The following is a 241,457-nucleotide window of genomic DNA, read 5'->3' as shown; positions in this document are numbered from 1 at the left end:
ATGTGACAGATCACAGCCAGTGCATGGAAGGTTGTGAACAGCTTTGATCTTATTTTGCTGTCTAAATGCCAACCAGCCAGTCCAGGAACTACACAAAATGGTAGCATTCCTGATTAGTTCCTCTCTCTCCAAGCTAACACACCCTTGAAACACAAAATAGCCCTGTATATTATTTTTCCATATGATACTGAACTGTGCAGAAACTAAATTATATGACTGCTGTGGCCCTTTCAAAATGAATTTAAAGTGAATAAGTTCAGTAAATTCAGGCTGTTTGGGGGCACACTGACTAACCTGGCTAACCCATTTAATCACATTAACTGACAGAAATACATTTGTGGGAGCTACTGTTCAATGATGAGTTGGTTCCTGCTACGTGATATCCCCTCAGAACACCCGGGATGCTTTTACTGTGTTTGTATTGCCATCAGCAACTTTGATTCCCCTGAAGCAGCTGATGGTTTTCAGCAACCACAGCTCAAGTGAAGAGTTCACCTCTCACAAATTGATTAATTTTGTGGATGCCCTGCAGAGCCATGGATAGAGTTACAGCCTTTAACTGCTAACAGGTGAGAAGAAAATCAACACTGCTTAAATTAACTTGAAAGTTCACTTCAGAAACATGTATCTGCACCTTCAATACCTATTTATTTGCAATTTCACCATGTTTTTGTACCCATCAGTTATGATCAGTTTCTAAACAGATACCATAAATTCTGCAGCACAGATTTCATCTCTTTATGGGCAGGGTGCAATGTGAATTGGAGCTTTCACTACACCTCAGGACCCCCAGAGAGGCTGTTTTCTCTAAAGTGTTTTCAGTTGTTTGCCATGTACTCCAATTGCCCTGTAGTGAACTATTTAAGCAAAGTCTAATATTAGGCCTGGCTCACTAACCTTTATTTACTTTTTGCTAGGAGATTGCTTTCCTTCTAAATTATGCATGCTTAAATGGCAAACATCAGTTTCTCTTAAACTCCCTCCCTTAGCTGGATATGACTAAATCAATTATGTTAATTCTGTTAAAATTGTTTTCAGTAATCCATTATTTTCTGCTGCAGCTATTTAAGCAGAAGAAACTTGGCTTGGCCATAGGAATGTGGCATGTCAAACTACTCTATTTATCACTCTTTCTAAAATGACATTAAAAATAATTAAACAACATGAAATGGCTGTGATTTTAATTGAGAAAAATTTAGAAAATGCCAAATGTTGGCTGTCTGCACTTTCTTAATGGGTTTACACAGTGTATGTACTTTAGTTTACACTCCATAAAACAGCATCATGTTCCTTTTTTCCCCACAAGTCTTATGGAAAAATAACAACAACAGCAGCAACAACAATAACATAATTCCATATAATTATTATGTGGACAAAAAGGTCTACATAATACCTAGTGTTCTCAGGAATGGAGCCTTAGGTAGCTAAAAATAAAATAATATTGGAGCCCTGCCTTGGGAAGCCTTAAGAATGTGTGTTTGTGACACATTCACTTCAGAGGAGAAGTGTCAGAGCAGAGACCCAGGAAGGTAAGTTGAATACAGCCCTGCACATGGACAGTAGATATCCTGCCCAGTAGATGCAGGATAGTGTGGCTAAAGCAAAACACTGGGTAATTTTCTCTCTGAACAGGTTCCAAGCAAGGGTCCTAAGGTGAAAATAGGACTTTTTAATGTAATTGCAGTTAGTGTCAAAATGTAGAAGTTTTTTCAATAGCAGCCTCTGTGCATGTGTTATACAAACAAATCTATACTATTTTGTAGTATTTACATTCTTTACAATAGAGAATGAAACTTCTATAAAATAATTTTTCTGATAATTTCTGTCAGTGATGCACCTCTGCCACTGAATATATTGTATCTGGTTTTACTCTCAGATTCTGAATATAAATGTCTTGCTCCATGCTGGATTTGGTTGCCTTTGCAGAGTGATTTTTCTCCTTCTAAATGTGACTGGCAGCTCTTAAGAGCAGCACACACATGCTGCAGCTACCTGGGGACACAACACTATTAACTTCTCTCAGGTTTTCCAATGCATGTTTATGTTTTGATTGTTGGGAAGACCTTTGTAAGACAAGATCATACATGAGAGAAGGAGGACAAGAAGAACGTGGCATTTTAGCTCAGCACATGGACCAGCAGCGTGCTGCCTTGGCAGCTCCTTGCCATTTGCAGCAAGGAGCTCCTGCTGACATCACCACTCACCCCTGCCCTCCAATCTCCAGTCCATCTACTAAAGTCAGACAAGTATATAATGTTAACATTGTTTGTTCTTTCTGAAGGAAACTTCCATGAAGACTGAACACTGAATAGCAGTTCACATTCAAAAAGAAAAGCATCTGTCTCCAGAATCTTGTCATAGTTTCCTGTGAAATTCAATATATTATGCCAAGAACAACAGTAACGGGAGCAACAGATAAATAGCATTATAGGCTGTGCTTGTTTCATACCTCAACTAAAATGGTTCTACCCCTCCTTCCTGCTTTCATGTGGAGCTAGGAGAGACTAAGTGGGCAGTTGCAGCACTTCTCCATGGGCACGAGCTTTGCCCAGCCAGTAGGAGCAGAGTATCTTGCCCAGGAGCTCCTACCTCTGTCAGCCTGGAGGAACCTCCATCTGATCCTTATTGAGAAGATTAAGGCTGTTTCCAGGCTTGAAGTAGCACTTGTAGCTTTGAATACCAGGAATACTCTCTTTCTGGTTCTATAAGGGATCTTCCATGAGCCTGTAAGGGTTTCATGGAAGTACCATGGAAGGCCAGCCACTAGGTCTAGCTTTGAGCTAATATTAGATTCTCATTCTTTGGTGGGTTTCTTGCCTGTACAGTAGCTTGGGCTTCCTTGAGGAAAAAGTCTTCCTTCCTAATCTGAAAAGCTTCATCGTAGCATTATGAGAAAAATCTTTATTTCCTGTGAGATCAAAGGGTCAGAACCAATGGAGAATCCCTTTGACTAAAATGACCTAAGTTTAAAGAAACTCCTTACACCATGATGTGTAAGAAAGGAAAGGGTGGTTGTAGCAGAAAGCCTTTGGAGGTTTGTGCAGACAAAAGGACTCACCAAGAGAAACTGTGTACTGAAAGTAGGTAGAAAGCTCAGGCCTGGAAGTACAGACTAGCAGCTCCTGTGAAGTTTGTTTGTGCATTTGTCAGCCTGAGCCTTATGGGACTAACTGTTTGTGCATTTGTCAGCCTGAGCCTTATGGGACTAGTTAGTTCTTTAGTATATTTCCATCTCCTAGAGCTCTTTGAAACTTTTTGTAGTTGCACACAGCCCTGAAAATCCAGGCTAGGCTTAATATTTAAGATGTGTTCATAATTTTTGAAGTGCAGAACGTGGGAAGAGGCTCCTAACATCCATAGGGTATAGACAGAAAATGAAGCAAAATGACAATTTTCAAGCATAAGGATTTATTAAGAATGATGGTTCTGGCTTCTTTAGTTATGGCCAGTAGTAAAGAAAATATACCAGCACTACAAAAGAAAAAAGGACAGCCTATTAGGAACTAACAAAACTTGGAAATTGTTTTAAAGAAAATAGAGTGTTCCTTGAAATCTTTCTATTTACATTTTGATATAGGTATGGCCATACAAATGCTATGGACTTTGAATATCTGGATGTCAAGAAAAGGTACCTGTCAAGTAAGCCAAACTGCTGGGATCTGCCCAGCTTTTGGGAAGGATGCAGGAAGGCAGGGCTATGGGAAGAGGTAAATCTTGTGTTCTGGCTTCCCTTGGGTGCTTGGGACCCTTCAGCAGTGCCTGCCAGCACATAGGGATTTTATGCAGTTTTCCCTATTTTCTGCTGCCACACTGGCCACCATCAGATGGTCTCAGCATTCAGTGAAGGAGCCAAGTACCTGGTCCTATGGATATCTGAGTGTTTTAAGGTGAAACATACTGCTAATCAGAACTAAAGATAAGCTCTTTCCCAGTCATATCTGGGCTGGCTTTTCATGGAAACAGGCAATCTATCACTAGTGTTCATTAGGAGCTATAAAATCGTGGGTGTCGTGGTGGTACTGAGATGGTTGGTGCGAAGGCATTTGTAGGCTGCTTCATCCTGTAATGTCACTCACCACTGTCACAAGGAAGATGTTACCAGAAAGCCTCAGCAGATGTTACTGCATTATCCAGCAGAAGACATGCCATTAGGCGTTTTGGCTGGGGGGAAAGGACATTATGTTTCAGAACTCCTTTCCAGTCCCAAATAGGTTAATAATTCATGACAATTATTTAATTGATCTTGATCTAAGGATCACAAGGCACAGCTAGGCTAAGAAATTCTCAAGGCCACAGGAGAAATTGTTGATAGACCAAGGACAAGCAATGGAAAGAATCCAGGCTCACAGTCTGGCAAAGGTGAGTAAGCTTAATTTACAGACTGCTTGTCATAATTGCTTGTGTCTACCTACAGAAGTGGATCTTTATGGAAAAGGTTACCTGAATAGGTAAGGACTGGGTAGTTAGTTTCTCTAGGAAAAACAAAAAAGCCTCCAAATACCCCAAAACCCAAAAACCAACAACAACAAAAACCCAACCCAAGCAAACAAACAACAAAAACCCCTTCTAATTAGCTTTGGATAAAATATTTTCTTTATATTTAAATTTTCCCACAAATAACATAAAATAAATTATCAGAGACTGCAAGGGCAACTGTAATACTAGCATTTTCTACAGAGATTTTCTTAGAGAAAGCTGTTCAAATGATTCACACTGAAGTAGCTGCAATCACTCCAATTGCAGTAGGTGACTTACCCAATACATGTGTGTGTCTATGATCTAGAAATACACTTAAATTACAATTGAAAGTGAATGAAAAAGAATTCCTAAAGCTAATATACTGTTTTGATGCTAAGATAAATGATATCAAATTGTTATGATCTCATATGAAAGAGTACAGAGTTATTTCATCCCGGGCATTTAGTTTCCTGATTGTTTTGAAAGAGTCACCACTAGCACGGAGTGATTCCACTGCTGTATTTCGCAGCGTGTAGCAGTCATGTTAGTGCAATTAAACACACATTTACTCACGCATACCCAGTGCAGGCACTAACAGCCACTTCACTAAAGTCACTTTCAGCCATAATTTATATGCAGCCCTGGGGTAGCTCAGCAGCTCTCTCTCACTGCTATTTGTATACCCTGAATATATACTGCTGAAGAGCTGGGGAGTGTTTGCAGCTGCCTTTGGAGCAGAGGCTGCTGGAGAGGAGCACGGAGGGGTCCAGGCAGCCTCCTGGTGGCAGCACACTCCCATGGACCGAGCACGCCCACCCTGCTGCACCCCGCCAGCAAGGGAAGCACCCACCCGGGGGGGATAGAGAAAGAGAAAGAAAAGAGAAAGGAAAAAAACCCCAAACCCACCCAGAACAAACAACAACAACAACAACCAAAACACAAAAAACATCCCCTCCCCCCCAAAAAAAAACTCAAAAAAAACCCCAGCCAAACACCATCCCCCACCACAAAAAAAAAATAAAAGGGAAAATAGAGAAGAAAGAAAATAGAGGAGGAAATGAAAGAGAGAAAAGAGGGGGGGGGGAAAGAAAAAAAAAGGAAAGGAAAATAAGAACGAAAAAAAGCATAAAGAAAGAAAAAATAAAAAGGGAAAATAGGGGGAAGGTGAGAAAAGAAGGGGGAAAAAGAGAAATGAGAAAACAAAGCCAAGAGAAAAAAAGAAAAAGAAAGAAAAGGGGGGAAAAGCAAATGAAATTAAAGAAAAGAAAATAAAAATGAGAAGATGGAAAGATAAATATATATATAGACTTGTTAGTATGACAGGTTGGGATTTGGCTGGGGGGAAGAATATTAGGTGACATGTCTCTAGGAAAATAAAAATAAATTTAATCGTTCCTTTAAGCCTCTGGAGACCTTTAAACAATTCAAAAGTATTAGACATTTGTTGGCATTTTGATGTAAATTTTACCACACACTATGTAAAGATGAAAGCATTTTAAATGGTTTATGTACTCTGTATTTGAATATACTATTTCCCCTGTACAAAAATTTCTTTAGTAAATAGGATTTAACTCATAACTTTCACAGAATGATTTGGTATTTTTAACCACGCAAAGAATTAATACACAAGAAAATACACAAGTGCTGCTCAGATTTTCACCTCCCAGTTACTTGTTTTAGTCCCTAGTAGATGATTTCTCAAAAGAAAGAAAAGTCTTCACTTGCAGAAATGATCTTGGAGCACTAAAAATTTAGGTTTGCCAACCCAGCACAGGAGGTGCAACATGGAACAGCAGTTCTCTGCACCACACAAGAATCTGAGAAACAAACTTATGGAAAATTGATCCCCAAAATGGGTGGTGTTGGTAATTTCTTGAATTCTGCATAGTGGAAGAAAAATTGCAACAAGGAGTGTACTAGTGCACTAAAGGAGCTTTCATCCATTTCTCCTGCAAATCCTCACACCAAGAATTAAAAAAGAGGCTGGATTCAACCAAGAGAAAATAAAGAGTGAAATCTTGAATATTTCAGTCAATTGCAATGATTATCTTCAATTTACCTTCTTCCCTCTCCAAACCTTACCCACTGAATCCACCCCACCAAAGAGAAATGTCCCATATTGTCCTGTTGAAGTGAGGTCTGTCTGGAGCTCTCATAGGCAGAACCCCAGAGCTGTGAAGTTCCAGTTGCTCTCAGTGCCTGGAAAGCTCCTCCCTTGACCCCATCTCCTGTTGCTCACCAAGGAAAGACAGAGACACACAAGAAGTGGCTTTCACCAGCTGGATCTCAATGCAGGTTGGTTTTACAGAGAAGGAAGAACCTCTGGCAAATTAAAGTAATGGCAGAGGAACTCCTGTGGAACTTCCCTTTAGACACACATAAGGAAGCAGGACTACACAATAACTTTCAAGGGCTCTGCTCACTGTTTTCTTTTCTTCTGGTTCTGACCATAAGTTCTGTGTGCTGGATAATAACATAGTTTTGTGTTGACTGGCACTTAGAGGTTGTGTGATCATGGCATTTTCAGTTTAACATATCTTCCTCTGTCTCTGTCTGCAAGGGACACTATTTTCCCCCCAGAAAATAACAATCCAAATGCAGGTTATTTTTGCCAAACACTTGAGTAGAAGCAGCTCCTTCAATTAACAAAAGAAATGGTCCTATAGGCCTCTGTAGACCCCATTTGGCTGTGGAAATAATCTCCTCATGTTCAGTGTGCTGAAATAAAGGAACTTATTTAGAGTGTTTGTATTTTACAGCTTTTTTCTTTACTCTCAGGCACTCAAAATGTGTTATCTCTGTTTTCAGTGTGACAGACTGGTACTTAATCTACCTCACAAGACTGCAAATCCTTTTGTAAATAAAAGGAATCCAGACTGGATGAAACCATTATGCAGGAATGATTCAGATATTTGATTTTGCCTACAAGAGAAATTATGTCTCATGGGCTATAAAAAACGGAGGAAAGTTAGTGGTGCTCTCTCTCAGAGTCTTGGCAAGACTTCCCTCTAACACAACACAATCCAGGGAAGATATTGACATGATTCTGCTTCAAGTGTAGAAGTAAGAGACCTTTTTTATGATTTAAGTAAGAGACCATTTTTTAATTTACTCAATGGGAAAATATTTACTGTTTCACATTTTGCACCTTCATGCTAGGAAGAGAAGATCCATTATTTTGATCATTTCAGTGCAAAGTTTTGAGGATATGATTATGTTTGAAACGGAAGTATTTATTTTTCATTTTGTCACTGTGCTTTATTCTGTCTAAGCAAACAATTGTCAATTTATAAATATTGAAGAGACAATCTAAGTCCAGGACACTACTGAAGAGGCAGACTTTCCTTACAGGTTGCTCATAGTCTTGGAAACCTTTTGTGGGCAGAGCTCTTGCTACCATTGATACAAAAATGGTAGTGGTTTTTTTTCATCAGGAAGAAACAGACTCTGGACTTCCAGGAAAAGAATGGTACCGCTGCTTTCAGTTTTTACACTATAACTTTCAGTAGATGCAAGCCTTTTAGTTTGGGGTCACACCTCCTTGACTATTATGAGTTGAGTTCAAAGTAAGTCAAGTTGGCCTTACCATACTAATTCTTCCCCACCTGGAAGCTTCAGTCCAGGATGTTGGTGGCAGATTTTGGCGTGAGAAACCTGCCCACAGCTCTGAATGATTGTTTGCCAGCTGTCTTGTCTGATGGCATTAGTGTGCAGCCTTGTGCAAAAGCTGTTCCTGGAAAGGCATTTACTGAGTTCCATTGTTGCAAAGGAATGTAAAAGGACAAGTTATACCTGTATTTTCCTTCATTCATCTTGGTCAGGCAGAAGATTGGATTCTGCTGTCAGACTATTACAAACTGGTATATGTTACTAATCCATGTATATTGATATGAGAACACATATTAGACACTACATCATGCCAAAGGAAAGCTTCCCCCCTATAATGCTAGAATTCAGTGTGCTTTTGGCTCTTGCATCCCGTTTCTGTTCTCTCTCTCACCAGAAGTGAGATACATCACGCCTGGTAAAGCCTGTTCTGGGCTCTGCGAGCAGTTATCATGCTTCCTTGACTGCTGACAGTGAGAAATACTTCAACTAAAATTTGAATACATTATTTGAATTAAAATTTGCTATGTAAGTAAACAAGACTTTGAGATCCAAGATATGCAGCAACCTGTAGAGTTTGCAGAGTTTAATGCTGGAGAGATGTTTGGAGACTTTAATCTCTTTCTTAGTTATCTGTAACAGTGTAAACTGAGGAAAACAATAGGTTGGGTTTTTTAACAATTTATTTACAGGAAAGAAAAGTAAAGCAGCAACTAAGTGACTATTTTATAAATAATAGTAGTAATATAAATATAACTCAGAAGTTACACATTCCTTGTTTACAAATGTGATGTTCTTCTTCTGTTCTGTAAGCAACTGTGTGTGTTCTTACACTCCTGCTCTCCAGACCTCTTCATTATATAGAAGATTTTCAAAATAACTGCTTCCTTTTCAAAACTTGCATAGACACATAGGTCAAACCCTCCTGTTGGGATATATCTCTCTCAAGCTGGAGAGATATACACTGGAATCAAACTTACATGTATAAAATTCCAATTCCTGTATTTTCGAGGTTTATTAATTTTTCTAAATATGTTGTATAGTTTACATATAAATATATATATATATATATATATACTAAATACACATGCAGATTCATCATTCCTTAGAAGAGGTTTTTACTACTCACAGAAAAGCTGTGAGAAAGAAAAAAACATATCTGCAGTCACTTATCTTGGAGTGGATTTTTATACTCTGAATTTGTCTGCTGCATGCTACACTAATGTCCAGTTGAGTACGTGCCACTGAGTATGGACTGTTCTTTCTCATTGAGGTAGGAAACTTGGCACATATGGTTTTCTCTAGAAAACACCAGTGTCTTCAGGCCAAATGAGAACAACACGAAGTCACATAACTTGCTACCCTGAGGAGCCCCGTGATTAAAGTAAATTGCATGGTATGAATTAGCAAAGAGGAATGAAATTGGCTGATTACAGCTCTAACCCTCATCCTCCAAAGACCATACCAACTGAAGATGTTATCTTTTCCCTTAACTACTGAATCATTTACACCAGACTTCATGAGACATCTGGTCTGAGCCAGACCATAAAAAATAAGAGCATGGGTCCCCTTTAAAGCAGCACATCTCAAATCCTAGCCGAAATTCCTCCTGAAATGGGATCTAGAAGACTTAAATGATGAGCAGGAAGCTATCTACATGTAACCAGTGGAAAACACAAGACAAAAAAAGTCTTAAGTCACTACTTTTCTCTTTTGTTGATGCATATTCCCTCTATTTGTATATACTCATATTTCAGTACTTCATATACCACTTGTTCAAGAACTGAGAGCATACTTCAAGCCTTCTTCTGAGTGTATTACATACATTCACTACTTAAAGCATACAGTGTTTCCTTGATAATCTCACCCATTGCTCCAAATAATTTGTGACTTCATAACATTTTATTTATACAACAATTACTTTGATTATCATTATTTGAACCGTAACTGTATTGTTTCATAGTAGTTAGTTTTCCTACAGTTGGGATAGTTAGGTTCAGATTTTAACTGACTTTGAATTGCTAGCTTCATAAATTTTTAATAAAAGCCTAAAATCCTGCAGAGTTATTGTTTTCTTTCAAAGCTGCAACATACGTTCACCAATCGTGGATAGTAAGAAGTAAGCTTAGATGATAAAGTCTCTTTGTTCTCCTTGTGATAGTCTCTGGTCACTTTGCTCACATTGAAGTGGGGAAAAAGGCTACTACAATCCTGGATATTTGAATCTGTCCTCACTGACAGATAGAGAAAGCTATTTTTTAAATGCCCGAGTCAAATTCAAAATGGAGCAGACTTCTATGTCAGAGAAGAGGGTATTTTTATTTCACTCAGTACAGATAAAATTTAAGTTCAAAATTAATGCAGACATGTGTATTCCTGCACTTGAGCTACATTGTCACTAAGAATCCTTGACTATAGTTTTGGTGTCTTTGGTCTTAAGGTAAGTTACTTACTGGTGCTGCTAAAGTGCCAGGATCAGCCTTAATTGGCTTTTCCACATAAAGCTTTGAGCTATACCAAAGTCTGGGAAATTATATTGGAATACATGAGGAGTTCAATGTGCTTTCCTTCCCTCCTCATGAAAATTGAGTTAAAAATTTAAAAACACCAAGAACCATATTTCTCAAAATAACTTGACAAAAATTTTAAAGTGTTATTGTGTTTTATTATATTCTAATGATTAAATGAAATGTAGAACTACTAACTTTCAAAAATGGAGGATGAACACCTAATATTACTGTGAAAGGCAGCAAATGGTGAAATCAGTAATAACCTTGGCAATTGCCTTGGTTTCCCATCTTTCTTTAGCAGTCACAGCAGATACAACAGTGAAGCAATTTGTCTCTTTGCTTTTCTTGGCCACCTCCTCCATTGTACAGCCTGGCTTGCTGGACAGGCTTGAGTGGTCTGGAAGCGTGGATGAGATCATCAGCAGGCTTTAGCAGCACCCTGTTATGGACTCAGTTTTCACGCTGGGCAGGGATGTCTCCACCTGAGTCCTGCAGCAAGACAGGCACAGTTTAGTGCAGTTTCTGCTGCCACTTGTGGATGTTGGACCAAGCCAGACCAGTTCCAATCGCCCACCATCTCCCTGGCCAACACAGGGAAGGCTCAGCTGCATGCAAGTTTCTACACAAAATCTCTGTAGGAGGAAAGGCACCGTAGGAAGAGGACTTGTTCTCCATCTACCAATCAATCTTTAATTCACCTCAGGAGGAGGAAGAAAATTGTAATTTAGTAACCTGTTTGCAACTATCCTAAGACAGAAAAGCAGGCAATGCTGCTCCATTGCTTTCATTTGATCACCAAGAGCAAAGACCACCCCTTCTGTCCCTCTGGAGCCCCCAGGTAGGTCAGGGCCATTCTTTGCTCCCATCACCTGAAGGACATACTGGTAAATACCAGGTCTGAATGACACATACATCACATGTGGGAATTTTTCCTGTTTTTGCAAAATAAAAAGATGATTTTTTTTATTTCTACAAAATTAAACAGAATTACTAACTTTACCAATATTTCTTTTGCTTAATTTTTCTGTTTCCCATTTCAAGCATCTGTGTGAACCTGTATTTCAAAGGGACAACACACACTTCTTGCAGACTAGCTTCTCCTTGAATTACTTTATTGGAAAGCAAGTTGCCTAGTCATTAAAAGAGAAGTAAATTCTGCCCATTGAGAAGAAGGGGGTTCTTTTCAGAAATGTGTTTTTGCCACTTTCAGAAAGCTTACCAAATCACTATTTATATCTACATTTTATTCTTCTAACAATGCCAAATAGAGACAATAATAAAAGCTCCTTATCTTCAAATAAAGTTTAATATAGAGATATTTCAAATGCAGCGTTCTGGACTTATAACTGTAATCCCAAAGAAGTCAAACAATTATTAAATAAGCTGTTGAGCTGCTGATACCTGACCCCATATTGGTTCATAATTTATCTTGCATTATGAATTAACTTCATTAGTCAGATTAAACATTAATTATACAAATAAATATTTCAGGGATAAACTAAAATTGAGAAATTTCATTCACTTTCTGATAAAATTGTTGATCTGTCAGTACTGGAATCTCAGCCACTGAATGAATAAACTCTGCTTCTCATATGCAAATATTTTCTTACTGTGATCTAATAAATTAGAGAGGTTTTCTTACATGTAGGTTTTTCAAGGTCAAAGATTAATGAGAAGTTATGATAAATATTATTTGCTAGATATGACATTTAACACACATTAATGTAATTAATCTCTTAGGACATGTAGGTAAATTGTGGTGTTTATTATACAAGGACGCATTGCAAAGTTATTTCATACATGGGGGATTTTCAAAGTCCCGCATGATGACATTGATGTAGTGCTACTACTCTGTTATAATCTTTGTATATTATTTAAGTGTAACAAATACTTCATTCACTGCCTGCCCTAAACTTTGCATTTGATGACATTCTTGCTGCTGTGTTAATATCGGGTCTATTAAGCTGGACCTCATGGTCCATTACCCTTTCTTTAGGCCTGACCCCATGAAGTTTAAGGGTCTTGAGCACAGTGTGAAAAAGCAAAGGGTTTCACTCTCACCCAAGGAGCTCATTAGGACTTTATAGAAACACAAAAAATACTCACACAGTACCAACATTTGCACTGAGGGATACTCACCAGACAAACAGCCTGGTGTCAGGAGGTGTTCATTGTTCCCTTTTTCCAGGCCTGCACACCAATTTAGCAGGCTAACTAAAGGGATCACTCATTTGTAATCCCCCATTTCAGCCTTTGTAGTGGAGATTCATTTGCCAGCATCTTTTAACTCTGCTTCCTTGAAATTCCCATTTCACTTAGGACAGTGTATTTGTAATCAACTGGCTACTTTAAATACACTGGCTACGATTACGCTTGCCAAACGCTACTGCGGGATTTGGAGGCTATCTTTGTTTGCTGCCTCAAGGCAAGCAAACAGTCATTCACAGCACATCTTTAAAAGACCTTTTCGCAAATCATTTACTGACAGAGGGCCAAGTTCTGCTCTGTTTACCTGCTTTGAATAATGCTCTTTTCTCCTAGGTTTTAGCTGATTTACTGAAGAGGTAAGGAGCTACAAAAGCTGCAGAAGGCTGTCAGAGTCCGACCCTAACCAAGATAAGAATAAGGAACTGCTCTCTCTTCTGCCTCTAATGAAACAACTTTGCACTTCCTAGGCTGGAATCTGTCGGTGCACCTGTCTCCACAAAGTGTCAGCATCTTTGGAAAATATGCTGTGTGCTGCTAGTGGCTGATAGCACAGTGGCTTTGGCTTTGGGTGCACTATGGCTTTGGGTGCAGTATAAACATATCCCTATGTCATCAATAGATCATTAAGGCTTTTGCAGTATTCAGTCTCTAAGCACAATGACTTAGGTTGTGTCTCAACCATATTTTAAATGGCTTTTCTTTTATATTTAAGACTCGGACATAAAACCCCAAAGTACTGATTTTTAATTCATTCTCATGTTTTGAAAATTGATGCTCATTGCCTTGGGCAGCAGCAGCCAGCTGTCTGGGTGGCAACCTTTGGTATACTTTTCAGAATTTCCACACTTCCCATAAACAGAAGAACAACAGATTTGCAGACCAAAGAGACTCACTTTACACCAAATCCAAAGGGTTTTATGTTTTCAGGCAAACAGGGAAAATTGTGTAGATATTTTTTGCTGGCAAAGATTCCTTTTAATATTTCACAATACTATCTTTACATCAGGAGAAGCTATTTAGCATCCCAGCCATTTCTCACATTCTCTGTGAGATGTTTTGCTCTAAGAAAGAGTGACTGACATTAAAATAACTACAGCTTTGGGTTTGGCTATGTGTGAAATCTGAAGTAGGGAAATTTTTGTTTATACATAAAAGGCATTTAGGTAGGTATTCCTACTATTCCCTTATGTTGATATATACTACACTATGAAATCAGTGGAGAAACATACAGCAAGAATTTGTTAATTAGTTTTAATGTAACAGCAACAGAAAAGTAGTACCACATGACATATGTATATTTTGGTTATGAGCAAAACTAGTTTTGTTAGTCCCTGTTTAATTTTTCTACTTCAGAAAGAGCTACCATGTAAGTCAATTTGGTGCCATCAGTGGATATAATGTAAAATAAATACAAACAAAACAGTCTGTTAAAGAAATATCATATCCCTTCAGAATCACCAGAATGGATTTAGGTCATTGTTATAGTTCAGGAATGCTGTACATTTGCTGACAAATAAGTTCACAGTTAATTCTTGGTCAATGAGTCCTGCCTGGAGTATTAGGTGGAATTTATTCATTACTACAGCCTAGCATAGAAAAGCTTATGTCCTGCTTGTTTGTCAGCCATTACAAAGCTAAATCCTCAAATTTCCATGGTCACAGTTTGGTTACTTTTTAGTTGCTATGCCATCTCTATGTCATTCTCTTGACCCATCAATTTACATTTCTTGGAGTTTCCTAGCCGAGCCCATGAATGTTTCATCTGTTTACTCTTAAGTAAAATAGTGAACATAATTTTGAAAGAGATTACAGGAGGAGATGAAGAGGCCAATGAAAAATTCTGCACCTCATTTGAAGGCAATGCAAAAGCTAAATGGAAATGTTGAAAAGGATGCAATCAGAGGAGGTAGAAAAGGGAAGGAATCACTGGTCATCTGAAATGACCAGTGAAAATGCACTGAAAATAGTGATTTTTAAAGATAACAGCAACCTACACTTTTTCAGTACCTTCAACAAGTGGCAGGGCCAAAGGACAAAACATGAAACCAGTTAACAGTAATTTCAGCATAGCCCCTAACAACAGCGTGTTCAAAATGACCCATGTAAAGACTCATACTGTCTTGATTGCTAAGTCACTGAGTTTATCTGAACAGCTTTGTGGAGATAATTAAACTGATCTGATTCTGCTGATATCTGGATTCAGGAAGTTGCAGAGCCAGTTACACAATCGATTTTAGCATCTCTGCTTTGGGGATGCAGAGACAGGGGGATTGAAGGAGCAGAGGCATTTAAACAAACAGTGTCATATCTGCAGTGAATGTCTGATTGCAGCCTAGGACTTTGGCCTTTGGCCTCCAAATTTATTTAATCTGAGATACAGTCAAGACACTGCAAACAGGAAGGCTCCTGAAGCTATCACATCAATAATCTGTAAATTTCACTTTGTTCTCTCACAAACAAAACAAACAAACAAATGTAGAAGCCATTCTTCCAGGTGCTGTTGTTCTTAATTACAATGCAGAGGAAGTCAGCAGTTAATTGAATGGAGTCCAGTAAAAGTAATTCTTTTTAATAGCAAATGTATACTGCTTGAAAGTTTGTTAGATAAAGTGTAGCATAAAAATCAACTATAGGTCATTGACAATTTTAATACTTCCTGTATGGATTTTATTTGCATTCTTAAACAGGCAGAAGCCAGGTGTAACATTATCTTGCAACATTTTTCAGGGTAGTATTTGTGTCTCAGCTGAAAAAATTTCTTGAAATATGTGGCATCTTTACTTTGGGTTCTGTTGTGTTCACCAGAACTTCATGCCCAGGTGACGGGGCCAAGTCCTTGGTAAAGTGGGAGAAGCTAAAAAAATGGCTCTATCTGATAGAACTGCTCAACTTGAAAAGTCTTCTTCAGACTTACTTGAAAGTAAGTAGAAATAAGATGATTAAGGCCAAGGCCCACCTGGAATTAAATCTGGCCAAAGATGTCAAGGAGAGTAAGAAGAGCTTCTTCAAATACACCAATAACAAAAGGAAAACAAAGGATAATGTGGGCTATTACTAAGTGAAGGGGAGGGCCTGCTAACACAGGACACAGAGAAGACCAATGGAATCCCAGGCTGCTTTAGGAGGAGCACTGCCAGCAGGTCAAGGGAGGTGATCCTGCCCCTCCACTCAGCCCTGCTGAGGCACATCTGGAGTGCTGTGCCCAGTTCTGGGCTCCTCAGTGCAACAGAGACATGGAGCTCCTGGAGTGGGTCCCACAGAGAGTGACAAAGGTGATATGGGGAAGGGAACATCTCTCTTATGAGGAAAGGCTGAGGGAGCTGTGCCTGTTCAGTCTTGAGAAGAGATGATGAGGGGTGACCTCATCAATGTCTATCGGGATCTGAAGAGAGGCTGTCAAGAGGATGTTTCCAGGGTCTTCTTGGTGGTGGCAAGCAATAGGACAAGAGGCAACACGAGGAAGAACTTCTTTACTGTGCAGGTGGCTGAGCACTAGAACAGATTATCCAGAGAGATTGTGGAGTCTCTCTGCAGATATTCAAGATACTTCCTGGATGCCATTCCTTACAATGTGTTCTGGAATGATCCTGCTTGAACAGGCAGGTTGGATTCATGACACACTGTGGTCCCTTCCAACTTTTTCCATTCTGTGACACTGTGAAATTGAGGATACTAAGCACTCTCAATGAATAGTTATAATGTACCCATGGCTAAATATAACTTGTACTGACTTTTATGTCTGCATGTACAGCTCATTGTACAATGGACCATGACTAGCTGATGTCTAGACCTTCCAATTACAGTAACATCAAAAATGTAAAAGTCATGCAGTATAGTAAGAATAATATAACAACAGTACTTAGGATAACTAACAGGACAACCAGAATAGGTGTAAAATAAATTGATGCTTTCTAGTGTTAATTTTTGTAAAAAAAAAACCAGATGTGTAGCGCCTATCAGAGAAGTAACTGGACTTTGAATCAAAACACTGAAGTATCTTTTAAGTTGGATACAATAATAAAAATCCCCATACTGTCAGCAGCTGAAAAATGTCAAAGAAAAGCCTGTAAGTGACAAAGAGAAGATCCTGTAGCAGTGACTGGCAATAAGATATTTCAAGTAGCTTAAGAATAAAAATGGCCTTCCATTAAAGATGGCATGAGGACAGTCAGAAAACCACACAGTTATAAATCCTGAAAGTGACCTATTTCATGATGATCTCTGACCTTCAGAAATTGCATTCCCAACTTATCAGTTGGGACATTATCAGTTCCTACACAGGGAAATTTCAGGCAAGTGTTGCCCCTGGAATGTGTAGAGGATTTTACTGTTTCACACTGATTAGTGCGAAACTTCGTATTTTAGCATCAAATCAAGTGACAATGGTAACATAATCCAAGTTTTCAGTTTTGTTAAAGAACTTTTAGGCAAAAATGACCAAGAAAGTATTTTCCAACTAAAACCATTTTGTCAGTAAGGGTTTGACTAGCTGTAATGACTCTTACACGGTACCATGAAGATGTTATTTTCTTCTTCACAGTATAAAGTAAGACATTTAAATGACATGAGTGTGTGGTGAAGAAAGAAGAGAAGTAATTGTATACAAAGGAGTAGGCACTATGCAAATACCTGGCAAGATTACGATCTAACTTAATTGAGTAATTGATCACATCCTTTTGACTTCTATTTCAATGAGTGGAGAAGAGGGTTTAAATAGAGGTTGCTTGGTGCAGTAATGTTCTTATAGGCGGTCAATGCAGAATGAAAGTTTATGTACATAGGACTGACTGAACGGCCAACAGTGATAGGTAAAATAACACATGGTAAAGATGCCAGAGTGCCCTTCCCTAGCAACTACATTTTTTTGTAACATTAGTGTATCTCCTAAATAATTTCTTCCTGTTGACCTGGAGTTCCAGTGAATTGATCTCTCAAATACGTGCTACCTAGGTATAATTTGTTTTATTAAAGAAAAACCCAGCAAACCACAAAAAAATTGTTTCAATAATTATGTGGGAAGATAACTGGTAAACACATGAATGGATACGCACTAGTCAGAATGGATATAAAGGAAAATTGTGTTTAACACAACTTCTTAATGGGAAAAACAATGAAAGCTGACAGGTGTGAAGTAGGAGACTAAAAAGAGGCTTTTTGATTTAGCATCACAAAAAAGATTGATCTGTACCATCATTAAACATGGTATTGATGGTGGCATCTTACACTGGGGAAAAATGATTCCCTAAATGAGACAAGAGAACTGTATTAAATTGATATAAATTTAGGGATGTCATAAGAATTCTAATGAGAATTAGGTTTAGAATTTCCTCCAGTATGCACACTTGTGCAAAGGTGAAAAAAATTATAAGCTTGAATTCTCGTGAAAAAAAAGAGAATGTTTGAAATACAGACATTTTAAAGTAATGAATCTTAGACCATATTTATTTTCAAAATTTATTCTTGCAGTTTTGTAAAAATAATTAAAGAAAAGATTTTTAGAGTAATAACAGAAACTCAAATACAATACTTGATACCTGTAAAAATCTGGGAAAGAAAATATCTTCTTTGCTATTTGTTTGCTTGGAGACCAAAATGTAAATGAACAGCTACAGTTTGATATGTTAATTTGGCCTTACTTCAAAAGCAGACAAACCAAAGAATGCAAAAGACACAGAGCACAGGTAGTAACACAGTGTATCTCCTATATGAGGAGCTTCTAATCTACAAAAAAGGCAATTCTTTCCATGGCAGCCTGCAAGGAATAAAAAGAAGAAAAAAAAGGATTTCTATGTACCGTTCTGTATTTTCACCATAGCATAGTTTATGCTTGCAGCTTTGCACCTCATGACACTCCTAAAATATTTGAGGTATAATCTTAATCTATAATCTTCAGTGAAATTTTACCAGTATTAACACATGCTTGAAATAAGTGTCCGTGTCAGGAAAAAGAATCAGTACATTGAGAAAATGAACACTATTCTTATTTGAAAAGTATTCCTAAAATAGATAATGTTCTTTTCACTAATTTTGACTTATGAATTTTCTAAGTGAAATTCCAAAATTGGGCAAGACCCATAACAGAGGTTACAAAGAGCTTTCATGTTTATATTTGTCTTCATAAAGCCTGTGTAACCCCATGGTTTGGGCAAAAAATAGCAATGCTGGTTCACACGGCTTATAAAATAGTTAATTTCCAAAGATATAAGTACCCGCTTACTGACTACATTCGTTTTTGCTATTATTAGCTCAAGCAGAAACCCTTGGAAGTTTTAATCATACAGATTCAGCCAGATCCTTACCAGACATAACCTTTGAAGCATGATTATACACCCCTGTGTGTATGGCACTGGCCAAAACAAATTTCTCACCTGCTTCTGGGCAACTACAAAACATGTATTTTCAAGAGTTAAACACCTCATGGGCTCTGAGCTCTCCTAGACTATGGGAGTCTGTCACCCAATGGCTGTCACAGGCCTAAGCTTTCACTGGAGCACACATTTTTCACCAAAAGTTTTGTAAGTGTCCTTTTGTTCAACAGAATACAGGTGCATATAATGGATGGAAAACAAGATTAAACCCAGTAGTTAGGGCCTCCTTTAGCCTCAGGACACTCAGTTACAAGATGATACCCATTTTTATACTTTAGCCAGGTGTACAGCTAGTCAGCCTCAGGACAGCTAATGCCAAGCCTAGAGCAATCCCACAGCAGAATGTGAGGAGTCTTCCCCAGGTCACAGAGTGGGGCTTTTTTTAATGCCTTCTCTCCTGCCCTACAGACCTCCTAGTCCTCACTGTGCTCATCTTAAGTGACATGGCATGTGATACACAAAATAAAAAAAAACCAAAACAAAACAGTATTTTGTTTCAAAAAAGGGGCTATCTGCAAAACCAGGAATTAATATTTTTTACCTGGAGGATTCCCAAATACACCAGAACTTGAGGTTTTGTGGAGCCTTGTCTTAATCACAGTACAAGGACACATAAATAAAGGTTGTACAGAAAACGGAAGTGTTTCTTCATCACTTTCTCTCAGCTCAGGGAGCTTTCTCTTGAGAAAAGAGAAATACTGTAAAGTCTATTCCTTATATGGAATACTCACAGTTATAACATGATTAAAAATTGTTTTGATGCAGCACTGTTTACACAGACCTGTCATCAGGAACATTGCTCCTGAATACTAGAATAAATTCATTGGATAATTCAGGTTGGAAAGACCTCAGGATAGTCCAACAGTCAACAGTCCAATCTCCTCTTCACAGCAGGTCACTTCTGAGTTCAGACCAGATTGCTCATGGTTTTATCCAGTTAGGTCTTAAAAATCTCTGGGGATGGAGACTGGACAGCCTCTCCAGGAATTTTCTACCACTGCCCAATTGCTCTCATGGGAATTTCTTTTCTTTGTACCCAGTGTGAATTCCTTGTTTCAATTTATGCCTGTTGCCTGCTGTTCTCTCTCCATGCTCTGCTGTGAAGAGCCTGACTCTATCTTCCTGCTAACCTCCCCAGAGGTACTGGGGGGCTGTTGGTTGTCCCCTGAGTCTGTGTCTCTTTCAAGCTGAACAAGCCCAGTCACTTCAGTTCCTGCTTCAGACCCCATCAGCTTTGGGACAATGCTGAACTCACTCCAGTTTATCAATCTCTTCCTTGCATTGGTGTGCTCAAAACTGAATGCAGCACCTAGATGTAGCCTAACAAGCATGGAGGAATGGGGAACAAATCCCTTCCCACAGCCCAAAGGCTGCATGCCTATTCACATCTGAGGCAGCCTTGCTGCCAGGGCACATGGTTGCCTTCTGGGCCCCCAGGGTGGGCCATTCCTGCAGAGCTGTTCCCCAACCTGGGCTGCTGCAGGGCTGCTCCACTCTTGGGGACAGCACTTCAACTTTTCCCTTGCCGAATCTCACAAGATCCTGTTAGCTCTTGTAGTTTCCCAGACTGTCCTTTTGCCTTTCTTGACCTCCAGTTGTTAGAGTTTAAGTCTCCAGTTTAAGTCTCTAGGACCTTCCAAAGACAACAGATAATAGAGAATCATGTTTTAAACATGAGGACATAGTTAAATGTAATTTGCTCCTATTTGTTCCAGAAGGAAAAAAAAAAAAGGTTTAACAATGTTAGGAAGACACCATTTGGTTCAAAGAGCTCAAATGCAGTGGGTGAAATCTAGGCTTTCTGGAAGCCTCTGACAAAAATAATTTTGCCTCCAGAGGGAAATGTAATGGCATTTATAGTTTGGTTAGGGCTTGGGTTTCCTTGCTCTCAAACTGTATTTGTCAAAGTAATTAAAAGCAACTTTTATTTTTTAAAAGGTACCTCTGTTTGCTCCAGGCATAATTCAAAGTCTCCGACAATGGAAAGACTACTTTATTTAGGTTCAATTAGATCAGATATTTAATATGAAAATTTCTGTAATTAATTAACCCTGTTAACCAAGGGAAAAATAAAAATCTGCACAGAGCTTCTTGCTGCTGTAAAAAGTTAGGAGGGTTTGCACTGCATACTGTGTCTTTCCTACTAGGTATTAAGAACACAGGAAATTTTCAGGAGAGATTAAAATGATGCAACGAGTCCTTTCTTTCTAATTAATCTCAGAAAACTGTGCAGATTTTAGTGCTGCAGGAACATTCAGGCAAAGGGCATTTATTTTACTTAGTCTAAATCTAAAAGTTACTTTATCTAAAATTGTCTTTCTACCTGACAATCAAAGAATTTGTGTGTTCCTGTAGGGATTAAGTCAGGAAGCAGTTTTCAACAACAACAAATTGAAACGTTTACACAAGGAAGTGTTGCTTTTATAAGTGATGGGAAACTTCAAATTTGATTACAAGCAACCTTTGGCTTCCTATCTGTTCAACAATAGGCCATGTTGTTAAGGGCAATTTCCATGCACAGCATGTGGGTCCCATTTTTTCATCCTTAGACATGGTTGTTTACTGTTCAGAACTGTTTATGCATTTTAATCAGGCTTATTCAGCAGCCCTTAATAAATCACCACTAAGTGAATGTACCAAAACAAGAACTATTATACAGGATTTGTTCCCCTTACGCAGTATTTGCTGCCCTCAGGTTCCACTGGATATAAAAATAAAGAGTAAATGGGTAATTGAGTCAAAAGAATAATTATGAGACATATGATTTTAATGCCTTTTGCTGAGAAGTTGCCTCCAGCAACTTCCGTTAGCTACAGGAGCCTGCCTTTAAATTCAACTCGGGCCAGAATGACTTAACAATTGGAACCTGCCTTCAGCTCATGGCACTGGAAAGTTTTTTGAGGGGATGAAGCTGACAGCCCAGTTCCTTCCTGGCAGACATTTACGTGAGACAAGGCAAAAGTCACAGAGATAAGTGCTTAAACATTCAGGTGTATCTTGGGGTCTGCAAACAATGGAGAAAAGCACTGCTACTAAGAAACTGTTATGAAGAAGAAAACAGATAATTTTAGTTACTAATATAAGAAATACCCAGAGAAGAATTCTTTTTGTACAGTCTGGTGAACAAAAACTTTCCAAAAGAGTTTCAATAAATAGTAATGGTTGCATTATTAAATGTTTTCTGTGATAGCTCTATTGCATAAAAAGAAAAATTTCCAGGAATGAAGGAGTATTTTATCTTGAAAGATTTTCCCAATACAGCTTTAACTGGATTTCACTGGATTACTATCACTTCCTGTGGCAACCAGGGGAATTTTACAGACATATAGATCATGCGCAGGAAAGACGCGACACACGTGGCATGGTGCCCTACATATGTCAAAGAGTAATGTCTGGAAAAAACAAAGGAAAATACTGAAGCATTTGTAGTTGAATACAAAAAAGGTTTGTACTATATAGGGCAGAGCTTCCCAGAAACTACTGTCAAAATGCAAAATATCATTTTGGAGATTATTTTGCAGGTTCCTTGCCTTGATCTGTCTCTGTCAGTTTGCCCTACTCAGGCCACTAGGAGAAATGAGGGTGGGTAAATATGGGCTCTGTTTCTCTTACTTGCAGAAATCCTGCTTCCTTTTGGGTCAGAGTTCTTGGTTAGGCTACCTAGTCCTGATGCTGCTCGTAGTCATAAAAGCTTTGTCCAGCAGTCAGCAGACATGCAAGACTCCCCACCTACTCTCCTGCTGGATCATAACCCCTACTGCAGTTTTGCAGACCTTTTCTCCTCTCCCCCAGCCTCCCAACTTGTTTGGGGAGCACTTAGGCTAGTTTTATAAAAAGCAGGATATTTGGGGCTTTTGCTTCAACCTGTTACTGTTGCCATGATAATAAACATTTGCGAGCAGAAATATTGCCACAACATAACAAAACTCTGTTACCTAAATAGTGAGATTTCCTTTGGGAAATTATACAGCTCAGTGTTCCATAAGCTTAACTAACATAAATTATCATCTTGACTTTAGTGGTGCCCACTTATCATGATCAGCATGGAATCTAACCTTTCAGCTAGCTGGATCAAGAAGCTCAAACCTTTCAAGAACGCCACACTGAAATACTGTTTTCTTCAGTAACACCTTGGCTAGAACTACACAAAAGATGGATCCTGAATTGTGCAGGCAAAGTGCTCAGTTACTATATCAAACTGGCAATTGTGCCATTCTTCCTTTGAAAATAGGTTACAGTCATTTCACATGCAGAAAGAGAAAATATGTTTTCCTTTGATAAATTAGTAACTACTCAACAATAATGCTGTTTTATTAAATTGTTTGTTCTTGGGCAAAATGTGGCCAAACCTGTTTCATGTGCATCACTTGGAAACAATGCTCAGCTCAGACCATGCTGGGCTCTTGACCTTGAATTTACATTTTTAATTTTTTTTTTTAATTATTCTATTGACACCTTTGCTTCCCTCAGTGAACTAAACACAATCTCCACAACTCTAGGCTGGTGTGCAGTAAAGAGAAACTGTCAGAGGAAACCAGCCCACTATGTTTCATGCAGTGTTACCTGAGCAGGACTTTTACTTGACTAATGGACCTTGTAATTGTATCATAATTGTTAGGTTGAGACCTAGCTGTCAAGATTTTACTTCTTTCACAACTGCACAAGCTGTATGTGTTTTTCTTTGCCTTGAAATTTCATTATATTACCTAACACTTCAGTTAGGAAGTGCCAGAGTAATTCAAGTCAGCCATTTGAGACCTAACCAAATTGTGAACCTTCACCTCAATAAAATACTTTTGAATGCAGTAACTCACCTCTGATGCTCCCCCGCATTATGTTACAAAGTGCAAAATAATTTAATTATGTCAATAAGTGGGCAAATATTCTTTTCTTCATACACAGAACTGCACTTGAAACTGCTGTATTCTTTAGAAACAATTATTTCTAATGTTTGAAAAATCAGTGAAATTTCTTTTCAAAGGAAGCATGAAAAGAGTATGCACCCTCTGATAATATGATGGTAAATAATTTGTCTCCTAACAGCCTCATCTGCATGTATCTTATTGAAGGGCCCTTCTAGGTACCCTTCTACTACCTAGGCCTTTCTAGGTAGTAAAGAAATTAGTACAGTAATTGAAACATATATAGGGAATAGAAAAAGACTGTCCATCTGTCCCAGATACTTTGAGACAGACTCACCTGTGCTGGAGCAGTGCAGCAGCCTGCTGTGCCCTTTGACCTGAAGAAGTTAAAGCTTTGGAAACTGTGTCAGCAGCTGTAAAATAGGAAATATGGGGTAAGTAGTCCACATGAGAGAATGGACAGAGGAAGTCAGTGGGAATAGGAGGAGAAATAAAGAAAACTGTTACCATCTCACCTTCTTTAAACTACTAAAATAGTTTAGTAGTTTAAATTATTAAATGTTCTTCTAAAAAAATTGTTAGAAGAACATTTAATAATTAAGCCTTTCGTAAAAATGTAGCTTGAAACTATGAAATATAAGAGGACCACAGTGCTCTGATCGCAGAAGTAGCTGATAATTTTGACCACTATGGTTAATCCAAAACTGAAAAACTTTCCCTAAAACAATTACACAAGTTTCTAACACCATCTCCATCCCCAGAGGACAAAGGTACACAATAGAAGTTGTGTGAAATACCCAAGACACTCAGAATTTGCTGTGATTTTTACATCACCAAATGCCTGAAGCATCAACACTGCTGTAAATCATGCTGAAGTACATGAAAGAGTACTGGACAGGCTATTGGATATGCTCTGCATTTCATATAAGCAGAGCTGTAAATATGACTTATTTTTAGGAATAGAAATAATCTTCTGAGAAATCATTGTATGTTTTAGATACTTTTTTCTGAATCCTTTGTACCAAAGTGGGAACAATAGATCATGCTACTGTCTAATTTAATATGAATTACAAGTTCATTTATATAAGCTCTCTCACATGCTTTGTACTATTCCTGATATGTCACAAGGGTTAAAAAAAAATCCAAATTAGGAAAATGAAATTTCCAAATAAAGTCCTGTATGACTGAAGCATTCTATGTGTGGTTTCTGCAGGAAGAAGCATAGTTAAAAAGTTTAGTCACATCCATATATCTAGCTTTCAACATGTGTTAAAATCACGCACAAAAGTCAGGGTGCATGCTGCAGTAAGATTTTGCACACATCTGCAACATAACTTGACAGGGAATCAATTTCTTTTCACACTTCAATATTTCACTTCTGTGTATTTTTTTGCAACTTGCTGAGCTCTAATGCCAAGCCAGATTTGACAGAAATTACTTCAGTCATCTGAAACTGAGCTGTTGAAGCTTTTTACGGAACTGGATTGAAAGAATGCTAATTCCATCTGTGTTTGTTCAGAATGATGGTGACTCCTAAGCACAGCAGTTTCCTGGTGAATGGTTAAGTTCAGTTGGGAGTGCTGTGAAATTCTTTAGCTAAATCTAGATTTCTCAAAAGCCTGACTAACCTGGCAAAGTTTATATTGCTTTCAGGATGTCAGGACTGTAAAAAAAGAAACAGCAGGAGGTAGGAAGAGAAGTAAGTGTCAAGGCAAACTGCCTCCTCAGAAATTAGAATGGCAACAACAGGGTGCCCCAAATCTTCTAATGTTGTGGGCTGGATGCCAGTTTTGCTCCTTCCTCATAAGGCAGCTGTGGCTTGCAAGGATTGGGAGGCTTATAAATGGCTTGTGTGGGCAGCTACAGAGGAAGCCAGTACCCAACATAAGCCCACCCAGGCTCTCCTTGAGGCTGCCCCTTTGCTGCTGCATGTAGAGCAAGACAGCAGTGTAGTTTCATACTCTGTTTTCTGAACATGGACTATGTTTCCCAATGCACAGAAAATATTTATGAGACAAATGGAGAAAATACTGAGCTGTGACAGGAGTCAAGCCTGGCCAGAGTGCACAAATCTAATTTTCCTCTCCTTTCATATCCTTTCTTTTCCTTGAAAGACAGACCAAAGGTTTCCCCAGGCCATCTGTGGTACACCCAATCTTAATGTGGTGCAGGTAACAGTCATACACCAAACGTCTGCACAGTGCAAGTAACCACAACATTTTTTGGTGCCAGCTATGCTTAAGAAGTCAGCTTATAATGGGTTCATGCCCCACATCAGGCAGGTGTCATACCTTTTATTTGAACTGTGTCCTAAGCTTCATGGTAAACAAAGCAGCAGGTGTAAGCCAGAATACTCAGGGGATGGTACAAGAATGTAGAAATTAAACACGTAGTCAAAACTTAAATCCCTCCTGCATAGCTGGAGTTTTGCTCCTAGTTTGCTGAGTGTTATTTCTACCATTGCTGTTCTGAGGTATCGCTGAGATGGAGCTAACCTAAGTGGTTTGCATCCAGGTTAGCATAACCTGACTAAGTTACTTTCTTGGACCAGGACACCCTTGAAATGATCGTCACCAAAATGTCAAGGGAGCATTTTTGAATGGGGAAGCTTAGAGCAAAATCTGCCTAAAAGTCTGCAGCAGCTCTGCAATGATGTTATAACCCAGGCCCAGATTGCCAAACTTGGTAATACATTGAAGAACATACTTTAAAGACTGCTGTCTAACATGCTCAGGTTAGACAAAACAGTGTGAGACAATTATCTCCAAGAGTGTGGAAAATCCATCTCACTTGGAAAATGGCAGATAGCTATGTTATTACAATTATGTTTTAATGTGTAAGTCCAAAGCATTTTTTGCCAGAGAAATTCAGGATCAATCTCAAAAAATGCTTTGATAGGATTAATGTGTAATTCCTTTGGCTAGAATATGTCACTCCAAAGCTTACAAGCAGAAATGTAGAGTACATGGTATTATTTTTATTGGAAAAGCAAAGTTGGAAATCATTAATGAGTTCAAATAGATGTTTTCAAAGTGTCATACACAGAGTCCAGTAAAATTATGACTGGCTAGAGCTGCCTTTAGCACATCTAGAGCAAAGACAGCCTTAGAAAAGACCTGTATTTAATTACCTCATCTTTTCTCCTGCAAGTGTGCATCTGTTTCTACATCAAGATCCTTGTTCTTGGCTTTATAGAAGCTATATGGCTTCCATAAAGTTTGAGCATCTCAGGCTGCCAGAGAGGAACATTGTGTGGCTGCATGGAGGCACATGGCTCACACCATGTCAAGTCTTCACGACAGAAATGGCAGGTGTGCTGAAGTTTTTGCATATCTGATTTTAATAGAAGGTAAAGGGCATTTAAATTTCTAATTTCTTTTTAAAAATCAATTTTATGCATTTTATCCATGCTGATTGGAGGTGTCTTTGGGAAAACTTGTAGTCAGGAAAAACAGAATGTGTATTTGCCCTGGGCTAGGTAGGACGTTCCCCATATTTACATGCTTCTTTTGAATTACAAAGCTTTTCAGCTGCTACTGTCACAAGGTCCTGGAAAATACATCTTCTCCTGAGATACCTACGCTACCAGTTTCCAACACAGCTTAGGAAAGTAAAGGAGCCTCTCCATCATCTTTTGGATACCTTGAAGTAATGCCGTTGAATCATCAAATCATTTAGGTTGCAAAAAGAGCTATAAGATCATTGAGTTCAACTATTAACCCAGCACTGCCCACTTCACCACTAAACCATGCCCCTAAGCACTATATCTGCATGTCTTTTAGACACCTCCAAGGTTGGTTCACTTAACCACTTCCCTGGGCATCCTGTTACAATGTTCAACAACCCTTTCACTGAAAAACTTTTTTCTAATATCCAATCTAAACCTCCCCTGGCACAACTTCAGGCCAATTTTTCTAGTCTGATTGATTGTTACTTGGAAGAAGAGACTGACCCACACCTTGCTACAACCTCCTTTCAGGCAGTTGGAGAGAGTGATAAGGTCTCCTCTGAGACTCCTTCTCTCCAGGATAAACAATCCCAGCTCTCTCAGCCACTTGTCAGAAGTACTAATTTTCAGCTTCTTCACCAGCTGTGTTGCCCTTCTCTGGATCTGCTCCAGCCCCTCAATGTCCTTGTTGTAGTGAGGGACCCAGAATTGGACACAGCACACGAGGTGTGGCCTCACTAGTGCCAAGCACAGAGGGACAATCACTGCCCTGGCCCTACTAGTTACACTCTTGCTGATAATGGCCAGGATGCCACTGGCATTGTTGGCCACCTGGGCACACTGCTGGCTCATGTTTATCAGGATTTTCAACAGCACCCCCAGGACCTTTTCTGTCAGGCAGTTTCCCAGATACTCTTCCTCCAAGCATGTAGCGCTGCATGTGCTTGTTGTGACCCTAAAGCAAGACCCAGCACTTTGTGCCTCGTTCAGCTTCATACAATTGACTTTGCCCCATCAATGCAACCTGTCCAGATCCCTTTGCAGGGCCTTCTTGCTCTCCACCAGACCAAGACTTCCACCCAACTCCATGTCACCTGGAATATGACTGAGGGTGCACTCAATTTCCTTGTACAGATCATTGATAAAGATATTAAACAGGACTGGCACCAATACTGAGCCCTGGGAACCCCCACCCCCGTGACTGGCCACCGGTTGCCCTCCATTAAACATCCTTCTCTGGGCCCAACCATGCAGCCAATATTTTACCCTGCAAACAGTGCACCTGTCCAAGCCACGGGCAGCTCAGCACCTTTGGGTGGATCCCACACAGCCGCAGAGACTTGTGCCTGTCTAAGTGGTGTAGCAGGTCATGGACCATTTCCCCTTGGATTACAAGGGCTTCATTCTGCTCTCTGCCCGTCTCCCAGGTCAGGGGCCTGGGTTCTTAGAGACCAGCTGGTCTTACTACTAATACTGAGGCAAAAAAGGCATTGAGTACCTCAGCCTTTTCTTCATTCTCTGTGTTTCCCCTCCCATTCAACAAAGGATGGAGAGCCTCCATGGCGCTTCCTTCATTTGTCACAAAGGTATTTATTGAAACAGTTTTATTGTCTTTTACAGTAGCCAGGTTAAGTCTTAGCTGGGTTTTGGTCCTTCCGATTTCCTCCCTGCAAGACCTCATGATGTCCTTGTAGTCCTGCTGAGCTGCCAGGCCATTCTTCCAAAGGTAATCAACTCTCCTTTTTTTCCTGAGTTCCAGATAAAGCTCTCTGTTCAGCCATCGCAGTCTTTTGGCAGATGGGGACAGCCTGCACCAGTGTCTTTAAAAGTCCCTTCTTGAGGAACATCCAGCTTTCCTGGAATACTTTGCCCTTCAGGACTGCCTCCCAAGGGACTCTACCAATGAGGCTCCTAAAAAGGAGAAAGCCTGCCAAGGCTTTGGGAGTCCAAGACAGCAATTCTGCTGAGCTCCTCCTTAGTTTTCCAAGAATAGGAACGTCTTATCATTTAATGGCTGCTGTGCCCAAGACTGCTGCTGACCATTACATCACCTACAGTCCTCTTCTGTTCACAAACAGGAGCTCCAGCAGGGCAGCTTCCCCAGCTGGCACACTCACCAGATGTGTGGGGAAGCCACCTTCCACACAGTCCAGGAGCCTCCTTGACTGTTTCCTCTAAACTGTTTTGCATTTCCAGCAGACATCTGATAAGCTGAAGTCCACCATGAGGATAAAGGCCAGAGATGAGGATTTAGTTGAGTACAGACCTAAATGTTAGCTGTTTAAACCTTAAAAATAAAAAAAAAGCTTGCAGAAAAACCATATGTATGTAAATTTGGAAAAAAAAAAGTAGATGCTGCTAATATACATGCTTGCCATTAAGCATCAGGAAATTCCTATCAGGGATGGAAATGCTATCTGAGAAAGGGCAGAGCTGATGTAGAAGGATCGTTAGGGAGACTTTGCTGTAGCTGCACAGATCTTGTGCTTGGTATGTTACATAAATTGTCTGCCCTGTCAGTAAGACTGTCCTCTGAGTAGGGAAGGCTTAACTGAGTACTGAGAATTTCATGTATGTTTCATGTACAAATAAGGAATGCACCTTTTTTAAGTTTTGCAGCCTGAGAAGTGTATCTTCATGTTTTCCAAACACCTGATACAAGTCAAAATACCCAGTGAAAGCAAACTTTCTTCTCCTTTAGTCTGATTAAGGTAAATTAGTAAATTGACAAAATCCAAATGCAGTGCAAGTACTTTCCAAGTTTGCATAATCAAATGAAAATAACTAAGAGCTACTAATCATGTGAATGTCATCTCTACTTTCTGAAAGTATCTGGATAATACACATCCAAAAACTTTTCACATCCATGGCTAATGGATCCATTTGTCATGCAATTCCAGGCCGCATTCACCAGAAAGGATCCGGATTTTAGGGATGCCACTTGTTTTACTCTCAAATAATTCCATACTCCAGATCTGAACAGGGAATTTACATTTTCTTGTGCTGTGCTCTCCAGCTTTTGACGGGTAACAACTCTTGGGCCTGACTGTACTCGATTATCACAGAGGACAGACATAATTTGGTAGCTACTGCTCAGGAGAGCTGCAGAAGTGTGTCCCAGAGACCAATGCTCAAAGGTTGCCCTGGTTTAATGAATTCATTTCACTATTCTGCTCTACCACCTTTGCTTAACATCACACAACCAGTTTGAGGTCTCCACTGGGAATCTCTTGAAAAACAGTATTTCCTGTCTTATTTAAAACCTGACTCCTGTGATTTGATGGGTTTTTAGTACAGCTATGACAGCAGAGTCAGATCATGGGTGAGAGGTGCCACTGATAGATGAAAATCAGAGAGAAGAAAGAGACTGCTTAAACACACACTGTAAGGTATGGGTTAAACCCTGGAACTAGAGAGGCAACCTGACATGGATTGTTAACTCATCATGTGGTTGATTACTCTCTTCCATGCAGTCAAATGCTACATGTGTTGATGAACCTTGTGGGCCCCTTCCAACTCAGAAGTATGTTGTGTTATATTTCTGTGTGTAGAGCTATATTTCTGTGTGTTGTTCTTATATTTCATAGAAACATGAAACCTGCTGATCATACTTTACCAAACTACACAGCTGAGATTAACACATTAGTAGCCCTCTGGCATCAAAAGTAGCCTTGGAGGAAACCAAAACCCAAGTCTCTCTTTGAAAGTTACAGTCTCTGACAGCCATCATTTCCCTGGTGAACACCTTTTATTCATGCAGCACAGCTGGATGGACTAACTGCACATCCCAAGTGTTGAATTATGGTTTTCAGTGTCTCGGGCCCTTGGGAATTCTCTGAGAATTTGATCAGTGAAATGAAAGACAAAATAAATCCTTAAGTGTGAATAAATTTATGAGGGGTAATTGGAAAGGCAGCTACTTGCAATGCTCAAAAGCCAGTGCCCTCCTGACTTGTTTCTTTCCCTTAGAAACATAATTTCTGCACCTTATACTACAACAATGCACAGTAGCTTCAGATAAAGTCTGGGATACACAGCTTGGATTCTGTCCATTCTACAGCAAGAAGCAAGAGTCTCAAAACGCCCATGAGTAAAATACTTGCATTAATATCTTTTGATGAAGGCCTTCAGATTTGCAAATATAAGTGCACAAGCTGTGGAAATTGTTTAGGCTGAGAACACTTATGAGAATGCATCAGGGCAAAACTATCAGACTCATCTTGGACTTCTTCCTGCTCACAGCCACTGCTGTGACAAAAAGGTCAAGCTACATCGGTCTCTGGCATGAAGCAGCCTTATCAGCTCTTAGGCTTCCATTCACCACATCTTAGTGCCAATGGAATTAAGTGCCAAAACTCTAGCAGGGTCAACCTACCCAAAGATGTAAATGAAAGATTCAGACATGTGAGCATCTAATTTATATTCCCCAAGGTATTACTTAGTACCACAGCAGTTAAGACATCCTTGCCATTTCTCATCCAAGGGCAAAGACGATTCCACTAGTCCAGCTGGTTTTAGCTTTGAACCACCCTGGTGTCCAAGGGTTATGCTCTGCTGCTATACAAAAATAAGGAATGCACCTCCGCCAGAGGATATTGCAGGGAATATCCTCAAGATTAGACTGGTGAACAGCTGCAAAACAGGAAGATGCTTTCAGGACTTTGGAACAGCATTCAATTCTAACTTTCTGCATGCATGTTTGAACTGCAAAATGAGACATCTTTGCCATATTACGTGATTTGTAAGCAAATAAAGAAGAATGCATGCCAGGAAGTAGAAATGGACTAAGCAGTTCCGGACAAAGAATGTTTATGCCCACACAAAGCTTCATCCAACATCTCGAGAAAAACATGATTAACAGTACTGTGCTGATCTTAATCAGATTTATTAAGACAAATGTTGAAAATCCAGCATGCATGTTGTGTGTGGGTAGCTAAAGGGAAAAAAAAAAAAGGCCAGATAAAAATGCCCAGAGGGAGTGAGCTAATGACTATCTTCCCATTACCTCATGGGATCATTAGGTCGACATGATCTCTCCGCGGCCAGCACCGGAGCCACTTCCCCGCCGGGACGGAGGCCAGCGGCCTTTCCCTTCCCCTGGCGTCCCCTCGCACAGGTGCACCCTCAGCGGGAGACGCGACCCGCCGCCATGTCGGGGCGGGCACGGCGGGACAGCCACCTCGGCTCGCCGCCCTGCCCCCGCCCCGGGGGGCTGCTGGGCAAGGCGGCATTGTTGGCCGCGTCCATCACTCCTCGTCCCCGGCTGACATAATGAATGCGCTTGGACACACCTTCCAGCCCGGCGGAGAGGCGCCGCGTCTCCACGGACAGCCTCACCGAGCCCTCCGCTCCGCTCCCCACAGCCCTCGGGGAGGCGCCCCGCCAGCCCGCCCGGCCCCACAGCCCGGCGCCCCGTCCCAGCCCAGTGAGGGGCCGCGGCGGCCGGGCCGGGCTGGGCAGGGCGAGGAGGGTACAAACTCTCGCTATGCTGCCCAGCGCCCTTTACTGGGACCTGGTGGGCTCCTCGGCTCTCCTCAACCTGCCGGCGGCGCCGGGCTTCGGCAACCTGGGCAAAAGTTTCCTCATCGAGAACTTGCTGCGGGCCGGGGCTCCGAGCCCTGCCCAGCTCCGTCCCCTCCCCGCCAACCCCGTGCCCCTCAAGCTGTGCCCCGCGGCGGAACAAATCAACCCCTCAGGGGCTCCCTTCCCGGCAAGATGGGCTTTCCAAGTGCTTAACCCGTCGGCGGCGGACGGCGGCCGCCCGCCAGCGCGGGCCGCGGCGGCGGAGAGAGGCGGCATCTTCCCGCCGGCAGCCACAGGTGAGCGCCGGCCCCTCCCGCGTCCTGCCGCCGGGGAGACGGCACCGAGGGGCTTGCCGAGGGCTCGGCCCCGCGCTCCGCACGGCGGAGACGGCGGCAGGAGAGGCGCGGCCGCCCCGAGGAGCCCCGCCCGGTACCGTGCGGCCGGGGCTCCGGCCGAGGGTCTCGCCTGCCGCTGGCCACGGGACGCCGAGGAGCGGGTGGTGCGGGACGCCGGGCGGCGCACCTGTGGGTGCGGAGCGCGGCAGAGCCCCGTGATGGCCGCGTCGGGTGCTGTTAAACGCCCCTAATCGCAGTTCTTTCTGGTCTAGACGTCCCGCAGCCTCAAGAGGTGGTAGAAGCTTTGCCGCCAACAGGCGCTCCGGGAAAGTCTGAAATTCCAAGTTTTGGGAGGAAGGCGAGCGGTCCCATCCTCCTAAGTAGCGATAGCTCGGGAGGCAGCAACCCATTTCTTTACACGCCCTGCCTTGCAGGATATCAAGGCGTGGAGGACCCGGCTCCTCCTGCCAAAAGGAGAATTAAGCCGTGTAGAACAGGCAATTTTTTGGAAGTTTTGATAAAACCAGGGACGGGGGAAAAATAAAAAAGTTTTAAAGAGGTGTAAAGGTGCGTTATCAGCCCCTCGGCCCGGTGTCACACTGGGAGCCAGCGCCCTGCCGGGCGGTGGGGACCAGCTCGCGGGCGCCGGGGGCCCGCAGGAATCTGTGCCATGGAATTGGAAACAAACAGGTTTACAAAACACGTTCTGTTTCTTGAATGCGCCGATTTTTCTATAAATACATTTTGTCTGGGCATGAGAAACGTATTTTAAGAAATGCGTACTTCTGTTAGTCATGGAACTGATTGTAGTCAATTAATTAAATTCGGTATTAGACTCGCTATCTAGATCGTATTTTGCTTTTCTGTTAGAAAGCATAAATTATTCCAATATTATGCGGTATTTTAAGAATTTTTATTTATGATCATGCAGTTTTAAATTAATTTAAAATGAAAATCAGACAAGCAGAATTGTATTTATTGAATTAATTCTTTGAGATGTGAAACCAAAGGGCTTGTTTTGAAAACAGAAGTAATTGTTTTCTTTTCAAACATAATTGTATTTCAATTAGATCCTGCAAATTGTTCTTCAAAATCCAAAGCAGTGTTTGATCCTTTAGCATTATGTACTTCAAAGATAGCCAGGAGAGAGTCAAAGTGCACATTAACGTTTCTGAATGTTCCTGACCTCTCAGGTAAGTGTTACCTTAAGCATATCAGTTACTTAAACGTGTTTAACTATAGGCTAGGCCAGGGAACACGACAAGTATCATCTTCCTGCAAATCAATGAATATTATCCCTGCCTGCCCTTTGCCCTTACCCTGAAAAAAAGTTCTAGAGAAAATGCTATATTTGTTTGTGGAAAGAGAGATAGCAGATGCCCCAGCACCCTTATTTGCTAGAGGTAAAGGTATTTTGTTGGGTTTTATTTGTTGTTGTTAGTTTGTTTGTCTGGGTTTTTGTTTGTTTGTTTTAAAAAGCTATGGGTAAATTTCTACAGAAGTTCCTGAATGTCAGGTTTTGCAAATGCTTGTTTCCAGGGTTATTTCTTCTTTTGATTGACCCGTAGCAGTAGTTGTGATTTTAGTGCGTTAGCTCTGTCTAGTGATTTGGAGTCCAGTCCTGTGCTGCTTCTGATTCCGCAGCTCGCACAGATCTTGGCAAAAGCACCGGGCTCTTGGATTTGAGCAGGGAGAAATACTAGTGTTTCCTCATTCATTGTGCCCCTAGGAGAAAATTCTCCTGTGACTGTACACTTGCCACAGTGACTTTTGTATTCTAACAGGGATCTGTTGATTCTGATCTCACTTGTATGTCTTAAAGTGATGAGGACGCTCAGTTGTCTCAACATTAATAAATTTGAATGAGATTGGAACTGTCTTGCTGAGCCAGTTTGTGGTTTCTAAGGAGTCTCTCATCTCTAGTGTAGGCGTATACTGAGGAAACTGTTCAGACCAGACACTGCATTTGTGAGTAGGGCTGGGGTAGTCAGGCTGTGTGTAACATTTCTTGTTTATACAGTGATAGGGCAAAGCAGCATTTTGGCAGAACAAAAATGTTAGCCTTCAGGGACTAATGAAGATATTTTTACTAAGGAATTTGTCCTAGGTAGAGTTTTTAATTTACTGATTTTTTTAAAAATAATAATAATAAGCTCATATTTGGAACCCTTAAATCACATGCCATTTTGGAAAATTTTTCTCAAAGTCTTAAAAAAGATTATTGAAAAAGATAAAGCAAGTTTTTTTCAAAAAATATTTCTGAACTAGCAAGTGCTTTATAGATCATGCAGGGACTAAAACTTCCCTAATAAACTAGCTTGGCATAAGCCAAGCTTTCATTTATTTTTTAATTAAAAAAAAAAAAAGGAAATTGAAAAAGTACCAGACTTTTTGGAAACAGTATATTACTCAAATTCTGTAGTGAGGTCACCAAAAGTTCTCAAAAAGAAGGAAGTGTAAAATCACACCAGGGACTTAAGTGAATAAGCTGAACCTTTTTATATGTATTCAGGGTACCTACAAAGGGAAGACTTGAAGAAAGCACTCCATTTTAGGGTATCTTTTAACACTCCATAAAAGTGCTAAAGAATGTAAATCCTGTATTCTTTCTGTAAACTGGAAAGCACTTATCCATGGTGGCAAAGGAGACCAGGTGGGTTGGCATTCTTGAGCTGGGCTCTCTCATCATGGTAATTTTTCCTTTTGTAACTCTTCAGCAACTGAGTTGTATCAGCGAGTTTCCTTCCCATGATTTACAGGTTTCAAAGTGTTAGTTGGACTATTTCAAGTGTTTATCTGCATGCATCTTTTGCGTATACAAATGTATCCTGCAAAATTATCATGATTATTGTAATTATTATTATTTTTATAAAAACTGAATAAGAACTCAGTAAGTGTCACACCCTAAATATTACATCATCTAATGACCATGGTAGAAAGAAATATATCTGTTGTCTGTAAAAGTGTAAATAATCACTTTCCATCATTATATACATTTTGAAAAATTAAATGTAATCATTGTAGGTGTTTGAAATTGGTTTGGTTTAATTTAAGAAGAACATGAGCAAAGAGCATGTTACATAAAACTTAGGAAAGAAAAGCAGAAGGAGCATTACTGCTTTATGATGAACTCATGAGCCTTCTGCAGTGGTATGCCAATTTATACTGGCATGGGATTCCCACAGGCTTTCTTGCACTTCATCTGAAGCCCCTTTGCTCTGTGCTGTCCTCAGTTTCTTCTTGCTAATCAGGGTTTTAGTCCCTTGACTCCAAGCCTATTGTTATCTTCTGGATAAATTAGAAGACTTGACAGTTTTCTGACACATGAAAATTGGCCAGACGATGCTGAGATGCTGTGCCTTGCAGCACAGGTGCTGTAAAGAGGTGCACTTCAAATATTTCCTCATGACTTAGTTTCCAGAAGTATTGGCTGGCACTAGAGCTGAGTGACCTCCTTGGCAAATGTGGAGTTACTCTGCTACCTGAAATAATTTTTCTAAGTATCTCTGCTCTTAAGTAATTTGTCCTGGAGGAGGTTGACAGTAAGTGCTTTACAGCGTGAATATGGTCATGTAGCAAGACTGTGCCTTTCTGCTTTAATTTTGGCATTTTTGTAGATGAACAGAAAAAGGAGATTGAAAACTGCAGCAAAACAAACAGTGAGATAATTCCATTGTAAAACCTGTGGAGAAATTTATCTTAGGGGATATTTTTGCCTAAAGCATCAGAATGCAAGAGAACAGAATGAAGGACAGCACATGTAACACAAAAGAAATCAGAACTATATAATAAATATAAATTGGACTTAGAGTAAGCATGTGTAGATGTACTTTATACATATCCAGATACATTTGTGCTATAGATGTGTCTTTTCTTTCTGTAACATTTGGGTACTTTCATTTTGATCCAGTTATCATCACATTGTGCCAGTGAGATAGAAGAGATTTCTATTGTGTAGAGGAGAGGCTGGAGCAAAACCAAATGAGGTGACTTATCTAAGATAATACAGAAAACTGGTAGCATTACAAGGAAATTAAACCAAGTCTCTGGAAAATGATGTCAATTTTTTCCTTCTCAGGTGATGATACCAAATCTATCTTGTAATACTTACTTGAATCAAACATATCTTATTCCCCATATTTAATAAAGTGTCTTGTGTTTCTTTATAACAACCAGGAGACAATTAAATTACTGAAATTTAAGTGATATTTTTTCTTTCATTTTGGACCTCTTCTTAGTGAATTAGTGCTTATTAATTATTGATTTCAACCCAACTGGCAGCCAGGGTGTGTCCTCAAGTGACATGTAACACTAGCTTTCAGTAAAATAAAAGACAGGAAAGAGCCCAGTGTTTTGTCTTGAGTCATCTAACTCAGGCAACAAGTTGACTGACAAGTCTTAGGATTTTTTTGTTTTGTTGGTATTTTCTGGAGATGGAAAGCTTCTTTAAGGTGGGGAGATCTATTTGGCATCTTTTCTTATTCCCTGATTGCCAGGAGCACTGAGACACTGTAATTGTTTTGAAAGTTTGTCTTTGGAAGCAAAGAAGTTTTTGTAAGTATTAGAAATCACAGACTAGCACGTTTCCTGTTTCCAGTTAACTTTGTGAGCCATTTAATAGAATTGGTCTGGAATGCCCAGCATATTTTAAGAGTGGCTGCAGAATGGCTTTTAAAGGACAAACTGTTGTCCTCATTGTGAGGTTGCCAGAGCTAGACTAGTGCCAGCTACTCTCCGACCCAGCCGCTAGTCTGGCATTCTGTGCTCAGTGAGGAGTACAAGCATTGGCTGGACACTGCTCCTTCCTCTGGCTACTCTCGTGGTGCTGTCTCTTAGAAGGAAGAGGATCATGAGTTTGGTCCTTGGCAAGATTTAGATACTACCAGAAGATCTCAGAGTGGCACTAGGAAGACAAGTGGTGGAGTTTGTAGGGAAGAAATTTACTGATTTGAAATCATAGAATCAGTCATGCCTACAGTTACTGAATTAACGTCTGTAAAATGTATTTTGTACAGCAGAAAGAGCTGGTCTTCTGAAATCCTTGCTCATGACTTTAGAAAACACACAACTGTAGTAAGGATTAATCTCATCAGGCAAACTCAAGTGCAGATTTCAGGTTTTCTTGTACTGTGTCTTTATTATTTTCTGTTAAGAAATCATCCTAAATTTTGGAAGGTGAGTTCTCTGCTCCCATTGCCCTCTGAAGGTGTTTTGCTTCTTTTATAAAGCAGCTCTGCAAAATAACACGTTTTACATGGTACTTTTGTGGTCAGTCATGACCCTACAGTAGAAAGGGGAGTTTTCCAGTTGAAAACAACTGCAGGTTTATAAAGCAGTAGGAGGCTGTTTTAAATGTCTGTTATGTAGACCCTGATATTTATAAAATTATACATCCAAACATTTTCAGAAACCTGGACTGTGTTTCTTTGAGGTGAGCTGCCACTTTGGAGAAGTGGCCTTTGCTTTGTGTTGAAAAGCTTATGAAAATTGTTCGTAAGAGGCTGCTTTTTCTGCAGTTGTAGCACATAATTCTCTTGAGGTATTCTGAATGTGTGTTGAGAATGTTACCTCCTTGTGACTATGTGAATATCTCAAGTTTCAACTTGAAAAAGTATTTCCTTGTACAAATGTAAAAATACTAAACCCCTTTTGTTAAAAAAGAAAAAAAGAAAAAAGAATTCACTATTTATTTTTTATTCTAACACTGTTTATATTATCTTGGAACTTTTGTCTGTTTGGAGCTAGCAATACTGCAACAAGTAAAGAATGCTTCAGGTAAAAAAAAATTTGGCAAATCAGTGCATACCACAGGAATAAATGGTGCATTTTGGGCTCTTGTAAGATTTTGAATTGTGCTGCAACAATGAAAATCCAGTGAAAGTTGTCTTGCAGCAGCTGACCCTAATTTTGCCATGCCTGAGGAAATAATTTCTAAACAAATTGTAATATGTTGAAAATCAAAGAAAATAACTAATGATTTCCTAGCTGAATTTTTACATTTTTTAGAGTCTTTATGGCTGTACAGATGATAGTATTCTTTTGTTGTTACCTATGAGGGACAAGAAGAATGTCATGGTAATTCAGCTGTTTAATAAAAAGTAGGTGTCCTGTCTAAGCTGTAGTCAATACAGAGAGATGCCTCCAGAGGATGAAACATCTTCTGTGTCTGTTTTAAGGTGATGAATTGTTATGTAGAGCTACTTATCTCTTCTCATTGACTGAACAGGAGGCCCAGACAAGGAACTTGGGCAACACACTGAATTTTTAGACAGAGAAATGACAGTGATGCCTATTTTGACAAGAACTGGTAATCATAAAGTGCTGAGGCACACTAGTACATGGGCATCTTGAGGAAGGACAAAGTCAGAAAAAAAGCTGGTAAATCCACAGGTAGATTCCCACCTTCTCAATAGCAAGGCTGTGTAGGAGGCATGGAGAGGGTAAAAGCCACTTTTACTCCTGACATCAGGGTACCCATGGAGTCTTTGGCAAACATTGTGGGGTTTGGTTGTTGCTTTGGGTTGTAGAGGTGAGATCTGACCATGTATTGTCACCAGCCTCAGGCTGGTGTATTTCCTCCGGTGTACATGTACAACAAATTACAACATAATAATTAGGCATGTGAATGATGCCTCTGAAAACTGACAGTGATTAATGTGGTTTCAGATAATCTGCAGTGTGATGCTCTTGGCCATTACATTGCTGTAGATGTAAGTGGTGATTATGGTGTTAGCATTTCAAGCCCATTTTGGGGGCTGCTCTGACAATTTTTGAAAGCCTCACCACGACCCAGCATAAAAATACAAGCCCACTCCTTGCCCCCGTGTTTTGTGTAGGAATTAAAAATACATATATTTAGAACTTTAAAACCCTTTCTCTGAATGTTTTAAAAACTGACCTGTGGATGCTACTCTGCTTTACCCTTTTGGCTTGACTTCCTTTGAGCATTCATGTGGTTGCATTTTACAGAAGTAGGAAGCAAATGGTAACTTTGGGAGTGCAGGACAGCCAATTCTGAGGGATCCTGCACCACAGGCTCTTGCAGTAAGTTTTTCCAGTTCCATGTGATGGCAGTTGCTTTTGGGTAGGATATGGCAGTGGCTGCTGCTTTGTTCTCGCAGTTGGAGGCTCCTCTTCAGCTGATTGAAATGCTTTGGGGTTGCACAACTGCTGTTGGAACACTGCACTCTAAAGACAGTAACTGCTAGGGAAAGAGCCATGACTCATCATGAGGTCCAAGGCTTGGGTTCGGGAGCAGAAATGCAGCTCAGCTGGATCACTAAGCTGGCAGAGCTACTGCTGGGCTTTTTCAGGGAGCTCTTCATGACATGAAACTTCCCTGCAGCTTTGCAAGAGCCTGCTTTAAACATTGCCAAGAATGGATGTAGGTAGGAAATTGCAGTTGTGCCCATGTTATGGGCACAAACCATCCAAGGTTCTCAGATGAAGTGTGATAATTTTACTGATAATATATTTAAGTTTCCTGCAAGGGCTGGAACCTAGGCATCACGGTAGAAAGCAGTTCATGTGGACTTAGTAATGCTTGGAGAATTGAAGTGTACACACAGCTTGAGGTTTCTCTGCTCCTGTTGTTAGTTTTGTTAGCTGGCTCTAGGCAGTTTTCAGAATAATTTTTTGGAGGTGTTCCAGCTCTCTTCACAGGTTGATACCACATTTTTATCAATAATCTTTAAAACCCCCCAACAGACTAGCAGCATGTGCAGTGAAGGAGCCTGTATGGATAATACCAGAAGTTTGCCATCAGTTTCACTTTCCTTCAATAGCCATTTTTCCTTCACCCCTTCCCACTTTCCTGATGGTTGATAGCCAAACTCATTACTGAGTTATTTCACAACAGTAGTATTAGAAAGAGTAAACAGTGTCCTTAATAATAAGCCATTTTCAAAGTTGCATAACTGATTGTATTTAGGACCCTTACTCTCAAAATGATGGATAGTTGGAAGGAAAACTTCTGATCCCATTGTGAGTATGACTTTTTATAATGGAAGGGCTTTTGAATTTTGAATATTTTCATAGCAGATAGTGTCTTTTAAAATACCTGCTTTCTGGGTTTTAGCACTAGATAAGCTTGAGACCTGTTTACATGTTTAGTATTATTTTATTGTCTGTAAAATTATTTCTATTCACAAAGGTAAATGTAGTGAACATTATGACTAGAATTTGCATACAGCACCAGTGTCAAAAGTATTTGTTTCGTGAAAAAAAACCCCAAACCCTAGGTATTTCATACTTATATATATATATATCTGATCCAATACATTTTCTTTTAAGGCATATAGTACAGTTTTAGGAGTGCCAAAAGGCACTTATATCATACTTTGATACTTTTCATGCATGTGTGAAGCTAAACCTGTAAAGACTGAGTTTTGTGAAACATTTAATTCCACACAGGCTCAGTTTTATGAAATGAAGATATAAAGCAGAAAAAAGCTTAAGTGTCCTGAATACAAATTACTAGGATTTTGGCCCTGCTTTAAGTTCTTACGCATCTTTGGGAGCAACAGCTGCCTTTTGGTTACTGTGTACCTCATTCTGACCAAAAAGTAGCATAATTAATATTCTGACATCTCAGCAGAGATGAACAGCAAAGAGTGTTTGCTTTAGGTCTCTTTATCAACAGATATTGATAGAGTTGCTGTGATGTACGTGAAAAGAAAATAATAGGTAGTGCTTCCTCTATACTGTTCTCAAAACTGTAATATGTTATTTCTACAGTTATGATTTCAGTATAATTCTAGGTAATTTTAATTCTGTTAATGGAGTTTCATACAGGTAGTGGAAGCCATTTAATGTGATGAACTGTGTTGTTTTTATCAAAGATGAAAAATATACATGGATATGTTATGTTGAAGCATTAACATTTTTCTGTATGTAGAACTCCCAAGAGAGTTGGGTATCCCTCTATTATGTCTCATTTTTTATACTGATATAACTCTGTAAAACTGCTGCACATTGGTTTGAGTGCAACAGCTTCAGTAGATGTAGGGATGTAGTTTCATGTACGTAATGTAGAATTCACCAGTGCATCAGTGTAGCTGCAGCACCTTAAAAAAGGTTATGAACTGGACATACATGTTGGCTATCGGTGTAGAGAGACATCATGGCATTGTTTATTGCTCAGGATCTAGACTAAATCTTGAGAAGTGAGCTCAGGAACCTCTTTGTTCAAAGTTACATGAGGATTTCACCTGCATCTTACTTCTTAAGCAAATATTCTGTTTCAAATAGGTATGCGCCCTGCAGCAAAAAAAAGCAGCAATTGGTTGAGAGAATTAGGGAAAATGCTCAGGAAAGCCAGACTCATGATTTCCATGAGCTTGAGCAGAATTAGGGTCAAGATCTCTTTGCATCGTGGTACTATGCTACTGTATTAAATCATTGTCAGCAACTTCCATGGAAATATATTGCTTTTCTGGAGTTTGCTTCAGCAAAGAGTTTGCTTAAGTTGTTACTCTGGTCCATCTTCAGACCTTTATGCTTGCAGCTTACTTGTTGAGAGATGTAGTGAATGGAGGAAACTGTCCTTTCTATTCCTATCGTTACTTCCAGGAGCATGCTGTCTATCTGAATCAATATCTTGTTCAATTCTGATTTATCCATGTGTCTTGTGCTTTTATCACACACCATTATGAACCCCACATTATCAAAACAGAGCAAGGAACTGGACAAAGTTAAGACACCATAAGAGGGAATATCAAGGACGGGACAAATGTCTGACAAAAATTGCATGGCATGAATGAGGTGCTGGTGCAATGATTGGAGGGAATAGGACATTATGGCAGCCAAGGAATCTCCCAAGATATTTAAGAAGAAAGCAAAGGAATGGAGTGTGCCATCTTCTGTATTCTAAGTTATATTTTCAGAGGTGGAGGCTTTTACTTGACTGTAAGGGAAATTTGATAAAAGCACAAGGAATGAGCCTCCCAAGGAAGGGAGGAAAAGCTCCTTTACCTGAGACTCTGGGAATTTCAGAGGATAAAATATACTGTCAATGACAAGCTCTAATGTCCAGGAGCTTGGTTAATATTTATCTTCTACAGCTCCTGTGCTTCTTGAGTTATTCAGATCCTTTCCAGCTTACACACTTCACCAGTTGCATTGAAACCCTTTGGATACATGGGATAAGTAGTAATTGGCTGCACGTTCTTGACAATTTTAAGTTTCTAAGGATGTGGTTCCACATTTGGTGGTCTTGTGTGGAAAAGAAGCTTTAGAATACTAATGCCTGGTGTAAATCATTCTTTTTTGTAAATGTTTTGCAAATATATGCCTCAAAACCAGGCAGTTAATTTATATGTCATTAGAAAACGAAAAATTTCAATGGAAAGCTGTACCAGCAAAATGCCTATCAGTTAGCAATTGCAACTTAATACTTTAAAAAATGTTTAGAGTTAGACTTACAGCAATAAATTTTTTGCTCTGGGATAACAGCAAATTTAAGGTTCAGAAAACTTATTTTGAGGTCCTAATACATACTCAGAAACTTAATTTTGAATGATCTTTATTTTTAATTGCAATTGAAAAACTTTTAAAAATTAGCAGCATAGCTTAGATACATTTGTCTATTTACCTTTATTTCAGATTGTTGATTTCTTAATTTTTTTATTTTTTTTTTTACCTAAGTGTGCTGTTACTTGTTTTTAAATTTAATGGGATTTTTTTCCTGGAGATTTAGACAACTACAGTACAGGCTCTAGAGCCACTTATTTTCTGCCTAAACCAAAACAAGAAAGTGACATGGATGATTTGATGCTGATCACATTTTACAAGAGTACAGTTCTAGCAATGATGTATCTTTTTCAAAACAAAAAAATATTCCAGGTTTCATAGTTGACTAGTACAAGCAGAAATTGATAGGTAATTAAGATTAATTGAAAAGCCCATGAGCCTTATAGAAAAAGAAATTAAGGGATAAATAGATAATGAAGACCTTTCCATGATTTGAAAGCTCTTTTTAGATATGAGAGACTTCTATTAAAAAAAAATCCATTACAATGTTACCTAATTCTGTGTGTTGACTTTGCAGATTTCTTTTTTGTCTATCAACCAGAGCCTTCAGCAAGTTGTTTATTTAAATTTAGAGCACTTGTCTAGCAAGACTAAGTTGACAGTCAGAATAACAGAACCAGGCCTTATAGTATGTGCCTGTAGAGTTCAGCTGTTTCATCTCATGCTATTTTACAAATTTTATTACTAAAGGTTTCTTATTGAGGACATTATGGGTTTGAGTGCTGTTAAGAGCATTGGAGTACCAGCTGATTTTTTTTTTGTAAGATGAGATGCTTACTAGAGTTATTTTAAATAACTTTCAGATTCATTATAGTCATTATTTCAACAACATATTATTGAAGCAATGTGTTCAATGCCAATATTTAGGAAAACCCCCATAATTACAGCAATTACTGAAGGAAATTTCTAGTCTGCAGAGCTTCATTCTTACAAATATGGGGAGAGTTTTGCATATTATACCTAAACTACACATGTAAAATAACCTTGCTAAATTAAAGAGCAATTACTTGGTTTATCATTGTTTGCCTTAAAAATATCACCATGTTGAAAAAAGGAAAAAGAACTTGTGGGGCAGGACTTTACACACTGACTTTTTGGAGGACTGTTGTTATGAATATCACCTAAGCTCAATGGATAATCAATTAGATCTATGCTTTCTTTGCAGCTCTTTCCAAACACTTTTTTCTCCGAGCCCCGCCATTCTACTCAGCATGCTGTGGTGGGTCCTGTCAGCACCCTGCATCCCCCACTGCTTTTCCAAGTAAGTTTTTATGCTTCATCAGTAATGCTTGAGTTATTCTGTAAACCAAAGCAGCAGGATTTAATGTGTTCTGGAAAACTAATTGGTGATGCAATGGCAGCAGCTAATTCCTTAGTAAAATCACAGCAATTCTATTCAGAGGGTTTCCAAAGATTTATCAAACTTAAGTACACTGAGCAATTGTGAGAGGTTTCTAATGGCATTGAGACACCCAGACAGAGCTAACCCAGGAAAGTGCCTTGTTTTCAGTTTGCTAGAAACAATTCTTTAAAATCAGTAACTCTTTTAAAAATCAGTGTCAATAAACATTTGCAAATAAGAAAAGAGCTGGAGGATCGTAAAATGCGTGCTGCATTTTAATGTTTGTTAGGGGTAAATTATGATTCAGGAAGCTTTAGCATTATTTAAGTACAACAATCATTCTTTTTGTAGCAGTCAAATGTGTGCACATGTTTAATTTTGTTTCTCTTCTTTAATCATAATGTAAAATATTGAAGAAGTATGTTGAAGAGAATTTTGACCAGTGTTCACTATCCATTTAGGATTAAGAATCCATTTAATCCAAAACTAAATTTAACCTTGATTGGGAAGATTGCATGCCATAGTTTAAGAATGGACAGTCATGATTTTGTGCTTATGGCTCAGGAATTAAAACAGAAGGAGCATTTCCTCTTTCTTCAAAACAGGAAAAAAAAAAGTACAAATTGCTTGTCAAATCCAAATGAAAATTGGAGCTTATGTGTGCTCTGGCATATACTTTTTATCACAGTTGCATTCAAGCCGTTCCTGACTAAAGTGCATGCTTTTTATGAATGTTTCAGAAGGGCAGTTGCTAAGTTGAATGATTCTTGACAAGTGAGGCAGCAAATGCTGGCAGTTTAATGAGCTGCAAGTTTCTGAGCACCTCTTTAGGGGGCTGACACTTTCCCACAGAGCGTTTTACATGGCCTCGGCTCTCCCACAATGGCTGACAGCACCATGACCAATCACCACTTTCACTTTACTCATCCACACGCGACCTCACCACAATTTTTCACTGTGCAGATGAACTTTAGGAACCATTTCACATTGAAAAGGCCTGGGCAAGGGTCAGTTGCCCTTTTGTATGGCCATAAAGCAATACTCTATGTGCCAGTCTTTTCTCCTGTCTCACATTCCAAGAGATTTTCTGGACACCATTTAAAGCACTTGACTGAAAAATAAAGCACTGAATGAAACTGACTTTTATAGACTCATTCTAGCTCATCTTCCCATATAACCCTGTCTACCTGAAAAGGGATTTAGTGGATGAGCTGAGTGTATACAGGGACTTGCTGAATACATAGGCCCATTATCAACTGTGGGGATTGTTTATTAACCAGGACTGATACACTACTATTTTGGAAGTGACCTATTAATTGTCCATTTAACTAGAATGTATTGAATTCTAATGAAAAAATGGAAACCATGACTAAAGCTTTTACTTGCTCCTTCAAGGTGGTCTCTGCCATGAAGGCAAATGAAGATTGTTCCACAGATTAAGAGGACATTTATCACTATATATTAGGATACAAAGGAAAGACTTAACAAAAATCAAATCAGTAACATAGAAAATAGTTGGTCCCATTTATGTCAGCAGAACACTAAATCTACTGCATGTTCAGAGTGACAAGCTTCAAACTGACATATATAATTTTGCTGAAATTGTTGAAATATATCAATGACTGCCTATCCTGATGCACTGAAAACTCCTGTAATCCACAAACCAAAATTTAGATTTTGTGTAACAGTTGGAGTGCATTTTAGAATATGGCTTATTTTAAAAAAAAGTCTCTAGGCTATTCAGTTGGTGGTAGGTTTCAGATTTTTTGCTCCGTAGGCTGTTTGTTAATGCTTTTGAGCATTCTGCTCATCATGAAATTTTGTTCAGTTAATCTTTTAAAATCCATCACATATTGTGCCTTAGTGTGCAAAGATGCCTCACTATTAGTCTAATATCGGTGTTAACCTGGACCCTCCATACGGCCCGTACAGGAATTAATTGGCGCCTTGAGGCTCCAGCAGGAGGTTGTTTCCTTGCTGATTGACTGTTAACAACCAGCCAGGCAAGACAAATTTTAAGGGGTCACATAATTTGGCGTCCTCTGTCCTTGGCTGACAACTCCATTGTGGAACGGAGGCCGGGAGGCAAGGACCAGCCCTGTTACGCCTCTTCCCTTGCTGGTGTCTCTCATCCCACAGCGGGGACGAGAGAAGGTACCAGTTCTGCTGCTGGTTCAGACTGTACCTTCCAGTAAACCTGAGAATGGTTGACAATTCAGCAGAAACTACTCAGAGGCTGCCTGGGAAAAGGTACTTAAATTCACTAAGTTTGAGAAGAAAGAGAGAAAACATGCTTGAGGAAAGAAGGCTCCCAGCTTGCTCCCAGTTTTGTAGGTGTGATTGCAGCATGCAGAGGGGTTATAAAGGTACTCTGCAGTCTCCAGAGAAATATCAACCTGGCTTGCCCTTCCATTCTGATGTTTTGACTTTTGTTCTGCAGATTGTTTATTTTGGTTTGGATGAAGTCTGACTGTGTATCACAGTGTAATACATATCAGGACATTAACCAGTATGTTATGATTTTGAGAATTGAAGTACATGTGTATAAATTAAGGATTATTTATACTCTAACATTGCAAATCATAATAATTATTTTTACCACATGCTGTTATGAGTGACAGATAAAAAGATCTTGATTTCTTGACATGAAAATTTCAAGAAAAGAATTGACAGAATGCAATGGCCCCTAAATCAGTAACGTTTCACAGGGGTAGTCTTATTTTAGTGAGTAATCATTGTACACTTGCTCAGCTTCTGATGCTCTTCTTTACTGGTCAGAGCTGGAAGCAGGATGCAGGGGCAGTGTAAGGAATATCAATATCATGTATTACCAGTACCACACGGCTACAAAAGTATTTAGTCAACTTTGCAAGACATACAGATATACACTTGAGTTTCTCATCATTATACTACAATATCCTCAGTATATGTGTGTTTGTTTTTCTGTGGGTGTCTAAATTATACATATATACACATATACCCATGTGTATATATGCATAATATACAGAAGTTGAAATGTGGTGTAGCCCCAAGAACAGTTTGTGGAAGCTGCATCTGGATTTCATTAGTATTTTCAAGAGCACTACCTCAATTGAAAAAATTTATTTAATTTCCCCCCAACCCCATTACAGCTGACTAGAATAGATAGACTTCTACACAAAAAAAAAATGTTTTGTATTTTAGAAAATCTGTTTTTCAGGGAGAATTTGCATTTGGCTTTGATATGAAAATGGTCAGATCCTTTGTAGGAATTGAGCAGCAATACATCTTTGCAGGTTCTGTAACTATAAGCTGGGAGGGAAATCTAGGCCCATGGACCTGAGAAGGTGGACAGCAGGAGGGCAGCTTGCATCTGAATGGCCACTCCTACAGCAAGATTGTAGGTGTCAGTGGCTGTACAGCCATGGCACAGGTTTCTGAGCCAAAGTGCAGCTGTTTCCTGGCCTGCTTGCATCTCCCTAATTATCACGTGCCGTGCTTGATGATGGGCCCTATTCAACTGATCCCTGCTCCTGCTTCCTGAGTATTTGAGGAAGCTGGGTGCACTGGAAGCATATGAAGCTTCACCAAGGACAGCTTATCATACACCATATCTTTCTAGGGGAGAGGGAGCATGGGAAAGCACTATGGCTTTAGGTTTTATTGGGTGTGAGGAACATGAGAGATTTATCCTGGGGTTTCTCTGCACTTTGTGTGAACACTTCTACTTTGCTGCAGCTCTGTCCCCCAGCTTTGAGGCTGTTTTCCAGGGTAGGGCTCCCTCTAGGCGTGCATTAAGGGGATGTGATTGGATTCACTGAAAGCTGCCCTCCCAGGACTTGCTATGAGATGTCAAAGGATTAGAAACCAAGCTGAAAGAAGTAAGTCCAAGTACTCTCCAAATCCTCTAATATAGGAATTTTTGTAGTTTCCAGAATAACTAAGTGAATGACCAGGAATTTTCTGAGAAATAGATCACTCTGAAACCCTTTCATTAGTAAAAAAAAAAGAAAAAGGAAAGCCTACTTAGTTTCTTTGAATCACTATTACAGACCACTTATTTTATATTCCACGCAAGGAGTAAATAAACTCATAGGAAAACGTGTTGTAGTTTACTTAGTGGTGATGACTGGCAAAGAAAAGTGAAGTTCCCCCCTGACTGTGTTTGAATTTTACAGTATTATGGGCTCTATCCTAATATTCCTCTATGAACTTATCTGATTTTCTTTGTACCATGTCAGGGGGAGACTCTTGAGTGCTGTCAACACCTCTAGATCCAAGTGAGGATTTAATCCTTAATAAACATGACTAAAGCATTACAGCACACTTATAACACCAACAAATCAAAAGTGGGACAAGAGTCTGCAAACACTATAATGAACAGCACTTAATATTTCTCTGATATGTGCTAGATGTTTTGGGAAATTCTCATCTATTTCCAATAGGGGAGGAAAGTGTGCTGCCTCTTCTGACCCAGGAGTCTAACTCCAAATCCCGGAGAGGCATATTAAGAAGAGCTGTCTTTTCTGAAGACCAGAGGAAAGCTTTGGAGAAAATGTTCCAGAAGCAGAAGTATATTAGTAAAACAGACAGGAAGAAACTGGCCCTTACCCTGGGTCTAAAGGAGTCTCAGGTAAGAAATGTACTTTTGGGGAAAAATCTTCAAAATGGCTTTGAAGGAGGAAAATTGAACAGTGCAGGAGCAGCCCTGAACTCTTTTATCTGCAAAGACCTCAGTAAATCAATGACAGTTTAAACCAGGGAATACTTGAACAGTTTCCTAGTTTATTTCCTGTACATATGCATTCAAAAATGGATGGCTCCATTTTCACACAAAGAAACATGACCTCTGTGTTTCATTTCCAACTCGCTTTTTCTTTGCTGTCCGACAGAGCCCCCTTGGAAGCTTTGGGGTAGGGAACTGCTCTAAAGGCAGTGGAAAAAACATGAGAGTGTAGATCATTCTTTCATTCCACTGAACACCCTTTGCACTCACAGATGAGCAAGGCAGTCACGAGGGACAAGGGACTCAACAGCACTTCCTCTGCAACTGTTCTGCCCAAAGAGACAGGCAACCATTCATGTGGAGAGACACTTGACTGCACAAAGAGATTTTCAGAGCTGAGAGATACCATAAGAAGAAAAACTTTGCAGGGTGACCTGCTAAAACACTCCCACTTTATTTGCCAATTCCCATTTCATGGGATTTTTTGCATGAGCCTGGGTTGGTCTGCTGCAGGACTTTAGAGTTTAGCTGAGGGTCTAATGCCTCCAGTGAGCTGTTCTGGCTGAACTGCTACATTAATAGTGGTGCTGAGCAGCAGTAGCCCAATCTGGAATCTTTGGGCCCTTGCCTATCTGCAGATGAAAACAAAGGAAAAATGCCTGGCTTGAAGAGCACATAATCTGAAAGAAACTGTGGGGAAAAAAAAAGTTTGTGAGGGCATGTAACAGCAGAAAATGAACATGGTATTTGCTGACAGGTAGGATTCTGAAGGTGCTGGAGTAGATGCAACCCTCTAGATTGCAGCTGAAATACTGAGAGGTGACAGTACAATTTTGTTTATTTGAATGCAGTAGGAGTGAAAGTGCCTCAGATGCGTGTGCGGAAGCTCTCTGGGGAACAGAAAAGCCTGGGAGTGGTGATGACAGCTCTTGTTATCTCTGTCTTGGAGATTTTAAGAACTTGAAAAGGCTCTCAACAATTTGATCTAACTTTGCAGTTGGCTCTAGTTTGCACAGGAGGTTAGATCTGGTGATCTGTGGGGGTGCCTTGCAAACTGATGACTCTGACACTGTTACAAGCACTGCAACAATAAACACTAAAACAAGCTGTGTGGTGTTTCTCAGTGTGATGTACATAACTGTAATCTCTGCAGGAAAACTATTTCAATGGAAATGTGCAGTTGCACTCACCAGTGTGCTGCCTAAAAAATTTTCCAAAATGTAGTCAAATTCCTAATATAGTTATTTCCTCGAGATTTCTGGAGCTCATGTTATTCAGGAGAACTTGGGTGTGTAAAAAATAATGTAATGATACATAACCACTACCACTAAAAGAATATAATTTTGTGATAGTGACAGACCAGATGATATTCGTCTCTTTTTTATTTCCCTCATGAAAGGAAGAGAAGTTGCTCTGAAGGTTACTTCTTCAATTTTCTGACCAGTTGTGCTGGAGGAACAGTACCTATCATCTCAGACAATGATTCTCAAACCTTTCAAACCACAGCCTTCATATCTTGTTTTCATATCTTCAGACCTAAATGTAAATGCTTAAGGGAAAAGAGAACACAGTGAATAATTTGATTGTTCACCCTCACCTTTCTTCTCTTCATGTAAAACCAGTTCCTGGTTGTATATTCCCCTAACCTTTCCCTAGCATTTTATAAATGCCTTTGAATGCTTGTGTTAAAATTGCAACTCAAAGTTTTTGAAAAGTTGATTTTGTCTCAAAATCACATGGGTTGTAGGCAACTCCTGGAAAACTCAGTCAGGCAGACAAAATATCTCTGAATCCTCAATCCCATCTCTGATGTCACAACACAATTTTTGGAGCTGTATGGCCAAGCTGATTTTAGCTATGTTTGTGAAAGGGACAGTCATGCTTTTTACAGCCTCTGCTTAATAGAGGTCCTCACACCACCGGTAATATCACTTAGTTTTCTTAATGATGACACTAATTTTCTCTGGGAATTCTCTTCTGTCAAGGATGTTGCTTGTAGGAAACTCTTCTATCCCTAGCTGTTGGGCTGTCCATTTTCCAGTCTAAGCTAATTAATTACTGTGGATGGTGAAAGTCAAGGAGAATATTTGTTCCAGTTGTAGTAAATAGTGATGGGAAAATCCTCAGATAATGTCAGTCAGTTGCCTTTACTGGTTCTCTACTGTAACAACAAATAAGGAAGGAATGTGAAACTAAGAGGATGGAAAGGAAAAAAAACCACTTGTTAGGGCAAAGTTGTTTAAAGCAAAGAATAATAATAATAAACTCCCATTAACTTGCAAACAGGTGAAAATCTGGTTTCAGAATCGAAGGATGAAATGGCGAAACTCCAAAGAAAAAGAAGTGCTTTCCAACAGGTGCCTCCAAGAAGAAGGTCTTCAGGAGAACTACCTCTCACGATCCACCATGAATTTTACCTCCCCATGCCCATCTGTGTGGGAAATGTCTGAAGAGCGGGCAAGTCCGAGGTGGAGGGAGAATTCTCCAGGAAATTCTGAAAGACTGAATACTATACAACCACCTCCAAGAGCAAATTCGTTGCAGAGCCCAATCTATTTGTATCCTGACCAAGACACTGCAAACAAGGCATCATCAAGTGTAAGGGAGTAGGGGCAGTTTGTAAATGGAGTGGGAGAGTGCAGGCTTCAAATGAGCAGTCTTTTAAGATTAACAATATTTGAACATTGTAAAGCTAACTAGTTTATGCTTCAAAAATATGCTAAAGTCTAACACCATTAAAATTACAAACAACTAATGACTAAAGAAGCATTCTTCAATATACAGTCTTTTCTTGTGTCTTTTCCAGTCTTGTACTGACCTTAAAAGTAAAATAGGAACTGATGGTAAGTAAAATGAAGTGAAGAACATGAAGCTGAATTTGTGCTCTGATTTATACATCTGCACTGTATGTCATGCTCGTTAAAAACACACTGATAGAGAATCACTTTTATCTCTCATTGTAGTCAAACCAATTAATTTCTTTTGTGCATGAGATAAAAAAAGCTCTTCTCTCAAGACAGTAAGTGGTGTTGGGTTCTTTTAGAAATTCATTAAATAACACAATAGATTCATATGGACAATACAAGCATTTTGATGTGTTTTCTCCATCTGTCTTCACCTATGTCAGTATTTAATTAGTTTTAAATAGTATGGTCACAGGTCAATTGATAACCTCAGTAAAGTTATGCAATGGTAAAAGGCAACTAACCTAGTCTATAAAATGTTCAATTTTTAAGTAACTCTGATGAGAGTGTGTACTGGAAAGTGCAGTTCACTGGCTTCTGTCTTTCTGTCCATGCATGAATCTACTAGCATTCTTAACTTTGAATTGCAGTGTCTTCTTTTTGTCTGTTGGTAGAATCTTTAATATTTCAAAACTGTAATGGCAATGTGCAGAATTGTAGCCAAAAATGCACTAAGCAACACATCCATAACTGGAAAAATTGCTACTACAGCCAGTTCAGAAAATTACTTACGGAGATGATGTACCAACAGTAGCATTATTCCTGGCTTACTGCTGTTTAAACTGGTGCCAGTAAGGACACATTAGCATATATCTGTATCAAAGATAGGACAGTATTCTGTGTAATACAAGTAGCCTTGAATATTATTAAAGCTACTTAAAACTATTTTCTTTCTTAAGCCAATTTAAGGAGGTCAGTCTATGAATTTAGGTGTATCTTTCTTAGTTTTATTTGGAAATCTTTAATGCTATGCTCCCATTTTGAGCTATAATTTTCTTTTTCAAACATTTAAAAATACCTTTGTTGAGAAGAGAGACTAAAGTTATTTTATGTTACAGGCAAAACCTTATGGAGACCATTATGGTTTTATAGAGACTGTTTTCTTTCTGGCATTCATACATTTTATAGGCAAAAGATTATGATAACCTAGTCTGGTTTTTCTTATCATATATGCCTTGAATGTTTCTGATTATTCTTGCCTTGAGCTCCAAATATTTTTAACTGTATTGTACATCTTTCAAAAAGCTGTGCAATTGTTGTGGAGTAAGTTGTTATTTAATGTTTTACCTTTTGATAGATGATTTACTAGTCCCCTTGTTACATTGTATTATCTGGGAGGTGAAGTTCAGATACATCTGCAGCTAAAAAACTTGAGATTCCAATGATGATCCTTGTATCATAACATTTGTGCACGATTAGGTGAGTTTTGTACCTTGCCTTGTGCATGTCCTGCTGTCTCAGTGGCCAAATATGCAATCCAAGTCTTGCATTATGTGGTATTCCTTGCATGTGATTTTCTCTGCTTGATCTAAAGAAAAAAACAAATTACAGAAGAATTAAGAAGTTATCTCTTCCTGCATTTACAAATCTTCATTAGTGTAAGCTGCCTCAACACCTACTCTCAGAGCACGTGTTGTATACTGGTCAGTAATGAGAGGAGTTTATTCCTCTCTTGCAGTTGAAATCCTGGAACAAGCTCAGATTATGCAAGAAACATTTGGTGGGGAGGAGAACAGACAGATTGTGTACACATGGGTATGAATTTGGTGTTGAAGTCCTGCCCTGTTTGACGAGCTCCTGCCTGAAGAACCAGCTAGGGTTAGCGGCCCAGATGGTTGTGAAATTGCATTGCAGGTATTTCCAGAGAGCCATCTAATGATCAGGTGGTGGTATATACATTGGCATCTATTCATCAGTGCTTCCCATTTTGGAGGAAATCTGTATGGTAGGGGTTGTGGGGTTTTTTTAATCTCACCTTTAATGGAAAGGGAGCCTTCCCAGCTGCTCATATTATTTTACTGCAAGTCAATGAAACCTCAGTGCTGGAAGAAACACGAAACACTTTTGGAGATGCAATTCAGAATGCTTCTTGGGAAATTCTTTCGGTTCATGGTGTTGCAAGCACAAAATGTGAACTACTGTCAAAACTGAGCTGATGTGCTGAACAGAATACATCTGAAGGCTGTCTCACTGACGCAAAGGTCAAGCAAGGCTCATGCAGCATTGGTTGTAATATTACAGGCGTTTTAAATTCAACAAATTCTGGTTTCACTGTAGCCTGTCAAATCTTAAACTATTTCAAGGTTCTCCAAATCTCTTAACACCTCCTATCAGTATTCTTGTTTTACAGCTAGAATGAAGTTTCACTATGTCAGATAAAAGATCCTTTATCTGAAAATGCCGACCAAGCTTTATAAAAAAACTCTAGAAGTACACATGCAAATCTTGAATTATATGTAAAATAGTGTGATTAAATTATGATTTAGGTCCATGAGACACACAATTTTGATTCCTCTGATTTTGTGCTGTATAAAGGAGAAGTTTCTCATCAGTTCATACTGTGAAAACATGGTAAATGAGAAATAGCACCCTGTACAAATACAAACATATATTTTCAGTGCCAGTCTTTTCTTTGTGAAGGATCAAGTGGTATTTGGTTTCTTCAAATACAGTATGCATACCAGTTTTAGAAGAACAAAGAAAGCACAGGTATGCAAAATGCCCAGCAGATATTTGAACTGCTTCATAACAGACGCAGTGCAGAGATGAAAGGTGTAGTGCAGCTGGTATAAGGGAGTGACGTGGTAGATACCAGTGACACCTACGTTAAAACCAGCAGTGTGCTGCTTGGACTTCAGAGATTTGACCTGATGGCTGCTCTTGCAGCATGGCTGTACAGTATCTGAGGTATTTCCTGTATGTAGCATTTTGAGACTATAGTTACCAGCTGTGGAGTATTATGATGGACATTTATTGAGATTCTGGGAATGGGGAGCATTCAGGTACCTCAAATTGCAAACCACAGTTAAAAACCTCATCTCTTCAGAGGCCGCAAACAAAGCAGATACTTATACTCACCGAGCACCTCTCTGTTTGTTCTGGCAACTTATCAATGCTAATGTAATACAGTATACAACAAGGAAAGAGAGGAAAGGCTGAGGCTCAGTACTGGCTTTGTTAACTGAGCTGCAGATTTCCATGTTCTCAGGCTGTGCTGCTGACACAGAGATCTCCCTGCCCAGCCCAGCAGCCTCCGGAACAGAAGAGACTTTTCTCATCCCACCTATTGAAGATCCTCCATATGGGTCTGAATGTGGATCTTGAAAGTGTGTTCTTAAAGTCAGGCAGAGGACCTTCCTTGATACCTAAGAAGAGGCTGTTGATTTCCTTCTAAGCTCTTGGACTTTTAAAATGTATCTCAATGCAGATTTTTGCAGTCTGTATCAGGCACAGCCACAGTCATGTTTTACTGCATGTGAATAACTGTGAGCTTGTGAATGTGAAAGGCCAGCTAGCTCCTCCATGGGCCTCATATAACATTGTTAAAAGCTGGATTTGCTGATCACAGGTATGTCAGCACTTAAACTTTAATTGTACATGTTTACAGTATAAAACGGTTTTCTGAAAGTTACCTTGTTTTTATCGATCCTTTGTCAAACAGAAAATAATTGTTATGATCTGCTGAGAACAGGGCTGCTTTAAGGCACAAAACTGCATTACTAACTTCAGTGTCAGAACAGTAATGCAAAGGTCAAATGTCACTCCTGAGCTGCAGTAATACATCAGATTTGTTTTATCTGCTGTGATTTACTAGTACTGGGTTTTAAATACCAGTTGCCATCACTGTAGCCACACAGCTCCTCTGATGAATGTATGTGCTGCAGTCAAAAGACTGACATAAATTAAGTACATTCACATGCTTCAGCACCCTCTACCAACTAGACTGTTACTGATTTTCACATACTAGAAGGAAAGACAAACCACTTTCATGATGATAGCTGTAAATCCAGTGCCTTTAGAAAGGAACAGAGAGGCATTAGAGTAAAATTAACTTACAACTCAGCTTTCAACCACAGGGAGACCTACAGAGAAAAAAGCCCCTACAGAGAAAGGTTCACAGTGGATGAAATTCTTGTGGACTGAGGAAGTCTTTAAATGAGTGTGCTTCTAAGCTATGTACCTGGTGACTGCTGCTCACCTTTACTGTAAGGTAAACTGGGATAGTCAAACCTGGGTCTGAAATTCCCCCATGCAGACTTGTACCAAAATTCACGGCCAGAGAATGGCAACTCCTTGTTTTTATATTGGTTGTAATTCTGAGCATTGAAGATGAGCATGGTGGACAGGGATGTTAGAAGGTAACATCTCTATAGTGATCTTCCAGTGCTTTCTAAAGCACACAGAAATGCCACTTTTTATTAGCATCCAACCCTTGAGGAATTCTTCAGTTTTTTCCAAGTAATTTTTATTTACAGGTCAATATTTGAATGCAGGTAGCAGAACATGCATGTGTATTGTGCAGTGAAGACTGTTTAAATTTGTTTCTGTTTTGCAGTCATGGGTTTAGATAAGAGCTAAACTATGAGTGACATTAGCCACTTAATCTACCATGGAAACATCAGCACATACAAGAGTCAGAATTTAAGATACACTATCAATACCATTTAGTGCATTATGAAAGGAACAAAATGAATTTTCAGACACTGGGAGCATCTCTGTTGCATTCTTCTTCATTCTGAAAAAATGGAAACATTATGATGAGGAAATCACTGATGTGCAAAAGCCAGTTCTAATAATTGAAAAAAAAAAAATTGGACTATACAAAAATGTCAGTATTCTGGGATTATCCTGCAATGCTTCATGGAATAAGGTCTGAAGAACAACGGAGATATTTTTAATTCTTAAATTTATTTGGTTGGCAAGAAAGTTTAATGGAAACAGATTGTTTCACAAATGGAAATTATACAATTACTTGCTATTTTGTTGCACATAACTGGAAGTCAATCCTGATTTTCTGATTTTCCATTAATTTACAGAATTTTTTCTCCTAAATTAATATTTGGATATAAAAGTGATGGATCCTCAAACTCTAAAGCTTTTGGTAGTAGCACACGATTTAACATTATCAAATTATCCTAACCATTTATGCTGCTGTCTTGGAGGAAATCGTGCAGGAGATGAAGTATTCCCCTGTGCAGAAAGCAACCATCACTGTATTTCTGTTTGAGGCATCGGTGGCCACAGAGAAAAGCATGCCCTTTTCAGCCCACTGCTCAGTTGTTTCCTCAATCGCAAGAGGAAGCAAAGCGATGCCAGCAATATAGGAAGGCTTTTGTTTTATCAACATGCCTCGCTTCAGCCAAAGGCAAAACTGAAATATAACACTAATGAGGATGAATGACTGTGGATAACACTTCGGTGCACTGTTCCTGCTGTGCCACCCACTATCTGATTTTCTCTGTTTTCACATTTCTGTACAGCAAAACGTTCCCAGGGTTTAGCACTTTGGCTGAGGTGCGAGTTTTTTGTATGACCTGCTCCGTTTGCGAGGTTTTCCACCTGACCCTCAGCGGCACCCTTGGGACGTCCTGCCAGCTGCGGCTTCGGCTGTTTCGGAGTCACCATGCAAGTCACTTGCGGTTCCTTGCCACCAGCCAGGACCATGGGAGCACGGCCGCCTCCCGGGGGAGCACGGCCGCCTCCACGCTGTCAGCCCCGTGCGCGGGTTCCCGGGGAGCGGGGCGGGCCGCAGCCGCTCCGGAGGATCTTCCTGCCGGCAGCCGCTCGAGGCGGTGGCCCCGCCGTGTCTGTCACCGCGGCCTGCGGGCAGGGGGCTGCCGTGTGTGTGTCGGTTCGCGGCGGTGCCCCGGCACCGCTTGTCTCCCCAGCGAAGGCGCGGCCGCCCCGCTGCAGCGCTTGGGAGCAGCAGCGTCCCCTCGCTGCCTGGGAGGCACGCACCGCCTGCGGGCTGCTGTGCTCCGCGGCTGCGGCCACACCGGATGGCCGCGTTAGTGCTACTGCTATTAAGTGCTGCTACGTCTTCTGTGAACGCAGCCAGATGCAGGCAGTGTGGGCATCCCCCTCTGGTTCTGTCTGTTTGCTCAGAGCCTTCCTTTGCTCTCTTTGGAGCTGTGTTTTGTTTCCAGAATTTCCCCCAAATCTGCAAATGAATGCTGCTATTTCATCAAGCGTTTGTGGTATCTTACTGCATAAGGAACTGCAGCCAGTAACTTCTTCAGGGCAAGCACAACGTATCCCATTGCTTTTCTACTATACCTAGCACAGCAGGGACCAGATGCAAATTGTGACCTCTCACAGCTTCTAGCTGCAAAAGTACAGCAGCCATCTACCTGATAGGAGATATCTGAGGATATTTGCAGTTACAGGCATGTAACGAAAGTGTTGTTTCTCTAGTCTGCATAAATGCTTCTTTGACATCTTTCTCTGCTGGGTTTCTCAAGTCCAAATTTAGTATCATTATTAAATAATCATCAGCATTTTACTCCTTATTGTTGCTTGCCTGAGCTCCTGCTACTGTCAGCAACCATCCAGATCATGAAAGGCCAGAAAAGAGCATTTAGTGGTAAAAAAGTCAAGAATATTAAAAATAAATCCGTGTTGATTATATCTACTTGTTCAAATGTCTCAGGCTCTGAATGCAAAGAGGTTTTGTTGTATGCACAGCCAGCAGCACCACCCTGCTGCTAGGAAAATGTGATTTCTTTAAAATATCTGACAGCTTTCATATTTTTATTTGCAATGGAGTTTGTAATCATTACTGTAAAACCTAAGACCTGTGTCAGCATGTGGACTGGGAAAGAGACTTATTGCTACTCCCAGCTCAGCTCTTAGGCTGAAATGCTATTTGGACCAGAATTCTGACTTAATTTTCACAGTCTTTTTCTTTAGGCGTTTCTACTGAAATCAGTGAAGCCATTATAACCATAAAAGAGCATTCAAAATGAATACAAATACTAGATTTTATAGGACACATATGAAAGCCCTCAGAAATCAGTAAGTAGTATGAAGTGAATGTAAAAGTCTGGCATAGGCCCTGCAGTTAAATAAGCTGATCAACATCAATGCCCCTCTTCAGTGTTAAGAAATATTCTGCAGGTAGATATATATGTAGAAATTGGGAAAAACATTTTCTTTAGGTAAAATACTTTATTGATAGTATACAGATGTACCAAGGTTTAACAGATTGAATCTTACTTTCAACTATGTTGTACCTATATTTCAGCTTCTGTAAGGCTTTCCACAAGGTCCCATTTGACATCCTTATCTCCAAATTGGACAGACATAGGTTTGGAGGCTGGCCTATTTGGTGGTTAAGGAATTGGCTGGTTGGATGCATCCAGGGGATTGTGAGCAGTGGCTCTTATGTCCAGGTGGAGGCCAGTGACATGTCCCTCAAGGTTCTGCATGCTGAAGACTACTTGTCAAGGGATTAGAGTTTAGCAAGTATTTGGTGGCATAATCCTACATTTGAGAATTTTTAAGTAGCTTTGTACTTTATTGGAATCTCTCCTAAAACAGTGAATGAAATCAGAGTCACTCATCATGTTTGCTTCATTACTAATTGATAAACCAGTTCCTTCAGATGACGCCATTCCATTTAATGAATTGCTGATGATCCCCATTGACTGCATCTGTATTGAAAACAGGAAAAGAAGTTCAACTTCTAACTTCACATGCAACAAATCTTGAAAATACTACTGCAGAAGACAACTGAGGTCTCACTCCATTGGGCAGTGCTATTTCAGATATTTCACATAATTACTGGAGATATATGTAAAGATTCTTATGTAGAATAACATTGTCTTTTTATCCTAATGGTATCTCTGCAACTTTTAAACTAGACTGAAATTTCTTGATACACTGGTAATGAACACTTCATCTGAGTTTAAGTAGAGGAACCTGTTTGGTAATCCTTATTTCCTCTTGAAGAATTAGAGCAAATCAATCTTGAGATTTTTTTAGCCATTTATTTTGATGCTTTCTGTGAAGGGACGCTCCTAACATGAGCGTCCACCAGTGCTGTTTATTTAACCTGGTGAATTCTACAGACTGTGATCGCCTCTGAGAGTAGGTGCTTCACAACATAAACAACTTTAGAATTTTCCTAATTTTAAACAGAACAACATAGATGGAAAATATGGAATGCATTAATTTTTGTAATTATAACTCTACCCCATGTAGAAATAGCCATGGTACAGAGAAATCAATACTCCAGAGATTTCCTTCTTAGTAATAGCTTCAAAGGTGTTTTAGAAAAAATAAAGCATGTAAATACACCAAAAGAGTGTAACTAGTTTAGAGTTTGCTTCAGCTACAGAATGAAGCAAAGGTCGAGCTTTGAGGTTGAAGACTTCTGAGCTTTAAGGCCTTTTTAATCCAGAACCATGGCTGCATTCGGATGATGGAGTTTCTATTTGTAACTCTGAGTTACCCTAAAGAAGGATGCAGTTTATAGTAGGGTAAAATTCAGCCTATTCTAGTGATGAGCTTCTTACTGTTTTAAAACTTGTATTCGCCACCTGTGTTCATACAGTTGAAAGGTGATCTGCTAGTGTAAGATACTAGTTTATTAATCACTTTTTTTTTTAGTGAAGCAGACTCCCTGGCAGTGTAGCCATTTTAGAGAATGAGCACATAGATTTCATTTGTTCAGCCAAAACCACAGTTAATTTTAGATATAAATGAACAAAAAATGCGAAGGTCAGGACTTCTAGCTAGTAATGAGAAGATAGAAATGGAAACAGCAAAGACTTTTTATATTATATATAAATCATCCAATGATTTATATATAATCTGCCATAATTTGAAATGGAGTTTCGAAATTGTTTTGTGACTAACATCAGACTTAAGCAATGCCACTGTTGTCTTGAAGAACTTATCCCAGCATAAAATTATTGCCTTAGGAAGGAGCTCTTTGCATCAGACAGCAGTGATACTTGAATCGCATAGAATGTAAATACAAATAAAACTTAACACAATTATTAAGCATTTTTATGGTCTACCCACATAATCTCTCCTGGCCTGGAAAACTCAAGTCATTACTGGCTCATATATGAAGATACAAAAGGCTCTAGCATTTGTATTCATGTGTGTTGTTCATATATGTCATATTAATAAAATGTTGCCTCACAGATATGGACTCCTATAATACCGTGTACATAACTGCCAATCTATAGCTAAGTCACATCCTCTGACAGAAAGATACCTTGTTAAAGTATCTTTAACAAAGTCCTGCATTTTACTGGATAAGAGCCTCCAAACCCAAGTGGGAGCAGACATTGCCTCCTCCTGGAAGTCACCCATGCCACATAACTGATATAAATAAAAGCTACATTGAAAATTTTACCTTTTCTGTTACTTTCTCGACTCCAGTCTTCAGCTCATGTACCATATTGCTGATTTGCTTAGCTTTGTTAAGGCTGTCATCAGGTAGCTCTTGATGGTGCTCAATATGCTGGTTAAAGTGGGAAAGTGGTTCTTTCCAGGCTTGCAGAAGTTTCAGTATCACGTGAGTTAGTTCTTCTCTCTTATAAATTGAAACAGTGGAGAATGTGTCTGTTACTTTGCAGCAGATCATATGAATACTCTTGGTCTCATGGTGAAATCTCAGTGGGATCAAGATTTACGTCTGCAAATCACTACTAAAACACCACTCTGTCTCTGGTTATTTGTATATATATAATAACACCCAGAAGTTGTATTTGTCATGTTTTCAGCTAACACGACCCTCATCTCCCATTGCCCTTTCAAGGGACCTTCTAGAAGGACGTCTTGGGGGAAGCTCCTCACTCCATCACAACCAAAAGCCAAAATGTTAACATTTGTCTTTGTCTGTCTCCTAGAGGCAAAAGTTTCTCCCACTAGTTTATTCCCAACATCACAAGTTGCTTTTTCTCTGTATGAACAAACTCTTCCTACTCTTCCCTAAACTAATAACGATTTTTTTCTCTTTGCCATCACAACTGTGATGTAAACAAATTTGCTGTTCTTTCCCCCTTACCTAACTACCGATTCAGAGATGACTGTTATATCTTTCTCCTGATTGCTTTTTGTACTTTGCAGTGATACTGATTAATGTGACTTCTTTGCCACGCACACAAGTTACTAAGTTTCTGTTACACAGAGTTTGCCTCAACAAAATCAAAGGATGTCTGTCAGTCACTCTGACAATGTACTACTGCAATATCCTTATTTGAACTAGTGTTTATGATCCAATTTTAGGTACCACATACAGATTTAAAATTCAACTAATTTAAGATTTATATGCAATACCTCTGTGATGTGCACCTGTTTGGGGTCAAAACTTAGCAGCCTCTTTCTTCCAGATTGTTGATGAAGCTCCGGAAGCATAAAACCCTCTCTGCCTATCTCCAGCCCGACTGGAGTGGGGGACCATTACAGCATGATGCATGAGACATTTTGGGGTTCTGACAGGACAGAGGGTGTATTCCCCTTTCTCCAGGGTGGGGAGAAAGAAGGCGGTGTGAGCCGCAGAGTCCTTTCCCGTCTCCCAAGCCTCTCGGTACCCCCTTCTGCCCTGTCTCTGTCCGCCGGCGCCGCGTTTGCCCTTACCGGGATTTTTTGGGCGTATTCTTTGCCGTTGGGGGTCAGCATCCCCGACGTGTGGCACTTCCGAGCGGGCCTTCCCAGCTCGTTGTCGCGGGGAGGAAAGTGTTTTTCCTGCGGGGAAAGAACACCTAAACGAGCACCGAGAGCACCACCCCCCCCTATATCGCCTCACCTTTTCCCTCATCCCGCCCGCCGGCCGCCGCTCCCCGCTCCCAGGGCGGAGCAAGCCCAGCTCCGGGCGGGGCCGGCCCGGCACTCACCAGCTCGGCGTAGAGCGCCGTGGAGAGGCTGTGGATCCTGCCCGAGTGCCGGATCACCCGGTCGAAGAGATCGGCCACGGTCAGGGGGTGACAGCCGGCGTCCCCCGGAGCGCAGACCAGCAGCCACAGCAGCGCCAGCGCCGCAATCCCGTCTGCGGAGAGGGCGGCGGCGTCGGGCGCGGAATGTCGGGGTGTGCCCGATCGCCCCCAGCCCGCCGCCCGCCGCTCACCTGCTCGCCGCTCACCTGCTCGCCGCTCACCTGCTCGCCCCGCCGCGCGGGCCGGGGCCGCGGCCATGGCGCTGCGGAGCCCCTGGCGGCACGGAGCGGCTGCGATGGGCCCGCGGTGCCCCCGCAGCTCCTATATATGCCGGGATCTCACGGGGGGGACGGCTGTCTCCCCTGACGTGCGCAGCCCGCGGGCGCCGTGAGCCAGCCCGCCCGGAGCGGGCTCGCTGCTCGGCGGGCGGAGGGAGCGTCCGACGGGACAGACGGGACAGACTGCCCTCGGCAACCCTCCGGGCCCGGCAGGAATCGGACTGACTCCCGGGCTCGGTGGTGGGGCTGCTACCGACCCCCAGAGCCGCCCGCCCGTCACAGCCCTCCCGAGGGCAGAGGGGCGGCTCCGGGCCCCGCACAGAAGTGGCGGGGTCGGGTCCGTCCCAGCGCATCCGAGGGGTAAGGGTGGGAGAAGGGAGACAAGGAAAATAAATTGCTTATGTTCGTGGTAATGGGGTTTACAAAAGGGCAGGAATGGGCAAAATGAGGGGTAGGAGAGAAGCTGGTCTGGTGACATTCATCTCAGCCGTCTTTTCAAATCACAATGTTATGATCAGATCCGCTGTTCCTGCTCCATTGCAGGTGGTGAGAGGTAAGACTGCTGAAGATGTAATAGCTGGTGAATGTGTGTTTGGTGGTGCAAATATACCTCAGGATGGTTGATCCCCTGAGGCTAAATGCTCAGGGAGCAGCGCAGCAAAGGACAGGATTCCCTAAAGGGATGCAAGTCCTGCGTACATGGTTGGTGTCCTCTATTTTGCGGCACAAGATCCTGAGCACCCTTAGGACGTATAAGAAAAGTTGAGATGCTGGTCATGAGGAAAATTAGTTGACTCTGCCCTTCTTACTGGGGTTTTTCACTGCCAAGGGAAACGTCTGCTTAGAAATGAGGATACATGTGACATGATATTATTTTTTCTCCCCAACCATTATGCTGGAGTTATGTATCTGTTTACTAGCCCCTGAATCCTGATTTCCTTTATGGAAAATGGAAGGAATATACCTCTGCCACAATGATGAAGATCATCCCTCTCCCCACCTTTTAAGGACAGCTGGGTGACTAGAACTCATTCTGGAGGCAGAAGACATGAGTTTGACTGGTTCTTGACCAAGGTGAAATGGAGCTCTGTCACCTATATTCTGGGTGGGTACTAAAAAAAAAGTGGTAGAAAACAAGTAGAGGTAGCTACTTCTCCAGCCTGATCTTAAAAGTAATTGTCTGCCACTGCTTCTGCATAAAGTCAAGAGGCATTTCCAAAGGACTCATGTTTTGACAGGCTGGTAGCTCAATGAGTCTATAGGATAATTTTAACCCCTCATTTTTTAGAGCTTCTAAAATTAATTTTAAAAGCAGTTTACTAAGATGTGCCTAATGAATAAAAGAATGAGGTGATTTCAGTGTTTAGTGCTGCTGAGCCAGTTCTTACTGGGGACCATACCAATATGGCAATAGCTCTGAGTTGTTTGCTAGCTGATAAACTGCTTAATGGCTTGTGGTCCAGCTTGGAATATTAATACTAATTAATAGTTAGGGTTGGAATATTAATACTAATTAATTCTAATAATTATCATAAAACAAGCAATCATGCATATGACAGGATCTGAAAGCCATTGCTGGTCTGCATATGGGAAACACATGATCGCTGACTTTTTTTTTTTGGCCAATAGCCATTTTCTTTTCTTTTTCATGTGTCTTGGAGAAATCCTGATATGCGCATATCTTAAAAAGGTTCCTTAAAATATTAAGTTTTTAAGTTCTGAAGGAGCAATGAACTTGAACTCTGGAAAATGTAAATTACTTGAACAGCAACTCTGCCCCTTACAGCTTGCCAAAGATTTATAGTGCAAGATCAGCTGGAGTTCATTATGTATTCAAGAATCACTCCTGAATTTACATCAGGAAGGAGTAAAAGCTGGAATGAAAAGCTTTGTTTCAATCAAATACTGTCTACTATCGATTTGAACCTTTTTCTTTAATAACAGGCACATTTTACAGCTCAAGATGGGACACGTCACACACTTCTGCTCTGAAAGTTGGCAATACAAGCTCTTGAATAAAACAAGATGAAAACTACGTAATCTGGATCTTAAAAGGGAAATTAAGCTACCTGCTTAAAGGAGTAAACCACTTTCAGAAGGCTGGATCTCAGATCTGTGTTTTTTCTGACTTCTGTAAACAGAATCACTTCATGTAGAATTGTTTGATTTTTCTCTTCTTCTCTGCTCTTCTGTCTCTTCTCTATGGAAACAGCTATCCAATTCAATTCTCTCTGCTTTCATACAGTAATCAACTTGCTGATTTTCTTGATTTGATTGTGTTGATTTGTGTTGCTCTTGATTGTTGCAATCTTGAGACCCCAAAGGCATAGACAATACAAAGTAAGTAAAAACACATAGTATTTTTCATTAGATCTACTGATATAGCTGGGAAAATGGAAAAAATGTTTTTAGGAAATGTGAGCTTTTTCAGAGTGAAGCTGAAAAACAGTCTGCTTGATCAACTGTCTATTTTTTAAAAAAATACATTGTTTGCAAACCTCATCTTGCTCTGGGTTATATATTTCTTGCCTTTATATCTTTCTACTGGTCCTTCCTTTCACTCTTCACAGTACAAACAATTTTTAGTCCTCTCATCTGAAAGCAACTGGTTCTTATCTCCAATTGTCACTCTGGGCAAAATCCTTCCCTATCCTCCGTCTCATTAAATAACTTCACTCACTGAGCTGTTGCTTCCATTCAGTAATTCACTAGTCTCTAGTGGTGCATGATTTTGCCTGTTGATTCTCAGTTGAGCTCAGGGTGATGAGTATAGACTGAGCTAGTGTGAGGAAATCTCATTTTCTGTTTGCAAATATAGTTCAAGAGCTGATGGAGCACCTGCTTGATGCATCAAATGGAGCTGGTGAGCTGCTCCTTTTTCTACTCCTCTGCTGGACAGCCTCGTACAGATACTGCATTTTTGCCTCCTTTGGGGCTACTATTTGTGGCTGTGATTGTAGCACACAAGTAGAGAGAAACATGTTTTGAAACATCTGCTCTATTCCAACCCTCTGGAGGAGATTAATTCCTTAGCTGGTGTGCTGGCTACTCATGAGAATGAACTTCTGTGCTATTTTAGGCACACAAAGATTAAGTAAAACTGAAGATACAGACCCAGTTACAAATTCAGGTGCATTAAGTTCTGGATCCCTTCATTATCATTATAATGTGTTATTTCACATCCTGCTAAAGTGGTAGAATCAATTCTGTAAGGACAGATTGAAGTCTGTGTGGAGTGCCTGAGCAGAATATTGCCATGCTAAACAAAACAGATATTACTGTAAATCAGTGATTTTCACCATACTAAGCATCATGCAAGTCAAGTGGGAAAATCAATGTCTAATGCTTTATTTATGATTTTTTTAGGATATTGCTTCAATTTATTTTTTAAGATGAGAACATTTCTGTTCTCATCTCTGCTGGCTTCAGTGTGCTTAGTTATATGTGTGAATTTAGATCTATCTGATAGAAGATTTACTTTATATTGATTTTGAAGGACAGATCGAGTGACAGGAAAAATAAGTGAAAACTATGTTCCTCACTGAAACTTGAAAGTTTCACCCTATGAAAACTTAACTTGGAATTTTAGGTCCTTTCCTACACAAATTTTTGTTTGTGAAATTTAATTATTTCAAATTTATATTATACGTTTTATATAAAATATTGTATGTTTCAGTTTTGCAGTTGGTCTTGAATGTAGCCGGGAGAAACAAATTGGATTTGAGCATGAAAGGTAGGATCTATAATTAAAATATTTAATACTATTTAGACAATGAAACTTTAGGAGAAAAAAAGTTCTTCATTCTGGGATGTTCAATTCCATTGAAGAATGCTCTTGCTTATAAATGCAGAATATTTCTAAAATATATTTTAAAAAATTTGAAAAAGAGAAAGACATGATTGAATCCTACTACTTGAATATTTACAGGTGTTCTTACTGTCTTAAGATTACTGAGAGAGGTGAGGTGTCATATTTTACCAGCTGCAGATTTTGGGAAATTCTACAACAGAACTTCATCTTCCTCTAAACCACAATAAGGGAAAGCAGTCTTCTCAAAAGAAGCTGCACCCTAGCTATAAAGGTGCATCATCGTGCTTTCTACTTCTGACAGTGTCCATATTGGACAGTCTACACTGATGTACTGTAATAATACTAAGTATTTCAAGCTTAGCTGTATTTCTCCTGATAGGAAGTGTGTCACTGCTGTGTCAAGAGGATCAGTATTAACATAATAAAAAGATGTATTAAATTTTAGATGAGATGGGCTTGTATTTGAACAATTTTTTTTTTTTGGTAGAGGAAAATAAAATTATGTATTTAATGTTTGTAAGTGCACCAAGTAAAAATGCATTCTTTAGCTCATAATCTGAAATTGCCTGGAGATAAATTTCAGGCCAAGTCATTACCTCAGTTCTGAGAATTTTAAGGAAATACAGGTATCTCTGTCACACAAAAGTGCCAATTTCAAGACCATGTCCCGGTGCCCACTCAAATCTCTAATCAGCTTTGGCTCACTTTAATAAACACTGAGTTAGACCATCATGCTGGTGTAGCTTCACTGACTTTGGTGTATTTACTTTTGGTTCACTGATGTCACAAAGACTAGGTTTGGGTCCTGACTTTATATTATTGATAAGAATTTGTAGTTGAAAATGAACTGCAACCCCCAGAGTTAATTCTGTAATATCCATCTGGAAAGAATACATGCTATGTCCTTTGTTTAGGAAATAAAATTATTTAGAGCACTTAGTGAAGTAGGGAAGAAGACACTATGACTGTCTACAGATTTGAAATTATGCTTCATTTAAACTGTAACTTCCCATCTGCCTCCATACTGAAGTCATCATTGTAGAACAGAATCTTGTCAGAGGTACCAAAAGTCCAGTGTAGTATGGACATAACCTAACTGCAGTTAATTTTACATTTTTCTAGTGTCAGCTGTTGCCAAGATGTGCCTTCCCCACTGACATAATATTTTACAGCATAGAGTAGTTGGCAATATCTCAAGCTTTGCTTTTTCACAGCAGGAATCACAGGAAAAATGACATAAATATATAGATCCTCAATATTTAAAAATACTTTGTAGTTTCTGCTACATTCTTTTCACATTTTCAAATATTATCAAGGCATTTGATTGCTCCTTGCTGAGGCTGGAAATACTAGCTATGCTATGGAATCTTCCTTTACCCTCTGTGAATACTACCCACTGTTCCAAACCATTCTGAATACATAATTATGTTCATTTTGGAATCTTTCTATTGCTCTCAAATATATATCTGTTCACACACATTAGCTAATTTATTATCCCAGCATATTCCTGAGAAGGATGGATGCTATCATGTCCATTTTGTAGATAAATGAAAAATCACTGTGAAATTATGTATTCATTTGGATAGTCAATTTGCTATTCAAAGGATATGAATAGTACTTGAAGAAAAGCCTCACATCATATATGAAAAGCTTCATATATAAGTAATATCTTTACTGAACTCAGATATAAAAGTCTTTTGTTTAGCTCCCAGCTCTGGTCTTCTGATGATACTTCCCTCACTACAACCACAGGAGAAAAAATAGGTAGTTTCACTCACCTCTGCTTGGAACACTGAGGTCTATTTTTGTTTTTCTTGCAAGGCAAGAAGTTGATAGCAGTGGTAAGTTATTTTTCATCTCTGGGGAAAGGGTGAAGATATTTGTTGATACTAAGTGAGACCTGTGAACATTTTTTTCCCTCTCAAGTTGTAAAGGGTCTGTGCTGTAATTAGACAAAACTGTCAGTCTTGTCTCCAGTACTGAGACATTGATACATGGTAAGTATTTCCTTCACCAAACATTCCTTGTATATGGATATTTTCTCCAGTTCTCCCCTGCCTTCTTGTTTTGAGATACCTATTCAACCTGTTGCATACTTTTTCCTACATCTCTTAGAAGTCTTTCTCCTCAGACTTAGCTTCTAGTTATCCTATCTGCCTCATTAAAACCTAATATTCATTATCTTCCTTGCACCAGACTTTTTGCCTCCTTCCATTTTCTTTCTCACTAGTCAGGACTGAAGATTGACAGAATGTACCTGAAACTTGGAAGGAAAAATTCAGGTCCTGCTCTCCTCTACCTGTGCTTCCCAAACTGCTCTACATGGGACTGGTACATATCCTCTCTGTGTTTGAATAGGGCATATTCTTCTTTCAGGGTTTCAGAGCACAGCATGGAAACAGAGGCAATGCAGATGAAATGGTGCATAATCTGAGTTAAGATCTTTTATCCCCTGGTGGTTTAGATCTGCATCATCTCTGGGATGAAGGAGGTTGGGTGGAGGGGAAATTGGTTAGAAATTTTCCAGCTGATACCAAGTAGGTTATATTGCAGGTATGAAGAGTGTTTTCCTTTTCCAAAAGGTTACAAATTGACAATAAGAGGGTGAATTTGCACAAGAATAGAAAATACGTATCTGAGCTTATAGTTTACAGTTGAGCTGTACATGGCTTCTGTGGAACAAATCCTGTTCCCTTGACTTAAAGACTTTTCTAGTCCCTGCCCACCCCACCCACAGTACCCAGGGGCTGGGGCAGGCAGAGAGCCAGATCTCATACTCCTAGGAGGTGCTAACAGTATGCACTACCCCACTTACAGGTGGGATAGTCATAGTATCCCACCTGTAAATGGGACAGTAGAGGTGTGTTTCAATCATTTACACATGGAAGAAGCACTGAGTGGGAAAGTGACTCTTCCAAGATGGTGCAAGGAGTTCTCCTGGCTGGGAAAAACCCCCAGACCTTTCAGTTCCAGTGCTCTAACCTCAGGAATCCTTCCCTGGACAGACTAGGTGCTCCATGCTGAGAAAAGACGAGTGCACATGCTTTTGACATTTATGTTACAATAAATATTGTATAAAGTGACAAATTATTCAGAATCAGAGAAGAAAAATTGCTCCTTCTTCTTCCCTAGAGAGTTTTTGTGTGTATGTGTGTCTTTCCAAATCACTGACTTGTACTTCCATTTATATTCACATGTTTATGGACTTTATTCTTGTGTCATCTGACTGCAGCCATGTGACAGCACAGTGATAGCGAGAAACCCTGCAGGTTTTCTTACTAAACTGCTGCAAACCATTTAATAGCTTGGAATAAGTGGCTAACCTTCCACTTTCTTATGTAAGATGATGAACATAGATTATTTATAGAGGCTGCTGTCTCTAAATTTGTTTACTGTCACATGGAATGTGTGTCTGTCTTTCACGTGTCTCTGTCAAAGTCCTTGGAAAAAATAAACCTACTACCAAATGTTAAGAACCCACTGGTCCTGTTGTATGTCAGAGTTGACAAGGATGAAATATGACACACTTATAATAAAACTAATTGGAATGAGTAATGTGTGTATATCTAAAATTACCATGCTCATATGTTGACATCTAACTCTTGCCAAAGAAAATAATTAAATAACAAATTACTGTAATATAACTTAAGGCTTCATTCCAGCATTTTCTAATAATCCTTATTGTTCCCAGGACAGGAATTATTTAAAATGAGTGGCCAGAATATCCTTTCAAAAGGGAGAAGCAGTCATGCAAATTAAAATTTACTTTCTCCTGTGTATTTGCTCTAACTGACCTATGTGTGAAAGGAGTGCAGAGAAATAAAAATCCTGAACCAGGCATATCCAGCCAGGAGTACAAGACTCTTCCAGTCTGCTCTCCTCATCTTCTCATCTTTCTGAGAAAGGAAAGACATAAATTCCATGGTGGAACCCCAGGAGCCATGGAACTGCAGGGTTCTTCTGGACTTTGCTGCAGGGATTAGTGTGTCCCTTGCCAAGATCCCCACAGCTCTTGGGAGCAGCCCTTCGTGTTCCAGCCAAATCCAGGAGCAAAGGAAGCTGGAGGCCAAGCGCTGCTCTTTCTTGTGCACTGCTCCTCATCTGCTGGTCCTCATTCTCCATGGGTGCTGTGGCTCTGTGCTTATCAGAGTGCTCAGCCCTGTCAGCAGCCAGTGCTATTTGAATGGCAGAGTCCAAATCACAAGTGAGGGCAAGAGTCCTTACCCTGACAGTGTTTCTGAAAATGCCTGGTTATGTTCCTGATTTATATACCAGACCCCCTGTCACTTCTTAGCACATATCTGCTGCCAAGGATGGGTTGTTCCAGCTGCAAGTAGGCAAGGTAGAGCCTGTCAGAAGAATGGGGAATTGAAGCTTTAAGCAGGTGAAAGCCAAGAGTAACTCTGTTACAGGGACTTCTGCTCCCCCTGGCTCCTGTCTGATCTCCCTGACCACAAGATGGAATAGAAGAAAACACATGAGTAGAGAAAAAGGGAACATGGAAAGGCCTGATATGGAGCTAAAGGGTTTGTGTTTTTTCTGATTAAATGCATGATGTTTTAAGACTCCAAGCCTGACCAGCCTTGTGGTGTGGCATGAGGTTGAACTGTCCCATTCAGTTTTATCCCTTTTCCAGGGCTTCATAAATCTGTCTAAGGTGTAGGTCACTGGATGTTCACTAGCCCTAAGACGTATCCTAGTAACATTCAGCTCTTTTCTTGTTGGTAAATCCAACAAGGCAAAGTCTATGGTATTGGAAAAGGGAAAAAAGTAGAAGAAAATCTCTGGAAAAAAATTGGCTTGTGTAAAAGAAAATCTGAGAAGGGAAAAAGTAAACAGTGTTAACAAAAAATATAAGCCCAGCCAGAATGAGCTAACAGCTGTTACTGCAAAAAAGATATCTAATTTCTTTTCCCTGCAATGACCAACTCAAATGTGAAGCTTGGAAAGAATGGGAGAAATAGGAAGGGAAGCCAGTTTGAGGCTAGAAAACCTAGTGAAAGGAAGAAGATCCCAGATGGCCAAAAATGTTCAGCATTTCAAGCTCACTGCTCAGACTGGTCTGTCACTCAGCAAATGAGAAGAATGAACAAACTTTGCTTCACCTCTGACATAGGCTAGAGAAACCTTTGTGTTCCCATCTCTTCTGATTTAAGTTTCCCATTTACTTGACAAGAGACTATTAATAGTATTGGGGATTTGTTTTGGAATGTCAGTTGAAAAAAATCTGTAGGAAATAAAATTACATTATAAATAAAATGAAGAAAATCTAACACTGTACCTTTCTCAGTGTTATCTTATGGATGTATTATTGGACTTTTCAGTTGTTCTTAGGTATGCCGGTGTTTTAGTTGATGTTTGTACAAAAATGAATGAACCAGCACATGGTCAAATGGAAAACTGTATCTGGCATTAAGAAATAAATTATAATTGTGTGTCACCAGCTATCAATGATCTTTAGGAAATGACAATTTCTATCAGTGAAAACTTGTCCTAGACTTTGTAGTGAAAAATGTGAACCCTGAAGGGACCATCACAGGCAGACGCATTAGCAAATCTCCTTTCTTTAAACTACAGACAGAATATGTTGACAGTGAAACTTAATTACCAAGAATATATTTGATTTAGAATTACTGAACCAAAGACTGTGAGATTTTTATAGGGAAGTATGTTGTTGCACCATCTTTCTTATTTATTTGGGGCCATTAATCATCATGCTACAAAACCTAAGGCTTAGCAAGAACAGTTCTGGTGGGTTTTTTAATGTGTATGGATTTTGAACTATAGCTATTTCCTCATTCTTCACTCCTGACATGACAGTAATGCGTTCCTCTCTTCTCCCACTGTCAAGTCTCTCATGTAAATGTATGTAAATATACAAGTAACTAAGTATGACATTAAGCAGCCATTCTAAGTTATAGTAACTATTTTCTTGACTAGCAACTATGTGCCATTTAATTAAAATGGTGCGGTTGTCTGTTTGTCAGTGGCAGAGTACATCTTTAGAAGGGAAAAACTGTCAAAGAAAATGAGTATAAAGACATCAGCTCTGCAGAGTATGAGAATATATGTGTGGCTATGAACACCTGCTAGCTGAACTGATCAGTCTGACAGCTGCAGGATTACTTAAAGCTACTCCTGAATACTTCTTGGAGTTCAAGCCTGAAATCTTAAGGACTACATCCAGAAAAGACCTTCTGCATCTGTGGAGAATCCAGGTCCAGTAGGGTGGTCTGAGGAACTGACAGCAGCAACCACCTCTGATATTTTAGATGAAAGCTGAAATTAAATACTCTTAGTTGAGATTTGCCATTGTACTTGGGATTCTCATTCACATCCAGTGCTAATGCAAAACTAACTCCAGGCAAGACTTTAAACAAATTCTTCATTTGAAATAAAGACTATTAATAATACCAGTGATATTTTTATAATATACAAGTGACAAATGATAAAAATTAGAATTAGGTATTTTTAAGTCTGCAGTGATAGTGAATAGGTTGATTTCCAATTTTCTCTGTAATGTGCATTTGTGTATCATTTGATGGGAGAGAACTGTGCTTTGGAGAGAACTGTGCTTTGGAGCTACATTGTTAGCTAAGTAGCTTGACATTTATCAGGTGATTTTTCAAAAGGACAAAAAAGAGAACAAAAAAGAGATGGGAAAGTCAGTGGGAGATCAAGTCAGGGTCTTTGAAAATGTTATTTTTAATTTAATGTTTTTTAGGTAATGTATAAATATTGTCTGAGAAGCTCAGTCTATTGTTTAACATGTTAATATTTTGTCTTTGCCCATCAGCAAATATTTGACTCATAAAATTCAAATCATTAAAAGTGTGCTTCAAGCATGAGCACGTGTGGAACTAATTTTTGTCTGGTGTCCTTATCATGTGGTAGATTTTCAATGATTAGGAGACATTGAATGAGTCACTTCATAATGCAAGGTTAAATGAGGATGATCTTGATCAGAGATTATACTGTCTTGAAGGGAAGGAGTTCACAGCAAGGGTTTTTCTCCATTATTCTATAAATTTACCTTAATTTTGACCTGTAGAAGTAGCCTCTAGTTAGGCAATAGGGAATTTTGGTTTTATACTTAATTAATTTTTAGTAATATTTTGTCATTGGATGTTGGTCTTTCTGTTTTTGTTGTAATTTGTGGTATTTGTCAGTTACATGACAAAGTGAAGTTGATATGAACTAAAGGCTACCAAAGGCCACTAAACTCAAGTCAATCATAAGCAATAAATCCAAAGACGGTAGAGCAGTAGTAGTTTATCTTGTAACTAGATTTTTTTTTTCCCAACAGTTTCTTATCTATTGCACATGGTATGTGATGCCTTTACTGTCCAGTTTTTATTGAAATTTGACACAGCACCACTGACCTCTGTGGAGCTGTGTTTGCTTAATAGCAATGGATCTTCCAACTCTGACAGGAAGATTTGATAATTTGCCTTGTGGATTAGAGTTTCTTTTACTCTCCTACCGATAACTAGTCCAAAACACTTCTGAAGAGAGAAAATCCAGGAGACCTGTGAACTGAGAGCTGGGTGATGGACAACAGTAGCAAAGCAATGTTGGATATTAGATAACAGTTAATCTTTATGTGATCCTTTACAGCCACCTTTACCCACACTCTGGTCAGCCCTTGACTCGGGTCAAAGAGTTATGGCACAGCATTTTACACTCAGTTTGAGGACCCTAATGAGGATCAATGACCAGGATGTCAAGTCTGGAGGTGATGGCAAAGTGGTGAATCAGGAACTAGTACTGAGAAGTGTCAGTTTCTCATTCATCATGAGAAACTTGATGAATGCAGTGACACTGAAGCTGGTGAAACACAGCATCAAGAGGAACAAGAATAAAGAGATGAAAAAAGCTGTAGTGCAAATGGGAAAGGGGGTGGTAAAGTATAACCAGCCCTGAGGAGCAGTGTGACTGTCCGCCCTGTGGCATTGTCAATTATCAGGATACCCTGACACAGGACAGGAGTACAGATATCCTCAGCAGGGTCTCTGGGAAACAGTTGGAAGTGACAAAATACAATGGAAATTCAAAGGGGAGAGATGAGACCATTCAGTCAATTTATTAGGATATTTGTTGACCAGGTTGGAGAGAAGAGGACTATTAAATGGAGAAGTGGAGGTTGTCTAACTTATGAGCAGAGTGAGTCACTGGGGGTGGCAGAATTACTGTGGATGGGCAAGTAATGTTTACTTTGGGTTGCTGAAGTCAGTAGGTCACCTGCTTTGATAAAAGTTGCATAACATTTCAGCACAAGTGAAAAAGCAGCTGAAATTACATGGAATTCAACAGCTGAAAGCATACTCATTTTTCAGTTCTTCTGGGAAGAATAACTCAAACTAAAATAAAAGTGGTAGTTTCCAGGTGCAAAGGAAAGAATCAGTCTATATGATTTCTACTCAACCAAATATTCATCTGGCAAAGCAAAAAGCCATTCAAACAATGTTTCCTCAATTAAATGCAAACATGCCAGGGCTCCATGATACTTGGAGATCTTTAGATTTAATAATATTCCCTTTTCTTATACAGAAATGTAAAAGGTAAGAAGGGGAAGAATTGCTTCTAAACAAACACTTTGTTAGAAGAGTTTAGCATTTATTCAATTATGAAAAATATATAAAATTGTATTTACAGCCATAAGAACATAACAGAAGATATTTTGCATCTTCCTAAAAACTTCACAAAAGTCCACATTTTCTTCTCTTATCAATTACTCCATCTGTCATTTACTGGAAAATGTTAGGTTTTGGGGATAGCTTTTCTAATAGTGTATGTAATACAGAAAATAACAAGAAACACATAAAAGCTTTTGCAGACATTGTTATTACAAGCTGTAAATTGTGTGAAATGTTTCTAGAGAAAAAATTCTTAAACAGTTCAACGATCTTGTTTTCTTTCAGCCAAATGGCAAAAGAAAGAGCATTTTGATATCTAACTCTGCACTGTGGTGACAGGCAACACTTGTGTTTGCAATCAAGGAGCTAAATGTCAGCATACTGCTTTTTATTGAGACATGAATTCAGAGGTCCTGGTGAGGGCTCTTCAGATATTGACCTACATGTCTAGCATGTTACTGATAATAGAGTTTTAAAGACAGAAAGGCAGAGGACAAATTGAGATTCAGATCTATCCACAGCAGTTAAAGCAGAATGGTTGACGGGAAAAAGGTCATAACTTCAGGAGTTGCTCCACTGCAGACTTATGCCTCCTGCCTGTATTTACAGGGGGATAGTTAACAGAGGATTGGCAAAAAGACAATGTAACTCAGAATCAAGAAAAAAGTCCCAATCTCCTAAAGAAAAAAATCCTTTTTAAAAAAAAATTGTTGCATTTTTTTTCTTTGCCAAGATTCGTACAGAAGAGTTTAAACTTAATTTTCCCTTTTTCTCGTTCTCTTCTAAAAAAAAAACAAACCCAAACCAGGAGACGGGTTATTTTTTAATTTGGAAAAAAAAAAAAATAGAGCAGAGGTGTTTTCCCCCCCTCAAAAAAGTTGTATTTACATTAAGACATTCAGTTTTATTTACTTTGGTCTGCTAGTTTTCTCCCTGAATCATGTGAAGTATTAGAGATATACGTAAGTATTGAAATGGCTGTAGATTTACTCATTGTCTTTGATTTCTGTTAGACCCCCAGGATATAAAAGCTGAATTCTTAAGACAAGTTTTGGTTATGACAAAATGTACAGTGAAAGAAAACTTCTTAGGAGAACTCTCAACCTTGTTATTAATTTGTTTATGTGCCTGTTATCTTCAAAAGTTTTGGGTTTGCTGTCTTTTTTTTTCCTGTTTTTCTTTCTAGAACTATTTTGTCTCTAACAGGTTTTTGGATTGCTGACCTTTTAATTCTGATGCATTCAAGGTATTCATTAATGATACCTGACTTCTATTCCATGACCAGATGATATGTCCTATGTCTCCATAGAAAATGGTTATGACTGTTGTAAGGTATCAGCAATTTTATCCTCTCTCCCAATCCATATTACTCTGGTCCTGCAATGTTACATTTAATTTTCACATTTTGCACACTTTCTACCTCTGATTCTTTTCTTCTTCCTTTTTTTCCATTTTGTTATCTAGTATCAGAAGGTGCTTGGGCACTGGAACAGGTCCCCAGAGAAGTGGTCACAGCACCAAGTCTGACAGTCCAAGAATTTGGACATTGTTGTCAGGCACATGGTGTGAGTCTTGGGGTGTCCTGTGCAGGGGCAGGAGTGGGACTTGATGGTCCTTTTGGGTCCTTTTCAACTCAGCATATTCTGTGATTATGTGAAACCACTGCATATATCCACATCTGTGAGAAAGAAAAATGTGGAAAGGATGGGGTGAAGGTGTGAAGAGAAGATGGTGTCAGGATCACCACACAGAAAAGGATGCTGTGGAATTTCTGGGCTGATGTGAAGGAAAGGTATCAAGTGTAGGACACATACAGCATTGCTTTTGGGTCTCTGAAAGTAGCCAGGATTTCTAAGAGTGCAGTGGATGCCAAAAGCACCCTGAAGAAGTGGAGCTGGGACTGTTTGTTTAGAGGGTGGTACCTCAAGCTGCCGATATTGTCAAGCAGTTTGCGTGTTTCCACTGTTTAAACTATTGAAGACCTTTAATTGGTGGGTTTGATGTCACAACTCAATGGAAGAAACTCTTGCCAAAAAGAGACCACCTCTAACCAGTTGGGAAACCCTTGGAAGAAATGTGATGAAGAGTGGAGAAATTACTATCTTCTACCCCTTCTTAATAAAATTCTACCACAGGATACTTATTCCTCAATTAATTCCCTTTGTTTGTTTATTTATTTATGTTTTGCTTAATTTCCGTCTCAGCCACAATCAGTACCCGATTTTAAATTGCTTTTCTTGCCACAAGATGGCAGTGCAATCCTTTAGATAACAACACGGGAGTGCAGCAAACTTCATTTTCTAGAGACCAACTTTCAGAACAAAACACTTTGAAGAGACTGTTTCCAGGAGATTTTCTAGTTTAAGGAAAAAGGGCATGATAGTTGTTTTAACTGGTGTTATTCATAATTCTAGCCAAAATAATTCACCTGAACATCCACCACAGCTGTTTAACTATTGGACAAATAAACCTAGTTCCATTAAATAGATTTGTACAGCAAAAGGAGGATTTTGTGGTTATGCATTTTATATGCATCCCAGATGGTTGCAATATATGGATGGCTTATTATAGTACATTTTTTTTTGCATGTACCTAAATGCAATCTCCTGCTGCCTGGAAGAAAGTTGGATCTCAGAGTATGTCTAACTGCTTTGTGGAATCAAGATATGAGACCGCTTTAAAGCTTGACATCTGGCAGTTCCTTAGCTTCCCCAACCTCTCTGCTGCCATGTAAAAATAACTGCAAGGGCATTGTTGGGTTTTATTCTTCTTTTGTCAATAGCCCAGAAGTTTCCATCTAGATACCAGCTGGGAACAGCTCTGGGAAAAAAAAAAAAAAAAAACAAACCCCAAAACAAAAAAAACAAACAAACAAAAAAAGAGAAACCACAAAAAAAAAAAAACCAAAAAAAACCCCACAAACAAACAAAAAAAACCCACACCAAAAAACCAACCCCAAAACCCCCAAAAACCCAACAAAAACCACAAAATCACAGCTCAGGAAATTATCCAAAAGCACCAAGCTAACAAAATGAGTCCAGGACCATAGTGCAGTCCTTCAAATGCTTCCTTCATACAGCTCTGGTAAACTGTATGGATTAAAGTTCCATGAAGGAGCTTTCCATACTTTTTACATAGAGCCAAAGACACAAAAGATAGTTTGAAAGGTGAACTTAAAAACCTGCTTTCTTGTTAGGAATTTAAAACACAATGCCTGTCATCAGCGTATAATCGGCATATAATAAAGGCAATTAAGGAGACGCAATTCTATCTAATTAAGTATAATAAGATATGTCAAAATGTCTACTTTTGTTGTTGCATTGATTTGCAAAAGCTTCTTTAGGTAGATTATGGTTGAAGCCTGGGCTTGGCACTCTGAAGCAGCCGAGTACAATTCTGCTCACTGCCGTGATTCCCTGCGACCTTGGTGTCAAGGAGATGAAGAGAAAAACGGAGACAGGTTCTTCTCTCATTGTGTCAGTCCTCATCTCTGAAAGGAGGATTACAATTCATCCCTTCTTTCTCATCTGGGTATCTGGATATCAAAATATCACCTATTTTGAACATAAGTGCTTTAAATGCTATTTTTCTGCACTTTTGCAAAATTAACTCAGCTAAATTGCATCTTCCAGCAGTATGATGATACTGTTAACATTGTAATTAAATGCACTATCATTGTAAGAATTAAAATTGGATGAGACTTAGCAATCTTGTGTTAGAGAAGACATTTTATCAAATAAATGGATTTATTATGTTTGTTCAGTGTTATACAGTGTCCTTACTTAGGTGCTTGCTGATATGGGGATTTTTTTTCCTCTCAGAAGACCTCAGTTCACCATTTTCTTCTAGCAACAGCAGATTTTTCTGGCAGTATAAAATGTTACAAACAGGCATCTGATTTAGCTGAATTACTATTGACAGTCAGGACAGGTGTAAGTGAGGTTACAGGAGATACAATGACCTGCACAGAGGATTTTAGTCTACTACTTGCACTACAATTGATAAAACAGTTCAGCTTTTTGGGAATTGCTTTCATAAAGTTTATCCTTGTTCATAAAAACAACACACTGTTGATACATGAGAGGCACATTTATCTTCTAGTTTAAACCTTTCCAGGGAAGCAAGCCACAAAGCTTCCTTTAGTGTCTGGCAAGGGACAGACACCACAGTCCCTGCCCCGTGGCCTGCCTCCATCTCCTTGACATACAGAACCACTTAGGCTGGAAAAGGCCTCCAAGATCATTGAGTCCAGCCTTCAGCTGGTCACCACTTTGTCATCGAGACCATAGCACTAAGAGCCACATTCTACAGGACAATCTGCAGCTGTCCTGTGCAGCATTCCCTGCTCCTGCATCCACTGTGAGCGTGTGCACATAAACCCCAGCTGCTGCCACGAGGCCGACCCTGGCAAAGGAGGCAGACAGCAGTGGCCTGTTAGTTACAAAATAATCACAGGGTTCCTTCCAAGCCTTCCCCAGTCTGCTAGTTTGGGCAGGTCAGGGCCTGGGATGGTTCAGCTGTACCTTCCTGGGGACCACATGCCACAACAGGAGATAGACAAGCTATGGAGCAGCCAATCCTCAGGAGAGACAGTGACCCAGTGCCACCTCAGAATGAAGTGTTTACTCTGGGACAGCTGCTGGGGAACATCTGGAAGAAGGAGGGATGTGGGTGCTAGTGAGAGTTTGAAGGTAAACCAGTGGGAGAAATTAACCCCACACAAATACTTTGTAAGACATTTCAAGATGGAAATCACAATTTAATAGAAAGATTACAATAAATGCAACAAGACAGAAAAATTTGCTTAAATACACAAAGTTAGACCACAACCTGGTCCCTGTCAGTCAGTGTGGTGCTCATGGGCCAGTTAAGCACTGGTTGCAGTCCTGCTGAAGTGGTGGTTGCAGTCTTGTCAAAAGCAGTGGTCCTGTGGAAAGTCTGGTCCTCCTGTGGAAGTTCGTGTCCTCTGGATGTCCAGGGGTGGTAGTGGTCTCAATCCCCAGGTTATACATCCTCAAATCCAGGCAGGAATGTTCAGTACCTCCCCCAGGGCAGGGAGCTTCGTAATGGGGCTGAGTCATTGGTGCAAAGAAAAAGAAATATTACCCTGCCTTGAATGGTTGCCTCTTTTTCCTTATCTCAAAACACCCGGCTGGTAGCCTGAGGGGTTGGGCAGCTGTTGCAAATTACCCACCATTACCAGTTGACCAGGAATAATGTAGATGGGTGTAGAAGGCATAGTTGGGTTACTCCCACATTGGCACTCTCTCTCCTGTGACCAGGACAGCGCTGGACATGCTGGGTTAATTGTTTGGTCAGTCGGTTGCAGGCTGACCACCTTCATCTTAAGAAAATTGCTAAGCTGGGAAAATAGTTTGTACATAGAAACTAAAAGTTCTCAGGCCTATGAGTAATAAGTCATCTCTTTTTTCTTAACATTACCTTGTCCCCCTTTTTGCACTGTAGGAGGAAGAGCATGAATGCATGAGACCTAATTAGAAAGAGCTGAGTTAGTGTCAAGTATACCTACACTTGTTAATGGAGCATAAAATAAAACCATGTATTGCAGCAAAAGAAAATTAATATTTGCCATGAAACTTTCTGTTTTATAAATTGGAATAGTGTATCTGGTGCAGTATATCACTTTCAATAGATTACTTTGCATCAGTAATCTTAGAGAAACGACTCTTCAGTATACCTGGGGGCTGTAGCACAAAACCTGTCTAATTGTAAAAGACAACTTTAACCAATTTTTATGACCAAGTTAAAGTCTGTTCTGTTTGAAATTCTCTATCTTGAGACTATAGCCTCTCAGCAAAATTATTTTAACAGTTTTGGCTAAGCAGCCTAGCCACTCACTGAGAAACAGATTGTTTTGCCCACCAGTATGGGGAAGGAGACCAGAGACTAGGGAGTAAGCAAGGACATGATGAAAAGTTTGGATTATTCTAATATGAATACTGAGACTGCGTATTTCTTTGCAGGAAGAGACAGCCTGGAGAGAGATTGAAGAGAGGAATAAATTCTTCTGTAAGTAAAACTACCACTGAGATAAGAAACTTGAGATGTGGAAATATGGATTTTCTGTAAAAGAAAGCACAATTGTACTGAATGGAGAAGAGAGAGACTGACAAAGCTGAGAAAACATTAGAGCTACAGAAGCAGCAAAAGCACTTGCACTTGTTAGTCAAGAGCTGGAGAAGAAATAGACTCAGGACAAGGACAGCAATAAGTAAGGAGCAAATTTGAAGGAAATGGTCAAGGAAGATCACATAGCCCTCTGTACTGGAAAGAGAATCCTAAGACTGACAGCAAAGATCGTTAGTATGTCACCCAAAGCATGTCACCAATTTTATAATATACAAAACTTCATTGTACAATGTTTATTTCCCTCTTGTACTTTTATTAAAACAAGAACATACATACCAGACTCCAAAGGAAAGGTTTTTTAGCTTGAGGAAAGAATTATTAATCAGAGAGAGAGAAATACATACATGCAGATGAGGTATACTTTCCTACAGACTCTGAACCCTCTCAGTCAGTACATTTTCATTTCCATCTCAATTTTTATTATCACATTAAAACATCCCATATTTGCAAAATAATCTTCACAAAAGTCCCATACTATTCCTCAGATGAAGACTATAAACCTGAAAATGTAAAGAAAAAGTACCCACTGGTTCTGAAAAGTTTAAAGCAAAAGCTCTTTTCATAGCCTTCTGACCAGCAGTTTCCACTCCAGAATCTGCCTTATGTTTTGGCTGGGGCATAAAGAAGTCTTCCAATAGCCTTAAGTTTTATCTAGCTTACTTCATGAAACACGTCCTGGCCCTATCAGAACTAGAAACTTTATTCTCTAGTGACCCCACTCATCATCATACCTGACAGAAGAGGAAAATACTGGATCCAAGCTCCAACAATCTGGCCTAAAGGCATGAGCTTGTTCATGTTGTTTCCTGCCTCATATTTGTAACTCTTTCCATGTTTCCTCACTTTCTGCAGGCCCTCCGACTTTTCTACTCCTGAAGTATTAGTTGATACAAATCACTGCAAGATGGTGCTTCCTGTGTTCTCTCAGTCTTGTTTCCCCTTTCCGACATTTTCTTCTGCAGGATTTGTCACAGAGCAGTGCAGGATGCGTATGAACTGCCAATGAATGTTTGGCTGGACCTTTCACCCCCTCAACTAACCCAAAGTTCCTTGTCAGGCACTTGAATAAACATCCAAACATTCCAAATATAGCTCTCCTCAGATTGCTCCGTGCTTTTTCTAGAAACCCCCTCTGTATATATGTTGTATGCAGAGGATCAAGTCTAAGTAGGTGTAAAGAGCTGTCACATTCAGAAATGTACTGAGATTTGAAAATACCTGTTTATGTTTTGTATTTGTGCATGAAAACACCCACAGAGAAGAGCATTAAATTTAAATTACGTGCATTTGTTTCCACTAATGACTTCCCTTATGCTTCTACTAAGCAATAATGGTAAGTTCACCAGGACCCAGACCACCCCCACGCACCTGTTATGATGATCTTTACTGGGCTTTTGTTTTCCCCTTCACTGGCCAGCCCAGTCTGATGCCACCTGTCACACAATATCCTCTCTGAACAAAGCTCTCTGCCAGCCAAGCCACACAGGTTAAGAGACATCTGCAAAGCTCTCACTCCACTTTGGTTTTTTGTCAATATCTACTTAAAAAACCCCATCCCACAGTTTCTAAACCCTAAGCCTATGTTAAACAAAGTTATGTCTAGCAGCTAAAACTTCACATTTAGTGACTTAGGTTGTTAATGTTTCTCTCACCTGCGAGCATGTTCCAACTAGTTGATGAACTTTGCAGGAACTTCTGGTGCTATGATACAAACATGCAGAGAGTTAGTAAAGGTTTCTAAAATTGCTAGATTGTTTTATTGTGCACCCAGTCATAAAATGGCTTCAGCAATTAACGGCTGCATTGACATAATTTGGAGAGATTTTGCAGGAAATGGATAATTCTTGGTTTAATTTTTCCTTGTACTGTTTCTGATTAGAACCAAGGAGGTCATTAATTCAGTGTAGCCAATTAAATTCTGAGGAATTGCATTTTTCCTTTCTGAACAAGAACAATTATGCTGCTGCTGCACTGGCTGCAGTCTCTCATGGTAATAAAAGCCTGGGAAAAAAAGCCACAAAATCCCTGTTGATTGTACAATATTTTTTTTAATAGAAGGGAATTGTAAAGAAGGTGTATTGAACATATTCACCAGCATAACGAAGAAACACATACCAACTTCTGCTTTGTTTTGCTGAAGATGTTTGAAAAAAACCAACGCCCAAACCTATGAGCCCTCCCCTTACCTCAGGGCAGCAGAACAAAACTAGGTTCATGGTTAACCATTGGAATGATTTAAGCCAAAGGCTGATCACTTGACTTTTCCTTTTCTGTACCACTTCACTTTCTTTTCTTCAACCACTCTCTTCCTTCATCTCCATTTGTGATATATTGGGAAAGACAAAAAACCCCTATAAACCACAAAATTACTGAAATGAGCACAACTATAGAAAGAAAATGCAGCTGCAAGAGGACAAAACAGTCAAAGTAAATACACCATAAAGAAAAAATTCAAAGAGCATATTAGAAATAATGACATGAATTCAGCTGATTTGTCATTTGGGACATTTCACCATTGCAGCTGAAAGTCCTTCATAGAATGAAGTGTAAGTGTTTGGGTACAGTATTTGTTACCATTTCTAAAGGAATGGAGATCTGAAAATAAATTTAGTTAGTTCACAGCTGATATTTTCACTAGAATAAAAATAGCTGGTGTGGGGGAAGGGATCATGGAGAGTGGCAAAAAGCAGGGGCTAGTGGGTGTAAGCCTGAAGGACTGTTGGAGAAGTTGCTCTCTCTGCTGCAGCAACCTCTTCCAAGGTGAACATATGCTGTGCAGCCTAAGCAAAAGCAAACAGTTTGTGGGAGGTTGTTTATAAATCACATTAAAAAAAGCTGTAGCAACCCCCTTCCCTATCAACAGCAGAGTGCACAACCTCCCTGTTGGTCTGTGGCCCAAAAGGCTCATCAGTGAATCACTACCCGGGACTAAAAGAAGCTTCAGGCTCTGGCTGAGGCTTCAGCAGGATGGGTTGGAATAAAGTAAGGTGTTCAAATGACCTTTCTTTAAAATGTGGTGTGAATCTTGAGTGTACTCAGCATTCAATTTTCTCACCTCCTCTGCTGTCATTTCATCTCTGACATGCCCTTTGCCAGCTACGATTTCTTATGTTTTTCCTTGGAGGACTTTGGAAATGTTGAGTTTTTGGAGGTTCATCAGTGTCGAGTAAGAGAAAACTGTATTTGCTTTATCTTCTCTAGAGATTTTGGGATTTTAATAATTTAGTTTGTCTGGAAAATTTTATGGTAAGAAAGAACAAAAAAAATGGTTTCACTAAAGTAATTGGGCTGCAGAATTTGACAAGCCAGATTATGGGGCAAAACTGAACAGATTAAGTTCTCCTACAGTATCTTTTTGAGCTACCACTTTTTAGTTGAACTCCAGAGAAAGAGCCAAAGTTGATACTTGGAAACTGGACTTAGTTGTATATACTTCTTGTTCACCTCAGTTTAAGAAAACACCACTTCCTAAGATAATGTAGCTTGGTTGATAAAAGTTCAGTTAAGACCTTTAAAATGACTCAGTCTTTCAGAAGAGACCCATACATCTCTGGCAAGTACAGATGTCTCATTGCATAAAACAAATGTGGTGGTAGAACTTGGATCCATTTTATAACTTGCTTTATGCTGTAAAAACGTGCTCTGCCTGATGATGGATTGGTACACATCTAGGTCTGAGCTGGTGTCGTGGCTTATCCCACATCAGGCAAGCCCCACACAGCTGCTTGCTCACTTCCCCACCAGCAGGATCGGGGAGAGAACTGGAAGGGTATAAACTAGAAAATCGTGGGTTGAGATAAAGAATAGGAAAAGCAAAAGCTGCACATAAGCAAAACAAAACAAAATTACTTCCCATGGGCAGGCAGAGGTTCAGCCATCTCCAGGAGAGCAGGGCCCCATCTCATGTAATGGCTACTGGGGAAGACAAACTCCATGAGGCCAGAAGCCCCTACTTCCTCCTCCTTCCTCCTCCTTTCCTCCAGTGCATACACTGAGCATGATGGCACGTGGGCTGGAATCTCCCTGTGGTCACTTTGGGTCACCTGTCCTGGCTGTGTCTCCTCCCAACCCCCCAGGCACCCCCAGTCTCCTCCCCAGTGTGGCAGTAAGAAACGCAGGAAAGGCCTTGGCTCTGTGTAAGATCTGTTCAACAATAACAAAAACATCTCTGCATTATCAACACTGTGGTCAGCACAAATCCAAAATACAGCCACATACCAGCCACTGTGAAGACAATTCATTCTACCCCAGCCAAACCCAACACAGCTGATCATCTAGACTACCTTTATAAAGAGAAATTGGGTCTCCTGTGCTATTATCATCTCACCCTGAAGCCAACATCTAAAGTGGGTCAGATGACTCAATACCTAGAAGTGCCTTCTCCAGATGAAGGGTATTTAGTGTTATAAGCTCAGATAGAAGCACTTGTATTGCAAATGTCTCAGGTGAGGTGAAATGAATATACCTATCTACTTTTTTTCCTGGGTTGTCCTGTAGAAGGCTGAGAAGTTTTCTCTAGAATTCAATCCTTAATTTCTTTCTAACTTATTTAGTTATATTCAGTCATTTTCCTAGACTGTGTGAGATTGATGGTCGTGAATAAGATCTTAATCCCCTAGCGTGCCCAAATCAAAATTATATGAAATTATTTTCTACAATGATCATGATACAGTTTATCTTGAACAATGTTTTGTTGCATTCTTAATGATAACCCACATTAACAAAAAAATATTCACTTTATCATCTCTTCTGTCACAAGAGAAATATTGAAAAAATTTTGAATGTTTTCCTCCACAGAAAGCTAAAGCTGCAACCCAATTAAATGCAAACAGGAAGATTGTGTTATATGATAAGGCCTTATGCCCTGGGATGAGAGACATACGGTCATGCTGATGGTGGAGAAGGGTGGTTACAGCACCTCTGAACTTCCCCTTCTTTCCATCTAATAAATCCACACTTGCTTTACGCTTGTCAATGGAAAGTCAATGCAAATGAAAGCAGGTATAAAAACACAGTGTGCTTTTTATCAATTGCAGAGGGGGAAATACTCCTTCTTTTGGGGAAGGCACAGTGTCTGTCAGCCACTTGCCTTTATCTGTAACCTATTCACCCCAAACTCATACAAATTAAATGTGAATCTACCTGTCTCATCTTCCAAAGCGTCCCACTGTGGCACTCTGCTACCTGACACCCCAATGCATGCAGTGATTATAATCTGATATGAAATATAATAATCTTCCACAAAATACCAACTTTCCTCACAGGTTTTTAATCAGTTCTGTGTCATGTTCCAAGGCACGCACTTATTCTATTTTCTCACAAGCAGCATTTGTATGACACAGAAGTCTAAGCAGGTAGAGAGCTGGCACAAACAACGGATAATTGCAGAGACACTTAGCTGTCAGACAGGAGATCTAAAATGCAAAACTCTGGACATTCAGTTGATACCGTGATGTGGTTTTCTTAATGTTTTTAGAGACAAGTGTGCAGCATGTAGAATATATGCTACGAGATGAGACACAGCTCCATCTTCCTGAAGAAAATAGAAATAATGTGAAAAGGTAACTAAATTCTTCTTCCTTTTTTTTTTTTTCTCATCTGCAAAGGAAAATAGACCTTTTTTTCCTGCTCTCCTAAAAGATTGATGAAAACAATGCATGACATGCACATCAGGAAAATGCATCCTGACATTTTTGCACAGAATATGCATTGCACGTTGAGAGATTTTTGCTATAAAACTGACAGTTTTGGTGCAAGCTGTTCCTGCCATAACTACAGGGGATGGAGTGCAAAAGGGAAAAGTATGATTTACACTATACACATTTGAAATGAACCTGACAGGCTACAAGGTGGCTCATGTAAAGGTACTAGAAGGTGTCTAAAACTAGTTCCCATACCTTTTATAGAACAGCACCCCTAAATATTTTACTTGTAATGTAGTGAACTGATTACAGGAAAATCACATGTCACTTTACAGATTTTCACATGTATTATAAAAGTGCTGGTGTGGACCAGTGAAAGCTTTTCAAGCATTTCTTCCCTCAAATACTCATAATACAAAAGCAAATTTCCTTTAACACTTTTACATGAAAGAAGACTGCTTGTTTATGAAAATATTAACAAAAATGGCCATGCTGTGTCTGCATAGTTCTGAAGACCTTTTACAAGAAATAAAAATGGTGGCAGTACTCATAGCAAATTAAACATTTGGCTGCACAGAATGTATGTCTATCAATTTTAAATGAGACTACATAAAAAATATTTCTTGTTGTATAAAGGTTATCATCTAAGTTATAATGTATTCAAATTCAATACAAAATGTCATTTTACTAATAAATTCCTTATGCTTTGAAATTTCAAAGAAGTGAAAAGATCTTTAAAAGCAATGATTAAATATGCAAATACAACCCTTGCAGCCTTTTTTTTAGAGATGTACCTTTTAGAAAAATATCTATCTGCAGAGAAATCTTACTTTTTTTCCTCATTTTTCTTCTCCGCCTCTTCCATTTTTAATGATGAATTGCTGTACAGTACGCTGAACACCACACAGCTTCAGTCTTCCCTATTAAATTAATCTAGGGAGAGCATTAGATTTCGAATCTCGGACAGTCTCACTTCCATTCCCTCATTGCTTGAGGGCTCACCTGCTGTCACCTCAAGCTAAATCCTTCTCATGTATTTACATGAACCACCAACTTTCATGAGACTGCTAAAATAAATAAGAGCAGCAGGATACAGCCCCATATTTATTTTATTAACATATTTCTTCAGTGTCACTGCTACACTGAATGACAGTAGGGATCTGCTCCTCACACTCACTAGTTTCTTGGAGAACAACTTGATTTTTCTTTTCTTACAGCATGAACTATTTAGTAAAGTTGCAAGAAATGTGTAAATTAGGCATGCCTTCCAAACCCAACTTAATATTTGTTTTCCTTGGTATTGTGGTACACTGCTATTCTGCTCAGTACCTCCTGGGGCTCTCTTTTTTCTTTTTGATTTTTACTTGTCTGTTCTAGTTTGACTCTTTTCTAGAGGTCTTGCAATACCCCATGTTTAGAAATTCACATGATTGACAGAGCTACTCCGATGAAGTACCAGCAAACCAAGACTGAATTTTGAAGCTCACTCAGAAGGTGAGAGAATATGACCAATAAGAGGCAAAATAAGAATAAGAAGAGGAAGACAAAGAAGAAAAGGAAGAAAAACCCTTCACATTCAGAGAAGTTGCTGCACATCAGTTGGAGATGGAGATCCACAAAAGAGCTGGAACAGTTGTATCCTTTGGAACTCATCCCACTAGACTGCAGGAAGCGAGTCCTTGATTACACAGAAGAAAGCAGGAACTAGAACTATAAATTGATTTAAATGTCCCTGTAGCAGCTTGGGATCCTCAAGACCTCACCTCTTTTAGTCTTTTAATTGGACTTCAAACTGTATTTCTATTCTACTAAGCTAGAGGTTCTTCTGCACCCTGGGGCTCAGCAGGCCACTACAGGCATGACATGACTGCGACCAGCAGCACTGGAAGTAGTGACATGCTTGACATGAAATCCGATCACTTTTCCCTTCAAAACCCTAACTCTGAAGAGTGAAGGCACTGCGGAGGCCATGACAGAAGGCTGGAACTGGGCAGAGACGTGCTCTGGATCAAGCAGCAGCAGAGAGTCTTGGCAACCCATCTGCTGGCTTTTCTTAATCACAGAGGAGTGGTTCTCTGATTTATTTAAGGAGCCCATACAGGGTCTGTCTTCTTCTCCTTGGTGGAGACACAGGGTACAGTCCCTTCCCTTTGCATTCTACTGGAGCTGCTGTACTAAGTGTCCCAGTACTGTTGCTGCCTCCCTGTACCTCCAGCACAATAAACAGCAACTGGACTGAGCTGAAAGGCAGTGACACAACAGGGGAGGGAGGGGAGAGGAATTCAGCACAGCTGGTCCAGAGTATGTGGGGAGAGACACTGAGCAAAATGCATCCCTGACCTTTGCCTTTTCCTAATGTATCTGGCCAGCACACAGTGTTGCATCTTGTTAAAAGGCAGAAGTAGGGCTAGAAAAGCTGCTGTTGCTGCCTATCTCCATTTCTACACTTGGTGTTGGGCTGTCACTGCTACATGAGGTTCTCTACTAAGGAAGCTGCTGCTAGCTTTGTAAAATCAACAGCAGTGAGAATGCAAATTCTGTCTCAGTCCATACATCTCCCACAGGAAATGATACTATTTGAGGGCAGCTAAAACTTTAGATTTGCCATCTGCTTCTGCAGAGCTCTAAGAAATTGACTACTTCATGTCAAAACCAGAGGAGACAGACCAGTACAAGATAGAAATGTGCTAAGCAATGCAAAAGAAGAAAAAACTTATTTCCTAAAACAAGATTGCAATAATGATTCCAAAGAAATCAAGACTGTGTAGTAAGCTGTTCAAAAATTATATTTTGAATGATACTGAAGTATGGGGTAATTATGAATTTGAGAGCTAAAAGTTCATTCCTCACTTTTCTGAGCTCAGTCATTACAGTAGCTTCATCCTGGCTACTGCTCCAACAGGACTAGAGATTCTCCATGTCACCCACCTCCCCCACAGCATGCCACCCAGAGAGCAGAGTTACCATTCCTCATAGGTTGGTATCCAAAAGCGTCTACAGCAAGCTACTGAGTTTTTGCAGAGCAATTATGAATGCAAGTCAGGAGGAGGTAGGAAGAAGTAGGAGGGGAGGGGAAAGAAAGAAGTAGTACTTATTGTCATGGAAACATTTCTCCACTGTATTGTTGCCCAGCACTGACAGATGTGGCTTGCCAAATAGTGATAGAATCCATCAGCACTGGCATATGTGACCCAGTGCCGTGGTTTAATCCCAGACTAGGTACCATGCAGCTGCCCCCCAACTCCCCACCTTGGTGCAATGGGGAGACTGGAAAAAGTTAAAATTTGTGGGTTGAAATAAAATTAGTTTTAAACTGAAATAAAGTAAAATAATATAATAAATCCTTGTAATATCAGTAATGGAAAGGGACACGGGGCAAGAGAGAAAGAGAGGAGAGAATAAAACCCAAGAAAAAAACATGATGTGCAATATAAGTGCTCACCACTCAGTGACCAGTGCCCAGCCCATCCCAAGCAGTGATAGGCAGCTAGCAGCCAACTTCCCCCAGTTTTATAGACTATGGTATGGAATATCTCTTTGGCCAGTTTAGGTCCTGGCCATGCTTCCTCATAGCTTCTTGTGCAGCTCCCCACTGGCAGAGCATAGAAAACAGCAGTTTTTGATTTAGGCTAAGCATTATTTAGGAAAAGTTAAAATATCAATGTGTTATCAACATTATTCTCATACTAAATCCAAAACACAGCATTGTACCAGCTACTCAGGAGAAAATTACCCAACTCTATCCCAGCCAAAACCAGAACAGTATCCAGCTGTTATTCCTTTAAGATATTTATATAGATATATATTTAGATACATATATGCACACACATACACACACACATATATATATATTTTTACATACAGACAATATTCACTTAGGAATAGATCATCCCTATTAGAGTTTGTTGAGTTCATTTAGTCTGTGACTTTGGGCTCTGGCTGGGTATCTGCAGTTTTGCTACTATTGCTCAGCTTGTATATTGCAATCAATAAACTACTTGATCCCACTATTCCAAGACACTTGCAGTAACTTGGCTATTTCACTGCTGATGAAGACAAATATAGGATATCTGCAGACACCAAAATCTGCTGTGGGGCTGTTCTACATTCTAATGGTTGATTCTAAGTAATGTATTTTCTGACCTTGAGCTCTGCATTTATTTTTGAAGACGTTTGAGAATCAGTTTCAAATTATTGGAGGCATAGTTGTAATCTCCATTTTCTTCTAAGCGCATTGCTTTCAATTCCCATCTGTCCTTTCAGACACTTCCTCTATTAAATGGTCACAGAAGATGAATAACAGTAGTGTGAATTCTACAAAATGGCATTATGTGTTATTCTGCTACTTATTAATGTTCTGTGTTCTTTTATTTACGATAACCTTGTGAACATTAAGGTAAGATGGCATCCACATGGTCTTTACATCCAGCTGAAAAATGACACAAGCGTATTATTAACATCCAAGGATGGCAAAAACAATAAAAAGTAGGAGAAAAGAAGAGAAAGTATGTTTTAGGTGAGAAATTAAAGGAAGACTCTTCTTGCTATGTTTTTGGATGCGCTCTTTCTTACTGGTCCAGGTTTAAAATCTAGTTGTGTAATTCATGGAATTGTCAGAAGTTTATGCACTTTGCTTGTAACACCTATTGCATGCTAATGTGTCTTTTCCAATTGATTTTATTCCATCACTTTATGCACAAAAAATGAACACTGAAAAATTTGTATTGCCTTTACTGACTCCAAGCACAGTGTATCACACAGAGCTTTGAGATCAAGGGAAGAAAGTCTTTGCTTCTATGTATTTTCTTCATATATTGGAGTGTTCCATGATCCATGTTCTTATTTGAAGTATCTTAACAGTATGGTAAACTTTCCCTAGGTAAGGAGCACACAGTAGTTGATTAAACCATTTTCAACATCACTGCACCTGTAATAAAATATTTGAAAGTCTATTACATGTGAAACTATGTTCTGTACCACTTTCCTGGCCTCTTTAAAAGACTATAAAGTCATGAAATCTGCTTCACCCCATGATTTCTGGTGCCAATGATAGAAGATAATTTGTAATTTTAGTACAAGGATTGTGACCCTTCAGGTCACTTCTATGCACAGGTTCACCTCTCCTTTTCTGAAGTGCACACAGGCATTGAGCTGGCTTTGGTTGTCTCTCCCTCCATTTATGACACTATTGCCCTCAGGTTCAAGTCTCTAAAATGGTGGCTCAGACTCCAAATCTTTTGACATTGCTTATGCTGGCCTTTAAGAAAAAATAATTTCAGGGGTCTCCTCATTTCATTTCTTGCTTCAGAGTTTTCAGCTGCATCTTAGTCATATTTTCAAGCTTTTATCTACAAATATAAGTGAAAACCACTTTTTTTAAATTTAAAACATTTTTTCTTTAATGAAAGTTAAGGGCAATCTCTTGCTGTTAGCCTTCAGAAAAACAGCAAACATCCCAAGAGTCGAAGTAAAATATGAGTGCTGCTGAGATAGCCATCAAAACTTTCCTGCTTTTAAGTGTTTCTTTTTTTTTTTCTTTTTTTTTAATGGGGAAACTGTATGATTATGAAGGACAAGAAAAGGTACTACTAAGTAATGCAGGGCTTTATGGTCAGAATAAGGTACAGGAACAGAAGTTTTGTGATGAACAGAAGGCACAGAGAAGAAAATATGTTTCTGTCAGAGCCATCTGTTGTGGACCTCCTCAGGCTCAGCTGTGGATATGGGTGGAGATCTCTGTAAGATGATGGAAGAATTATCTGTTGGTAGGAGTTTTTAACTTGCACATATAGTCGGGGAAGTTATGCTACCAGAAATTGTGAAGTCCTGGTATTTTTGGATGAGAAGGTCTGCACTTTCTGCTATAAGGTCACTATATCTAGCAGAAGTGATCCTGCTTTAAACTTAGAATCTTACAGTGTTACAAAGGAACTGGCTGTCAAAAATCATCTTTGACCAGGTGATTGTAAATCAGTTGAAACAGGTCAACATGTAGGGTTTTGGATTCAGAATGACAATTTTTGTGTGTGTGAAATAAGGCTCAGTGGAGTTAAGAGCTCAACATTTTTCATGTGAAGGCTTGGAGTTAATTTAAGCTGGTGTATTATTTAAGAGTTTTCTTGTATATTGCAGGCACAAGGGGAAAATGGTAGGAAAGGAAAGTTGACCCGCCGGGCAAAAATAAGCACTGGCCCAAAGTGTTTAAGGGAAAAACCTGCCTCTAATGGAAAAGGAACTGAAAGTTGGGATAGCTGGGTCCCAAAGGTCAGAAAATGCAGAGCTAAACCAAAAACATTCAAAAGCCTTGCTGAGCTGCACCTCATGAAAAATACTAAAGAAAAAAAATAGCAGGAGATGCTATATTTTGTTAAACAAAAATAAGAGCTGCTGGCTGACAGATAGAAATGAAAGATTAATCCCAGGTATGGCCAAACAGTAAATGAATCCCATTCCCAGGATCTGGGATAGAGATAGCACTGGGGTGTGAATGAGGATGGCAGGGTGGTGGAAGTCATCCCTTCCTGAGGCAAAGCAAACAGATGGCACATTCACACAATCTGCTGCCACCAGGTGAGAAGCAGCTCTGCTGCTGCTGTGGCTTGGCCAGGTGGAAGGCAGCTGTGAAGTGGGCTCTGCTGGGCTGCACTGAGGTGGCTGCAGAAAGTAACCCTTGCTCTCATGCAGCCCCTCCACCCAGCACTGCCTGGCAGCTTGAGAGGCTCCATCCAATTTTGATCCATCCTTAGTGAAAACCAAGTAAGTTTGGCTTCACCACCCACTTGGAAATGTGGGAAACTTAGTTCCAGCCCAGGCAAGCAGCAAGTGACACCTCCCCACCCCCAGTTCCAAGTTAGGCAGATGGCCTTGAGCAAACAGAAATTTTATTGCAGGGTTTGAACATATTGAAAGGGGAAACCTGAGCAATCTGCCATGGGCAGGGCAAACATTTAAAATAATTTGCTGGCACTAATCCTGACGACATCCTCTCCACTGCTGTGCCTGGTGAGGTGAGAAGGGTTTGGTGGCTGCCAAGTTGATAATTATATTGGGGCAGTGAGAGGCTTGGATAGTTGATGCTCCCCTAATCTAAACAAACTAAGGCAGCTGCATATATATAAAAAAACTCAACAAGTCCTGAGCTGTCAGAGCCCTGCACACGTATCTGAAAGGCAACCCAATTGACTCCCACAGCTAGCTGAGGGGCTGGTGGATGTGGGAGCTGGTCCCTTTGAGCTCCTCCTGCTCATTTTTTGGTGGATGTCATTGCTTAGCAGTTCTTTCCTCTCTTCCCTCTCTGTTCTCTAAGTCCTCAGGCTGCAGTTTCATCCTGCTTTCAGCATGGCCTGGCCTTCAGCCCTTCCTTTCCCAAGCATCTTCTCCTCTAGGCCCCAGCATTCCTTCATTTCGGAAAAGCTGCAAGGGTCTATACGGAGTCCTTGCCAGTACAGGGAGCTTTTCCTGAATGCTTTTTTCTTTCAGTAAGAGTCTCTCAGGTTCTTTGAAAGAAATGCCCTCAATAATATTGAATCTGCATGTTTGTTAAACTTATTAAAGATTTAGTGAAAAAGAAAAAAAAACCAAACCCCCCCCCCCCAACACACAAGTAGGATTGGGTGATGGCTCAAACATTACTTCTATCTGTCCTGACACTTCACCTGATCAGTAGCTTCTTTTCTCCCCAGGAGATGGTGGCAGAGTTCTTGTCCTCTGCTGGTGCCATCCCTAGAGAGAAACATGCTGCTTCATGACAAGAGTAAAAGAAAAAAGAAAGGAGTGTTTGAGGGAGATAATCACAAATCCTATTTGAACACCAGAGAAGATCTTAGGCAAGAAATATAGAAGATAAAAGCAAATAAAAAGTGGAGTGAATCTCTCTAGCCTTAAGAAAAGCATTGAGATTGGGTGTGCCTCACAGGAACTAATATTTAAGTAAGAAATGACAGGAGATTAATTCTGACCTTGTAGAATGGAGGAGGCTGCTGGACAACAGGAGTGCAGAGCAAAGGTTATGTTGCATGTGAGGGCAGCCTTGGGGCCAGCCTGGCTCATTGTTTTCCTTCATGACCTTGGTATAAGAACTACACATGCGCTTACAAAATCTGCCGATGACACAAAGCTGCTATGTACAGCTAATACAGTCCAGAGAAAGACTTGATTATTATGCAGGAAAAATTAGATGACCTTGTGGAACAGCAGAATAGAAACAGCATGAAATTTAATAATCCAAAGTGCAAAATCATGCCCTTGAAGACTAATCACCAGAACTTCTGCTGTAGGAAAGGGGTTCCTGAACTGGAGGCAGGAGAGCTGAACAAGCTGATTGACCACAGGATGGCCACAAGATCCCCCATGCTATATGGCCCCGAGAACAGCTAAAGATGATGCTCCAACATGTACGTGGTGAGAATATGCAGCAGAGCTGTGAAGGAATTAGTATGAGGGTAAAAGGTATTGAGCTCAGATCATATGCATTTCTGCTCATCTGTGTTCCCAATGAAGGGAAATGCAGATATGTGCAAGCAGAAAAGGTCAGATGGGGTAGCAGTGATTACCATTTCGGTTTGCTGCTCTGGGTTAATATTTTCCCTATTGAGTTATTCCCATCCCCTAAGGAATATTTCAGTCAACAGGCAAAGAAGTGAATTCTCCTTTCCATTGATGTATGACTTCATGTTGGGGTGAGGAACCTTTATTTCATTCGTTAAAGCATGGGGACAGTAGGACATTAAGGCAAGAATGTAGAGTCTTCTCACAGTCCTGGGAAATCAGTCCATGCCTGTCAGCTGTATCCTCTTTCTGCTCAGGATTGAACAATTTTGAGCAGGACAGACAGACATACCAGCAGCACCCATGTTGTGGGGCTGGGTGCTGGCAATGACAGCTCAGGACCAAGTGCTGGTCCTTCCACATGCTGCTCTGACCAACCCTATTGCTGGACTCTGTGGTGTGACTCTATCTTTATATTAGTGCAAGGAGAAGAGGCTTAAACCTAGCAAAAGATTTTCAGTGCAAGTGCACCTCTGGAATTTTCCTCCTCATTCATGTATTCTGGAGTCACTTGGGGTCAGAAAAAGGGAAGGAAATTCTTCAGTGGATTGGCCAAGAGGAGCTTCCAGCAAAGCCCCTTCCAACAGCACCATAACGTGTGAAAAATATCTTGCCATATGGAAAGGCTGTTCATTTTCTTCCCTCTGTGCACAGTTTGGCTTGCCCCACGTTAGCAGAGGCTATCTTTAGCATGTCGTCGGTGTTTTTTATGAAGAGATATAAAAACTCCCACAGCAGGAGTCCTCTGGCTCTGAGACTGGGTGATGGAAGGAGGCTATGACAGACTGCTTAGCTGGCCCCACTGCTCAGAACCATCTGCTTGCCAAGATTTCTCAGCTATGAAGAGAAAGGCTGACACTGCCCTTCTCAGCAGTGGTTTGTCACTGTGAGTATGGAGTACCACTCAGAGAGTAGGAAAGGTTCGGATAAAATGAAATCCAAACTATTTAAATAGACAAGCAGGAGAATTTTGTATTATTTTCTATGGTAAAATAGTCCCTGTAAAATAGTTTCTTATTTAGTTGTAAATAAGAAAGAAAATATAGTCGTTCTCTCTTACATGCAATTCAGCAAGGCTCTCCCATAATTTGTTCAGACCCTATTAATGAGTATAAGCAATTTAAGCAGTTTGTTTAATGGCCATATCTCTGCAGTTGCTTATGCTGAACATAATTTCCTTTCCTGTTGCTAGCTTTGCAACAAGTCACAGGAGTTATTTACAGACACCTTAGTTTTATCTAATTTAACAGCTTTGTGTTGTCAGCAGTTTTGCCATCTCATTGTACTCCCTCTCTTCCTGGTCATTAATAAATAGATGGGGCTGGAGAAAAAGTGGAATTAATCCCAGCAGTGATCCTCTGGCACAGTTCCTGTGGCATCACACTCTTACCACCTTTTCATCCCAGTTATCTGCCATTTATCCCCATACATTTCTCTTTCTTTTAACCCATAAAAGCCCTTATCTCCTACCCCAGGGCTACTGAATTTCCTTAAAAGCCTTGTGGTGAATGATACTATCAAATGTCTCTGTAAATGCATATCTTGTGATTCTCTTTTAGTCAATATTTTGCTACCATTTTGTAACATTTGTACAGGTTAGAAAAGCACAGTTTATCCTCACTGATAAGTATATCAATTTATCTCTGCTAAGCAGTGCTGACTTGCAACTTATTCATCCTGATTTTTTCTCTCTCTCCTACATACCACCTGCAGGTGTTTCATAAGTACTTTAAATTATTTTCTCAGCTATTTTGTCCATTAATGAATTAAGGTTTTTTAGATTTCTGTTTTGAGGGTTATTCTTTAGAGCTATTTTAAAGATTGCTACAGTGTTGGCCATTTTCCAGTTACCCAGAAATGTGGCTGTTTTAATGATGAATTACATATCTTTAATGATAAATTATGGTAGGCTGAAACTGTGCTCCATTCTCAGGATTTCCTCAGTCTCCGATAAATTCCATTTGGTTCTATGAGTTATTGGAACCTATATTTCTGAAGCTATTATACCACTTGTAATTTTGATATCTTTTACCCAATAAAAGTAAGGCTTTCACATCATTGCATGTAACGTCAGAGTAAAGATTCACTCTCAGTCCTTCTTTTCTGACTCCCAGATGAATCATTTACCTTCACTGCAATCTTTCCTCACCCTGTGATATAATTCTTTACACTTAGCAGTCCAGTAAACCTACGCAGCTTTCCATATCTGATTTACTTGCATTGCTTCTATGTCATCATGCCTTTGACTGGTTTTGTGTATTTTCTGAGGTTCAGCTTGCTGTATGAGTTGTACTTTGCCTGTCAAATCTTTCATTTTATTTGCTATGCTTTAACTGAGTATCCTTTCCTGAAAGATGCTTTGGGGATAAAAATTATTCCTGGAATTTTACCAGTTAATTATCCCATGCCTTGCCTTGTTTCTTTGTTCTGAACTATGGAGATCTGTTAAAGCACAGGTTATAAATAGCTTCCACTCTAAAGTTATGAATAACATTAAAAAAAATATTATTTCTCTGGGAGAAAAATACCTGGTTTAAATGCTGATATTTTATCTTACAATGCTGATATTTTGCTCAAGTTACTGATCTTGAATATGAGTCCATTCACCCAGACAGGTAATTCTATCAACTTCAAGGTAAATATTCATGTAAATAAATCATAATTATTCTCATAGTAATTATTGTACTTGGGACCATACTCTCTGAAACAAATTCAGTAGTTAATGAACTCCATTACATGTAGTATTTCTTCATGCTTAATCATTTTGATTCATGGCATGTGCAGTGTTTACAGAGCTGGATTTGTTTTTTTCAGATGTAGAATTTGTGTGTTAAGAGTCAGTTTCTCCTACACACGTTGAATTCTGTTCAATGGTTTAGGTAGCACATTAAACTCTTGCATTTATCTTCCTCTAAACAAACTAATCATTGAAAATCTTTTGATATTCCCTTATAATAAGAGTTTCTTACTCACATTTGCTTCATTTCTTCCCAACTTAGTACTGGTTTCTCAATCATCAGTAACCCTCCCCTTCTGTTTCTCTGTAACTTTTTGTTATTTACACACCTGTGATGAATCCTCCTCCCCTCATTCAAGAAGATGTTATTTTACATGTCTAATATATTTCTCAAGATTACACTGTTATTAAAACTCAAATCCAAGAAGGCAAGGAATTTCCAGGTTCTAAAGCTGTTTTTCCAGCAGTGGTTATGTACCAAAGACATTGACCACCATGGGTTCTGATTAACAGTCTGCCTCCCATACCCAAGCCTGTTAAAATACATGATCTCAAAGTTATATCTGCTTGAATAAGTAATGAGTGAAACTACAGGTGATGTTCATGAGAAATGCCTCGTGCTCAGACTTTTGAAAAACAGACCACTTAGATTAGGACTAATCAAGTATTTTATGATGAAATAATTTTCTGTTAGAAATAACTCAAGTGTTAGATTCTCACTAGCAATCGAGACAAACCAGGATAGAAGAATAAGTTGTAATCAGATGAAGCAGATACTTGAACATGGCCATCCTAGCCCTACATGCATTTTTGTTATCCAGGGCACATAGAATGGGATCTAAAATATATGACTATGGATGATAACTTTAAAAAACAAACAGGCAGAAATCTTTCTTTTCATCTTGTTTTTCGAAAATTTAAACAATGGAATTTACTTAGTATCATATTCAGTAATGATTATATAACATTAATTAAGAATTTAAATTTTGTAGCTTAAAAACCAATGCAAAAATAATATAGAATTTACACTCCAGAATTTTGTATCAAATTCATTACCAGACTGTTCTGACTCTTTGGAATTGGGGCTTTTATCCTTGTCAGACTAACCCAGGAAGTGTGGGCTGAGGTACAGTGTGTATTTCTTGTTCTTAACGATGCAAGTCAGGGTTCCCTTTGGCTGCAGGGAGATTTGGTGAGACTGGGACTGGGCATGTTTAGTCTCTGCAGTGACGCAGGGTTCAGAAATCTCCAGGCACTGCCAGAGTGCAGTGCTCTTCTAAAGCACCTCTGGGTGTCTGGCAGCCACCCAGCATGTCCCAGCTCTGCAGGACCTGAGCTGATGTGGCTTCAGAGCTCTCCTAGCAGGACAGCCAGATGTGGCTCAGGTGTCTTCACCAGGGTGTAAACACCTCCCCCACTACCCCGGCTGCTCCCTCTCTTCTACATTTTTCTCTTTAGGCAGGAGAAATCCAAAGTCCTTTAGGAATTGGAGTTTGATACTGTTACTGCTACTACACCATACTATACCATTTGAAGGCTTTCTTAATTATTTGATAGACTGATAGAATTATTGAAACTATTTCCATTTGCCTAATATATATAACTTTGGGTGTGAAAACTGTACAGATCAAGTTTGAAAAGCCTATTATTTGTCAGGCAGTTTAAAAGATACTGTGATACTTTCTCTCCCAGTACTGCAGAAGCAATTAGACTATATTGGGAGATTTAAAATTTGTACCTTTGGGGTCACAACCATGTTTTAAAATATTTTTTTCCTCTCTCTACATGCAAGAGCCAAAATCTAGATTAGCTCAGCTGAAAACTAAATGGATCATGACTGTTCCATGGCACTCCAACCCAGGACACATCAGGCAGACTGGATGTTTTTAAGCAGTCAGTGTTAGGTTTGGTAAATCTGTTGATATGGCAGGTTGAGCACACAGAAAGGAAAGGAGAGCCCAGCATCACAAGTGTCTCTGGTTCTTTCTGAGTCAGTGCAGTCTGGGAATGGGGCTGAGGTCTTGGGACAGGGTCTGGATTTGGTCCCTGATCCAAAGTTGTCTGAAATGTCTGAAATCTCTCCACTGGCTCTGACCATGACGTTAAGCTGTAAAAAAATCCCCCCGTGTGTATATGTCAAACACAAACCTGTGTTCTCTAAAATGCCATCTTTTAATGGCAGTAAAAGACAGAATTCCTTGAGGATTCCTTAAGCCTCTTGCAATCATTAAAAACTCTGCTGCCAAGTATGAATTTGTTCTAATTTGATTCTCAGATACTAGATGGTGTTTTCCCTTTGCTTTCTACAGAAAGTCTTCTATTACCAGGAACTCTCTCACAGTTTTAGTACTTGTAGATGGAATTATCTTATTATATTAGGTGGTGGAATGAAATTACACCCACCTTCTTTTAGGGACTCGTACTCCAACCCGTGTCTGGCTGTAGTGAGGGCTGCATAGATATTTTTCTCTATTAAAGAAATAAAACATACAATATTAAAGTCTTTTCATGCCAGCTTTGTTATCATAAATATCTCTGATGGATATGCTGATTCATTTTTTAATAGGGGATAATACTTCAGATGAGAAAATAATCAAAACACAGAGCACAGGTCAAGGTAATTTAACTCTAATCTTGCCTAGTTGTTATTGTGATCTGGACAGACAGAACTGAGATAATTAAATCTTGATCATGAACTATCATCTTCTTATTTCATATGGTTCCATGTGCCAAATACAATGCCAGCAATCCTAGCTGACATTTTCTATGAAAAGACTTTTTAGGCATCATAATGTGTGAAGGCTGCCAGCAGGGCAGTCTATCACTTCTACCTTACATCAAAGGGATGTGCATTCTCTTGGAGGAAGAAAATAAAGCTAGTATAAAAAATAAGACTTTAGCAAGGAAGGTTAATGTGGGGACCTTGCAACTCAGAAGAGTCTAAGTTCAAATTTAGGAAAAAGACAGCACAACCAACCCTTTCAGACTTTCTTCCCTGCCCTTGAATCAAACAAGAATCTTTGGGAAAACTCTGAAAATACCTTTTTCTCTACCTCTCATTGATGTAATTGCCTCCATTTCTCTTTCTGCACTGAGAAGAATGAGGCTGTACAACCACCTTGTGATTTCCACCATGCCTAGTGCTGCTTCTCCACTGCTGACTCCACCAGTCCACTCACCAAAGCTGCAACCTTAGGCTGTGAAGCATAATCAAGTGAAGATGGTATAAAACACCAGGAAGACATGAAGCATTCAGAGACTTAAGGTGTGTTCCTTAAATAGCTACAGTCTTTGTTTCACAGCTCCATTTTTTGATAGCAAGTAAATTCTGCAATTACAAGTGGGGCGATATCAAATCAGTATGAAACATTCATAACTGTAGCTAAAATTGGGTGATGTCTCCTCAGCTGATGCACGCTTGAGAGGGATGCCTTTGATGCCAAAGCTTTTTAGCAGGGCTGATACTGTCATCGTTGGGTGTGTAGCTTACTCAGTTTGTCAGTCTCTGCTGGGACTTCGCCAAGTGCTGGATTTAAATCCCAGGTTCTCCTGGTCAGAAAGGCAGAGTGTAGCCTGCAGTGTGCAGGATGCTAATACTGGTACTAGCTCTCGCCTCAGGGGGGCTGCAAGACTAAAAAATTGCAAGGAGAAGATGAGCAAAGCAGATGCTGTGCACACAAGTTTGTGTGTGAGAAGGAGAGAAAGAGAGAGCACCTGTATGAGAGGACTTTGCTAAAGGGCAGAAAGCATCAGGGGAATTGGGAAAAGAAGACTGTGCACAGTTTTCTGTGCTTTACAGATACAAATATAAGGAGATATGTGCTGAAAGGAGAGGGAACCACAAAAGGAGTTCACAGATCTGGTCAGGAAGCTGGCAAGAAACAACCATCTGATAAACAACTGGGGTTTATTTAAAAACAGCATCTGAGTTTGTTCTTCACGGTTGAAACCATCATTTAGAAAACAAGTGAAAATGGGTGCAGTGGTCTCACTTTAGTCCTTCATGGCATTTTACACATCATCCAATAGCTGTACCATTTTTACATATGACTGTTTTCATAGATAGAAAATGAGGATCATTATGATATATAGTGGGGAAGACAGAAGTCCACATTGAAGGGTATTAACAGAAAGTGCTGCAACATAAATTGCCTCTTGCATTTTCCCTGAGTGTAACTAATAAAAAGTCCTCAAGACTAGCAGTATCAAATTTACTCAAATTAAAAAGCTGCTTCTCTGTGACAACAGACTATTCTTGTTCCACTTCAAAAAGTATTAATTATGGAACATCATGTTTTACAAATATTTTTGTATAAATGCTGCATTAAAGCATTATTATAGTGTTGAGTAAACAACTCTGTGTTTTGCAATATACTCTCAGAAAAAAAAGTTGCATCAGTGTTTTATAAGTAGGTCAGTGACAATTCCTTATGTATTTCTTAAATTCACATGGACTATCCAAATTCCAGCATAGAAATACATGGATAAAACTACTGTGAATAAAATATTAATGCTTTTCTTTAAAAATAAATAGACCCACATAAGCTGCAGTAAGAGAGGTAACACTTTCCTGGTGCAGGATTGTCTTCTGCATGCTTTAAGAGCTCTGCTTGGTTCAGTTTATTGCCATATAATTAATATGAGTGTAATTAATATGAGTGTAATTAATATGATTGCAATTAATATGTGCATAATAAATATGAAATTCCCTTTGCAATGAAACCATTCATGAATTTGGGGGTTGTAACACATGCTTTATTTCTTCATTTATATGAAAATTGTTGCAAATATAAGATATGGTGACTGACTCCAGGGTTGTCTCCTCAAGAAGCCTTTTTGCTTACACTTGGACAAAATGTGTTTGTGTTATTGTTGACACGTTCATCGCTGTGGGATTAGAGGATGCCATTTCATCCAAGAGGTTCTGTAAAGAGAAGGCTGTTTTAATGTGAATGCAGTAATACCTGTGACCAGGTGGTATTTCAAAGAAAGCCCCAGGAGAAGAATAGAAAGTGCAAAAGATTACTCTTGTCTTCTACAGATGTTTCCTTGAGTAATCTCACCTCGAGCATTTGTAGGGGTAAAAACCATCTTAGCTCATCAAAAATCAAACCAACCAAACCAACAAAAAAAACCCAAACCAACTCAAAAAACCCCTCATCAATCAACCAAATATCTCCCAAAACCAAACAAAACCCAAACTACTTCTAAGACATCTAGTCTTTGGAAAGCCTTGAAAATTGCTGAGATGTGTAAAGGTTAGTGTCTGAAATGGGCTTCTTCAGAAGCTTTGCTTAACATACAAAACACTTCCACTGATGCACCATTTTCTTAGGTCTGTCATCGTTTCCATGCATGGAGTAGATTATGGTGAGCTCAGTATGAAGTGTTTGTAGTTCTCTTGGCTAAAACACATAGTTTCCATCAAAAGGAACAGCATTCCAGCCATCTGAAAGTATAAAAGCAATTTTCTTTTAGGTATTTCCATAATATTCAAATTTAAGAAGGGACATGCCCCAAAAAAAACTGTGAAACTGTGGTTATGGAGTAATCAGAAAATGATTCCATGGCTAGGCAAGTATTTGAAACATTTAATCATCAATATAATATTCCTTGTGTTGGTGGAAATCCTCCTATTTCTGCTCACTTACTTCTTGGTTAGCTGAATACTGTCACTATTGACATTTCACATAGCAGACACACAGCCCCATGTAATGTGTATAATGTCTGCCTTGGGCTCCACATAGATCTGGGGGAATAGGTAAAGCAGCTTGGATGATGTTTTGAGTGACTTTTCATATATGTGAATATGAGTAGCCACACCTTGGAGATCTTTTGAGAAAGAAGTAGGTTATTAAAGGGATGTGTTTCCCCTGATTTACATGCTCATGTTGCTTTGGCAGCCTCAGCAAATGGAGAATGTCACTGTCTGCTGGCAGCTGCAAAGGACTTCAGGCAGAGGTTTACCTCTTTTGGTTTGTCCACTTTTATGCCTGACCCAAATGGCAGCAATGCTTATTATGCACCATTTTTGTTCTGGATGTTGAACCTATTTCTTCACAAATTAATTGCTTCTGGCTGACTTATCTGTAACCAATGTGATTGAAAGAGCATGAAAACAATCAGTGATATGTGGCTGTTGCCTGTTTACCAAGGAAACCTTTGTTAAGACTGCTTTGGCAGCCAGTGGATTTCATGAGTTCGGAAGCACAGTTCCATGTTGGCAACAGGCTGGAGACAAAGCTTGGGTGCAGAAGAGGTGCTAGGCTGATTGGCATGGGTGGGATGCCATTGATGACTATGCAAGATACAACATCAGGGATGCTGTGTGACCAGTTACAAGGGTGATACCAGCAGCAGGTTTCCTTTATTTTTTGTTTGTTTTCAGACCAGTTGGAAACGTGAAGTGGCTATAATGGCTCCACCAACTGGAGATGAACCTTGTAGCTCTTCAGAGGGTTACATGCATGTCGAGCACACTGGAATTGAACTCTAATGCCTATGCTCTGGATTTGGGTTGAGGGATGGATTGCATTTCCAACTTTCATGTATAGACACTCCTCTCTCTCCCTCTTTTTTCCTTTCTTATACGAAAGAGGGTGTTTGCTTAGTATGGTGCTTAGTGTCTCAGTTGGTTAATTTAGTCCACAAAGGAGATTTACCATGGACTCCCACGGTTGTCTTGGGGGGGCGGTCCGAGGGAAAGAATCGCTTTCTCTTTCAGCCTTCATAGTTATTGCTGAGAAAGATGTGAAAGGTTACTTGTAAAGATTTTATAATTTGCAAAGACCATAGAGGATGAACTCGGGGGAGGTCAATATACAATACTGGAATCACCAGGTGATGTCAGGGTCTTACTGACATGCATGTGAATTTAGGGGAAAAAAAAACCAAACAAAAACAGTCCTTCATCCTGCAGAATTTGACAAACTGGCAACAAGACATTTCTGCCCTGCACATTGGGAGTCTATGAAAGGAAAGAGAAGAATAAGGCTATTCTTAGCCCCCTTTATAAGCACATAAAGTACGGCACAGAAATGTCACTTGCTGGGGAGGTAGGATGGTTTGTTAAAGAGGACAGGACCGCTGTGTAGAATCGTCCTTTACGGCAGGGCAAACGAACCTGCTCTTGTCAGCCCCACGCCAGCTCCGCACATTCCCATCTCAGTCGGATACCGCAAGCGTCCTGATTTCTTCCCTTCCCTCCCACCTTTCCCAAATTATTTTTATTCCTGCTCAAAGACCGGCGGTTTCGCCAGACCCTGGACGGCACCACCTCGGGACGGGAACGAAGCGGTGACTTCAGCACTGGCAGACGCGAACAGCCCGCAGGCAGGGGAGCGCCCCAGGGTCACCGCCAGCGCCGATCGGCCGCTGCCAGCCGCGGCCCCGCGGCCACACCGACCCTCCCGCCGCTTCCCCGCAAAGTTCCCGGCGGAGCCCGCACCCCGGGTCGCTGTCCCCGCCGCGCCCGGCGCTCCCCCGGCGGACGGGGCGGCACGGCACCGCCTCCCCCGGCCCTGCCCAGCCCTGCCCGGCCCGGCGGAGGCGGTGGGCGGCTCCCGTGGCCGTGGCATAAACCGGCGGCCCCTCCCGCCGCCGCCGCTGTCCCCGCTGGACGGCGGGGAGGAGAGCGGCGGTGCGCCGGGATCCGGGCGGAGGCTGCGGCTGCTCCCGGCGGCGGGCCGGGAGCTGCGGGCACGGGCGCGCCGCCTCGGCTGCCGCGGCCTCGCTCGCACGGCGGCAGCGGCGGCAGCTCCGCCGGGCTTCCCCATTGTCTGCCCGCGGGCGGAGGGCTGCGCTGCCCGCACGCCCCCAGCCTCCCTTTGTGTGCTCCGGCCGGCGGCGGCGCGGCGCCCGCCGTGATGCGCGCTGCGGGGCGGCGCGGGGTCCGCGCCGCTCGGTGAGAGGCGGGGAGGGACCCAGCCCGTGCCCCGGAGGCTTTTCGCCCGCAGCAGCCGGAGAGGGGGACTATGGACTGAGCGCATCGCTGTACCATGGAGTCGGGCATCCGCTTGAGCACGCTCTGCCTTCTCCTCTGCCTGGGGCCAGGTAGGCGGATGCTGGAGCCGCCGGGAGAGTACCGGGAGCGGGGCCGGCGGAGCTTCGCAGCGGCGATGCTCTGGCCCCTGGGCGGCCGCAGGTGCGGAGAACGGCGGAGGTGCTGCGGGGATGCTCGGGAAGTTGCGGTGTCGGCGGGTGGCTGACGGCACTTTCTGGTCAGTTTCAGGCTTTGGCGTGGACCCCTCGCTGCAGATCGACGTGCTGTCCGAGCTACAGCTGGGAGGCTCCACGGAGGGCGTGCGCCAGGTGCCGGGGCTGCACAACGGGAGCAAAGCCTTCCTCTTCACAGGTACGGCCGCCCCGGCCCCGCAACTCCGCCCGTGGCCGTCGGGCCCCGGCGCCGCACCCGGGGCGCGCCCCCCAAGTCCCCCCACCGCCGGAGGTTTGCTCGCTTTGAGACCTCGGGATCCCGTACCTCCCCTTCCTGCTCGCATTTCTTCTACTCTTCTTTATCGCCCCCCTCCCATTATTTCATAATTTTTTCCCTCTCACCCCATTTTTTTTCTTTGACTGGTAGACGCTTAATTAAAGTACAGCAGGAACGGGGATGGCAGATGGCATGTTTTGTGAGTCGTGGGGTGCGGTGATGAATAATAGCACCACCCACTCTACTGCTTTACTTGGGAAACGCTAAACATATCCCAGTTCCAGCTAAGGAAAACCTCACTGAAAGTTTTATGTGAGTCGAGCAAAATGTTGACATGAAGTGCCCCGAAGGAGGGAGGCAGATGGCTTGAAATAAGATCAACCTTTTTTTTGCCAAAGGAAAGTGGCCCTTTGGAGCTTCTGTGACATACCCCTCCTGAGAAACAATGAATGAGTTTTGGTCTCTTTTAGTGCTTGTGATTGTTTCTTTGTTTACAGTGGGAATAGAAATAAAATAGTAGTCTTCTCTCTTCCAGAAATACATTTAGGGGTTTTATTAGAGGTTATTAAAAATCATTAAACTTTCTTACATTGTAATTCATAAAATACTGTAAAATAACTCTCAATACCTTGTTGAATATATTGGCATTGCTTACATTCCATACACTTGCTCATTGTCAGTGTGTTTTTGAATTGCACTTTAATAGCATACTGATATGTTAAATGAAGCTGGAATCGATAGTATTTTTAGGAAAAACCCCAAGTATATCTTAATTTAAAAAAGCGCCTAAAACTGGCCTTTAGAAGCAAGTCTCTTCTCTGCAAGATGATTAAATGCTCCTTAAAATCTATGACTAAGCAAGAAGATGGAATGTGGCTCAACATCTGATGAAAAACAAAGAAATCTCCACCTCAGCTTGCACTTTCAAGATAGGGGAACTTCATTGTTGGTATCTTGTGTCATGCCAGGAGTTTAGCTTGGATTTGAACAGATTCCTAGTGCAACAGGGAAGAGGCTGTGTTTCATACACAGAAGAGTTATGATCCAAGGGAGATAAGATCTAGAAAGGGAATTTCTTTTTCATGTTTGCATTAATGAGATAATTTATCAGGAAGCTAATAGTTGCCAAAGGCTTTTTTTTTTTTAAGGTGACCTCTCAAGCGGTGTTCTTCCCTGGAGCTGCCAGCATGTGTCACTATGGACATGAATGTGGAGACACATGGGCATATGTGCTAACAAACACTGGCACATGCTGGCTTTAAACATCTGTGATGTAAACATTGTGGCTGCAGAGCAGAGACCTCTGTGAAGGGGGTGACTGCTTAGCATGGCAATGCATTTGTGGGATTGGTGTTGTGTCCTAAAATAGGTGTAATTTTTAAGGCATGGTTCTGAGTTGAAGAGCCATTGTGCTATAGTGGATTGGGGTGAGGGAGTGGGGGGAAGTTAAAACGCACTTTGTCTTCAGTGGTAGCAGGATTTGAGGTTTGGAAGAATAAGACTTGCTGGCATATTTTCCCAGTGTCAGGACGAAATATTACTGTGTTACTGAGGAATTACCTTTTTTCAAGTTTTTCTCTCATTCTTTGCAAGTACACTGTACAAGTGTACATAGTTCCCAAATGGGTTAGCAGTTTATTTGTAACAAAAGAAGACAGGAGTTTTAAATTTTCCCAGCTGCCTTTTTATTTTGTTGAGAACAACTGGAGGAATAACAAGGATGAAAACACTTGTTTCTAAATGGTGGTTGAAGTCACTCAGTGTCCCTTAGGAAGTCTTTAATACCCTGCAGGACTGGAGATAATTTTCCCTGCTACTGCATAAGATGACTACTGATTTTCTTATAGTGAATGGGGTCCTTACTGAGCAGAGAGATTTTAATTTTTGAGCTTGCATTTGGAAATAGAGAAATTTCCTTCCTTGATCAGACCACTGGGTCCACTGAGTAATTTTTGTTCTGCTCTTAGAACTCACACTTTGGGAACATTGCTGCAATGTGTACCTTTTAATGTATGTATTTGCAGTGTGTGAATTTCAAATACGTGTGTGTTGCCTTGAAATTTGGTTTGTCTATGTGTTTTTTTCCTTATTCCAGCTGAAGCCTTAGTCCTAGACAGAAAAAATTTTGTGAGAATGACGCAAATGACTTTAAATGGTCTGTGAACTTACTCTGGAAGCTCTGACTTGTGATCCATCCTTTGCCTCTTGGTTTCTTCAGACAGCAAATATTTTCTCGTATCATATATGTATTTACAACACTTTAGTATGTTGCCTTTTTGGTAGACCTCGTTCTCAACAGATGTAAAGCCTTACTTTAGATAAGCTTAAACCATTCAGACGTCCTAAATGCTGTTCTCTATTTTAGAAGGAAATTATGAATGTGGCATGTTGAACTGCCAACAGGTAATAGACAATTAAAGATGTATGATAGGAAAATTATATATATAGTTAAATCAGTTTCTAGGCAAAAAGTCAGTTTTGACTGCTTAATTAGATGTAGAATCAATTTTCAGTATAGAGGTTTAGCATCTGATTGGCTGTTCTGGCAAATTCTCCCTTGTGTAAGTGACTTTTCAAAGGTACTTGTATTTCTAGGTCATGTAAGACAGTAAACAGTTACTCTTTAAATGTAGTTTTAGTCTGGCACTGTCCAGTCAAGAAAATTTAGATTATACTAATACAGTCTTGTGTCATGCCATGATTTAGAAATAATGTTAGCCATTTGAAATCTGCTGTTACTTGGACTTTTTTTTTTTTGTGTGTGTGTACTTGACTTCAGCAGATTTAGGTGCTGGATTCTAAAGCTTTTTAGGTGTCTGGTGCTCCTTGGTTGTCATGAATGGTAGCAACAGAATGCCACTGTAATCTGTGTCTGGTTAGCTGCAGGGACTTCTTTTTCTGGAAATGTGATTTGCAAAGTAATTGTAAAATGTTCCAGTGTAGCTTGTGGGAAGATACAATTATGAATAGAAAACAGGAGGAAGTCTTCAAAAATGTTAGTGTTGCTGCATGTGAACATCTGCCAGCACTTTCTAGCCAACAGCAGATATTATTATGTCAAAATATGTTGAGAAGAAAATGACTCCTCTGCTGGTCAGAGCAGCAGAACAGAAGTCAGAATATCTATGTCACTAATGTCTCTCTGTTGGCAGCTGTTTATGTAAGTCAGTGAAATTTTCAACACCTTTGTTCCTCCCTTTGCAAAACAGGGATGACACTTGGGTAAAGCCCAAACTAGATGGGTGGACTGAAGTGTAATTAATGTAGTTAAAAACAGCTTTTGGAGAAATACACATTGTCATTCTTATAGTTCTTTTCTGTAAGGAGATTAATGTGATTTGAGGAGATAGGTGAAGATGAAAGTCCAATGTAGCTATTTTCCTATGCAAATGTGGAAATCATATTGCTTCAAGAGCACTTGTTGCATATTTAACCTCAGGGGATTTTTGAAGAAGCAGACAAAACCACAGCAACAGAGGCTGAAGGATGAGGAGGGTTTTGGATGACTGACTTCAGTCTGTGCTAGGAGATATAACATGAAACTCATGCAAGGTCCCAGTGAAGCCAGATATTTCAAGTGGCAGTAGGAAATAATGTTCTGAGGTGTGACAATCTAAAGAAGGGCTGCAAGAGTAACTTGGTCTCTGACATTTCACTCGGCAATAACATTCTGTCACCCTCGCTTTGAATTCTGTATTATCTGTACTTTATAGATAGAGTATTTCAATAGTCTTTCTGGGTCTCTCTTGTTGAGAGCAGATACTGTTCATCAGGCTGTTTTTGTCCAAACAGTGTGTGTGTCTAGTGATAGAGACACTTTCCAACTGCCTCCAGCACCAATGGAGAGGAGTAGAAGGTACACTGTAAATCAAGGGATGAGAGGCAACACAAATGAAAGCCAGGTGATGTGTAAGGACAGTATATGCCCATCAAAGGGTGTATATTCTCTTCGAAGGGCAGGCTAAAAGGTGCACAGAAGAGTGCAGTCAGATGGTTACAAACACAGAAACATGCATTTAAGGAAAAGATAAAAAGGACATGTCAGTCATGAAAATGTGAAAACTTATGTATCTGGATGCAGAATTTGAAATTTATTCAGAGGAGGGATGATTTTAGAGGCAAAATATGGTATAGTCTGATGGGGATTGAGATGTGCTATGAAACACCAGAAAATAATTTAATCTGTCAGTGGGATGAATGAAAGGACTCGGCAGTACTGTTGTTTGAAGTGGTGCTGGCTGGCACAAACTACAAACCACCCCTAAAGCAGGATTTTTGGTATAAGTGATGTGTTATCTGTTGTTGTATGACTGGATCATTAGTGTGTTATTTTAAAATACTAGCATGAAAATATTACTCTATCTTGTATCCCTTTGGAAAGTTTATTCTGTTTTGTTTCATGATGTCGTCTCTGGGAACTTACTAAATAAAGAAGCTAAAAAAATCCTTAAAAGCAGAGATGAGTAAACTTTTTGTCACAGAAATAGGATTTACTTTGCCTATGCACTTCACAACACACTCTGCTTTTTCCTTGCCACCTGTCATTGAAACAGTGGGCAGATGCTTTCTCCAGGTTCCAGCTGAGCCTGCTGAAAATATTACTGTTCCCAGCTGCTCATCACTGCCCAGAAGCTAGAGGTTACTGCACCCACAACTCTTCCAAAGCAAGAGATTATACGGGTGTTCCCATGTCTGCTGATGGTAAAATCAGCCAGCTTCAGGACTGAACCTGGCTGACTGCAGTGACATGGATTACAGTCCTGTAAAATCCCCTTTCTCCAGCTGTATCCATTTCCCAGAGGAGAGGTAACAGACAGCTGGGAATGAGGATGTTAATGTTGCCAACTGTCTTAGCTGACTGCAAAGTGAATATTATCTGCAGCTTTTTTTTTCTTGCATGCAAACTGTTTTCACTCAGAAGCACTGAATCCTCAAAATGTGGGTCCTCCATCATAGAGATCATCTGTAGATAACAGAAGTTTTAATCAAAGTTTAATTTCAGTAGGCACTGGCATGTTTTTTGATGTTAGAAATGCCTAATGTAAGCAATTGCTCTATGACAGTGTGGTAGCCAGAATGGTTTTGGTGTATCTGGAATAACAGCATAAGCTTTCCCTTTGCTGCCTTTCACTTCTGGAACTTTCTAAAGTCACCTCTGCACCTGTGCAAACAGTGACCACTGTGGTAGGGCACTGCCAGGATTGTGATTAATGCTGCTGGGGAGCCAGGCTGGGTGCTGAAGGAGAGCAGAACTTTGAAAAGCTGGGCTGCTTTTGCTGGTCTGGCTGCTCCTCTGAGACATACCCTTCCTCCAGAAGGACTTAATATTCAGCATCCTCTTCTGGGAAGTATCTGCTGCTTGAAGACCCCACCCAAAAAAGGAGATAGCATATGAGGATCCTGCATCAGTTTTCCATCCCAAACCATGAAATTTAGTGCATGGAGAACTCTGATGCACTTGCCCCTACAGAATATTCATGAATATGCCCAGAACTGGAGATTGTTGCTTGCTAACTGGTTGTGCTGGTTTATCTGTAAAATAAAGGGGAAAAAGTTATGGAAGAAACACTTAAATATCTTGAGCTTCTGATTGATGCTTGTAATCGTACAGTAGAGGGTAGGGCTGAGAAATGGAAAGTGAATGGAGACCTAAAGTACCACAGATACAGAAACTGAGAGAAGAAAAGCTTGTAATCCCTGAATGTAGTCATTAGTGCAGAGTTGACACAAATAATGTTAAGGACTGACATAAAACTTGGCCTGTGGCATTTGGGGATTGCAACTGTCTTATGCTGGAAGTTTCTAATAAATATTGTGGCTGAGAGTGTGTATTAGGCATTACTATCACAGAAGTATAAGTGTTAAGCAACAAAGTTGTTTTAAGTTCAGCTCTAAAAATTGTCATTTTTCATTCCAAGGAAAGTATTTTACACAAAGTGTTATTTTGTTTTCCTTTTTGTTTGTTTGTTTTGTTTTCTTTCTATTTTCTGCAGGGGGCTTTTTCTGGGGAGGGAAAGGTAATAAACTCAGAGATTAAATATTCACTTTAAAGCCTTTAGGGTTGCTTTTTTTGTTGTCTGTCGCTTGTAGGGTTTTTGTTGTTGTTGTTTTTTTTGTTTGTTTATGGGTTTTTTCCCCTGATTTTTTTTCTTCCTACTCTTCTCTCTTTTCGTGTGTCTTGATACGGGCTCTTGTCACCTTTCAGTCTGTTAAATTCCAGCATGACTTTGGTGGCATTGCCTGGGCTTGGTAGGACAGCTAACATCTCGAGCCTTTGGAGTGAATTAATATTTGCATTTATTTATCAGCAGGGTGTGACTCAGTTTAAAGCAATGTTGTGTTTTACTGTGTTCTTGTGGACTTGAGGCTGTGCTTTCTACAGCCAGGTTGTATCTGATACCTGCAATAAATTCAAGTCCCTGGGGGTCTGTTTTCTACTGGGACAATGATGAATCTCTGAATTTTTTTAAATCAGTGTCTGGTTGTTCAGGTTAATGAAAATAACCATGTATTGTTTATACATTCAGTACTGCCCTAAACAATTCATACTGACTAACAGCAGACAGAATTGCATTTGCTTCTTCGTGCCTTTACAATGAGGCCTCTTCTAGGATATTGCAAGTACAAAATCCTTGTTGGGGCTTGTATTATCTCAGGGCTCCAGCTGGCAGTTTTGTTGGAAAGCTGAAGATGAGTGTAATGTACAGCTTGTAGGAAAGACACGCATGAAAGGGGAATACATTACAACAGTGTCCATGTGGGGCAGAGCCCTGGTTGGTGCTGTGAGAAGGGACCTGATGGTGGGAGGAGTGGGGCCCAAGAGCCTCTCTCCGTGTTGATATCCCTGTCAAGAGCAGGCAGGTGCAGATGGCTGCTCACCTGGCAGCCTCTCCTGGCAGTGTGGCAGGGAACAGCGGTGTTGGCTGGAGTTAAAAGATGTGATGTTGACAGCAGGACAGCTTCTGTCCTGTGTGCCACAGAGAACCCAGCACATGCAGTGCATGTGCCCTGAGAGGGAGGACAGTGACCCTTCTAGGTAGCTGTCAAGTGCATCTTTCCATATTGCTGGGGGAGGATTGCATTAGCAAGAGGAAGTGATGGGGAAAACAAGGTCTTGCTACCCTTATGTAATTACTTTTGCTGTGGCATAGTTCTGTAGTCACAAAGTGTGCCTGAGACTTGCTAGGTTCATCTTTCTTTTTCTTTCTTTTTTTTTTTTTTTTGGTGGTTTCTTCCTCCACTGCAACATGGCTCATTCTCCAGTGAGATGCCACAAAGGACAGCAGCATTTCCTACACATCCCTTTTGGATCATTCACAATGTGTGTTTTCCCTCTACTTTTTGCTTATAAGATGTGGGAAATAGGTTTTCTACTCTCCCCTCCTCCCCAGCTTATGTTCTTCTAGTCTGTATCCTCCAGGGTATACAGGTGCTACCTTGGAAAAATAGCTGCAGGTATAGTTAACTTCACTGTTTCCACTGAGTCTTAAGGGATGTACGGCACTGAGTTCATAAGTTATTTAAAACCATTGGTAAGGGCTGGAAATTTTATATAGCTGTCATGGAAAACTGTAATTCTTTGTAGTGGCTCTTCCCTCTATTTCGTCCCATTTGTGCCAAGGTGCAGATCCATTGAGCAGCTGCATTCTCCCACCTGTACTGCTAAGGCACAGCTGAATAAGGGATGAAAAAGTTTTTTTCACTGTTGAATTCTTTTTTTCTGTCCATCTGATTTTCCCAAACTCCTCTATATTTTGTCTCAATGTTTAAGAAATGCTATTTTTTTCCATCTTTGCATTGTCCAAATTATTTCCTCTCAGGAAAATCTGAGGAGAAATATAAGGGTACTTTCTACTTCTTCTAAGTTTTAAAATTATTTTTGCCTGGACGTGTTTTCCACAATAAATTCCTACTATGAATGCTCACTTAGATATTTCAGCTAGAAAAAAACCCAAATTCTGTAGCCATTTTCAACATGGAAGAATTTCACAGCAAAATTCTTATTATTTGTTAATGTTTTATTTGCTTTTGCTTTTTTGGTGCAGGCTTTGTTTTTGGGGGTGTGTGTGATGCTGATGACTTCAGAGAGACATACCAACTTAGAACAAACTGACTTTCAGCTTGAGTCATCTCATGAGCAGCTGCTTGCAGTTTTGGGCTCTTGCAAGGTGCTAAAGCAATGGGAATGGTCTAAAAGGACCTGTAGGCTGAAAGAGGCTTCCAAAGACACAATGTTCAAAAGGCTTTTAGCAGATTAACATATTTGCTGCAGCACCAAAATTGCTGTGATAGACTGTAATGTTTCCAAGGGAGCCATTACAATCAATATTGCTAGCGATCCATAACTGAGAACTCTTTTAGTGGAATTTGAGTGGCTATTTCCTTCTCTGAAAACATGGAGTATAATAACGAAAAGACCTCCAATTGTGGAGTTAGAGCAATGTTTATACTGTGTTAGAGCAATGTTTATATAATTTCCCCAGCATAAATGCTTATTTAAGTATAATTAGATGGCATTAACATCCATAGTGTTTATCCTAAAAGTGAAGATGACATGCACCAGCCTCGACTGTGTCTGGATAGCCGTCAGTCTCTAGATACAGCTGTGTAATGATCCAGAAGGGTTCCAAAGGATCTTTTCTAATTTTGAGGTCAATAATCTGTGTTTTAATAGCTCTCTAAGCATGCATTTGCATATTGTGCCCCAGCTGTTCCAAAGGCACTCTTAAGATTTTCTGTAACATTAAGTAGTATGCCTTGAACTTGAAATAGTCCCTAGATTTGCTCAGCTCTCGTTCAAGGAAGAGAGTTGACTTGAGGAAAACCTTATGTACCCTGTTCAGTGTTGCTCTTAAGAATCCCTGCACACACCATTAGCATAAGGAAAGCATATGGGAGTAAGAGATCTGGGAGGTTGAATTAAAAAAAAAAAATGCGTCTGGGTTATTGCATTCACTCTGGGTTTCTGCATTTCAGAAAAATATCAATGAATTGCAGGGACTGAAGAGAAAAACAGCAAACCTGATTATACAGTAACAAAAGGACTGGCTTAGTAAGAAAGCTTTTGAAAGAACTTGAGCATGTACAGCTTGTCCAAGAAATGACAAAAGTGTTGTATGATAAGTGTCTAGTATTAGAAGATTCTTAGTGGTTTAAAATGAAGGAATTATTTAGTATTCAAAAAGGTAGAGGTAGGAGTAATGTAATGATACTACAAATGGAGAGGATTTAAGATAAAAGGAGACTTTCACAGTGAACTAGTTTAGATTGTGCAATAGCTGCTGAAACGAAGTGGTAGAAATCTCTGCACTTTTGATTTTTTTTAGAAGATAGCCTGAAATAAAATATCTAGGAAGCATTAGCTTTGCTGTAGTCACTGTACATAGTTGTTCAGGTAATAGGCTAAGGAAAGGATGGATGACCCTTTAAGTCTTTCTGTACTCTGGAGAGTGGGAGTGTTGGTGAAATTGATCAGATGGGGAGAGTTTTTCAAAGACACAAAGTAGCATCAAACACCTGGTACACAATTATCAAACCAGTGCCTTTGTATTCTCCAGAAACTTGTTCTATGGTGCACTTACATATATTTTGATGATGCTGGGCTGAAACTAGCCTACAAGAGCAAATTAGAGCCTGGAAACATTTTATAATTTTAACTCATTCAAGTTTATACACTGAGCATGAATTTAAACCTGTAGCTGATTCATCAGGGCTAGTGGACACATTCACAGAAGCATGGACTCCGTTAATACCTGAATTAAATTAGAACTTCTGGAGAATCAGAACTCTGGTCTTTCCCAGCTTTCTTGAAATCTCTGGTAAAATCTACCTGTCTGCTCTGCTCACAGCTGAGTTGTGTATATGGTATCCCTTGATATCTCTCCTCTTTGATTTGTTCTTGTCTCTCCTTTTGAATCATTCCCAATTCAGAAACATCTCTTTCCTTTTTCTGGCATCAAAACAGATATCCTATGAGTAGAGATTTTTCCAAGTATGCCATTATGGTTGGTGATATTGGTGTCCTACCTCTACCCTCAGGTGTGGTCTCTCTTTCACTTCCTGTTTCTGTAGTGCTTGAATTCTATTTACAGTTCAGTACAGTTCAGCCTTCTCCCCCCATCTGCCACTGTTTGCTCAATGTGCTGCTGGAGACCTGTGGCTAGCAACAGAGCTGTTGGATGTGTCCATATTCAGATACAGCTTTTTCCAGTGGTGGCCTTTCTCCCCCTGCCCTGCTTGCTCTATTTTTGCTGTTAGGCTACAGGTTTAAGTTTTCTGGTGCTTTATCTCTGTCAGTGGCTGTTGGCCATTCTCTTGTGTCAGAAGTTAATCTTTCATGCAGACTGCATGGCTGTGGTCATCAAAATGACCTCATATTAATGTTTTCTTAAGCTCACCATTGTGTTGTGTGAAAAGAAATCAACACTTGAAGTCTTAACAGATAAAGTTTTCATTAGTTGAAGGCAGTGGGCAAAAACCAGTTATACCCTAGTAAGCCAGGGATGAAGGAAAACTACGATGAGAGATCCAAATCCTCCAAGGGGGAGAAACAGATTCTTCCTGGAGAAAAAAGGTAAACCTTCTAGGTCATCCACAAATGATTACAAATTACAAGAAGTCCTTTCCAGCCTAAATGAATCTGTGAAACACAGGCGTGAGGAGTTACGTCTTTAGGAACAGCATACTCGTCACAACAAAAGGAGGTTTTGAGAGAAAATGAGTGAGCAGAGAGCATGAGTGAGTCTTACTGACACTTGCACAGTGAGAACCGAGCGAGGGGGAGACGTGGTGTGTTGCTGAGAGGGTATTGGATTGCCTACACCAAGCATGATCCTACTTCAGAGGTGCCATGGTGGGTGCTGATCTTATACAGTCTGTCATTGTATGATAGTTCACCACTGGCATATGATCTATTTGAGAATTTGAGTTGTGTCATACCTTCAGAGAGAAGGGTAGGGCTTGTGATGCAGCTTGATCTACATCTAGCATAATCTGCTTGCATGATTTATTATTGCCATTAAGTTTGTACTTTATTGTTTTTAATTGATTGGACTTTGTTTACCTTTGGTAGCCTGCCTTTCATTTGGAAAAGGCTGGCAACACTAGCTCCTTCTCCTCCTCCTGTCCTCCCCTTTTGCTATGAATTGAATAACTGTTAAAATCCTGGCCATGCTATACAATGAAAATAAAATTAGTCTTTTTGCAGTTCTCGTGTGTGTCATGCCCTTATTACAGTACTCGTAGGGCTGGAAGATGATGCATTGTTTTTCTTCTGCTCTTCAACGTCCCAGTGTTAACAGCATTTCTTGGTGTGGTATTTTTGTTTGTTGTTAGGTCAGTTTGACACAAAGTGCTCATGTGACAGTATGCACCCAAGCATAACTAGGTGCATATGCCACAGATGGCAGCTGCAAGGAAAACAAGGCAGGTTTGATTTTCTCCACAGGTTCAAGGTGTTCTCAAAGCAGCTTCTAGAAAGCTGTTTTGTGCCTAAACAGAGTTTAGTTTTATATGTTTATAAACACATATATATCTATGAAGCTATAGTAGATGTAACGTTTTAAATATAGCTGGGATCTCCATTGAAATGAAGAAACAAAAGAAATCCCACTCTGTGCTACATCATTGTCCTTGTTCAAACAGTAGGTTTTATATTGGTATTGGCTGTGAAAAACATAACATAATTCTAAGTAGCAGTATGTGATCCTACCTATGAAGGAGCACATACAAAGCATCTTCAAAACTTAAAAAGGGTTTAAAAATAGTGTTGGAGTATAGGCTAGGAAAAACTGGTAATCAAAAAAGATATTGCATCTTATAATTTATAACCTGTAACTTATAAATCACCAGAAAGCATTACAATAATAAATACATGGTGCACAGCATACTGTGCAGCACACATTTTAATTTCCTAGGAGTGGAATTTCAGTAACAAGAAAAGAAATCTTTTATCTTCATTATTTTACTGTCATGTAATAGGTCCCCAGTGAGTAGCACCTTCTCTCCTGGTGATAGTATCTAGCATGATGACAGTTGCTGTGAAGGGGATAGTATTTTTGGTGTACAAGGAACAGAAGTTTTCTGTATTATGTATGCCTTTAAAAATTCCTGATAGTACTTTTGTATGTGTGGTGCTTCCCTGTGTGTTGATCTATACATTTCCAAAATTCCCTTCAGAAATGTTCGGAAGAGCACATTCTCATTTTCTGTGGCAGTTTGATAGGAGGTGCTAGTGTGGCAGGGTCTGTATTTCTTGTTGGCAAATCAGCTGTTTCTGCCTCCTGTGCTGAGAATATCGACTTCTAATCTGGAGTCCTACGTGTTCAAAGTTCAGCTTTGCCTGCAATTAGGTTTCTTATCCTGTCATTTGCAAAAGGTTTGAAAAGTTGTCAGAAATACGCTATTGCAGGTGCAGTGACTAGAACCTATTCTATAACTATTTATCTTTTATTTACTTTTTGCCTACTGAGTCCACTTGTTCATGGGCCTGACATTTTTGGAAGAGCATGCCTGACTTTTTGTGGTGCAGCTGGGCTACTTTACCTTATAGGAAATGATTCCCACTTGTAACCCTGGTGCAAATTCCCTCTTTGCTGAAGGGACAACAGCCCAAGGAAAGATGAAAGATGTCTAAATGTGTTAGCATTGTGCACTGGCAGGTTAAGACTAAGATTGAGAGAGCTGTGGTACTGAATCCATCGCAGAACGATTCAGTCTCATCTGACTTGCCTTGGTTTCTAGAAGCAGCTGGTTGCTGCTCAGAGGCTTAACCCAGCCACTAGTATAATCACCCCCAAACCTGTTTTGTATCATCTCTTGCAGAATGCTTCTAGGCAGATTTCAGTGGTAATATTGTCAGTTCACAGGGAATATGTATTATATTACAGACAGTCATGGGTTTGCAAAGGCTATCCTGATTCAAGCCTAGTTGTCCAGGCTCTCAGTACCTTTCTCTCCGCTTGTCCCACAGTGGATTTGTTCTCAGCTGTGTCAAAATGACTTTAAACATCAAAGCATGTAGTATATAGGTGAGCCAGAGTTTTGTCCAGGAGTGATATGATTACTGTTTTTGGAGGACATAAGTATGAACAGCCAATGTAATTGGGGAAAAATGTGTTCAGAAACAGGTCTTCTAGTCTTTTGTGTCAGTCCCTTGTGACTTGTGGGACTTTGCGTATGGTTTGAGCTGGAGGAAAGCCCTTGCTGGATGGCACACCAAAGCTGTAGCTGACATTCAGAACAGAGGAAGCTACAAAGCAAAGGCAGTTGGAACCTCCCCAAATGCTGCAAGAACAAAGTGTGACATTTCCCCCCTTGTTTTTATTTGATTTAATGATTTGGCTTCAAGTCAGTTTTTGTTTCGATTGTTTCATTTCAGCTGAAGAGCATTTTGCCCTCTTCCTTTTCTCCTTCTCATCTACTGCATTTCTATCTGCATGCATCCTTGCTGAAGCATTTCTTTAGTGGAAATACGAAGGCAGAAACACCACACCACGGGGATGTCAAAACTACAAGGGCAGTTTGTGGGCTATGTCCCTAAACAGTCTGTGGGGTATCCCAAGGTCCTGATCGTGCCACTTGGGAAATTAATTACTGGAGTCCTTGTTCCTGGCATTTGTGAGTGTTTGTTCAGGGGAGACCAGGTTGGATCCAGTTTATGGGGGCTCTTGGGTGCACAGAGGTCTGGATGTACCTGGTTGTATCCTGATGTACGTTTTGATTGTAGTCCTAGAGTTCACCCAGGTTTGGGAACTGGGCAGTGCTCCTGAGCCCTGTAGTGTATGCACACCCTTTGGGAATGGCCCCAGTGGGAGTCTTATAGGGTTAGTATATATCTTGTAGTCTTCTAAACTTCAGATGGAACTGCAACACCTTCCCCCAGATTCTTGCAGAGTTCCTTCCTACAGCCTTGGAGGATCCAACTCAGGTTCATGTGGATTTCGAAAACTACAGCTGCTTTTTTTTGCTATTCTCTCTAAAACAACAGGGAATATTTGAGAAGGGAATAGAAAAATTTATAGGTAAAGTAATTCAAAATGTTTTATGAGCTGATCTTATATATCAGTTTAAATAGCAAAACAACCAGCTTTTCTCCTGAAGGATTTAATGCATATCACATCTAGCAAGGCTTTGGTCTAATAAAGGTTGTTTTACTTCTTTATATCTTCATTTTTCATTAGAGGAATGCAACTCCTGAATTTGAATGCACTGTGTTCCACTTAAAGTCCTGCTGTACTGTCAGCCTCGTAAAGATTTTGCTGTTGGATTGGCTTTGAATGCTGCCTGGTTGGCTGGGTGCAGCTTAGTTTATATTTGTTATCTAAGTAAAAGAATCATATAAATTAAACAGTTGCCCTTTGAAGACTGTGTGGAATCCTAGTTATGAAAATATTAACCAAAAACTTCAATATGGGAAAGTGACAGGATGTGAATATATGCTTGTGATACTCATTCCTCCTAGTGTACGAAATTGAAACAAAATTGAGCCAATTATATTTCTCAGCCTCATTTTAGCCTTCAGCCCTCCTTCTCACAAACCACTAGAATTTAATTTGGATAGTTCAGCAGAGCTACAGTCAGATGCGGAATTGATTTATAGATGCTGCTATTAAAAGCTGATTATGTGCACATGAAACAAACTGTGGAGCTCAATTAGTTAGAATTCCTCCTTCAAAGACTCTTCTGCAGGAATATGTTTTATAATTCAGTTCATACTGTATGTGTACTTTTAGATGCTCTTAAAAATTTGAGAGCACACCCTTTGCTAGGAAAAGGTACACATTCCATTTAATAACTGTTTTATTTTATTGTGGAATATGAATGGTAGTCAATGGCTTGTCCTAAGTCTTTCCACAGTGTGATTTAGTATGCTCCTGGTGCTGTGTATGAAAATATTCCTACTTTCCTCCCATGACTTGTTCATGGCTACTCCCAGCACTTTTTTTTCCTTAGTGAGGAGGCATGGCTGGACTAGTTGAGTCTGGATCAGTAGCCTGTAATAATTCCTCATAAACTTTTATGAATGCAGTTGTCACCACACGGATGATGAGAGCAGTTAACAGGCTGGTGACTGCAGAAGGTAAAACTGCTTCTTTCTGCACTACCTGTTTGGACTGGTGGAAGTGAGTCCTGGTGAAAGTTCCTTGCTGTCTTTGTTAAAGTGCAGTAATTATTATCTCACAAACATGACTGAAATGACACTGTCTGCTCTTGACACCTCCAGGAAACACTGGCGTGATGTTGGTGTTTGCTGCAGAGCTCTGATTGCAGATTGTCTCTGAGAGGGGAAATGTGTCCTAATAGTGAGGGCTTTTTAAGCTTGTCTTCTGAAGGACTGAGTTCCTGCTGGTCTTATGGTCAGTGGTTTTCTCTGCTGGGCTTTCAGGATGCTTTGCAATGTTAGATCTTATTGAGTGAGCAAGGAGTGAGACATACTTTGAGTTTGGATTTTTTGTTTCTTTAATTGTCACTTGCATGTTTCCGTAAGTTAAAGATGGAGTGATGACACTATGGATTTGTGAATTGTTGTGGTCAAACCAAACACATGTAATATTCTAGGAAAATAAACCCAAAATATATGTATTGTGATTAGAGACAAGTTTCTCATTCAAACTAATAATTCTCTACTTATTTTTGCACTCCGAGTTGAAAAAAAATTATGCCTCTGGTTTTGTGTATTAGAAATGTTCACAGTATGAGGTTTTTATGTAACTATTGAGAAACTGCAAATTATTGTCTGAGATATACCAATTTGATTTTTCCAAGCTATTATGGAAGAAGCCCAGTTCCAGTAAAGTATTTTTTGTTGGGTCTTAAACTGATTACTAGGAGCCAAATATCAAGAAGAAGCCTGAAGCAATATTTATTGAGCACAGCAGGTGATCTATCAAGCACCTACTGCTAGTGTTCAAAGGCAATTGGAAGGAGGGATTTGCACTCTTGTGTTAGTGTGAAAAGAATGGATCTGACAGATCCAGGACCTTTCAGTCATTTTGCTTTTAAGAAATCCACCTGGTGCCTGCCCTGAGGAAAGAATGTTGTGCTTCATAACAGTAGTAATAATTCAAAAGGCTGTGTAGCTTTTTTGAGCAGCAAGTATAATCTGACCTATTTGCAATACCAAAACTGAATGGCCACGTGTTTTGGCAATGTAACACTCCAGCAGTTAGTGTGATGGTAACCTTAGTATTTAGGCTGCCAGCATGGTGTAGTCAGGTCTTGCTGCTATTGTCTGTATACAAGAAGGTTATCTGAGGCCACAATGGATGAATAGGGTACCCAGATAAGGTTTTATAGAATAAAGGATGGAAAATTCTCATCCAGTGTAGTGATCAGGTAATGATTCAGGGTTACCTGAAGAGACCTCATAAATTATTCCCCTCTTGTGGGTATTGTGGCAGCTCCATGTTTCCCCTGCCTCTGACACAGTGATGAGGACAGGGGTGGCTCTGGAGAGATCCATTGATGGTGAGGGTTTGTTTCCTGGCTAAAGCACAGGTCACCTGTAGGGCAGTGTTTGCATCCCAATAGTAGCTCCAGTTAGAATAAAAGGGCCTCTGGAAGGTGAGGGGGGGGGGGGATAGTTATAAATGTATGGGCTGGCCTTCTTTAAGGGTAGGGGTGTTAAGCATATGCTTTCTTTCACCAGTTGCTTATGAGAATATCATAGGAATTTGGTAGAAATTAACTTTTCCCTTTTTTTTTTCTTTTGGATTCCTGTTTGTGAGAAACAAATTGAATTCAACTGGGTTTGACACTGTTCAGGAGCTTGGTTATGACTTCACAGTTTCACAGGTTGTTGCATTTCCTAAACAGATATTTCAGTATTCCTGATCCATTAACCAAAAGAAACTGTTTCTGTTAATGCAGAGCAGCATCTTCATAGATCCAGCTTAAAGAATAAAACTGTTTTAAGAACAGTGGTGTAAGCTGAGAGTGGTGTACTTGAGAGCTCAGCTCCAGGGCTGCTGTAAGAAAATCACCAGTTCTGTTGCTGTCCCCTCTTGACTTCTGCTCCTGATTTACTGTCCCCAAGCAGAGCAGAATGGTCAAATTTCTGTGACAAGAAGCTTGTGAATTGATTTAGTTCTTACACATTTGATTACACATGCTAATGAATTGATTTTGTGCATTAAAAATGTGTATTAATTTTTTTTCTGGTATAATGTATTCTGGAGACTGAGAATTATTTTTCTAGCATTTGACATCTTATTTGTAAATTATCTCTCTAGAGATTTTAAGCTTGGGCCTTTTTTTATTTTCTATGCATGTTATGTGCAAATTCAGCAGAAATATTGCATCTGTCTAGGCTTTGTGTGGGTTTTTAAAAGTAAAGTCTTTATTGTATAAGTGTGCCAGTACACTAACAAATGTTCATGACATCCTGTGCAAGAAGCAGCAGGAAATTACCACCCAAATGGAGTAGAGAGCAATTAATTAGTAATAAAATATTTTGAAATTTGGTGAATTTTTAAATTTTTACTTAAAGCTGTGTAAATGGCTTGTTATTTTTTAAAATTAGTTTATTTATTTATGTATTTATGCTATTAGGCATAACATCTTTTAGAACTCATTAAAAAGTTGCTCAGGTCACGTGTGAGGATTTAGGCTCATGTCTAGTGTTGTTCACTGCTAGTGAGCCCAAACTTTGGATGAGATATTAAAGGTACTGTCTGGCCACCCCTAAAGAAGGTAAGGGTTGTGACCCCAGATCAAAACAAAACACCACCACTCCCCAGAACACAATAGGTGTCCTAGAAAATGTGTTCTCTTTCATTTAAATTGCTCCATTGCATGATAAACCAATGTTTTAAATACCTAGATCACTGCTTTTGCCTGTCCAATTGTGCTTCTCAGAAATAGCCTGTTTTTTTGGTAAGATATTTGAATGAGAATGTAAAGTAACATAAGATTTTATACTGAGTGTTTTTTCCCCTCATGTTTATTTTAGATACTTCAAGAAATGTGAAGGCATCTCCAGAAACAGCTGAAATATTTTTTCAGAAGTTAAGAAATAAATGTGAATTCACAATCCTGGTGACCTTAAAACAAGCCCATTTGAATTCAGGGGTTATTCTTTCTATTCACCATTTAGATCACAGGTAAGTGCTGGTACCTGTCTGCTGGCTAATGAAAGTATATGAAGTCATTAATAAAAAATTGAACATAAATTAGAACAAAATTTTTGTGTAGCAGATAATTTTAAAATATTTATAGTGTTTGGATAGGTACATTGTGCAGATTCCTAAAAACTCACAAGTGAAGGGCAAGAGGGGTTTTTCTTTACATGGCTCTTAACACCAAGGGCATGGAAAGTCAGTTCCCTATTGTTGACCATAACCACAAGGACCAGGTTCTGAGCCAGTGTAAAACTGTCATGTCACTATAGCTACACTGGTTGACAAAGCCTGGCCCTGTAAGTCCACCTTACATTGTTTTTAACAATGCAAGCAGTCTTAAAAAAGAAAAAAAAAATCCTCCAGTTATGGGTTTACATCTTCCCATGAATGACAGAGCACTTTACTCAAAATGTTGTCAGCTTAAAAAAACTAAAGTGAATGACACATAACATTTAAGGATTATCCTTTTGATAGAATAAAGACTGCTAGAAAAATAAGATACTTTTTATATATATATTTGAGTAATAGCTGTTAAAGATAGTGAAGTTATCATTCTCTGACAGAATAAAAAGGAGTTTTCAAATGTGCACTTTCTAAACAGTCATTAGCACAAGAAACAGGTGAGCTCTGCTTTAGGTTCCTAGTCATTTTTGTATTTTTCTGTACTGTCCCATAATTCTTTCTTGACAGTGTCACTACAAAATAACTAAAAAAAAAAGAGACGTGTTCAAGCACAGCAAAATATCTGTTTCTCTTACATGAGTGTGCAAGTTTTCATTCGGAAGCATGGTGACAATAATTTATGCTGGAAGATGCTTGAGTCAATTTCTATTCTGTTTCTCAGAGGCCCCATCTTCTGCAGTTTAGCTGTTTGTAAAAAACAAACAAAAAGATCAACCAAACACAAACCACAAAACAAACAAGAAGAAGGAGAACATTCCCAAGGATCATTATGCCAAGTTTATAAAAGTGGTTTCAAACTTGTTAAATGTCTGATGGATGGAGTTAGATGTGCCCTTAGGCTTTTAATAAACATATTTAGGTCTCTTCTGTGCTAGGGTGTATGGAGAGATGTCTGTGTGCCAGAGCAGTGTTTGCTCAGTTTAACTGAGCTGAAATGAGGGCTGACCTAGGTTTGGGTAATATTGCAACCAGACAAGCATCTCTTGTAGTTTCTCTTATGGTTTTAATGTTCTTTTATGATGAGTGACAATAAAGACAAGAGAAAGTAGATGTTCAAAGGAAGCATTCGGATGGCTTATATTCAATAGCTGCTTCTTCAGTGCTGGATCTCTATCTCTGACCTTGCCCACCTCTGACCAGGGACTTGGCTGTAACAGTTCTTTTAGTTCTTAACTTCTTGTGAAGTCTCTGTCACAGCAGTCATCAGAGTTAGTGGGAAAAGTAGCAATGCCAGACCTGACTCCACTCCTTTGCACTGGCTTCAGCCTTTTATCACACTGATGTCAAAAAAAGTTGCACTAGCATTGAACTGCTGCCTTGCAGTTCAGTTTGCAGAGGTCAGTACATTTCTGTACTGTACATCTCTTACATTTCTGCAGTGAGGAGCTGAATGAGGGTGAGGAAGGCTGAAGGTGGCAGTAACTGAAGGATGTAATTCATTATCACACAAGTTCCTTTTCTTGTGCTTTATTTTACAGAGCTTTCATGGCAACTAATGAAGTGGGAAAAGGTGCATTTATTCATACTTTGTGTTTTTGAAAAGAAATTAGAGTAAAAACTCATCCTCTCTTTGCATGGGTCTAGGGACGTTGGTGCAATGATGTGAATTTACATTGAGGGCATTTCCTAAATTGTAAGGGTTTTTTAAATTTATAATTCTGTTTATAAACTTAAAATAATTTATGTGATTCAGAGTTGACTGATTTATTCTGTGTTGTCTAGTTTTATGTAGCCACTGAGACACAGTCATGCATCTTTAGAAGTTGACAGAGCTGGTCTCACAAAGTTTCCCTTCTAATGTCATGTTCTAATGTCATGTGTTGGATGTTGTCCTTAGGCTATGAGAGAGATACACAAGTTCTCCATATAAGTCTCAGGCTTGGGCATTTGCTGAGGCTGGACTGTTGGTGTGATCACAAAAAGATGCTCCTGAAATGATCTACTGAAAATATAGTAATCTCTTTATACTCACTTAAATGCTTTTTTCTTTTCCTAATTGAGTCTCAAAGCTGACTTCCTCTCTTACAATGATAATGCATTTCTGTAGTATTTAATGTATTTAAATATTTTAAAAATTCATCTTAAAGTGAAAGAATCTGAAACAATACCTGTAACTGTTGTTTCCTAACTTGGCCATACATTTCCACAGACATTGCTTTTTCCCCACTGATTAGAGCAGCCAAGGAGTTCAGGCAGTGGTAATTTTGGGCACAATGTGGAGATGATAATTTCAGAAAAAATTCTTGTGGTGTCAGGGAATTCAAATCACACATCAATAATTGTTCAGATGAATTTCAAGCAGCTGAACATATCTTTTATATATGGCAGATTTATATGGCATATGTCTGAAAGACAGAAGTTATAAATGTCTTCTTGACTTCAGGGCTTTACCTTGACCACAGACTGTGCCCTGCCTAAAATGTGTTGTACTTCATGGTAACAAGGTAAATATTTTTAATTGTGTTGACGAAGGGATGCCTGAAATCTGAGTAGAAACACTGTTAAACACTTATTGCTCTGTGTTTCATCTCACAGTTTAAGCTGTATTACCCTCCTCACTTCTGAATTTGTCTCACCTTCTTCTTGATGGAAGAGTCAGCAGAGAGATAATTTTTCTCTGTGATGGGGTTATAATATATGTTTGGTCTTGCTATTCCATCATATATTTTCATTTAATCATCAACAGTGGAGCTGATGATAATAAAGCTTTTTCCTCCTTTTGTGGTTAGATGGCTTTATGTAACTAATCTTACATTCATATCTCTTGAGATACTGTATATTAGGCCCTTAAAGGATGAAACTGCTGGGTTGTAGTTTAATGATTCTTTCCTCTGGTTACTGCTTTTTATATCCTGCAACAGAGAACTGAAATCAATAGTATATTATGGACAGGCATTTCCTACACTTAATTTGTATCTCTACTAATTTATTCAATTTCTGCCTTCCTTAGCATTTGTTTTCACAGCAGTTGGTGTCTTGTGATTATCTGATGTCAAATGGGCTGTACTGTACAACAGTTTCAAACCTCTTTCAGTATGTAGGAGGAACTTATCTGTGACATTTTCTCTCATGCTGATTTATGCTACAAGGAGATAAGTTGCCAGAGGTGAATTCCCAATGCATGAATTTTGTTCTCTCATTCGACCATTGTATTAAAATAGAGGTGGAACTGTACGTTCCCTGCTTTTGATGTATGAGTGTCAGTATTTCTGGACTGCAGTGTGAAGTGTCCTCTCTGACACCACAAAATCTGCTGCAAAACTCTTACACTGAGAAAAGCTTTCAGTATTTACCACTTAAGCCAATATTTACCACTTAAGCCAATAATTGCAGAGCAGATGTTAGGTAATATGGGATTAATTTTCAAACATTAAAGCTGTATATGGCTGTTCCCTGTGCCAAAAGAGATAGTAGCTTATTTCTTCTTTTTATAACACTCCATGATGTTCTTTGTTGGAAGAGAGGAGGCAGTGTTCTGCATTTTGTTTTTTTGGTATCAAATCTTAGTTTCTGTTTCCTATTAATCTGATAATAATTATGAATCCTCTGGAATTTGTTCATAACAGTCAATTGCTTTTGTGTGCCTCTAGTGATTTTAAACTTCTCTGGTGTCAGTCTCCTATTCTTTTGATGCAGTTTGCATGTTTCATCAAAGGTGTCAAAAAAGGTGTATTCATTCATTCATTCATTCATTCATTCATTCATTCATTCATTCATTCATTCATTCATTCACTGCTTTGCCAGTGTGTGGGAAGATTCTGTGGGACAAAGGATTCTCTCTGTAGACCCTGACAGCTTGACCAGGCTCTTTATCCCAAAAGAAAAAGGTTCCTTGTTTGTGTTGGTTTGGGAGATTTAACTTCTATCCCTGAGTATGGGGTTGGATGGAAATATTTGTAAAGCAGCTATTTTGTGTTACACTCTGTTTAATGCCTTCATGGTGTTAGGAATGACCTGTTTCTTTGAGTGTTGGCTATAAATGTTATCATAAAATTGATTGACACCATGGCACTCTTGCTTGGATTTAGGGTTTTTTTTTTGCTTCAGTTTAGTTTATACTCTGACCAAAAAAAAGAAAAATGAAAAAAAAAAGTTGGAAGGAAGGTGTAAGTTCCTGTAGTTTGTGCACCTAACTGTTCCATAACTTTCTGTTAAAACAAGTGAGGCCAGCCTGTCCAGTGTAAATCATTGCAGTGCCAGCTAATCCAGGGTGAATAGTTTGAGAACATCTATTGAATTGAGACTAGTAACTAGGCCTTCTTGAATAAGAGATGGAAGATTTATTCCTTCCTATGACGTTGAAAACCCCCACTGAAATAGCTGAAATGTGAATTTTGACAGATTTTGTTATTCTTCCCATGTTGTTTATAAGGCTTTCTATGAGCAAACAAATAATGGAGAAATCTGTATTCTTTTGGGGTAGGAAATGGAAACAGTTAGGTTGAAACTGCCTTTTTCTTTTACAAATACATCTACTAGAAAGTCCTTTATTGTATTTGCAGTCCTCTTGCTCTCCTTGGAGAAACTTTGTCAAGAAAAGGGAGTGAGAGGCATGGGGTTTAGCCATTTCTTTTTACAGTGTTTGAGTTGAGAAAGTTGTTCCCTTGTTGATTTTTAGTAGAAGAGGAAGCTTCAGGCAGGCAAGATTATGAGGACTATATATTAGTGAGAACAAAATGGAATATATATTGATAAATGGAGTTAGTGAGAGAGATGAGAGGAATGAGAGCAATTGCTCAAATACATGAATTAGTGTTTCAGAATTATTTCTTAAATTTGGGAATTTGATTTCATATCCATGGTTCAAATAGGAATGGCATGGGAAATGTGCTGTAATATTGGCACTGAATTTTTCCAAGACCAAGCCAGTACCTTTTGCAAGGACAGCTTTCCTTGGAGTGCTTTGAAGAGCTTGGTGAGATCTCAGTTTCTGCTTCTGGCTCCTTCTAAGCTCCCATAAGAATTGTGGAAAGGCCAGCTGGGAGCCATGCCTTGTCATCAGCAGTAACATTGGATGGGAGGATGTTGCTCTTGTGATGGCCATGGGCTCTTGGATCATAGCACTAAACCAAGCAGAAGCTATGTAGACTGCAGTGGGGGTAAGGCAAGATTTTGGCTCTCTGATTTGATTGACCTCAAAATCTGGGAGGTAAGCAAAGAGGTCTCTCAGGTGAGAGGCAGGGTCTCCACTTTAAAGGCTTCCAGACCACAGCCATCCCACTGAAATCAGATGAGGGGCTGCAAGGAGTTGATAAGAACAATATCTTCTTTACATACATTTTTTTTCCCCACCTGCTTTATTAGTTTGAATTGGGTACAGACACTGAGTGGCACAGTGATGGAAAGGATTTGAACAGCCTCACATGTTTGATTTGCCTTTATTTTCAGTGTAGGTCAAAGAGCCATGAAGAAATATTTTAGCATTATACCTATAAATGTGTGTAGGAAAAGTTAAAAAACCCACCACCCTGTAATAAATTCATAAGCAGGAGACATGATATTTTGCCTTTAGCTTCTGAAATATTTGTCTACATGCTGTAAATGGAAGTTGAAATTATTAGTAGTGTGGAGTAACTATGTGAATTTGTTGTGTGAGAAAGGATGCCAAATGAACAAGTGAGCTCTCAAAGACCTGGCATTGCCAACACTGCCTGTTAGCTGTAATGTCCATACCTCCCTCTTCTCAAAGACTGCTGCTGTGTGCACTGAGACCATCTGGTGTTTCACTCCCTAAATCTCTAATTTTTTGCTGTACCTCCTGACTTTTGCTTCCAGAGTCTCCCTTGTGCTAGTCTGTCGCCTCCTGAGGAGCAGGTCCTGCCTGGGCTGGTGGGACTGTGTGCCCCGTGGATGGCCATTAGAACTCCACAGCTGAGCAGATCTGCTCACTCCCAGCTCCTACCTAGAAGTTACAATAGATCAGTGCTGAGCAGCAGAGCAAGCATCACTATTTTCTGTCTTAGATTCCTCCAGGGCATTTGAAACAAATTTCTTCCTCTTACAAAGACAGGCTCATCCATAGTCAGCATATTAGGGATCGCTGGCTGGCTGGTTTCCAAGCAGAGCAGCTGATCTGATGCTGTGGCCTTGGCTGTTGCCTTTGCAATGATTGTGCACATAGAGAGTGATCTACAAAGACGTAGCAACCTTTATTTCCAGGTTGGCATTTTCTTCTCTGCATGTTGAACACAGAAAAACCTAAGAACATATCTCCCTATGAAGTTAAATCCCAAGTTTCACCCAAAGTGGGTGTGGCTTTTTTGGGGGAACTTAAAATCAGTAGGTATTGATTAAACAACCACAGAGATTATGGATGTTAGAAAGAGAGGTGCAGGTTCTGCTGTTGTGTTGGGTTTCTCATTGTGGTTTATTTTTCACTCCAGCAGTCATTTGCCTTCTGCAGCACAGAAGACCTTGGAGCTATTGGGAGAAGCATCAGTAATATTTAAAATGCGATATCTTTGGCTGCTGCTCTCACTGTGATGACTGGGCTGGGCAAGGCTTATGTGGACAAGGAACTGGTGATTCAGCTGATGAGGTTCCCCTGAAGTTTTTCAGTAATGAGATTCTTGGCTAGGAGAAGACTGCAGTATAATGCAGTTACTTTCTTTTGGGAGCAAGGTCTTCAGGAGTTAAAAGCAACCTCCTTTTTCTCTCAACTGATTAGTAATCTTGAGTGTACAGAGAAGTATAGAGTGTTTTTGTCACCAGACATGAATTTCTAAAATCCAGGTCTTTTTGTTAATGCTTAGCATATTTTCTGAAAGACTCCTCCAAACCTTTGGGAACCATGCACCCAAGTGTTACAGCCTCACAGATGGAACAAGAAGCCTCACTGTGGGCAGACTTTGCATTTTCACCCAGATATGTTTGTCAGTGCTGAGTCTTGTCCTATCTCCTGAAACTCAAGAGGCTGAGACAGAGCTGTGTAAGTCCAGGCAGTTAAACAAATGTAGAAAAGGGGAATAGCAAGCACAGTATTTTGTAAAAAATTGAGTGGAAATTATTAACTTTCACTTCAGTATTTCAGCATCATGGCATTTGTTCAAGCTAAAAGCAGTATTGCTTTGGCTGTCATTTCACTTGCTTTTCTAATTGTGTTTTGCTGCTGCCTCTACAGATTATTAATAAACCATAAATGATTCTCCTAATAATTCTCCTAATGGCTGTTATTTTCTTTTTCATTTTGATGCATGCTTTCTCATTTCAAAGGTAGTTATATTTGTTAGTTTACCAAAAGGAAGAACAAAAGATATTGTCTGTGAATGTCAAAACAGTGTGTTAATCACCATTAAAACAAAACCACAAATGTCCACAGTTTCTGAGAGTTTGTGTAGGAAAATTTCCTTGCTTATTGTGTAGGAAAATTTCCTTGTGATAATTTCCAAGCATCATCGATTGTCAGCATCCTCTCTCAGCAGTTCTTAATTCATGAAATTTATACAGCAATGTCTTCTTTTTATTGGAAAATCCATGATTCATCTGTAGAGGTTTCATTATCATACATGCATAAGGGCAACACAAGTGTTTGTTTTATACCTTCTGTAGTGACTGTATGTCTAATAGTGTAGCTTGTTGCCTGCCTGCCTGCCATCAGTTCTGCCATCAGTTCTGCTACTGACTTGGAATGAAGGAGAGCTCTTAGTTCTACCAGGAGGTAATGCTTCAACATATCCATGCCTTTTGTTTTCCATTTATTTTCTGCAGCTGGGTGGAGACACTTAAAAGTTGCTGGAGGAGTCAAGTTCTCTATGTTCCCCTTCTCTTTTGGGTTGAGACTAACCCTATTTTTATCCTTGAAGCTTGAGTTATGAAGGAGGTTATTAAGTTGATTGATGTCCTGCCACTATTGTGCAATTTTTCCAGCCAGGCCTTCAATTAGTTTCCACTTCTTGCCAATGTGAAAATTATTTTTGGGCCATGAGGAGGTAAATTGATTATAAAATTTATATCTGACTCTAGTTAACTGCTTTCTTAATACTGGGGAGGAAGAAGAAATTGTCCTTTGCTGGTTTTGCAAAAAAATTAGGTGATTTTGTGCTGTTGCTAGGTATGTTCCACTGTGGAACACCCTGAAGGAAGCAGGGATGTGCAGTAAGCCCAGCCTTCTTCTAGGGATGATGATTGTGCAAGATAGTTTTGGTTTGGTCTCATTTTTACTCTTCAAAACCACAACCATTGTCTTTTCTATTCATTAATATAGATAATCTGTTAAAGTAAATGACATCACCCAAGAATACATGTGCACTCAGCTTACAAGCCACTGCCATGTCTGATTGCAGATGTAGCCACAAAATAGACAAAAATGAATTGTCCATTCTTTCAGCTCTTGTGTATCACACCCCATCCATTATTCTCCTTGCTTTTAGCTTTAGGTTACATATGATTATTAGATAATCTCTCTTTCTGTTTCTCTTTCCTGTGTAAAAATAATTTTCTTGGGGAATTTTAAAATGAGAAACTCGGTACTTTAGAAATACAAGCGGTTAGTCAGGCTTTTTCCCAGAAGATGTCCAACATGTGAGAGACAGCCTGTCTAAGAACTCAGTTTGGTTATGGAGTGCTTTTTAAATTGAACGGTTGGAATTTCACCCTCAAAGCTTGTGTTCTCAATCTGCTAGATTCACTTAGCACAGCTTCACTTTAGCACAGCTGCACTGCTGGCTTTTTGCTATATATATCATATATCCATATTTACATATATATGTGTATACATTTACATATATATGTGTATACATATGTAGATGTTTATATATGTGTGTGTACACCCACCCTGCAAATACACATACTGATTTAACAAAGCAAATATGTACACATATGTAAATTGTTTTGAAGACTTAGCATTTCTTGATTTTATATATATTTGGAGAAATTTTAGAAAATGAAAGATGATGTAACAGTACATATAAAAGCAAACAGAGCAGTGTTCAGTCTCAGTCTTTACTTTCCCTTGGTAATTACTAATGATGTCCCTATTGCAGAACTTGGAGTTGTCTTTTGTGCATTCAGGCCTTCAGAGTAATCCTGTTGTGCTTTCATTGTATAAGGCAATTATTTATAATAATGTAATTCAGATCATGTTATGGAAAATTGTTTTGTTAGAGGAAAACGTATTTGGCTTGGAATCTTGTGTAGTTACATGAAAGTGTGAACCTGCTGTTATTTGTTGCTGAGAAGTGAGATGCAGTGGAAATCTGTAAAGGTTCTACTTTTGCCTCTGTATCTGCTTGTTTTTCTTCCTTTTTTAAAATAGTTCTTGCATGATGATGATAAGATGTCTTATGTAAAATGTTGCTGTGCTGAAAAGAATGGTTCATGACATGATGATACATTTATGGTACAGGTACCTGGAGCTGGAAAGCAGCGGTCATCGAAATGAAATCAGGTTGCATTATCGTTCAGGCAGTCATCGCTCCCACACAGAAGTGTTCCCATACATTTTGGCAGATGATAAATGGCACAGACTTTCCTTAGCAATCAGTGCCTCTCACTTGATTTTACATGTGGACTGCAATAAGTAAGTAAAGAGTGTTGTTTTATAAGAAATTGTCGCATTTGGAATATTTGAGCTCTGAGTAAATTAAATGATAACAACTTGGGATTCTATTTTCTCCTTCTTTTTAGAATTTATGAAAGAGTTGTGGAGAAGCCTTTCATGGACTTACCTTTGGGTACAACCTTTTGGCTGGGACAGAGGAATACTGCACATGGTTATTTTAAGGTATGCATTCCCTGAAAGATAAAGAGTGAAATAAAGTTATTAAAGGGATTGAATCATCTTTCATATGATGAGAGGCTGAGAGATTTGGAATTGTTCAGCCTGGAGAAGAGAAGGCTCAGGAGGATCTCATCAATGTGGATAAATATGTGAGGGGAATGAAGATAAGGGATCCAGACTTTTCTCACTAGGGCCCACTGACAGGCTAAGAAGCAATGGCAAAACCTGAAATTCTGTCTGAACATGAGAAAATTCTACTGTGAGGCTTGTCAAAGAAAGATGACTATGGAGATAGTCAGAAGCTGTTTGGACACAGTCCTAGGCAATCTGCTGTAGCTGATCCTGCTTGAGCAGGGAAGTTGGAGTAGATGATCTCAGGAGGTCATCAGTTTGTGCTCAATCAGTTTGTGCTTCTGTAATCATAACACAGCTCTTGGATTGCTTTGAAATTGCTTTTTGGCCTTTGCTATTGGAGAACAGCATACTGGCTACTAATTATATCTTAACTAAGCATGTAAAATCTGCCAGCAAGCAGGGGGTCTATTCTTGTGGGTGAAACCATCCCTTTCCAGATGTCATAGTTGGATTTCAGGCGGAAATCTCCCTGAGTTTTTAACAACATGCAGCTCTGAAGCTGTGTAACAGACATGTAGTTTCTCAGCATTTTGCAAGCTTTATGGAAGGATCACCATCAGAATTTGTTGTGGTTTAACTCCAGCTGGCACCACCTAGCCACTTGCTCACTTCCCTCCCTGGTGGGATGGGGGAGAAAACTGGAATGGTAAAAGCTAGAAATTTGTGGTTTGAGACAGAGTTTAATAGGTAAAGCAAAGCCACACAAGCAAAGAAAAATAAGGAATTGATTCACCACTTTCCAAGGGTGAGCAGGTGTTCATCCATCCCCAGGGAAGCAGGGCTCTGTCATGGTTACTGGGGAAGGCAAATGCCACCACTCCAAGCATTCCCTGCTTCCTTCTTTTTGCCCCAGCTTTAAATGCTGTGCATGATGCCCTGTGGTCTTGGATATGACCCCTTCTTTGGTCAGCTGGGGCAGCTGTCCTGGCTGTGTCTCTCCCAACTCCTTGGGCATCCCCAGCCTCACTGGTGGGGTGGTAGGAGAAACAGAAAAGGGCTTGCTGCTGTGTAATTTCTGTAACATCCCAGTGTTATCAGCACTGTGTTTCCAGCACAAGTCCAAAACACGACCTCATGCCAGCTACTTTTCTGTGAAGAAAATTAACTCTACTCCAGCCATAACCAGCACAAACTCATTAAGGGGTTGCATTAGCGTATTTTTCTTGACTCTAGTTTCTTTACTCTTCAAATCTATTTAAGAGTTACAGCTTGTAAAAAATTTGCATTTTATTTAAAAGAGTATTTCTAAGTAACTGAAACTGCAGCTGTTTTCAAATTACTTTTTAAAGGTCATTTGCAAGCTTTTCTGCAGTGACTAACTAAAAATAACAATGAATTCAAACCCACCAAACTCTTGCCACATAATTATATCTTGACATTTAATCTTATGTCTTTAAAAATTGTTCAGTATGCCTGTACATCTATCTATTTTTATTTCTCCTTATTCTTCTATCACTGAATTGGGTCCAGACACGAAGCTGTTTATTCATAACTTGTTGGTTTTTTTTAATCAGGTAGTTTTCTTTGTGGGCTTTAATGTTTTACATGGTGAATGAAAAAACCATAATTTTGACAGGTAAAAATAATGTATCCTTTTGTTTTCTCTCCACTAACACATAGGGTGTAATGCAAGATGTGCAATTACTTGTCATGCCTCAAGGATTTATTTCTCAGTGCCCAGATCTTAATCGCAGTAAGTCTATTAATTCTTATATCATAAAATGTAAGGTGTGCTTTTTACCTTCTTTCTGTCCTACAAGGTTTCTTAAAACCTTAAGTGTATTGTTTGTCAACTTTGGCATGATTTAACCTATTGTGAATTAATTTATTAACATGTATTGTATTATTCCAGCATGCCCAACTTGTAATGACTTCCATGGACTTGTGCAGAAAATTATGGAGCTGCAAGACATTTTAGCAAAAACATCAGCTAAGGTAATGTTTACTAGTACTCGAGTCATAGGAGAAATGTGGATTGCCAGTCTTTACTTGCTGTATTTTTAGATTATTCATGCTTGTATGGGGGTTGTGCACATGGCTGTGAGCAGAACATCCCTGCATGGTATGTTTACATCTTTAAATACTTCTTCCTAATTTATACATACAGATTCTCAGTTCAGAGTATTTTCTTGTTTTTGAGTATTTTTATAGAATCATGAATTTTAATAGTAAAGAGCATCCAAATCCCCGAGCAAGGAAAGGGCTCATAGATGTCCAAACTCTACCTATAAGGCTAATAAATCAATAAACCCAGAATGAAATAGGTAACTGTGTTTATTACAGCAAGACTTTCCAAGACTTTTCAAGACCTGAGCTGCCAAAGGCACGTTCAGACAAAATGCATGTAAGACAAGGAACTAAGAATCCAAACCACGACTTTATTCTTTCTTTCCTGTAGAATAGTACACCAAAAACATTCATGTCTGCTGGTGAAAATAGACTACTGTGATTTTAAATGTCAGTTCTTTAGAGATCTGCAGGAATGCTGTTACACTAGCTGCTTTGATACACTAATGTTAGAAATGCCTTGGCTGAAGAGCAGAAAAAATTGCTAATGTCAGTTCTGAGCTTATTTGGCCCCTCTGTCTGCGAGTACTTTATGTGGAACAAGATTCTTGATCAGTTCTCCCGTACGAAGATGAGAAAAGAGGAGCTGTACCCATCTACCTGCTCATTTTATTTCATGATGTCCCTGATGTCAGGATGATAAGAAAAATTAAATGCATTTTGTCTTACTTCTCAATTTCCATCTCTGAACAGCTGGTGGTTTCATCATGTTGTATTTAGCAATAATTTATTGTCTCTGATTGTGTTTTCCTAAGTGTGTTCTCTCATCTGTGTGCTGGGGACTGTTTGAACTGTGTTTTTACTAATGTGGAAGCCACTTAAAAATTCAAAACATTTTTGTGAACTGTAAATACAGTTGTCTCAAGCTGAGCAGAGGATGAACAAATTGGATCAGTGCTACTGTGAAAGAACCTGCACAATGAAAGGCATGACCTACAGAGAGTTTGAATCCTGGACGGACGGCTGTAAGAACTGCACTTGCATGGTATGGCTATGGCTTGAGTGGAGAGTCAGGAACTCCAGTCTTTCCTCTGAATAGTTTTATTGAGAGCTTCCAGATGTGTGCTAGGTACTGACAACAAAGAACTTTAAAATCTGTTCTAAATCTAAGCAATAGTATTAATAAAAATGTTTTCCTACATTTACTGCATTACTAGCATGTGTAGCTCCTGTATTCCATGTCACCATATGCAGATGCTAGGGAATATACTTAAATATCATGTTATTCCCTTGCACTGAGTTGCAAACAGTTTCTCTGGAATTCTAATTCCTTGCTTTTTGTCTCTATAAACACAGCCTTTTTCTTAGCAAATGATTTAATAGATCCCTTGTGCCCAATTTCCTTTGGTTGCCTTTGGTTACATCTCAATAAGTAATAAAAAGTAAAATGTCAGGGTCATATGCAAGCTTTGTTATATTACAAATGAAAAAGATTTGGTGGATGGAAGATTCCCAAAGGTATCACAACTCCAGATGTGATTGCAAGTATCCTTTCAGGTACAAAGCTAGGGTGTCTGTATTGCTGCCCATTCATATAAAACTCTTTAATTCCACTTGAACTCATTAAATGCTTAGTCCAAAGGCCGTTAGAAGCCAGTGAAAAGGTTGTTGTTTTCTGTTCTGCACCTTAGATTGATTTGCTGCTATCTATAATTGGCTAAATGGGTCTTTTGAAGCTTAATATTTTTTTTACCTTTATATTTCTGGATGGATATTCATTTTGCTTTTAGTATTTTATGGCATCAAATCTGGCTGATAAATGTATAAAATTCTTTGAATTTAGAGTTAAATTCATTGCATATTTTTGTCTTGGATTTTTCTCATGGCTATAATATTTCTACCTTTTAGAAATACATTCTAACATAAATTCAGAAGGCAGAGTATGATTCTGTACAGTTGTCATTTCACAGTAATATCCCAAGTTTTTTTGTTCATTGGCAGAATGTTTTGCCTCCAAATAGATTTGCCTCTAAAAAAAAATTGATCATTATCATCTCAAAGAGCACATCATTCATGTTAAAGGATTGTATGTGTGACATTCTGAAGGCACGGTTTCTGTTCTTGTAGTTATTAAAAGACCCACGTTAAACTATCTTTTTTTGGACATCGTTAGAAAGTTCATTGTATTTAAAAGTAGATTTTCAAGTTCCTGTGTTTGAGAACATCTCTGCTATTGCTAAATAAAACCACAATTAAGCACCTTTTGTTCTCCTAGAACGGCACTGTGCAGTGCGAGGCTTTGGTTTGCCCCCTTGCTGACTGTCCCCTTAACTCTGCCCTGGCCTATGTGGATGGCAAGTGCTGCAAGGAATGTCAATGTAAGTTTCACTGTTGTGCCTCCTGCTAATGAATGCTTTGAGATCTTAATAATATGAACCTTTCTGTAAATATGTCAGTGAAAGAACTGGTCATTAAATAGTTGGGTTGAGGAGTCAGGGAATTTAGACTTCTCTGAAGTGTTCTGGTGAACTGATAACCAAAAGGTTTTAATATTTCATATGGGATATTTTGTTTCATTTTAGTTATGTTATTTTTATTTAGCACAGATATTTATTTTCAAAATTTAAAAAGAAAAAAAGAGTTACTTACAAAATTTTCTGTAGACTTCCATTTTCTATGTTTTAGACCAAACTGCTAGAAATTCAAGAACAATTGCCCGGTGTTTGACCAGGGTCTCCAACACCTTTATCGCATGACGAGTGTACTACCAACCTTACGCTATTGAGATTAGAAATGGAGGTTCAGATTTATGATTGTTCTTCCTTAGTTATGACAAATGAAGAAACCCAGACACCTAGAAATGTTATTTCACAAAAAGTAATAAAAGAATTAAAGGAAAAAATGGAAAAAGGTGATTTGTTTTGTCTTTTAGGATTGGATACATGATTAAGTTTAGGTTTTATAGTATTCTGGTTTTGTTGCAAGTAGGGCCAGAGAAGGGGAATTTCAGGTTAGTCACTATCTAGATGGACTATATATATATTATTTCAGATTGATTATGTATGTGTATGCCATATGTGATGGTTAGTTATTTCAGTCTGTGGTAGAATCCATTCTTGAAATTGAGCATGAGATGCACACACTTCTTTATTCTGTAAATGTTCAGATTTTTCTGTGTGGTTTCATCACTGTTCTACTGTGGTATAAAACTTCTTACAGAGTGTCGAGAAATACATAACTGGTTAGAATGACATGTTTTAAGATAAAACTCAGGAAGACATTTTGTACTCCATTGATCTAGCTCCCACAGGAGTTTATTAATATTTAATTGTGTTAGAAGTTACACAAACCATCCCTTTTTATGAAACCTTATTAACTTACTCAAGTAGATTAATTCTAATTAAGAGGAAATAAGAATTCAAATACTTTTTTAAACCAGCTACACAGAATTTCCATGCATATTAGATGACTCAGGGTAATTGGTAATTCGGGAATGTGATATGTGCGGCATTCAAGCTTCTATTTGAGGCTATTTGAATCTCTGACCATGTTGGAGGAATTTGAAAACCTGATCCTCTGAAGTAGGGTTTTGTAATGTAATGCCTGTAAATTGAGTTAGGAATTCTCTATCCAGGTGTTAATGGGATAGCACTCACATCATATGACTTCTTCCAAAGTTGTTTTTATTGGGAGTCTTGACAAAAGTCAAGAAATGTGAATGAACATATGAACACTGACCTTGTCACAGAGCATTGATACTTCTTTGAATGAAGATGCAGTTCTGGTACAGCACACTGAAGTTTACTCTGAAATTTCCTGTTTGATATTCTTAACATTATATTTGATAATATTGATAATATTAATATTATCAGTCTCTTAGCTTTGAGTGTTGCTAATTTGATGCCAGTACATAATACAATTTATAGCTAACATGAACACATACCACTTTCTTGACAAACTACCAGAAAAAAAAATATCAGAAAACATAAATAAAAATTGCTTTTGAAATTTTTTTCCTAATTTCATCTAGGTTATTTAAAGTGACTTTCAAAATAAATGACACTATTTTTACAGTGGCTAAATTCCAGGAACCAAAGGACAGAGAATGTACATTGGAGTCTCATTGACAGGGTAGTTAAATTCCAGTGAAAGAGTGGAAGTTAGAGGCAATGGAGGTTGGAAGACTGTCACTTATTCTTCAGGCCAATTTGGTGGAAATGCTAATTTGTCTCTGAGTTCATATACATATGCCAGCTGTATTCTGTCTTGGTGTCTTTGGGTCAGGGTCTGAGCTGATTGAGGTCAGTGGACTTGTTGAACTTGGTTCTTGCTGGAGGGGTTCAAAGCTGAGTTGCTCCATTTGGACAGGTTCTGAGAGTAACTTAATTGTTTTCAGTGCTCAGAACAACAGCAAGAGATGTAGCTTCTGACTAGATAATACAGAGTGAACACAGATGGCTTATAACTGGGAAAACAGCTTAGGGGGTTACTCCCAATTAGGGAGTGTTGCTCATGGAGCCGTATCCTTGGTTTTGGATAAGCAATAATAAGTGCTGAGAAAAAATGATGCCTGATAGATGGTTCTTTAGCTGAATTTAGTATTTGTTTCAAGACAGAACATGTGTGGATATTGATGTTTCCTTCCTGGTATCTATGTTCTCTCATACCAGATGATGAGTTGTTTCTGCCAGACTTGAGTAGAAGTGCCCAGGCAGTGACAGCTGCTGGAACCTCGTGGCTAATTCCCCCAGGGCTGAGGGCTTCCCTCCACACTTCTTTTCTTCTGCTGGTGTTAAAACAAAGCCACCAAAAATCAAAAAAGTGAGAGTGGATTTAATGACAGCTGACAGAGAAGAATTAAGAGTACAGCACTTCTGGATCTTTCAGTGACCAGCAAGCAGGCTTTCCGGGATTTTTTTTTTTTGGTTGGGTTTTTTTTTGTTGTGGTTTTTTGGTTTTTTTTCCCCTCAGTGGTGGAGGATGGAGTCATTCTGCATGGCTTGAGACATACAGAATTTGGGAATACAATCTGAAGCAGCTTCACTTGTACTAGTAAATGAAATAGGGCAGGCACAGTCCTGTGGCACTTTTGTCTCATGTGGCTGAAGTCTCTTCCCCTTTCCCACCCTCAGCAGATTATCTGCCTCCAGATGGTTGGCTGGGAATGGCCTCTAATCAGGGCTGTGCCCCCAGCTTGTGCCTGGCACTGCTTCAGAGCATCTTGGCTGGTACAGTGTGATATGGTGCCATGATGTGTGCTAACACCCAGACTGCAGGGAGAGTTACGCGCTGTAACCAAGCGTTTTCAAGCCTGCTGTCATTTGCTGTTTCATTTACCTGATGTGTTTTGTTTACTAGTTGTGGACATCACCAGTTTGGCTCTCTTGATAACAAGCTGCAGAGACTGGCACCTCCAGAAGACACTTGGTGCTGAGAGGGGCTGGAAGGGATGGGATTAGTTGCCTTCTGGAAGTGGACAGCTCCTTCCATGGCTTGTATACAGAGCCCTGGTGATTAGATCAGGTGCTGGACTTTTAGACAGTTGAAGTTGTGAGACTAATCTTATGTGAGTTACTGTGATGCATATGATGTGTAAAATAGGAATGGAAAGTTCTGGATTTTTCAGCTTGATTCTGGCATTCAACTGTTATGCTAAGTGACTTTCCCACGCTGCCAAATCCTAGGAATTAAATTTCAGCCCAGTCCAGCATTTACATTTTGGACAGTGAAGCTTTGTTTTGTCTTGTTCAATGACATTTTCAACACTTTGGAAATTTCAGCACAACTGTCTACTCCTGTTTTTCTTAAATGTTTAGTTCAGGGAAGAACACTTAGTAAGGAATGGTTTAATATTTTTTTTAACCAATATTGCTTTGACTTCAGTTCTTTTTGTAAGCCGAAGGAAAAAAGCCACAAAACAAACAAAAACCCAAACCCTGACCTTCTCTCTTAACTCCATACCTTTGTTTCAAGCCATTCAGACAACTTGTACTGTTTTGTCTTGTGTGAAGGTCGATGCTGGTAGCATGGGGAATGGCAGTGAATGCAAATTATCACTGTGTTTTCCATTAGCTCTAATGGGCTAAAAGAAGCAGCAGTCTTCCAGGGCAGATGAATGGGCCAGTGTCTTGGATGTATGTTTCAGCTGTAGACAATGTAAAACTCAGTCCAGCTACCACAGCATACATCTTAGTTCAGTGGGAGCTTCCTGGGGAGAACTGTTTGGAGCTGGAAGGAAGAGACTACTTTTTTCTATGCTCAATGCAATTATAAAGAATTCTGAGAAGGTATGTACAAAAGATCATTAATTCTTCTTCCCCTCTGCAGAGACAAATGCTTTGTGTGGTGACAGGCACCAATACAAACTGGGGAGAGATTAAGCTTCCCTACTGACCCTATAAATATTGCTTTAGACCACAGGTTTGGCTTGAGAAGTACAAGGACGAGTTCATTTATTTAAAGTGAATTGTGGAAGGACTGCCAATGTCTTAGCAGCTGAGAGAATTGGTGCTTGGTCAGCAGATCTTATTATGGTAATGTTTTCATTAGTCAGTGTGTTAACACCAAGGCATCACCTCCAAAAGCTATATGCATTCTTTTTAAAATGGAACTAGTGGTTTTTTTTAAACAAACTAGGTGGTTTGTGTTTTTATAAGACCAGAAGTGATATTTGTGCCATTATCTGGTGCAGTAATAATTCCCATCACCAAAGACTGATTTCCAAGAAGCAATTTCTCTCTTCTCATCACTCTCTTCCTCTCAGTGACACTGCAGAAACTTACTGACCTAATAGCAAACTATATAAATCCATCCCAACAGATTCCAGTAGAGGTTAAAATCTGAGCCATTATGCTCAAAGCTGCAGGCTGTGATTTTTCCATATACCTGTTTGTTTTTTTTCCTGAGACAGGATATTTGATGGGTTTCTGGTGCATTGTAGCCAAATTCTTAGTCTAACACAAGTATTTTAAGCAACTGTGAGAAACATTAGGGTTGTACTGGATCAGCTCACAGTTCTCATGCTAGCAGGTGTGGAGAGAGAGTCTGTAAAGGGGTTCTATAACTTAAGAAGGATTTTTTACCAAAAAAATTAAACCACTAATATGGACATGGTAGCCCTTAATAACATGCATGGGTTTCTGATGCAGTGAGCTGTCTTGCTATCTTGCAGAAACTTTTAATTTTATAATTAAAATTAAAGGGAATTCCCCTCTTGCTGTTCATAATTTACTCTTTATTCCCTGAAAGCTAGAAATTCTTCTGCAAACTCCAGCAGTTGTAGCCTACTGACACAGAGAGAAGGAGCTGTGAAAGCACGTCTGCTTCTTCTTTGCAGCAGCAGTTAAGCATCAGCTAAAGTGCAAAATTTTTGTCTAGAAACTTAAGGAATCTGGGTTAAACTTACTCTGAAATTCATAACTAATCCAGGTAGTTTGAAGCATTGTGGACTTAAACCTGTGCTGTTTACCAAGTTCCATGTTTTTTACAAAATGGTCACCTTTTCCCCTGGGCTTTCATCCTCTAGCCTTTGGTGACTTCCATCAGTGGCAAAGTGGGGGGCCAGCCCCTGCCTTGTTCAGCCAAGAGCTGGAGAAGTTTTCTGCATTCAGTGTGGCACAGAGAAGAGGCTGCAGCTTGGAGAAGTGATTAGTCACTGACTAAACAGCTCATCCCATCCTTGCAGTAAATCAGAAAAAGGGACATGGAAGAGCATCTCCAGCAGGCTGGCTGGAACACAGCATGAGTCTGGGGGCTGTGGGCAGCCAGCAGGCTCAGGGTGGCAGAGCAGGCATCAGTACTGCAGGAAGAAAAGGCACTTTGCAGTTTTTAGCAGTAAAACAATGATTTGTCTTTTATCACAGTTCTTAAAAAAAAAGCATGTTAGAATATAAAGGGGAAGCAACATTCTGGTTAATACAAAAAAAAAGTTGCATTTTTGATTTTAAATACTTATGTGTGGCTTTTTAAAGAATGTAAATGTATATAGAGTAGAAGTTATATTCTATGAGGTTTCTTTTTAATATGAAAATTCAGATAAATTAGCCTACTTCAGAATAGTGTTAAGATGTCTTGAATGTAGCCAGCACTGAATTGTTTTGTAAAGCTGTGTTATTTACTATAGCCTCCTGTAGTCAGTGTGCAGAACTTCTGAATGTTATTTAGCAGAATTGTGTCCATTTAGCCTCTACTTTCTGGATTTTCTGTGCTGAAATGATTGACATCAACCTTATTTTTCAGGCTTTGGAATTACGTAGAATGGTAGTACCACACTGGAATGACAAATAAAAAGCATTTTTATTGTACTTGTACTGTATTGTACCAGTTGTACTACTGAGATGAATTATATTGTACTTTACCAACTGTTTAAACCATTTTATTACTTCTTGTAACTTTGAAAGAAAGTCAGTATCCATATCCATTTAGAAATAGGACAAAAATAATTTTTCTAATTAAATACTTTTGCAAGAATTAAAAACATGTCCTTGAACTCAGGTAGGTCAATAGGATCAGTGGAGATGTTTTAGATTTACAAAGCTGTAATAGAAGAGCATGCTAGATGCACCTGTCATTTGTGAATCCAGCACAGCTCCTACAATGTCAGTCTCACAGGAGGGCTGAGGTTGGAAGGGAGCTCTGGAGGTCTCCTGGTCCAACCCTCCTGCTCAAGGAGGGCTGTGGCCAGCCAGCTTTTGAATGTCTGCACAGATGGAGACTCCACAACCTCTCAGGCAACTGTGCCAGTGCTCAGTCACCCTCACACTAACAAACTATTTTCTTCAGTCCAAATGGATTTTTATGTGTTCTGGTCTGTGCCTGTTGCCTCTTGTCCTGTTACTGGGCACCACTGAGAACAGCCTGTTTCTCTTCTTCAGTCCCTTACACCAGGAGTTTACACACTTTGGGAAGATCTCCCCAGAGACTTCACTTCTTTGGGATGTGTAACATCTCAGGAAGTTGAGACACTCTAAGAATGTCTTGGGGCCTTTCCTGTGCTGAACTCAAAGCCAGCTGAAGACAATGGAAGGAATCCCCTTGGCTTTGGTGGGCAGGGCCAGTCTAACCTTTGACCCAAGGTGTTCAGTCTCTGCTGTATTTTCCATTGTAAAGCTATACAAATTTTCAAACTACTCTTACACCACAGGAATATTTGGTTTATCTATGTTAAATAGCCAATGACAGAATTCTTAGGGGATTTTTGCTGCTGAGCATGTTGTCTCATGTGACCTTTGTTCTTTGTAAGCTGGGCAGTATTTCTCATCAGAGGGAAAACAGGGAGTCTTTTGACTTGCAATTCCCCTCTGAGCAGGAAACCCATTCCTTGTATGTCTTTTGTTCTCTATAAATTAAAATATAGCTTACAGTATATTGAAATACATCTTACAGTATTTTTTGTCTTCTCAAATTATTTTGCTCCTTTTTTGTTTCCTTTCCTACTTCCCCATGTCCTTTGAATTTCATTGTTCCTTGTTAGCAAAGGAGGACTGGGGGGAGTCGGTGCCTGTCTTAGACTTTTCATGCCTTAAAGTGTGGCTTCCGCCTAGGTGAGTGGCCTTTTAGCTATTCTGGACCCCATGCATTATGGAGCTCCACTAGAAGACTCTAGATCTGGAGGCAATGTATCAGTATACAAGGAGAACTGCAGTTAATGATGAAATCATCTAGTTTTAGTCTTACTGTGTGCCTGAGGAGTGAATACTAAAATAAAGTATGCTTAAGAAAATCCTTATTCATTAAAATACATTACACTGGATATGTAGCAATCTGCACTAAAGAAGAAATTGGAAACATAATATTGGTAATTTTATTGTGAGAGATTTAAATTTTTTTTTACATGGAGAATTTTGCTGTTGGCCATGCTCTGCTCTCCTCATAACCTTTTTTGTTGAGGTTGTGTGGGAAAAGAGCTAATATTTTCCATTCCTTTTTCATTATATTCTTACCAGGGAGTTCATAAAATATAAAATACCTGCAGTGTATTATTATTTTAGTTTATTTCCAGTGCAAATAAAACATTAACATATGCTAGATATGAATATATTTGCTTTCAGACAGCTGGGAGCGGACATATTGGCAGTGTTCCAGCTTCTAAAAAGTTGGTACCCTGACTTTAGTAATGCTGATTTCATCAGAATTTACTTAGGTAGCTATGAAATAATTTTTTAAAAGCTGATTCTATTTATAGTTACAAAAATCTAGGATATATAAGCATTCAACATGTGTTGATTTCAATGTGTTTGTTCTCAGCAGTGATGTGCTTACATCACTCTATGTGTGCATTATTGATCTATGAGATTCTTTTTTGATTTGTTTTTGGGGGTGTTGTGGTACGTTTGATTTTTTTTTTTTTTGGTTTTGTTTTAGGGCTTTTGTGGGAGGAGTTGTTGGAGGTTTTTTTTCGTCCCATGACCAGAAACACATTGTCAAATCAGCAGCTTGTAGCTGATGTTCTAGTTTTTGCCTGGACCTTTTATTCTGTAGATCTTGGAGATACCTATAGTATCAGTAGCAAACATCTTCAATGGGTATGTGCTGTGGAAAAAAAGAGAAAAGCCTTAGCTGAAAACCCCAGAATACAGGTTTTGGACAAGGTCACAGAAATGTTGCAAGTTGGAGGCAGAAAGTGATGATGCAGTAAAGGCTTTGAAAAGCCCAGCCAGCCAACCAAATGAGATTCTTGGTTTGCGCAATTTTGCAAAGACCAGTTTGCACTTGACATACTCTTGTTCAGAGCAGGATTGCCACATTGACAAGGATTATTTGGATGGAAAGCTGGACTGGGGAAGACACTGGGAGATATGGCAATGTACAAGAAAGCATATATACAACTTTTTGTCAGTGCCTATGTCTGTGAAATGAAAAAAATGGGAAGGTTATGAAAACTGAAACTCAATAAATAAATTATTGGAAGAAAACTCACCACAAAACTCTCAATAACGTGATCATATTTTCCCTGGAAGGGATGGTAAAATATGAATGAAGTTGATTCAGTGAGATTAATATAAAATGATGTACACTGTTATCCTTTATTTGTCTTTTTGTGAAGATAATGATTTAAAGCCATGGGTTTCAGTCTTTTGGACTTCAGAAGTTGGACATTTTTTCAGTGGAAACATGCAGTGAATTAAACCATCTACTGCTTGGTATACTTCTCTTAACTACTGCTTGCAGATATCTGAAGTGTGATGTATAGACCTCCAGGCTGTTATTGATCACTGTTTCGACATCTGTCAGCTCATAAAATATATTCAGCTTCAAATAATGGTCACTTAGTCCCATGTGAGACACAACTTCAAAATGAAAATCTTGTCTGATATGATGTAACAGACCTTTATCCTGCTTTCCTCATCTGCTGCCTTCAAAAATGTCATTGCAGCCCTCTTTATTTGAAGAGTTTCTGCAGTTTTCTTTTGTCACTGTGCCAGTCACAGGACTGTCTGTGGTGCTTCTGTAACTCTGTTGTGCCTCTATTCTGCCAATATAGAGAATTTTTACAAATTTTTGCCTTTTTGGGGTTTTTCATTTGTTACCAGTTCTCACTAAGAAGAAAGCCCTGTTCATTTGTTTCAGAGGGCGGTTGCCTGTCCTAAGCCTTTCTCTACAGGGTAGCTGACTTGTTTATTTTCACCTTCTACTTGTTGAAATTATTTGTGTAAGATTCTGATTGTAAGTGAAAATTCTGGTCTTCCCCTTCTTGCTTTTAATTATTTTCAAGTATAATTTTGACTGTTTTCCTGATTTCATTTTAATTTGTGACATTTTGTTAAAATCCCTTAACATTAGTCTACATCTAGAATTTTTTTTTCCTAACAGATGAAAAAAATTGAAGATATTATTAGGCTTCCTTTTTTTTCTGTTGTCCAACAAATTTTCCTTCTGTTTCTGATGTCTATGTATGTACTACGTACATAGTGTTAGAATTACAGTGACATTATTGCTTGATGTAATACATTGGTTCAGAAAACACCTGGTTTCAGTTGTAAGATTCCCCCCCACCCCCATCTTGAAATCAAAGCAAGTAAATATGCTTGACTCATCTGGAAAATAGGCACATAACCTGTTTTTTCTAGTAAGCGAGCACGTCAGGTACTTTGAAGGTGGGGAAGATGAACAGGCATGCTTCTGTCTATGTTGTTATTATTTTGACAAAGACATGTAAATTCAGGTATTATTTCCTTAAGATGTCTCACTAAGTTATATTCATATCGACTAAAGTGCAGTATTTCTCTCTAGGCTAATTTTACAGGCATGTAAAAGGGGAGTTTGTTTTGTGGATGTTTTCATCATGCTTTATCTAGAAACCTTGTAGATCCTCAAGGCACCTAAAGAGGAAATCAGATCTGAGTATAGCATAGAAGAGAATATGGTTGTTGTGAATTTCTTAGGTTTCGTAATAGTAGTGGCATATGACTTTGGGGTGCTTAAGTGTTGTCCACTGTCTTCTGTGACTCTTTATGAACAGAGTTGGTAGTACAATGTGAGCCCCTAACCACATGGTTTTCGTTTTACTAATTTTGCAGTATTCTGTTGGTGAGTTGCTGTGAAGAAACAATGGAATAATGAATACATTTTCAAAGTAGAACGTTAAAATAGACATATAAATTAATAAAGGAATCATGTCCTTGGGAAATCACTGGTTCTATCAGTGCTTGTCACTTCTTAAACACTCTCTTCTAAGAGCACAGGAGCAGGCAATTCCAAAGTGCTGGAAGTCCAGCAGATGAGGTAGAAGGTCAGCTTGACTGAAAAAGGATCTTCTTTTGGATGGAGCTAAGGCAAAAAAAGAAGGTATATGCCCAGGGGAATCAAGGCTGGGGGACATGGGAGGAATACAGAGATGCTGCTTGCTACGGTAGGGAGAAAAGTGCTGCAGCTGAAGCTCAGTAGGAGTTGAATACAGCTCCATACAGATAAACAGACTTAACTGCACAGTGTGTGAATTTGGTATAATGTCCTCCTAAGGACAATAGGAGTATTAACAGATATGATTTTTAAAAAATTATCAGTGACTGTAAAACTTTCTTTCACTAATGTAGTTCCCAAAGAAAAAAGGAGTAGTTATATTAATAGCTGCTATGAACTTCAGCTTGCTGGTTTTCATGATGAATCGGAGTATCAACAGATACATTTGGGAGAAATTAGCTGTGACATAGCAGAATCTGAGAACATCTGCTCCAGTTGCTTTTAAATTTTTAATTATTTCAAATACTGAACTGACTTTAGACATGAAGTTGAGAATGCATAATAGATAATTGTCACTTCTAGGAGCCTTGGGAAACAGCATGTTAGATGCACATAGGTTTCTTTTAGAAACTGTCTTTTGAAAATTTCCTAAACTGTTGTTAATACCTGATTTTTTTAATGTTAGTTTTTGGTTAAATATTATTAGATAATGAACATTGGGGGTGAGTGTATAAAAAATTTAGAAAGCCAGTTTGCGTAACCAATTTTAATCAAGATTTCCAAAATGTGTTTACGCTGCTGTCTGTGTTAAAAACCTTTTGCTGAACTAATGCTAAGGACTTAGCTTAAGAATGTTAAATGCAGTTATCTGGAGTGTTTGTGATTATGCCAACTAATCCTGTCATTCTGGCTGAAGGGAGGGATGGAAGGATTGGCAGATTCCTTATGTGGGAACAGAAGTGGATGGAAAAAGAGTTGGGAGCATGAAACCCTGTCAGTTGCTGTACAGAGCTAGATTCAGGTGCTTTGAAAGAAGTGGGATCTAACAACAGCAATGGATGTGGTGCTCAACTCCTGGGAATGTCTGAGCACATTAGGCTGGCCTGCACCAAGAAGGCAAACGTGAGTATTGCTGTAACAGCCAACTTAACCAGGGGCTGCTGTTCGTAGGAGAAGGGAAAGAACTTGAATGTGAGAGGAAAATAAATACAGTGAGATGGATGCCAGGTCACAGGATGCTGTGCCTTCACTAGTGAGGTGTGTGCAGCAAAGTGGCAGTGCCGAGTTTTTAGCTAAAACATCTGTGGAAACTGTTCTGGACCAAGGATATTCTGGTTGAGAATAAAAGTATCTGTAGGGTCTCTGATAGTTGCTTAAATACGAGTGTAGTCTGTGAGTACTTAAATAATATGGCAAGTTTTGGTCAAAATCCTCCATTACTGTTGGAGGTTGCTGTAAATTTTTGGAGCAGAAGCTGTGTGGAACCTTTGACTTGGGAGCGTGGAAACATCACTTCCAAGTTTTTTTTCACCCTGATAAATGCCAGCTGTACTATATAGTGGTGTAACTTGCAGTTTTGTAGTTTGCATAGGATCTTTTTAATGCTGTCAAATGAAACTGTCAAAATCTGGGAAAATGTTGCTGCACAGAGGCACTTGCCTTTTAATGAACATGTTCACATGATTTGTGCCCACAAAGCTGCAGAGAGCCACCATCTCAGTAGTCATGTGCAAAAATGTGGCTTTTAAAATTATGCATAATTGGTGCACTCTTTTTCTTCATGGCAAATCCGGGCAAAATATCCTAATGAATGAAATACATTATTTTATTTTCCCTTTGCCACCTGTTGGAAGTATCTGGGGAGCAGAGTTACACCTTGTAAGCGCAGCTGCAGGAGTAGGTGTGTGTCTTCCCACTCATGTCATGTCCATGGATGGTTTTAACTTAGGGCAATGGAGAACACAAGTGTCTTTTTATGTAATAAATTAATGCTGATTGGTGTTATCTGTTTAGCTCTCATAGATTTCAAAATACTGACTCAAAAGTGCGCATGTCTTTAGCAGTTTTTCATTAATTTCATAAATTCTCAATACTCCATCTCAATCAATTAATTTAATTTCATCTTGCATATAGATGCCTGTGACTTGAGACATTCTGATGGATGTGTGGGTGAATTTAAGCATGTCTGGAAGTATAAGGTGCGCTAGGGAGGTGTCTAGTGTTCTAAATTCTGCTATTTTTCTCTTAACAAAGTTTTCTGAAAAGTATCTTTTACAACTAGTCCAGCAGTCCAGCTGAGAAAAGGTGGAACAAATTTCCTTGTCAGCATTTGATAAAATATGTATTAGCACCTTCACTGAATAAAGCTATGTCACTGATGTTGTGGATAGCTGACATGAGGAATTGATCAGATAATGTCTAATCCCATCTTTATGGGGATTAAGCAGGCCCGTAATATTTGCCTTGGAGTTCTTTTGGTCTGTCACACTGTTGTGCTATTTATAAACCTTTAATATAATTGTAATACAGTTGTAATTTAATTAATATTAACCTCAATTGCTTTACCTCTCTTGACACTCTCTAAGGCTTTAGTCTAAGGTGTTTGATTTTATAGTTTGACATTTCGCTGTGAAAGTTTTTTGGGTATTGGATTGTCAGCAAGAGAGAATATAGTGAATTTGTCATAAAATGCGTGGGCATTTTGTTCACATTAGGCATGCCCAAGTTTTTAAAATACTATGTATATAGTCCAAAATACTCCAGTTCTCTTTAACAAGCAGAATATGGTCCATTGCACTAAAGGCAAAGTTTTGCATGTCATTGAGTAGAACTGTTTTGGCTGCTCTCTTTAACCAAGCTAAAGTTGCAGTGTGAATAGCAGTAATGCCCTTTTTAAGGGAAGCTGACATTGAACACATGGTCCAGATTGAATCTTTGCTTACCAAGAGATACCTCCATTTGTGCAATTAGTGTGCATTGGGTTTGATTGGCTGCAGCCTCTTTCCCAGACTCCCCTGTCTGGCAGCCTACTTTAAAAGTTTTACTCATCTATTAGGTCTATTTGCCTCAGCTGAACTGCTGTCAATAGAGTTTTTAGTCATGTTTTCACTGCTTATTCAGAGCACAGATTACCTGTTTAGTCTTTAAGGATGACTCAAGGAGCCTGTATTCCAGGATTGAAATGATTTCTGTAGAAGACCTCTCAACAACACCACATAGGATAGATGAATTATGTAATTTCCTGGTAGCAGTTGATGGAAATACAGGAAATATGAGAGGTAGGGGAAGGAATTCAGCATTTCAGATTGACTCCTTGCCACTGTGACTAAACAGCCTGTTAGTGTTGTTGGAGGCGTCTCATACTGTAGATACTCTTGAGTGATTCTAAGACTGGTATAGAACAATGACTTTGTGTTTTAAATGTAATAGAAACATTTAGCTTTTCTAGCTAATAAGAAGTAAGACACAAATAGTAATTGGTTCCTTGTCATGATAAAATTTCAAACACATTTTTCTTTTTTTCAGATGAGGAAGCAGATATATGCAGCTTTTCAGCAGTGATTGACTGGAAAAATTTGCAATATATTTTTCAGTTTCAAATTTGGAATAATTTTGAATAGTTGAGGGAGATGGCATGAAATGAAGTAAGTCTGCAGCCTCACTGACTGCAGCAACAGAGGAGTTTGTGCTTTCCAGACAATGAGCACAGAAGAAATAATGCCCGAATCCCAAAGATAAATGAGAAAGGGGTGAGAGCCATGCCTAGTAATGATGTGGCTGTCAAGAGAGAGAGATTCAGGGAAGGTGGTGATTATCTCTGTACTTCTAAGGATAGAGCCACACTGTGGTTCTGCGCTATGTAAGCTTGCAAAGTAGGATTAATGGGACTTACACAGTGCCTGGGCCTTCATCTCTGGGCAGTAGAAAATGTAATCAAAGAGATTCCAAGGGGAGGTAGGAGAACTAAGTGAACGAGACAGGTTTGGGGGTTTTTCCTGTGTGAGATAATTTTGGGTGTGTTTCCTCCCTGCCAACCAACTAACATAAGTGAGCAAACAATGAAGCAACATAGACTTAATTACCATTTTTTAGGTTGTCCGTTCATAATTACTGACAAATTTCACGAAACTGCAAGTCCTATCTGCCACATATTGGGCAGTTGTGAACACAAGATATTAAAGTGGTCTGAGGAGTTGACCAATGTGCTGAACTTTCTGCTTTTCCTTGGTGATAAATCTGAATCCAAAGTAGCTGAGATACCACAGGGAAGTGTATGTGTGCATGCCTTCTCCTGAGAACACAATCTAGACAGTGAAGGTGATAAATGCAGAAATGAGAAAATATTCTACTTGACAACATTCTGAGAACTCAGTGATTGGACAGCAGGAGTTCGCTGGGTCATGGATTTTGCATGGACATTTAAAATAATACAAAAGTAAAGTGTATTTGATGGCCAGTGGGAAGAAGGATCGTGGAAGAGAAAGGATGGTTTAACAAACTGTTGATAATTAATTGAACAAACACAGCTGAAGGGGGCTCCTGAAAGATTCATTTTGCTGGAAGAACATTAATGTGTTAAATAATACTAAAGGTTAGTTGCATTATTAATACAGCTGTGTAAATATAAGCAGACCTTGCTAATAATTTTTAGACCCTGCACACAGATGCTTACCAGTGTAATATTTGATCACTTTTTGCATACAAATAGATAAAGAGTAGTCAAACTTCTAAGCAGGTTTTGTAGGCTTCCTGTTTAGTCTTCTTAGAAACCTCTGCTTTGAACAATAGATATTATTTTTAGGTACTGGGGGAATGTGGAAATCTGATGGCAAGAGGAAATGGTTGATGTACTTCAGGTGTAGATGAAATCCTACATAGGCAATAACTATCAAGATCTGGAACAGCTAATCCTCAGGTAATGTCTTGACTGTGACTCAGTCTATTGAATGAAGGGACTTAGGAAGATGAAGGATGATATGCTTCCCCAGAGAGACACCAATCACAAACTAATCAGAGTATCCTGGGAAGCATCTAGCCAAGCAGAAATTAAATCTTTACCGGATTTTTCCATGTACGCAGTACTAGTCCAGATGTTCGTGTTGCTGAAACATCTTTATTTCTGAAGGAAAATTAAAGACAGGAATTACCAGCATCATGGGATGTTTACTGATTGTGACAGTTGCTGTCAGGAGGCGGGAGGAGCATGCCACACTACCTGGGGTGTGGGTGCCAATATCTTAGGACGAATGGGGTGCAGAAAAAAGTTAGTAGATTTGTCTTTCTAGAAATCTTTCCATGTGTGCTTGATACTCACCTAACCAGAATATCTTAAAGTTTTTAGAAGCCTCCAGGTAGCCTGATGTACATCTGCCCTTTCCTTTGTCAGGATGCCTCTTCAGTGGGCAGGGGAAGAGGAGTGGGCTGGCAAGAGAGCAGGAAAAAGAGGCATTTGTGGCAGCATTGGGAGAAGAAAGGACACTGTGCACTGGCAAACTTACACCATCACTAAACCCACTGGTGTCTGTCATGATAAGTAAACATGGAGCCATGGTTTTAAGAAGAAATACCCCTTTTGAATGTTGTCACTGAGAGCAGCAGTCCATAAGAAGACATGCTTAAGCTTGTGCTTAGATTATTCAGTTTAACAGGTTTTCAATTCAGTTTCAATTATTTTTTTTAATTGGGCATTTATTGTTTGTTGGGTTTTCTCTCTTTTATCAAACATAGTTTGGTCATTCAATATAGACAGGTCCCTGATACCTGGAGGCATTATAACCTTGCTGGAAAACTGAAGCAAAATGCTTGGATTGTTTATTTAGAGGAGTTCAATGGATGAGATAGAATTTTCTTAGCTGCATGGTGGCCAAGTGTTGTGATTGTGGAAGTGGGCATGTGAGCTCTGCTTGAAATTTCTGGCAACCACACAGGCTTGAATCATGCACTCTGCTGCCATGTTCTAACCTTTGAGAAATTCTTGGATGCATGAAGATACATGGGAAAGGGTCAAGGGCCATCTGGGCAGAGCCATCTCTCACAGACTCAGAATTTCTAAGTTTTTCTTGTTTCCAAGACTTTGTGGAGAAGAGCTGATTTTCTTGTTGAAAGCAAGTGCTAGTGATACTGTGTCACTGCATTAGAATGGTTTCATATGCAAAGGCTTACAAAGCCTGTTGGTGAAATAAAAAAATAGCTTTATGATTTCACACTAGCCTGGATGTATTCATTTGATGGTTCTTCTGTATGTTATTTTCTATGTTTCTTTGAAGAATCAGGTTTGTTGCCATTAATAAGGAGACTGGGTTCAGTGGACTATGCTTTGAAGTAGTTTGTTGGCTTACTTTTTTTTTTTTTTTTTACTTTATTTTACTTATTTTAAGATGCCTGGGTAGTCTCACTCATATGTTCAGAGTATTTTGGCTTCAGGAGCATATTTTCTTCTAAGATAGAATGACAGTGATTTTGATGTCTTCTGCCTTTTCTGTGAACAGTTATAATCTGCCTGTTGTGAACATGAGGGTGTGTTAAGTTAACAGTTCATTGCCATTGTGTGATCCTCAGGCAACGCTGTACTGTATTTTTTCCTGTCACATGTAGTTGTTCTTACAAACTGAAATGTATGCAGCAAGGGAAAGGGCTTCATATTTGAATATTTCAGTTCAGTGTCGTGGCCTGTAATGCATAGGAGGTGATATGTATGACTGGTTGATTGTCTTATGTTGCCTGGATTCCAGATCTGCTAGTTCCTGGTAAAGATTTATGTAGAATTATTTCACAAACTTCTTTCTAGAAGAGCTTGTTTTGGGGAGAGGAAGGAGATGCAGCATTGAGCTTTTATGACTCTTTGTGAGTCACACACTGTGTGTAGTGGGCTGACCCTGGCGGGACTCCAGGCACCTCCCCCAAAGCCGCTCTCTCACTCCCCTCCACAGCTGTACAGGGAAGAGAAAATGTAAAAAAGGATTAGTGAGTTGAGATAAGGACTGGGAGAGCACTTTGGATGCTTATATCACACAAGATAATTTATATTTTATAATGTAATTATAACCAATATTTTTGAATTTCAAAACCCCCAATTTGTTGCTATACCCATCACTTATTTTTCATCATCAGTTCCAAAACTTGAGTTTTTTGCTGATGAAGTAATAAGAAAGAGCTGCAAGTTAAAAAAGGAAAGTAAAGTAGAAATGAAAATAAAAGGAATAATGCTAATTAATATAGGTCATTCAAAGTAAGAAAATAAATAAAACATAAAGTCTTATACTTTTAGATATTTTTAAATTGTCTACAAATTGCAGTCTATTTAAACAGAATAGATAAATCTCTCTGTGGAAGTATAATTGATTTCCATCTCCAAATCAATGGTTAGCAAATTAGACCTTCTAACATGTAATCTGGAACTTGAAACTTGTAACCTACTCCTGTTATTTCATCATTATGCTTACTTGATGAGCCTTGACTGTGTCCTAAACAGAGACAGACATCTGATTTTCTGTACCTAGCAGTTACTTTACTCAGCCTTTATACTTTGCATAATGTAATTGCAGTAATGGACCCATTAAAAAAAAAAAAAAAAGACAAGACAGTTTGCTGTGAAGATGTTTTATGTAAGTCTTAAATACTGAATAGGAGTTTTAGTGAGCAATCCAGTAGGAGCTGTGTCAGCATGCTGTTGTAAAACCTGGTGCTGCGGGGTGCAGGAATGGCACCAAGGCCATGGTATGACAAACACCAGTCTGGGTGACATCTGTCTGTCATTTGATCGTTGGAGACTTGATCCTATTTTTGTTGGGGGATAAAAAAAAAGATAGTCACAAAAATAGTTACTGTACAATAAAATTCATATACTTTAATATGCCTTAGCTGTAATGATAAAGAACTGGGATCATCAAGAGACAAATCCATAATGTTTAAATAACTGTGTGGGGTAAGGAATCATCAAAGGACCGTGATAACAAATAAACATGTGGCTTCAGTGATCACCCTTCATCATGCAATATTCCTCTCCAAGAAACTAATTATGTATTAATGCCACTGGCTGTGCTCTCACAGCTCCATTTTCCTGTGCACCCGTGAGCTGTGTTGCAGCTTTCTTGGTGTCACCTGAGACACATCTCTTCTGCCATCTCAGTAGCTATCTGTACATCTGTACTTCATATTGCTTCAACATCCTTCACCTTTCTACTTACATGTGCTCTTTTGGGTACTTTGTGGGGGTTTTTTTCTCTCTGATTTTTTTTTTCTTATGATATCCTGGAGTCCAGTAGATGGGTTTAGAATTTTCTTGCAGCTGAATCAGTCTTTTCATTTTGAAATGCAGTTCTCTTTAAGAAAATGCATCAATTCCGTAAGCAGTGTGCCAACATGTTTATACAAAAATCATTTGTGTTGTGTTGTTTTGTTTTTTCTCTCTGAAGCGGTGTGTGTATTTGAAGGCAGAACCTACTTTGAAGGACAAAGAGAAACTGTGTACTCAGGCTCAGGGGACTGTGTTCTTTTTGAGTGCAAGGTAAGAATACTCTTGATGGAATAAAAATTCTTGCATGTTAGAAATATCAAAGTCGTGCTTTTGAAATATAGATAGGTGTACCTTAGGAAGTGACAGAAAAGGCATCTGATCGGTCCTGTGTTTATGTTGTCTGAGTTCCACATCAAATTTTTGCAAATAAATTTACTTTGTGTAGCTGCAAGCTTTGATGATACAGCTTGACAATCAAGCAGCATTTTTTTTTCCCTAGGTATAGTCCCCACCATCAGTAATGAAACAATAGCAGATTACCTGATGTTTCCATCTGCAGTGTTACTGTTCAAAATTATGTGCTCAGGTGTAAGAGATACACAGATGCGATGGGGGCATAGTTTGGAATTCAGAATCATTCTTAGAGGAAAAGCTAGGGGGAAAAGAAGAAAAAAGATCTGATACACCAGGTATCTGGTATTTCTAGTGATGGAAATGGGGTAGGCTTGGGGTTTTTATTGGTAAACAGAATGTACCTGATGCTGAGTCAGTCTTGCCCTGCTGGATGAATAGAGCTGCTCTCCAGGGCAGAAATATACTTAAGGGGCAAAATATACCTCAGGGACAGCTGTGGGTTAAGAATTACACTGCTGCATTGAGTTGTGTGTTGTCTCTCTAGGGGAGGGATGGGAAAAAATCCTGTCTGGTTAGAGAGCTGTAGGCTGTGGGCTGGAGTTGAAAACCTGAACACACATTTCTTGGCAGAGAAAAAGAGGCAAGTAACTCCTCTCCCTTCTCGCCGTGCAGCAGTCCATCAGACCAGTTTCTGGAAATCTCAAACATTTTCATACAGTTGTTAAAGCCTATCTTACAAAAAATAACTGGGAATTCTTGTCTAACTGCTGTTGATTTTAATCTTTATGAGCTTAATTGCTGCAGTAGAGCCTTTGAAACCCTTTTGAGAATGGCAAGAAGAAGCTGACCAGAAATAATTTCGGATTCAGCTGTAGGCTTTTTAGGGCTATGAGCTTGTATTTTCAACATGGCACCCAGGACATGAATTCTGTGATTAGTCAATGGATATAATTAACAATGATCAAAAGTTTTGTGACATTGCCTTGTATTCCTTGCAGCTGGCAATTGTGATTCTGCATGAAAAAAAGTGCCTCTGTTGGCTAGGCTAGTCTGTGTTTTGTTGATTAGACTGGTTTTCTGGTACGCTCCCTCACTGTCTTGGTAGAAATAGTAAGCAGCAACTCTGGCTGATTGAAATCTCGCTTTTTCAAGGACTGAAGTATGCACAGTTTCTGCTGAACAGCCTTGTGAATGAGCATAAAATAAAATTCAGAGCATAAAATCTGTAAACTTTGTTGGTCAGTTAGGAATTCATAGGTGGGCATTATTTTATTGCTACCAGAGTTCTCATAAAAGGATATTAATTAATGACTTCAAGTCAAGAGGTATTAATAGGAATGGTAGAGGTACTGGTTTCATGCTTGAAAGATTATAATGATGTTATCAAGGTAATGTATGGAAATTTTTCATTTTGTCTGGATGTAATTAAAAGCCTTATGTTTTGTTTTGATGGGCTGCTGCAGTTGTGCATGCTATAGGCATGCATGTCACTGTTTGAATATTATAAATCAGTGAATGAAAAATTATCTTCCAAATTAAAATTTATAAAATATTAAAATGAAATCCAGACTACCTTAATTGATGTTATTTCTGTCAAAGGTTAATTTAGCTTATGGGATTTCTGGGTTTTGTTTGTTCTAGTGTATAGCACATCTGTCTAGTTTGCTTTATTTTATTATAAGATTAGGACTGGTCTCTCTGTCAAGATTGTTTAAGGTAAAGTTTGAGCAGTTATTTTGATATTGGCCATTGTGTACCTGTTCATCTTTATATTTCCTGCTTAAAGAGGATTTAAAATTAAATGCTAGATCAATATTATAATAATAATAATATTACACACTTACATACAATGGTAGATGCATTATTGTAGATGTTTTTCTTGCATGCAGAAATGCATAGTCCTGAGTTCACTGAAGCCTTATTTAACCACATCACTTATTTTATGGCAGATGCCTTTGAGGAACATGCTGTTGTTTGCCTTGTTTTCTTTCTCTGCCCTATCATGACTGGAGCACTGCAAGACACATTGTTTATGGCCCAAGGGAGCGATGGGTGTTACACCCACGTTAGCCAGGTTAAGGCAAGAATTTTGTGTGGCCATACTGCAGCAATTTCACATGACCTGCACGGAGCGCCTGAACATACTTATGCACTATCTTGTGGTGTTGAACACTTCTAGCTCCCGGATGAAAACCTCTCTTTCCTAATGGGGACTCGGTGCCAGCTTCTTTCAGTGTTACTGCCTCTGAAAGCAGAGATGCTCAAGTTTGATTTTACTTGCTGTGTATATAACAAGCTTCTTTAGAGTATTCATTGTGGGGACCCTTGACTCTGGAATCTGCTGCCTCAGTTTTTGAGAAATAAGTGTAACTCTTAGAAGCATAATGCTAAGAGAAACTTCTGAGGCAATTTACTTGACAGCTAGGATAAGAGAAGAATGAGAGTTGTTGCCACACTTCTGCTTGCTTGAAAAGGTTTGAGTATAGGATGGTTCCTGATGCTTTTATTGTGCTATGTTGTCCTCTCAAATGGTTTTTGAAGGTACCTGGAGTTTGGCCTAGGCATGGGTTTGTGTACATTACAATGGTGAAACTCCACTAAAGTTATAACTTCCTTTATTTCCTATCTCACATTATTAATCAATTACCTCAATTTAACAGGACCACAAAATGCAGCGAATTCCAAAAGACAGCTGTCCAGCTTTGAACTGCCCAGAATCTCAACAGATCCCCTTATCTCACAGTTGCTGCAAAGTCTGTAAAGGTAAGGTAATAGTGGGATATATGTGAGCTCAGTGTAATTTTTCATTCTTAGAGACTGCAAATAGATTTTTTTTTTTTCTGATAATTTTAAGTAAGACACTCCTATGCATGATGGTCACTGTAGATCTTGGGAAGCTGAATAGGTAACAACTGCACTGTGACATCTGAAAATTGTTTGTAAAATGTTTAGTAATGTAAATTCTGTGAAACAAGCTTTTGTGTTTTATTCCAGCCAAAAATGGGTGGAGAGTCTAAGAAATCATATATATAATTAGGGATTTTTCTGCCCTTCACCCACTCAAGGTTCCACATTAAATAGACTGGAGAAATATTAATGTTTGCCAGCATCTTTCTGGGGTGCTTTGAGGTATCTCTTTCAGAGAACTGTTTGTGCTAAGCAGTTGTTCAGGTACGTGGTACTTCACCTCTCTGGGGTTGTAGTCTACATCTATAAAACTTTGGGAAATATTTTTGTGTGCTGTGCACCTTTGCGTGCTACACTCAGTCTGATCCTTACCAAAGGAGACAGATGTAGGAAGTGCTCTGAGTCCTTGGCCCATCCTTTTGATCTGGACTAACATGGGTATCTTCAAAGCTATTAGCATTTGCATCTTCAAGTGGCTGCATCTGTTTCTTCTATACCTAAATAAGATAAATTGATACCCGGCATGAAGGAATGTGTTAGGCTCTTGGACTGATTTCATGTATACATCAGTGAAGATTGCAGCTATGGTTATTTCTGTGCTACTCAGCACAAACATGAAGAATATGATTAATGATGTCAAGCACAGGGACAAGAAAGTAGAACTAAAGAGAAGATAAGTCTTCAAGTCTGTCACAGTCCAAAAGGATTTTTTAATGATAATTTTCTATAAAATCTTCAGTAGCTTAGAGAAAAGGATTCTATGTTTCTTGTGCCTGGTATAGCTAGAAAATTTTAATATATGTTGGTTGAGTTCTTTCTGGATACTTTCAATCCTCCCTGAGCTATGCTAGCTTGGCTTCTTATGAGGCGAGGAGCTTATTCTTTAAATGAGAAGCTGCTGTAGGCTATTATTCAGTGGCAAGTATTTTGTTTATTAATACAGCTGCTGTATGAATGTTGAGAATCTTAATAATATTAAAAATCAGTATGAAAGCCTTCACGCTTTCTGGATGACATGTATTTTCATAGCTAATGTCAAAATCTGATGCAATCCAATGCAGGCCAGAAATCCAGAAATCAGCCTCTTGCTTTTCCATGAACTTAGGATTCATAAGGAGGGCAGCAAAAGGGTAAAAAGTAGATGTTGCCATGGCCAGAGGTTGCTCCTGACGCACATGCTTCTGCTGTCATCAAGGAGTATTGGAGGCCCTCTTGCGCAGTTAGTGTAGAATATTTTGTTCCTTGATGTCCTGTGTTAGATGCCATCGCTGTGGTAGCTGTGGTGGATGATGATGTCTGAGTAGCATTACCTCAGAATACCTTTAGTTTAGAGAAACAACCCACAGCAGGGGGAAGAAAAGCATTAGCCTGTCATATCACAATAGGTCTGTGATATTTCTATCATAACCATGTCACTGGGTCTCAGTACTAAAACATTTTGTCTCTATAGGATCTTCTGCTTCCTTATCTTCTTTTGCTTCATTCCTGTTGTTTCACACTGTTCCTGAGCTGTCCAAGTGCAAAAGATTTCTTTGACCTGACCTCCAAGCATCTCTGCTGCCACTGTCTTGCTTGGGGTCCTTGTTTAACTAAGCTTCTGAGATGTTAGGGTTAGAAGCTCTTTCACAGCAAAATATGAAGCAGAAACCAGGTGGAATGATAAAACTAATAATCTTTACTGCTGAAAAATACTTTTTTGCTATTTTGCAAGAGGCTTGTGTTGCAGCCTGAGGCCAGCTTGCATTCTGGAGCTGTTGCTGTTGCACCAGTCCTGGTCCCCCAAGCTTAGCCTACACTCCCACAAGGTCTCCTGTGCTTTTCAGAGAAGAACGTAATTATTGGAAAACACTGCTGCTGCTTGATCAATTAATGCTTCAGTGAAAGAAGGAAACTTGAAACAAACAAAATTAATGAGAAAACAGGGAAGGAGACAAGCTCCACGCCTTTATATACAGATCTGGAAAGTGTGAAAGCTTCAAGTCAGTTTCCAGAACCAGCTAATGTTGTTCAACAACATTAAATCATTAAATTTCATGAGAGCAAACAGAAGAAATTTAAAAATGAACCTATTGAGTTGAAAGGCTCAATCTAAATTTTCCAGCCTGGAAAAGAACGTCATAGTCTTAAAAATTTATAATTAAGGTACAATGTAAAATGGCCACACTCAATGGAAAAAAAAATGGGAAAGAAAAAAATAGGAAACAGGGATGGCTAACAGCTGAGATTTAAAAATAAAATTCTCTGTAATGAAAAGAGTGATGTAATAAGGGAAGAGTATTCAGTTAGTGGAGGAAGGGAAGAGATAAGAGGAGAGTAAAGCAAAACAAGTCAATGCTAACCAAAGACTTTTGGTTAAATATAGAAGGATTTCACAAATACACTTGGGAACTAAAACTGCTAAAAGTAATATCACTAGTAAATGAGATGCTGAGTGTCTAAGCTGTTAAGGTCTTTGTGCAAACAAACAAACAAAAAAAAGAAAATGACAAGAACTATCTAATTAAGACATGTCCTGTGAAAGTAATTAACAATGACAAGGAGACAGTAAGGGGATTTAAGCAAGCCTCCTATCCAGCTGCTTCAGATCAATTCTATAACCTGAAATTGAATTGAAGACCTAGAGACAGTCTGTTCTGGTGGCCTTTACTACTCCTCTCATCCATTTCATGCTTGGTACAATTTATTTTTCTGTACCTCACAGACAATAGAAAGGTATTCTTTGACCTAACTGAGAAAAAAGAACTGAAAAAAAGATAGCACTGTCTTTGACAGGTATGTTTTGTAATCCCTGGATTCTTTTTAACCCTCAATCATGCTTGTTTCTGTACAGGCCATGACTTCTGCACTGAAGGACATAACTGTATGGAGCATTCTGTGTGCCGGAACCTGGAGGACAGAGCTGTCTGTAGCTGCCGAGACGGCTTCCGAGCCCTTCGAGAGGACAATGCCTACTGTGAAGGTGACACCTTGTGCATGGGCTTAGCACTTCTGTATAAATTACTGTGGGATGAGTCTATTGATTCATAAGCTGTCAAAGATATAGACATATTCAATACAATGAATTAGATGTTGATCAACTAAAATAATCTCTTCAATTAAGTTCTTGAAAAGAAAATAAAAAGAAATCTGATCAGCATGGAGGTGACCAGTTAATATGGCTGAGGTCTTGAATTAGAAACATGCTTCCATAGGAAAATTTTCCCTTTTTTCCCATGGTATTCAGATACTTAGGAAATCTAAATTCAACCATATGAAAAACTTATTAGTGTAACATTTAGTTTCTGTTTTCAGTGCTGCATGTTCCTATTTTCTCTCCTCAGGAATTAAGAAATGCTATAGATTAGATTCTAGTATTGTTAGTCACACTGAGTAAATATTCATTATTAGAGTTGCTCTATTGCTATCAGAGAGCAACAAGCTACTTGATCAGAAGAGAATCATGTGTACAATCTAGCATAATCAGGTGAGAGGAACCCATTCCCACTCCAGCAGTGAAAGCCGAAGTCCTCTGCACAGTCTCCCAGTGTTGGTGCTCCCTGTTGGTCTGACTTATGAAAACCCTGATTCTGTAAACACAATACCAGTGTGCTGTCAGGCCATTCTCACCATAAAGCTTAAGTCTTGGCAGCAGAATGGGCTTTGACTGGTAAGCAGTTCTGTTCAGATTAAATTGAAAGTCAAGCATCTGTGAGGAGATGTTGTTTAAGGTACTCTGCAGTCCCACTGAATACCTGCATTATTCTCTGGTGATGCACAATAAATGGGATAAATTGAGGGCTTTTAAGATTGTTCCTTTGGCTGAACTCTGCCAAAGTTAATGCCCAGAGCTTGCTTGAGTTAGTAGCTGCATTAACATCAGTGGGAATGCTCATTTGTAGACTTACATTTGAGAATTTGTGGATGTTTCCAGGAAAGGAGCATATAATTCATTCAGCTTTATATACATCTCTACTTAATTTATATGGTAAGCCTTCTGATGTAAGCTGGTTTTGAGATGCGGAACTAGAAATCTTCCACAAACAAATCCCTTGCCCCCCATCATGCTCCAGGAGGTATCTGACACCAGGACCTGCTGTGTAACTTGTAGCATCAACTGCTTTTTATCCCATAGTCCCTGGAGACTGCTGTGGCTTAGGCTGTGGATCTTTGTCCTGGGAAGTCATCAGCCATTCCCTATTTTAGGGAATGCAACTAGAGCAATGGAGTTACAGTGAATTTAGGGGCTTTAAGAGGTTTTTTTACCTGCGGCTCTATTGTCACTCTGCCGAATGAAAGCAAAAAAACCAAATTACACTTTCTTAGTGATCTCCATGTCTCTCACTTTAGAGTCTGTTGCTTTGTGTGTAACTTGCCAGGCATGCCATAAGCAAAAAAAAGGAAAGAAACTTTTTAATCATCATTGAGGGTGAAATGTTTGATGAGGACACAGTAAATTATCATATGTGAGACTGATGCATTCTTATTATAAGAGGATTTACCAGTTTGTGCAGTACCTGATTTCAATATGATGATCTTTTGGGAAGATTTCTTGGCCCAATTATTTCTGTATGGGAAAATTACATTGGTTCTGAGTGGTAATTATGAATCTGCTTAACTTCTTTCAGAGAACATGCATAAGTAAATAAAAGATTGGGACATGTTATTTACCTAAAAATAATTTTTCTTATTACATTTATAGGCATTAAATTTTAACTTAAAAATGTTCCTGATCCAGGAACACTTGTCCATGTTGAAGGTAATGAGAATAAGTTACACTCAGAAGATGTGCCCACATGAGCAAAGCTCAGGACGTTGGGTCACTTCCCAAGAGGTTCTCCCTGCCAGAGGTGAAGCTGCCTCAATAGGCAAACCATCCTGGCTCTGCTTCTGGTTCTGTACTGTAGCTGTGGTGTTGGCACCACACTTGAGCTGTGCACAGTTGGTACAGGGGTCCAGGCCTGCCCTTGACTGACTGTGAGGTCATGTGCTGGAAGGATGGGAGATAAGGCTGCAAATTAAAACTTCAGGATTGTTTTTGTGGAAGGGGCAGGGGACTGAAATACCCATGTTTCTTCAGAGTTGTGTTTTTATTACTGTATCCCTTTTCCAGTTAAAATGTCTCTTTGAGCAGAGGATTTTATTTCTGGAAAGAGACTCTTACTTTATATAAACTAACAAACAGCAAAAGGCACAATGGCTGTAGTGCAACACCAAGTCTTTTCAGAGTCCTGTGCCTCATCTTGAAACCTGAAATGGTCCCAACCTCCCTTTCTCAGTGGATACCCTTTCTTCACTCTGCTATTATTCACTCTTTAATTGCAAACAGGGCCAGGTATAGAGATGTCGAGTTAACACAAAGCCTTTCAGAGAAGGCTTTTTGTAATGGCTAGAGCCCATAGATATGAGAGCTGTTTCTGTGTTTGCACTGCACAAACTTCAGATATACTGCAAAATTGGATGTCATTGGCTCTGTGTTAGAGCCAAGTTTCACTAAATACAATCCTGATTTGTGCTCTCACACTATCAAAATGGAAAGAATAAACAGAAGTAATGATGCTCCCATTTGCAGAACTTTTCCTTAAGGAGAAGAACAAAAATAAAAGCACTCAAAGCTGGTGTCAGTGTGGGTCTGGAAAAGCTGCATAAATTTTACCTGAATGATGGAAGAGTTTGGCTTCTGTCCTAGAATGAGCCAGTGCTTTTCCGAAGCTGTATGATGTCTCTAGATCCTTTTATGGTGAATAACTTTCTGTTATATTATAATAATATTTGTTAATATTTACATCACATTTAGCTTTCCTTCAGAGTACTGTGTAAAGCAGTACTTAAAGAATTGGTAATTTTCTTAATTTACATGCTGGAAGCCTTATTCCAAATACTTTTAAATCTATTTTCTGCCTCAGGCTATTATGCAGTTTGAGATACTTTGTGGGCAGGTTGTGTATGGATTATGCTGTGCTGCCCAGGTGTAGGTGCTTTTAATACAGCATCCTAACTAACAATAACAGCTTACTAAAACAGGTGTTCTGGTGAAGTGTAATTAGTTTTTCCCGAAGCTACATCTGCAGTACTCTCAAATTGAAGATTACCCTCTGGAATATATTTCAAAGAGTGTTCAATACCCACTGCTTTTATGATGGTGGAGTTATGCTGAAAAGGCTTTTCAGGATAAAGGTTATGACTCTTGGCTACCAAGGTAATCTGATGCATCTAGAGGAACATATTTCAACTATCTCTCTGCAAAATCTGATTTCAGTTCAGAAATACTGCCAAGGATTGCACAGATTAAACAGAGAGCAGAGGAAGCTCGACAAAGAAGACAGACAAATACAATAATTTTTGTGGAGACTAAGACAGAACATGACCTGAGAAAACTGCATTATTTACTTCTTTATCAAGAGGATTTTGTCTGATACAGAGGCATTTTTACATCACATATCTATCTTGGCTGTGATAGAGTTAAATTTGTTCGTAGCAGCCTGTGTGGTGCTGTGGTTTAGGTTTGTGATGTCATTCTCAGTAGTGAAAACAGGAGTACAGTGTGGCTGTTTCTCAGAGATTGGTCAAGCATCAATCTGCTGGTGATAGCTGGAGAGTGGCTACCTTGAGTCCTTTTTTTCCTATCCCCATTCACTTTTTTTATGATGTCAAAAATATTTTATTTGTATCAACTCATGAGTTTTTTCTCACTTTTGCTCTGTTCGTTAATTCCTCCATCCCATTGAAGGGTTGAGCAAGAGAGGAGCTGCTGGGTGCCAAATTGCTGACCAGGGTCAGCCCTCTACACGTCACAAATTTATGTTATGGGTGTGTGGACCATGATGTTTATTTTTTGATATTTGGAAATTTAGTTGTGCTATTTACACTGTATACGACATAGTTAACTTAGTTTTTTGTGAAACAATTTTCATTTTGTATTCTAATTTATTCTTTCTCCTCAGTAACTCTTTTAGTTTCTCTGCTGTTGTCATGTTTGTCCCAGTTTCAAGTGCAGCAGATTAAATTAGACCAAAGACTGAATGACTTTGTCTGGATTTGAGCATTACATCAGCTTCACTGATGATTGTCCCCTGAGGGAAGAAGGTTTTCAGTTGAGAAATATGCTTTTGAATAAGCTGGCTTGATTTGAATCATTGTCAGTGGAGGAAGTAAGCAGTCTTAGAGGAGAAAGACTCTCTTTCCAGAGATTTCTGGAGCACGTCAGAAATGACACTTGGTTAGACCTTATCAGGTGTCCCCTAGCTCACAGTTGTATGTTTTCATTCTGTTCAGAAAGATTTCCTAATTTATCCCTGTGTATGCTAAAAATACTATTAACCCTCTTCCTCAACAGCCTGAATATTGCACTTATTCACTTACCTAATTAGTGCAATCTGTTGTTAATCTTCTTGTTACTCTTGTTCGTTTTAACTACTGGATTACAAAAGTAAAGTACATTTTCAAAATTAATTTGACTTCCATGGATTGTAGTGAAGAGAAGAAATCTTTTAAAGGATAAATAGTTATAATCACATTGCAGTGGGGATGCGTGTTGCATTGTATTGGCCAAGTAGAGTTATCAACAATATACATTTCTTAAATTAAGTGTAATACTGGGAGAGTGTAAGCAAGAGACTTGCATAATAGCGATAATCCTCAAAGTATTAGAATATATTCTGTTGAGTTCTCTGGGTCTTCAATAGACAGTATTGAGCTGTTTGTTAGCTTTGCTGTCTTCATTGTATGCACCATCTTTTTGAGTAAGAGTCCTACTTAAAAGCTCTACACTACTGTCAGCTCTACACTACTGTCAGCTTTATGGACCTGGGAAGGCTACTCTCTCTCTTCAAAGAAAAAGTATTTTTGGAAGTGAAAAATGTCAGTAGTATCACATGTAGCTAAGAAATAAAGATTTCCATCTCCATCAGCTGGCAGTTTGTTTGAGTCAGTACCTAGTCATTTGGAGTTGGGTTGGCAAACCAATGAAGCAGAAAGAAAAACTTTCACTCCAGGAGGGAGGAATTTTATTTCCAAATTTCTATCAAAAACTAATTAAATTGTATCAATATTAATATTAAATATTAATGTTAAATACTATTAATGTATTATCAATTATTAATTTTTTCTCATCGAAAGCACTTAAGTGTCATCTTATTTCCATCATTATGTTAGTGAGAAATTTTAATACTAGGAATTAGAAAAGCAGTTTTAATGTGTCAATGAATTGGAGCAGGACCATTCCTTCTTGTCTGCCATAGCTTCAATTAAGGAAAATAATAAAATTTATTCCTATAAAGTGCAGAAGCAGTATCCCTGACATCAGTTCATAGATTGTGGTTCATACTGAGGTACCCAGTGTGCCATTACTTGTAGCAGTGAGATAGTTTGTATGTGTACAAATTGTAGGATGTATTCAGTGTTACTTGATTTTGTTTCCTTATACATTAATTATGTTCAGAATGATTCTATCATCCAGCCATAGCCAGGACTGAGAATGATGTTACTACAATTAAGAAAAAACCAAATGGCTGAAACTAATCATATGAAGGGAGCTTCTTGAAAACTCTTTTTAAATTCTGCTACTACTATCTGGTGAGGAGAGGTTTTATTGCACTGAGAACAGTCCTTTTCCACTTGTAATATAAACATATGATGTAATTTGTCTTCAGATGAGAAGTTAAGGTGAAAGTTTCCATACAAATTAAGTAGACATGCAAGCAAAAGAGGAAATAAAATAATACCTTATATTTTTTTTATTTTACTTTTGGTCCAGTTTTCAATGTTAGGTGGGAGGTGACTGCTGAAAAAAATTAGGTGCTTTCAGTGTGTGAAAAGTACTCGCAGCCAAATGGTTGGGTTGCTTTTGTAACTTTTAAAACTTTAGTCTAAAAGTGCAACATTGCTTAACAATTCATAAAGGCTGAATTCCCAAGAGTTGTAAAAAAGACACAGAAATGCCTTGTGTTAAGGCAAAGTGAATTTAAACAAATATTCTTTCATGAAGAATGCAGAGCAATAGCAGCCACAGTGTTTGTATCTTTTCTGGTACCTGTAACTAGTTTGGTGCAGTTTGAGAGGCAGCTGAGTTGTGGTATCAGCACTTTTCTGTAAAAGAGGCAGTAATCTACCAGGCAGCTCACAAGAATATGCTGCATGGTTTAGACCCAAATAGAGTCTAACCCACACATGGAGGCCTTACCACTGCTTGCAGGTGCTGTCTGAACTGTCTTCAAATAGGGAGCTTTAAAATACGTTGGTGCAGTACAATGTGTGCCATGTCTTCCTGAGAAGAACCCGGTAGATATTTGTAGTGTCTGTATAAAAATATTAATGCTCCTCATTACCCTTTTAAAACAGGGGAAAACAAAAACATGATGAGTGGCAAGTATTTGAAATTCTTGATATTCACAGTTCAAAATGATAAGGTGTCATACTAAAATAAGAAAATAAAAATATTATTTTGCAATTCAGATTTAAAGACCTATTTCTAACTAAGTGCAGTGCTGAAGGGGTCTGGATCATGAGCTGGAGTGCCAGTAAGTTGTTCTGATTTTCAGAATTGACTAATTAGTCATATACAACATCCTTTTTATTCTCAGTGTGCACATGTATCAGACTACTTATTTGGAGCCTAACGAAAGGCCCCCTGGGATGCTTTCATGTCTGACAAATAACTATATATAATTACCTGTTTCATCACGTATACACTACTATATGAATTAATTATAAAGTATTAAATAGTAAGAAGATGCGGTTTGCCAAGTAAAATATTCCATGATGGCAGACAATATTTGTTTTCAAATGATATGTATTTTTTAAAACTACATGTGTGTGGAGTCCAGTGATGTTTTCACAAGACTGAGATAAAGACTTCCATTTCTTCCAAGAGTCTCACATTCACGAGTACCTGTTGAGCAACATCTCCTATTGCATGTTTTAACAAGGACAGTTTTATCTCTACAGTCTGTCTTCCTTTCCAAAAACTGGGGCAAGTTGAAATAAAAACAACTCTTTGTACTGTTAAAAATAATATTTCTGAAATGCTGTATTATTGTATTGTGTCCTTGCAAAGCTATATAGAACTTTTGTCAAGGAATGTAGACCTTGAGTGACTTTGCTTTTATTTCAAGTATTTTTTTGTCCTGATGGTCTCTTCACAGGCAGCAGGAGATGGACAAAGAAATCATGAACTTAAGCAAAGATCAGTGATTTAAAATAGTGTGAAGGGAAAAGAACCAGAATGTGTACAATATGTATGTGTTAACTGTGGAGTTTAGTTAGGGGCTAGGAAATAACGTGCCCTGTGTGAAGAACCAATGGTTACAATTTATTTTTAGTTTAATTAATGCTTATCAGTTTAGTCAAGGTATAACAATATCTCATTAGTTTACTAGTATTTACTACTTACAAGAGTGGACTTACTTACAAGAGAGGACTTAGAGTCCAACTCACCCAGTTTCTCTACAGATCTGTTGATAATACAATAAAATCAATATACACTAGTAACTGCCCAATTCTTACCCTCCCTACGCTTTGCTGCATGAGTTGTTAGTGACCAAGTTCTTTTTTGGCACCAGCATGGAAGATTATTTACTCCTTTCTTCTTGGTCTTTGTGTATGCTTGAGGTAATTTTTGTAGGCTTTAACTCAGCATGAGGGGTATGTTCTTACAGTTGATTCACAGGGCTAGATTATTTGTGATTCCTTAGATTTTTTTCTCATTAGAGGAGGAAAGACACAGATCTAGAAAGGTAGACAAAAATAAAAGTAATAAAACTCCCCAACAGCAAAAAACAGTTTTGGACATAGGCTGTATATATGTTACCTTTTGATAATTTTGCTGTAGGAGCCAGGCTTTTTACTGGCTGTTGGTAGCACCAAAAGCACAGGGTGTAAAGAGAAGAAAAAGTTGAAAATTCTCTAAAGAGGGTAGGAGTGATAACAACTATGATGGTGCTGTCAGCTGGAATAAATAATGTGAAAAAATACACAATTTTGATTGAAGTTGATGGTTTACATCCTTTGTGGAATATGTCAGTTGTAAAAACTGCTGCAGAGGATTTGACAGAGCAAAGCAAAACAAAAGTGCAGTGATTGTTTTGTGACTGACTGGAGGTAACAGCAGTAGTTAAACCATAGGCTTGACAGGTGATGGAGAGTCTAGAAATAGTAGTGGGAAGAGGAGGAGTGAGGGCTGTGCCAGAGCCCCAAGATATTTTTTCATCTTAGATGGCAAGTGAGAAAGAGTTTATACAAAAAGAGACACATAGAAGAGAGTGTTATGGAAATCAAACCACACAAAATATTGAAATCAGGCAGTAGATAAAAATGCAGGGAAGCTGAAGAGAGTAAGAGCTTGGAAATATGGTCAAGAGAGTAAGAGAGACCCTACTGGGAATATTTTTATTAGAGCAATGAGCCAGGAAGCTTTAACATATTAAACATTTGAGCAGTTGGGAAGGTAGTGTATTTGGTGGTGGAAATACAAAAGCCCAGTACTTTCACAGATGGGTAAGCTGGTGAGATCTTGCTTCAAAGTTACGCTCTGTTCTTTTTCTTTTACGAAGTAAGAGCTGATGGGTGAAGGGATGGGTTGAGTACAGGAGGAGAGACAAAGTGAGCAAAATCTGAAGACAGGACTAAATGTAGGTACAAAGTGGTTGCAGGAGGAAAAGAGCAGAAAAGCTTGGTGTCAGAGGTAGAAAGTGAAAAAAGTAGGACTTGTTTGTGGAGGGATGACAAAGAGAAGGTAAATGGGCAGAACTTCTTTTCCTCTGTGATCCTGTTCCAGGTGCAGAACAGGTTATGTTTGCAGTAAAGATTTTAAATCCTCAGTGACCTTTTTAATGGTATTGATTGCTGTGAATGGTCACTGCTAATTTTCATAGTCCCTTTATTACTGAGTAGCATCTGCTGATTTTGTGAGGCCATTTTTCTAGGTCAGGGCCAAGAGAAGAGTCTCAATCTTTCCCTGCTTGTCCCTCTGTATGGGTCAGGTTGGTATGATAAAGCTAAGGGCCCGAAAGGCCTGTGTTGTGATCATTGTTACTGGCATCCATCCTTGGGATTCTCAGTGGAGAGGCCCTGGATTAAGAGGAGTTGAGGGTGGTGATGCCCTTGCTTTTACCAGCAGAGCCCTTGGATCAGGATGGAGGTGTGCTGATGAAGTTTGTGAGTAGTGAAGAAACATTAGCCTCTTGAGCAGGTAAATGTGGTGCTTTATATTTATAGGCTGTGAAAACATACTGTTTTATTAACGTAAAACCCATGAGGTTTTTATTTGTTTTATTTTAAATTGTAGGGCTCATCTACTCTGCTCTTGTGTTCAGGGTAATTTTTAAAGTGTTTATGAAATAATTTTTTTATAAATAAGGCTTTTCATGGTCCTATTCCCCTTCTTCCTGGGTAGTTAATGTTATTTCTTGTAAAAAATCCGGCAAGAGCTTTAGCCTTTCCATTAAAACTCGATAGTTTCTAACACCAGTGATCTCCCGGGCTGCCATATACCTCTCTAAGGGTGACCAGGGAGATCACTGGTGTTAGACCCTGTCGAGTTTTAAGGGAAATAGCTGGAGGCAGGACATTATCCATAAAGGAGCCTCAATTCTGCCAGTAGCCTCTTCTTATAACATCTGATAATTACTGACTTCTTGATAATGACTAGACTCATTTGTTCTGGCAGGCTTTTGTGGTGGATAAAGGCAGTGATGTATATAGGGAGGCCTAAGGAGAGGCTTTGTTTGTTAGTGTGAGGCTTTAGTCAACAATGATTTATAGATTGCAGGTCAAGTTCTGTTCTTATTAATGGGATTGTAAAATGTAACTGGGAATTTTACACTGGGGAAGCAAACTCATTAGGGTGCAGGAGAAAGGGATACAGGGATACTTTTCTTTAGTTATATATTTTGCATAAATTTTGTTTGAGTGCTTGGGGGAATAAAGAAAGGCAGGTTTTTCAGGGTTTTTTTTCTGTTTTTGGTGTTTTTGCAAGTATAAATAAATCATTGAAGTGCAGATTCCAAACACTTTTGCACTAACCAGTTTTCCCAGAGGTGCCCTTTTATCTGTTCCACTGGGAATAGAGCATGTTGATGATCTCCATGACTACACTGTTGTCAGTACATCACAGCTGGTGGCTCAGTATCACATCACAGACTTCAAGCACACAAGTCTTTATTGTTGAACGTGTAGAGCCATTGGAGTGGTGCATTCATCCTATTGAACTGACTTCAGTATCTTACTGGCTGAACAGTAAAACCTGAATATGCATTAATATGCTAACTAAGCTTTTTGGCGGAAGGAAATTAAGGTAGATGTAGGTTTTCTTAGATATGTAAATGCATACGATTTTCTGTTGTGCATTTCTATCTAAAGGTGGCATGCTTGTTTTGGCCAAGGTAGGGTTATTTTTCTCCACGGTGGCTGGTGTGGGGCTGTATTTTGGAGTTTTGCTGAACACGGTGATAATAGAGATTTTTGTTGAGCAGAGCTTACACAGAGCCAAGGCCTTTCCTGCTTTTCTTACTGCCACACTGGGGAGGAGACTGGGGGTGCCTGGGGGGTTGGGAGGAGGCACAGCCAGGACAGGTGACCCAAACTGACCACAGGGAGATTCCAGCCCACCTGCCATCATGCTCAGTGTATGCACTGGGGGGGAAGGAGGAGGACGGGAGGACTTTTGGACTGATGGAGTTTGTCTTCCCAAGGCACATTTAAATGTGATGGGGCCCTGCTCTCCTGGAGATGGCTGAACCCCTGCCTGCCATTGCAAAATGGAGAATTAACCCCTGGTTTTGCTTTGCTTGTGTGTGCTCAGCTTTTGCTTTCTCTGTTAAACTGTCTGTATCTCAATCCAAAGTTTTCTATCTTTTATCCTTCTCATTGTCTCCCTGATCCCACTGGTAGGAGAGTGAGCAAGTGGCTGCCTGGGGCTTGGCTGCTGACTGGGCTTACACCATGACTGGCTACATCGGTTTTCAACCAGTTAACAGGATGAAAAGGCTTTTATTCTGGTAGCTTTGAAAGACAACAGATGTTGTGCTCATTCCCTGCCCTAGTTCAGTACTCCTTGATCTGCAATACCTTAGCTTAAGCTTGCATGTGGAATGCCAAAGGGGGAATGGAATTACAGGTTTTTAGTATGGTCAGTCTCTGTGTGACTAGTTGGCATTTGACTGTTATTTTACCCTTTTTGTATTAGTTATCTTTATCTTTGCAAATTGTTTGTAAAATTATCTTCTTATCTGCTGTGTGTCCATGGTATAGAGAGTCTTTAGGTGCAAATGTAAAACATAAGCTTGCGATAGTAGCAATAACACAGGGTTAGGTGGGAGTTCTGAGTTCTAGTGAACATTTAAAAAATGTGAGCAATTTCTTTGCAAAACAGTACATCAGATTTGTCCAAATGAACACTTCAAAGTTAACCTGAACAGATGTAGGTTGAGTTTTCTTCCTTTTTTTTAATATCAGTTGAACAAGCAAGGCTTGGGAAAAAAGATGATTATAAATAAAACATTTTTCAAAACTCAATATGTGGTATGTTGGCAAAGTGAAAGCTTTTATTTAGAGCACTTCTGAATTAGGAGGTTTGAATCAAAGGAGCTTTGACTTTAAGTTTTTCCCTGCAAAATAAAAACCGTTGGTATTTTGGGTCTCCTGTGGCTATTGACCTTCTGAAGGAATCATTATTATAGTTTTCAGAAAGTTCTATTTAATGGTTCTGAGGTTTTGGATTTTTAGTAGAATTTTCTGAGAGTGTCAGAGCTGGCTTGTAGGCAGTCTGTTGATGCTGAGAACATAAGACCTCCAATTACTTGAAGACTGATGTTGTTACTTAAATACAAATCAACACAATTAATTTAATATGGAGTTGTTAGTTGGAATTGTGAAAGACACAAGTTGCATCATTTGTTGTAGAGGCTGAGTCATATGTTGTAACTGCTGGCTGCTTTTGTGAACTGCCTACTTGTGTTTCTGTAGAACATCTGTAAATTGGGAGATGTGTGCCCTATTCCACTCTCTGTGCAAAACCAGCTGTGGTAATCTTGTGATAGCTTCACTTTTTTTTGGTGATCTTAGATGAAGTTCACAGAATGTGTTTGGAGCCTTATTATGATTATTATTATTGAGATTAGCTTTTCCAAACTAGCACCTTCATACACCTATGATTCTCTCATGCCTGCAGAATTTACAAGGTAAAGGGAAGGAAACCAGCCAAAGTACATCTTTCATTTTGCAGTGGACACCTTCATGTTTGGTAGTGAACTGACCCCAGCTTCTCCAGCAGAATCCAGTGGGCAGAGGACCTGTGGAAAATTCTTTTTCCAAAACTGAAAGAAATTAGGAACTTACTACAGAATTACTAATATTCAGTGTGTCAGACTGTTTTGTTCAGGAAGGCAAATTATCCTCTAAGAATGTAAAGGGGGGGAAGAAAAGAGCAGTTAATGAGTGAGTGCAATTGGTAAATTTCTGTTGATTTAAAGGCACAGGGAAGATAAGAAGAAATGAGGGATAAGCATACAGTCTGAGCAGGAGCAGAATGCAGGAGTTAATAATGTTGACATTTAGGATCACAGCATTAAGAAATCAATCCTGATTTGAGTTTATATATACAGTCTTTTGTCTAGAGCTATCATTAGACTCTGCAACATGATGCTTTTCAATACAGAGATTTTATTTTCAACACTGAAAGCTATCAATATAATTTATACAAGTATACAATACATGTTTATTTATATAAACAAGAAATCAAAACTGATGAGCAGGAAAAAAATCAAGCCAACAATCCACCCATTTGATTTTTGGCATACTTTGGTAGCAAGGTTCAGTGACACATTGCATGACACTATAAGCAGGTATACGGAGCATCTCAGTAATGATGTCTTTATTATTACTCTTACAGGAACAGTGTGGTACTGACCACTTCCATATTAATATAGCTTTTCTTTTTTTGCAGTATAATAATATTATGCAGAAGGTTTTTTGTTATTTGTAGTGCTTTCTCTGTCTTACCATTGAATTGTAACCTGATACAAGAAATATGTATAATTTTGAAGCCCAAGAGAGTACCAAAACAAATTAAGTTTTGAATTCCATGCCTACAGTTATATTTGTTGGGAATTTGCTCTAGAACCTTATACTGCAACAGGTGTTCTGCCCCAAGAAGTATTATATCAAGTTGCATTTTGTTCTGTCAGAGCAGATCTTTATATGAATGAGATTCTCACAGTTTCCTTTCAGCTACAGTGTGTATATTTGTAGATATTAGCAGGTACAGATATATGTGTTTAAATATATTAAAAATACTGATTGACTACTTTATCGTTTTAAAAAAAATCTATACTAAGTTTCAGGGTCTTTTCAGATCTTACTGTGTTCCTTACAGTTTCTTCCTAAACAATAGTTCCTGTTAGATCAAAGGCACGTAGTGTGCATATAGTTGTGTGTTTTATGTACTGATGACTGAGGTGACTGCACAGGGTGCAGTAATGGATGCCATTGCAGTGCTGAGGTCATTACTCAGTTGTTTGGGACTATGGGGTTTTTTTCCCCTGTTCTATTTAAAGCATAGGAATAACATCAGAGGTACTTCAAAAGGAAAGATGTAAGCCAGTGTAATCTTCTTTGTAACTCCACTAACAGCTGTTCACAGGAACTCCTGGTGCTTCTCTTGTTTGAATATTTCAAGCAGTTTTTTATTTTTAAAGGAGAAAGCCAAAAAGCTTTTCAAAATGCAGTGGCATTTAAGTAACTCTTTAGTCTAGTCCACTACTGAGGGAAGTGAACCAACAGCGTATTGAGAGATTGCAAAAAATAACTGCTGAATTTGACTGGTGTTCCTGTTTGCCTTGTTCACAGATATTGATGAGTGTGCTGAAGGACGGCACTACTGTCGTGAGAACACCATGTGTGTAAACACACCAGGATCCTTCATGTGTGTCTGCAAAACTGGATATATTCGCATTGATGATTATTCGTGTACAGGTAAGAGCTGTGTATTTCTGGAAGGAAATAACAGCATGGTGGTATTTAGGAGTACTGATATGATTCTTCTAAATATAATCTTTTTTTGAGTCACAGAACATCTAAATGAAATGTTATACAGAATAAACACCAAAATCTGGTACAAAAAAGCTAATGCATTTTACAGATTATGTGTAGGTCATATTGTTTGGCTGAAATTGTAAAGTAGGCTGGATTATATTATGGGTCTGCACTGTTTTGGGTGCTGATTAAAAAGGTGAAGGGAGGCGACAAGAGGAAAAGAAGTGAGTGAAAATAGTGCTGTTTTACTCGGTTTTCATTTCCATACCAGTACAGCTTCTCTTGGAGTATAGTAATTCTTCTGAAAACTTTGGATGGAGTTAAATTTGCTACATATTAAGAGTGGCTGTGCCCTCATTATGGATTCTCCAGGCTCAGTTCTCCCAAGTTCAGAGGGCAGGAGTTCTGCTTGCCATGAACCACTGGACAACATGGTCAGTCTTACCTCTGTATTTTCCCTTTTTGCTCTACTGCCAGTGGATGTGTTTGGTTCATAGTCACTTTTTGTCTTCTACTCTTCTTTTATTGCAAGGTAATTTAGGGTTATGGAATGAACACTGGACATCTAAAACAACCTTCTGTATCAGACCCAGGCTGACTCTGTGTTACTGTACTTTTTTCTACAACATACATAAAGAAAATGTGAATTGATGATGTGACGTGTTTACTCAGTGAAAAAAATAGTATCCCTATTTTGTGTGTTCAGGGTAACAAATTAGCTTTTTCTATACAGGGCCACATTTTTTCAGGAACGCTTTCTTGAAGTTTGTATTGTATAACAGAAATGGGCTATAAATGTATGAGAATATTTGGAATGTGAAGGCAGCACTGTGAAGTTCATTTCTGATTTTCTTCTGTCCATTGGGTCTTGGTTTTTAGCATCAATGATATGTCTTGGTACAGTAACAGCTTCTTCATGAACTGGCATGACTTCCTTGCCTGAACATGCACAACACCCAGGGACATGGATTTCAAATCACATACTTGTGATTTTTATGAGTGCTGTCTTACCTGTACTTGTCATTCCTCTCAGACATTGGCAAGCACTGTTTTACTGCAGTAAGACCACTTCTTGAAGGCCCAAGCTATAAAGCCTGCCCTCAGCAGGTCCTTTCTGAAGCAGCCAGTATGTTTCTGATCATTCTCTTACATTTTCCACACTCTCCACTGAGTAAAGAAATTGTTTCACTACCTCCTGAGTGTGAATATTGGGATTATTTTAGGACTGACTGTTTCTAAATCCGTGTGATACTTTTTCTGCTTGGCTTCCCTTAACTTACTGTTGTGATTGAACTTTGCAAATGGTAAAGCATCACCAACTTTGCAGGGGCACTGTATGCCTATAAATGTAATAAAGGTAGTTCTTGAGGGCGCTCACATTGCATCCCTCATACTTGATGTAACATACTGTTATGAAATACGGAGTAGATAAGAGCACTAGACAGTCAAACTTCTGTAAAAGGTGTTGGAAATCCATTTTAGATCTCATACTCCAAACTCAATGTGGTTCCACATTTGTAAATCGTAGTTTCCTGTGAAATCAGCCTGGGTGACCAAAATGAATTATTTTTTTCCATCTTTTTCAATCAAGCTGGGAAAAGCCAATGCTAAAAAAAGGGAAATAGATGAAAAAGTTTTGTAAGATTTCAAATCTTAAGACCTGCTAGGCCATCTGAACTGTAAGTCATGCTGTGTATGCATGTCAAAGACTCTGTATGTATGAGCAAGGCCACTTACTATTATTTGGGACCTAGAGTTTTTCTGGAGCTAAATTTTACATATTGGATTTTGGATACAGGCAACCATTAGGATACAGTCCCTACTGGATGATAGAAATTCATTGAATGGCAGCCTAACATCATAAAGTGTATATGTCACAAAATAACTGCATTATTTTTTCCAGTTCTGCAACTATTATGTGAGCACCTCTGGTGGAGGCACTGGTTAATTAATTAATATGTATTCAGGGCTATGTTGGTGGGATTGTATAGTATGCGCTTCTGTCCAAATCTCTCAGTGCTCATGTACAGAGTCCAGTGCACTTTGAATTTTGTCAATGTTTGCAATAAATGTATTAGTTATTCAACCCTCTTTTTCCCTCTGCAGAGTTTAAAGTTCTTAGCAAGTCTCTGTTTGCCTTCTTGGCAATTCTAGGTTTAACTTGCCAGCTGAAATATCAAAGAAACTGAGGAGGAGTTCAGAAATAACAAGAACAGGGGAAACAAGCAACAATTGACCCTTTGTGTTACTAAGTGTTAAAGTTTTTAAAATATATTTCAGGTCACAGTTTCTTGTAATGCTGTGTAATTGAATCCAGTTATGGAATTGTAGTTGTGCATAAGATAGCTGACACTGTAAACTGGAGAGGAAGGCTCTGGTAACACATCCTTTGGAATATTACTAAGGAGGAAAAAAACTATCCTGTAGCTTGGCATTAATATGTCATTTTTTGCACAGGATAGTGAAGATGTTGAAAAATTATATGGGGACCTTGATTAGGCATTTTATGATGTAAGTGATGTCCACAACTTGGTGGCAGACCTTATTTGTTCCATCCTATGAATGTACATATAATTTAGCAGTCATTGATCAAAATAGAAAAGAGCTATAAAATCACTGACATTGAAGAGTTTTTCTCCTGTACAAGACATTTGAAAAGAAATCTGTGCTATCTATCTCTGTCAGAGTCGTGCACACAAAAGACTGATTTAGACAGCCTATAGCTGCTTCCAAAACAGCTCCAGTTTCTTTTGTCCTGGCATGTTTATTGCAAGTTTTACAATAGATCTGAATTACATTTTTATTTTCACAACAAAGGATGTAATGAAGACATCAGTTTCAGGTATTATTTGTATTCATAGCAGAACCAAGATTCTCAGGGTTAGATTGAGTTAGTCACAACCGTGTTTACACAGAAATCTGTTGTTCATGACTGATTTTTATGTTCAGAAATCAATCATCGGTATGAGAGGGAGAGATGACTTCTAAGTTGCACCCATATGCCAAATGGGTGCACAAACTGCAAATTAAAGTCATAAAAATATGCCCTGGGATACCATGCTTTGGTATCCTACAATGATATTGTCTCATTCCCTTTCCATTTTGCTTTCCAGAACCTTGAATGTAATGGTCTTGTGCCAGGGGAAGGAAGGTAGATAATGGTATGAGTCTCTGCTGGGATCATTTTATATCTGCACTTGTATGCTGCTGCACTGTCACTCTTGGCTGGGATTTGATCAGGATGCTTTAATTATTTCCTGAAATAATAATATTCACATCTTTACTTTGCATGGGATTACAGAAATGCATGTACTGTTTTTTTGGCTTTAAAAAGAAAGTTTTACTTCTGGAAACAAGGAAGAACCCAGGGTCACCTCGACTGTTTCAGGCTGCTTTGTAATTTTCAGCTGGTAGCATTGCTCTGAGCAGCATAGTGGATGTCTTTTCCTCCACAATTTACTGTGGGAGAGGATAGGAAAGGAGAGATGAGAGCTCTCTTTTTCACACTTGGCTCTAACAATGAAGAGTTCATACCAGCCACAGTTAGTGGTCAATCATGTTTGGTCTCAACAATTGTCTTTAGTTTTCTCCATTGGGACCACTCACCTGAGTAACCCAGCAAGAATTGAATAGAAGATGCAAGATCCTGTGAGACTTAGTGCCTCCTCTGGAGACTATATTTAAGGCAAAAGAAAGTTCATTTCCTGATCTGGAGAAGCCATGGATTTTCTGAGCCCTAGGTGACTTTTAAGGCTCTCTTTATGTGCAAAATCATGAGCCACCTTTTATTTATTTTTGTGCTTTTCATTTGTCATGAAAGGGGGAAGTTGCTCTGATGGAAGTGCTGGTGGTGTGCTCTGCCTCTCCTGGGGTTTGGAGTCACTGAGATGATGTGGGTGAGGTAATGCAGCTGATGCCCTGTGGTTAGATAAAAGGTAGGAGAATAGAGACAGTGGTGAAGGTAATCTGGCCCCTAAGGAGTTACAGCTGTGCTAATTATCAAGGATTAAGAACAAGCCTGCCCTTAATAGGCCACAGCTGGATCTAGTTAAGAGGGGTATTACAAAAGAGCAGGTTGGCTGATTGAGTGGAGAGATGGAGTTTGTTGCCTGTGCTGAGAAGAAGGAGTCAGTGCTGTGAGGAGCTGCCCCTGAGAAACCACCGGGAAGGTATGAAACCTTTGCAGCAAGACGGCAACAATGCCCCCCTCCCAGAGACCTCCTCCCCAGGGGCTGTCTTATGTTTCACCTTTGGTGGTACTGGAGGGGCAGGTGTGGGTGCTCTCCAGGAGCAACTTAGGATAGTATATTCAGTTCTCCCTGTGCATGTGGTTTGGGCAAGATGATAAACAACTGACTGGAAGAAAGGCATATAAGTGTTAGGATAGAAGCCAGAATCTTTGAATTAATGTTTGCACATGCTGTTTTCTGAGGTTAACGAAATTATGTATTATATATTTCTGGTAGTGTTTTTTTTTTTTCTGTTTGTGTTTTATGGTTTGTTAGGATTTGGTTTTGGGATTTTTTTGAGAGAAGTGTACCTAGACACCAGTGAGACTTTGCAATTGTGCTGTACTTTGGCGGAAAACACACGTGAATTCTTAACGGATTAATTATTAAAAGCACACCAGGCAGGTTGCAAATTGTGGGCTACTTCTTCCAAGCATGCTCTGGCCACATTAGCAATGATGTCCATCTGATCTGTGTGGGACTACTGCCACATGTGGAACTGGATGCTCATAAGTGTTTTAAGTCTGCAGACCATATAACATTTTTTTATAGCCACTTTTGTCAATCCATTTCAGATTATTTTGTCTTTCTTTTTAATTTTAACTTTACCCAAGTCATGCTGGTATTTGGCAAACCAAATGGCGATTTCAAGTCTGTGAGACCATTACTGTGCATTATAGCCTGGTGCCATCATGCTCCTGGGTTTGTTTTCTGACATTTAAAGAAAATGGAGGATTTTTATATAGCGTCTCATCACTATGAGAATGAATATTGGGTACATTTGTTTTTTTTTTTTTTTCTTCAGAGTCAAAATAGAAGAGATTAAGTAGTTTGTTAGAGTCATGGAATCAGAGAATGATTTGGGTTGGAAGGGACTTTTAAAACTTTTGAAAGTTCCACCCTTCTGCTATGGGAAGGGACAGTTTCCACTAGATCAGGTTGCTCAAAGCTCACAACTTTGGTCTTTTTGACTTGGTCATATGGAAAAACCTACTCAAAGCAATGAGGAGTATGTTGAATTCACCAGGCAATAACTAGCTGTATCCAGCTGGACCTGCTTCCTCCTCTGCCCTAGCCTATGTGTCTTTGAGTCTCAGAGATTTTCCTAACAACATTTTCCTGCAAATGGTGTCAGTGTATTCAGCAGCGTTTAATTTTTTTTCTGAGATAGCCTTTCACAGTAAACTGAAGTCTAATAATAGTTTTCACATAAATTACCAAGAAATGTGGTTGTTGTAAGTTGAGTGACACCTGAAATGTTAATTCTTGGGAATACTGACAGCTCTGCGTATTTTGCAAATCAAATTAAATCACAAATCGGTTGCAAATTGGAAGGAATTCCAAGATCAACATTAAAATAATTAAGAGTCTGGGGAGATTGATTTGACATATGGAAAAGATTTAAGGAGAAAACTACACATTTATCTGCATAACAATGATGAATGTGCATAAAGTAGGGATTATGATAACAGTAATACTAATTAATAATTAATTACTTGGGAGTTTTCAGTAGTAAGAGGAAAATGTAGGGGAAAGTACCAGCCTGCAGATACGTGGCCAGTACCTTTTGACATTAGTTTTTCAAGTCTGACCCATATTCTTTACTCTCTAATGATCCTGTGGGATGACTGGAAAAATTCACCTTGACAAAATGCATAGAGAACTGATTGCCATGCTTAGCCCATTCATCTCTCATGTGTCTGATACTCTCTCGTCCACCTTTCTGCCATTTTTTGCATGCAGCCATTAATTTTTTCTTACTGGCTCCATCAGTAAGATTTATTTTACATTTGCTTTGCCCATAGTAATCAAAACTGTCTTTCCTAAGCTCTCCTGTTTGGCTCTATTCTTCTAGCTATCTGTGACTTATAAACAACCTACACATCTGCTTGGATTTCAGCTAATCCTAGTGATGTCCTTGCTTAAGAAAGATACCTTTTGATTTGGTATTTTGCTCCTTTTTTTTTTTTTCCCCATATCTTCTGCAGCCAAAGTTTGGGTCGTGCCTCCTTTTCCTTCATTAATGCTTTGTTTACAGTCTAACTCTCCTGAGGGTGCTTATGAGAAAACAGAGGTGCCGTCTTTGCAGTGCAAATGCAGCCCATCCTTCTCTCCTAAGTGCAGGTTCCTCCACTTTGGGAACCAGCAGTCTGGTATCTGGAAGGACTTTAAAATTCCAGTTATAAGGACCTGCAATTTCATTGGAATTACAGCTCATACCATTTGTAATTCAGATGACCAGATTATCATGACTTCAGCTTTTTGCTCTGTTGTTATCTGTTTCTTGCAAGCTACATTTGTTTTTGAGGGGAAATACAATCCCTGTCACCTGGGATTTTTTTATTAACATAGTACTCTGACACACTTTGGAAAAATGATTCTTCTTGGCATCTAGAAACTCAAGTTCATAAAAGCGCATCTGCCTCTGGGCTTCTGTTCAGATTTCATTGGTTTATTTTTGACTTATAAATCCATCAATTGTTTGAGACATAAACAGTCAGAGAAATCTCATACTTTTTTCTATACTGTGCAGTAGAAGTGAAGTTTAATGGCAGGGAGATTTGAGAAAAAGTTTTGTTGAATTTCTTGTGAGAATGCTGAAGGTAAAATCCATCTTTATTCCCTTAATTCCTGAACCAATTCACATGTTCAAGAAAAGTTCATTTCTGAGTTCTGATGTGGGGTGGAAAATGTTTTTGTACCAGTGTACATTGGTAAGATTTCAGCTAGCTGTGAAGTGTGGGTATTTTCCAATATCATGTATTGCTACTTTTTTTTTCCAAATGAACATTTCAGATCCCACAAATGAGTTCTGAAAAGTGAAAACAAATACCTTTATGTATTTAAAATGATAAATCTAGCTTACAGGTGAGGCATGTGTGCTGTGTTTTAGCACCAACTCTAATGTCTTCTAAGAGTAATGTAGTTATCTGTGTTTCCATGGACAAATAACTAGGGTAAGACTGAAGTAATCCAGAGCTGAATGAAGTAATCCATCTTCTGTTTAAAGCTGTGTGCTTGTCATAAGTTAAAGTATAAAAATTGCCTGCTTTTTCAGACACATGAGTGTATCCACAAGTCATCCTGAAGATAATAAGAACTGATAGTGCTTAGTACCTTGGTAAATGAAACCACATTTTAATAAGTGACTAAATATGGTCTCAACTTCATTCAGCACTGCTGTATGCCCTTTACCCTTCACTGCTGCAAAGAAGTTAAAAAAATAGAATGTTACCTCAGAGGAGTCATAGGCTTATAGTGTCCCAGCTTGGCTACATGAAAATGCTGTAATGTGAGACTTGATAACAATAAAAAAGCTAATTTCTTCCTGTTTATTTCCCTTGACTTATTTTTGATGAATTCTGCAACATTCAAGTTTTCCTCAAGTTCTGCAGCTTATAGAGAAGCTGAGTTCATTGACAGTGCTTAAATAAAAGCAGAATAATTGCTCAGTAGGTGCAAGGGACAGAACAATAAACAAGCATACTGACGGGCTGGTTCTAACATCACTGTACTGAAGTACCACGGCTCGAGTAAGGAAATGTTTTAGTCAGCAAACCACTGGAGAATGTATGATGTGGGCAAATGAACCATCTGTCTCCCCATCTCCAGTTTTGGTTACACCCCCACCCCAGTTATGTTAGAAGTAATGTGTACATGCATTATCACACAGCAATGAAAACTCCTCAGAGGTGATGGTGTCCAACTATACTGCCAGGGTTGCTATTGCTAATAAGCACTGTAGAAATCAGCTTGTGTGCATGGAGCATTTTTAACTCAAAGCCTATTTGATTCTGGTTTCTATTACTTGGCCCAGTTTTCATTCTGCTTTATAGTATGTCAGCCTACACAAAGCTCTCAATCTTCTTTGAGGATAAATTCTCTCCAATATCCACTTTCTAGTGGTACGATAATTCACAAAGCTAATAAAGGAATGATCGCTCAGACTGAGCTTGTTGCTATGAGACCACATTGCTAAGATAACAACACAAGTAATTTTTATATATCTGCTGTATCTTATACAACTGAACTCAATTATGCTTTATTTGGACTGAATCAGGTTATCCTTGGCAACTTAGTTTGGAGTCTGTTTCAACTTGGAATGAGAACTTTTTTTTTTTTTCTAGAGGATACTTTTTAGGTCCCATCTTCTCCTTGGTTACTGACCCAGTTCATGACAACTGTTCATCTGGCTATGCAATTATAGCGGGATGGATTTCTCTGCTGATCAAAATCCAACGCATTTTTAAAGGGTCCTTGGTAGAAAATTATTTGAGTTGTTAAACAGAAAATGTATTCCCTTGACAAAGATGCAAATGCATGATTTTCAGTACTAAATACTTAATTATTTTACATGAATCATTTTTTTACCAAATATATATATTTGAAATGTGTGTGTGCGTGTATGTGCTTATCTATGTACCTATCAATGCATTATATAGCAAGGATTCCCTATTGGCCTTGGGAACAAAGGTTGGTAAATGGTATTATATCAAAAGCAGCCTCTATTTTGCATTTCTACAATTTCTGTATTTGGTTGAAAATTGGTCTTTCTGCAGAAGCATACATCAGAATTGATTATTTTGTTCTACAAGGAATATATTTTGCATTCTTTGTGCAATGAGGATTTTTTCAGTATATTAAAGGAGTTCTAGATACCAACTTGAGAATATACTCAACTTACAACTAACTCAGAAAAGAGTGAAACTTTTTTTTTAATGTAAAGAATTGAAATTACAATATTTCCAAGCATTGACATTGCTTGATATTTTTATCACAGCATTAGAACAGACATCCAGTGTACCTCCTTTTTCTCAGTGTTCTGAAGCGCTCTACAGCTTTTCAATCACTCAGCATCCCTCGTCAGCTTCTACAGTGCAGTTATGTGCTGTGTCAGTGCAATATGATTGGAAAGGAGAAGTGTAGGAGTATAGCAAAATTAACACGGTATATTGTAAAAAATAGAAAATCTGACAAATCGTGCAGCACTAAATGAATTATTAATTCCTAAGCTAATTCCGTTGATACTTTATGTTAGAATTTTACTGATGTTGATGAAAGAGGTGGTATTTATTTTGCAATTAAGACACCCTAATGTACATCTTTTTGTCTAGGCTCACATTCTAATCAACAGAGGTCAAGAATTCAGCTGGACCTCAGTTGTCTATTTACAGATTCGAGGCAATCCACTACAGGATTAGCAGATCAAACCCAAGACCTTGATTCACTGCAGCGTGATATCCCTTCACAGCTGGACCTCCCCTGGCCTGTCCTCCTGTGGATGATCACAGGCTGTGACAGATAGACTGCAAAGATTAGGAAACACAGTAGGCAGCCTTGAGGACAGTTTGTTAGAAGTCATAAGGATCTTTCTGGCTCAGGAGATGGGAATCTGCTGCTGTCTCACTGAGCAAGCCAGAAGTGAGGGAAGTTGGATGGCTCACATCTATCATGTCTGAGCCAGCTGGTGATTGCCTCATGCTGGGAGAGTGTTGCCTGCTTTCAGAGGGACTCCAGCCAAGGTCAGTGAGAGACGAGCTACTGCATGGGGCAAGGCAGTTTTTAAAAAAAGGAACAGTGGGGTTATTTAAGGTTATGTGATCATGCTGCATTGAAGCCAGTGGTTTTCTACACATTCACAGTAAAATGAGTTGTTTACACCCATGATACCATTTAGCTGGGGTTTAAGGGTAGTGGATACTGCTGGCAGTATATGGGTATCATGTCTGTCTTTTGGCATTCTACTGTCAAAAACCATTTCCAATCTACGATAACACAGTTTTTAGAAAAGACAGAGGGTAAGAAAGCTAACTTCCAACACTGGTAAGGGGAGACTTAATATTTTTTAATATTGTCCAGAGCTTCAGAAGCCTTTTCTTTTAATATTATAGTTGGAAGTTTTTTCTTTGAATGAATATGGAAGACTCCTGTTTTGCTAGAGAGGAATTTCTGAATTATTTCAGTTCAGACAATCTGTGGGCATAGAAACCTTTAATTCTTTACCGTTTGATTCCTACTGCATGCCACATGGCATACCTCACAATCATTGACTCCTAAGTGTCCTTTGTTTTTCATGAAATGTGTGAGAGATTAATCTACTTGATGATAATGGAAGACTATTTCCTTAATTCCTGTTTTATACTGTCAGTCATTGCAATTTAGTATGTCATCTTCTTTGACAGTTTGTCTCTGCAAAAATTCTCTATCAATATTGCTACCTTTTGTCAGTCTTTTGGACTGATGATTATCAACTTACAAAACCTTGTACTTCACCATACCAAACTGCTTTCTTGTAGTAGAGACCCCTTGACCACAGCAGGAGTTGCATCCTTCCTAGTCCTTCTTTGCACACAGAATTGTGCTGAAGTCTACCTTGAAATGCACAAAGTAAACATACTGGATTTATCCACTTCACAGACTTACCCAGTGTCTGTATTCCTATGTGTAGTGCCAAAGAATGGCTTATATTTTTAGTTTTGCACGTAACTTCTGGTTCACACTGAAATGCGCTGATGATTCTGCAGTCAGGCTGCGGTTGGTCATGCACAAATGCATGGTGTGCAGGTTAAATTCTCACTTAGTCTGCCCTTCTGATTTTGTCTAAAAGTAGTTTCAGTTCCTCTATTTGCTCTGTCAGTGTTTGCCAGCTCATATAAATGGATAAAGGCAACAGAGTCTTTGGCAAGACCTCTCTACAGCACTCAAAAAGAGTGGCTCAACAAGAAGCAACAAACACTACCTACTGAGATAATATGTTGGCCATCCTTAGGGTTGTGATCTGCTAATGCCCCTAGGAAGACCAGTGAAGTCATTGTCAGTAACTTGAAAAAATCACATTGATACGAAGGGGAGCACTGCTGTCTGTGTTGTGCTACTGTACAATATAATCCTAAGGGGTTTGGGTGAAATTTCACTTTTGTTAGTGAAGTTGCATTTTGTGAAGTAATGTTTCTGAAAATACTGTGTCTATTGAAGATACTTGATATTTTTCCTGAGGACATTATCAATACACAAAACTCACAGAACTGTTCTGTCTTCTTGGTTTTTTTTTTTTTTTTTTTTTTTTTAGGAAAACACTAGTGGGTTTGTGGCATCTTCAAGACTAATCTAGAAAACTGAAAATCAAAATTATTTCAGGAATGGTAATCAATTTACCTTCTTGAAACTATGCCCTTTACTGTTCATGTAGTCAGTTGTGCAAAAATTGACATACCTGCACCTCATCAGATAACAAAAAAACTTTGAATGTATCATTGTTTCTATCAAGGACCAAGAGCTCTCTCAACAAGCTTAGCCATAAAATAGGAAGCTGCTTCAACTAAATGGTTCACAGGAGTTTTTTGTGGGAGTATTGTGTTCATTCTGACAAGCTTCCAAATCATCTCAAAAAGACAGTATCTGCTTCTTTCTATTGTTATATGCTGCAGTCTTTTCACATCCTCTAAAATATTTTATTTGGAGAAATAGTGCAAGGAATTGTATCTATTTCATATTTTTAAAGTAAAAGGTATTCCAGAGAAAACACATTCAGTAAGCTAACTTGATTAGCCTGTAATTCATACTGCTCAAAATCAAAAGTCGCTATTGTCTTCTGTAGCTGTTCTTTAAAATTGTCACAAGAAAGCAATTAGAATTAAGTATCTAATGTTTTATCCTTTTGTTTTTTCAATTCATGTTTTACTTTAGGAATAGCATTTTTAAATAAATCAATGTTCTTATTTATTTAGATTTTATTCCTTCATTATATTCACCTGTTTGAGTGTTTCTCCCTTCCAATTTACTTTGAATGGAGAACAGAATTTAATCATGCATGGTTATTTTCTAATGCAAAATAATATTGAGTGGTAGACTGCTTAATCATGCAATAAAAGATGAATTTATACTATCCCAAATATCTGTCTTGGCAGATATTTGAACTAATTTGTAAATACTTTGTAAGTTAATGTCGAAGTCACATGGAAATGGAGATTTGGACTGAACTGGCAAAGATAAGTAGCTCTGAGTCACACAGACCAATCACCAGGAAAAATATATTGTCAGCAAGAGTAATTACAGCAGGTAATTGTGTCATTTACCCTGTTACAGACGAGTAAATGTGATGAGTTTGGAACACGCCAGCTGTCACACAGTGTTAACTTTGATATTTAGGATTTGGAAACCTGTAGTAGAGTCTCTTAATGACAGTGCATTTAAAGAAACAAACTAAAGGTTCACACTGCTCAAAGCGGGGATAAATGGCCATTGTTACTTAAGATAAGATTGATTTCTAGAAAGCTGAGCACTCATCAACAGTATCTGTTCTAATTTCTTCAAGTGTTTTTAAAATCTTGGAGTGTGCAAATATTTGGAAAAAAAAGTGTGTTACCTTGTTCCTAACCCTTCAGAAGGTGAAACTGGGTGAACTTAAATTTTGTCTGCATCATTTCAATGCCTAAGTAGTAAATAAAGTTGGTGGTGGTGGTAGTCTGAACACATATTACAGTCTGCTTTGAATTCCCCAAGCTTACCTTAATACACCTCCCATAGGACGGGCTTCATCTTAGATTGAAGTACTCCAGAGTTGTGCACAGCATCTCTGCTTAAATCCTAACTTTTCCAAAGAGAAGACTTGTGAAGGAAGTAGAGTTACAGAGATGGAGTCATTCTGGGATGATAGTAATAGTAGCAAAATGGAATATCTGGTCAAATTTTACTTTCTTCTTAACTTCGTTGATTCTGAATTAATATTTTTACTTTTTGAGACCTGAACAATACTGTAGACTCCATATTTGTGGTTTTGCTAGTTAGAACAATTCATGGTGTCTTTAAATAAGGTAGCAAATTTGATGGCAGTTTTTTTCAGATATGTACAGTTTGCTAAGATGTGCTTATGCAAATATTTATTTATCAATATAAAATGCACATAAGTATCTTATACGTATTCCAACCTTAATGATTTTATGATCCACATAAGGACAGAAATAATTATTTGTAAGCTTGATAGGTGCTAGCAATTGAACTGTGGCAACAAAAACATGGTGTTATCTGGAAAATCTACCTGTGAAACAAGTTAGCCAGTGTCAAGTTTCATACCATTACAGCAGTGGGGAAAGGAAGGCGAGAGCATGTTTCATTGCATCTCCTTTACTGTGCTGTGCAGCTTTTTGTTAGAATCAGTTCAGACAGCTCTGCAGGTTATCATCTGGCATCAAGGGTGATCTGAGCTGCAGCAGCCAGGGGCACTTCACGGCTCTCAAGGCCGGGTGTGTGTGTCAGCTCCTCCCTGATACTGCACAGTGGTGAGGACTGGCTGTACCATTCTCCCCAGGTGCTTTTGTGGCCAGGGAAAGTAGCTGGCACATGAAGGATACATTTGCTGTGCTGTTTTGGTGTGCCTCTGTCAACTATCAGGGGGATGTATGCTAGGGAAAATTGGCTGTATCACTGGAGATGGCATCAAGGCTGACCAAAGGTAAAGCAGCAATATTGCCTTACCTTACCATCACTGGAGTATAAAACTTTGTCCCTGTTTTTGAGTAGAGAATTCTCTTCAAAATCAGGTGAGCAACAGTTAAAGAAGGGCTTCTCTGCCTACAGAGCACAAGCATCTTGTCTTATCAAAAATAGTGCTGTCCTTGATATACAGTGAGTGATCTGAGTGTCTGAGTCACAGCACTGCCAGGGAAATGAGAGGAAATACTTCATGGATTAAGAATCTCTCTGCTGCATGAGAAGAAACAAATGGGCTTTTTTTCTTTCTCAGCATTTATGGTTAGGTAAGTTGCTCTAGTTTTCTGCAGACAAGAGCAGGATCAAAGCAACAGCAGCATTTCATCCACCACTGTGGTGCCTGGTCAAACAAGTGCTGATTAGGTAATGGTGCTGTTAACTTACTTAGGTTAATGGTGATGTTATAACTGATTTTCCAGAAGCCCCTGAAATGTATTGACAAACCCTGGCCACAATGCTATTCCAAAAAGAATAGAAGCAGCACCAGCTGTTTCTAGAGAATTTTGAGAACATTACCGTTCCCTTGCAGTTCTGATTGCTAGGATGTCTTTCTTCTATCACTTTGTGCATATCCACCTTCTGTTAACTTTGTGCTGAGAAAGTATCCAGAGGTGTTTTTTATGGAACCTTCTGGTCATGTGAGTAATCTCTAAATTGTTACTAATAAAATATAAGAACAGGCAGCAGGTTGCCAGCCTCAACAGCAGTCAGGTTACTCTACAGCTTTTATTTGTGTAACAGAAATACGTGTGGGAGGGAGGCCAAATATCCAACGGGTATCTGTTGCTAGTGGCAGACTTGTAATAACATGGAGCCTTTTAGTAAGGAAGCAGTAAATAAAAAGGTTGGAATTAGAAGAATTAAAATAAGCATTTTTCAGTTGGCTGAGGAAATTGTATTTGCAGCTCTAGTCTGGCTGTTCTACTAGCAATAAAGCAAGGAGCACCACTAGAGATGCAGAATTTGCTATGATCACTTTTGACATCATAATAGAAAATATTGAAAGCATCAGTTAATCATAAGTGTCTGGGAGGTTTTGTATACAATAGAAGTTGGAATTAAGATCTACCTAGGAATAAATAATGCATCTGGCTAGATTAAAAAAAAGAGAAAAAAAAGATGAATCTGTGGAGAAAGTCTGGAAAGTGTACTCAATGAAATATCTTTTAAAAGATAGAAACCTCATTTTAAAATGTCACTGGTGAAAGATACTAAGAGATCAGTTTGAATTAAAGCAAAAAGAAGTGGGTGACAAGGTCCTCGTCAAGGTCTAGATTGAAATCTCTTAAAGTGGGATTTTCAAAATAATTTTGCATTTATGCTACAATCCTGCCATTGTAATCAGTGGGAGTTACAGACATTCCTTTAGAGGATACACTTGTGTCTCTGCTAAATGCTTTCGAAAATCCTCCTCTTAGACTCTTCTGTTGAAGAGGGAATATAGAAAATGGCAGACGAAAGAGATAAATGAAAACTTTTTTAACTTTAGCTGTCAGGCAAAATATTCTTTAATATATTTACTCTGCCTAACTAGTTGAAAAGTATAAAAATTACAGGATGTTACATTGAGTAACACTGATTAATATTGCAATAGAAGTCTCCAGGAGAGGAGTGTATTTTGTAAAAATATGTATTATTCCATGAAATTGGAAATTACAAAACACATTTTGAGGAGGATGAATCTTAGGTGGGTTTAATGAAGTTGAAGTGATTTAATGAAGAACTGCAGAGGAAGATGGAGGGAATAAGGGTAGGCCTGCCATGAAATTTTATTTTATATATTATATAGGTAAAATTTCATTTATTTTATATATTATATCTGTTTTTATATGTTTTATATATTATATGTAACAATTATATATAATATATATTATATATTTATATATTTTATATATTATACATAATTTTTACCCATCAACTTGCCTTTTTTGTTTCAAACCATGAGTTTTATGGCTCTTGCCCTTCTGAGTCTCTGAGTCCCTGATCCTGCTGTGTAAGGGAGCAAGCAGCTGCTCTACAGATATTGTCATTTATGACTGCACTGAAAAAGAATTAGAAAATGAGGAACAAGAACAGCATGGATATATGGGAATATATGAAGACAAAAATCAGTCAAGCATTAGCGGGGAACAAACTCTTGTAGACCTGGCTTTGGTGTCCCCAGCTTTGAACTGAAGCTGCTGGTGGTCATTAATGATTAATGACTCAAGCATTAACTAAGGGTAAACTGTGTGATGTTAACTCCATGAGTGATTAAAACACAGGTTTTATTTTGCATTTAAATTAAGAAATATCTATAGAAAAAAATGAATTGGGGAATATAAATCAAAAATTTTAACATAAATATATGGAAAATATAAAATCATAGACTCTTTTAGGTTGGAAAAGTCCTTTAAGATCATGAAATCCCACCCAGCACTGCCAAGTCCACCACTGAACTATGTCCCTGAGTGCCACATACACATGTCTTTTAAATGCCTCCAGGGATGGTTACTCAAACACTTCACTGGCCTGTTCCAGTGCTTGACAGCCCCTACAGTGAAGAGTGTTTTTCTAGTATCCAAACTAAACCTCCAAGCACAACTTGAGGCCAGTTTCTCTCATCCTATTGCCTGCTACTTTGGAGATGAGACCGAGCCCTCACCTGTGCACGGCCTCCTGGCAGGTGGTTGTGGAGAAAGTCCTCCTGGGCCTCCTTTTCTTCAGGCTAAACCATCCCAGTACCCTGAGATGATCCTCGTAAGACTTGTTCTCTTGTCCCTTTACCAGTTTCAGTGCCCTTCTTTGGACACTTTCCAGCAAATAGTTCAATAAAGTTTACAGCATTTGCTCTTTAAAAATAGTGTGGATATACTGGGATTTAAATTAACTCTGCCAATTAGGGTTTAAATGAGTTAATATGAAGTCTTAAAGAGATTAACCATCTGTCATTTCTCAAAAGATCTTAATGGAGTAAGTCCTCCATATTACATATATAATTGCTGCTAATTTTTGTCTAGTACATGAACGGTAGGTGGGGGAAAAAACCCTTGTAATTAAAATAAACTGTAAGTGGGCATTTAAGTGTGTTGGCTATTGATAATTCAGCTAAATCTTGTCTGTTGTCACTGCCACATCAGATAGCCAGCTGGTCACCATGGTTCTGTAGTTCTGTACCAAATCAATGGGAAGGAGACAGAAGGCCAAAGTAATTTCAACTTCTGAATGCAGAGAGATCAAAAGGGAAAAATACCTAATATATTCTCTTTATTTAAATTATTTTAATTTAATCTGGGTTCACAAGTTCTTTGCTCAGCAATGAATATCTCTTGTATCATGTTAGAAGATTACAATTGAAGGCATGTATTCTATTTATATTTTTGGGAACTTTTATGCATTTCTGCACCTTGAAGATGATCTCAGCTCTTATTTTCAAGTGTTGTTAATGGATAGTTTAGGAAAACTGCCAGCATAATATTTTTCATCCCTAAGTAAGGGATGCAACTCAGTCATCATTCTTACTTGCTATTGGATTGGTTTATGATTTTTATTCCTTAGACCTTTTCAGAATTTGGATACACAAGGCAAATATTGGGAAGGCTTGCAGTGTGCATGTAGGAAATTCTATACAGACATCTATTTTTAGTCATAAAACACACAGTAGCAAGGATAGGGGCTGATGTTGCATAGTGCGAATGAGGAGGCAGGTGCCACACCTTGTGGACAACATGTTAAATTTACTAAGTTCAGCAATCATCTCTGCACAGATAACAAATTTGGAAAGACAGGTCCCCAGCTGTCACTGCATTGAGATGCATAACAGCATCTAGTGGGTCTGGATTCATTTATTCCACCAGTCTCACTTTGTAGGGTACAATACTTCACCCTAGATACCCTTCTGAAGTAAAGTTTTCCTCAAACAAGCAATGTGGAGTATTCTGAAATAGTATTTCAAAATAAATCAGAATAAAATAAAATTCTCCACCTTTACTGTATGTGCCTGTATATATAGATATGTATGTGTATATATATTTTTGTGTGTATATAATGTATTTGCACACACAAATATGCAAAAGTGAATCAATTGCATCATCACATAATTTTTGCCTTTTAAAATTGTCTGTGTTCCAAGAACTATTTAATGAGACATTCATAAGCACTTACTTTTACTGTTGTTTTTACCATGAGGCAATAGCAAATTTTGGAGTTAAAATTTTTTCTCTATCTAGAAAGATCTCATTCCAGAGGTAGTTTAGTCACTATAAATAAGGTATTTAAAACTTTATTTGATTCCCAGAACAGAGAAGTTATGAATTTATGAAAATAAATGTCTGCTGAGCATAAGTCCTGGACATTGCAAAATGGATTTCAGAGATATTAGATAATAAAGCTTTAGAATTCATTGAAACTAGTGCATTTGGTCTTTGTACAAGGTGTTTATGCAAGTTCAGGTTGGGAAATCATTAAAATTTCTCTGCAAAAGTAGTTTTATTTCTTTGCCTCTATAATACAATTTTCCCCAGCCTGTTCCTATATCCATTATAGTGTGCATTGAAATAAGTATGGAACATTCATTAAATGTGTCACATGATTTCTAAAGATTTTTGAAATAAATGGCCTTGAGAAATAAAATTTTAACATTTCTAAATCAGGTCAATAATGTTTCTAGACTGGTTTTTTGAACTTAAAACCCATATTGCTGGTTCTCTTTTAATGATTCTTTCATAAATTGATTTTTTGCTTCTTTGTAATACATGGTCCTATCTGCTTCTCTCATTTCTGATTTGATGTTTAAGATTGCTCAACTTGGGCTCTGCAATTTTCTCTTTTTTCTTTAAGGTGGCTTTCCAAGTGTTTGATTAAAAAAAGGAACTAAAGTGATAAGCATAAATTAATGAAGAACTATGAACAGAGCACTACCCTTTTTATTAAGAATAAGTATTCCTGTTTTAATAAAGCTGAACAATCTGTCTTGTTATCACTAGTGATAAACCTGTTTCTGGTGGTCTCTACATTGGTGTGGATAGTGTGCCAAGTGCTGAAAGAATAGATGCAGTGACATGGTTTCTCTACAGGATTTTTTCAGAGGTAGTTTAACCATGCAAGCAGTCCATAAAAGAGCCACCCCTGAAATGTAAGCTGTCTGCACTGTTAGGTGTCACTGTAGAAAGCAATATGAAGAAACGCTGTGTTTAAGTGGTTTTAAGTGTGTTATTGAAGCTAAAATCAGATGATACAGAGAAACAATTTTAGATGGATTGTAAAAACCACTGATCCATTTTTTGCTGATTTTTTTGTATTCCAGTCGTGTAAAAATCTCCTTTACTTGAATCACAGATTTTCTCCTAACTCTGAAACATTTTCATCCTAAAAATGACATGTAAACTTCAATCCAGGAATCATTTATCAAACCATGAATTTTTCATTAGTCAGTAATATGTGATTTCAATAAAAATAGACCTAAAGTTTGAGCAGATAACCACAGAAAAAGTGATGGCTGTTTCAATACAGTTTGTACAGAAAAAATCCATGAATTTTCTTACCTGAGGATAAGAAGCCCAAAGCTTATGCAGAGTAGGATACCAGGCATATTACCTTTGCATCCAAGTCCTGCTATTTAGCTGATAGGAAGTTAATTTTATTGATATTGTATGCTTTAAGAAAAAAAAAAAATCCATCTTCAAAGACTCAGTAGTTTTTCTTACCCTCAGAAAACCAAGTCTTAGGAAGGCACACGAATGTGGCAGTCATCCCTTTATATGGAGGACATACATCTCAGCAGATGATCTTCTATGCTCTGCTCCTGCAAACCTCAGTGGGCTTTCAAAGCTGCTCCAGCCACACACACAGAGCCCTTCCTCCTTCTGTGGAGGCAATCACCTGCTGCCCTCTACTATACTCTTTTCCCTCGTTAAGAGCTGCTGTACATGCCAGGGGTGCTTCTGCATTCCTAAGGCATGAGATGGATGGCTATGCTTCTTCTTTGAGCATGATACTTAATTTGTCAAATGTAGTTATTTAGGCTGAGTTTACCAGTGTGATGTATTTATTTTCCTGAGATCCCAAGATAATGGCTTTGCAGGGTATTTTGGCTTGCTGAATGTTTCACGCATTCCCATAGTTATTTTCTTCTTGTGTGTTGTTTAAAAATTATGAAATAATTAATATTTAAGTAAAAATACCATATTTAAGTAATATCAAAATATTAACATAAAATAAGAAAGACAGGATACTGTTACAATATAGATTACACTTGTTAACCAAATTTGCATGGCCATTACTTTATTTTTGTATTATGAAGTGGTTTCACATAAATACTGTTTCAGCCAGCATAAGAGATTTCACTATGTTAGGAGGTCAGAGTCAAATATTGTTAAGTGGATTTTAAAGGGGCTGGATCATTTGGTGAACAATAACAATTTCTGAGAGCAAAGTAATTAAATCTCATGCTGGAGGGCAAAGGCCTGCAGCCTGTGCTCTGCTGCATCCAGTGAGGGTTGAAGAGAGCTTGATTGGTGATACAAGACACAAGTCCTTGTTTAGAAGAGGCATAGGTTAATGTTACTAAAAGCCACACAAATAAACACTCAACAACAGCAAACCCACAAAAATAAAACTAAACTTGTGTAGCATTTAAAATGTATTAGTTATATTGAGGTGTAAGTTTCCTCCTTTTAAATAACAGGTCCTTGCCATTATTAGAGGAAAATTTACCTCTACTGATGGATTGGGTATGTGTCATTCTGCCAGTTTTACACTCCTACAGTTTATGACCACTATTGAAATAGCACGTTGAAAATTTCCATAGTGATTTGCAAATGTTAAGAAATTAATTTTCTTGACAACTCAGTGGGATATGTGCAGTCATTATTTATAAAGAGTAAGATTCAGAGCAGTCTTCCCCCTCAAAATGGGGGAAGAAAGAGCATCTGATTCCAGATTTAAGACTTGTGCTAAATAGCCAGAACTGGTCTTAAGCTGCACTAATAAAATTCACTAAACCCTGGGCAGAATGGTAGCTATGAAAACTTCACATGCAGGTTAGTCCATATGTGCTGATTAAAATTAGATGTCTTTATATTCCCCAAACAGCTGGTTTTCCTGAAATTTAAATTTCAGGGTTCTGAAATTATATGTGGATAGAGGACTACTGTTGATTTAACAAAAATGCAAGGAGTATTTCCAGAAGATGGAAGCATTTTATTTTGACACCTACAGACTAAGATACTGCATTTTGAAAATAATAGAGCTTTTAATGTATCATTTTGAAATTATGCTTTAGAGCATATTTTTTAAGATTTAATTTACCCTTTCTTAAAAATCACAAACTAAAACATTAAAAAGTTCTATAACCTAAATACTTAAGCAGTGGGGTTTTTTTTTTTGTTGTTGTGTTTTTTGTTGTTGTTGTTTGTTTGGTTTTGTTTGTTTTTCCAGATTAAGTAGTGCACTGCAAGCCAACACAAAATCAGATTCTCCAGACTGTTAATTTATTCCCAAAAGGGATATTTCCTAGTATGTCCTAGTCACCAGACTGAGGAGTCTCATCCATCACACTCTGGTGCTAGGACATGCCATGCTAGAAGCCCCTTGAAAAGCAGGCAGACCTTTGTTTCCAGGCTATTTATTTAATCTAAATAAAGTGCTTTGTATGGGCTGAGGGGAGGGAAAGCAGGAGCTGCACTTTGAAGACCTGCCTTCTGCTAACCATGCCGTTTGCAGTTTGGAGCGTGCGTCTCACACCGTTAGTCAGCTTTCAGAAGGAAACCCAAAGAATCCCACATAAGATCAACCTGCATGAATAAATTATACAGTAGAAGTAGCATATGGTTTTTCAGTATGCTAGCCAGCTCTTCGGCAAATGTTTAAGAGAATACTGTAGCCCACATGGAAAGTGTAATGATGGTGGCTCCCTGCTAAAGGGAGTGGAATTATGCTGCAGTGCAGTTATCACATACTAGTATGGGATAAAAATAGACATCCTGGCTATTCCGTGGTTACATGTTCACCCTATTGCCAGTAAATGCTACTGTGTTTCTCTCTTTTTAATCTGGAAACATATACAAAGCTCCTACTTTGTTGTGACTTTAAAAATTCAGGACCACCCCATTCTTGCTTCCCTTTCCAGAGCATGACGAATGTGTAACAAACCAGCACAACTGTGATGAGAACGCGCTCTGTTTCAACACCGTGGGCGGGCACAACTGCGTCTGCAAGCCGGGTTACACGGGAAATGGTACCATCTGCAAGGGTAAGCTGCTGGAAACCTGCCCTGTCATTGTTGATGCAATTCTGGTTGTTTGCCTTGAATAAGACAGACAAAATGCCAGGCTAGGCACTTGGGTCCTTCACCTATATGATCTTCACAGGCATATGTACAATGACTTTGCATTTGGCAGGTTGCAGTAATTTGAAGATGATGAGTATATAGATAGTAGGCTCTAAAATTTGAAGTAGTTATGTTTTATTTTTTGTGTCAGCAGTTTCTATATATGGTACACCATTTAAGGAAGCCTGCAGTTACTAAGAAACTTGCATCTGTGAAAACATTGTCATGTTTACATTGTCCGTGGTCAATGACTTGCTGTTTTACTTGGATGAACTAAAAATTGTTTGGTATGTCTTGTTAACCTAAGTGAGAAAAGCAGTAGACATGGGCATACAAAACTTTCACTACAAGTGAGGCAGTGTTTTCTAACATGTTTTCTAACATTCTGATTCACTGCTAAATATTAGAACTTAAATTTCTAGTCTTAAAAAGATGCTTTCCCAGAGGTACAATGCTGGTTTTATTCCTGTTGCATTTCACATCAGAAGTAATTATACTTGGTAGCTGGGCCCAAATTCTTGGAATTTCTCAAGATCTGACTACAGGATATAGAGTGCTTGAAAATAAAAGTAGTGTAGCTGTAGGGGAATGAGCTCATATGTGAGAAGTGGGACAGACGCAGCAATATCATACCCAGTGTTCCTGAGGTTGGGCCTTGGTGCACTTGATTTCTTAGATGTCAGAATCTAAAGGTCCAGAGCTAACATTGGTTATGTCACATAGATGCCTTCTGCTGCTGTCTATTGCCAAATGTAAGGAACCCAGAATTTATTTAATTACTAAGTCTGATTAAGGTCTTAGCACTAGTTGTTCCATCACCTGATTAACACTACAATTTTCGTATATATACCAAAGATAAGCTCTTTGTAAAACATGGCAGTCTGGTTGACTTCCAGTCAAACACATGGGCAGAGGGACATACGTCAGCAAATATGTCCTTTTGTGCTGGGCTCTCTGGGGAATAAGAAGAAAGTCTTACCTGATGAGGTATAAACCCAAAGCATCTTCTTTCGGAAGCTCTCTCCTGCCCTGTGCCTGGTAAAGTCCCAAATTCTTCTGCTGGAGAGGAGTCAGCTGCTAAAAGTTTCGTTGGGTCAAAGAGAAGGTGCATAACCCTGTAGCACTGTGTTCAGCTCTTCTGAGTAAGAGCTCTGACTGCAGATCTGGCAATCCAGAGGGCACCTGGTCCCACTGTGAAAGAAAAGTATATCCATGCCCTCCCTCCTCAATGTTGGGAAGACAGTATGCAGGAGAAGGCTCTAAGACTGTGTATTGGAATCTGAGACATGCACTTTTCTGCAGCCCTGGCTTGGATGCCAATGTCCTTCAAAGAGACCTGGATGTGCCTCTTGCCCCTATGTCTCTGGCAGCTTTTCATGCACTGCTCTGCCAGCTGCAGTCCTGTGCCCCATGCACTCCTGGATGGGGAAGCTTAGATGTCTCAGTGACAATGGTCCCACACCACAGGGCTGGTGTCTCAAAACTGAGAGCTGGATAGCTCAAATCTGTAAGTTTTCTCTCAGGTGAGCCATAAGACCTCATCAGTGGTGCTGTTACATGGAGCAGCTGCAAACCAAAGCCTGGCACCTCTGGCTGGTTACAAGTGCTGGGCTAGACCAGTGCCCCAAAGCAGCTCTTTGTCTTGGTTATAATTTTCAGATGCCTAGTTTCACCTACAGTTTCTTCTGGCCAGAGCATTTCCAATTCCATATTGCAGATGCAATCAGAACAACTAACAGCTAATATGTTTTCAAGCAGAGCTGGTTGCATTTCTGGGTCCACAGAAGTGGCTCTTGAAAGCATGCCAAAGAACAAACCCAAGGATTAACTTTAAGCTGTAAATGCTAAAAGTTTCAAAGTTCTTCAGAATCCCTTAAGACAAAATTAGTATTTGTATTGTTTCTATTAAATTACTTAACAAAGGACTGAGGTAGCCAGACAGTTTAATATTCAGTTGTGCCTGTTATGTTCAGGCCTTTATTTGGGCAGCAGAACGGACCAGCACTGCCCTAGGAGGAGTCTGTTCCAAGGGAAGATGTTGTCTTTCGTCGCTTCCCAGTGCATGCGAAGGAGCACATATGGGACCTGTTGTCTTCAGATGATTTACTCTAATCTCCTTCTGTAGCTTGTCAGCCCATCTGGCCAGTGAGGCAGGGGGGCCATAAACCATCTCTTTGTGACCTCTATCCTTAGGAGAAGGCAGTCCCTGCACTCTGTGCCGCACGGGCAGCGTTCTGTGCCAGCCTGCTGGCAGGCTGTGTCCATCTGCAGGGTTGCTGAGTGTGATTCTCTTACCCTTACATCGTGATTTTGCATTTTGCAGCATTTTGCAAAGACGGGTGTAGGAACGGAGGAGCCTGTATTGCTTCCAATGTGTGTGCCTGCCCACAAGGCTTCACTGGGCCCAGCTGTGAAACTGGTAAGATTATAACTTCATTTACAGTGAAGATAATCCAAGGAGGATGTTTGAAGTAATCCAAGAATAAAGGAGAATTTAAGGTTATGCCCTAAAAGAGGAAGCTGCTACTAAAATGTTACTCACTGTTCTTATATGCTTCCCAGGAGAATATATTACAGCAATTCTAATTAGAAGCACATGGACTGTAAAAATTAGAACATGAATTAAGACATCTTGGGTTTTGATGTTTCATAATTAATAAGATTATTATGGACTTGCTTTTCACCTCAAATGGCCTTTGGTGTCTCATATAAATAACAGATAATCTGACATCTGGAAATAAATTTGAGTAACTGATTACTTTTGTGCTACATATGTGTTCCTGGTTCAGTAACCCTCCTTCGTTTGCACTCTTATTTGAAGACTTGTGATTATAAACCAACTTATTTTACTCAGTGTTTAGGCAGGTTTCAGTGTTCCTACTGCTTTTACCTCCTTTCACAAGCATTCCTTTATCTTCTCCTGTTACCCCTGAGGATGGGAGTACCACAAGGCTTTGTTTTAGAATTTTATTTTTTAAGTCTTGGATCTAATCAAATTATATTGCCCAGCAGAGTATGTAGAATGTTAATTCTTAGCATTTCAAGTGCCTGTAAATAATTTTTCAAAGTTCAAATTAATAGCTTCAGCACCTTTATTGCTGCAGAATTTTTAAATGCATTCTAAGCATACTTGCCTCCAGGAGGTAAAGGGAGAAAGCTTTCTTAGATTAATTGGCTTCAGTATGCCTAATAAAAGGGCAGTCTGCCACTTATGATTGACTATTGTTGCTGTTCTATATTGCCTTCAATAAATCTTCTAAACAGTAGAAAGGAGGTCATTTGAGCAAGTATTGCTTTCATCTGACTTGTAAACATATCTTGTTTAATGAAAAACACAGACCAGTCTGAATTCTGTATTATCTGGTTTATTTGAGAGGTGAAAAATGTGGTTGTTTTCATTCTTCTGTATTTGATCAGATATTCCCACAGAACACAAGAGGGCTGCTGTGTGAAAAGCAGTATCCTAATTGCTCATCTATTTCTAAAACAATGTTAAAAGAGCAAGTTTTCAAGTATTGCTTACTATTTCACAGACTGTACATACCATAGTACAGGGTACCAAGGTCTCTCCAGTGTAACATTGCTTGGAACAAATTGTATGCTAAGATATTGCTCGAGTATTAAAAGAGTTAATTTGTTTTAGTGGTAGCTGTTTTATATGCTCCTTGAACTGCAGTCCTGTTCTCAACTAAATATAACATGTATAGTTTCAAAGTGCATAATCATCTTTTGCAGCTTTGTCCTCCTATCTGAAGTGGGCAGACTAGAAGCATATTCTCTTTAGTCTCCTTCTATAGTGAATTTTAATAGCCACTATTGAAGAGAGATCTTACTGGCTTTTTAAAATTGACCCTGGAAGTCCTGTCTGTACTCCCTTCTTTATAGGACAATCCAGGGACACCCAGTCCCCAGTCCAGTAAATTCAAGTACCTTAAGCTAACTGAAGTTAGATTAACTGCAATCAGCTCCAAATGTCTTTCAAAAGAATCTGAACTGCTGGCCTAACTTCCATCCTTCCTGCCCTTCAGGAAACATAGAGGGAGGCAGGCAGAGGCTTGGAGCACATGTTGTGCCTTTCTGAATACCTGATCTCTAATTAGTATGCTGGTGACCTGATATCACATAGCTAGTGATAATGTTGCTGTGATGTGGAGCTAATTTGCCAGCCCCAAACCAAATTCATAGCTCAGTTTTCTGAGGAGAAGACCCTCTCCCCTGTTTCATTTCTGTTGAACATGGTATTTTTTTCCTGCTGTAGAAATAAATAATGCTATAGGTCAGTCTCAGGAGCACAGGTCTGGTCACCTTATGTGGAAACTAATATGCAGAGTAGGATTGTCATCTACTTCTGCATGGCTTTGAAACATGCAGTCTGAAATACAGTGAGAATGGCAAATGGAAGAAGTATCTGGTGGGTAAAGAGTAAAAACTGATCTTTTTTTTTTTGAGACTGCACTGTAAGAAAGAGGGTGCTGTATATAGCCTTAAAAGAAAACTGGAGCTTCAAAGAGTGCACATTCACTCATAGTGAATGTAGCAGAGTTTGCTGAAGGTGCTTCTTCTTGTTAGGCTTGAAATGTTTCAGGATGTTCGTACCACAAATAATTTATGCTGGAAGCTTCCCTTTGAACAGTCTCTGTATCTACAAAGGTGATGCAATCTTCTCTAGGCAGATGTCTTCCATTGCGATCACATACAGAGAAGGGGGAGGATTCAGGTAAAGGTGCCAAATCTGTTTTAAAATTGCACATCACTTATTTCTGTTTATGCTACCCCTATTTTAAATGTGCTTATTGAAGAATCTTGGGATTTTAAACTTAGAATATTCAGTTATGTAGACATTGTCGGCAGCTGCTGAACCTATGAATTAATTAGCAGGAGATTGAATCCACACCCCAACAATAACCTAGAAAATGCAATAATCAGTTCTTACTGTTTCCTTCTGTAAAAGGTGGTTTAAGAGTTCTGTTTAAATAATTTCTCAGAATCATAGAAAAGAAAGGATGACGTTGGAAGTGACCTCTGGAGATCATCTTGTCTCATCCCCCTGCTCAGAGCAGGGTCAGTTACGGCTGGCTTCTACAACTGGCGTACAGGACTGTGCCCTGTTGGATTTGGAGTGTTTTTAGGGTTGGAGACTCCACAAGTTCTCTGGGAACCCAATTCCGGTGTTCAATCACCCTCAGAATACAAAAAAATCTTTTCATTATGTTCACATAAAATTTGCTATGTCCCTAGTCCCTTTTCTGGACATGTCTGAGAGTTTCTAGCTTCTTTCAACACTGTCAGGTATTTATACATGGTTATAAGTTTTGTTTCAGCCTTTTCATTTCCAGGCTGAACATCTCAGCTCTATTAGCCTCTCCTGGTATGACTGGTGCTCTAATCCATTAATCATCTTCACTGCACTTAACTGGATTTGCTTCATGTCTCTCCTGTACTAGAGAAAACAGTGCAAGATCCAGCACTCTGGAGAGGGTCCTAGCAGCATGAAATAGGGGGGCACACTCATGTCCCGTGACCTGCTGGCAATACTCTTCCTAATGCAACTCTGGAGACTGTTGGCCACCTTTGCTACAAGTGCACAATGCTGCCTCATGTTCAGCTCATGTCCACCAGCACCTCCAGATTCGTTTCTATCAAGTAGCTTTTCCACTGCCCTTTTGGTGCCTGAGGTTGTTTCTTAATAGTTGTAGGACTTTGCATTTCCCTCTGAACTTGAAGATATTCCCAGTGGCCAGTTTCTCCAGCCTGTTGAGGTCCCTCTGAATGTCACTAAAACTATCTGGTGTAGCAACATCTCCTCCAAATTTCCTATAATCTGAAAACGTGCTGAGGGTGCTCTCTGCCTTATTGTGCAGATGTTAAGCAGTCCTGGCCCAGCACCTGGTGTTTATCTGGGTGTATGTTGATAAGTGACTAGTCCCCAAATGGATGTTGTACAGCTGATCGGAGTTCTCTGACGCTGGGCACTCTGCAGGTTTTCTGTCTAACTTGCTGTCCATTTATTTAGCCTGCACTTTTTATCTTGTGTCAGGATGTTATGTGAGTGTCAAAAATTTTACTAAGGTAACCAACATCTACTGCTCATCTCCCGTTCACCAAACGTAGTCATCTTACTTTAGAAGGCTATCAGGTTGGTCAGGCGTGATTTCCTCTTCATAAATCAGTATTGACTGTTCCAAATTACTTTCTTGTCCTTAATCTGTTTAGAGGATACCATAATCTTCCCAGGGGTGGAGGTAAGGCTGACTAATCTATAGTTCCCTGGATCCTTACCTTTTCAAAGATAGGAAGAACATTTGCTTTCTTCCATTTCTGAGGACCTTCTTTCAGTCACCCTGACCTTTCAAAGACAATTCAGGTTGGCCTCAAGTGTGTCATGATCCAGCTTCCTCAGCACTCCTGAGTGCATCCAATCAGGTTTGATTGACCTGTTTTTTTCTTCCGGTTTATTTAGATATTGATCCTTCTCCACCATGGGTAGATTTTTCTTGCTTCAGACAGAATTTTCCACTGGTCTTGGTGACCTGGAACACCTGAAAGCAAATCTTACCTAAAAAGACAAAAGTAAAGAAGGCGTTGAGCACCTCACTGTTTAGAATTTCCTTTCCAAAACCCATCCTTGCGTACTCAATCAGTATTTATATTTCTCCCAAAACCTGAGAGGGATGATGCTGTCCATACTTAGGTCCTGCCTGTGGAGCCTAAACTCAGTGCAGCTTTTGCAAAGAGAAGTCCTGTGTAAGTAAGAATGGTTTCATAATTTTTTTTGCTTCCAAAATGGTGCTTCTGGGGCATCAGTAGGAGCCTCATTTCTGTTGGAAGCATAAGAAGGGGAATCGCCTGTTACTGCTGGTCGGCCATTTCAGTGTGCTGTATTCACTGTGGTCTGTCTTAACAGAGCAGAGAGCTGTTACAACACCTTTGCATGATCTGTTGGGAGCCTTTTAGATTAATCATGACCTGTGCCATGTGGAATGAGACCGCAGATGGAAAAATCATATGCAGATATATCAGCCTTTTTAAAAAATTGGTATTAGACCATAAAAAATTAGGCTAAAAGTCATCAAGTCACAAAAATGAGTAGGAGAATCTCTGTGTCTCCTCCCAAAGGATACAGATTGAGACATTATTAATGTTGGGGATACATTAATTGACATAGGGAAGTGAGGTTTATCTATTAAAAAAAATTAAAGTTTTATAAGGCACACCAGCAGTTTATCAAGTAGAGCAGCTTTCTGCAGTGTAGAGATGAGACTACCAAGTAAACCTAAATGTATTTGTGCCTGCTAAACTTTTTCAAAATACCTAATTTAATACCATCTTCTTTGATTGCAAAACTATGAATTCTTCATTTGGCATTTTTAAGTGCTTGCTTAAACTGTATTTGTAGTGTGTTATGTTTAGAACTCAGAACAGGATGACTTTGTTAGATTTGCTTGATGTTACTGCAACTCTCCTTTAATCTGGTGACAGAGCTTTAAGAGTGGACCTGTTCTCCTGCTATATATGCATATCTGCTAGTGTATGCATACAAGATTACTCCATTTTTGCTGCTTGTCAGCTTCTTTTTTTGAGTTTCCACACTTGTTTTGTGCTTTGAGTCTTCCTATGGACAGCTTTTAATTATGCATAAGATAAAAAAGCAGAGTTTGCGACTACCAGTGTTTTGATGTAGTTTTTGTTAACAGGTGGCTGCAAGTTTTTGGATGATTTTCTGCTATTTGAATTTCCTGCTAATGAATTTTCCTTGGTTATTGCAGGAATCATGTCCACCTGTTACTAAACAATCCATGTTCAAGCTGCTGAAAATAAACTGGCAGGCAAAGCTGTTACCTTTGAAAACAACAATTGAGAAAAATTTTAGCTTACAGATTCTACATTAATTCAGCCATACATTATTACTAACATTTGGCTTAATTAAAGGTGTAACTGAATTTGTGGAACAAAATGGTGAGTCATGAATGAAGGTTAAATGACCCTCTCTCACCTGAGCTCTTATCAGAAATAGCTAAAGTCAAGGAAAAGATATTATTTGGATCTCTGTATTTTTTCCTTTTTCTTTTCTATGTATGGAAAACTTCCCCTTAAGGGATGTTGCTAAAACTAATTCTTGCAACATCTGTAGTTCAGTGTGCTGAAATATGACTCAGACAAGTGGTTTTGATAAATAATGGTTGTAGATCAGATCTTGTCAGCTTTGTGCTACTTTCTATATAAGCTAAATAAGCTATATAAACTAAATAATTAATATGCATAACTATTACTCTTCTCAGAAAATCCAAATTAGTTTTTTTCATGTGCATTGACCTTAATAATAACAGACCTCAGGTTATTAAAGGCTATTTTTATTTCTATTTCAAAGAAAATCTTCTAATTATGATTTCTCAGTTATTAGGAAAAATATTTTATTGGTATTGGAAAAGAAGGCTTTGTCAAAGTAACCTGAGAGCTTGTTAATTTGGCCGAGTTTGCAAAAATGAAGTGTTTTAATACTTTTAGCATTACAAGAGAACTGCTTCCATTTAAGCTCTTGAACCCTTGTGTTCAGTTAAAACAACCACCATCATCTTGTGGCCAGGTAGGCTCTGAAGGTAAAGCTGTGACACAAATGGTATTTGAAGCCTGTTGAGTTTGAACCAAGGCTTTAAGAACCAAAATTACTTTTGGCAGAATTCTTAAGAATTCTTGGCTACAGTATCCGTAAGCTGTGAGAGTATCACAGTCAAAACTTTCTGAGCAACTCAGGAATCTGCCATTTGCTCAGTTTTAAATTACTGATAGCAGATTGGGATTTATAACAGTAATACCAAGAGGCTGAAATTTGTGGTATAGGTATGCAAGGTCCTGCACAAAGCTGGGGTAAGATGTGTGCCCTTCGTATTCTAGCAGGAGAAGCCAGTTGTGTCCTGGGGTAGATGAGTATAACAACAAACTCTTTGAGCAGAAAGTGTATTTGGGTTAATATTTTCATTCTCTGAAATCCCTAAGGGATTGCTGGGGGGTTTAGTGAAGGAACAAACAAAAGAAGGGAGCAAGAGAAGCAGAATAAACATAAAGGGAACACAGGCATGGACTTTCCAAAGCAAGAGTTATAGGAAGAAGGGTCACCTCCCCTATTTCATTTGTTTTCATACACTGGACTTGTTTGGAGTTTGATGTCTTGAGTATTCAGGCTCCTGGGTTTGGGCTCCTAAGTTTGAAACTTAGAGGATACTTTTGTCAGGGAATGTTTTATTTACATTAAGAATCTGAGTTCAATTCGTGGAAGTAATAGGAAGTTAAGCTACTCTACAGAGTCTGGAAAAAACGTTTGCAAACAAATAGTTCTTAAGCATGATCTGCAGCATAAAACATTTTAATAGATACCAGTGTGCCATAGGAATTCATTATGTTCTGAAAGTCAGGCCTTTGGAGTCACTGAAAGTCTGGCATTTCAACAACAGTAATTTTCAAAGCTTGTGAGCTACTATAACCTTTTCCTTTGGTGCATTAAAAAAAAAAATAAAATTTCCCAGGACAGAGCCCAAAGAAACTCAGTTGTGCCTTGCAAGTAGTTGAGATCCAGTTTACTATATGTCCAGCTCATTGCTGGACTTTGTTGCCATAGCCTTGGGGAATCACTGCTATTTTTCTTCTTTGAGTACTTCCAAGTGCTCTCTATTTTCTTGGCTAGTCTCCTAGCTCCTGCCTTGTTGAAATTTGGATATGTCGTATGTTGGGTTCAGAGGTTCAGCTTTCCAGCCGTAGCTTATATGAAGATGAAAACACAGAGTTCTCAGTATCCTGTTTAAACAGGCTTAACGTAAACTTTAACAGTAAATATCTAACTATGCTTTTTAATCCTTGGGAGCTGAATCTCTGAAATGAAAACACTTCTGAATTACACTTCATTTAATTAATATCTTCTGTAGTTTCCGTTTCAGAAAGAGACAGGGCCGAGATGCTAAAAATAATGTAATGATTTTGCTGAGGATGTTGAAGCATGCTTTATAAATTCCATCTCTGCTACATAAAGTCACTACTCAGTTTGCACAGGCTGAGAAATGAGTAGTCTGTATTACAGTCTTGCTCTTCTCAAAGATTGCTATGTTGCATGTCAGCTACTTATTTCAGGAGCTAGAACAGTGCTTGGGCTTATTGAGGTGATGCACATAACTAGTGTGTTTAGTGTTGTCTGTAGGAAAAGCAGATAGTAGAATCATGAGCAAACTTATGGGAAGAATCCTATAACATCAGCTTCTATGTCCCTATAACAAATTTCCAGTCAGTTGATATGAAACCCTGATAATGAATTCTGAATATGTAATTTGTATTCTGCAGTCCCATCACTGAAATACAGTTATGCAATTTGAAATAAGCATCTTCAGGTAGAATTTTTTTGGTGACTTGAGGAGAGGTTAGCAGGATATGGCTGTATGAGGTATTTCCTTACAAAGCCATATAAATGTACCAGTCGTCTGAGTGATAACATTACTGCTCTCCTTGTGGTTGCAAATTTTTTTAATGCTTTCAAAATGTAAGGTGACTTTTGAAATGTAAAAAGAACTTGTAAGGAGTAGGCTAAAATCAACACAGTACTTTGCACAGTCACTTTACTATCATTTTTGTTTTGCCCAGGGTGAAAACTATTAAACTTTACCTTCTGAGCCACTGTATGTAGTAGCTACTAAGGCACTCTATGTGCATTAGAGCAATGACTCAAATACTGAGCTGGGTTTCCAGGAACTATCTAATCCAATATCTTGGTGGTGTCACTGAGTCCTTTCAGAACTTGGAAATTATATATTTTATTTTTTTTTATTTGCCTCACTTTAAAAGAAATAGTTTCTCAGAACAGTAATTCTAGGAATTTGGACTTCTGCACTGCTTACATGCTTCTGGTTAATGTAGTTTCCTGATGTACTGCATAGGGCACAATATCTGTATCTGTTCCTGACTGGAGATAAACAGGGAGAAATAGCCTCACTCACGGAGCATGACTGTTCCAGGCAGACAGGCCTAATTTGTACTGTCAAATCTGATATTCCTAGAAAGCTTCTGGAAAGTATAATTTGGCTGCTCTGGAGCAGAGAGTGCTTTTGGCCCCTGTATTTTTGTTCCTGTTGATAAGCCTTACATAAATTATGATGTTAGAAGCCATCGTCTTTCAGAAGCTTCTGTTCTGTTGATAAGCTATACAGTAGCTAACTGTGCTGTACCTTTTCCCCTTCTTAAATACACTATCCTAGCTTGTGCTTGGCTGGTGCAAAAAATTAATTGATTTGTAGGTTTTTATTCAGAAATAAGCATAGAAATCTGATTTCATAGAAATCTGAATCTAAAATACAAGTTTAGATTCAGAAAGGACTGTTGCTGAAAAAAAATACTGCATATTCCTCAATACTGATAAGAATCTAGCAAATAATAAATTATTGTCATTTCAGTTGTTATTACAATTAATAATTTCAGCAAACTTCAGCTAACTATGCTCCCATAGAAGCCAAGTCTTTGTATTTACCATTAAGAGGAAGTTCAAAACAGAAAAAGAAAACATGATTGGCAATCTCAGAAACTGTGTTCAGCTAACCCCTGGAGAATGTGCTTTTCCTGCAAAGAATGCTCTATGTTAACAATGTTCCAAGTGTTAATTAAGGCTACAGAAAGATAGACATGTGCAGCCAATGGATGGGTTGCAAACTTGGCATAATTTGTATAGATAAGCTGTTTGTGAGATTCTGAAACTCATTGTGTTTGTGTACACAACAGCTTCCTGCTCTTCTCTTTTTCCAAATATTTTCCTTGAGAATGTATAATAATATGAAGTTAATGACTGGGTGCTGGTGCTATATCAGACTAGTATTTCAAGTATCTGTAAAAATCAAACATCCTCAGAGGGCAGCAGAACTGTATGGGGGCTCTTATACTTCTCCAAAAACATTTGTGGTCTACATTGTGAGATCTGTCTGAAACAAATAATGCAAGACTTCCATCATAGTATCACAAAAACATAGAATAGTGCAGATTAGAAGGGACCTTTAAGACCATCTAGTTCCAGTCCCTCTGCCATTGGCAGGGACACTTTTCCCTATACCAGGTTGCTCAGAGCTCTGTACAACCTGGCCTTGAACACCTTCAGGAGTGGGCATCCACGGCTTCTCTGGGCAACCCCTTCCAGATCTTCAACACCCTCACAGTAAATAGCTTCTTCCAAAGATCTGATTTAGACCTACTCTCAGTTTCCAAGCCATTCTCCTTTGTTCTGTCACTACATGCCCTTTGGAAATAGTCTTGTCCAATCTTTCCTTTAAGTTCTCTTCAGGTACTGGAAGGCCACAATTAGGTTACCCTGAAATCTTTATTCCTGGCTGAACAATTCAAATTCTCTCAGCCTTTCCTTGTAGGAGAAGTGCTTCATCCCTCTAATCATCTTGTTGGATCTCCTCTGGACTCACCCCAGCAGGTCCGTGTCCTCTCTGTGGTGGGGACCCCAGAGCTGGCTGCAGCACTGTGGGTGAGGTCTCTCCAGAGTGGAGTAAAGGGGCAGAATAGGGGCAGAATCACCTCCTTTGACTATCTCATTACATCTCTTTTGATGCAGCCCAGCATGTGTTTTGCTTTCTGGGCCATGCCCAGCTTTGGCTCTCTGGATCATGCCCAGCCTCTCCCCCCCAGCTCCCCCGAGTCCTTTCTCAGCAGGGCTGCTCTCCATCTGTTCATCCCCAGCCTGTGCTGATTCCAGGGTTTGCCCAACCCAGGTGCAGCACCTTGCACTTGGTCTTGTCAAACCCCCTGAGATTCCCATGGGCCCACTGCTCAGGCCTGTCCAGGTCCCTCTGGATGGCATCCTGTGCTTCAGGTGTGTGAGCTGCACCACTCAGCTCGGTGTCATCTGCACACGTGCTGAGGGGGCAGCAGATCCCTTCATTTATGGCATTAATGAAGACATTAAAATAACATCAACCCCAGTACGGGCAGTTACTATCAGTGAGTGTCCCTGTGACTTCTGTGCTCTATCTGTTCTACCTAATAAAGCAGGTGGGAGAGAAAGGACAAGGGGTAGATGGTACCCCACTTTCTCCTCATTTTACAGATTTGGGATCAAGCCACACAAGGAAAACTGAGTAGGTGACAAAGTTTCCATAAGAGGACAGTAGCAGAAGTCCAGGTGGGATGTGGGTAATCTCATTTCTTCTCTCCTTGACCCTCAGTTAAATAGGTCAATAGCTGAGAGAAAACATGGTGGGGTTTATAGCATATTGTTTGTCAGTGGGAAGTACAGTGAATTTGTAAAACCTAGAAAAACCCCTTTGACTTTCAAGGAGGGCATATTTGAAAATGGCTATGTCATTATATAGAAAAAAGGTTTAAAACTTGTCTTTGAGAGTAAACAAATGAGATCTGCAGCAAATAAAGAGGTAAGCCAGGGTTCTGCAGATCAAATACTTTTGCCTGGCTGCAGTGTTTGAAAGGAAGGTCACTCTCCTTTTCTCACCTGAATTTTTCTCAGATAGGAAAAATAAGCTCAAAAATAGCAGTGAGACTACTTTAGAAGCTTGGAACATTTACTTGCTTTACTTTGCTTTACATTTTTATGTGTAATTATTCACAAAGAAAATCTTTGACAGAATTAAAAAAAAAAAAGCCCATATTGAATTTAATGCACATTCTGGATTTAGGCATGAATCCTGCTTACCTCATCCTTTCAGTTTTATAACTAAAGATGCCTTGCTGCTTCATCCTACTGTGTCTTTTTCTCCATATTCCTTGCCTGACACAGTTTCTTGGGTGCGTATAATTTCTTTCCTCCCTCAGTGTCAACAGTTTTAAATCACAAAAGATTTTTTCTTTGCTAAAGAGTCATGTAGTGATACTTACCTTTTGCTCTTTATATCTTTCTTTAGCTTGTTGCAAAACTCCAATCATATATGTAGCAGCTTTAGATTTAAAAAAGGGGGGAGAAAGAAACCAGGGAAGAGAGAATACTACATGAGAGCTCTAAGGAGACAGGATTTTCTTGTTATTTCTAAAAAAATCTAAATGCATCCACTACTTAGCTATTATTTGCTATGGGGAAAAAAGTCATTTATTAGACATGAAAACTAAAGTTTCAGCTACAGTCTTAAAATACAGTGGGCTATAAATAGAATGTGAATAGTTCAGCTGGGCAGCATTATAATAGAATTTTCTTCTGTTATATAAGGGAGATAGGGATGACCTTCATCACTCACTGAAAGCTCTCTCATGAATTATGAGTCATTCAACTATTAGTGGAATTAAAATCTATAACACTGCCAGTCATTGTCCTGTATCCCTATGGAGCTCTTCCTTTTTCTGTCAACATGAGGACGTCTGCAGTCTGTACACATATCATGCCAATGATATGTTTATAGCCCAAGCAAAAGAGTAGTGATTTAGTTTTAAACTGTTTCTACAGCTTCTTCATATTTATATTGAGAATATTTATTGTTTTCTTGATGAGTTGCTGTCAATTGTAGCATGAAAGAATGATGTGTGTGGTTTTTTTCTTTTTGTGTTTCAGCAATTTTATACAATCTCTATATGATTTGACAGTTCAGGAGTAGCAATGCAAATTATTTGTCTATGTCCTGGTAAAAAGCCACTGGTAAAAAATGTGTGTAAGAATGTCTTAAACTTTAGCACACATATACTATGTGCAATACCCTGACCAAAGAGTAGAGGACTGTAGCAGGAGACCAAGCTCAAATCAGGGTGTTGAAAACAATTCCTAGTTCTCCAAACTGAGTTTGAGTTGCTTTGAGGGCTCTTTTGTTTGTTTTCCATAATTTGCCTCTGAACTAAATGCTTGAAATTGACTATAATTCTTAACAGAGCTGATCTGAAACAACCTTTCACAAGGCTGAGAATATGCTGGTTGCATCAGTCTTTCATGTGTAAACCGCCTAACTCATGGTTGGGACTGACTTGCCACCTCACTTGAGGAAACCCAAGACCTCTTGTCAGTACACTGTCCAAGTGAAGGCTTCCTTCACACCCACTGGAAAAGAGGGAACATTTGTCAAAACTCGCTCTTCCCTTTTCAAACCAGCTCCCTTTTGTTTAGAACTCAGCTACCCTTACCCATGTTAGCAGCTGGCCGCTAGTGTGTTAGTCCTGTTTCTCATGTGCAGATGGAGTGACGTGACTTTCAGGTACTAGTAGGTATCTGAAACTGGTGTGTCAAGGTACAAAGGTGTTTTTGCTGTCTTGGAGAAAAGAAGTGCTTCTCTTTTTCAAGGTAGGGCTAATGAGCAAACAGAAGCATATGTTACAGTTAACATGAGATGCTGTACTGAGAATGATGAACTCAGTGAATGCAAAACCACCTCTTTGTCAACAACTACAAACAGAGGCCCAATTCCTCTTAATTAGTCTTTCTAATGAGGATTGGCATGATCAGTGTCACACAATAGAGCTGAAAAATAAATTATTTTTATTTTACAGTATTTACCTAGTTCTTCATGGCCGATTAGGTGCTCTGAATTTCAGTTTGTATTTGCTACAAATGCACTTCCTTTGATGATATTTGGTGTGCAATGGGAGGCATAGTTTCAATTATTGGTGTGATCTGTGATTGATCAATTTTTCACAACAAAGAATTGTTAGCAGGGCCACATGGTGAAGCAGTCAGTGGAAAATTCCCTTTGAACACATTTCTATCTAATTTTGGAGCACTGCCACTGCCACACATGAAATACCAACACGATTGAATTTCTTTTTGCTGGCATTTAGCAGGACCTATGGGGGTGTGCAGAAATCAATGGGGGATCAGGAGTCTGGAAAATTGCATACTTGAAGAATTAATGAACTATAATTCTGTATTACATTCTCAATCACATTTTGCTTCCTTTTCATTAATGTAACTAAATTAGTTTTCCATGGACAGGGTACTTTATAAACTGCAATCATGGTCTTGCTGGGATTAAAATGGAAAAAAAAAGACCTGTTATAATAATAGCTATTTTTTCATGCAACATGACAGTTGGAAATTTTTAGTGAAGAACATATCATCTGCAGCACTGACTCCACCTGTCACAGCAATTTTAAGATGACTTAACCAGAAGTTCTGCTAGATCTGGGAGGTGTTGAGATAGAAGCAGGAACTCCAAAGACATTCCAAATACTTTTTTTTTTTTTTCCCCAACATGGGCCTTATTCATTTTCCAGGGGAGCAGGGAGAGGAAGTGCCACAGTCTCTACTCTTCTCTGAAGGCTGTATCTGATATAACTGCTGTATCTAGTGCTGTGTAGAGAAAGTCCTTCTGTTCATGGAACTGTGTTATGGTAGGATAGAATTGTGGGTGACTCCTCTCCTTGCTGTGTCCCGTGGGCCATCCGTAATCTTGCCCTTTAGGATTTAAACTTGTAACTGGATAAAATGTTGGGATGAAATTGTAATTAAAATCAAGAATATTCTATGGTTTAATGACAACTTTGATGTGAGAACCCATACAGTGAAAAGAATGCCCTAGTACTCAAGATATGATATCATATCTTTAAAGAGTTCCTCAGACATGACAAATCAGAGTGAGACTGTAAACAAAATCAGGCTCTAGGAATGTGATTGGCAAAAGAAGAAAGTTCTTTTTGAAGTCAGGCGCAATGTTAGAGAAAAAAAAAGGGAGCTGATCAAACTTTACAAAATAGACTTATGAGTCATTCCAAACAACTTAAGTTTTCTGGTATAACTGATATCTTCCTGGTTATCTAATATCTTCCTCTATTAGCATTCTTAGCCACTCTATTCTTGAGGGTTTTATTCCTCTTTATGATATTTATATGCATATGAGAATGAGTGGGGTGGGAATCCCAAAATCCTTAGTGTTTTGTTTTAACAGTAAGATAGCTCCAGTGTATTGAACTACTTTCAGAATCTTACATTTCTCGACCTTGACCTGTTTTTTTGAATAAGATCTCAAATCAAAGGTCTGTTTGAACAGGAGGGTCTTTTCAAGTATCATCATATTAGAAATCTGTTGACACATGAAAAACCAACAGAAACACTTTTGGTTCTTAAATACAAGAGATGGGACTCTTAAAATTTGCAGCAGATATGAACCCTTTTCAAGACTAGTCCAGAAAATTGAGTCCCTGATAGCAAATACTTCATGTAGTACAGTGAACTTCCATTTAGTCCTACTGAATAAGGCCTTTTCCTTGTTCCATATGTATTTACTAAAATCAGGTAACCCAGACATCATCTTAATCCTACTGTATATTCTGTTATCTGAGCTTAAATCTGAATAGTTGAAACATGACCTTTTACATACAAGCCAGACATAATATCCTTGAAATTGTGTTGACATATGCAAAGGCATATCAGAGTCTGACTGTTCCAAATGTACCCATGAAAAAAAAAACCCAACAGATATTGAAGATTTATCTGTTTAAGCAGCTTCCAAGTCTCCTAAACCACTTCTTCAATGATCTGTTGCTGAAATTGTTTTTCTTTCAGTTGCTTGCACTGTATTTATACTATATATGGGGCTGGGGTGTGGATGGCTCAGGAGGTTAGTGTTAGACTGGAAAGGCTGTTACCATTAAAATGAGATCTCAAATTTAGGCTGAATCAGGAGTGACTGAACATTTTGAAAGATGTTGCTGCTCATTAATCTCTGTAGCCACACCCAGTGACAAAACCCAATTAGCACTGGGAGAGATTATTGCAATTGGGAGTCTCTATTAATTGGCAGTCTTAGCTAAGTGCCATATATTATTCTGTCACAAAACACCTTCCAGTGTGGAGACAGCTAAGTCCTAAATATACACAGCTTCCAATCTGTGGTGTTGTCTTCTTGACAAGCAGGGACTTTGGTTTGTATTGACCTGGATAAAGCAGTTTATGACAGAAAATATTTATGGACTGTGTTGTGCTGCATGTCTCTTTAAGTTTGTGAATGCAGGCTTTTCTAAGAGGAGGATTTGGTGATTAACATTTAGTCTTGAAGTGAGTAATATAAAATGGTAGCAACACCCCTCCCCCACACCATGGTTCTTTGGTGAGTGCAGCTTGACTACATTGGAGCTTGATCCTGTTGCTGGATGAAAGAGAATTGCTATCTTTCTAATTGGCAATTTTATACCACTTTCAGTCTTCAAAAAGTCATATTATACAGAAATTCTTTAATAATATGAATCAGACAGCTACTTCTCCTTTGCTTTTTTTTGTACCAGTGGATAATTTGCTAATGATCTTATTTTACTCTTCAGGGAGCAGAGTTTTCTCAGTGTTCCCAAGAGAAAAGGGTATAATAGCTAAAACTGTTGGCACAGTTAAGGACATGAGTGATCCTGGGGTATAAGGAAGGTATTTGGGAGAGCAAATGTCATGTCAAGGGGAGTTAGGCATATACAGCTCTTACTTTCAAAATGCCTCTGATTTTGTGTATACTTTATTAGAGTGAGGCCTCAGCAAAAGAAATAAAAAAAATTGAGTTGAAAAATGGATAACAAATCTATGGAAATAGGAAGGCTGACTGGCATAAATGAAAATATAAAGCCTTTTGCTAACTTTCTTTTATAGAGTAATATTTCATTTTCCATGCTTTTCTAGTACAGCATCAAACAGGACTTCATTATCACTTGTAATATTCCATATAGCCCACTGGTAGACCATAGTCACTGGCCAAGCAAAACTTCAATCAGTTTTTCTTCTCTTGTCAGCTCACACCTCTGACAGAGCAGCTGCAAGATGATTCATCTAAGAAGGTTTCACCATAGGACAGGGGAAAATTATTTCTGTCTGCTTTTCCCATAATAATAAGATAATTTCAGTTGTAGATACTTTCGCAGCACTTCCTGAGCCATGCTATGCCTCTTTGAAAACAGAAATCTTTTTATCCAAATGTCAAGAAATTTTTCCATTAAATCAGTGCTTTTTCTTTATAAGACACATTTTTGTTGCAGTTTCCTGTTTTACAGAGTTGCAACAGTCATATTTTGTCCCATTACAGAGCACGTTTCTAAGTGAATTAATAATCAGCATTAGCTGTGAGAATTAAAACAAAATTTTATGCATAAGGAACATCTATATTCTGAAACCTACTGGCACATGCATAAGATGTCATTTGCCTAAAAAGTTAGTGGTGAGAAGTGTTTTGGATTTCCTTTCTTTGCTGCAAAATCCTGAAAGGAGTAATGGCTTATTCAGCATGGGTGCACCAATGGTTCCAATGCCTGCAGTCTGTGAGGAGTAAGACACTCTTCAAGACCTGCAGTGTGCTTCCATACCTGCTTACGTTGAGGCTTTCTTACATAACTCCACTCCAACTTCGCATGCACTCATAAAACCAGAAGAATGTATTTCTTTGTTTATTGATATTGGATAAAGCATTTCATCCCAAGTAATACTTCTTGTGTTACGGATTCATCAGCTAGTTTGCAAATAAATACAGAGAAGCTGCTTTTGTTGTCACTTTACCAATACTGACGTGACGTTTGCGGCTTGCTCTTCCTGAATAATCAAGGAGTTCATCGGAGTGCATTCCGCTTGTGCATGTGATATTGTGCATGTGATATTGTGCCTACACTTACAAGGCTTATGGATTCACAAATAATTTTTTCTGAAGAGAGGAGTACAGGCTTTCTTTAATTCATATCTGTTACTTTGACCTAAATAACACTTGTTTCTCCAGCTCATCACCAATAAATACATTCCACTTCCCCAAAAGAAGTGGAATCCAGTGCCATCCAGTGTCTTAATGCAATGTTATTAAGTAACCAATATGAAGATTAGCATCAAATCTTAACAGCAGCTCTTCTCCTTCAGCCTCTGAATGGACATGCACTATTGGTTCTCTGGGGTTTGTAGCTTTAGCCAACCACGAGTCGTGTTGTACTGGCCAGGTGATCTCAAGTGTTTAGCGGGGTCACTTCTGTTCTGCCTGACGAGCTGGCAGCCAGGCAGCATTTTCCCCAGGGGTAAGGGAACTTCCAGATTGCAGTCCTTTCTTCTTTTCTTTTCCTTTTTCATGAGTTATCTGTGGCTTTCTGAGAGAGTAGCAGTAGATAAGACACAGACTGCAAGCCAACCTTTTCTCACTACTGTAACATAATTTTCATTGATCTTCCTCTGATCTCTCAAGCACCTCTGAGGTCCCACTGGCTCTTGGCTGCTCACAAGAAAAAGGCCAGAGTTTATACTGATTTAGAAAGAAACACACTGAGCAGTGGAAGACTGTAAAGGTTTGGCATTTCTCAGTCCTGCAGCACAACTACTCAGATGATTATCTTGGAATTCATAGTGGAATTGAATTTTTTTTTAAAACCAGTAGAGATTTACAACTTAATTTGTGATGCACAAAGCAGCAAAATATACTGCAATTGCTGCAATATTTCAGCAGGAGTATTGGTTGTTTTCATTATCATAAAGACTGATAATGTACATCAAGGGTGCCTGTTTAGAGATACTGTTGATAGAAAATCAGATTGATGCATCATAGCAAAAATTTCTAATGAGATTTTGCCAAGGATCTGTAAAGCTTTTAACAACTGATATGCTCATGATACAGTTACACAGTTATTCCAAAGAAATTTTTAAAACAATTATTTAGCATGTAAATAAAATACCCAGGATGCATCCCGCATACCCCTGTCATATATAAGAAAAACACAACTCAAAACCAAATATGGGTGACTGTGCTATACCTTGTAGTTTATGCAGGTGTTCCCCACACACTAATATTTTTATTACCTTGAAATGTGGAACAAAGTGTTCTCAATGGATGATGAAGTCTCACAGTTTTATAAAATTTATTTTTCAATAGGTTTCACAAAATACTTGGTAAGAGTATGTCTAGCCACACATTATTATTGTCAGAAAATAAATTCCTTACTTTATTGTAGCTCATATTTTATTTCCTTAGCCAGTTTATACTTTCTCCTATGAAAATAGCAAATTACATAAATGGGAGGTAACAGGGACTATAGGCAGAATTTTGCTATATTTCTCATGTATCTCAGTGGTCACCTCACACCTCTGTGTATCCTAGAGGATGCTAGGTCAACTGCTGATGTACTTAATTTGTTGCTTCAGTTCTTAGTTTTAAAGATTCAGCCTTTAAAGAAAGGTTGAATCCTTGCTTTGGCCAGAGTGGCCAGTACACTGCGGGTTTATTCATTGTTCAAACTCATGGTGTAGGGTGATCAGAGCTTTTTGTTTCTGAAGGCAGTTTGCACATGTTGTGCCTCCCTTTGTGTTGGTTCTGTAAGCACCTCTCAGTCAGCTTGATGCTCAGATAGGTATGCTACTTCTGGTGTAAAACACAGTGATAAGGCAGTGATCTGATAGGGAACAACTGAGTTTTATTCCTGTTTGACTCCATACTCCTGGTATTCCCTAACTGTTAACAACACTCGTACTCTGGGATCTAATCTTTAGTACAGCTTGCTGTGTACTTGAAGGCACTGGAAATGAACATGTCACAAAGCTCCAGAGAACTCTGGAACATCTCTGCTAAGTCCATGAGTATGGTCTTTAGAACATGCTTTGGTGGATTTTGGATCTAGTGAGTGCATTAAAAAAAAATAAAAATCCATTCTATGATAAACTGTTACTGTAAAGTTTAGTCAGTGGAAGTTGGTGGTTTAAGAGACACATTTCCCAAAGGAATTTCCAGGAGAAGGGCAATGTGTTGTGTTTTGCCCGCATTATTTAAGCATTTGTTTGGAAACCCAGTTGTTTTGTTTGATGATTAGAGAGGAGCCTGCAGTCAGTTATGTTGAGGTTCAGAGGTGCTAGTATAAATCAACAGGAACTCCACAGGACAGGGAAGTCCTTCTAACCTAAAAGTGGTGTCACTAAAAGCAAAACCAAGGACCAGAGTAAATTTTGAATGTTTTTATATACCTCTAGGAAAAAAAAAAAAATCTTTATTTTATCAGGTAGCCTGAACTACTCAAAGGGTTAAGGTCTTATTATATGAACTGGGACCTAATTATTTTCTTCATATTAGGGGCAGTTTAAACAGATGTCAGATTACCTGTCATGTTTTGTGACAAAATGAGTTGTTACTATGTAGGCAGTAAATTGTGATTAGCAGTACCTCTGCTGCTGTTAGGCCCAAAATCATTAGCCAAGTACTTTTATGGAAACAATTAAAAATTTCACTGCAATTAATTCTGCAAATTCCAGTGTTAGTAATGAAAATAATTCTGTGAAACCTAGAAACACCAGGGGTATTGTTCTTTCCTTGAATGAATACAGCAATTTTCTCTGTGTGAATTTTCTTCTGTTTTGTTGTTCTAATAAACAGACATTGATGAGTGCTCGGATGGCTTTGTTCAGTGCGACAGCCGTGCTAACTGCATTAACCTGCCCGGCTGGTACCACTGCGAGTGCAGAGATGGCTACCATGACAATGGAATGTTTTCACCAAGTGGAGAATCCTGTGAAGGTCAGTGTCTAAAAAAAGGTGGGGTACTGTTATGGTTCACATGAAAGTGTCCAGAAAATGTCTGGTGTTTCAGATTGTACTGGTCAAGCGTTGTCTTGAAAACTGCAGTGAAATTTAAACCTTGACCCAAAAGAATTACAGTCTAAATAAGCATCATCATCAAAGGCAAAGTAATATAAATAGGAATATTCCTATAATGTGGACCATTAGTGGAGCATTTCTGTGTTTTACTAACATAATAAGTAAAGTCAGGCATGGTGATTGAAATGCAGTTTCTCTGGCCCTACATCTGCTTCTGTGCCTGTCCCTTGCATAAGTGATTTCCCGTGGGCTGGTAGCATGCACTGTAATCTGTCACTCCACAGTAATCTGCTTATTTGTCAGATTCTTTGTGTATAGGAAATGGGCCTCAATCCAGACCTCATTTCTTCCACTTTGTTTTCCTCATGCACTGAAATAGTTCTTGATAAAAATATTTCCCATTGCAGAAAATGATTATGCATCCCTGAGACCCTTACCTGTACCTTGGATATTCTGTGGTGTTTCTCCCCTGTAATGGCTAACTACTTCTAGAAGGCTGCAGTTTGCAGACCTACATTACAAACTAGGGAGCTCAGTGGACATAGGGCTGGTGTAAGGTGTAGTGGACAAGAGAGTGACAAGGGGGGGACAAGGAGATGGAAAGGTTTTCTGTGTTCATGAATGATGTTAGAGAGAACAGCAGATTAATAAGAACACAATTACTTTCAGATGTAGAACTCTTAGTATGGAATGTTATTCAGCTTGTAAGGTATTTCATGCTGCTGCTCTTAAATAACAGAGCAAGCCAATCTTTTTTTGCCATGGACTTCTCAGGGCAAAATGATCATCCTTTCTCCCTTCTTTGTCTGAGTGCTGAAATATTCAGTGCTCACAGTCTAAGCTTTCTTATTGCTGTTTAAACTCACATTGGTGGGCTGCATCGGTCCCAAAGGGAAGCAATTGAATTAATTTCTCTAAGGCAGACACACAGACAGTTCTCCAGGAGTGAGAATGACCTTTCTGGTATACCCATCATCAATACTTTATTTCAACACATTTTCATCACAGCTGAAAGCCTGTATTCCCAGGAGGAATTGGCAATTTAAGGCAACCACTGCTTTCATAAGTCAAGCTTTCTTTGTCAAGAACTAACTAAATGTCAGTGTTAGCCGGCCAGGAGTTAGGACAGGAAGGTGCAAAGAATAGGTTGTGATCCCTCTGATGATAACATTGCACTTCTGTCACTCATGGCACAGGAAATAAATACTCCAGCCAGGTATTTATGGAAATATTCTCAATATCCCAAGTTTTATCTTCAGTGTCAGTATAATACTTACCTGGTGGGTTGAAGATGGTCGTTTGGCACGTGCTGTCTCAAGAGAGATACACAATACAAAGTGGCTGTGTTATGATGTGTGCAAACAAGTATCAATTAAGCAGCAAATTCTAAACAAGTGAAAAGCCCAGGGAAAAGAAATGTGGGGATTGCTACATGTGTACAGAAGCTGCAATTATTAGACTGTTTTGACCTTTTCTATGAAGAGCTAACAGCTCTTTATTAAATATACACAGAGGATAACAAGTAATTAGAATTAAATCACAGATGCCAGAAAACTATCTTCATTGCTGATAACCCTAGTGATTAACAGTGGAACACTTCCAGTTTGATTGATTGCAGCTCCAAACGTTGGGATCCTTAGCAACTTAAGATCACAGAATTATAGAATGTCTTGGATTGGAAGGTATCTTAAAGATCACGTAGTTCCAATCCTCCTGGGCAGGAACACATCTCCCTAGACCAGGTTGCTCAGGACCCCACCCAGCCTGGCCTTGATAGGGAGGAAGGTTAAATATTTGATTAGTTTTACCACATCACTTTTTATTGGATTGGTACTGGTGACATGTTGTCTCAGATAAAACCAGAAGGGTGTGAAGAGACAATCTGAAATCCATTGCAGTGTGGAAAGCTGAACTTGCAGTAGCACAACACTGTAGTGCAGAAGCAATCGTCTTCTCTGCTGTTGGAGCTTTCCACTGTAAGAGATTTTCCTACTGGGTTTAGAGACAAAAGAAAATTGATTGATTTGATAGTTCTTTAGTAACCCCTGGTTAGATGTGATTAGATTGAGCTGCTGGTGGATGGTCTTTTAGACAGTCACTTTAATGGGACAGCAGCTTCCAGGCTCTACTAATCTCAAATTTCAAATCACAGTTCTCCACTACTCACTTTCAACTCTCCAGCATCCTCTGAAACTTTCTGTCTGGTGCAAGTGCTTCAGCTTGCAGAGCTGTAGAAGGAACAGTGCAAGCTACTTCAAAGTAGTGTTTTATATAGAGTGCGTAAGAGGCTTGACTTGACTCATGTTTTGTAAGTTTTAGAGTTGCTTTGAAGGAAGTTCCTTCTTCTAGAGGAAATAACCTTTAAAAGCCAAGGAAGATTTTCTTTCTTGATTGTTCTAAAAAATCTGGATCAGTTTGTGTCCCCTGAACATGTGCTGATAATAACTGCACAAAGCGTTTCAGTGATCAGTGTAATCAGTTCTTTGTTTCCTTCAGCAAAGACTCCAGTTTTAAAAATTCATATGTAAATACCTCTGTTAAAATCACAGATGCAGAGGAGCATTTCCTTAAACGACTTATTTTAACAGAATTCCAATGCTGCACCTATCCCTTTTAGGACATCATACCAAATATTCCTGCCTAGAGCTGGACTACTTGGTAGCACTAGACTTTGTCAGTGCTTGATTATGAAATAATAGTTACTGAATTGCCCATTTTACACATCTATTGACCTTGGTTACTGCTGCTTCTTTGGCACAACTGAGAATATTGAATGTTTTGACTAATGTACTTGAAAGCAAAAATTCGTAATCCCATTTTATTGTACCTACAGGCAATGGAAGACCTAGAGATCCCTTTGCTAATAGTTTTGATTCACATTATACCCCTAGGTAGACCTATGGTGTCTATAAAAATTACTGAGAGAAATTATGGGAAATGCAGCTGTAGGGCTTCAACCTCTTAGCAGCACTTGCTGTTTTTCCCTTGGAAATAAAATTATGTTATGCCTTGTTATATTTCTGGAAAAGTGAAATATCAGCTATGTAGTTCTTGAGACTGTATATGGCTTTGGGAAGTCTTAAATTTTATATATGTAAATATAGCACTCGGTATGGTATATTAACTTGTATCTTCTCGTTGCCCCTGACAGCTTTTCTTTATAGTTTCTTGAGACAGTCTTATTGGTACTGAAGGATGTCTCTTATGTACCATTTCATAAAGAAAGCTGGGCTAAGGAAGTAGATATTGCATCCTCAGGCTTCATTGTAGTAAAAAAAAACTAGAACAACTAAGGGCAAAATCCTAAAATAAGAAAGTTCAGGCCCCATTAATGTTTGCCCTGCAGTTCTGTGTAACATCCTGATTCCTTTGAATTTGTCCTTTGCAATGTCTAAAAGCTTCCATAATCAGTTGAAGAGGGAGGCTATATTGGTTTGTACCAGAATAGTGCAGGTTGTGCCTCAGCAGTTGTTGGATGTTTGGCACACATCCACATGCAAAGAAAGCTCACCTAATTAAGGCAGCCCCTTAGGACTTACCAAGAGTATCTGTCAGGTACCAGCTGTTGTTAGTATAGAATATGAGATCAATGTACCTTCACTCTCAGCAGGTACTACATTCTTTAAATGAGACAGATGCAAATGAAAGATTCGGATAGATCAATCCAGAATGCCCAATTCATAAAATAATCTTTTTTTTGGTTGTAAGGGTTTATCCATATGTGAACTCTCATTTGGGCTTTCTGTTCTGAAGTATTTTATGGATTTTTTCTGTCATCCTGCTCCCAGAATTAGAATCACTTACTTCTCTGTGTGACAGAGCAGCAGCCTGATAGCACAGAGGCTGAGCTCAACTTGAAGTCTGTTTTCAACAATTCAGGATAATGAGGGATGGAGGCATATTACAAGCCTCAGTATGCTCCCCAGCCTAACTGACTGGGCAAAGTCCAAAATGGTCACTCCAGCATCTATGTCTCTGGATCTGGAAGGCAGAGGAATTGCTGGCTGTCAGGATGTCTCAATTTATCTCACACTGCATCCAGTATTTTAACAAATACATGAGATTTCTTGAAGTTGAAAAACCACTGTCAGTTTGGAGTCCTACACTTAGATTTATCAGAAGCTTTGTTTTTGACAGCAATTAAATGAAACAGGAAATAAAAAATCATTACTCGTCAGCAGCAAACATTATTAGCACTCACAAAGCTCCATCAAAATCCTTTTGCTTTTATTCACGATCATTAAAGGTCAGCAAATAAAGTGACTGCTTTCTTTTTTGCGTTTATCCCAAATAGAGCTATAGGCATTAAGGCTTCGATATTGGATTTGTGAACCCAACTTAACCATCACCCAACAGAAGGCAGATATGGAGACACATTAGTATTTCAATATTCTGGAGTGTGGGAAGAAAACAAAATGTCCAGAGTCTCATCTTTTATAAAGGAAGTGATAAAATAGAAACTTGACCACTATGTTTTGTAAGACAGCAATCTGAACACATTTACTGTATAGGGAAATGACATTTCTGTCAAGCTGATGTTACCAACATCTGAAGTCTCAGCTCTTCATCTTCCACATCTGGTAAGCACTCTCACAGGTGGCTTACATGAACTCAGAAATAAATTATTCACAATTCACTCACTCTTTGAAGAATGATTACACCGGTCAATAGATCTACGGAGGACAGAAAAGAACAGAAATAGAACTTTCTGCTCAGACGAGCTTGGGTTCCCTAGCAAATGCACTCCTTCCTTTTTTGCCTTAAGCAAAAGGTTCTCAGGTGTCCTGGTACTTTCACCTTGCTGACGTAATGCTATTCCTCAGAGCAAAGGTAACTGAGAAACTTCAGTTGCTTCAGAGCAAAGAAACCGTCCACCCTCCCGAGTCATCTCTTCCAATATTTCTCAATGATACAAATGTTCCCCTTTTCTTTAAAAAAATGAAAGTTTAACCAATATCATCATGATGAGACATTCTGAATCAGAGGTTGCTTGCTGCTCAGGGCCAAGTGAAATGGTGCTTTGTCCCTCTGCATTTCTTTGACTACCTTTTCCAAGAAAGTCAGAGAATCTCTTAAATACAACTTGGGGTCACAACCTGGAGCAATTGAAATTCCCATTTTTATGGAGTTTTCTATGTCTGCAGTCTCACAAATACTGCAAATGGAGTTTAGTCATTCTAAGTACTGTCACCATACTGTATGGCTTTAGTCTGGTATTTTTCCTGTGTAGGCAGTAAATTATTTGTAATAGAATTAACTCCTGGTTTTCTGTAACATATATCACCACTTCTTCTCCCATGATATTTCTTTGTTAATGCAACATTAAGTTGTAAGAGATGATGGTAAGAAAAGGAAAATCCTTAAAAATGAGACAGATGAAAGCTGCTGTAATTTTTCCTGTAGGTTAGATAAATAAGAACTGATTCTCAGTTTAGCACTAGATAACTAATTACATTTAATTTCTGTTGGGTTTTTTTATTGGGGCAAACCTCCAAGTCTTTTGAGACATAATGTTCTAGTGTCCTAACATTCAGGTTGCTTGGTTCTTAAGCAGTGTGTTGTAAATAGCCTGAAGTGAACTATTTGTTTTTGAGTGGTTTGTGGGGGACTCTTTGGGGTTTTATTGTGTTTTGGTTTTGTTTGGGAGGGAGCTGGGGGTTATTTGTATGTGTGCTTTTTAACAGCATGGAAGCAGTCATAGAGTGGCTTTGTGGCTGGATAGAGTGGAATATGTAATCTGTAGCCTTACCATTTTCCCTTTTCAAACACAAAAGATGCAGCACCCAGTGTCCCTTGTCCATAGCCGGTTATGGCTGTAAGCACAATTTCAGTAACATAATTCACCATCTATTAAAAGTCTAAAGTAAAAAAAAAAATGAACAAACTTTTGCTTGGTATGGGTGATTTGTGTGCAAGTTCTTTGCTGATAATGCCTGAAGTTTGATGTGGATGAATAATGCAGATGAGAGTTTCATGCGTGAAAAGTTGGTGTTTCTCTTGCTGCATCATAAACACACTGCTGTTTCTGATTAGGTTAGAATCAAAATGTAAATAGCTTCTGCTGTGACTAGGGATATTTAAATTGCCCTATCCAGAACATTTATTTTCATAAATCAAACAACTGAAAAAAACAAGATTAGGAATTTTCAGTAGTTCTCAATGCCGGATAAGCTTGGCTCAATACCAGAGTCAATGATGAAGCCTCCATTATTTTCAGTTACTGGGACTGTGTTGAAAAATAAACCTCAGAAGCCATTTTCTCATGGGAAAATTGTGAAATAGACTTGTATATAAGGGCCGAAAGCAGAGTCAATGTTCCTAGGATCACCATTTGTTGTTTAAAGTAAAGCTTTCTTATTTACATGACAGCTGAACTTTGTCCAGTTACCTCATTAAGTATGTCTGCCTTCTGTTAAGTAGATAGGTTGCTGAATAGTGACATTATAAATTTATGACAGCTGTGTGAAAATTATGTATAAAAGTGTGTCCTAAACAAATGAATACAATTTTTGGAAAGTAATTTGTCAAAAAATTACTTTGATAATAAAGATAATATTGCTGTTAATCTGAATCATTACATTTAAACTGAATTTTTGTGTGTTCTTGTTATTGCATGACTTAAGAATGGCTATACCTTAATTTTAAATTGCCACATTATGTTATTTTCTGGCTGGATTTAAGACAAAATATAGGCAGGAGAGAGCAGCTCTTCCATCCCTCTCCTCTGCCCAAACCAGCATCACTCAAACCATTCCTGTTAGCTACTTTTCTAAAAACCTTCAAGAATTTTTAGAAAACAGTTTGGACAGCCTCTGCAGGGCCACTGTTCCACTGGTTATGTATCCTGGCTGTTGGGGTGGGTTTCCTGTCTGATGTGCCAGTGATGTTTCAGACACAGTGACTTAGGTCCATGATCCCAGTTATTTTCTGTCCTGTCACAACAGTGACTGCCTCCAGATGCCTTGGAAGGCAGCGAGGTGGAAGATGTAGAGATCTGAGATGATTCGCCTGTTCTGGATTATCTGTTACATAAATAAGTGCACCAGGGGCCCTAATACATTAAATGTATCCAAAAATCACAATCTCTCCAAAAATCTGTTAGCACTGAAAATTGAATATCTGCCTGGCTTTTATATACTTTTGGCTGTGCAATTGGTTTTTTCCTCTTAGGATTCTGTAGCAGTGAGTGTCATAGTTTGTTTACTCATTGTATGAAAAGTTATTTCCTTTTATCAGGCATAAATTTGTTGTCTTTCTGTTCCATTCACTGTCCCTTGTCTAGTGTGTTAGCCAATATGGAGAAAAAAGCTCTCAACATGTCTTGGAGTATTCTTGGGGTTTGGGTTTTTTTGGTTATGTCCCTTCTTGCTGATGTTCTCTTAGACATGAGCAATCCATGTCTTTTTATTTCTTCTCAAGTTATTTTTCCCTCAGTCTTCCCAGAAGCCTTAGTACTTTTGCAATTTTTTTTAAGATTATGCCACTGTTACAGCATGAAGTATTTGGAGGAAACCCACTATGCTGCTGATTTGTACAATGGAGTTCTAATAATTTCCCTGCTGTTTTTCATCCTAATTCATATTTATGTTAACAACTTGTTAACTTTTTTGGGTTTTTTGACCATAGCCATGCTTGGAATTGAAATGGTAATTGAATTATTTTGCTTTAAACTGAATGTGATTGAGGTGGATTGGAGGTTTAATTTCTGTTTTTGAACCCAAGGCTGAGTGTTTTGTTTTTCAGGTTTTTATGCTGATGGTGAAAGATACATGTATGGTCATATTGCTTATTTTATCTCTCTCCTCTGATATACATTTATTTATAACATCACTAATTTTAATGAACTTTAATCAAGAACTTGGACCATACTGTTGAGAAATTGTATTTAGAATTGGACTCAGTATCTCAATATTTACAATCACTGTAGCTCTAGTCTTTACTCTGTTTTTATTGCATATATCCCTTTACTTAATGCCCCTTTGAAGCTTCTTTTCATGATCATTTTTCTCCATTTGAACAGCTGTAAAAGCTGAATAAAGACTATTTGAGCAGAAGGTAGTGTGTGCTGCTAGCTTGCCTTTGCAAAATAGTTGTGTATACTTTGATGAAGTAGGCCTTTAAAGTACTTTTTAATTCTTTGAGATACATTTTTTTTGAAGGAGTTTCTTTTTATTCACTGGAGACATGATTTTTTTCTTTATTTTCTATTCTAGACATAAGGGCTACAGCTGTCATTGCAACTTGAATATGTAAAATATTCTAGTCTTTACATTCTAATAAATGATGAAATTTAAAGCATGATGTGCTTACTTAAATGAGCTTACAGGTCAGACATCACCTTTCACTTTAAATTCTCATCAAGTGAACCGAAATGTGCTGGACAGAGCCAGCAAAAGGCTTTAAGAACACAATTATGAAGCTGTTCTTGTTTCACATAACATGTCTCATGTATGGTTGCCATAAACTAAGGCTTTTTAGTGAGCTAAGAATTATTCTTTCTCTCATGTTTCTTATGGTTTCTTCATTCTATCTACTGTACTCAATAGTATTCACTTAGAAATATGTGTAGCAAAACTCAAACTATCAGGATAAAACATGATCCAAAAAAGCTGATATGACTTGTAAAATATTTTTTTGTTAGTTTTTAAGTTCTCTCCATGTGGTGAGCTACAAATTAATTTTCAGCTGAAGGCCTTAATGGCTAAGAATAATTTGTATTAACTGCCACAAGAAAACTTTTCTTAATTGAATGTGGTCTGAGAGCATTCCATGGTGTGTTTTTGCAGACATTGATGAATGTGGAACTGGAAGGCATAGCTGTGCCAATGACACTGTTTGCTTTAACTTGGATGGTGGGTATGACTGTCGGTGTCCCCATGGCAAGAACTGCACAGGAGACTGTATCCACGAAGGCAAAATCAAGCACAATGGTCAGATTTGGGTGCTGGAGAATGACAGATGCTCTGTCTGCTCGTGCCAGGTCAGTACCAATGGAAGTAGCTGCTTCTGCATGGTGGTGGTGGGGATGAAAGGCAGAGGATCAGGATCCAAGTGAAATTCCTGTTTTAGATGCCTTCTCAGGTGCATGTGTGGCACTACAGAAATAAAATCATGCATTACACAGAGTTTTTGAGATAGCTTCTCTCTCCAACCTGCATGAGCAAAACATTCATTGGAAGTTTATTATGTGGTACTGGGAGAAGGATGACAGTACTGTTTTGTTAGCAGACATGCCACCTGTGTTTTCTGGGTGGGAGCAACAGCATTTTTATGCAAATAAACTGTCTAGACACCTATTGGGGCTGGAGTTTGATGCCAGTATCTCAAGCAGATGGCTATAAATAGAAGTAGGTTCTGTGTCTGCAGAATAATCCAGCTTAACTTCCTCAAATGTTTGCTGTGGGAAGTTTGGTCCCAAGCTAAATGCTCATGGACAATGAAGGGCCAAAACGCTGCTGACAGTATCCTGAGCATTTCAGCAGCTCGACTTTGGTGTACATAGTTTAGTTTCAAATCACCTATCATCTTCCTACGTGAATAATTACAGAACAGAAGGGTTGGTCTTCCTTGACACCATCCAATCTGGTATTCTGTGAAACCATGATATTCTAGGAAGTGTAAAGCAAGATTCATCAAGCATTTGTATGAGAGTTACAAACAGGGCAATCCATTAAAGTCTAACCCTTGGGAAAGACACCCTTGGGTTTCACCACCTCAGGGGAGAGCTGCCTGGAGATTGTTTGAATGAAGGATGTGTGTAAGACAACAGGGGAACTTATGGTTGGTAGTGAGTGTGTATGGTTTCTGGCTTGCTTTGAATTGTATTTTGGCAAAGATACTGTGTAGTGGAAAACTTTTGAGCTGCTAGTGGCTTAGAATCAAGGTAAAATATAAAATTTTGGCTGGAGTTTGGCTAGAGTTGTGCAAATTTCTGCCATTGCTGTGTGTCTCTCTTCTAAAAACAGAATGGATATGTGATGTGCCGGCGAATGGTCTGTGACTGCCAAAATCCCACCGTTGACCTCTTCTGTTGTCCTGAGTGTGACCCAAGGCTCAGCAGTCAATGTTTACATCAGAGTGGGGAGTTTTCCTATAACAGTGGTGATTCCTGGATACAGAACTGTCAGCAGTGCCGCTGTCTGGTAAGGTCCCCGATTACAGCTGCACAGACAGGAGGGAAAACATGAGATATTCTGGTTTGTGAATAATTTCATCTTCATGCATTAACATCCACTTAATTTTCCCTGAAGTACATGTATAATTAAAAATCTGGTTTGCCTGGATTTTTGTCAGTATTGTCCATTTTCTGTCAAAAGCGTATTTTGACACAATAGACAATATAAATTACTTAATCATGAAGGTGGTTTCAGCAGAGTGGAGGTCATTTGGATATGGCACCTACAGAGCAACACTCCCATTCACTTATTCAGAGACTGATGAAGTTCTGTAAGGAAATTCTAAATATGTATTTATTATCACAGCTGATATTTTCAAGCATGCTGGTAAACTTAAACTTATTTAAGTCTGAATGAATAAATAAGCAAACTTATTTATTCATTCATACATTTCAAGTAACAGAAAAATAATAAGACTTCTTGCATTTTTCAAAACAGTGAAATGAAGTTTCAAAAAAAAATCTGTTAAACTTGTCACCTTATTCCTAGGCATGTATTTTGGAGTCTAAGCAAAAATATTCTGCATAATGCTGCTCATGAAGTTTCTGTGACAGAGAAAATCCCAAGATAAAACAACTAGCTTTTATCACAAGTTGTCTCCAAATATAAAGGCTGGTCCACGTAGTAGCTTTGGCTTGTCAGGGTATCATGAATAACAGCCAGAAGCCCATTTCTGTATGCTGTGCTTATAATGCTACTGCTGCCAAAATTCAATTAAATAGATAACCATGTGCTTCATTAAATGTCTTAAAAATGAAAAAATAACAAACCTACAATTTAGTATCTCAATAGATGTTTCTTTTTTTTTCAAGATACTACTTCTGTAGCAAAAGTCTGCTTTCTTTCAGTGACCATGGGTTTTTTGGGGTGACAAAGTATTGTCTACTCCCTGTACTGTCCATCACTGCAAAAAATAGATTGAAGTGTCAAGATCAGTGGCTGGATTAAAAGGCTGCTTTCAGTCTTACCATCACACAATTCAAAAAGAAGAAAATTGACCAAGATGATAATTTTTTAAAAGACTAACTTCACAATACTTACTGCAACAAGTGGAGAAAATTTGGGGCTATTACAAGTGCCTGGGATATTTTTCAGCTTCTGCTTTGGAGATAGCAAGCTCCACATTCTCAAAGACCTAGTTACATTTTTGTGAATAAACTGATTTCCTAGGGCTAAATGCTGTTCTTTTTGCCCTCCTTAAGTCCAGACTATTAAATCTGTGCTCAAATGAGCTGAATAAATTGGAAGTCAAAGATCTTCTAAAAAAAAAAAAAAAACAAACAACAACAACAAAAAAAAAAAAGAACGAAGAAACCAAACATTATTGACTTCTGTGAAGTCTTTTCTTTGACCAATAGATGTGAAACTTTGGCCTTTGTCCAGAGTGAAGGGAAGCTGATTCCAGCTTCTAGTAACTGATATGATTTATTAAACATCTTTAGATTTGTGTTCAGGCATAAAGTAAGCTCCCATAAGGATATGCTGGCCCAACACAAGTCTCTGCTCAGACCTTTTCTTACCTTGACTGCACTGAATCCACCATGCAGAAGGTGTGTTAAAGTTTGGAACTTGAGGTATTCTGCTCGTAGTATCCTGAGTGGATGGAGAGTGGAGTGGGTGGAGGTTCTCTCATTGAAAATGGAGTGGTATTCTCTGTTACATTGGAGGGGGAACCAAACAGCTGAAAATTTGGAAAAAAAACCTGACAATTTTGGCATGCTTTTGCAGTGCAGTAAGGTTACAATTTCTGTCCCTTGTAGAAATAGGACTTAACAAGGACAGAAGGACATGCCACAATTCTGTATTGCATAATTTTGTGAAGAATTTTCACCTGCAGCTTGATGGAGAATGTACTGAACTAAGTTAAATCTAATCCACTTTCTGAATGGTATGCAGAAAAAAGCACCTGATCTGCTGTGTGTCCCACAGTCAGTGAATATCAGTATTTTCTGTGCTGAATTCTGAACAGCACCAGATGGGAAAGAATAGCCAGCCAGGAAACATAATGCTGATTCAGAGGAATGGATGAAGAACAAAATAAGAGCTAATAATAATATCTTGTTCTTTCTGAAAACAGCAAGGAGAAGTTGACTGCTGGCCCTTGCCATGCCCAGAGGTGGACTGTGAATTCAGTGTCCTGCCTGAGAACGAGTGCTGTCCACGCTGTGTCACCGACCCCTGCCAAGCCGACACCGTTCGCAACGACATCACTAAAACTTGTCTGGATGAAACCAATGTCATTCGCTTCACTGGATCTTCTTGGATTAAGCATGGCACAGAGTGCACCCTCTGCCAGTGCAAGGTAATAAAGGTTATAAAGATGAGGCTGAGATGCTTCTTCCCAGCTTGTTCTGTGGCACATAAATATTAATGTGGCACTGAGTCTGGTCAGGGAATGGTTGTTGTCTACACTTGTTTTAAAGCAGCAGAGATGACAGTAAAAGTGTTCAGCTCAGTTAACTGTACTCTTGCAACTGCTAGAAGCACAGTTTGATGTGCTAGCAGATCAGAAGCAGGACAACAGCCCGTGCTGCAGAGTGCTGTGGACAAGGTACTGGGTTTCACTTTTCCACCAGGATAGTTAATTCGAATTTCAACATGGAGCTCCAAGCTCCGTGCTGTCTTGGAAGCATGCAAGTATGGCTCTGTAAGCCTAGACTTTGCACAAGGAATTTGTTCAGTGTGATACTATAGTGTTACTGGATCTCATTGAATTGCTTTTTTGAGAATAGTAATTGTTTTCTGAATAAAAGGACTAGTTATATGGTTACATAGCTTTTGTACTTTAAAATTAATCAATGTGTTTAGAACATTTACTGGTTTTGTACTCAAAGAAATTGGTTGTCTGAGGAGAAAAAATAATGGCTATGGGCATATGTGAATTCTGGCATCTCTTTTTGAGGATGAAAAAGAAAAAGGGCTTAACTAAGTGTTTGTATTCAATATAAGATCATAAAGTGGATTGTGTTTTTTGCCATTCAATACTGAGTAGTGACAATATGTGTTTCCACAGCAGCCAAGGAGAGAGGGCAGGATTCATGCACAGTTCTTTAATTATTACTGAAATTCACAGTTGATTTTGTGCTTTATTCTATGTTCCTCCCAAGTAAGATGCTTCCCGAACTCCAATACATAGTGCAATTAACTACTTGAAAAGGTGCTCATAAAAAAAAAAAAATCTATTTTCAACACCTCCTTCTGTGAGACTTCTGTGTGATCAGGCAGCAGAAGCTGTCAAGCATCACTTCCTTCCTCTGCTTTGTCTGATGCAATAGGTGCTGCTGTCAAGGCATAGTCCTTTTCCAAGGGCAGTGCCAGTGTTTGTCCTGATGTCAGAATGGGTCAGTGGTTAGAAGAAAATGCTGTGATCTGACAGAATGGCTAATGATTAGAAAGCCTGAGCTGCTGCCCAGAGGATGTTAAAACAGGCTTACAGGCAGAAACCTGTATTTTTGGGGTCCATAGCTGGTGCTATACACCAGCTTCAATGCTAGAGGTTACTTTTTGGTCAGGCAAGTTGCTAAGGTTCTTATGCATCTGGTTCCCCATCTGTAAAAGAAATTACTGTGAGTGGTTCTTCCCTAAAGCACTTTGAGACTCAGTGCTGGGAGATGTGCTCTTGTTGTACTGCTAATCAGTAGCAATGCAGCAGGCATGTGTCAGTTCTGACATGGCCACCTAAGTGCAGCTCCCATCTGGCCTTTTGTGTTAAGCAAAGACTGAACCTTAAGCATTGACTAATTGGTATTCAGTATAAACACATACACAGACTTATCAAATCCATTGCTGCCGTATGGACATAGTGAGTATTAGAACAGATACTCTGCCAAACTCCATTGTTTTAATGATTCAGGTGTGACTGCCTAACAAAGAAGAGGTACCACTTTGTCCCTAAACAAACCCAAATATTATTCAATTCTCCTTACAGACCAATGTTGATTTTGAAATACACTATCTGCTCATATTTACAGCATTTTAATATAGCAGTTCTGCAGGCAAGCAGCCCACTCCCTGCAGATCAGGGTAGTGGCGTGCCCAGTTCGTGTAGTGTTCCTTCTCATTCATCCTATGTCACCCCACTCTTCTCTTGTAAGTGTCTCATGGAAGGTCAAAGCTCCAGTCTAAGCCTCTCTAAACAAGCAAAATAGGTTTACACAAATCCTTTAAGAATTTAGAAACCTGGGCATCAGCTAAAGCAGACTTAGCCACAAAAACAATTCTAATCACAAGTAAAGAATTGGGAGAGTAGGATTATAACCTCCTGTTACAGGAGTGAAAGAAAATGCTTGAATTATTCAGACCTTGGTTTTAATAAGTCCTGTTGGTTTAGTCAATTGAATGTATTTGGACTAATTTATAAATAATACTCATTTTTTAATTTGCATTTTAAGATTCAGACTTAAGAAATAGTAGAGATGCAGAAATTATTTCTGTAGTATTTAATGATGTCCATAGGCAATCTGTTCCCTAAAGTGCCCTTAGTAGTCTCATAAGAATTTCTGGACTATTTGGAAAAAGTTTGTGGATTAATGGTTCCTGGTGTTACAGCCAGGATGCATGAAGTTGAAGCATTCAGGGCTAAATAAAACCCAGAATCCTTTCTGCCCGATCTGAATAAAACTCCCAAGTGCCTTGTCTTGTTCAACAGCTTTATGTATTTGAGCAGATGCCTGATACCTTTATGTTGGGAGCATTCCTTCCACTGATCCCAGCTTCTTTCAGTTTGAGCATTGCAGCTCTGGGACACAGACCACAACAAGCCAAGCAATTAGAGGAATCATAATAGCCTGTTCCCTCGGGCAACATAAGGACATGAGGACAATGTCATGAATCTGATCCAAGACTGTACATGTTTTGTATTGTACAAGTCTGTGTGTTCAAATCTGATGGGTATTTGCAAACAGCTGAGCTTGTTAAATTTACTTGTTTTGTACAAAATGCAAATTGTTTCAATTCTTCTTTCTGTTTTTCCATCCTTTAGAATGGCCATGTCTGTTGCTCAGTGGATCCACAGTGCCTTCAGGAACTGTGACACCAACAGCTCTCTCTCACAAGCAGTTTCTGGATAAAGAATTTTCCTTCACAGAAATAGACCTTCAGACCAAAAATTGTTCAAAATTAAAACTAAAATTAGGTTGGTTTTGTCTATCTGAAGTGCAGATATGTGATGAACTCAATTACCTGAATCAGAGTGAAATTTATGGGACTCAAGACAAGCTCAGATGTGTAAACCTTTGTATGAGGTTAGGCCCAAATCTTCTGGCTATTTGTCTGTCTGACATCCTTGTGCAGAATGTTTAGGTTAGTGTAAAGTGACACATTGTAATGCTGTACATAATGATGTCAAGCTCTAAAATCAACTAGGAGCTCTTACAGGGTCTTCTGAAGCTTTGAGAGTCCAATGCTTGACCAGATGCAGCAGATTTACCTAATCATATTTGGAACTGCACAAATGTGTTTGATTGCTTACTGCAGAACTTAGCAGATGTTTGAGTAAAAGGATGAAGCCTTCAGGAATAATGAACCTAGCAGCTAAGATGTGATATGTACAGTATGTGCGCTGAAAAAAAAAGATAGAAGTTATTGTAAAAAACAAAAACAAAACGAGAAAAAAACCAAAAAAAAAAGAAAACCCGTGATGCACAGGCATGGCTTCTTAATGTTTTCTGATGGGAAAAGTCATCAATATTTCCTTGTTTTACTGCACTTACTATTATTTCTTGATTGACTTTGTTCAGTATAAGCTCGTTATTGTGCAAATTTAAATAAATATTTCTCTTACCTTAAATTTCTGTTTGTGCCATCTTTCCTTTTCAAGGACTTAATTTTCATGTATGCTGTTACTTCTTTGCCAGTATTCCTGGGAATCTGGACAATACAGGTGAAGTATTGCCTGTGTAGCTCCTCTAAGTGTGGGAGCTTATGCCCAGAACAGCCTTATGCCTATCGTATGTTATCTTTGTTAAGATATACATAAGTAATTTGTCATTACAGTGGATTAAACAGCAAATTCACATTCCTAAAGATCTCCTATGTGCCAGTGGGCTGTTGGCACACAGTGTAAGTAGAGACCATTTGTGTGTGACTTGGATCTGTTCAGATTTGCAGGGGATTTTCTCCAAATTCCTCCTCTCTCCAGCTGCCAGGGGTTGGTTTGTCTTCTGTAAGCTCTGCAGCTGTTTTCACTGTTTGTGTGAAGGATCTTAATGCACGGGGATTACTTCAAAATGCAAACCCTTTTGTCACTACTGTTCTGTTGGGACAGTAAATAAAGGAGGCTACGTGACCAAACCTGTGTTATTCTCAAAGAGAAATAAAGAATAAAGCAATGTTTACAAATTGCAGGCTGAAAATGCTGAATTTGTAAAGAATGCATCACAAACAGTGGAGACAAAACAGGAAAGGAGGAAGATGCCCAAGATGACAGCATTCTTTAGATGCTGCTTTAGTACTCATATTCTTTTCAAAGTGCCTTGCTGCTCTTCACCATCTGTCTTACAAGTTCAGTAGATTGTCGTGAAACCTGGACAGGCAAAACTTCTGATAATATCGCTCCTGTGTGATATCAAGTTTCAAGGGAGGTCCATGTATGTGGTTTTACAAAACAGAATTATTTCCTGAAAACAGATGCTACGTCAGTTTCATGTACTGCAGGAGATCAAAGGAAACTCATGCAACCACATGTATCCCGTAGGTATTCCCCTGAACCCTCAGTGTCTGCTGAGGACTGGATGTTTTTGGATTAGGGGATACAAGAGACGCTAGGTCACCAAATGCTAATAGTCTAAAAAAGTCCAAGAAACTAAAAATCAGGGGGAAAAAAGACCCAAATGGGTATTTTACTTTGAACCAATAAACATATGAAGATTTCCAGACCAAATAAAACCTTTTCCTCATCTCGTCCATAAATAACAGGTATTCAAAGGTGTTTTTTCTGATTTGTCCTATTCCTGGCAAGCTGCAATCACTATTTTTAAAGAAGAGAGTTAGCTCCCCCCCAAAACCTGTGCTTTCTCTGTAATGTTTTCTTGCCTGCTAGTAATTGTCAGGAGGTCATGTTTTCGCCTCAGACTCTGAGGCACATCTCCAGTGGATTTCATGAGCTGCTGCATGCCTGTTTCTGAGAGAAACAGAAGGTTTCCGAGAGAAGGTTGAGCAGAAGTTGCATATCCTCCGAGAACTGCACTTCAATTTAATTCAAGAATAAGTACAAGATAGATATAGAAAATGCATGAAGACCAAAGTTCTTTTTTTGAAAAGAATGAACATTTTCCAAGGGCAGAATCCTTGAGCTCTGGCAGTGGCTGTACAAAGCTCTGACAAGAACCACTGGAGCTGTTAGAGTAGACATCCACAGAGCTTTGTAAGTAATGTTGTAAGCATCCCCATTTTGGCAGTGAATAGAAAAGTTGCAGGTGAGGCAAGTGTCTCTGTCCTTAATCTGGTTCTATGCATCCTCTGACTTTGGTTTCAGAGCTATGACAAATATGAGAGCTCTAAGGAAAATAATCTCCAAAATATTTTCTCAATAGTTTTTCTAATAGCGTAATACTGGTGTTTAATAGCAGCTTTTAATCAAAACAGAAATGGTGTATAGATGACAAAAACCATCCATTTTCTTTGTTGCTTACCGTGACCTGAGTGTTGGATCGTCTTTCTACTATTGTGGGTTTG

The 241,457-nt window shown here is 39.1% G+C and overlaps 3 protein-coding genes and 2 long non-coding RNA genes across 9 annotated transcripts; 2 read left to right on the top strand and 3 right to left on the bottom strand.

Moving 5' to 3' along the window:
• Nucleotides 1-8,811: 8,811 nt before the first annotated feature.
• LOC135301927 (uncharacterized) lies at nt 8,812-32,587 on the bottom strand. The gene is made up of 4 exons (XR_010363659.1): nt 32,466-32,587; nt 28,959-29,747; nt 24,350-24,425; nt 8,812-11,261 (listed from the first exon to the last, which is right to left on the bottom strand). It is a non-coding gene; the product is annotated as an uncharacterized LOC135301927 (long non-coding RNA).
• Nucleotides 32,588-32,601: 14 nt separating this feature from the next.
• On the top strand, nt 32,602-52,650 carry DBX2 (developing brain homeobox 2). The gene is made up of 4 exons (XM_064422492.1): nt 32,602-33,279; nt 45,014-45,109; nt 49,615-49,802; nt 52,182-52,650. The coding sequence occupies exons 1-4, from the start codon at nt 32,736-32,738 to the stop codon at nt 52,503-52,505; spliced, it is 1,152 nt and encodes a 383-aa protein (XP_064278562.1). The 5' UTR covers nt 32,602-32,735; the 3' UTR covers nt 52,506-52,650.
• A 6,812-nt stretch (nt 52,651-59,462) lies between these two features.
• LOC135301926 (prolactin-like) lies at nt 59,463-64,598 on the bottom strand. Of its 4 annotated transcripts, none has more exons than XM_064422493.1 (5): nt 63,750-64,598; nt 63,490-63,719; nt 63,233-63,340; nt 62,007-62,186; nt 59,463-60,291 (listed from the first exon to the last, which is right to left on the bottom strand). In XM_064422493.1, exons 1-5 carry the CDS (start codon nt 63,784-63,786, stop codon nt 60,097-60,099), a joined length of 750 nt encoding a protein of 249 aa, XP_064278563.1. In that variant the 5' UTR covers nt 63,787-64,598; the 3' UTR covers nt 59,463-60,096. The 4 variants fall into 4 exon arrangements, with proteins under 4 accessions (XP_064278563.1, XP_064278564.1, XP_064278565.1 ...); XM_064422494.1 differs by having other exon boundaries at nt 63,490-63,641; nt 63,720-64,596; XM_064422495.1 differs by having other exon boundaries at nt 63,490-63,641; nt 63,735-64,594.
• Nucleotides 64,599-82,161: 17,563 nt separating this feature from the next.
• LOC135301304 (uncharacterized) lies at nt 82,162-96,077 on the bottom strand. Its single transcript, XR_010363048.1, has 4 exons — nt 96,004-96,077; nt 84,590-84,754; nt 84,056-84,104; nt 82,162-82,903 (listed from the first exon to the last, which is right to left on the bottom strand). It is a non-coding gene; the product is annotated as an uncharacterized LOC135301304 (long non-coding RNA).
• Nucleotides 96,078-106,938: 10,861 nt separating this feature from the next.
• On the top strand, nt 106,939-239,571 carry NELL2 (neural EGFL like 2). Of its 2 annotated transcripts, none has more exons than XM_064422490.1 (20): nt 106,939-107,381; nt 107,554-107,682; nt 125,711-125,861; nt 135,406-135,579; nt 135,687-135,783; nt 137,536-137,608; nt 137,768-137,850; nt 138,839-138,967; nt 140,198-140,300; nt 159,018-159,109; nt 161,854-161,956; nt 164,931-165,059; nt 178,919-179,044; nt 200,930-201,052; nt 203,454-203,549; nt 223,387-223,527; nt 232,395-232,588; nt 233,574-233,750; nt 235,861-236,085; nt 238,765-239,571. In XM_064422490.1, exons 1-20 carry the CDS (start codon nt 107,327-107,329, stop codon nt 238,813-238,815), a joined length of 2,451 nt encoding a protein of 816 aa, XP_064278560.1. In that variant the 5' UTR covers nt 106,939-107,326; the 3' UTR covers nt 238,816-239,571. The 2 variants fall into 2 exon arrangements, with proteins under 2 accessions (XP_064278560.1, XP_064278561.1); XM_064422491.1 differs by having other exon boundaries at nt 106,968-107,381; nt 107,560-107,682.
• Nucleotides 239,572-241,457: the final 1,886 nt, after the last annotated feature.

The sequence above is a fragment of the Passer domesticus genome, chromosome 5, assembly GCF_036417665.1.
Source record: "Passer domesticus isolate bPasDom1 chromosome 5, bPasDom1.hap1, whole genome shotgun sequence".
NCBI lineage: Eukaryota > Metazoa > Chordata > Aves > Passeriformes > Passeridae > Passer > Passer domesticus.
The sequence above is the reverse complement of the archived record's forward strand: the minus strand, read 5'-3'. Positions and strand labels throughout refer to the sequence as shown.

Bases quoted from the DNA above. Each gene is read 5' to 3' on its own strand.
- NELL2 (XM_064422490.1), top strand. From the start codon at position 107,327: ATGGAGTCGGGCATCCGCTTGAGCACGCTCTGCCTTCTCCTCTGCCTG. The intron at 135,784-137,535 runs GTATGCATTCCC...ACTAACACATAG, and splicing joins CTGCACATGGTTATTTTAAG to GGTGTAATGCAAGATGTGCA. The intron at 159,110-161,853 runs GTAAGAATACTC...TCAATTTAACAG, and splicing joins GTGTTCTTTTTGAGTGCAAG to GACCACAAAATGCAGCGAAT.
- DBX2 (XM_064422492.1), top strand. From the start codon at position 32,736: ATGCGCTTGGACACACCTTCCAGCCCGGCGGAGAGGCGCCGCGTCTCC. The intron at 33,280-45,013 runs GTGAGCGCCGGC...CTTTCTTTGCAG, and splicing joins CTTCCCGCCGGCAGCCACAG to CTCTTTCCAAACACTTTTTT. The intron at 45,110-49,614 runs GTAAGTTTTTAT...TATTTCCAATAG, and splicing joins ATCCCCCACTGCTTTTCCAA to GGGAGGAAAGTGTGCTGCCT.
- LOC135301926 (XM_064422493.1), bottom strand. From the start codon at position 63,786: ATGGCCGCGGCCCCGGCCCGCGCGGCGGGGCGAGCAG. The intron at 63,341-63,489 runs GTGAGTGCCGGG...CTTTCCCCGCAG, and splicing joins CGGCGCTCTACGCCGAGCTG to GAAAAACACTTTCCTCCCCG. The intron at 62,187-63,232 runs GTAAGGGCAAAC...TCAATTTATAAG, and splicing joins AATACGCCCAAAAAATCCCG to AGAGAAGAACTAACTCACGT.